The sequence below is a fragment of the Conger conger genome, chromosome 1, assembly GCF_963514075.1.
Source record: "Conger conger chromosome 1, fConCon1.1, whole genome shotgun sequence".
Classification (NCBI taxonomy): Eukaryota; Metazoa; Chordata; class Actinopteri; order Anguilliformes; family Congridae; genus Conger; species Conger conger.
This window is the reverse complement of record NC_083760.1, coordinates 84,821,875-85,110,232: the sequence shown is the minus strand read 5'-3', so window position 1 is coordinate 85,110,232 and position 288,358 is coordinate 84,821,875. Positions and strand designations below refer to the sequence as shown.

General features: G+C 43.1%; 14 protein-coding genes and 2 long non-coding RNA genes across 34 annotated transcripts in view; 11 read left to right on the top strand and 5 right to left on the bottom strand.

Moving 5' to 3' along the window:
• xrcc1 (X-ray repair complementing defective repair in Chinese hamster cells 1) overlaps nt 1–684 on the top strand; it is a 20,679-nt gene extending 19,995 nt beyond the window's left edge. For both annotated transcript variants that reach the window (XM_061241898.1, XM_061241890.1), the window contains exon 17: nt 1–684. This exon is cut by the window's left edge and continues 1,475 nt beyond it. The gene's annotated coding sequence lies outside the window, so the exon portion shown is untranslated.
• Nucleotides 685–6,624: 5,940 nt separating this feature from the next.
• On the top strand, nt 6,625–18,820 carry drd2l (dopamine receptor D2 like). Of its 5 annotated transcripts, none has more exons than XM_061242093.1 (9): nt 6,625–6,693; nt 8,427–8,587; nt 11,187–11,509; nt 12,271–12,380; nt 13,631–13,767; nt 14,374–14,591; nt 15,692–15,775; nt 16,901–17,228; nt 17,590–18,820. In XM_061242093.1, exons 3-9 carry the CDS (start codon nt 11,204–11,206, stop codon nt 17,784–17,786), a joined length of 1,380 nt encoding a protein of 459 aa, XP_061098077.1. In that variant the 5' UTR covers nt 6,625–6,693; nt 8,427–8,587; nt 11,187–11,203; the 3' UTR covers nt 17,787–18,820. The 5 variants fall into 5 exon arrangements, with proteins under 5 accessions (XP_061098077.1, XP_061098069.1, XP_061098053.1 ...); XM_061242085.1 differs by having other exon boundaries at nt 6,636–6,729; XM_061242069.1 differs by lacking the exon at nt 6,625–6,693 and adding an exon at nt 6,783–6,964.
• A 5,782-nt stretch (nt 18,821–24,602) lies between these two features.
• On the top strand, nt 24,603–31,638 carry LOC133138658 (chymotrypsin-like elastase family member 2A). The gene is given in 12 exon segments (XM_061257635.1): nt 24,603–24,617; nt 24,852–24,941; nt 25,411–25,543; nt 25,913–26,023; nt 26,811–26,979; nt 29,162–29,340; nt 29,508–29,523; nt 30,068–30,162; nt 30,604–30,722; nt 31,049–31,118; nt 31,121–31,203; nt 31,627–31,638. Coding segments are annotated over 12 exon segments (1,092 nt in total).
• Nucleotides 31,639–33,872: 2,234 nt separating this feature from the next.
• Nucleotides 33,873–39,561, top strand: ethe1 (ETHE1 persulfide dioxygenase). Its single transcript, XM_061242227.1, has 7 exons — nt 33,873–34,560; nt 35,056–35,200; nt 36,148–36,296; nt 36,671–36,800; nt 37,587–37,676; nt 38,018–38,134; nt 39,175–39,561. The coding sequence occupies exons 1-7, from the start codon at nt 34,360–34,362 to the stop codon at nt 39,219–39,221; spliced, it is 879 nt and encodes a 292-aa protein (XP_061098211.1). The 5' UTR covers nt 33,873–34,359; the 3' UTR covers nt 39,222–39,561.
• A 2,633-nt stretch (nt 39,562–42,194) lies between these two features.
• On the top strand, nt 42,195–68,867 carry phldb3 (pleckstrin homology-like domain, family B, member 3). 3 transcript variants are annotated; one of them, XM_061241920.1, is made up of 16 exons: nt 42,507–42,976; nt 51,074–51,164; nt 51,242–51,390; nt 51,479–51,589; nt 52,189–52,326; nt 53,558–53,686; nt 54,891–55,049; nt 57,838–57,948; nt 59,946–60,047; nt 60,178–60,262; nt 62,942–63,098; nt 63,786–63,873; nt 64,597–64,761; nt 65,160–65,367; nt 65,906–65,991; nt 67,837–68,867. In XM_061241920.1, the coding sequence occupies exons 3-16, from the start codon at nt 51,244–51,246 to the stop codon at nt 67,969–67,971; spliced, it is 1,821 nt and encodes a 606-aa protein (XP_061097904.1). In that variant the 5' UTR covers nt 42,507–42,976; nt 51,074–51,164; nt 51,242–51,243; the 3' UTR covers nt 67,972–68,867. The 3 variants fall into 3 exon arrangements, with proteins under 3 accessions (XP_061097913.1, XP_061097904.1, XP_061097894.1); XM_061241929.1 differs by lacking the exons at nt 42,507–42,976; nt 51,074–51,164 and adding an exon at nt 42,195–42,378; XM_061241910.1 differs by lacking the exon at nt 51,074–51,164 and having other exon boundaries at nt 42,508–42,976.
• A 4,419-nt stretch (nt 68,868–73,286) lies between these two features.
• On the bottom strand, nt 73,287–78,289 carry LOC133128551 (formyl peptide receptor 2-like). Its single transcript, XM_061242174.1, has 2 exons — nt 77,931–78,289; nt 73,287–75,107 (listed from the first exon to the last, which is right to left on the bottom strand). Exon 2 carries the CDS (start codon nt 75,103–75,105, stop codon nt 74,041–74,043), a length of 1,065 nt encoding a protein of 354 aa, XP_061098158.1. The 5' UTR covers nt 75,106–75,107; nt 77,931–78,289; the 3' UTR covers nt 73,287–74,040.
• A 781-nt stretch (nt 78,290–79,070) lies between these two features.
• Nucleotides 79,071–90,213, top strand: si:ch211-171h4.5 (myelin-associated glycoprotein). 3 transcript variants are annotated; one of them, XM_061241964.1, is made up of 11 exons: nt 79,072–79,333; nt 80,080–80,201; nt 85,868–85,953; nt 86,086–86,454; nt 86,795–87,103; nt 87,448–87,711; nt 87,889–88,155; nt 88,607–88,700; nt 88,917–88,935; nt 89,023–89,106; nt 89,281–90,213. In XM_061241964.1, exons 3-11 carry the CDS (start codon nt 85,908–85,910, stop codon nt 89,383–89,385), a joined length of 1,557 nt encoding a protein of 518 aa, XP_061097948.1. In that variant the 5' UTR covers nt 79,072–79,333; nt 80,080–80,201; nt 85,868–85,907; the 3' UTR covers nt 89,386–90,213. The 3 variants fall into 3 exon arrangements, with proteins under 3 accessions (XP_061097962.1, XP_061097948.1, XP_061097956.1); XM_061241978.1 differs by lacking the exon at nt 87,448–87,711 and having other exon boundaries at nt 79,071–79,333; XM_061241972.1 differs by lacking the exon at nt 85,868–85,953.
• A 20,047-nt stretch (nt 90,214–110,260) lies between these two features.
• On the top strand, nt 110,261–112,386 carry zmp:0000000650 (sialic acid-binding Ig-like lectin 10). The gene is made up of 5 exons (XM_061257515.1): nt 110,261–110,393; nt 110,675–110,986; nt 111,215–111,484; nt 111,571–111,867; nt 112,289–112,386. The coding sequence occupies exons 1-5, from the start codon at nt 110,261–110,263 to the stop codon at nt 112,384–112,386; spliced, it is 1,110 nt and encodes a 369-aa protein (XP_061113499.1).
• A 42,071-nt stretch (nt 112,387–154,457) lies between these two features.
• On the top strand, nt 154,458–209,824 carry LOC133128457 (myelin-associated glycoprotein-like). Of its 5 annotated transcripts, none has more exons than XM_061242000.1 (8): nt 154,458–154,527; nt 156,087–156,165; nt 156,719–157,090; nt 157,803–158,111; nt 158,642–158,932; nt 159,420–159,540; nt 207,136–207,187; nt 209,154–209,824. In XM_061242000.1, exons 2-8 carry the CDS (start codon nt 156,120–156,122, stop codon nt 209,439–209,441), a joined length of 1,479 nt encoding a protein of 492 aa, XP_061097984.1. In that variant the 5' UTR covers nt 154,458–154,527; nt 156,087–156,119; the 3' UTR covers nt 209,442–209,824. The 5 variants fall into 5 exon arrangements, with proteins under 5 accessions (XP_061097984.1, XP_061098004.1, XP_061097975.1 ...); XM_061242020.1 differs by lacking the exons at nt 207,136–207,187; nt 209,154–209,824 and adding exons at nt 159,660–159,711; nt 161,113–161,511 and having other exon boundaries at nt 159,420–159,513; XM_061241991.1 differs by lacking the exons at nt 207,136–207,187; nt 209,154–209,824 and adding exons at nt 159,660–159,711; nt 161,113–161,511.
• LOC133128557 (myelin-associated glycoprotein-like) lies at nt 187,691–190,355 on the top strand. Its single transcript, XM_061242188.1, has 3 exons — nt 187,691–188,086; nt 188,464–188,775; nt 189,962–190,355. Exons 1-3 carry the CDS (start codon nt 187,768–187,770, stop codon nt 190,303–190,305), a joined length of 975 nt encoding a protein of 324 aa, XP_061098172.1. The 5' UTR covers nt 187,691–187,767; the 3' UTR covers nt 190,306–190,355.
• Nucleotides 206,360–206,990, top strand: LOC133128716 (uncharacterized). The gene is made up of 2 exons (XR_009708783.1): nt 206,360–206,408; nt 206,896–206,990. It is a non-coding gene; the product is annotated as an uncharacterized LOC133128716 (long non-coding RNA).
• Nucleotides 209,825–220,345: 10,521 nt separating the features above from the next.
• Nucleotides 220,346–228,886, bottom strand: LOC133128516 (myelin-associated glycoprotein-like). 6 transcript variants are annotated; one of them, XM_061242131.1, is made up of 9 exons: nt 228,652–228,883; nt 227,776–228,000; nt 226,808–227,182; nt 225,941–226,249; nt 225,137–225,433; nt 224,600–224,693; nt 223,428–223,446; nt 223,242–223,313; nt 220,346–222,483 (listed from the first exon to the last, which is right to left on the bottom strand). In XM_061242131.1, the coding sequence occupies exons 2-9, from the start codon at nt 227,819–227,821 to the stop codon at nt 222,403–222,405; spliced, it is 1,293 nt and encodes a 430-aa protein (XP_061098115.1). In that variant the 5' UTR covers nt 227,822–228,000; nt 228,652–228,883; the 3' UTR covers nt 220,346–222,402. The 6 variants fall into 6 exon arrangements, 1 of the variants encoding a protein (XP_061098115.1); XR_009708760.1 differs by having other exon boundaries at nt 222,378–222,483; nt 222,878–223,313; nt 228,652–228,886; XR_009708761.1 differs by having other exon boundaries at nt 222,378–222,483; nt 222,878–223,313; nt 228,700–228,886.
• A 5,634-nt stretch (nt 228,887–234,520) lies between these two features.
• On the bottom strand, nt 234,521–244,035 carry LOC133121423 (myelin-associated glycoprotein-like). Its single transcript, XM_061230590.1, has 9 exons — nt 243,952–244,035; nt 242,932–243,276; nt 242,225–242,536; nt 241,784–242,053; nt 240,729–240,998; nt 240,346–240,642; nt 239,462–239,549; nt 238,679–238,742; nt 234,521–236,128 (listed from the first exon to the last, which is right to left on the bottom strand). The coding sequence occupies exons 1-9, from the start codon at nt 243,995–243,997 to the stop codon at nt 235,535–235,537; spliced, it is 2,286 nt and encodes a 761-aa protein (XP_061086574.1). The 5' UTR covers nt 243,998–244,035; the 3' UTR covers nt 234,521–235,534.
• A 5,913-nt stretch (nt 244,036–249,948) lies between these two features.
• Nucleotides 249,949–252,126, bottom strand: LOC133128684 (uncharacterized). Its single transcript, XR_009708775.1, has 3 exons — nt 252,106–252,126; nt 251,920–251,991; nt 249,949–251,144 (listed from the first exon to the last, which is right to left on the bottom strand). It is a non-coding gene; the product is annotated as an uncharacterized LOC133128684 (long non-coding RNA).
• Nucleotides 252,127–253,507: 1,381 nt separating this feature from the next.
• LOC133138523 (carcinoembryonic antigen-related cell adhesion molecule 5-like) lies at nt 253,508–259,182 on the bottom strand. The gene is made up of 8 exons (XM_061257393.1): nt 258,852–259,182; nt 258,398–258,667; nt 255,659–255,928; nt 255,276–255,572; nt 254,596–254,904; nt 254,155–254,424; nt 253,772–254,068; nt 253,508–253,518 (listed from the first exon to the last, which is right to left on the bottom strand). Exons 1-8 carry the CDS (start codon nt 259,180–259,182, stop codon nt 253,508–253,510), a joined length of 2,055 nt encoding a protein of 684 aa, XP_061113377.1.
• Nucleotides 259,183–268,981: 9,799 nt separating this feature from the next.
• Nucleotides 268,982–273,934, top strand: LOC133138452 (sialic acid-binding Ig-like lectin 10). Its single transcript, XM_061257269.1, has 6 exons — nt 268,982–269,027; nt 270,437–270,673; nt 271,278–271,568; nt 272,057–272,177; nt 272,299–272,350; nt 273,295–273,934. Exons 1-6 carry the CDS (start codon nt 268,982–268,984, stop codon nt 273,580–273,582), a joined length of 1,035 nt encoding a protein of 344 aa, XP_061113253.1. The 3' UTR covers nt 273,583–273,934.
• Nucleotides 273,935–288,358: the final 14,424 nt, after the last annotated feature.

Genomic DNA, 288,358 nt, shown 5'->3' with positions numbered 1-288,358 from the left:
GCAACACTGCCCCCGGCAAAGGTTCACCAGCCACCGAAATGGGCAGAGCTATCACTTGCTGTCGCTAGCCTTCCGGGTGAACCAGCCGTGGCGCTTCGCTTGGGAGAACAAAGTCTTGATTGGTCCGCGCGGCGATTCACGGCTGAACGGAGGCCTCGTTCTATCACCATCTTCACTGTTGCCAGCGTGCCCGTGACAACCGGCTTTTGTCATTTGCCATAAAGAGCGCAGGGAGTCCTCACCGGTAGTAAAGGTTGAGTAATGTCGCAGTTACGGTGTAAACACGGAGCGGCTGACGTGTATGGAACCGTTTCTGCCGTCAACGTGATATTTTTTTATTATTATTATTACCAGGTTTTTATAATATTTCAAGGTTTTTTTTCTGGGAAAACTGATGTACTTTATCAAACTTCTAGATCGGTATAGTGTCTTGTTTTGTTCTCCTAATTTTATTAATGCTTTTCACTGTTTGAATACGAGAGAAAATGTTAAAAGGATGAGGGATGAAAGGGGCTTCTATTGTATGGCCTTTTTTCGTGTCACTATGAAAAATTTTTCATTTCTGGTCGCCTCTGCGAATACGACTATGGTTTGTTCTTTTTTATCTCTGGTTTGTGTTTGTCTTTATATTCTTATTTGTGTTTAAAGGAAAGAATTTAGGAATAAAGTTTAAAATCATTTTTATTATTGAATCCGTCTGAAGTCTTTTTCCCTCTACAGTCTGCCCTTCCCTGTTTCTTTTTGTCCTTCACCTGGTTAGTCATCTGGCAGTTGGAGGGGTTGCCGGGTCGATCCCGCCCTGGGTGTGTCGAAGTGTCCCTGAGCAAGACACCAAACTCCAAAATGCTCCTGAGGAGCTGGTTGGTGCCTTGCATGGCAGCCAATCGCCATTGGTGTGTGAGTCTGTGTGTATGAGAAGCATCAATTGTACAGCACTTTGGATGAAGGCACTATATAAATGCCAGCCATTGACCAATTGCTCAATGGGGTCTATGCTCCTGGGTAGTACATTCTGCTTTATTAATACAGATTAGATCTGTACTACTATACATCTCAGGGAGTTAGTGTTTGCTTTGTCGGTTGATAATCACCCTTCGATCGCATTGAAAGGTAATCAAATTGTGAAAAACATGTAATGGCTAGATAAAAGCGGAGTTGCATTTTTGTGGCACTTTGTGACACTTCTATATCAGATTTCGCTCTCCGTCTCCTCTTTAATTCACCGCCATTTCCTCACGGTCCAGGGCAGCGGCAGCAGGGTGGTCCTGCCCTTGAGAGAGGAGAGGTGGGGCAGGGGTGAGATGGAGAAACCGCCCTGACAGGCAGAGGAGCGGGACTAATCTGCGCTCTGGGAGGAGTGAGCTCTGGCTCATATCCCGCTCCTCTCTTCCTCCTGGGTCACCTTGTTCTGTCAGCGTCTGTGTAACCGCGCTTCTGTGGCAAGCCTGTGATAATAATGCGATTCTGATGTGAAAAGGCGATTGCTTTTAGGGCCCTTCCCTGACCTGCACCCTCACCTCACCCATTGTCAGTTAACTGCTGGACACGATCACTTTTGTAAAAAAACAAATAAATAAATAAAACGGGGGTGGGGGGGGGATGACCTGGCTCGGTTTTGATTCATCGCTTCGCCTGGAAAGAATGACAGGAAAATAAAATGGACGCCGACCCCCTTCGTGGAGGTTGGGAGCTCACGAAGGCTCTTAAGGGTGCCTTCCTGCTACCGTTCAGGGCCGCATGATAGATTTATGTGCTGGTGGAAAAGCTTTCACCATGGCATGAATAAACTTTCAATCATAGCCTTGGGTTTTTCCTCTGTCTCTCACCGGCAATGCTCCTCCATTGCCGGGCACAGCAGACACAGTCTGGAGAATCTGAAGTTTGAAGGGATCATCTTTGGAGCCTTCTTGCACCAGAAGTAGAAATGATGAGCTCTAATTTTCTTAACAAGGAGGAGTCTCCCTCATATGCCTTTCTTTCAATATACTAATCACAATGACAGGTGGAATCCTTGTAACTTGTTACAAACAAGTTTTTTTGTTGTTTTTTTTAACACATCCTTAACTGCTTTTATTTTTTCAGGTTTGAAATTACATACTGTAGATGCCTGTACAAATTGAAAGCCCACAGTTCCCCCAAACCCTTAATCTGGACTGTGTTGATAGAGTTTCTTCAGGGCTGGCTTGCTTTTTTCTGTGTTCTGGCCTCTGCAGTTAACCGAAGTAAAACGGTAACACGTAATAAATCCAATGAAGGAGACACTCAATTCACTTAGTGTTTTTATTTCATGCATCGATTTTCTTTCAATCCCAGCCATTATGCGGTATTCCAATTGTCCAATGAAGAAATGTAACCTGGCTCTACTGAGACAGACAGGACAGGATGCAGCAGAGACCGAAGGGCTCAGCGACACGGCGGAAGCCAAATGCGCTCTGGGACACAAACACAACCACACCGACTGCAGGTAGAGGAGGTAGCAGTGGGAGGAGACTGATAAATTGCTGAGAGAGCGAGAGAGAGGGGGGGGGAAGAATATTCTTCTAAAACATTACCCAGAGACAGACTGAGAGTGTTGAGTATCTCTGGAGTTAAAGAGCAGGGATAGAGCTGAGAGAGACAGAGAGATTTAGACCAACTGAATCGCAGAGGCAGAGTGAGCAGTAATGTGAAAATCAGTTTGAGTACAGGCGGGAGAACTGACCGCATTGTTCTTTTTTTTTTCTTTAAATATTATTCATTATTTCTCTTGAAGGACATGGAACTGGAAGATATTGTGGCACATTGAAAGTAAGTGAATGTTCATCTCTTTGCTACTGATTTGGGATTACTTTTTTCTGTTCCCTATCTGGTTTTGTAATAATCTTGAATACCTTGAGCTCATATTCAGTGGCATCGGTGAGCAGATGTCTCCATACAGCATGAATCAGAAAAAATACTCTCCTTCTATGTCATATATCAGCCTGTTCGTGTGCATTTGTGCTGTGAAAATATCAAATGGTTCCCTTAATTTAATACAGATCAATCTCCACATAATTGTAGCCTGGAGCACAGCTGTAGCCATCTGTAGTTATTCAGTCTTTATTGGGTGTAACATGTCAGTTTGTCCCTAGTTAAACCTGTGGTTAGATTCAGTCTTTCGGATGTGTTTGGTGTGTTTGTCCCTTGGTAAACCAAAGGTTTTTTTAGTTTCTTCAATGGGACAGGTCGGTATGTCCCTAGTTATACATGTAGTGACATTTGGTCTTGGATAAGACAGAACATTTTGTCCCTTGTACCTCTTTTTTTGTTAAATGTTTTATCTGCCTGTCTCATACTTTTATTTCCTCTATGAATTTATCTTTTTTTTGGTTGTCTATTTTGTTTTATCTGCTCATAACCGTCTCCTTCTGACTGGGACAGACAAGTAGACTGAAAAATATTTTATTTATTACCCTAGTTCTCAGCTGCCATTGTTCCCTGGGGTTATTTCATTAGCCAGAGAATACAATTTTAATGAGCAATAAAAAATGAATAGCCATCTTTTCTCCATTTTAATTCCAACCCTGCCCGTGTCTCTGACCATGTTTGATATTATAATGTCTATCTGGCTCCAGTCATACGACACTGTTTTTGTAAAGAGATAAGATACATAGCCACTACAAAGCACAACCAACTTACCTTCACAACCAATCCAAATACTGCCCCTATACGCTTTCATATAGGAAGGCATCACACTATATTCATGGTGTCCTTAGTGTTACAGCTGAGATGTATTACTTGTTGGATCCAGTTTCTTAGCAAAACATAACAAACGTTGCCATGTTAATGCTGTTATGAACACAGTTTTTTTTTATTGCAATGGAGAGGGGCAGTTACTCACTAATTAACTACCAACTTCCCCCAGTGTGAAACAAAAAGTAAAACAATGGTCACACCACACTGAGGACATACCTGATCTGAAATGTCCTACCAATTGTTTCCATTTACCATCAACCATCAAGAATATGACCATCCATCCATCCAACCATTATCTTAACCCGCTTATCCTGAACAGGGTCGCAGGGGGGCTGGAGCCTATCCCAGCATACATTGGGCGAAAGGCAGGAATACACCCTGGACAGGTTGCCAGTCCATCGCAGCGCACACACACCATTCACTCACACATTCATACCTATGGGCAATTTAGACTCTCCAATCAGCCTAACCTGCATGTCTTTGGACTGTGGGAGGAAACCGGAGTACCCGGAGGAAACCCACGCAAACACGGGGAGAACATGCAAACTCCACACAGAGAGGCCCCGGCTGACAGGGATTCGAACCCAGGACCTCCTTGCTGTGAGGCGGCAGTGCTACCCACTGCAGAGAATATGACCAGTGGGATTAAAATCCAGAAGTCTGCCAAAGGAGTCACAGTACATCTTTGTACTTTTTTCCTTTTTCTTGTAAAAAATGTACTGGTGAGTCGACCTACCCAAATAGAACATTATGAACTTTCAGGCTGCATTTGGGAAATGTGTTCCTCCAAAAAGAAAAAGTACCTCCACTGTTATTTCTGAGAGTGAAGACATACAGTCCCCTCCAAAGGTACTGGAACAGCAAGGCCAATTCCTTTATTTTTGCAATACACTGAATACATTTTGGGTTAAGGTAAAAAGATGAACACGAGACAAGAGCATCAGAATTTCAGATTTTATTCACTGGTATTTACAACTAGATGTGTTAAACTACTTAGAACATAGCACCTTTGGTATCAGACCACCCAATTTTTAGGTGAGCGAAAGTATTGGAACAGAGAGTATTTAAATATATTAAAGTAAATAACACTTAATATTTGGTAAAATATTCCTTGCTTGCAATAACTGCATCAAGCCTGCAACCCACTGACATCACCAAACCGTTGCATTTTTATTTTGTAAGATTTTTCCAGGCTTTTACTTCCTCTTTCAGTTGTTGTTTGTTAAGGGGGTTTTTCCCCTTCAGGAGGTGAAATGCATGCTCAATTAAATTAAGGTTTGGAGATTGACTAGGCCAATCTAGAACCTTCCATGTTTTCTCCCTAATGAAGAAGTTGTGTTGGCAGTGTGCTTTGGGTCACTGTCTTGTCGCATGATGAATTTCCTCCCAATTATTTTGGATGCATTTCTCCGTAAGTTGGCCTTTCCATCACCTTGGTAGAGGTTAATCTTGGTCTCAGTCCATAAAACTTTGTTACAGAAATTTTGTTGCTCATCTCTCTCCTTCTTTGCAAATTGTAATCTCGCCTTTCGATTCTTACTGCTGACGAGTGGTTTGCATCTTGTGGTATAGCTTCTATATTGCTGCTCTCCAAGTCTTTGAATGGTTGATTGCAATGTCACTGACTGATGTTTTGGGGGTTTTCTTCACAGCTCTCACACTGTTTCTGTCATCAACTGCTGTGGTTTTCCTTGGTCAACCTGTTTGATGTCAGTACACCAGTTTATTTTTCAGGACATTCCAAGTTGTTGAACAAGCGATCCCCAATGCTTGTCCAATGGCTTTGATCTCTTTTCTAAGCTTCAAAATAAAATATCTTGCTTTTCTCCAAAAGTCAGCTCTCTGGTCTTCCTGTTAGTTTATCTATTCTAACACAAATGCAGTCTTCACAGGCAAAACCCAAGGCTAAAACCAAGAGTAAACATTCATAAATATTTATTGTTTAACCAAATCTGGGGAACAAGAAACACTGTCATACTTTTACTCACCTAAGAACGTGGTTGTCTGATACAAAAGGTGATATATTATAAGCTGTTCAACAAATGTGGATAAAAGTACCAGGAAAGCTGAAATTCGGATCTGTCACCTCATGTACATCATTTGACCTCAAACTCAATTGTCTTCAGTGTATATGAAAAACAAAGGAATTTACCTTGCTGTTCCAATACTCTTGGAAGAGACTGTACCTGCTACAGTGGTTTCACTTTTGCCCAAATCCTTGCTTGAATGGGTCACTCACTTCTTGATGAACAGTTTCGAGAAATTCACATAGCTGATGTTGGGACCGCATCATATTCTTTGACTGATAAGGCCAAAAAGAACTTAAATATAGATCATACCCTGACGAAGGCTAATCAAGCCGAAACACATAGGCAGCAATAATGTTTTAAAAATAATCTTCTGTGTGGATATGCCGCATTAATAAAGGTATTTCACTTATCGTCATAGCCCTATGTAAGATAAGTGGATTGTTTGTTTTTTTTTATCATCGCTGAACTATAGCCTGAACTATATCTTTGAATGTACGGAGATTGAATGACCAAGAAGAATAAATATTTGGGCTGCAACAATTTAAATATTAATGCAGGCTACTGGAAGAACACTGCTCATATACCATATATTATATGATCTGTTTATCATTAATAGTTATAAATAAGCAACCAAAAAATAGTCTATGTAAGTCTATTAAATTAAACAGTCTAAATTGCCATATAGGCCTAGATAGCGAGTTCAGTTACATTCCAAAAGTCTTATTCATGTTTAGGTAATGTTTCCCTTGTAGCCTATACACTTTAAGTATAAGTTGTATAGAGTAGTAAACTCATTAACTTGACCAGTTGTATCGGATATATTTCTTGGAAAAAGGCCTAGTACCTAATTGTTTAAATTGGTAGCCTTTCGGGATATTAGCGTCAGTGTAACTACATCGCCTACATGAAGGAAGAGATTCTAAACGGGATGGCCATGCGAAAAGGACAGGTAGATCGGAGTATTAAGCGAGACTGAATAATCGAGGTGAATCGATGCGTGTGGTTTGCCTATTAGAGAGGGGAGAAGATGTGTGCGAGAGAGTGGGAAGGGGAAATGAGAGAGAACAGTCCGTGTCGCTAACCTTTTCAAAGAAGCCCTCTATGCATAGGCAATCCACTTCAGCAACGAGCGCTTTTGAATTAGCATCTACATTTGCATAATTCGTTTTAATTAATACTGGCTTTAAGAGGCAACGGCGCCGAAATAAAAACACATCAAGGTAATTTAAATTTCCACTTTTCCGCTCCTTGTTTGAGCGTGCGCCATGCGTTTAATGTCCTGTGCGACGAAATCCCGGAACGAAATTATAACTTTAATTTAGCCGGTTAGCCTACCTTGATGTGGAGAAACAAGAAACCGTGCGATTTCTGGCGAAATTGTACCATTTGTGTCCAGTTGAAGGCCTACCTGTGTCACTCCACCAGTTCCATCGTATGTGCCTTGACACTAGACTGTCCGACACTGTTCCTGGAGATCTACCGTCCTGTAGGTTTTCATTTAAACCCCGTTTTTGTACCCCGTTCTACTAGCTAATTAGCAGCTCAACGAGGTCACTCGCTGAGCTGGTCTCGTTGAGCAGGGTTTGGCAGCCATGCGTCCAGCAGGCTAGGTGACGCAGCTCTCTTCTCACAAACTTACCGGCAGCACCAAGCATAAAATCAAACGAGAAGCAGTAGAATCCAATGTGGAAGATATACACTTTTGTTTTAAAACGAGCCGAAACCATTGCACAAATGTTTCGTGTTTCTGTTTGTGGGTTTGATCTGTCTGTCTTCTTGTTTACATGGTTTCTTTGAACAGCCTGTAATATGATAAATATGAAAAATAATTGAGAGTAGGCTATCTGTTTGAATAATCGACTGCATGACCACCTACCTAGATTTTCATAGATTAACACTTTTTTTAAATGTAAATCTTAATCACAAAAACATGAATGACACTTGTCAGAGGTAGCTAAATTGCAACCAGCATATTGCTTATCTTGTTTGGAATTGAGATAGAGATATATGGTATTTTGGCATATGTTTTCTTTCTCTATTGCTTTTGAATCCCAATATTGTCCGAGTCGGTGGTTCGATCCCCGGTGGAGCCACAATAAGATCCGCACAGCTGTTGGGCCCTTGAGCAAGGCCCTTAACCCTGCATTGCCCCAGGGGAGGATTGTCTCCTGCTTAGTCTAATCAACTGTACGTCGCTCTGGATAAGAGCGTCTACCAAATGTCATTAATGTAATGTAATGTGCTAATAAAAGGTCTAACAAACTCCCAGTGTCCTGGCTAATATCACAATCGGCCAATCCAGTGTGGCCGTCTGATCTTACTCCGGTTTTGCTACCTAGGAAATCTTGCGTGGCTGGTGGGTGACCTGTCAAACTGAAGTGGTTGAGGTTCTTAAGAGGGTTAAAAAAAAAAATGTTATAAACAAAAACATTTATTTAAAAAAAAGTTGTCCATTCATTATGTTGTACAGGCCTGGATGTTCTTTGCTGAGTGGGCTATGCCTTTGTGTACCTGTACTGTATGTTTGAATCGGACCTTGACAATAATTCATCATTGATTCATATGATTGCACGTTTCCTCTTTGTCTCTGTGTTTGCTAATCTTGTGGTACAGTTTTATTCAATCTGCACATATAGTACTGTATTTCTCTGACCCTGAAATAGATTTTCTTTCTCATCCCAGGTTGTATTTATGAGCCGGCCTCATTGCTGTGGCCTCTCCCTAGTCAACCAGACTCACTGTGATCGACTGTGCTGTACGTGCTGCTGTTAGGCCGCCAGCCATCTCCTCGGCTCGTTCAGGCATTGAGCACAGAGGACATACTTCATTTACAGCTCGTTCAGGTAGACGCTGGGCTGACGATTGATCAGAGGTGTTCACCGGTGCGCAGTGAGACATGGATCCTGCCTCCTTCAATCAACTCTGTAGTCAATTATTCACTACCGCACACACACAACTGCTGTCAAATATGGTTGTGGATCAAGGTCATTACCCTCAGGCACACCTCGAAATCAACCAGACAGCAGAATTACTGTTTTAAAATGGTCATCTCTGGCTACATCACACTCCGCAAGTTACATTATTGGCATTTGGCAGACGCTCTTGTCCAGAGCGACAGACAGTTGATTAGTCTAAGCAGAAGACAATCCTCCCCTGGGGCAATGCAGGGTTAAGGGCCTTGCTGTGGCAGATTTTATTGTGGCTACACCGGGATTAGAACCACCGACCCAGTTGCATGTCCCAGTCATTTACCTTAACCACTACGCTACAGGCCGCCCCTAGGCACAAGGTGAGATCCTTTCATGGCCCAAAACCCTGAACGATGCCCCTGGTCCCACATGTGAGCTCTATGAAGAATGCCGTCAACCTTCTGAAATGTCTGAAAGTTGATGAACGCTTGCAATCCATTTTTTTTTACATTATATGCATTTTACAGCCTCTCTTATCCAGAGTGATGTACAAAGCGGCAAAGTGCAAATCCTTACCCGGGACAAGTGCGGTGAAAGACTGTAGAGGGAAGTACAGATTCAAGTGCTAAGGATACAACAAAGATAAGGATTTGAGGCTTGTAGATTAATCTGACAATGAAGGATTATATCTATAAAACCATTTTAGGAAACACAACGCTAAAGAATAATGTACACTTATGTTGGAACAACAATAAACATTTTACATGAAAATGCATTCCTGCATTCCTATTGAGTGTAGATAAACTCGATCTTATCAGCAGATGAGGGATACCACTGGCTACTCCGCTTTTTTTTTTTCAATAAGACGAGTCCTTGGAAGATTCATTGGGATTCATGTCCTAAATTGTATGGGATTCATTCCTTAACTTGTATTGCAAGCTTCTCTGTAGACTGTGTGCATGCACTGTAACCAACACCTTATTGTGTCGTGCTATAGAAAGATGTTCCAAGTGAATGTGTCCTTCACACACTGTTATCATTGTTCAAATTCGCCATTAAAGCTATGTGCATGCTATAGTTTATAATTACGCGTGTATGTAATTATTTTAGTATTCGGGGTATTCGAGCTGCCAATGTATGTATACTTGGAAAGTTGATTTACTCTTCAAGGCTTCAAGTTTTATCTATGTGGTCACTCTAGGACTTGGAACTGTGCTTTCCTCTAGGGTCTTCAACGTGCTTGTCCCTGGTTCTGATTTGCAATTGATTATTGTAATTTTATTGTACATCGTCCTGGATAAGAGTGTCTGCTAAATGACTTTTATGTAATGTAATAGTCAACCTCCCAATCCATATAATATATTCTATTTTACATCTGTGAAGTTTCTCTGTGAGACATATTTTGGAAGAATAGTTCAGCAAATCACATCATACATGATAATTCATTCCTCATGCTTAATGAACTGCCTTACATCAGGTGTTACTTGTTGTGTGCCATGTCTGAGATCCTCCATCCACCTTTTTACGAACATAGTAATGTCAGCGGGGGTGATGGACATTTAACGTTCAACATTTCCTCAGTTTACATTACTTTGTTATTAATTACACACTTTATTTAGGAGGAGTTACGCATCGTATCATTCTCCCAAGAATATAAAACAAATGATCTATAGTAGGTTCAGCTGAACTAATTAACCCACAATAACGTATTAAGGGACAGTGAGTCTGCCGACCCGTACAGAACCTGTAAGCGGGAGGGTGCCTGTGTGTGGCTGAGTGTGTCCTTGCTCATGATTGCCCTGGCTTTCCACGTAAAGACTCACTTGTCTGAAGCCAAAGGGCCACAGCAGCATTTGTGGGAGGCTGACAAGTGATCGATAGCCAATAATGATGTGGTTTCCACCTCGCCGCGGCGAGGTCAGGGCCTCACAGCCCCGCCTTCCAGGGTCATCAGTCCCTGATTCATTAACAGGACCAGACAATTGCTCCTTGCACTGTTTTTGGGGACCAGACGGTGGGGGGGGGGGGGGGGTCCAGGCATTGCTGCACTCCAGCAGAGAGGGCGTGCCAAATCAAAGCCATCCTATCCAAAAATTGTGGTTGTGCCGTGATCCAGTTGCGTTGTGATGGCGTTCCAGTAGCTCTGGCTATTTCAAAGTACTGTATTTTGTTTTTATGACAACCCTTATTCAGTGTACAACACAGGGTCGCGTTTTAACAAATGCTTTGAACAAAGTTTGAGGTTATGAAGCTGTCCTCCATAAACATATATGGAGGATGAAATCATCCTTCTTCCATATACTGTATGGTTAATACAGGCAAGACAAAAGTCTCTTTGGTTTTCTTTATGGTTTTATAGCTACCCATTGATTTTATTGGGCGTATTATTTGGTTCCTTGAAATCATTCTTGGTGTTTTGTTTTTAATTTCTTTTGGGAACATTGTTATGGTTTGAAGGTCATTGGTAAATACTTTCTTCTGCAGTGTTTAAATTAAGGGGACATAAAAAAAAAGTTTTTATTTCTCTCTCCAGATCAGCACTACTCCAGGATGGTTGAGACTAATCTGTCCCTGGAGGAGGACTTCTCCCCCTCTCCCTCCCTCCCCCCGCCCGTCTCTCCCTGCTCCCTGCTCTCCAACTCCAGCTCCTCCTCGCAGTCCTCCCCTCCGTACAACTTCTACGCCGTCCTGCTGGTGCTGCTCATCTTCTGCGTGGTCTTCGGGAACGTGCTGGTGTGCTTGGCCGTGTCGCGGGAGCGCGCCCTGCAGACCACCACCAACTACCTCATCGTGTCCCTGGCCGTGTCTGACCTCCTGCTGGCCACGCTGGTCATGCCCTGGGGCGTTTACCTGGAGGTCCGTCTGTCCGTCCGTCCATCCGTCCGTCTGTCCATCCTGCGTGTGCGACCCCGCGCTGCCTCCCTCCTTCTCCCTTTCGACTTTGTTACGCCTCTTTTCTTTTCTTTTTTTTTTTTGCACTGCCCTGCCGTTCTTTTCTTTCATGCCTTATCTTTTTGCTATCCTCCTGTTTGACGGTCCTGTGATGTTGCTTAGATCACGGCTGCCCAGTGCAGTTCCTCCTTGAGATGTAATGTGGAGGCTTTAACTAACAAATCAAAGCTCATTCAACAGCTAGAGGTGTCGTGACAAAATATGGGCTGAAAATGAAAACCTGCATGTAGGCCTCTGGGAGCAGGGTTGGGCAGCTCTGCTTTAGAAATGCCGTACACCTCTTTTTCTCAGTTTCAGTGTGTGATCACCGCTGTTTTATCCCCCTTCAGTCTTTCCCGTAATTTCTTCACACTTTCTCTCACTCTCCTCTCCATTGGTGTCATGCATTTATAGTCCCTATAGGTTATGTTTCTTGTTGTTTTTACCAAACCACTTTGTTCTTTTTTTTTATATCGCTGTCCTAGCAGGAAAGTGCTGCTTTTGATATATCTCCTATGTCCCATAAAAACTGTCTGTAATAAACCACTTACTCATCTAATGTCTCGGTGAGACTCCTCGATAACCTGTCTTATTGAAGCTGTCCGTCATAAACTATCCCTCGGTGACAGTGGGTGATGTGACCTTCATCTTCTCCTGTGTGCCAGTAAGACTCTTTTCTGCTGCAGGTGATGGGCGGTTGGAGGTTCAGCCCCATATACTGTGACATCCTGCTGACGCTGGATGTCATGATGTGCTCGGCTAGCATTCTCAACCTCTGTGCCATCAGCATCGACAGGTGAGGGCTGTCTCGCCACCCCCCTTCCCAGCTAAATCACGATGCTTCCAAGAGCATTGTGAGAAATTCCATTTTGTTTGCCGTTTGGTTCGTTTGAGATCACAGTGATGGAGATGTTCCCCTGCCCTGGGTATAGACTGCTCTGATTGTGGGGGGGAGGGTGTACTCAGATTTTAGGGGGGGGGACCAAAGAATATGAGGTCGCAGTGCAAACTGTTAGCTGCGATTTGAAGGTATTCATTACAGCCGGACTGGGTCATCTGTGTAGGAATTAATTCCAGTGTTTATTTGTTTCCCAAACACTCAAACAGTCTCATTGAATTTAATTGTTCCAAGCAAGTTCAAAATGGTTCTGGGCATAATACACACACATTCACTGGCAGCATCCCCTGATAGTTAGCATTCAGTGTAGTCTCTGTCTCTGTCTCTGTCTCTCTTTCTCTCTCTCTCTCCTGCTCTCTTACTCGCTCGCTCTATCTCTCTCTATCTCTCCTCTCTCTTTCTCTCTTTCACACACACTCACTTTCTCTCTCCCTCTCTCCCTCTTTCGCTCTCTCTCTCTCTCTCATTCGCAGGCTGTATGACATGTTACCCAAGCTGCGAGCAGATTACACGTGAAATTAGATGTAGTCAAGGCTGGTGTCAAGGTCAATATAGAAGATCAATAGCTTTAACAGTAAAACCGTCTCTCTGCTTCATAACCTACCCCAGCAGTCTGCACCTTCATCTTCTGCAGAAAGCCGTCACATTCAAAAGCAGTAATTCACACGGACTGGTGAAGTAGCAGTAGGACACAAGCGTTCATCTACCCTAGCTGGGTCTGAGAGGGCCAGGGGGACAAGGATGGGGGTGGTGAACTCTCCGCTCGATCGTTCTGTGGGGGGAAGTGTGTTTTTGCATGCTGCAGGGAGATAAGTGGTATCAGGGGTAGGAACGGACTGCAGGGATATCAGATCCTCTGTGGATTATTAATGTCCATGTCTGTTTTTAACCTTCCGTGCCTTTCTTCGTATACTTCTACATGCACTAAAATCATTACCTCCTCTCTTAAACCTTTCCTCTGAAAAGTTTCAAAATGTTTTTTTCCCCCTGTTTTTATGTTTTAAATATCCAATACCCATTGTATTATTTGGATGGCCTATGCACCTTGTATGGTGCCAGGACTTAATAAAATCACTGTCTTCTTCATTATCATCATCGCCCATCATGTTTTAGCTGACTGTAGTGTGTGTGTGGGTGTGTATTTAAAGGTACACTGCAGTGGCCATGCCCTTGCTGTATAACACGAGGTACAGCTCCCGGAGGAGAGTGGCTCTTATGATCGCTGTGGTCTGGTTCCTCTCCTTCGCCATCTCCTGCCCCCTGCTGTTCGGACTCAACAACACAGGTACACACTCTAACACCCTCATGACCATAGAAGAAGCAAGCAGTCTCCCAAACCAGTACAACCCCCCGGAGGCCGTCAGCACAACAACGTTTGACAAAGAGTGCGGTGACTGCTTCACTTAAAGAACAACCCCTCCTCAGCCAGTCGAAAGGTACATAAGTACAGTATAAATGCTGTGTCTGTACCTCCCAGCCAGTCGAGAGGTATATAAGTGCAGTATAAATGCTGTGTCTGTAACTCCCAGCCAGTCGAGAGGTATATAAGTGCAGTATAAATGCTGTGTCTGTACCTCCTCAGCCAGTCGAGTGGTATATAAGTGCAGTACAGCTGTGTCTGTACCTCCTCAGCCAGTCCAGTGGTATATAAGTACAGTATAAATACTTTGTCTGTACTCCTCAGCCAATCCAGTGGTATATAAGTACAGTATAAATGCTGTGTCTGTACCTCCCAGCCAGTCGAGAGGTATATAAGTGCAGTATAAATGCTGTGTCTGTACCTCCTCAGCCAGTCGAGTGGTATATAAGTGCAGTACAGCTGTGTCTGCACTCCTCAGACAGTCCAGTGGTATATAAGTACAGTATAAATGCTGTGTCTGTACCTCCTCAGCCAGTCGAGAGGTGTGGAAGTGCAGTATCGCGGACCCGGCCTTCGTGGTCTATTCCTCCGTGGCCTCCTTCTACGTGCCCTTCATCGTGACCCTGCTGGTGTACGCGCAGATCTGCGTGGTCCTGCGTCGCCGGGGGCGACGCACAGCCCCGCCCCGCAGACACGCCCTCCACGTGCAGGGAGGGGCGGAGCCTGGCGAGGGCCAGAGGCAGAGGAAGGTGAGGAAAAAAAACAGTCGCTGATGTGTTGTGATTGGGGTCTTCTGCGGGTCTGTCGAGGACGCTAATCTCCCCTCGTTCTCTGACTCTGACTGTGCTGTTTGTTGTCGCTTTATTATTGCTAGCGTTATGTTTGCTAAGATGGTTTTATTGCTACTTTCCTTTGTTCGCCTCATCAATTTTTTTTATCTATGTGGTCATTCCTAGCACTTGGAACTGTACTTCCCTCTAGGGTCTTTCAGCACACTTGTCCCTGGTGATGGGTATGCACTTTGATGTTTGTCATTCTGGATGAGAGCGCCTGCCAAATGCCTGTAATGTAATGTAATGTATTATAATGTAATGAGTGCTCCATGTTTTATTTTCAGTGCTTTCTTATTATGACTATTTTAATAATTAACTGCATATTGCCAACGCACATTGTTTGTACAGTAAACGGCAAACAATGATACTGATAATTGATAAATGATCACATCATATTATCATTTATCAATGAAAAATATATAAAATAGTGAAGTTGTAACATTCTATTGTGAGTCTTACACTTGTGTTTCATCCTCATGGGGCGGCCTGTAGCGTAGTGGTTAAGGTACATGACTGGGACCCGCAAGGTCCGTGGTTCTAATCCCGGGACGCATCTTAATCACAAAGCATGAATGACACTTGTCCGAGGTAGCTAAATTGCAACCAGCATATTGCTTATCTTGTTTGGAATTGAGATAGAGATATATGGTATTTTGGCATATGTTTTCTTTCTCTATTGCTTTTGAATCCCAATATTGTCCGAGTCGGTGGTTCGATCCCCGATGGAGCCACAATAAGATTCGCACAGCCGTTGGGCCCTTGAGCAAGGCCCTTAACCCTGCATTGCTCCGGGGGAGGATTGTCTCCTGCTTAGTCTCATCAACTGTACGTCGCTCTGGATAAGAGTGTCTGCCAAATGCCAATAACGTAATGTAATGTCATATTCTGTCCATCTTTCCTCCTCTGTTTTTGTCCATGACCTCTGCATCTCCTTATCCTCCCATTATCTTCTCCATCTCTCTTTCCTCCCTCTCATCTCATCCACTTGTCCCCCCTTCCCTTCTTTCTCTCCCCAGAATAAGTGCACCCACCCTGAAGACGTGAAGCTCTGTACTCTCATACTTAAGCCCCCTGAGGCAGCCCCTCACCGCAAGAAAGTGGTGAGTCCCCAAAAGAAGAGAGAGGGAATGTCAATTCTGTATGATGTACTGTATGATAACATAGTGCTACATTACATTACAAAGCATTTAGCCGATGCTCTCATCCAGAGCGACGTACAACAAAGTGCAGTTCAAACACAAGTACAAGTGTGAAGAGGACCTGAGAGGACAGTACGTTTCCAAGTCCAAGCGTGACCATACAGATACAATCGGAATACAACAATCAACTTCTGAACTAGCATACCACACGGTTGGCAGCTAGAATACCCCGAGTACAACAATGCAATATCTAATACAATACAACAATATCTATATATGGGCTGGGCAGTGAAATATAATCAGGCATCATTTTCATTTACAGGCTATGCATTCTTTAATAAGTATGATGAGATAAGTCATTACCTCACCATCCATCCATCCATTTCCTTGATCACCTCCTAGCCAGGGTCCCTTGGGTGGGTGTGTGCTGGAGCCTATCCTATGCAGTGGATGAAGGACAGGGTTACAGGATTGAGCAGGTCGCAAATCCATTGCAGAGCCTTTCCACATCACAACCAAACAGGACCGAACCAAACTGGACTGAGTCAGAGAAATGGAGAGATAAATAATTCAGGCTCTGAACATGTCTGCTGGTGAAATATTGACAGAACTGGGCCCTGGCAGTAACTCATTTGTCTGACACTGGGCTCATTCCAGTCTCTTATTTTTATCCTCGTTTTTCTTTTCCTTTCTCGTGACCCAGAAATGATCCACCATCTTTAACAACATTCCAACCCGTGAAATGTTCCTTCTTGGAGCTAAATGTAAAAGTTATGAATTCCCAATCTCCCACATCATCAGCACATCCTTTGCAGAAGTTTTTTTTTCTGAAAGCTTGACCTAATTCGTTTTTTTATTTTTTTATTTCCCCATCTTCACATCATTTTCTAGGCAATTTTTCTAGCCTCTCCTGACAGGTGGAGCTAGGAGTAGGAGAAAGAGCAAGAAAAAGACAAATAAGCTAAAAAGAAAAACAATTAAACTTTCACAAGCAAATGTAAAAAAAAAAAAAAAAAAAAACTGGGTTACTGGGTTTTCCTTCAGGATAGTGACAATGACGTTCCCCTCTGTTTTGGTTGCTTACAGACTCTGGTGAAGGAGGCAGTGGTGCACCCTCTGGAGGCGGAGCCTGTTTGCTTCCTGGCTCAGACGGAGCAGGGTCGGCAGCAGCCCTCCCGAGCCAAAATCTCTCTGTCCGTGTCCGTCTCTCCTGCTCCCCCCCTCCCTCCTGCCCCCCGCTCCGCCCTGGTGCCCCGGGGGGCAGTGTTTGAGGAGGGGATGCGGGGGCGCGAGGGTTGGAGGGAGAGGGACAGAGAGAGGGAGGAGAAGGGAGGGATGGTGAAGGAGAGAGTGAGGGGGAGGCTGTCCCAGCAGAAGGAGAGGAAGGCGACTCAGATGCTGGCTATAGTGCTCGGTGAGAGATGGCGTGGAGACGGAGTGGGGAGAGCCCTGAGAGAGAGGGATAGAGACGGAGCGAGTGCAGAAAGCCATGAAAGAGAGGAGAGTGAGTTATAGAGATGGGCAGATGGAGATGGAAAGAGAGACAGGGCATTAGAGAGAGGAGTACAGATGGAGGAAGGGAGATGGAGAGGACAGAAGGGGCAACGTTTGATGGGTAAAGAAAGAATGGAGAGAAAAGAGGAAGGGAAGACAGAATGAATGAACAGAACCAGAAAAGCAGAAAGGCGCAGGAGCAGAACAGCAGTCTGGAGTGTGTGTGCGTGTATGTGTTCTGAAACATCCAATCACAGGATGTCTTACTGCTATGTCCCCAGGCGTGTTCATCATCTGTTGGCTGCCCTTCTTCCTGACCCATGTGCTGCGTGTCCACTGCAGCAGCTGCTGCATCTCGCCCACCCTGTACAGCGCCGTCACCTGGCTGGGCTACCTCAACAGCGCCGTCAACCCCGTCATCTACACCACCTTCAACATCGAGTTCCGCAAGGCCTTCATCAAGATCCTCCACTGCTGAGTTCCTCAAGGCCTTCATGAAGATCCTACACTGCTGAGTTCCTCAAGGCCTTAATCAAGATCCTCCACTGCTGAGTTCCTCAAGGCCTTAATCAAGATCCTCCACTGCTGAGTTCCTCAAGGCCTTCATCAAGATCCTCCACTGCTGAGTTATTCAAGGCCTTCATCAAGATGCTCCACTGCTGAGTTCCTCAATGCCTTCATCAAGATCCTCCACTGCTGAGTTCCTCAAGGCCTTCATCAAGATGCTCCACTGCTGAGTTCCTCAATGCCTTCATCAAGATCCTCCACTGCTGAGTTCCTCAAGGCCTTCATCAAGATCCTCCACTGCTGAGTTCCTCAAGGCCTTCATGAAGATCCTACACTGCTGAGTTCCTCAAGGCCTTCATCAGGATTCTACACTGCTGAGTTCCTCAAGGCCTTCATGAAGATCCTACACTGCTGAGTTCCTCAAGAGCTTCATCAAGATCCTCCACTGCTGAGTTCCTCAAGGCCTTCATCAGGATCCTCTACTGCTGAGTTCCTCAAGGCCTTCATCAAGATCCTCCACTGCTGAGTTCCTCAAGAGCTTCATCAAGATCCTCCACTGCTGAGTTCCTCAAGAGCTTCATCAAGATCCTCCACTGCTGAGTTCCTCAAGGCCTTCATCAGGATCCTCTACTGCTGAGTTCCTCAAGGCCTTCATCAGGATCCTCCACTGCTGAGTTCCTCAAGAGCTTCATCAAGATCCTCCACTGCTGAGTTCCTCAAGAGCTTCATCAAGATCCTCCACTGCTGAGTTCCTCAAGGCCTTCATCATGATCCTCCACTGCTGAGTTCTGCAAAGCCTTTATCAAGATCCTACACTAATGAGGGTTCTGCATGGCCTTTATATACATTGTTTACAGCTTTAAGTTTACCTTAAGACCTAAATACACTTCACAGCAGAGAGTTCCTCTATGCCTTCATGACGATCCTTCACAGCCATAAGTTCCACAAGGCCTTCATAAATATAATTGACAGCAGAGGGTTCCTCCATGCCTTTCCATAATATTCTGCTCTGCCAACGCAGAGGGGGTTGGGGTTGGGGGTGGGGGGGTTGGTGGGGGTGAGTGGGAGGTCGGCTGCTGTATAGGGAGAAGGGCAGTAGAAACAAACAAAAAGGACATTTAATATGAGAAAAGAAAACACACAAATATCATATTCTCGCTGCTGACTAAGGAAACGTGGACAGAAGGAAAAACCAATAAAGAACTCTGACCAAAACTGAGAGTAACAGAGTGTCAGAAGGAGAGATCGAGACGGCAGCTGACAAGAAAATGCAGATATGAATGGGGTCAGATCAAATCTCAGTACTGTGCTATATAAAAAGCGATACGGCTATAAAATATTGCTCTGCTGTAAATATTCAATCGCCTATTTTGAAAATGCAGTCATTTATGAACACATGAAACTCCTTCACTGTACATATGAAACTATTAAAGCATTGCTTGTGTTTTACTTCGGTCATTTTAGTTTCATTTTGAAATAATGTTTTTAAACTAGGAAGAACCTGCCCAGCCCTGCCATTTGGAGGTCTTCCTTGGTCTCTCATCAAACTGCATTTCAATTCCAAAAACAGCAAGCCGGTCACTGTGCAATCATGCACACGCAATGTACTTCCCTGTACTTATTCAAAATCACCCATGTATTATGGGTAAAACGTGTAATATTTTATTGTAAATAAAACCCTAGCCACCTGTCACCTCTGCATCTGCTGACATTGTGTTGAGTAGCTGAAAGGCAGGCCAGGACAAGGCAATGATGTTGCAGTGATTTGAGATTAACCTCTTAAGTCTCACCATCTTAAGGCTGCAGTTTCAAAGAACTGACTACAGGAAAAGCTTTTTAGACATTTAAGACATTACATTTCCAATTTAATTTGTTAGGCTTGCATAAAAAACATTTTTTTTAAAAAACATCCCCCCATTTTTTTCTGCGTAACAAAACTGTAGCATTTTCAATATGCACGCAGTCTGTGTTGCCTCAGAAAAAAGAGTAGATTTTCTGCCAAAAAAGGTTGACGTTTTACAGTAAACAAATTTATTTTGCTCTGCCTACATCTAAAAAAAGGACTTCCTTTGGAGGTGTTCCAGAGAATCTCTGGTCTGAGTGAATATTTTTGAGAACAACAGTGGAAACACCATTGACAACACAACAGAGGGCATTTTCAGTGATGTGACCCCATTTTATACAGGTGACCACCTAATATATATTTTATTATTATTCAATGTGCTTATAAATAAGGAGCCAGCCTTTTTTTGAATAATACATAGCATGTGAAATAATGGAATGTGTTTGACTTGTTGATGGGGGTTGGGTATTTCACAAAAACGTCAATCTATGCACCTCAATATACAAGTATTATTATTATTGGACTTATTTTTTATGATTTCCTCAATTTGTTGCCGTCGGAGGATAGCTGCAAGGAGAGGGAGTTTGGGACAGAGACATAGGGGAGGGTGGGGGGAAGTGCGAACACCTTTTTTCAGGATAAAATATTGTATAGTTTAGTAAGCAAAATGCATTATTTTACACCCATAATATCATTCTGTTTCCATGTTCCATACCAGGGGTATGACTAGTCAAAAGGGTTCAAGAATAGTAACTGTTTTATTTTGGGAATGTCATTTCATCATAAGCTTGTGTCCAGAAAGGGGAAATACTTAAGCGGTTAACTTTAACATATGAGGAGGACTTTGCACAGTTATTAAATGCATATTTTTACAAACCCTTGAAGTCAGACCTGAGGCTTGAATTCCAGTCACACATTAGCTTGACAAGTGGTCATTGAGAGGAGAGAATTGATCTTTTCTCCTGGTAATGACTACCACTTCATCCTTTGTGTTGGCAAGAATTCATTAAGATAAAGATGCGAAAACACCGGTCCATTGTGCAGTGAACTGCCCTTCTGTCTGGAGTCAGTGCCCCGGTATCTCCCCGTGAAAGAGCATTCGAGCCTGTGTGGGCTTAATTTTGTATTCTTGACAAGAATACAGTGCTACTGATTGGCCAGCCCGTCTTCACAGCTGACTCCCAGGTAAAGGGAGGATGGAAAAGCGGCGGTTCTCAGCCCTCGAGGAGCATGTGTTGAGTAACAGGTCTTTAGGATGACTGTGTGTTACATTATATTATTGCCATTTTGCAGGGCTCTAGGAGGACCGTGTGTTGAGTAACAGGGCTCTAGGATGACCGTGTTGAGTATCGGCTCTAGGATGACCGTGTTGAGTATCAGTGCTCTAGGATGACCGTGTTGAGTATCAGGGCTCTAGGAGGACCGTGTGTTGAGTATCAGGGCTCTAGGATGACCGTGTGTTGAGTATCAGGGCTCTAGGATGACTGTGTTGAGTAACAGGGCTCTAGGATGACTGTGTGTTGAGTATCAGGGCTCTAGGATGACCGTGTGTTGAGTAACAGGGCTCTAGGATGACTGTGTGTTGAGTAACAGGGCTCTAGGATGACTGTGTGTTGAGTAACAGGGCTCTAGGATGACTGTGTGTTGAGTATCAGGGCTCTAGGAGGACCGTGTGTTGAGTAACAGGGCCCTAGGAGGACCGTGTGTTGAGTATCAGGGCTCTAGGATGACCGTGTGTTGAGTATCAGGGCTCTAGGAGGACCGTGTGTTGAGTAACAGGGCCCTAGGAGGACCGTGTGTTGAGTATCAGGGCTCTAGGAGGACCGTGTGTTGAGTATCAGGGCTCTAGGATGACCGTGTGTGGAGTATCATGGCTCTAGCTGAACCGTGTGTTGAGTAACAGGTCTTGAGGCACAGACATTATCTAGCTGTGAACACAGAAATCATCCATGCGTGTCCATCAACAGCCAGGATGTCAAACTCCTGTCCCGGAGAGCCACAGGGCAGTTATTTAAGGCCTTGAGAACAAGGTCTGTGGACTGTTTTACCAACCCTATTCATGGTTTCCTTTCAATAGGCTGCTAAGTGAGGCCTTGATAACAATGTTTGTCTACTGCTTTGCCAATCAAAGACAAAATGAACCACTGAAACACACTGGCAGCCAGTAGACTGTGCAGCGCTTGGGGACTGTGGCTTGACACCCCTGATCAACAGCACGCAAGGAGACCAGGAGAGTACCACATGCACTTTCTAATTATGGCCACTAGATGTCAACATTTTAGTTTGAGCAAAGCTTTAAACTTTGTATTTCTCTATTCTCAATCGCTGACTGTCCAAAACAGTCTCCTAAGTACTGTGTTCTCAAAATATGTAATGTGTACTACACATAATGTCTACTTATATTACTAGGTGATGTGCTCCTCAATACAAACCATGAGTACAATGGATGAAGTTGGTGAAATTTTCTCTAAATGTAGTGTGCTTAAATTCTTCAGATGATATTCATATTTCTGGGCTTTCGCTGAGAGCAAATCTTTCTGGAAGTAAGCCATAATTTTTAGGAGGTCTGACTGAAAATGAGGTGGAGCCATCTTTGGGTCCAATCCCAGTCCAATGCATTTGAGAAGAAGATGCCGGGCGTTTTTATTTTGAGATTTTACGATACTTCTACAGTACCGTTGGAAAATAGTATGGAGGACATGTCGGACAGTGGGCAGAATGTTTAGTAGACATATTGAGGATACAGTAGGTGGCTGTTTTGTTTCTCATCCAGTGTACTTACCTGCCTACTACTGAGTGTATAAATGAAGCTGACACAGCCCCTGTCATTCCAGCAGTACCTCTTTGCACTTTTACATGGTTTGATGTTTTTACCTACGGGGCATCGCATGGCTGGTTTCTGTTTTTATCGATGTTTTCCTTTCTTGAGCCACTTCCTCTTTGCGCTCAGTGTGTGCCAGGGTCTGACGCTTCCTGGAGCAGAAAGGTGAGGCGTCTGACAAATGCCCTGTTGGTGTGCAATCGGATTCGGGTTGGATACACAAACCAAAGAGACGTGCGCACGCACGCACGCAGGCACGCCCTGCGACACAATGATACGCGCTCGATATTCTGATGTCAGTCCTTCCCCAAGTTTCATATCTCTCAATCAGCCAAAGAGCTGCGACCCATAAATATAAAGTGTCCATAATAAAACAAAACATATAAATAAATCAAGCTAAGTAGGGCAGTGTGCTGACCTCCCAGCGGCTGAGTACCTGAATGACTCAGCGATACAGTATATGCTACTAGCACCTGTATCTGTGCCGGGTCCCCTGTTATTCTCTAACACAGGCTCACAATCAACACCCTGCATCTTTCATGAGCCTCTATGATGCAGAAGCATATCTATTACTGCGTGTCCGCAACCACTGGCTAGCCATAGGAAGAGGAGAGAGAGGGAGAGAGAGAGAGAGAGAGAGAGAGAGGAGAGGAGTGGGGAAACAGAGAGAAAAGCAGTGAGAGAAAAGGAGCGGGGGACAGAAAAAGAAAGGGAGGTAGAGAAAAAGAGTTGGGAGACAGAGAGAAAGAGGGAATGACGGAAAAGGAGAGGAGATATAGAGAAAGAAAGTGAGGGAGCGCAAGGAAAAGAAAGGGAGTCAGAGAAAAGGAGAGGAGGAGAGAGAGATTGAGTGGGATCAGTCTGGAGATAGGACAGCAGGAAAGAAAAGGGGGAGAATAAAAATACCGTGCTGTGAGACACTGCCATTTTTTCACCATTACACCAGAAGGCCAACAGCTTCGTCTGGACTAACAGAATAAATGGGAGCATTCCATCATTCTTCTTTAGAAATGGCGACAGTGGCAACATTTTAGGGAGGACAGAAGATCTTCAATGGTCAAGTCTCATAACACTGACCTGCGCTCTCACCCAGGTAAGACCGATGTGTTAACGGTGAGCATCGTGTCAAAATGTGCTGCACATCTCTGTGACCATGAGCGGTGACACCGAGTAATGTGCTTTTTCTGTGCAGTGGCAACGGTGTTTGGACAGCACAGGCCTCAGGTAAAGCGATAACACGGGTGTCTGCATATGCCGAATACATATACAGAAGTAGGTCATGTTTACCCTACCTGAGAAAGGCTTGTGTGCCAAAGCCCAAACTTAGTTCATGCTTTATATAAACAATGATTATTATTATTATTATTATTATTATTATTATTATTATTATCGCTTTTCTGCTCCTGCCTGTATAGGCTCTTGTATAATGTGTCTTGCCTGTTCAATAATTCTCTTTACGCCTTCATGTTATACATTTTCAATATTCAAGCAATGTTTTGTAAACTCTCAATATAATTACTTAAATATAATCAGTTCTAAGGTGTGTGTTTAATGAAAATGTGTCTAACTTAAAGGTAAATAAATGCAAGCGCTATTTTTTCCATTTGCGTTGAGCGGATTTTGGTGATTGTGAAAATCACCCAGCTGGCGTTCGGAAAAAAAGAAAGAATGTACAGTAATTACTTTTAAGTGAAGTTTAAGGACAGAGGTTGATTGAATCCAGGCATACATGTTATAAATGTTATTCATTGATCCATGTTTGTTGCAGGGAAACCCCAAATTCATTCCAGTTCATCCAAACAGGGCCCATGCAGCCTCCAGGCACTGTGTCCCTGGGGGTCTATATGTCTCCCTCTTACCCTGCGCAGATACCCCAAATTCTGCCCTCTCCCTCTCACCCTGCCCAGATACCCCAAATTCTGCCCTCTCCCTCTCACCCTGCCCAGATACCCCAAATTCTGCCCTCTCCTCCTCCCTCCCAGCACATATTCCAGACACTTCCTCAAAATCCGCTTCCTTCTGGATACCCACAGATAAGCCAATACCCCCCGGTTATCTATCCGCCCCTGCCACCCCATAACACAGGAACCGCTCAAACCCACCTTTCTCCCGAGTACCCACACATGAGCCAGTACCCTGTCTTCTATCCAGCCCTGTCAGCCCAAAACACAGGGATTCCTCAAAGCCCTCTCCCTCCTGAGAACCCACACATAAGGCAGTGTCTCCCCACAACCTATCCGCCCCTGTCACCCCAAAACACAGAAACAACCCAGACCCCCTTTAATCCTGCATATCCACAAATAAGCGAGTTTTCCCTCAAAACCCCACCACCCCCGTCGCCGCAAAACGCAGAGACGCCCCAAACCCCACAGGCAGCGGGTGAGCTGGGCACCCCCCGGACTGAGCGGACGTCCGATGACACCAGACCGGAGATCACACCCCCACAGCCCACCACCCAGCAGGTACGGACAGGCTGAAAAAACAGCAAAAACGATAATGATTTGAGTGTGGATAATTGTGTGTCGTTATTCCTTAATCCCACCCAATACGTACATTAACTGACTTTTTAATTCTAATATGAATTGGCGATAACTAATGAAGTTGTTAACGTGAATGAATGATTTACAAATACATCAATGCATCAAATACAAACAGGGCTGTACTGATTAACTTCTCAGTAGTTAGTTAACAATTACATTAGTTATTGCCAATTCATGGAACCTTATTTTAAAGTGTTGCTGCAGATTTTGTGGCACATGAATATATACTAATACGCAGCGTTGTAGGTGGTTTGGAAAGCACTAGGTAGGACACACCCTTAAAAGCAGGTAAAGTGTCAGGGTTTTTTGTTACTGCTTGTCCTCTTGTGTTAGTGCCTTCAGTGCACAAAGATAAGTGGTGTCAGGTGAAACAGTGTCAACCCCCCTGCAGGTTCCTCACACACCCCGAAGCCAATCCCAACAACCCGCCCAGCAGCCAATCACAAAAGAGCTTCCACAGGTGGGCGTGGTCCTGGAACAGGATTCAGTCAGCCTGGCGGTGCCCAAAGACACCACAGACACAGGTTGGACCGTTCTCCTGCCAGACTCCACAGCAGAAAGATCAGATAAGATAAAGCTATACTTTATTGGACCCTGAGGGGTAATTTGGCCTCTGCGCTTGACCCATCCTCATCACATAGGAGCGATGCATGCAGCGATGCAGTCTGTTTACTGCTCTGTTCATGTCAGTTATTCACCAGGGACATTTCAATGGATTAAATATGACTCGCAAAAAGCAAATCTTAGTAAACAGTCCCTGGGTGGGCGCACAAAGAACTGGAAGAAGAACTGTGCGTAGAACTGGAACTTAGCGAGGGTCAGGGTTTGGGGTGGTTGGCTGTTGCCAGAGTGATCGGTTGTGATTGGCGTGCCTCTTGTCTCTTCCCCATCAGAGCTTGCCACCCCAGGGGCCGTGCATTTGCCCCCCTGCCCCTCCCGCCTCACACTGATAGCAACTCTACTGCCCCTCAGCATCGTGATCCTCATCTGCCTCGGCCTCGTGGGTAATGTCCTGTGCTCTACTCTCTACCCCACCCCCCCCGTACAGTACATTACACTAATTGCATTTGGCAGATGCTTCTTTCCAGAGCAACATACAGTTGATTAGACTAAGAGTGGACAATCCTCCCCTGGAGCAATGCAGGGTTAAGGCCTTGCTCAAGGGTCCAACGGTTGTGCGGATCTTATTGTGGCAACAGCAGGGATCAAACAACCGACCTTGCGTGTCCCAGTCATGCACCTTAACCGCTACACTACAGGCCAACCCTACAAAAAGAATACCCAGAAAAATGAAAAAGCCATTTCATGTTATGACTTTTTCTCTCCCTCTCTCTCTCTCTCTCTCTGTCCATCAGTGAAGTTTGTGTTTTTCCCGTGCAAGCTGCGTGACATCCTCCCCTGTGGCAGCAGTGTGAACTGCAGCAATAGTGCAGAACCTCCTTTCCTCGCCAAGAACCCAATCAACCAAACTGGGAATTTCAGTTCAGGTGAAGGACTGCTTTTTTACATTACATTACATTATTGGCATTTGGCAGACGCTCTTATCCAGAGCGACGTACAGTTGATTAGACTAAGCAGGAGACAATCCTCCCCTGGAGCAATGCAGGGTTAAGGGCCTTGCTCAAGGGCCCAACAGCTGTGCGGATCTTATTGTGGCTACACCGGGATTAGAACCACCGACCTTGTGTCTCCCAGTCATTTACCTTAACCACTACGCTACAGGCTTATCATTTCATCAGCAACCTGACTGCTTTCTTTCGGACTGAACTGTGACCCTGTTTTTTTGGGCAGGGTGCGCAGAGGAAACGAGTGACGGGTGGGGCCGGATCGTGGGGGGGAGTGCGGCCCCCAGGGGCAGGTGGGGGTGGCAGACCAGCCTGCGCTGGAGGGGCAGACATGTCTGCGGGGGGGCCATCCTAACCCAGCGCTGGGTCATCACCGCTGCACACTGCTTCATACTGTGAGTGAGAGTCAGAGGCACTGTGTGTGTGTGTGTGTGTGTGTGTGTGTGTGAGTGTGTGTGTGAGTGTGTGAGAGAGAGATTCATACTCACCCAGTGCTGGGTCATCACTGCTACACACTGCTTCATACTGTGAGTGAGAGTCAGAGGCACTGTGTGTGTGTGTGTGTGTGTGTGTGTGAGAGAGAGAGAGAGAGAGAGAGAGAGAGAGAAAGAGAGAGAGTGTGTGTGTGTGGGAGAGAGAGAGAGAGAGAGAGAGTGTGTGTGAGAGTGTGTGTGTGTGTGTGTGGGAGAGAGAGAGATAGAGAGGGAGAGAGATAGAGAGACAGAGCACTCCACACTGTGTGATTGAGTGTAGTTCCACTCGATGTACAGCATACAAGGGAGGGGTAGAGAGAAAAAATGTTGTACTGTTTTTCTCTGAAGAGCGAGGTTCATACTGTGCTATAGTAGTTTTTCCCCTGCATAGAAAGCTTCATAAAGTATAGTTTTACTTAGTCAAAGAGGGGGAAAGAAATAATAGATATAGAAAAAGACAGACAAAGAAGGAGGGATGATACTTCATACTGCAATAAGAGGAAAACAGAAGAAACGTACCGGCAAATTAAAGGAAAAACCTGAATTAATGAGCGGAGACATAAATGCAATTCAATTCAATTTTATTTGCATAGGGCTTTTTACAGAGACTGTCACAAAAATGCTTTACATAGTAACAGAAGGGCTAAGAGAAAGGGCATACACCATGCCAGAGCCCCAAAATAGCAAGTGCAGGCGGTAACAAAAAAACCCCCAAGGCAGAGAAAAGCCCTCAAACAGTGGCAAGAAAATATATATATATAACCTGGATATAAAGGGGGAGCCAGCAAGGTGTAAAAGGAGGATGGATAAAACAGAAATATAGTTCATTTATTGCAGCAATTCAAATGGGCTGAACCAGTTACAGTCACAGTAAATCAGACAACTGGGTGGAGAGGTAAAGGTTCAAACGAGGGAAGGCATAGTGAGTTTTAGAGGGGCAGGGTGAGCCAACTGGAGCTGAACCAGGGGAGGGGTAGGGCTGTAGTGGTCTGTAACCTCAGGGCAGGGATAGGGCTGTAGTGGTCTGTGATCTCAGGGCAGGGATAGGGCTGTAGTGGTGTGTGACCTCAGGGCAGGGATAGGGTTGTAGTGGTGTGTGACCTCAGGGCAGGGACAGGGTTGTAGTGGTGTGTGACCTCAGGGCAGGGACAGGGCTGTAGTGGTCTGTGATCTCAGGGCAGGGATAGGGCTGTAGTGGTCTGTAACCTCAGGGCAGGGATAGGGCTGTAGTGGTCTGTGATCTCAGGGCAGGGACAGGGCTGTAGTGGTCTGTGATCTCAGGGCAGGGATAGGGCTGTAGTGGTCTCTGACCTCAGGGCAGGTATAGGGTTGTAGTGGTCTGCACCCTCAGGGCAGGGATAGGGCTGTAGTGGTCTGTAACCTCAGGGCAGCGATAGGGCTGTAGTGGTCTGTGACCTCAGGGCAGGGATAGGGTTGTAGTGGTCTGTGATCTCAGGGCAGGGATAGGGCTGTAGTGGTCTCTGACCTCAGGGCAGGTATAGGGTTGTAGTGGTCTGCACCCTCAGGGCAGGGATAGGGCTGTAGTGGTCTGTAACCTCAGGGCAGCGATAGGGCTGTAGTGGTCTGTGACCTCAGGGCAGGGATAGGGTTGTAGTGGTCTGTGATCTCAGGGCAGGGATAGGGCTGTAGTGGTCTCTGACCTCAGGGCAGGGATAGGGCTGTAGTGGTCTGTGATCTCAGGGCAGGGATAGGGCTGTAGTGGTCTCTAACCTCAGGGCAGGGACAGGGCTGTAGTGGTCTCCGACCTCAGGGCAGGGATAGGGCTGTAGTGTTCTCTGACCTCAGGGCAGGGATAGGGCTGTAGTGGTCTGTAACCTCAGGGCAGGGATAGGGCTGTAGTGGTGTGTGACCTCAGGGCAGGGATAGGGCTGTAGTGGTCTGTAACCTCAGGGCTGACCTAGTGGCAGATGTGGTGGCTCATTACTAAGACACTTTTTGTTGGGTTTTCCTTTAATTTGTCACTGTATTATTATGAACCGCTTCCCTTTCTCAGTAGATGTTTTTGAGATGAAGTGACTGTGTGAGAGAAATATTGTATGTAGTACAGGCAGTCTGGGCCTGTCTCCTCTCGGTCGTCCCACAGCAGCGAGATGCAGGAGGTGTCAGACTGGGAGGTGGTGGTGGACACCTTGAGCATGGCGGACAGGGTCGCCGGGCGGCACTACCAGGCCCTGGAGATGAAACACCACCCGCGATTTTCATCGGACAACAACGACTACGACATGGGCCTCATCCACACCACCGCCAAGATAGAGATGAGAGGTGGGAGGAAGAGGAGGAGGGGGAAGGAGGGATGAGGGAGGGCGGGGGATGTCCAAGCTTATGTGAAAGCTGCATTCACTTATTTTACCGTGAAGTCATGTGACATACACAGTAAAATGTTCGGTGTAAACTCTTAGAGTAAATACTATGTTGCCTATTGAACTCAGGTGTACTCTGTCAGAGGTGAATTAACACCACTGCTGATAAAAATTGCTCAAGCTAGGTTTTGAAACAGCTGGTAGCCGGTATTTGAAGCTGGTCATAGCTGGATCTTTACACCAGGGACTGAAATTGTACTGTGCATTTTCCGTCTGCTGGGGCCTATTATAATGTGCACAATACCCTGACGCTTATCATCAAAAACAGGCATCACTGTCACTGCCCAACAGGTAGCAACAACCACTGTGCCTGGTGGGACATCCTGTTCTGTGCAGTGTGCTGATGTGTGTGTGTGTGTGTGTGTGTTGTAAGGTACTGGACTACAGTGCATTGTGCCGTGTGTGTGTGTGGTGTGTTATGAGGTATTGGACTACAGTGCAGTGGGCTCTGTGTGTGTGTGTGTGTGTGTGTGTGTGTGTGTGCGTGTGTGTGCGTGTGCTGTGTGTGTGTGTGCGTGCTGTGTGTGTGTGTGTGTGTTGTAAGGTACTGGACTACAGTGCATTGTGCCCATGTGTGTGTGTGAGTTGTGAGGTACTGGACTACACTGTGTTGTGCATGTGTTGTACAGGTGCGGTGTGGCGGTGTGTTTGCCCAGCTCTGGCGAGTCCTTCCCCCCTGGCTCTCGTTGCTGGGTGACGGGCTGGGGGTACACCCAAGAGGGTGGTGAGTTCACGGAGCTCAGGCTCACTTTCACTGGGCCATAGAGATGTTCCCACCTGCCAAACACAACTCCTACCTCCCTCCCTATCTTCTCTCCCCCCCATATCTCTCTCTCCTTCTCATTCTCTCATTCTCTTTCTCTCCCGATTCAGTTAAATACGCATTATTGGCATGACAAATTTGCTCTCTCACCCCCTCTCCCCCCCCCTCCTCTCTCCCCTCCCTCTCTCACCCCTCCTCACTCTCTCTCTCGCTCCCCCTCCCTCCCTCTCCCCCTCCCTCTCTCCCCCCCTCCGCCCTCTCTCTCTCTCCCCCTCCCTCTCTCCCCCCCTCCGCACTCTCTCTCTCTCCCCTCCTCCTCCTTCTCCCCCTCCCTCTCTCCCTCCCTCCCTCTCTCCCACCTCTCCCCCTCACTCCCTCCCTCCCTCCCTCCCTCTCTCTCAGGGTCAGTGTCAGCGGCCCTACGTCAGGCAGAGGTGCAGGTGATTGGTCAGTCCCAGTGCTCCCAGCCCTCAGTGTACGGAGCCCACCTCACCGCCCGCATGCTGTGCGCAGGGACGCTGGCGGGGAGGGGTGGACTCCTGCCAGGTACAGAGAGAGAGCGTGTGCGATGTGTCTGCATTCACACAAACCCATGGGCACACACACTCACAAGCACACGCACACACACACACGCACTCACACTCACAAGCACACACCACTCACAAAAACACACACACACCTATACACACTCACACACACACGCACACACACACACTCACATGTAATCCAGGAAATAGGGCAGCAAATGCAATAATAAAAATCGCACATGAACTCACACGTACAATCACAGTGAAATACTAACAGGTGTATGTACCTGAACAGGTGTGTGTGGTTGTGTGCCTTTAAGGGGGACAGCGGGGGACCCCTGGTGTGTGAGGCCAGGCCAGGGAGCTGGAGGCTGGCTGGGGTGGTGAGCTGGGAGAGGGGTGCGGCCGCCCGAATAAGCCTGGCGTCTACACCAGAGTCACACAGCTTCTTCACTGGCTGCATCAGCACATACAGGTACAAACGCACACATCACTCGATTCAGTCGGATGTATTAATAGCCCTGGGCCACTTTAATCCCTTGTTGACATTATTGTATTAGGAAAGCTCCGTTTTGTGCATTTTAAATCGTTCAAACACTGTCGGTCTGAGCAAAGCCAGCCATTGGCATAAACTCTGTACAGCAGTTTAGGGCCACAAGCATTAAAGTTTAAGTGCTAGAAGAGATTTATGTCAGAGCACTTTGGAGCCACAGCAAAATGATTGTTAATGGCCACCAAAACCCCAAATCCCAAGGGCCGGCCATGAGTCTTAATAAGATAATTATTAACTGAATAATTTAAAGCAAGTACTCGTGTATTATTGGGTAGCTTGTGTGGTCGGTTAAACATGGAATTTGTGTTGTATTTCATTGCCGCTACCTTGGTCATGTCTCCCTAGGGACTTGGTTGAATAAAGGTTACATAAACAAATGCACACTGAATAATGGTTCCTGCCTTATTGAGAAACAAAAAAATAATACAGGCAAACAATAATTAAATAAAACGCACCATTGAAGGGTTGATGACACAGTCAAAGTCTGAATTTGTTTCATTTTTTAAATTTTTTTATAGACAGACTCAGAAGAATGATCTGCAACAGGCATCAAGGATTCACATCACTGACGTTCAGAAGACTTCCACTGAGAATATTTATTTATGTATTTATTTATTTTGGAAACACTGTTCAAATATTGTGCAACTTCTCAATATTAAAGCTGATATAATCTTAATTTCTGCTTTTTGTGTTCATAAACAATCATGTCATTGGTTTGTCATTTGGTAACATGTTGGGTTGGTCAAAATGTTTGTCTGGTCCCTGCAACTCAATGGTGTATGGATGAGTGGGCCACGGTGGGCTCAGGCCACCGAAGTAGTTGCCTATCTTGGCCCAGTCATTGATCTTGGCTGAACAACCACATCCAATTAGGGTAGGTAGAAAGGTTTTCGAACCAAAATCGGGACAATCACTCAGCGGGGTTGGTGGATCACATACAATCCCTGATCACTCCCTACTCCCAGCTAGGACCACTCCGGTCTGCCAGCTCTGGTCGCCTTACGATTCCTTCTCTACGGGCACCTGGCGGTCGAGCTGCACGTTCACGCCTGTTTTCCGTTCTGGTTCCTCAGTGGTGGAATGACTTGCCTACCACTGTCAGGACAGCAGAATCCCTCCCCCTATTTCGACGCAGACTCAAAACACACCTCTTCAAACTCTACCTTAGTCCCCCCTCCTGATTTACCCCGCCCCCCCCTTCTGATACCCCTATCCCTGTCTAACCCCCCCCCCCCAAAAAAAAAAAAAAAAAAAAAAATTGCACTTATGATGACGACTATATGTTTAGAACAGCAGTCCAGGTGTATTTTTCTAGTTCTGGATGTGATGCTTTGACTTGTGGTAGAACCTATGCACTTGTAAGTCGCTTTGGATTAAAAGCGTCTGCCAAATGACTAAAATGTAAATGTAAATGTAGCCCACTCCACAGCAGAACTTGTTGACTGTTTTCCTTCATGGCCTGCATAGCCATTTCTGACATAATGGAGCTTACACGAAGCACCAAGTTTGGAAACCACTGGCCAAAGATACTCGCCATGAGCTTTTGTGGTATATTAAGGCGTTTTTATTGTGTCTGCCTGAACGTCGTTTAATCACTGATTGTTGAGGACTTTGTAGTATCCTCCTCCCATTCGGCCAAGAATCTTGGGGTGACTCTTGATAACAGCCTCACCCTGGCTCCACAAGTATCCTCCACTGCCAGAACCTGCAGGTTCTTCCTCGACAATATATGCAGTATCCGTCATCTCCTGATGGAGAAAGCCACCCAGCTCCTAGTCCAGGCACTCGTCATTTCCCGCCTGGATTACTCCCTCCTAGCCGGTCTCCCAGCTTGTGCCATCAAGCCCCTCCAGCTGGTCCAGAATGCTGCAGCCCGCCTGATCACCACTCAGCCCAGGTCGGCTCATGTGACCCCACTCCTCATTGGCCTCCACTGGCTTCCTATTGCCACACGCATCCGCTTCAAAGCCCTAGTGTTGGCATTTCAGGCTGCTAAGGGGACTGCCCCACCTTACATCCAATCCTTAATCACTCCCTACTCCCCAGCTAGACCACTCCGGTCTGCCAGCTCTGGTCGCCTTATGGTTCCCTCACTACGAGCACCTGGCGGTCGAGCTGCACGTTCACGCCTGTTTTCCGTTCTGGTTCCTCAGTGGTGGAATGACTTGCCTACCACTGTCAGGACAGCAGAATCCCTCCCCCTATTTCGATGCAGACTAAAAACCCACCTTTTCAAACTGTACCTTAGTCCTCCCTCCTGATCCCCCCCCCCCCCCCCTTTCCGATATCCCTCTTGTCTAACCCAAAAAAAAAAAACTTGTAAAGACTGTATTTTTTGTTTAGAACAGCACTTCATGTGTATTTTACTAGTTATGGATCTGATGCTTTAACTTGTGGAAGAACCTATGCACTTTGGATTAAAAGCGTCTGCCAAATGACTAAAATGTAAATGTAAAATGTTTTTATCATACGTGCTTGTCCATATGGCCAGTCACAGAAACAATGCTCATACTATGAGTTACTGTAATCAATTCGGAACAGATGCACATTATTGCGCAAGCCAACTGACCTGCCCTAAAATATTGCGTTGGCGGACAGTCTGTGACACTGCAATGCAAACAAGATACCGAGGGCGTTGTCGACTCATTATACTAAGGGATACGTGCTGATTTTGATGTAGTTGATGATTGCCTAGTAGTACAAGTGATCAGCAAATAAGACTCACGTAGAAAAACCTTACGATTAAAACAGGCATGCTAGCAAACTCGTTTACTGCTAACTAGCATAGCTGGCTATAGCTAACGTTAAGGTGCATAAGTAATTATTACCGAAGGTGAATCCTCACAGTTCGGGTAAATTCGATTGTTATCAAATAAACAAGCCGTATCACTGCCATAGCTGTATGTTTATCCTGCACGAACTCCAGCTAGCATTAGCATTATATGTAGGCAGCCAGCCAGAAATACTCAGTTACATTTCCGAAACTTCCTGATCAACTCGTCGCAGCGACCAGACAGTCGAGCAGTTGACTTAGTTTTACTTGTTTTGTAGGCTGTTCTCCGTTGTAGTGTAAGGGAGATGTGTTCCGTAGTCTTGAATACAGTCAGACCAGCTCTGGCCCGCACCGTCTTACAACGAACAGAAGGGCACTCGCGCGGATTTCTAGCCGGGCTTGCGCGCATTAGCCCAGGCACGGACAGAGTGACGCAGCCCGGGGGAAATGGGATTAGACACTACGGTTCACGGATGGAGCCGGACAGAGAACTAATATTCAGACAGGTGAGTGTATTTCTGTTTCCCTACGTTATGTGGCATGGGCTGCGTGTGCTTGCACTGCTAGTGTCTTTTAGCGTTCTTTTAGCTGATATTTAATTTACAATCTCTCCCGAAAGTTGAGCTAGCTAGGTTAGTTAGCTACATGCTAGCACAGACCGCTAAAACGACTAGTTTGTATGGCACTGTGCTACAAGCCAACATGCTAGATAATAGTTTGTTTTGAGAGACAGTCAGTTAGCAAGACATTAACACGTAATTCCTCGTTTTGTGGCTGAGCACTTGCCGTTATACGTTCTGCGTACAGCTCATGTACAATATTAGCGATGTTTGTTTTTCTGAAAGTAACACTGATGTACTCCACTTCCGTGCGGTGTATGAATGCTCTGAATTGCATTCGCTGACTAATTTTGCGCCACACATTGTATTGTGTGGTCGTATGTTTCGATTTAAGTCTGTAAATGACTGCGCGTTTGTTGGTCCCTGTCCCCGCTCCCTCAGCTGTTTGAGCCTACTAGCAGTACCTACACGTATCTGCTGGGGGACGAAGAGACCAAGGAGGCAGTTATCATCGATCCGGTCCTGGAGATGGTGGACAGAGATGCCAAGTTGATCGAAGAGCTGGGCCTCACGCTGAAAGTGGCAGGTAACAGGCGAAGGAGAGACATACACTCACTGAAGTTATTAGGTAGACCTGTACAACAGCTTGTTTATGAAAATATTTAATCAGCCAGTCACGTGGCAACAACTAAATGCCTAAAACCATGCAGACATGGTGAAGCGACTCAGTTGTTGTTCGGGCCAAATGTCAGAATTGGGGAGAAATGTGATTTAATTGACTGACCGTGGAATGGACGTTGGTGCCAGACAAGGTGGTCTCCTGTGATTTTCATGCACAACAGTTTTGCGAAAAACAAAAAAAAACATCCAGTGAGCAGCAGTTCTGCGGAAAAGAATGTGTTCTTAATGAGAGAGGTGAGAGGAGAAGGGTCAGACTGGTTGAAGCTGACAGGAAGGTGACAATAACGCAAATAACCACACATTACAACAGTGGTATGCAAAAGAGCTTATCTGAACACACAACATGTCAAACCTCTTAAGTGGATAGGCTACAGCAGCATAAATACCTAATAAAGTGCTCACTGAGTGTATGTGTAACATTTAGGGCTACACAGTGACCCGGAGTGACTGTGGAAACAAAGGGGTATGGAGATATGTGTGTGCTACCATCATGGAAATCCTTGTAGAGCGAGAATACGATGCACTGTTTCGTCCAGTGGTGGGATCAGGAACGTCTCACTTCAGGAAATGGAATTCAATTCAATGCATGAATTGGAAAAATCCCCATAGAATATATGCTAAACATTTCAGTTAATTTAATTTAATTTCAATTTTGAGAGAGCAAGTGAATAAAAGTCAGATGACTGACACAAAATGATTGCTCTTAGTGACCATTCATTTCGGTAAAAATTGTGTATGATTAAGAATTGGGTGTTTTAGTTTCATGGCTGTAAAGCCTGGGGCATGCCCTGCCGTTCTTCCTCTTTCTCTCTTTGTGTCTGACCCGGGACCTTATCTTATCTCTCCACTCAGTCAACACCCACTGCCATGCAGACCACATCACCGGCACCGGCCTGTTGAAGAAGAGGCTGCACGGGAGCAAGAGCGCCATCTCTCTGCTGAGCGGAGCAAATGCGGACATCTTGTTTTCTGAGGGAGACTTCATCCCCTTCGGCAGACATGTGAGTGTGTGCGAGTGTATGTGCGAGTGTGTGTGAGTGTGAGTGTATGTGCGAGTGCAAAGGAGGGAGAGAGTGAATGAGAGCTGAAGACTGCCATCTCCCGCAGGCCAGAGTGGTGAAGGACCGGAGGTAGAACTAATGGTTGAAATCAGTTCATAGGTCATAAGACTTTTACTTTCTGACCCTCGGACTTTCCCCCTTCTGTTAATAAGCGCGAACAATATTCATGCAATAGCACAATATTTAGTTCTGGGAATTGGCGATTGTTATAATTTTTTTAATTGTCAATAGCGTTTAGGAATTGTAATGTGGTCTAAAAGGGTCGGATAATGAAGAATGAGGATTAACCGTACGGCTGGCTGTGCCGCCACCAGGCCCTGATGGTGAAAGAGACCCCTGGACACACTGACGGCTGCCTGACCTTCATTCTGGGGGACCTGTCCATGGCCTTTACCGGGGATGCCCTGCTCATCAGAGGCTGTGGCAGAACGGACTTCCAGCAGGGTACCAATGCCCCCCCCCCGCTTACCCCCACACCCCCCCTCCCCGGCCAACTACCCTCCCTCCCATCACCGGACATACGGACATGCGTACCATATTACGTATTAATATGGATGTAAATACTTCCCTCAAATTACTTCATATTCGTTGTTTCATTTCAAATCCAGTGTGCTGGAGTACAGAGGCAATACTATATATACACACACACAGGAAAGCATGTGAGGTCAGCTGCCACTTCTTATCGACATGGCTCAGGCAGTAAGTGCAGTCGTCTGGCAGTCGGAGGGTTGCCGGTTCGATCCCCCGCCCGAGGAAGTGTCCCTGAGCAAGACACCTAACCCCCAAATGCTCCTGAAGAGCTGGTCGGTGCCTTGCATGGCAGCCAATCGCCGTCGGTGTGTGAGTGTGTGTATGAATGGGTGAATGAGAAGCATTAATTGTACAGCGCTTTGGATAAAGGCGCTATACAAATGCCAACCATTTACCATTTTATCACACGTCAGACGGAGGCACTTCTTGTGCAGCAGTGTGACAGGCCCCAGTCTGTGTTCCCATAAATACCCCCGCTCTATTCTCAGTTTGCCACGTGCTCCAGGCCTGTGTGTCACAGCCTTTCCCCCGTCATCTTGCTCATAGTGGTGGCCTTTCCTCGCAGTCCAGGTTCACCGGATTAATGCGGGTGCAATGCCCATTTGAACCACAAGGTGGCAGCACCATTGAGCCTTACTTCATCGATGTCACTCCCTGCTCCCTGGCATAAGGCATAAATGTCACTCCCTGCTTCCCCAGGCTGCTCCAAGAGGCTCTACGAGTCCGTCCATCAGAAGATTTTCACCCTGCCTGCACACTGTCTCATCTACCCTGCGCATGATTACAAAGGTACGAAAGTGTTGAGATAATTATCTGCATAATAATGTATCATTTTTATACATTCACCTTTAGGCATTGAGCAGTTGCTCTTATCCTGATGATGTCTGTTATATCCATACCACTGTGCCATAAGTGCTGCTACTGGTGAACTTGCGAGTAGTTAGTGGTTAATCCTTTCCATTCCTTCAAGCTTCAGGTCTTACAGGCTTTCTTTCATATTCATTGTGGTTCCTCCTATAAAATCTCAAAAAAAGCTCTGAAATCTAATTCGCTGGCTCATTTATATCGGAATGGCGCCCCCTGGTGGACACAGCCATTGACAGATGTATCCGTCGCCTCTTGTGTTGCAGGTCAGACAGTCTCCTCTGTGGCAGAGGAGAAGAAGTTTAACCCCCGCCTGACCAAGCCGCTGGAGGAGTTTGTGACCATCATGGCCAATCTCAATCTGCCCAAGCCGGCACAGATCGGTACCCAATGACTGAGCCTCATTACATTACTTTACATTTGGCAGACGCTCTTATCCAGAGCGAAGTACAGTTGATTAGACTAAGCAGGAGACAATCCTCCCCTGGAGCAATGCAGGGTTAAGGGCCTTGCTCAAGGGCTACACCGGGGATCACACCACCGACTGCGTGCCCCAGTCATGTACCTTAACTACTACGCTACAGGTCGCCCTCCCTCAGGGCACATTCACTTGTTAAATGGTAAATGGTAAATGGTCGGAAATTATATAGCACCTTTATCGAAAGCGCTGTATCCAAAGGAGCATTTGGTTAGGTGTCTGAAATGTCAAATGACAAAAATGACATTCAGAACCATCTCAGATGACAACAAATGTGTCATGATAAAATTTGATTGGGAAGAAGATCGTCAAACAATGTGTATTTCAGACGCGTCACATCCATAACGCAATGGCGTCATAACGCTGGTATCAAGATGAAGGCATAAATATTTTAAAATAGCTATTTTTATGTTCAGCCAAGCCTCCTACATTACATGGATATCAATCTTCCTGCATTAGACTTTAAGATTCAGTTTTACTTTTTAGAAAGTATGTAGTCTCCCCAAAATACCTGTCTTTTTGCGTCACATCCATAACGCAAGTTATTTCTCACATTCTTTCTGGATTAACAATATTTTACAATTTCTTGTTGGCCCTTCCCCTCGGCCAACTGGATGTGATGATAATATTTAACATTCACATCTTTTATCATGTAAGGACAGGTCTTTTTCTGAAGGATTTTGTTTGTCATTTTGTGTCCAAATATCACATCCATAAAGATGTTTGCCCTCATCAGAGAAGGAAATGATTTCATCTCTCTCTTTCTCCCTCTCTTTCTCTCTCTCTCTCTTTCTCTCTTTCTGTTTACTTGTCATGTCACATTTTTCCCATGGTGACATTTCCCAGATGGGTGTGTCTGTCACAGGGTGTTTGGAATGAGTGACGTTGTCAGAGTGCACACACTCACCGTCTGTCTGTCTGTTTGTCTGTCTGTCTTTCTCGTAGATATCGCAGTGCCGGCCAACCTGGTGTGTGGACTTCACGAAGTGTGAAACTCAAGAGGCAAGAGAGGATTGAGTGTGAGAATAATTACTTAGTCTCTATCATAATACATATATTTTAATGTAATAAACCGTATTTAATTGTGGACCTAAACAGAGCAGACAATCATTGGATTAGTATAGTTGATCATTTGATATTAATGATATTCATTAAGTTGGTGAAAATTATATTTTGGAGGTATTGCTTTTTCATAATTCTTAAAGAAATCAGTCATACTGTTGCCTTAATATTTTAGCGTGATGAGATGTATCTATTATCAATATAAAGCAATGTGTGCACATTTACTGGAGAGCTGTTTATTTTGTGAATAAATTTAATCATTTAAAAATTTCTGTTTGGCTCTTTAATGTGTTGTGTATCATAGGTGTTGTGTTGTACTTGAACTATAGTGCTAGTGCAAGTTCAAATTTAGCTGCATTTGTTTGTGCCATGATCTAATTTCACACAGAATCTGCATCTCTCCTCGCCAGCTGACCAGCAGTGGTTGAACAGATCTTTTCAAACACATTCCTCATTGAGCTTGTCTATGTTTAATTCTCTCTTCATGAAATCCAAACGGTTTATGATTATGACTATTATTATTATTATTATTATTATTATTATTATTATTATTATTATCCATCCATCCATCCATCCATCCATTATCTGAACCCGCTTATCCTGATCAGGGTCGCAGGGGGGCTGGAGCCTATCCCAGCATACATTGGGCGAAAGGCAGGAATACACCCTGGACAGGTCGCCAGTCCATCGCAGGGCACACGCACCATTCACTCACACACTCATGCCTACGGGCAATTTAGACTCTCCAATCAGCCTAACCTGCATGTCTTTGGACTGTGGGAGGAAACCGGAGTACCCGGAGGAAACCCACGCAGACACAGGGAGAACATGCAAACTCCGCACAGAGAGGCCCCGGCCGACGGGGATTCGAACCCAGGACCTCCTTGCTGTGAGGCGGCAGTGCTACCCACTGCACCATCCGTGCCGCCCACATTATTATTATTATTATTATTATTATTATTATTATTATTATTATTATTATTTATTTATTTTTATTATTATTATTATTATTATTATTATTAGGGATCCTTAAACCCTGTTATTGTCATACTGGTTATGATTATTTCTGGTTATGAAGATTTTCAAAAGTTGAAAATCTTCAGAGATTCTCCAAAGATTAGATTATATTGTTGATTATTTTCGTTATAGAGGATAATAATAATAATAATGATACAGTACACATAAATACATGCAGGTATGAATCTGTAATTCACAATGGGTTCACACTAGGCACACCCATTAAAAACAGGGCAAACTACAAGCTTTATACGTGTTTATACACGTCATAGCAGTACGTCACCAGCTGGCCGAATGGTGGCGCTGTATACAAAACATGCAGTTGCTGACCAAACATCATTAAACATGGCGTGCAGATCCCCCCTTTCACAAGGAGTATATTTGTACTCCGTTAACATACTGTCCATGTATGAAAATAGTTATTTACCAAAGTAATTTGTGTTAAGTACAGTAATATGTATCTGACCTAGCACTGAGTTACTTAATTTAATTTCACTCGTTTCTCTGTCATGCGTAAGTCAGAAAGACGGGTTTGGGGAGTTGGGCGTGTCCAACGTTTAACCGCTGCTCCTCATGTTTTTCTGTCTATTGACTCTTAAGAAAATGCCTTTCGGTTCTCTTTGAAAGGCAGTTCTGTTTAGTCTTTTATCGCGGTACTTCTAACTGCTGCTGCCTACATTGACTCAGCGTTTAATCTTGCCCTAACAAAACACCTTAAAGATTGGCTTAATTCAGCAGCCTGTTGAATTGCCGTCAGGCCACAGGCTTTACTACTGTACCATTAGTGCACACGGGTTTATATAATTGTCCTTATCAACAAACAAAATCAAACAAACCACATGCGTTGAAGGTAATATTAATACACCGAGTGCAAGTGTGGAAAAGAACATACACACACAGTCCCAAATGCCCACTCCATTGACCAGCTGTCTGCACTTGACAAATACAAAATAATTACTCCAGATCCCTCCCTCACCTACTCACTGACACACAAACGCAAACGCATGCACACCTGTTTTTCTACAGTGTCCGCTGAAGGCGTAATGCAATAGTTATGTCATTTCTTCGCCACTGGCAGCCTTTAAAAAAAGTTTGGTTGTTCTAGGAGGTGTTTCTTTAGGTTGCCAGCTGTTGCCAGCTCGGTCTCCCTTCATTGTGTCCATGTCTCTGCCGTCAAGCTCCCCATCTGCTCTGTCTCACTCTCCCCTCTTTCACGTGCCCGTCCCTCCCTCTCTTTTCTCCTTCTCTATCACCACATCTCCCTTCTCCGTGTCGGACGGGTGCGCTGCCAGCTCGCTCAGACACTGCTGAGGGAAAGGGCGATACAAGCTCGCGCCCGGTGAGACACAACGCAACCGTGGAAAGATTTACGCGCCTGTCAATGACGTGTTCGGAGGGGCTTTGTCAGACAGGAGACACACCGTTAGGTGATTTATGAAACACTGCAGATGGTGGATATTAATGTCTCTATTTATACCTTCAAACTGTAAATCAAGAGATTGTTAAAATCATCGTCACCATGGGGACTTCCCGTGGTTTCCCCGTATTTTAATTCTCTAGCCTATATGCATAGCTTGCCCTAACTTCTGTTCACAACCGAAAAAAGAAAAAAAGAAAAAGAAAGAAAAAACACGGAGAAGGGCTACAGATAAACTGGAAAAACAACACTGACAATATTACGGCCATGTCCTTGTGTGTATACCTGACCGACTGTCGAAACGTTGTTTGCGTAGAGTTCAGACGTGTGCGGGGGTTTTCTTCTTATTACATGTCCTCGTGATCATTTCAGCGTCCAATGATAGGCAAATACTTGCTGCTTGTCTGTCCAACATTTGGGCAATTCATTTTAGCCCCTCAATCGTATTTCTTAGTTCATTTAGATAGTTTAATTAGGCTCCCTATCCCAATGAGAAGCACTTATCTTGATATTAGCCCACATCTGAACAATATGCTTTATTCGGAGGGTGGTCCAGGCTAGCACATCTCCATGGCATAATTTTGCCCAGTAACTTCGGAGAGAGAACTCTGACATTGACGCAAGATTAAGAAGTGAAGTAGTGCTGATTCGAGGTGGGTCAAATTTCCCCCGAGTCTTTGTGAAACCGCGCACTACCACAACATCTCCTACTTGCAACTCTTGTGGTAGGCTAGTTCATGCAGTTGCTGACCAGTTAAAACAGTCCACCTTAGACTGCGCACAACAACAAAGACGGACAGGAGCGGAGCTGGAGCCGCGTTTTCACACCAACTTTCCGTTCAAAGCGATCCAACTGTCTCCTCCCTCCCTCGCGCACGAATTGCATTTCACCTGTTAACGCGATACATTCGACCATGAGCTGTCATTTTCCTGGAGGTGATAAGAGGAGATTGGATGAAATTGAAAAAGAAAGTGCGCAAAGATACCGGAACAGAGACGTTGGGGACTTAAATACCGCACGGGGACTTCTGGAAGAACTATTGTAATTGTTTTCTTTCGTCAGATAATCCCGACACAGAAACTAACCATCGCTTCTTCACAGCGAGAAGCCATATAATTCTGTGTACTTTTGACTCTTTTAGCGATTATTTTTCAAACTGAGTACAAGAGACTCGGATATACGAGTGTTTCATTCCTCTGGTCGCACAAAAACTTAAATCGGATTTGCGGTACAGCAAAAGCTTCTGTCAGGTATGCTGCGATCTGTTTGCTCGTCTGTGTTATTTGTTTGTATTGTGCCTTCTTTTTTAGAACCAGTCCGCATATCGTGAAAGCTGCCTATTCAAATGATAACTCAATTTATCTGATAGAAAGGTGTAGCCTATATGCTACATTATGTGTTAATCAGACACTCGAATTTCTAAACAATCGACGTAGTAGCGCAGTTAGCCTACAACTAGAGTTAATTCGAGTAGCAATAATTAAATTGAGTTATTTATTTACTCATACATAGTCTAAAGCCTGGAATAGGCTACCTAACTGTTTATTTACACTTTGTACTTTTATTACGTAAAATCGTATCCCAGTTAAAGAAGACCGCTTAGTCTACATAAATATTTTGATTCAGCACTTTCGTGAAGGCTACTGTATGTGTCCGTCTGACCTACAATCGGCGTTTGATCTGATGCTTGCTTCCGATAAATGTGTATGGGGTGAAATGTTACTGTTAGGTTACGTGGTCGCTCAATTCCTTACCAAGTCAGACGTGATTGTTGTATGAGGTTTCTGCTGTGTTATGCAATTACATTCTTTCGGATGAAAACGCTCGAATCATTGCGTTGTTACTGTAGCTTACTGTTTACATTGCAGAGCTCTACAGTTAGGGAGGGGAGAGGGGGAAAAGTGTATTGCTCACTCACTGGCGTTTATTAATGTAAATGTAAAACAAGGTTCATTTTCATTATTAGCCGACACGAAATGCACTTTTACAAGTCTGTAAACGTGACAGATTTTTATTCCCTGTTGTAAAATCCAACCATCTTTTAATACCAGTTACCAGCTGTTTCAAAACATATCTTGAGCTGGTCAAACATGTTGAGTATGGAATTGATCTAACTGGTCAACCGACTACCAGCTGTTTCAAAACCTTGCTTGCTTTTTTTTTTTTTTCCAGCAGGGTAGCCCACACGAAACGCACTTTTATTGTGAACGTGGCCTATTGTTTTTGCTTTTCAATGGTCGTGCTAGGCCTGGGGGGGATTCTGCAAAAATGTCACTAATCTGTCACTGTAGTTCAAACAAATCTGCTTAATGTGTTAACAATATGTTACATGACATTACATTATTGGCATTTGGCAGACGCTCTTATCCAGAGCAACGTACAGTTGATTAGACGAAGCAGGAGACAGTCCTCCCCTGGAGCAATGCAGGGTTAAGGGCCTTGCTCAAGGGCCCAAAGGCTGTGCGGATCTTATTGTGGCTACACCGGGATTAGAACCACCGACCTTGCGTATCCCAGTCCTGTACCTTAACCACTAGGCTGCAGGCTGCCCCCGTGTATGTGTACTGTAAACATCGTTGTTATAGTGTGGGCAGTTCAGAATTATCTGAGGTAGGCCTATGACGTGTATGATGAAAATACACGGTAGTTGCATCTTAAGTCCGATGTGGTCACAGGTGAAAAGACCTGCCATGTGTTTCTTCCGCCCATGAGCTCAGCCGGTTGATTTCTCCACTTGAGTCTACCTCCTGGCTGAGTAACCGTGCTAACCCAGGTGATTGGAACAAAATACTTTTACTTTCTGAAACTGGATTTTCTGCCTCTGGTTGTGGGAATGCAAATTGTGGTGGAACTGGTGCATTTGTAATTTTGTGCTTCTCGTATCAGTACGCTCGCAATGTTAATAACAACAATACAAGTTTACAGAATGAAATTATCCAAATAATTATTTATTTTTAGAAAAGGCATGAATTTGTTTGAGTAGCCTATGAATATGAGTTGGTTATAGCATGTGTTTATCATTTAGTTTCCACAAGACACATTGGCTAATCATATTCCATACAGTAGCCTATTCATGTAAAGCCAGTTGTATATAGCAGAATCTGTGTCTGGAGAATGGAAAGATAGAACAGCCTTCAAAGGCTTGTATCATGATTGCTATCGGTAGCCTACATCAGCATAGAGAGTAAACACGACATCTGAGCAAGTGAGGAGGGGAAGGGGCGGACGAGGGGCACGGAGAGAGGTGACCGTACCGCGGGAATTCAAAATGAAAACCTATCTCTCGCCCTCTGTCTCATCTTCCCTCCCATACCATGTTTCAGCTAGCGCTTGCTCAGACAAATCCCAGGCTGTAACAGAACCTGTTGTTACCAGCTCCTCCTTCTCCTCCTCACAACACACACGTCCGTCGCGGCGTCATGTATATCGCTGGATCGCCGCTGCCTGAACACGATTCCACGTTCGCACTGAACGCTGTATACAGGTGCGGGCGAGCTTTTACGTAGCTTTTATCCGGAGTCAGGCCTAAACGGCTGTTGGACATGTGACCACCGGGCAACCTTCCCAGATAAGTAAGAAGGGGATCCGTGTGGCCTTATAGCTGAGGCCTACTTTATTCTCGGCTGCACCTGTTTTGTTTTTTTCCATTTGAATATTCAAAACGTGCAGAAGACATGCTGTCCCAAGCTTTATGATCGGTCGGGCATTTGGACCCACAAGAACAAGGGTGAGAAAAGGGAAACTGTCATCAGCGGAAACTGACCTCTCCCTGCCATGCCACGCTCCAGAAGGGCATTTTGCATTCTGTTATTTGTGTATTTTGCAGTGTGCACAATCGGGTAGAAATTCAGTTTGTGAAAGCGCTCTGTGACTAATAAAGGAATTCCTACCATCTGAATGATCTGCCTTTGTGAGACGTTGTGACATATCTGATGTGTCTGTAGCTGTTCTGACAAAAGTGTGCATCAGCAGCATCCATTACAGAACCTGTCAGTTAATTATGGCTGGGATTCGACTCCTGTCCTTATCTCTGACTAACAGTGAAAGGTAATATGTTTTTTCTCTCTTCATAAATGCAGTGCAGCCAGTTTCCTAACCTATAAGAGCCAAAACTATCTCTCCAAACTCAGTTCGTAGTCTACATGAAATGTAGAGCTTTTTTTGGTTAACTTGTGATTAAATCTAAGTTACGGACAAATGCTGATTGAATGTAGGCCTCTGTCTGTGTTGAACAGATCTCTAGGACTAGGACTACGCGTGATGAGGTTGCACATTCTGTTGGGGGGGGAGGGGGGGGTGTTAGAACATGCCCGGGGCAGGGGTCTCGGGCCTCAGGGGGGTCCTTGGCTAAATGGAGAAACCATTTTCCATTTAAAGAACATTTGTCTTTAAAGAAAAAACAGAAAGGTCCCTTAAGAGGGTCTGGTGATTTGTATGTCTGGGAACCCGAGTGCTGTAGTTCCAGTCGCTGTTGTCATACCCTCCTACAACACGGCGGAAAAATGCTTAACTGCGAATGTTTTTGTTTTTTTTACTTAATGCAAATAAAAAAACAAAACAAAACAAAAAACATGTTGCAGTGAAAGCATTTTCATTAAAATATTATTTTTTCCATTTCTATGAAATTTGCCTTAAAGAACAGGTCTCCGCGTAGCAGGACACAGGGTATGGTTCCTGAGGTTAAGGCCAGAGGCTTATGTCCCCTACAGAGGAGCACACGCCTCAGGGGATCGTTCCGCCTGCCTCTCCAGGGTTCTTTACGGAGCTGGGCTCTTTTCTTGCTGCTGTTCCACGGGTTCCCTGGGTATGGTGGAATTATAATGTGCTCCTCTGACTCAGAGTGCGGTAAATCTCAGTTCAGTTCACTGGGTACGATCGGCTGCATGTCGGTAAAATGCAGGGACTGAAACCGCTTAAGCCTGATTTATTCTTCTGCGTCGAATCTACGCAGAGGCTGTGGCATAGCCTACGGCGTAGCCTCTGTGTAGAGGCTTTACTCTCCTTCTATTGAGTATGCAACTCGTATTCAACGTGTATACTCAGTAGTAGGCAAGTAAGCTGTTTTTTGGACACTTTTTTTGCGCTGAGTGTTCGGTGCCAGTCAGTTGGAGTGACTGTGCCGTCTCCAACCCCTGTCTGTACACACAGCCAGTTTCAGCTGCGTGTGTGAGCTGTCATTGACTGGCGGGATGGAGAGCTGATGAAAGCCTTTCGTCCGTAGTGCTGCTGCTTTCAAAGGCTGAACTGTGATTGGCTGCACTGCACATGACCCCCCCTAACCCCCCCAGCCCTGGACAGTTACAGCCATGTGTCGAATGTCGGAGGGTGAAAAGCATGCTCAGGCGTTTGTTTTGTGTACGCGTGTGTGGGTGTGTGTGTGTTTGTGTGTGTGTTTGTGTGTCAGTGTGTAGGTATGCATGTGTATGTGCCCATGAGACTGTGTATCTGTGTCTGTGTGTGTGTGTGTCTGTGTATGTGCATGTATTTGTGCCATGAGTGTGTGTCCCCGCGTGTGTGCCCACGTGTCCGTGTGTGTGCGCCCACGTGTGTGTGTCCGTGTGTGGGTGTGTGGGTGTGGGTGTGTGTGGTGTGTGGTGTGTGGTGTGTGGTGTGTGGTGTGTGGTGTGTGGTGTGTGTGTGTGTGCGTGTACGTGTGTGTTTCCATGTGCTGCATGCACTGTGAGGACATTTCTGCTGTGAATGTGCAGCGACAGTGTTGGGGTAAGCTGGCTGTGTCAGCATTACAGGAGGCCTCAGCAGCCAGCTGCTGAATAAGGGGCCACAGCAGCAGAAATGATCCTTGCCCTGGTGGTTGTGGTGACAACTGTAGCTAACTGTAGCTGTATTTAATAATGACTGGATTGGCGATGTTGCTTGAAATTCCTTTATAGATGAGACGGCCAAGCATGGATACAGCGCAGTAAATACAGTTTTGTGTTATAGAAACTGCACTTGGAGGTGCTAACTCCTGCAGTAGAAGCACTGGAAGTAAGGTTGCTGAACGTGCAGTGTTACCTGGGACGAAAGTTGGGCGAAGGAACACATGTGGGACTGGAAAACGCACTCCAGATCAAAATGTTAATATGCTTTCAGAAGGATGTAGCAGCTCGCGACAGGAGCAGGGTGACATTAAGCCAGTTTTAGGCTTACCGTTTCTGTTTACAGTCCAGAGAGCATCCAGTGCTGTGTTCAGACTAGCCTTGAACTTTGAAAGGGCCTCAGCTCTCACTGCGAGGTCTGGTAATGTGTTTTTTTGTTTTTTTACCCCCCTCTCTCCATGTTCCAGTCCATGTTCTAGAATGACTTTTTCTTACCACTAGTGATTGTGACGTCAGCACAAGAGCGTTTGGTTAAGTTTCTAATCGCGCATTTTGTAATCTTGCACCTGAAAGGGTAGATAATAGTTCTGCATGTGTGAGTGTTACAGAGAAACTAGCCGGATGTGCGGCTGGGGAGCTTGTCCTGTAACGGCCCTGTTCTGTGTGTGGACGGCCCCATGGTCTGGTGCTGAATCTGGGCCGTGCTCGTGGGAACGGTGGCTGGCTGCCCCTCAGGGCCACTGCGTGCTTGACGGCAGCATCGCCCGGGGAAGGAAGGTTTCATTCGGCTGGGGTGACAGCGTCTCATCCAGGCCAAAAACCACTGCTGGTCCATCGGGCTTTCACGGCTCGCGGGTGATAAGCGAAGGAAAAATGAACGCACCTCTCACTAATTTCCACCTGTTCCCGTGCTCTGCTCGCAGGCCCCTACTTGCGTTGGCAGAACAGAGCTTGAGTCATACAGGCCACTTCCCTTGCAACACGGTGTTTACACTCCGCTGGCAGTTTGCATGTAAACACGGCTCTCTCTGTCTGTGAGTTTCACACACTCTTCCAGGGAAGCATCATTTCCGTATCGAGCACAACGTTTGATCTTCTCGCATGTTTTACTTTTACGGAAAATGCCTTGTACAAAACCCCACAATAAAGTCATTTTTATTATTTAGCCTTTTTTCGATGCAATGAAAAGGTATCATACTCTTCGGTCAAGTTTTTTTATTTTTATCTTTGATTGGTTATTGAGCTGGTCAGCTTGACTTCCTGTTTGTCCTCAGACTAAAACACATTCTCAGCTTGTTTGTTTTCTCCCAGTGATAACATGGCCATAGTCATGTGAGCTTATCACTGAACTGGAGGAAATAATTAGCGAGGGAGAGTGAGTGCAGGGCATTGTGGGAATTATAAGATGGGGGTTCAGTCAGTAATGTAAATATAGGAGCGGGTTTATGTAATGTGCACCCATGGGCGTGTCCGTTTCTCCAGATAATCTCTCTGCCTCTCCCCTCGAATTAAGCCCGATTTTCTGCTTTTGTCGTTTATCCTTCTTTATCTCTCCCTCAATCGTTCCGTCCACCTTTGCCCCCCGTTTAACATCTCAGTTTTCTCCATCCTCTCACTCCAGCCTTTATCGTTCTCTCTTTTATCGTCTTCACTGCTGCCCCCTCTCTTAACCCCATTTCTGTGTTTCTGTGCTTGTGTGTTTGTTCAGCCATTGTTTGTTTTTGTAGCGTTTTTTATTTTCTGGAAACTTCTATGTTGGACTTTAATCCCCAAACTCTCCCTGCACTCCTGTCCCAATGTCAGGCTCTGTGCTGAAAGTGTGCACGTGAGCTGGACTTGCGTTGGACTCTGATAATATTTGAATGTCTGTTTACGTCACACGGTGGCTTAATGGGACGTGGTTAATATCAGGTTTTCACTGGCTGCGCTCTGCAGCAGCACCTTAAACCAGCTTTGAATATTTAAATACCTTTTATTTATTACATTTTCCATTTTTTTTCTATTTTACAACACATATAACGGAGAATAAAAAACAGTATTAATACTGCGAAATACAATCCTGACAAAGATACAGGGGTACAGTAGGAGATTAAGAAAAACAAACCGAGGAAAAAAGACCATGGAGCTGTAAACCTCGTGCTTGGGCCTGTGAGAACACGGCCTCCTCCTGCACTCACGACGGCGTCGGAGCGGATGAACCCCCGCGCCTCGGTGCACCTCCTGTGGATTTACTGCATTCTATTGTGCGTTGTGCCACAATGCCGGAGCGCACAGCCCCTGTACAGCGCTGGCCTCCTGTTCGGGAGAAACTTGACACTGGCCTCTGACATTTTAGAACCCTTTTCCTCCCCTCTTCTCCCCCCCCTCCTCCGCCCCTCCCCTCTCCCCCACTCCTCTCCTCCCCTCTCTTCTCCTCTCCACCGCTCTTTCCCTTCCCTCTGCTCTCCTCTGTCCATTCCTGTCCTCTCTGTGTCAGTGTGCCAGTCAGCGGTTGGAAGTCCTCACTCATATCTGTTGTATATTTATCTGCATACCTCTCCTCTCCTCTCCCCCTCTCTCCCACTCCTCTCCTTCCCTCCCCTCTCTTCTCCTCTCCTTCCCTCCCCTCTCTCCCCCTCTCCTCTCCTCCCCTCTCCTCTGTCCATTCCTGTCCTCTCTCTGACAGTGTGCCAGTCAGTGGTTGGAAGTCCTCACTCGTATCTGTTGTATATTTATCTGCATACCTCTCTTCTTCCAGGCCTTTAGCCTAATAAGGCTTTGGCGTGAACAGAGAAAGGGCAGGGAGAGAGGGAGGACAGATAGAGGGTGGGAAAGGTTCGGACAATAGAGACTGAGGGACTGTTCCCACACTCCTAATAAGTGTGTGCGTGCGTGTGTGTGTGTGTGTCTATGTGTGTGTGAGCAAGAGAGTGAGAGGCTCAGGAATAAAGAGAGTGGTGAAAAGAAAGTCCTTAAAGAGTACGACGGGCGCTTTCATACCTTGTGCAGTGCATTGTAACTAGTGCCTTCTGAAGGGCCTTGTAGCTACATGATCTGTGAAGGAGTCTCAGTGTTGCAGTCCTGAGTCTGCTTTTCTCTCCTGCTTACCTGTTCGGCTGATTGGCCGCTTGCTCTGCCGCTGTGTCCTTCTGAGAGCTCTGATTGGGCAGGAGCTCATCTCCTCTGTGGTGAAACTCATCTCTCATGTATGATGAGTGCAGGGCATAGATAGGATGGGGCTGCTGTTGTGTGTTGTGCCAGTGTGGTTAGAAACGGGGTGTTGGCGGAGTTTCGGTATTACAAAGCCATTGAGAGCTTGAATATGTTTCAGTGTGAGCCCTTATTTGGGTGTTTTATGGTCCTTGGGGGGAGGTGAGCTGTGCTTTGTACATGGAATAGAGTGAGTGGATGGAAGTACGGTTACTTTGTGGCCGAATTGTTTCAGATTTATTCTTTTTTTATTTATGTAATGCCATTGGTGTGGAAATATAGATGGTTAAAATAAAAAGAAAAAAAGAACTCTTGCTTTCACTCCTATATTTCCTGTAGGTTTTGTGCCTCTGTTGCGTAACGCTTTCTCGGAAAGGCACTCCGCTTGGCAGTGGAGGCCGTGAAACCACAGCATCTTGCCTGCTCTCCAGTTGAGTTTTGCTTTTGTTTCATTTACTGTGACACTTGTTGAGCAATATATCAGAATGTCGGTTCTATCCTCGTCAGGTATGCCCCAGCACAATATGGACACAGGCAGGAGCCAATGGGAGAGGAGCAGGCGGCCACCCTGGGCGAACAGGATCGCGGGGGGGCGAAGCCCCGCCTCTTCGGGGGCGGAGTCGGACACGGAGAGCAGCAGCACGGAGAGCGAGAGGGTAAGGGGCCTTTGTGTTTCTTTATTCTTTTGGGATATGTCGTCTTTTGAAAATAAAACTGGTTTTATTCTCCCCCCACCTCTCCCAGTCCCACAGCAGACGCTCAGAGGCAGGGTCAGCGAGGCTCCTGGCCTCGCCCCCCCTGCTGCAGCAGCGAATCACAGAGCTCGATCAGCAGAGGGAGGAGCTGAAGATCGAAGTAAGCTGTGCACAGTTATTTACTCCATTAAATTATATTCACTAGGCATTAGCTGGGACTGACATTCAAAAAGAAAACGGGCACAGCCTACACTGCTTTTGTGATGGTGCCATATCTTGTACTTTTTTTGTCATACAATATTTAATGCCAGTTTTGCCTTTTATCTCTCTCTGCACCCTCTCTCTCTCTGCCCCCCTCCCCTCCCTCTCTCTCTATCTCTCAAATTCAAATAAGCTTTTATTGGTGAAGGCATTCACTGACGTAACGACACAATAAACAGGATAACATGATAGGTCTCCAGGACAACACAACTGTAGTGAACTGTAACTGTTTTTTTTTTTTTTGGGCATTGTGGTCTGTAGCGTAGTGGTTAAGGTAAATGACTGGGACACGCAAGGTCAGTGGTTCTAATCCCGGTGCAGCCACAATAAGATCTGCACAGCCGTTGGGCCCTTGAGCAAGGCCCTTAACCCTGCATTGCTCCAGGGGAGGATTGTCTCCTGCTTAGTCTAATCAACTGTACGTCGCTCTGGATAAGAGCGTCTGCCAAGTGCCAATAATGTAATGTAATGTAATGATGTGTCTCCCTGTCTGCGCAGCTGCAGCTGGAGCTAGCCCTGTTGCAGGGGGAGCTGCGGATGGAGCGGGAGCAGCTGCGCAGACACACGCAGACGCTGCAGAGTCTGCAGGACGACGCCCGGCAGAGGGAGGCTCGTCGGCTGGCCGATATCCAACAGGTGTGTCACCAACGCACCCTTTAGACCCCGGGGAACGTGTGCCACCAACACACCCTTTAGACCCCGGGGAAAGTGTGTCACAACCACGCAATCCACACCGCAAAACTCACCACCAGAGGAACCAAAAATAACAAGCGTTTCATCCATCCATCCATCCATTATCTTAACCCGCTTATCCTGAACAGGGTCGCAGGGGGGCTGGAGCCTATCCCAGCATACATTGGGCGAAAGGCAGGAATACACCCTGGACAGGTTGCCAGTCCATCACAGGGCGCGCACACACACCATTCACTCACACACTCATACCTACGGGCAATTTAGACTCTCCAATCAGCCTAACATGCATGTCTTTGGACTGTGGGAGGAAACCGGAGTACCCGGAGGAAACCCACGCAGACACGGGGAGAACATGCAAACTCCGCACAGAGAGGCCCCGGCCGATGGGGGATTCAAACCCAGGACCTCCTTGCTGTGAGGCGGCAGTGCTACCCACTGCACCATCCGTACCGCCTACAAGCACTTCAGACAATTCTTATTTCTTTTTCCTTTTTGCTAAATAAGATGAAAATATCGCCAATGAGGAAAGACAGTTGTTGACTTATTTCAAGATTTGCCAATGGAATAAGACATTTCCACCTGTCAAGCAGACATAACTGCAACTGAAAACAAGCTAATATATTTGACTAGAGAGAAAACAACACGTTTTCTGAGGAGACGAAAATGCTTGTTAAGACGGTCACAGTTTGTGCAGTGCTGAGGTACTGGACGCAGCCGTCATCAGTACACAATCGTGCTTTAAAAACTACATGATTGACTCCGCAAAGCTGAGGTACAGGATACACACTTTATCAGTACACAATAGTACTTCAAAAACCACACAACCTACATAGCAAAACTAAGGTACTGGATATACACTGTAATACCACACAAAACTGCTTCAGAAACCACACAACTCACCTGGCAGAACGGAGATGCAGGACAGCGCTGTAATGGCACACAATGGTGCTTCAAAAACCACACAACCTGCACAGAAAACCTGAGGTACGTATCTGCACATGACCCCGCGTAACACAGCGGCCCTGCCCCGACACCGAGGCCCTGGAGACGGGCCCTCGCACCCAGGCGTTACAGCCCCGCGTCGCACTGCACTGTGAGCTGAGGTGTGTTAGCGCGTAGCAGGGCGGTGTGAAACGCTCCCTCTCTCTCTCTCTCTGCGTCTCCCCCCGAGCAGGAGCGAGCCGGCCTGGAGGAGGAGCGCGCGCGGGTGGAGGAGCAGAGGAGGTGCTGCGGGGAGCGGGAGCGACAGGCCCCCGCGCTGCCGGAGAGCCAGCGGGAGCAGCTGCTGATCCAGCTGCAGCAGGTGACCGTGCGGCCTTCGCCCTCAGCGGCACCCTGCGGGCGGACCGCCGCCTCTTCTTTCATGTTCCTACCGGAGCGAACTCCGGTCGACCCTCTGAACTGAGAGTTGCTCCAACGGACCCTTTTCAGTTAAGACTGCCTTTCCCCAACCCCCACCCCTGGACTGAGTTGAAAAATATCATCTGTAACTAGTCTAATTTTCTTTTTTTTTAAGTAAGCGAAAAAAAGAAATTGGTCTCCTGTATGAGAGACAATCGCACAGGTGCGACATGACAGTCTGCCCCCAGCGTGCTGTTGAGGGCAGTAATATAGCTTATGGTGCCGGCGCCGGGCGCTAGAACTGCCCGCGAACCACCCACCCGGCCACCTTTACCCTTTCAGTCCCCAGAGTGCCACGTACCTTATACCTTTTCAACCAATCTAAAATGGCTGCTCTGTAATGTTTTTAAGAGACCCTTGCATTTTCAGGTAGGGAAAAACCTCTACCTGGACACACTCTTAGCTGCCCTTGACCCACACCCTAAACGCGACTGTTTCCCATTGGTCAGAGAGTTGGGCCCGCCTCCCCAGAGGCACTGTCATGTCCCCCCGGGCCTGAGAGGGCTGTTTTTACTCAGTGAAACTACCTGTTTGACTTGTCCCGTCAGTGTGTCAACCAGGCATGGGGAAAAGGCCTTGCACTCGCACACACACACACACACAAACACAAACACACACACACGGGTAGGCAGAGAGCACAGAGACGCCATTCAGTTAGACGTGAGCTCTCTGCTCCCAGAGCACTGTCATAATGGATTTATCACTGGTATTTATGGGTATCTCATTGCTCTTGTTGTTATTATTATTATTATTATTATTATTATTATTATTATTATGATTCATTGTCTGAGGCAGGGACAGGCCTTTTTGTTAATACTCTCTCTCTCTCCCTCGCTCTCTGTGTATCCCTCTCTCCCTCTTTCTCTTTCCCCTTTCCTCTATCCCTTTCTCTCTCTCTGCGTACCTCTCTACGTTTCTCTCCCTTTGCGTACCTCTCTGCGTTTCTCTCTCTCTCTCTCTCTCTGCTTACCTCTGCGTTTCTCTCTCTCTCTGTGTGTACCTCTCTGTGTACCTCTCTCTCTCTGTACCTCTCTTTCTCTCTCTGCGTACCCCTCCCTGCGTATCTCTCTCTCTCTCTCTCTCTCTCTCTCTCTCCCCCTCATAAGGAGAAGGATGCGATGGACGCTGCAGTTCGGGCGTTCGAGGATCGGGAATTCCAGTTCCTGGAGCGGGAGAGCAGGATGGATGATGCGGAAGAGGAAGAGAGCAAAGGAAACACGGAGAGGGAGATATCCCGCCAGCAGCACTCCGTCAACTCCGCACAGGTGAGACCGCGGGGAGGCAGAGGCCTCTGGGCTCTGTCCAGTCCCTTACCTTCACCTCCTTCTTGCTCTGTCCACCTGGGGAGGTGAGGAAAGGAAGCCAGGAAGGTGGTGGAGATGGGGAGGTGGAGGGGGGTAATCGAGAAAATGTGAATTAGGCAAATGGAATGTCCACGCTCCTTTTATACATCGGTTTGAAGCCATTTATAAGTCTGTACATTTATAAAAAAGTACTTTCACAAAGGATGCGCTCACGTTTTCTTGCTCAGTACATGTTTGGGAGCCTCCTAGCTCCTGGCTTCTAGCTCCTAGAAGGATTTCCTTAAAGACGGCGGATCTCAGTCTATTTCCGGGTCGGGCAAGGGACAAGAAGACAGGAAGTGAAGAATAAGTGATTGGAAAGAGCCCTCTGTCACCAAGAACCATCCCTCATCTCCCTCCCTCGTTTCCTCCCTCTCTTCAGTCAAAACCTGGGCCTGATGGGTTATGGAGACACCATGAGACATTCCACATTAGCTCTGCTGTCAGACATTATAGCTCATGAATTATAGTAAAAAATGTTTACTATAATTATAAATACATTAAAGTATATACATTCTGTCAAAGCTGACAGGTGATGGTAACGCATTACAACAGTGGTATACAGAAGAGCATATCTCTTAAGTGGATAGGCAGTAGAAGTCTAAAAAAAGTAATAAATACCTCATTTTCAAAGTATGTCCATCTTTGTAATCAAACAATAGGGCATCTGCTGCCTTTCGTCATGAAGGAAATTTAAGTCCGCCATTTGCATGTGTTTGGACACTGAAGGCTGATAGATTGCAATAATTAGCAGTGTGTTCTGCATTGTCTATTGTTCCGTGCTGTGGATTCTCCATGCCCAGGCTCCAGTTTGACAATACGTCATCTGACTTCTGATGGACACACTTTTGCTTTCTATCCGTATACATGTCTGAACATGTATGTAATGACTTGAGCTTGAAAGGAGAGATTCTGCCCCCCCCCCCCCCCCCCCTGTTGTCAGTGTGGTTTTTGGCACTTGGTTCATTCAGCAAGAGGCCAGCCAAAACACAAATATGGCCGCACCACAGGAAATGATATGACTGGTATTCTAACTACTGCCCATGGCAACTCTGGGAAATTGAAGTAGTTTTACTGTGACAGGCCTTTCAAACAACTCTCCTTTAGTGACCTTCACTCCAGACTGTAACATTGAGCTAAAACACCCCATGTGGCTTTCAGTTTTCAGTGGAGACCATAGACACTGCAATGAGGAGCAGCGCAGATATACACTGAAGTGCTCTCTCGTGAAAAACGCATGCATTAGGATGTACTATTCTGGAGTTGGAGGTCTTCGTGGAAGATGGGGCTCGAGGTTATTGACTGGGGGGGGTGGGGGGGGGGGACCGGAGACGGAGAGACGCCAAGGGCGAAAACCGCCTCGCGCCATATAAATAACCAAAAGAAAACGGGCAGCTGAAGGAGACCAGGATCAGAGCAGTTTATGATAAATAAACCTAAACGTGCAAGAACTTGCAGTCTAAATCCTGGAGAAGCTATTTGGCTTAGAAACTGTGAGAATGAGTAGGGTCCTTTAAGTTTATGTGTCGTAGGCCACTGGGATCAGACAGTGATATTACTGCTAAGCTCTGTGGCAACGTTTGAAAAGCCGAAGGAAAGAGAAGACATTCATGCAGTTAGGTTCTCTCTGTTTATAGAGGAATAATTTAAGTCTATCAGGACACGGACAACTTTAGCCGGAGCTATAGTTCGAAGTTGCATGTATAGAGTAGTTATCTCATATGACCTGTTGTTTCTGAAACTAGGGCTTGTTCATGTGGACTTAGCTTTATTTAATAATCTCCACAGAATGAAAGGGTTCATATAGACGAGTCATTGGGATCGAGTGAACACAGGGTTGAAAACCAAGGCCACCTCCTGACCAATTTAACAAGATGAGAAAAGTGCAGACAAGGACCAGCTAGGGCAACTTTTACAGCATTGGCGCACTCTAGTGGTGAGAGGATGTTACTGCTGTTCACTGGGGGAGCAACTCGCGCCGTTATTTAGATGAGAATGAGAAGGTGATGTAGTAATCGTGTGTGTGTGTGTGTGCGCGTACATGCTTGCTTGTGCGTTTGTGTGCAGTGACATGTCATTGCGTGTGTGCGTGGGCAGGATCGGCTGGTCATTTATCATGTTTCATCACGCCATTGGCAGCCCCGAAACACAGGCACAAACACGAACTCTCACTCGCCCTCAGCCCGGTCACACGGCGCGCCTAACGAGCTGGGTAATGTCATCAGTCGAAGCCGCGAGGCGGCGGACAGAGAGGGTTCATTCAGCTGCCCGGCGGCCCCGCTGCAGAGGACAGCTCATTTCTCCACCTCTGCCTCTGTCCCGTCGCGACTTCTGCTCAAACCGCACGACGCAGCGGGCGTGTCCACTACGGCAACGAAACGCAGGCCCCTGACTGAGCGAACCCTCCCTGGACAATTCCACCGCTGATTACACGTCTCCCTCTGTCCGCCACAGTCCGCGCTGGCACAGTCCAGTCTGGGCCCAAACGAGCCGCCTTTAAGGGCTCGAAAGGTAGGGGCTGCCTGCCTAGTGGCTGAGGTGCTTGACTGGGGCCTGGAAGATTGGTGGTTGAAGCCACAGTAAGCTTCGCACAGCTGTTGCTCCGGGGGGGGGGGGGGGCTTTTCCCCTGCTTAGTCTAATCAACCGTTGGTCGCTCCGGATAAAAACAGTGATGGAGGTGTGAGCGCTCTGCCTGTCTCTGTCTCTTAGGAACGAGTGCAGCTGCTGGAGAAACAGGTGAAGGAGATGGAGAGGGAGAAGGAGAGAGAGATGAGCGCCCTCCGACAGGAACGGAGGGAGCTCCTCCAGACCTCACACAGGGTGAGAGCAAGGTCCTCCGCGCGTCAGGGACGGACAGATAACGGGCGGCCTTTAGCCTCAGCGGGGCGGCCCTTTGGAAAAGAGCAATCTGCTTTTATATGGATCCAGTACTCTGGCTTCCTCACGTCACATCAATCCGTGTTCACCCTGGACTTTGACTTGCAAATAAAAACAAGAGTTACTTCATTTGAATGCAATGCAAACACATTTTCTTTCTCTCATTAATTCTCATTGCTGTACTCCTCTAACCTAGGCATGTAAGGTGAGGTAGAAAACTAAAACGCATGCATTTCATTTTAAAGTTAAGGTCAATGTTTATTGGATACAGGTCATTTAACCAAATCTCATTTTCAATTGAAGTATATATTTGACAAACACATATTATGCATAGAATGTATGTTTCGAATTTGTGTGCGTGTGTGTGTGTGCATGCGTGTGTGTGTGCCTGTGTTATCGCTAAGCAGGGTGTTTAAATTGTATGTGTGTGAGATTGCAAGATTGCAACTTTTACAGAGGTTGTGATTAGTCATGATAAAGTACCTTTGGTAGGGAATTTGATTGGGCCAGGCAAAAAGGGGGAGGTGGAGAGAGACAGAGCAGGAGAGAGAGAGAGAGACAGCAGGATAGGAGAGAAAGAGACAGGGAGAGACAGAGCAGGAGAGGGAGAGAGAAAGAGAGACAGAGAGACCAGGCAGGAGAGAGAAAGAGAGACCGAGCAGGAGAAAGAGAGAGAGAGAGAGACCAAGCAGAAGAGAGACAGCAGGAGAGGGAGAAAGAGAGACAGAGAGAGACTAAGCAGGAGAGAGAGAGAAAGAGAAACAAAGCACGAGAGGGAGAAAGAAAGAGAGACAGACAGAGAGAGAGCAGGAGATTAAGAGAAACAGAGCAGGAGAGGAAGCTGAAGAGAGAGAGACAGCGGGAGAGAGAGAGAGCTGAAGAGAGAGACAGCGGGAGAGAGAGAGAGCTGAAGAGAGAGAGACAGCGGGAGAGAGAGAGCTGGAGAGAGACAGCGGGAGAGAGAGAGCTGGAGAGAGAGACAGCGGGAGAGAGAGAGAGCTGAAGAGAGAGAGACAGCGGGAGAGAGAGAGACAGCGGGGGAGAGAGAGAGCTGAAGAGAGACAGCGGGAGAGAGAGAGCTGAAGAGAAGGGGGAGGAACAGCGGGAGAACAAGGCGTGTAAAACTTGAAGCGAGAGAGAGGAGAGAGAGACTGAGAGCGGAGAGAACATGACTTGCACTCACACACCGTCCCGGTAAGACAGCAGATCGCACAACTTTCTGTCCGAGCAGGCCTGAGAACGGCCCTGTCATTGACTGAATCAGGTTTTTCTCCTGTGACACACGCCGTGTCCTTCCTCAGCCGTGAAAGAAGAGAGAAGAGAAAGAAAAAGAAAGGGAGTGGCGGAATGAAGGAGTGAATGTGTGTGTCATGCGTGTGTGTCCATGTTTAGCGGAGGATCCAATACGGGGGAACTAAACCTCATCTCTGAAGTGCTACAGGGTTAGCACACATTTGATTGCAGGAAGTGGATTTGACATAAAGGAGTTAACACAGCCTACAGCCACTGAAGCGCTCATGTGTTTGTGAGTCAGGAGGGGGGTGGGGGAGAGAGAGAGAACGAGGGATAATGTTTAACTCATTAGAGGGATTTTCAGAAGGCTGCATTGATTTTTTTGTGCTGCTTCTCTTGTTCTTCTCTTGCCCCTCTTCTCACCTGTCCCCTTCGCTCTCTCCTCCCTGCATGCCTGTCACTTTTTAATGCTCTCTCTCCCTCTCTCTCTCTCCCTCTCTCTCCCTCTCTCTCTCTCTCTCTCTCTCTCCCCTCTCTCTCTCTCCCTCTCTCCCCCTCTCTCTCTCCCTCTCTCCCCCTCTCTCTCTCTCTCTCCCTCTCTCTCCCCCCTCTCTCTCTCTCTCTCTCTCTCTCTCTCTCACTGTCTCTCTCTCTCATTCATTCATTTCATGCATCATGACATTTTTTTGCGTTTTTTTTTTCATCAGGTACTGAAGGAGAAAAAACCGCTCTCTGATTGGTCCAACATCACCGGATCCGTCCCCTGCATGATGTCCCTGTCTCCGCTGACCATTCACAAAGCAGGACAGGTGCGATGGGAACTGACAGTCACTGCGTGTACCGCGTAAAAACGGAGACGAAACTGAAAGCCGCTTCCATTGGCAGATTGTTTACCATTGGTTTACAAAAACATTTCTTCCTTTCAAACTGGTTTTACAGGAAACCGCCAAGGACCCAACCAGTTTGCCCAGAAGGCGGAGTTCCCACCGTGGCAAGCTCGCAGACCGACCCCTCTCAGAACAAGGTGAGCTCATTTCAGTAGAAATCAAAGATTACAACGAGCTGTGAACAAGATCAGTTTCCCTCCGCTCCCTCCCTCTTTCACTCCGACCCAGTGCCTGGGTGTGTCAGTAGATTTACCGGTAATGTGACCATGATGAAATCAGAAATTACCTGTACGCACTGGTACAAAGGAGAGGCAGTGCTGTGTTTTAGGATAGCTGCACTCCTCCCCCCACCTTACCACACCTGGCCAGTTCCCTACCTCTCTCAACCACACACACGCCTTTCTAATTGACGTAGAGACACAATGCCTCGCCTGTTGGCTGCTCTGTGTCGTTCAATGGGGCGGATTGCTGGTGTGAATGTCTGATGTGTGAAGGTTTGTTCCTGACCTGGACTCGCCTGTCAATATGGGAGCTATGTCCGAACATGTATATCCACATACGGGGAAGGCAGTCCGTTGCAGTTGAGCATAAAATAGAAGCACTTCATGACTCCTTATTTGCCATTCTTCAGCGAACAATTCCATCCCCTAATTTCTTCCCTCTCTGGGTTAAATTCACATTCTTTGTAATTGGCTTAAAGATTCACATTCATTGTAATTGGTTTAAGAATTCACATTCTTTGTAATTGCCTTAAGGATTCACATTCTTTGTAATTGGCTTAATGTAACGCAATTTGAGCTACATTTTATGTATGAAAGGTTCTATAAAAATAAAGTTTATTATTATTATATTATTGTTATTTAGGAAAATCCTGTTTGCAGCTTGTGTTACTCAGTGTCCGTGATGCTGCGGATTACTGAGACCTGCATTTTGCCGGCTTTTCTGGAATGTCTGAGCACATATTTATTCTAACGGGAAAAGGAGAACTCTTGCTATTCTGTTTTTCAGTAAAGGAAGATCCTCGGCTTCCCTGGAGTTGGGTTGATTTACAGTTGTATAGTTGTTCTTGGACAACCGCAGCTGACCCTATAGGATCTATTTCAGTGACTTGGTTGTGTTGAACTCAGTCGCTGTGATGTTTTTTGTTGATGACCGAGTTTCAGGTAGAGATTGTCTACTATGTTGTAGTCTTTTCACACCGAGACTGCAACAGGCTGAAGTTTAGCTGTACTTTTTTTTCCGCGTTTGTGCCGATGGCTAACGTAATTAATGCTAATGCTAGGCGCGTGCTTGAGTCTGGAGCTTGCCTGGGGCTGTTTTGAATTAGAGGGGGCGGTTGATACAGTTGCCTTCAATAGCAGCTAGCGAGGATTTTTTTCAGTGCTTTGCTAGACTGTGTGTAGTTTGGTAGCTTTTTTGTGTTTTTGGAGGAAGTTTCACAAATCTCCTCACATGGCGTAATCCTTCTCCTTGTGGGGACCCCACTGTTCCTTCCCTTTAAAGCGGTTTGGTGTAATTAGGGATTTAGGGTGTGTTTTTACTGTATTTTAACTTAATTTGTGGACTTAATTTGTGCCATAGTCTAAGCTATGTCATTTCTTGCCCAATGATTTTTTGTACCTTTCATTTGGTACTCGGAGATACATGGAGGAATCCTAATTTTTAAGAGTTTACCGACAAAACAGACACTATTTACAAAACACAGAATTTAAACAGCGGACAATGGAGCCTTAATTTAGGCTTTCACAAGGGCGTCACTCAGACCCACTTTAACACGCTCTCTGCCCCTGTTCTCTACCGATTGAATTTCTGTACAGTATGAAACAAATGCATTGTGGGATTTCCGCTCTTGCTGAAAGCTTGCGTTTCATACCGTTGGCAGGAGGCAGGATGTGCATGGGGTTGGGGGAATGTAACGGTTCACTCCCAGTGCATAAATTGAACTGGAATCGAACATACTTCATCTGGACATTTTAGGGATTCCCCCTTGTTGCAAGGGACGGGAACAGCAGGGAGCAAGCATACAACCGGGGCCCAAGTGCATCCCGGGTTCTTTATCAGAACCCTGAAAGGACCAACAGGAACCAAAGCGTTGAGCTTTAGCGACTGTAGCAGTGAATTCCATGTGTGGTGCTCAGTGTCTAACAGTGGTTTGCCCTGGTTCTGCGTTAGCTCCCAGAACCTGGAGCCGCAACCAGTCCCCTCCAGTTAATAAGTCCGTGGAGATAAGATGGGAGTTTGAGACTAATGGTCTTATGAATGAGCATTAGCCAACGGTGCTCTCTTCTCACATGAAGAGAGGGCCAACCAACGTTTTTCCCCCTATAAAATACAGTGATGGCTACCATTAGGGTAAGCCCCTCTGTGGACTTCTCTCCATGGTCTACAGCAGGGGTAGCCCACCCTGGTCCTGGAGGGTGTGCTTGTTTTTGTTTTCACCAATTCAGACCCAAGAAACCAGGTGAGGTGAGTTAACCGTGTAATCAACTGCTTTAATTGCTCAATTCAGTGCTGAGTAACAACAAAAGCCAGCACGCCCTGCGGCTCTCCAGGACCAGGGTTGGCCACCCCTGGCCTATAGTGTGATGTCTTTTACTTGGACGTGTTCCTGTTTACACAAAATTGATCTGACCTCATTTATTCCTTCATCTGTCTCTTTCTCTGCATATCTCTTTCCTTCTTTTCCTTCCTTCTTTTGTTCTTTCGCTTTGTGTCTCTGTCTCACTCTTGTTCTGTCCCTTGCTCTCTCACTCTGTCTCTCTCTTGCTCAATCGCTCTATCTCCACTCCTCTGTTCTTCCTGTTCCTCTGCTCCAGGGCTGGTGAGAATGCCACCGGATGGCCAGTTCCCAGAGATGCTGCCTGTGCCCCTCCCCCTGTCTGACCACCCACACGGTAACCACAGCAACGGGCACAACAACGGGCAGGGACTGCTCACGCCCTGCGACAGCACCAGCAGCTCCCGAGCCCCAAGGTGTGTACACGGCGCTATCGCTGTCCTGCCTTGGGAGAGCCGCAGTGCCTGCAGGTTTGACTCCAGTCCTGGAGGGCCGCAGTGTCTGCAGGTTTGACTCCAGTCCTGGAGGGCCGCAGTGTCTGCAGGTTTAACTCCAGTCCTGGAGGGCCGCTGGGTCTGCTGGTTTGACTCCAGTCTTGGAGGGCCGCAGTGCCTGCAGGTTTGACTCCAGTCCTGGAGGGCCGCAGTGTCTGCAGGTTTGACTCCAGTCCTGGAGGGCCGCAGTGCCTGCAGGTTTGACTCCAGTCCTGGAGGGCCGCAGTGTCTGCAGGTTTGACTCCAGTCCTGGAGGGCCGCAGTGTCTGCAGGTTTAACTCCAGTCCTGGAGGGCCGCAGTGTCTGCAGGTTTGACTCCAGTCTTGGAGGGCCGCAGTGTCTGCAGGTTTGACTCCAGTCCTGGAGGGCCGCAGTGTCTGCAGGTTTGACTCCAGTCCTGGAGGGCCGCAGTGCCTGCAGGTTTGACTCCAGTCCTGGAGGGCCGCAGTGTCTGCAGGTTTGACTCCAGTCCTGGAGGGCCGCAGTGTCTGCAGGTTTAACTCCAGTCCTGGAGGGCCGCAGTGTCTGCAGGTTTAACTTGTTGGTGATGACTCGACTGACCCTGAAGGGGGGGCTGATGGCGACTTCTTTTTCTGTTTCTTTGTTTAGCCCCTGCCTGGGCCTGCCTGACCTGATGGAAATCGAGAGGAAACTGAGGGAGGCGAAGGCAGAGAGAGAGAGACTGCTGAGAGATAGGGTAGGTCACTCTAACTGCCACACACCGTCAACTTCTGGGACTTCTGTCTCATTCGTACATGTGAGCGTTTTGACTTTTCACCCACCTCTGAAGCTATACATGAGAAATGTAAATAGTAAACCGTGAAAACCAAAACCGAAAGCAGAATAAGAGTACTATATGCTTTCAGAAACTAAGACATGTGGTTGACCTAGAAGCCAGTGGGAAAGTCATGGCTAACAAGAGAAATGATAATGCAGAAAGTCACTTTCAGTCTTCTGGTGTTTTGATTTCAACATGACTGTGTGGTTTGTTTTGTGTTTTTGTCTTGTATTGAGACTCAAAATCTTTTCTTTTTTTTTCTCTCCGGTAGAAAATATGAGTTTGTTTTAAGTTTTTGTTGACCTGCCAAGTGAATTTCTTCCCCCATCTGTCAAAATAGACAACACATATATATTTTTAAATATGAGTTAAAATGCTTTCTGAGATTGACTTCTTCTTTATTATTTGCAGTATATTGACGGCTGTCAGAGCTTGTCTCAAAAGGCAGGAAAATGTACAAATGGCGTGATATCAGTTTCAGTTCCAGTATGTCCAGACTGTTGGCTTGATACATGCACAGTCAGCAGCGCAGCCAGAAATGAAAGTAGAAACGACAGCAGGCAGAAAATAGATCCGTAGCACATCGTTAACAAAGTTCCTCACAAGCGTGGAGTCAGGGACGAGCCTGCGTTTCTTACTCAGGAGGAGCGGAGAAGGGTTGCGGCCGAGGAGAGGAGGAGGAGGGAGCAGGATTCACTCATGGAGGAGCCAACGGAACAACCGCCCATGGCCACAGAACCAGAACCAGGACCAGAACCAGGACCAGAAATAGAACCGGAACACAGTCCAGTCCATTGCAGTTCAGAGGTACTTTCACTGACCAGAGAGTTGGCTTGGTGCTATTTCTCCCTCTGTTGGTTACTAACACCCTAGAGCTCTGTTAGTGTTGTTAGATCTTACCATGTGGAAAATGTGTTCAGTCACATTCTGAAGAATAACATCTGGATATGGCAGCTCGTCCACTTTTGGATTATTATTTTTTGCCTCTCCGGTTCCCCTGGGTGCCCTTGCCTGTCTCAGCCTCTTCCTGTCTAAATCGTGATTCACCAAGTTTAAATTCAGCTTTGGTGTATGTGGGTGTATGATCGTCATCGGTAAAAACAATGATGTCATGCTCAAGTCTTCCGACAAGATAAGATTTTAATGTTTGTCTTTAAAGGTAATTTTGCTTGGTTGAAGACAAAGTGCTCTCTCTCTCTCTCTAGCCGTCTCTCCCACTCTCCCTCTCTGCGAACTTTGACCTGCGGGCGCATGTGGAGTCCCTGGGCCACGGCGTGGCGGGGTGCTTGGGGGTGCGTCTGTCTCCACGGCGATGTGGGGGCTTCCTGACCAAGCGAGGAGGACGTGTGAAGACCTGGAGGCGGAGGTGGTTCCTGTTCGACCTGGACCACCGGAGACTGGCCTACTACACTGGTGAGGGAGGGAGTGTGTGTGTGTGTGTGTGTGTCTGCATCTGTGTGTATGTGCCTGTGTGTGTGTGTGTGTGTGTGTGTGTGTGTGTGTGTGTGTGTGTGCATGTCTGCATCTGCACATCTGTGTGTGTGTGTGTGTGTGTGCATCCCTGTGTTTGGGTGTGTGTGTGTGTGTGTGTGTGTGTGTGTACAACTGTATCAGCTGTCTGTTATCATTCTGTTTTCAGTCCCTGCTTTGTGTCTGATGTGACCTCAGACCCCATAAAGGTATTTTTGGACTCTGGCTTGATTTAGAGAAGCCTTCAGTGATTTGAGGAGATAAGATGGTGTGGGGGTTGTGTAGTGATCTGTTTTGGGGGGGGGGGGGGGGGATGGTGGAATGTGGACGTAGGCCTGATGTCTGCCTGTCGGTTCTCTGTGAGATCACCAAATTGATTGAACGGCGCACCGTGTCCGTTTTAAGGATCCGATTTGTAAAGGTGCCATTCAGTCTCTCCTTCCCTTCTTTCCCTCCCCGTCTCTTTCCTCTCTTCCCTCAGATCAAGATGAGAGGAAGTTGAAAGGAGTCATCTACTTCCAGGCCATAGAGGAAGTGTACTACGATCACCTGCGCACAGCCACCTCTGTGAGTCTGCACTGACCGGCCGAAACCGGCCCTCATTTCTCAGGCTCATTTCCTGGTGTTATTCAGAGATGTTTCTCACTAGCACCATGGCGGCTGGCTCCAGTAAAGGAGTTTCAGCCAAATAAGTCAATGGTACCAATACGGTAAAAATATGAAGTCAATCCTTTTTTCTCTCAGGAATTGGTGTTGTGCCCAATTTCCTTAAGGTTTTTGTGTTATTATGACAATACCGTAATCAGGGATATTACCGCCGGGTCGCTCTCTCTCACGCTTAGTGGAAGAGCCACACTCTGCTTCCATACTGCGCCGTCTCTGGCTCCAAGCTGTACAACATGGCAGCAACAAGTATACAGAACAAAAGTAAATGAGTAGAGTATTGAGCCAATTTAATTTAGTTTTTAAACTATCCTGAAAGTTTTTATGCCCGCTACGGAACAATTTGGTGCTGGTATTTTAAACACAAATCTGCTTTTGTACACAGTATACAGTAGCTCTGTCCAGCTGACACGAAACATTCTCACAATACTGTTGCCATGTAGTGGCAACGGCATGCCATTGATAACAGAAACGCTGCATCAACGTTGTGAGAACATTTTGTATTAGCTGGGTGGGCTGTTTAGAATTGACACGCTTTACACAGAATGGATGTTAAAACATTGTTACAAGACCATTGTAAATCCCTTCCTATCATTGAAAAAGGCTTACCGACATGTTGACTCACCCTCTGCCTGTGTTTATAGTCCTTAAATTCGGGTTTCAAAACATACAGTTGACGACCTGACACTCTGAACCAAAACATGTATAACGTGTCGTATAACTACAATAATTCAAGCTCATTGGTTTAAAATTGCCACAGCCAATGGCGTTTCAACATCTGCGCGTCCACAGACAAGGATAAACAGTGTTGTGGTTTGAAGGTGTTTGTTGCTGCTATTCCTCTCTTGACCGTTAGAAGTCCAAAATGACCTACTGTAGCTTTTAATGAGAGAGGGCCGAAGCACCTGCTGCTTCTGTTTTGGGTACTGAGGCCTCTGACTGGTTAAAGACTCCACGCACTCTGCTTGCAAGGCCTACTGTGCCTGCTGACCGAAAAGAAACCATGGGAACCCGCGGACTCCGCGGCAGAGTGACACCGCAGCTCCGGGACTTGAGATGTGGGCCGCGTAGTTTGGAGTGGGTGTGGGTGTTACATAAATAAAGTACTTGCAAGGAGAGGTTAGAAGAGGCTGGAGACGATGTTATCTGATGAAGGCAGCAGGCTGGAGTGTCATGGTATCTCCTCGAGATGATGAAAGCATTTTTCTGCCTGGGAGTGTCGGTCCTCCCCTGACCCGAGTCTGTTGGACTGTTCTCGACAGTAACGTTGTTAAGACCTAACTTTTATCGCACATGAACCCCGCCAGATAAGTGCTGACACACAAGTAAACCCTTTTCTCTGTCTCTCTCGGTCTTGTGGAGGAATGCACTTTATTTTTTGTACACGAGTGATGATTGATATATTTAAGATTTCTAAGTAACTCTGATGTTTATCTAGTTTCACACAAAGATTTTTAAATCTTAAATCGCTCTCCCTCTCTCTTGCTCGCTCTCTTTCTTGTGACCTCGTGATCTTGTTCTCTCTTGCTCTCGCTCTCTCTTGTTCTCCCCCTCTGTCTCTCTCGCTTTCCCTCCCTCTCTCTGTCTCTCTCCTTCCCTTTCTGTTTCTCTCTCCCTCTCTCCTCTCTCTCTCTCCCCCTCTCCCCTCTCTCTCTCTCCCCCTCTCTCTCTCTCCCTCTCTCTCTCTTCCTCTCTCGCCGTCTCTCCCCCCTCTCTCTCTCTCTCCCTCCCTCCTTCTCTCCCCCTCAGTCTCCCCGCCCCAGTCTGACGTTCTGCTTGAAGACGTACGAGCGTCTCTTCTTCCTGGTGGCGCCGAGTGCAGAGGCCATGAGGATCTGGATGGACGTCATCGTCACGGCGACGGACGAGCACTGCCGCTACTGACGCCCCCGCTGCGCCCCAACGCGCCCGAAACGAGTCCGCCCGCCTCCAGCAGGGGGCCCCAGCGGAGCCAGTCCAGGCCGGAGCTCTTCCAGCCCTGCCTTCGCCGAAAGGAGCCGCCCTTTCACCTCCTCAGACCTCCAGCAGCCCTGGCTGGAGAGTGCAGAACCAGTATTACGGGCCGGACCCGGCGGCGTGGGGAAACGCAGAACCGGGCCAGGGGTGAAACGGGAAGTGCGACCCGTTAGCAGACTGGACTGAAAATAGCTACCCAGGCCTACATACAGACAGGAAGCAGCAGAACAGAACATGAAGGGTTTATTTCTCTTCCTATGTTTTACCTCCATCTTGTGGACACACAGTACATGTATGTCATGCAGAAAGGTGTGCACTCATTTAGATCTATTTTTCACTCAAGGTCAAAAGGGCTTTTTCAAATGTATTAAATACAGGCTTTAATGATGGATATGAACGCCATTTTTAAATAGGGGATTATTACTGTATTATTATAATTATTTTTATTATTATTATTATTATTACTTCTGTGTGAGGCAATTGCAGTTGGGTGAAAAATGGCTTCCTAGTGTACTTGGGATTTTTGTTTACATTTTTCTTTCAGGCTCTGTTTCTTGCTCCCCTCTTCATTCTCAGCAGGATTGAAAGATTAGTGGCTGCCATGCCTCACCACGGCAGCAGGGGACAGTGTTCAAGCCCGCTGTCAGTCTGGACAGCCTATCTCTGACGAGCCTAAGACCGCAGACACTCTGTCTGAGCAGGGCTGACTGGACCCTCTTGCTTACCATTAATAAGCTCTGTTGGAAATGCAAAAGAAGCTTTTTTTTTGTGTCCGTGATGTGCCATACATTTAACATGAATAAATAAAAGTGTCCTTTTACTAAGTGGGAGTTTGTAATGCGACTGCGGACAAGTATATTACACCACTTTTCTGCTCATTTATTGACTTGGAGGGGGCAAACATCCCGTGACATTATGCTCATTTATCAGACGCTCTTATCTTGAAGGACTTGCCATGTCAGAAAGCAGAGGTGCTTTATTTGCGCAGTAGTTTGGGCTAAGAACACTCCCACACCAGCATGCGTGCAGGCAACATCACCACACTGCAGAGAGAATCCATTCTTAACGTGTGTTGTAGTCGCGCGATGAGACTTAAAATAGATTTTTATTTTTTTTTTACTGTGTCTCAAGTCGAAAATATTTGGGTGTTTTAAGTTAGTTTTTGCCATTGCAATGCGGGAGGGGGTCGGTAGAGGGGTGCGGAAGGTGCATTAAGGGGTACTTCTAGTGTTTGTGGATTTGAAGACACTGCTGAACTTCCTGCACACCCCAGTTACTTTATTATTATTAGTTTATTTTTATTAGGTTGTTCGCTCTAACCTGGTTAGGACCATTTTAGTGGTTGCAGGCGTGAAATAATTTTACTCCGAGCTGGGAGTGGGATTAAGTTGTCAGCACAAGAATGCAAGATAAAGTGCCACCAAATACAAATGCAGAAAGCAGTCAGAATTTACACTGGCTTTTAGCAGATGCTCTGGTCTGATCTGTACGGCATCGTGAGTTAACATTCAGCACCGGCAGGCCTAATGACTAACCTCTAAAAGCGCCATGGCAACAGTAAGTGCATTGACAACGAGGAGTAGACTACAGAACTGTACACAACCGCATGCGCACACACACACACACAGAGACGCACACACACACACGCGTGCTAATGAAAACGCACTCTGTTATGTAGCTGAACTGGGGCTGCTGCGTGGTTCATTCTGCTAAGGCACCAGGAGTGTCATGGCCTTGGATCGAACCCGGACTGCCAGTGCTGACTGAGGCCAGTAGTTCCCTAACATGAGGCACTTTTTTCTGGGAATGGGAGGGCGAATCTAGTGACCCCCGCTGCTCGCCGTCGATTGCAGGCAAAGCCGCATATGAACGGTCTTCCTCTGACTCCACTCTGAGCGCAAGTGCAGTTTGCGGGGTGAAAGGAAGCCGCTGGTGAGACAGTGACCCTTGGGAGAGGACCCCGGCTGACCACGCAATCTTGAAGTGGCATCGAGGTCAGCTGAAGTTGCAGACGAGTGCACGTTCTAAATAGAAGTAAATCTGGATACGCTCAGTCCCACTTTGGCTGCCAAATTTATCTTAAAAAAGAAATGGTTCAATAGTTCAATAATTACTTATTATTTGTTTAATTTTTCATTCATCCCGATACAAACAAAATTCTCGAGGCTTAGCTAAGGGATGTGTGTTTACACTGCTATTCTGGCTCAGTGTTTACTGAATTTGTAGTGTGTAATTGAACCGTTAAGCAGTTTGTATATAATGTGCTTTCTCTGTTTATGAGTATTTTTGCCTTAGTTTCACATGCAGTGGATGTGTGAAGGCCTGCTTCTGTCCAGTTAAATCTGTAATTAATCTCCTCCTCTCAAACCAATCAAAGAATACCAAATGGGGTATTTCTATTATTATTATTATTATTATGATTATTATTATTATGTGCAATAGTTTTTATCTTACAGTCATACAGTAAATTGGAAGAAGGCACTTGTTTTGCAGTTTGTGTATCTTACTAGACAGCAGATGGCACACTTTGACACGATATACAGGATAAATGAATGTATTTGTTCTATCCATCCCTTATCTAACCCGCTTATTCCTGGTCAGGGTCACGGGGGGGACTATTCCAGCATTCTCTGGGCAAGAGGCAAGTCGCCAATCCATTTAATCATACCTATGGACAATTTCTCCAGTTAGCCTAACCTGCATCTCTTTGGAGAGTGGTGAGGGCGGCCTGTAGCGTACTGGTTAAGGTAAATGACTGGGACCCGCAAGGTCGGTGGTTCGATCCTCGGTGTAGCCTCAATAAGATCCGCACAGCCGTTGGGCCCTTGAGCAAGGCCCTTAAACCCTGCATTGCTCCAGGGGAGGACTGTCTCCTGCTCAGTCTAATCAACTGTACGTCGCTCTGGTTAAGAGCGTCTGCCAAATGCCAGTAATGTAATGCAATGTGAGGAACCCAGAGAGCCTGGATGACACCGACAGCAGGGATTGAAAGCAGGGACTCGCGTGCGATCTCGCTCTGAGGTGACAGGGCTGCCCACATGCCCTTATTCGGGGGTTAGTGAGCATTATTCTTAGGAAACAATCTGCTGCTGGGAATTGCTATTTTTACAGGCTGTTGAATTGCACTTAAGCTGGGGGCGGAAATGTACTCAGAAATGTTCTGGATAATCCCTCTGTATCGGTTCGGCATCTTCCCTGGGCAGCAGTGTCCACTCTCCCACCAAGAATTTAGTGCTGTCACAGAAGACTTCAGAGGACCCTTCAGTTTATTCATTTTCATACCCAGAAATAACAATATTCAGATATTTACATATTTTGTCTTTTTCATTTTGGTAATTAATGAATGAATAAATAATTACTATTACTTAGGAACAGGGGTCCGCAACAAGGGCCGTTTCAGGATTTTGTGCCAACTTCTGCTCTTAATTATTTAATTGACAATTTATCTTACATGTGTATGAGTAACGATTACAGCCGCAGCCTGCAATTGCGTCCTAATGATTTTACTGTGCTCAAGTAGCTACAGGCTTGAACCAGGGTAATTTAAAGAGCAGGCAGAAAAACAGAAAAAAACAGAAAAAAGGCAGTTGGTTGGAACAAAAACCAATAGGCAGACTGGCCCTCGAGCACCCCTGCTTTGGAACTAGAATAACTTGTTATCATACTGTAGTGGAATCCGCACGGGCCGCCAAATAACGTAGGGATTTTACTCTCTACGAGACCGGGGCGCCAATTAATGTTATGTAGCAGCAAACTGCAAAAAGTAGTCTCATGAAATTACTGTTATCAGAAATATCTAACCACAAATTTAGTATTTTGATTCGTAATTAAAATAACCAATATCAATGATTAAACATACCGATAACCTGAATGTTGGAAGTTCTTTGAAAGACTGTTTTAGCTCGGCTCTCAGGTCTATATGACGCCAAAACAGACACCGGGTTTAATAAAATATATGTATTAAACAAACGTACAAACACAGAACAGATATGGGGTTGAACGAACGGGAAGTTAGTAGGGTATGTTAGGAATATATATGTGTGTGTGTGTGTGTGTGTGTGTGTGTGTGTGTGTGTGTGTGCGCGCGCGCGCGCGAAGGAAAGGTAAAAGTGGGAGTGTAAGAGTGTTAGCTATGGAAAGAGAGAGTACTTGCGTAGTTGTACTCTATAATTACATACGCGAAAGACAACGAGTCAATTCACTTATATATACGGCTAACAAAATACATTCAAATGATAAAACAAAGCAAATATAGAAACAGATTCACAATATCAGTTAAGACTGAACTAAACACTGGCTATACCTGAATATTTGTTGTCTTACTGAGTCCATACGCATTGCTGGACCCAAAAGACGTACTGTCCTTGTAGGAGCCGCGATGGTGCTGTGAATGATGTCCTGGAGAAGTGCGCAAAGCTGGGGTGTTCTCACCCGTGCGTTGTCGTCTGGTCTGTTCGGTTGCTGAAAAGATACTGTGGTTGCTGTGGTTCGCAGTCGTAAACTGATGTGGCGTTCGGCGTACACCAGCTTCCACTCGCTATAGGCCACTAAGTCACCGGGAGGTACACTAGGTGTGTCCGTAAGCCTGGTGGTGCGCTGTAGAGGCCACTGAGTGTTGAGACAGGGCAATTGATGTTGCAGGAGCCGGGGCCGGAGGCTGCTGAGGTCAAGAAAAGAGCGTCGAAAGAGGGTGCGTCGAAAAAGAGGAGAAGAGGGCAATCCCAAGAGCATGCCTTGCTCTTATACAGGGGAATGTTTAATGCTCCCGCCATTTCGGCATTGGCTGAACCGAGCTAGACGTCATGCGGGGTGGACGTCGCGGAATTGTCCTGTGGGATTGTGGGAAATGTGGTCCCTACAATACGTGGGTATTTCAGCCAAAGAAAACTTGCGCCGTTTTCAAAAGCTATCCTTACAATACTGCTGTATGTTGGGCGCTCCGTTGTTACTTGTTATTGTTGTAAATGCCGCGTATTGTTGTGCTTATAAGCAGCCTTTCGTGCTCAGTATCAAGCCCGCCCAGGGGTTCCGAGGACATCCAGAACCATGGCAGGCTTCTGAGATGGTGTTACACAGTGAAGGTGAAAAGCACAGTCATCCATCTTTATGTTTAAGGATGTGTAAAAGAATATAAAAGTGGAGCCACCAAGCATGAACTCAGAACAAAGGCTGGCATTGCACATATTTTCATGCCTGTTTATTAAAACAGCCAGAATACAGAATACATTTAATGTTGTGTGCTACCGGAATTATAGAGGTTCATATATCAATGCATTTAATTCGGACTTTAGACAGCGGTATAGAAAATGTTAAAGTTGTTAGGTGGGATAATGCAGTGAGCTGCTCAGCTTGTCATAAAGCAGTAAAATAATCAATTTGAGATTCTTCCTGTTAGTGTGTGATCCCTGCCACAACACCTTCTCAGCTGTGGGTCCTGCTCTGTCTGTTACCCGCACTGCTTCCTGTGTCTGTCTGTCTGTGTGACGGAATTAATCCCTTCCCTTTCAGTCTTTTCTCATTTCAATGGTGGATCTCAGGGTCCAGAGCCTCTGACTATTTCTGTGCTTGGTTGTCAGGGCCCCTGTGGTTGGGAGCGAGGAGTGGTGTGGGAATTTCTTGGAAACTGGGATGAACTTCTTTATCAGAATTTCTTTTTTTTTCAAGGCATCTCTCCTGACCTGACAAACAGGGTCAGCCCTCCCACAATGAATTCAGTTTTTAATTTAATGCCATTATGATATTACCCCGAAATAATATCCAGTATTCAGATATGTATTTTTTTTTACTTTAAATTTCCAAATTAACCACAACCATTTTTTAACAAGTTAATGCTCATACAAATATCAATGTTTATGCAAAGTTCAACGCTTTCATAAATATAAAAAAGAAAATCTCTGCTTTTATAAATGTCCAAAACAATATATATAAAATATATATATTATAATTTTTCATGTTTGAATTTCCTATTTTTGTTCACGTTGTTGCTCATGGTCGCTCTCAAACTGTCGGGGCAGCCAAGGCAGAGGGGGCAGTCAGTGTCGGATCTGCTCGGGGCGAGGGGACCAAGCTCTGGCCCTTCCCCCGGTCCTCCGCCTGCCCCTCCCTGTCCTCCTCCAGGGCCCTCCGGCAGGGCCCAAACAGGCCCTGCCCCATCCACCTCCCGGGGCCCAGGCCCATGAAGAAGTAGAGCAGGGGGTTCACGCAGCTATTGAGGTAGGCCAGCCCCTTGGCCAGGTTGAGCCCCACCGTCAGTGCCTGGCTCTTGCCGTTCACCAGCTTGGCCAGCAGCAGGCAGTGGTAGGGCGCCCAGCACAGGAAGAAGGCGGCGACCAGGCAGACCAGGATCTTGAGGGGCCTGGACCTGCGGACCAGCCTGGTGCGACGAAGCCCGAGGGCGGCCACAGTGTAGCAGCCCAGGATCACCAGGAAGGGGAGCAGGAACCCGCACAGGAAGCGCAGGACGTAGAGGCCCAGCTTGGCCCCCTCCGAGCCCTCCCGGGGCTCAATGGAGCAGCTGGTGAGGTTGTTCTTGCCGGGCTGGACCCAGCGGTGGGCGCAGTAGGGCACGCTGAGGCCGACGGCGAGCAGCCACACCCCGACGCTCACCAGGCGGGCGGCGGGCACCGAGCGGAAGCGCTTGGCCAGGACGGGCCGGCACACGCACACGGCGCGGTCCAGGCTGATGACGCTCAGCAGGAACACGCTGCAGAACATGTTGGCGTACTTCAGCAGGCCGCTGGCCTTGCACAGGAAGCCCCCGAAGGGCCAGTGCCGGAAGACCAGCACCCGGAGCAGCGAGGGCACGCGGCTCAGGCTGAACGCCAGGTCCGCCACCGCCAGGTTCGTCAGCCACACGTTGGTCACCGTCGGCGGGAGCCGCCAGCCCGCCGTCCAGACCACCGCCGCGTTGCCCGCGGTTCCCAGGGAGACGATGAGCACGTAGAAGAAGATGAGCACTGACTCGGTGATGGAGTCCGCCAGGCTGGAGTCCGCCAGGCTGGAGGCGCTGGCCTCTCCCTCAACGGAGGCCGGGCTTAGGAGGAGGGAGGTGTTGGCTATCATTTCTGAGAGAGAGAGAGATAGAGATAGAGGGAGAGACACACATGCATGCATGCACGCACACACACAAACATGTTAAAACTGTTTCTGTTGTTGTTGTTTGTACTTCGTACACTGTGAAAAAGCTTTGGCAATACAAAAATGTTAAATGTTTTTTTCATGTCCATAAAACACCATTGAATTGAATTGAGAGAGAGAGAGAGAGAGAGAGAGAGAGAGAGAGAGAGAGAGAGAGAGAGAGAGAGAGAAAGACAAAGACAAAGAGAGAGGGGGAGGAGAGAGAAAGAGAAAGCTGTTTTCCTTTATGTAGAGAATGATTTTTTAGGATAGTTCAGGACATGTGCATTTTTAATTAATTTAAATTATTAATGAATCACGGGTGCATACAAACATGTCTCTCTCAGTTTCAAGAGATAATTAAAAGATATACACTCAATGAGCACTTCATTAGGTATTTATTAGACTTTGTTTTTCGACTTATTACGTCTCCTGCTGCTGTAGCCTATGCACTTAGAGGTTTGACGCTGTTGTAATGTGTGGTTATTTGCATTACTGTCACCTTCCTTCTCCTCTGACGCCTCTCTAACAACATGTTCCTGCCTGCAGAACTGCTGCTCATAGGATGCTTTTTGTTTTTCGCATCATTCTCTGCAAACCCTAGAGACTGTTATGCTTGAAAATCCCAGGAGATTAGCCGTTTCTGACATACTCATTCCACCCTGTGTGGCACCAGCAATCATTCCACGGTCAAAGTCCCTTAGATCACATTTCCTCCCCATTCTGACATTTGGTCTGAAAAACAGCTGAACCTATTGATCACGTCTGCATGCTTTTATGTTTTTTTTTTTTGTATTGTTGCTGCCACATACTTGGCTGATTAAATATTATTGCATTAACAAGCTGTTGTACATGTCTACCTAATAAAGTGATCAATGAGTGTATATTGATATTGCACACATTTTATTCTTAATGAATGTTTAACAGTAATATGAATGTAACAGACATTTTATACACAATTCCTTCTTTAGAAAATGTTTTAATAAAAAGCAGGACGGAGATGGATATGGATATCATAGGATATTTCATGTATATTATTTTAACAAGGTTATATTGATAACATCAATATTAAAATAATAAAAAAGTAATATATGGGAACAGAAAATCAACTATTAAGTCATACCAAATTAATAGAATAGACAGCATGTTATATGAAATCATCACTTGAAATATTAGAATTTATCTTTGAAAAATGTCCATCCATGTAACATCATACTTCTCTGGAAGGATATTTGACATTGATGAGGAAGGGTCATGTGAAAATGGGGTCACTGTGAGCATATTAATGTGAAAGATGAGTGTGATGGAAAACTCAACATCAACCTACCGGGAGGAAGCTGGGTGGGAGAGAGAAAGAGAAAGGGAGAGAGGGAGAGGGATAGATAGAGACAGGGAGAGAGGGAGAGAGACAGAGAGAGAGAGAGAGAGAGAGAGAGAGAGAGAGAGAGAGAGAGAGAGAGAGAGAGAGGCCAGCACACTGTCTATTGTAAACATGAAAACAGCACTGGGGGGGAAAGATACTGTTGGCTAGCAACCGATTCCCATAAAGTCCATAAAAGTACAGAATTAATGGTGTTCTCAAATAAAATGCTTTATTGTTTTATGGGGCGTGTGAACGGAGATCTAGCTCTCTCTAGATGTCTGTCCTCTGGTTCAGTGGTGGTCACCATAGTTGTTTTTTTACTGCAGGTTGCATACACTCTTTGGATGGGTATTTTCATGTTTCGGTTAATGGGCGAAATGTAATTGATTAAGCAATCTATTTTCGGCTGTACCAGCATGCTCCAATAGGCTGGACCGCAGCCAAAACAATATCATTCTGTATAAGCACATTCATTAGATATGTCGCTCCACAACAGGGGCAGTGTGAGCTTGCAACACAGCTGTTACAGTCACGTAGCCTATGTAAGGGAGTTCAGCCCCCCTGCCACATGATTGGCCGATTAAACATTTCCATTAACAAGCTGGTGTGAAGGTCTACCTAATAAAGTGGTAGTGTATAATTCTGTTACACCGGGTCCATGTTAATTCATACCACCCTGTACCCTTCTCGTGGCTAACTGAAGAAATGGAGTAACCATGGGATTGGTTGGTACTTTTATGGGAGACTTAGAAAACGAAGTTGCTGCTGTGGACCAGTAGGACGCGCCCTTCTCCCTAGACCAAACGGAAATCAAACGCCCCAGCACAGTGATAGAGGGCATTGTTGTACATCACGCCGTCCTGAGGATCTTTTCGTTAAACTGCGGACCTGTCTCACTTTGGTCACTAAAGGTCCCACGGCTGTCCTGACCAGGTTACCAGCTCTTTGATTCTGACTCGAGGATTTTCTTTGCAAGGCAGTCACTGCACTGAGAGTAAAATAAAATAACAACAGGATTGTATGTAAGGATGTAATCTGCGTATGTTGCCCAGGATAAGAGTATCTGCTGAAATGTTGATAAAGGAGAAAACACTGTATATACTGTCCAGTACATGTTTGTTTTTAAAGAAAATTACCCAGTGTTATTGCTTTCTGATGTTTAATTAATTGTAATAATTTATAACATTTTTAACATAATAGCATACAGTAATACATTGACAAATATAAATGACTGAAATCTTATTTTGGTTGAACGAACAGCAGCAATACACGTTACTCTGGTCCATGTTGTTGACACAGCTGTGTGGATTCACACGTTTTTGTCTGTTGAGCATTTCTTACTCAGCCTGTTAATGAGAAACACTGAGAAGTGATAATATGAGATATGAAATAAACACAGCCTCCTTACCTGAAAATCTGTCCAGTCTGTGAATACATCGGGCAGCGGGAAAGACAAGCTCCTGTGATAATTTCTTTCCTCTGATATGTACTTAGAACTGTGTGTGTGTGTGTGTGTGTGTGTGTGTGTGTGGCTGTTTGTCCACAGCTGTCCAAGCAGAAACAGAAAGGAAATACTCCTCCCTCCGCAGTCTAACTGTGTAATCCTCTTCACCCTCTCTCTCCCGCTCACTGTGCGTCATTTATAACATGAGTCGAACGCCTAAATTCTTTGGAAATGCATTTGCACAAATAATTCACGATAATGCTCGATTTATCACAGTTTATGGATGTTAGTTTTTTCGTGGGAGCTGAACGAACTGGTCTCAGCTGTTCGTATTGTGCGCGGAAATGAAAGCGCACGGTTGTAAATTATTCCATTAATTAATATTTTGATTTTGAGTTGCAAAATTATTTGAATAAGCCAACTGAATATTATAATTATCTATATCATATAAAAATGCAACAGGATTCAACATTAAAATGGGTGATGGGTAAAATTGGTTTCATTCCGGTAATCCCGATGAATTAATGCTTAAGTGGAGAGTAATACAAATTCCATAAAATACGTAAAAAGTTTGCTATAAATATGGCGAAGCCTACAAGTCTCAAAGTTTGCTATAAATAGGTCGTGCCCTGCTCAGACCGTCGTTTATATGTCTGGCCTCTCTTTACGTCACATGCTTTAGCCTATTAGAAGATTTGGAAAATACTTCGGAAAGAGTGCATATTCAAAGACCGATTTATTTGGTGAGGCTCACAGAAGAGACAACGAACAATAACGGCGTGACAATGATTAAGCAATACATGTAAGCTTTGAATATACCCAGACAGCTCTTTCCAGCACAACTGCCATCAGAAAAAAGGGAGGGGCTGGTGGATAGTTCCACTCTTCTCATTGGACGGGCCTAACTTAAAAACCAAGCGCAAGCAGCAGGAAGTCTTCGCCTCTGAGTTGTGCAAGTGCTTTCTGAAGCAATTAAGATGGCAAAAGTGGAGAATCGCAGTAGACATCGATTTAGCGCTGTTACGACGCTACACACTGACATTCCTTTCTTTCTTTTGGTTTCCCCCCTTTTTTTGTTTTGTTTTGGCACTTACTGCTGTGATGTCAGGTGGCGGGACACCTCTGTTCCACAGGTGATTTAGGTTAGCCTCCTAATTGATGGGGAGGAGGTGAACGCAAACTGTGATTGGGTTATGGTGAACAGTCAGAAATACCGCTTTTTCTTTTGTTTATTTTTTGTTTTAGGATATCCACTAAAACTAATAAATTAAACTACCCGCGAAAGCACCAAGAGAGCACACCACTGCAGAAGGCAGAACTATTGGGCTGGGCCCTGGGGAGGATAGGGGGGTCGTTTTCCAAGTAAGGTGAGTGACCTTTTTTCCATTAGGCCAGAGCTGTCCAATTTTATCCTAAAAGGGTTTGTTTTAACCCAGCAGTAACACACCTGATTATACTAATGAACTAATCATGGTCTTTAATCAAGACCTTGATGAGTAGAATCAGCTGCCTTAGTCCTGTGCTAAAACAACAACCTGCACACACACCGGCCCTTTCTGGATAAGATTGGACACCCCTGCTTTAGGCCCACAGCACACTCTTGGTAATTAAGGTAATTAAGGTAATGAAGGAATCTTAATTGCCTTACATCTTAATTTATTCATTAATATCTTGGTAATTAAGTCTAATTAGGGGAATTGAGGGTTGGCCAGCACACTATAGGCTTAATTTGATCAATACGTTTTCCACCACAGAGGGATTCGTGACACTACGTAAACATTATGTACAGTACATGAAGTACGTGGGCGGCACGGATGGTGCAGTGGGTAGCACTGCCACCTCACAGCAAGGAGGTCCTGGGTTTGAATCCCCGTCGGATTCACCGTGGCAAGCAGATTAGGACATCTTTGATGGACCTCATCAGAACACAACCCATAAAAAGCACTCTTCTGCATTGGGAGGACTTTTGAAATGTGCCCTGTAGCTGTGCCCTGTCAATAAACCAATAAATCAAACAATCAAACAATAACAACAAGCAAGCTGTCCTTAATATGTCTGAAGTAAAAAGGGAACTCAAACTACTGATTCTGATGAAATTTTAAAATATTTATAGGTTGTTGCAGAATGGTGTCAGAAAAGTTTCACAGCGAGGGTTCCTCATCTCCAGTCAACGTCTGTCTCTGCTCTGAAGAAGCCACACCTGTTCATCTGCTGATCATCTACTCAAGAAATAAGGTAAATTAAGATTAAAACTGTATATGTACCTTGAATGTTAACCATCATTTTATTCATTTAAGATTTTATGACTGCTTTTAAGTTTGGGGTCTAAATGAGCCCGATAGTTTAAATGCACAATGTACACACAATTATTGAAATAGAAATATTTGGACATTTTTGTTGTTGCCTTCTTATTGTTTCCAAAATTACTAGCCTTTTACACACAGATATGAAAAATCTGTGAGAAACATCTCATTTTAGTGCCTAGTTTAGTGCCTAGTTTAGGCACCAGAATCATCCATCGCAAAGAAATCTGAGATAAAAATAAAAATTGTTGTATATTTTCTTACATTTTATACAATTACAGAGGGTCAAAATAACCCCACACAACGCATTTGTATGCAAAGTTGGTACAGGATTTAGCATAGCAGTATGTTTATTGCATGTTTACGTTTAATCCCACCAAAGTAGACAATTAAAAAAAAAAAATCATACGGTATCAATATGAAACAAGGTTAACTGATTTTTGAAATATGTCAAACGCTAAATCGGGTCAAATTGACCCCAAACACAATAGGAGGGTGAACATGATTCAACACATCAAGCTGATGGAACTAAGGGAAACTCCTTGAGAGGCAGTTCCCCTTTGTTGCGATTGCCACAGTCAGTTAATGTTTTATACAGTATGTTATGGCTACAGTGTGTTACGGGTGACATAGGTTTATTATTCTTTGAGATATTCTGAGGCTACTATTAAAAAAATACTTAAATTACACCATTTCAAGCTACAGTATGTCGCTCTGAACTGGGGAATGGTGACACTTTTCCGGTAACATTCTCTTCAGCTTCGTTCTTTGTTGTGAGATTTGATATGTGCAAAGATGTGTTAATCATGGGAAGTACAGGGTGAAGAAATCCAGTGCAGATATGTGGTTTTGGAGGGGGGAGGGGGGGGGGGGGGAACTTTTATTGTTTTCTTCTTTCAAACTCTACACGGTTTGCTGTGTGATTCTACATTACACATATAAAGGATAAAGTGATGTTGTTAAAAGAGAACAGTACTGCCAAATTAATTCTCCCTGCCATTGTTTCCTTCTATTCTGTAATTATTTTTAATAGCAGACAAAGGAGTGTGGAAAAATGGCAGGTTTAATGGCAGATGAAGGGGCAGACAGAGCGTGATCCAAAACAGGCCAAGATCAAAAACCAGGGGGTCAGTCCACACAGGCAAAAGTACAAAAGCTGATCCAAAAGAAGAGTCCAAAAAGCAGGCAGGGGTCATAAACAAGAAAAACAGAAAACAAAAACCAACCGGACAGAATGGCGCAAGGGCTTGGGAACAAGGGAAAGGAATAAAGGGCTCGGGACTCAAAAAACAGGACAAGACAAACTAGCAAGGTGCAACTGAAAAGGACAGGTATAAATACACAGGGGAATAAGACAAACTAGGCTTGGCATGAGAGTGTGGGCGGTCTAACAAATAAACATGAGGTGAGACACATGAAAGGGTAATAAAACAATAACGAGGGGGAAACAAAAACGCGGACTGGATTTACAAAGACACATGTAATACAAACGGCTCCGGACTAGGGAGAAGAATCAGGAGATGTAGAGATACGGAGAGACAGGTGCGAACACTTCGCTGAAACTAAGCAAGTAATAGAATGCAAGTAGTGATAGAATAGGGAGGCGGAGTTACAGAACAGAATTGAAACTGGAGATGCGTTAGTAAGTTAGTTAAGTGATTAAATCTAAACTACCCAAATTAAGCGACTGTTCGTTTGTTTGACAGTAAGTGTATTAATATGATTAGTACTGTACAATATCTAAATTAGTAGTTGTTCGTAAGAATAGAGCTTTACAAAATTAACTAGCGAAAGAAGCCGGAAGTAAGGAATGCAAGATTGGAAGGAAGGTTGAATCCCGCAGACGCAGACAGGGGAGTGACTCAGACATCACAGGGGAAGACGAGTGCAAAGACTAATGAATGTAAACAGAACACCAGACATGAATATGAAAAATAATAAATTCCAAGAATACCATAATAAACAATGATAAACTAACAGACAGAAATCAGGAACATATCACCCTGAGCCATCCTATAGGATGCTTTCCCAGCTGTTGAATATTCATCAATCAATCTCGTACTGGTTACAGGTGTAACTATGGGTCTCAGTCTCTCCACTCTACATATAGACACACCTGATGTGTCTTAGAGCTCTGTGTGGTCTTGCACCAGTTTTTAAAGGTATAAAAGCAGCGGTTTTGAAGAGGTTTAGCTGTTTTTCCAGACCAAATGTCAGAATGGGCGAGGAATGTGATCCAAGTGTGTTTGACTGTGGAATGATTGTTGGTGCCAGACAGGGTGCTTTCAATATCTCAAACTGAGACGGGTGCGTGGGGGTTGGACCCAAAATGCATGACTCAGACAACAGAGATGTGATAAAGTCCCATCAGGGACTTATTAAAGGAATGAGCGTAGTCGAAAAACAAGTACCGTTCATACACATGAAATCCAGCCAAAACCAAAGTACAGTACCGAGGGAGAAGGCGGTCTCGTAATTGGGACACCATGCAAAAAGTCCAGTAACCAGGAAAGCTGTCAGTGGGGCAGAAGTACAGGTGGACGGTAGGCAGACTCGGGGTCGATGACGGCGCAAGAGTCAAGACCGAAGTCCGCTCCGTGGGGCAAAAGCACAAAGACATCAGGGCAATAACAATGGTCAATAAACAGGCTTGATCTTAACAGGTAGACAATAGCTTGACAAACCACTTAAAAGTCCTCTGACGAACAGGAACAACAATTCCACAAAGACTTGACATGGAACTGAGCTTATATGCAGGTGTAGACAGGTGCAGACAATTAGATTGAGAGCAGCATGAGAATGGAAATCAGGTGTGGAGGATTGACAAGTTAACGAGATAATTAGTAATCGTTAGTAATAAACCTATCCTGGCCTAGCGTTAGTAAATTAGTAAATGACATGCACAAGAAACGTAAGGTAACATGAACACATGGTTAGAATGTTAGTATTACCCAATCCTGATCTAAAGTTAGTAGATTAGTAAGAAGACAAGGGAAATTGAAACAATTAGGGAAGCGTGAGTGACATAAAGGGAGAGAGAGAAAAAGCATGAATGCAAAGTTTGCAGAAAGACATGAAAAAATGCTAATCAATGAACAGAACATAACATGAAACAAACATAATTTGTGACATAACAAGTTTGCAGAACTATCCATCCATCCATCCATTATCTTAACCTGCTTATCCTGAACAGGGTCGCAGGGGGGCTGGAGCCTATCCCAGCATACATTGGGCGAAAGGCAGGAATACACCCTGGACAGGTCGCCAGTCCATCACAGGGCACACACACCATTCACTCACACACTCATACCTATGGGCAATTTAGACTCTCCAATCAGCCTAACCTGCATGTCTTTGGACTGTGGGAGGAAACCGGAGTACCCGGAGGAAACCCACGCAAACACGGGGAGAACATGCAAACTCCGCACAGAGAGGCCCCGGCCGACGGGGATTCGAACCCAGGACCTCCTTGCTGTGAGGCGGCAGTGCTACCCACTGCGCCATCCGTGCCGCCAGTTTGCAGAACTATTACAATAAATTATATAACTTGACAGAAACTGCACAATAGTCCCTCCAGTTTGCAGAGAATGGTTGTTTCTATCTGTTCTGTACATTGTTTTTTTTAAAAGGGACTGCTGTGCTGGCCACACCCTGATTAGTGCCCTATTAAGCACCCGAGTTGGTGTGGTATCACTGAACATTTGATCGACCCTGTCTCCAAGCAGCCTAGAGCTGGAGAGATAGTCTCTTCACTCAGAGAACCATGGTGACACCTGTAACCAGTAACCATCTCTCCACCCTACATTATAGCACTCGCTCAATGTTTGCGTTCGTTGGCTCTTCCATTGAAAATAGCTTAATTTGAACCTCAGTATCTCACTCCTTTCAAAACCAATCTCAATATCATTTCGCAGGTCAACTGCAATGGCAACGGGCTCAGCAACTATTGAGTTTGGTACAGCTACATGGCGCTATTTCTATGTTATGGATACCCCAAAAAAAATCTTAATCTAGCCCCCCCCCCACAATTCCCATAGAGATCCATTCAAATGCAATGAGTTTTAGTATCGCGTGTCAGACAACTTGAAAATAATATATTCAGACTCTGATGTTTATAGGTCGCAGACATCAGGAAGTCATGGCATGTAAAGGATATGCAACCAAATGCAAAACATGACTCTTCTATTTGACATGATGTTAAATTGTCTCAACATTGAAATGGTGACTGCATACAGAACGGGCTGTAATTACTACATGTTGAAACCAAAATGTATAAACATACCCTTGAATAAAACCTCTGCGCTTTGACCACAGGTGAATTGTTTGATTACAAACAGAGAATTATAAATCAGAAAAAGCAGAAAAAGACAAGGTAATTCCAAACCTTTCATCAGTAGTGTATGTGGTGGTCCCAAATAGGACACATTGGACATAAAGATATCTCAAACACATTGGAAATAAAGCATGTTTTATAAAAGTGCAAAATAAGTATATTGCCTCTAAACTTTAATATGCAAAATTGCTGATGCACTTTACAGTGCACTGATAAGATTATTAATTCGTAAACAATCTGGCCAGTGGTAGGCACATGTCGTTTGATGTACAGTAGGCATTATATATGGCTGTAATGGTTGTCAGAGATCTGTGCTGATACACTTTGATGGAGAGCAGGCTGATGTTAGCATTAGGGCTGATCAATTTAAGGTCTTTTGAGGCTTTCAGTGTCATGTTCGCCTGCCTTTGATGGGCATTACGTATTGGTGCCGTGAGAGGGCGCTCTTGTCACGTTCATGTGTCCCTCGTATAGTCAGGAATCACTGATTGCACAGAGATTGGGTAATTGCAAACAGGTCAATGTGAGCTACAGTAGTGTCTCAGGCACCTTCAACTTTATAATACATATGTTTCTTTTTAGTTAGTAAGTATAAAAGAACACATTTGAGATTTCCAAATATTCATTTTCAAAAAGATTTAATTTTACAGGAACATTTTTGAATTTAATAAAAAAAAAAGTAATATATTACTATAAGCAATTGACTACTTTTTACATAAAAACTATTTTTTAGACTAATTGGTTTTCTGAGGTTTCACACGTTTTGTGTGTAAGAGAGGACACGGTTATCCGTGTGGAAGGACCAGGATGATCCTTCCCTGTAGAGAGACACGAGTCACCATACGAGAGAGAACATGCTTCACAACCAATAAACAACTGAGAAACATGCTTCACAACCAATAAACAACTGAGAAACATGCTTCACAACCAATAAACAACTGAGAAACATGCTTCACAACCAATAAACAACTGAGAGAACATGCTTCACAACCAATAAACAACTGAGAGAACATGCTTCACAACCAATAAACAACTGAGAAACATGCTTCACAACCAATAAACAACTGAGAGAACATGCTTCACAACCAATAAACAACTGAGAAACATGCTTCACAACCAATAAACAACTGAGAAACATGCTTCACAACCAATAAACAGCTGAGAGGTGTGATTTTTAGGAAAAGTTGATCAACAGGGAAGGGAACATCTGATAAGGGAACTCTTTGCCAAACACAGAAACTAAGTGCAGTGCTTCTCTGTTTCAGTTCCGCTCTTTGTTTCTGCATCTCCCTGACACACAGAAACATGACTGGCACTGAGAGATTCATCCTCATTGGCTGCCTGCTGCAAGGTGGGACTCAAATGGGTGGAGCGTAAGAGACCCCCTCGGATCACTAGTGTAATATTGTGACAGAGCTGTGTTTTGTGTGTGCTGTAGGATCACTAGTGTAATATTGTGACAGAGCTGTGTTGTGTGTTGTAGGAGCCCTGGGTGGAGAGTGGGCAGTCTGGATGCCTCAGAGTATAGAAGCTCTGAATGGATCCTGTGTGCTGATTCCCTGCAGATTTGATATCCCAGCTCTACATGACAAACATCTGGGAGCTTCCGTCAGTGGAATATGGAGGAAAAGTACAGGAACGGGTCCAGTGGTGTTTAATTCCAGCACAGCTGAGACAAAGCCTGAACAGAACAAAATTAAAGGAACTTTAATTGGAAAACTGCAGAACAAGACCTGCACTACAATTCTGGACAGCTTCCCCTCATCTTACAGTGATAGATATTTCTTCAGATTGGAATCCCAGACTGCTCTCAAGTATACGTTTGATACAAGTGTCATCATTAATGTACAAGGTACTGCATTTACAGTTATACCTTTTTCAATGTGTGCCATTGTGTTGATGCTTTTAAGATTATGCACAGGAGGTAAAATTGCTGTATAACAATATGACTCAAATGTAAAAGAGTAAAGATTACTTGTAAATTACTTGTAAGTTGAATTCACATTACAAATACTCTTATTGATTCAAGATTTCACATTGTAAATATTAATTTTAAATTGTAAAAACTGAATTCACATTGTGTATGTTAGTTAGACACTGTTAATGCGTGATTAGTTTGCTCTCTGAGTGCTGTGTCAGCCTTCAATCCTGAGACAGACAGTAACCCATCCTCATGTCTCCATGTCTCCTAGACTCTCCACCCAAACCCAAGTTAACCCCAGAGAAGGTGGAGGTGATGGAGGGGACCTCTGTGAGTTTGAGCTGCTCTGCTGCAGCCCCCTGTCCCCAACTCCCCCCAAATCTGACATGGACCCCCAGGCTGAGTGACAGTGTGGATCAACTACAAGAGAATGAGGATAATAGCACATCTGTGTCTTCTGATCTGACCTTCACTGCTTCCCACCTCCACCATGGGCAGAAGATCACCTGCAGGGCACTTTACACACTGCAACAAGGAGGCAATCTGATGTCTGAGGCCAGTCTGACTCTCAGAGTTCTATGTAAGAGAGCTGGATTTGAGATTGTCTGTATGAAAGTTCTCATTTTGTGTTTTCTTTTTTGAGTAGTTTTTTCATAGCTTTTAAACAATTAAGGTGTGCATGATCCCAGCATACTCAAATAAAATGTACTGATTTAATTTATATGTTCACCTGAATCTTGGCAAATACAAATGGTGGCTTGTTCGCACACAATTTAAATGAACTGCCAAGGATGACAGGAGTATTGATCAGATTATTTCTTGAATTAGTTTTACTGAGGCTATGAACATTTGTGGTAGCTTATTACCATATATGACTGAGCCAAATTGTATATTGACAAGAAACATGTATTTGTATTCTTCCAGATCCTCCTAAGAATACCTCAGTGTCAGTCAGTCCCTCTGGTTCAGTGTTAGAGGGCAGCTCAGTGACTCTGACCTGTAGCAGTAAAGCCAGCCCACCAGTGCAGAACTACACCTGGTTTGAATTGAATGTTAGTCGGGTGACGTACAGGGGAACTGGGATTAAACTGGTCCACCAGTTGTCTGACACCAAAGCGCAATTCTACTGCGTGGCGAGAAATAACCAAGGAAAAGACACTTCACCTGTGGTTCAACTCAACACTGAATGTAGGCGTGACTTCACAATCAAAGAACTGTCCAAATGCTGGAATGCTAATTCAATTTAAGGATGCACTTTGTGATAATACAAAGATTATAGGAGCACAGAAACCTGAACTCTCCTCCTAGCAATGAAGCATACACAGTACACAGTAAATGATTTGCCTTAACTGTCTTCTCTTTCAGACTGTCCTAAGAAGACCTCAGTGTCAGTCAGTCCCTCTGGTTCAGTGTTTGAGGGCAGCTCAGTGACTCTGACCTGCAGCAGTAAAGCCAGCCCACCAGTGCAGAACTACACCTGGTATAGAGTGAATGGGAGAGACACTGTGGCTGTAAGAACTGCAGAGCAACCAACGCTACTAGTCGCTGCCAGAGCCGGTGGGCACTACTTCTGTGAAGCACGGAATCAGTGTGGGGCACGGAGGTCTGAAACAGTGTTCCTGTTTTTTGAAGGTATGTTTTGTGCCACAACTGACAAAGAAGAGCGCATCAACAAAAGAGTTTCCACTCCCAGGGGGCCGCAGTGTCTGAGGTTTTTTGAGAATAAGGCGTGTGGATACTTTAACCAATCAATGACTTGAATGAACCCAGCACACCCCAAAAACCAGCAGACACTACGGCCCTCCAGGACTGGAGTTTGACACCTGTGGTATGGAGAGAGAAATGAAATTAAACAATGAATATATCTCAAATATGGTATTTGTTCATATGAATAGATTGTCAGATGGACAGGTGTAATGTCTGATGATATATATCTGGTTTTATTGATGGAAATGTAAAAGATTGTTTATTTTGTTTTGGGGTTTTCTGCGGGGGGAAACCCCTATTCACCCTATTTGACCACAATGTGTGAAACGTCAGTGAGAACTGTTAAGAAAATGTAAAACATTTTTTTCTCTTTTAGGAAGTAAGTGTTCTCTTGTGCAAAATATTATCATCGGAGCATTGGCATTCTTCTATATTCTAACAGTTTGTTTTGCGGTCTACAGATATAAAAGGCAAGTATCAGAACTAACTGACGGCTATAATTGACAGGAAACTGTTTTCCGCAAGCCTTACATTGATGGTTAACGTACTGTATGTTAATCTCTCATGAATTAATTCACAGGCCAAGTTTTGGTAATGCTGATGCATCTAATAATCTTGATTCTAGCTGCCTAAAAGGTTGTGAGATTATCATAACACAAGATCTTCTCTCTTTCTTTCTCTCCCAGCCAGTCCAAAAAAATAAAAGTAAGTGCAAAACAAGCCTTAAAAGGTTAAATGTAATTATGAAAAAGCCATGTCACACATGCAACCATCTTGCTTTCTCATAAACAGGCACTGCAGGGAGAAAAGGGCGGGGACAATTATGCCAGCCTGCAGATCTCCACGATGACCACCTCTGATTATGATGTCATAAGGGTCAGTAACAGTGACCAATCAGACTGGTTGCATTATATTACAGTAATATAAACCCCCTCCCTCCTATTCTGTCATTGGCTTAAACCCACCCGTGTCATTTTGTTCACTCAGTATTCAGATTTGTCAGTATGATTGTGATCATACAAGTGCAGTTGTCTGTCTTTGGGTTCACAGAAGGAAGTGGACGCTACCCAAGGAGCAGATCAAGGAACGTATGATTATGAAAACATAAAAAGGAAGAATCACAAAGACGGACCAGGAACTGTCAGAAAATATTAATAACGGTGCTCAGAATATTAAATGCATATATATTTGTATGACAAGGGGCCGCCTGTAGCGTAGTGGTTAAGGCCTGTAGCGTAGTGGTTAAGGTACACTCAAGGTGGGTGGTTTGATCCCCACTGAGCCACGCACAGCCGTTGGTCCCTTGAGCAAGGGCCCTGAACCCTGTATTGCTCCCGGGGAGGATTGTCTCCTGCTTAGTGTAATCAATTGTAAGTCACTTTGGATAAAAGCGTCAGCCAAATGACATGTAATGTAATGATGAGAAATATGCTCTTGCCAGGTGTCTTCTTAATTCTTATATTATGAAATATATAAACCATGAAGTGCATCAGCTGTGCACGGTAAGCTAAAAAAAGGTTGTCTGTACAGGCTGAAATGTTGCTATTGCCAGAGTCACTTGCTAGTGCTAGTTTGCTTAGACCCCACCATTGATAGAGGCACTTTCCTTTGTATTTTTGAATGGTGCATGGACAGGTTGGGTACAGTACATTTCTGCACTTGTGCTTGGTTTTAGGTCAGAGTAGGAATCCTCGGAAGTTAGAATAACTAACTTAACATGAGCTCAAGAGTTGCAGTCACCTGCAACTGGATGTATTTTGGTTTTGGGTTTTTTTGCTATATTTTTATAATGTGTTTTGTTTGGCTTTTTGGGGAAGTTATTTTTTTAACTCTGCTTTGTTTTTGTGCACTAGAGACTTGTGTTGTTGTGTCCAAACTAAAGTCCACCCATATATGCCAGTGTACCATTGTAATATGGGTGGATTTTAGGTAAGTACAGGTTAAGTGTGCTATTCAAATAAAGTGAAACTGGTGTACAATGTGTTCGATCGAATCTAGCCGTGAATTACTGGTCTCATCAAGTAAAGAGTATGCAATTTCCCACGCACATGAATAGAGGACTTCCTTTGGTGGATTTGATTTGATTTGATACTGCTTGTGAGTGATTTGTAGGTGCTTTAAATAGGCGTCTTCAGAGCAACGCCAGCGTATATTAGCCTCGCGGTAGTAGTCCTTCGTCATTAGTGCATCATTGTAACCAGGTGTGTGGTATTGCTGCGGACCGTCCACTAGATACGGTAAAGTGTAATTTCGTTATTGCTAATTTGAACAATCTGAGGTTAGGGCTTGAGCCAGTCTGTTTGTTGTATTGCTGTTTGTTGTATTGTTAATCACTCATACTGGTTGCATACCTGTGAGTGATTGAACGTTTGTTTGAAATTGCTGAGTTTGTCAGGAGTTTGTCAGGAGATTAGCGCTGATTTGATACTGCTTGTGAGCGATTTGTAGGTGCTTTAATTAGGCGTCTTCAGAGCGACGCTCCTTCCCAGTTTGCTATGCTGTTATGTTTCACCCCATCCCAGTGTGCTCTCTCCCCCGAAGACACCCCCTGCGACGTGGGCCTCCATGGCGTCGGAACCCCTCCAACCTCAGCTACCCCCCGCTCACCCCCTGTAAGGACTTTGCTGTCACAGGGGGACTATGGAACTGCCAGTCTGCCACTCGGAAGGCTGACTTCATCCCTGCGTATGCCTCCCTCCAGTCCCTACAATTCCTTGCCCTAACTGAGACCTGGATCACACCTGACAACACCGCCACTCCCGCTGCCCTCTCATCCTCCTTCTCCTTCTCGCACACTCCCCGGCCTTCTGGCCGTGGCGGTGGTACTGGTCTTTTAATTTCCCCCTCGTGGAAATTCTCTCTTCTCCTCCTCTCTGACCTGTCCATATCCACTTTTGAATTCCATTCTGTTGCAGTATCCTACCCTACTAACCTTTTTATTGCAGTTATCTATCACCCTCCAGGGCCCCTGGGAAGCTTCCTTGATGAGCTAGACACCCTTCTCAGCTCCTTCCCTGAGGATGACACCCCGCTGATTCTCCTTGGAGACTTCAACATCCACCTTGAAGCCTCCCAGGCTGCTGCCTTCCTACCGCTACTCCACTCCTCCGGCCTCTCCCTGCAACACTCTCCTCCAACCCACAAGGCAGGCAATGTCCTAGACCTTGTCTTTGTGAGGAACTGCTCATGCTCTGATTTCACGGTTACCCCTCTGCATACATCTGATCACCACTTCATCTCATTCTCCCTCCCTCTTCCTCCCCATCCTCCTCCCCCTCCTCCCACCTACCCTTCCTCAGCCCGCCGTAACCTCCCTCCCTCTCACCCTCTTCCTTTGCCACCACTGTCACCGCCTCACTCCCCCCTCTCGAATCCTTCTCCAAACTCCCCGCTGACTCTGCATCTGCCGCCCTTCTTTCATCTCTCTCCTCTGCTTTTGACTCCCTCTGTCCCCCTGTCTCAAAGCCGCCTCGCACATCCCCCCCGTCCCCTTGGATATCTGACACCCTCCGTACCTCCAGGGCCAGCCTCCGCGCAGCGGAGAGGAAGTGGGGGAAATCCAGAGACGCTTCAGACCTCACAACTTACCAGTCTTTCCTGGCGGCATTCTCTTCCGCTGTCACTGCCGCCAAAGCTAAATACTATCAAACACAAATTCAGAACTCCGGTTCTAACCCCGGGAAACTTTTCTCTATTTTCTCCTCTCTCCTCAACGCACCGGCTCCTCCTCCTCAGTCCTCCTTCGCTGCTGATGACTTTGCTGATTTCTTCGATGAGAAGGTCACAGTCATCCGCAGATCCTTTACAACCACCGCCCCCCTCACTGTGCCCTTCCCCCCCTCTAGGCCCATCCCTTCCTTTTCCACTTTCTCCCCCCTTACAGACTCTGATGTTTCTCAACTCCTGCTCTCCCACCGCCCCACAACCTGTGCCCTTGACCCTATCCCCTCTTCTCTTCTCCAAACTATCACACCTGACATTCTCCCATTTGTCACCTCCCTTGTCAACTCCTCCCTGTCTTCTGGCTGTTTTCCGGCATCCTCCAAGAGGGCCCACATCACTCCGCTGCTAAAAAAGCCTACTCTGGATCCCTCCATCATCCAGAACTACCGCCCGGTATCTCTTCTTCCTTTCCTTTCTAAAACTATAGAACGAGCCGCTTCTACTCAACTTTCTTATTTCTTTTCTAACAACAACCTGCTAGACCCCCATCAGTCTGGCTTCAGATCGGGCCACTCGACAGAGACTGCGCTCCTCTCCGTCAGTGAGTCACTCCATGCCGCACGAGCAGCCTCCCTCTCCTCTGTCCTCATTCTTCTAGATCTCTCTGCTGCCTTCGACACTGTGGATCACTCCATCCTCCTGTCTGCCCTGTCAGCAACGGGCATCTGTGGCACAGCCCTGGACTGGATTGAGTCCTACCTCTCTGGTCGCTCCTTCCAGGTTGCCTGGGCTGGTTCGGTATCGACACCTCGGCCCCTCGCCACAGGAGTTCCCCAGGGCTCAGTCCTAGGCCCGCTTCTTTTTTCTCTTTACACTCGCTCCCTTGGCCCTGTGATCATTGCACATGGGCTATCCTATCACTGCTACGCGGACGATACCCAACTCTTCGTCTCGTTCCCGCCGTCTGATACGCAGGTTTCAGCCCGTATCTCTGCTTGCCTGAGGGACATCCAGAGCTGGATGGACAACCACCATCTAAAGCTGAACCCAGGCAAGACTGAAATGATATTCATCCCTGCTAATACCTCTCCCCATCTGGATCTCTCCATTTCCCTCGGGGATACCACACTCACGCCGTCACCCAGTGCAAGGAACCTCGGCGTGATGATGGACAGCAGACTGTCCCTTTCCGAGAACATTGCGGCGGTGACCCGGTCTTGCAGGTTCTTCCTATACAACATACGGAGAATCCGCCCGTTTCTCACCCCCTACTCGACCCAGCTCCTGGTCCAAGCGATGGTTCTGTCCCGCCTGGACTACTGCAATTCCCTCTTGGCTGGCCTCCCAGCATCCGCCATCAGACCCCTCCAACTTATCCAGAATGCAGCAGCTCGTCTGGCCTTCAACCTTCCCAAATACTCGCACGTTACCCCCCTGCTTACTACCCTCCACTGGCTGCCTGTCATGGCTCGCATCAAATTCAAAACATTGGTGCTAGCCTTCCAAGCAGTTAAGGGGTCTTCCCCAGCTTATCTACAAAAAATCATCAGACCTTACACCCCTGCCAGACCTCTTCGTTCAGCCTCCACAGGCCGCTTGGCACCTCCCCCTCTCCGAACCTCCACCTCACGCTCACGACTGCTGTCTGTTCTGGCTCCACGGTGGTGGAACGAACTCCCCGTTGAGGTCAGAACTGTAGAATCTCTCCCCACCTTCAAACGCAAGCTGAAGACACACCTCTTCAAGCAGCACCTCTCCCCATCCCTCCCTACCTCCCTGTGAACCTTAATTGTTGTCTCTGTGACTTGCTTTGTGTATCGGTATTTTTTAGTCGGCTAGGTAAGCAGTGTTTTGATAGTTAACTTTGGTCACTTTTGCTCTGTTTGTTTGTTTCTTGTTTAAAAAAATAAAATAAAATAAATAAATTTAAAAAATTGGCCCTCGTCCTTATCTTTGTTGTACAGGTAGCAGTTCAAATTGTACTTCCCTCTAGGGTCTTTCACCGAACTTATCCCTGGTTATGGATATGCACTTTGTTGTACGTCGCTCTGGATAAGAGCGTCTGCCAAATGCCAATAATGTAATGTAATGTAATGGATTTGCAAGGAATCTCTCGGCTGTGTGAATATTTCTGAGGAAGGCAGTGAAAACACCGTTGACTACACAATAGAGGGCATTTTCAGTGACGTGACCCCATTTTATATTGAGAAGCGTGAGGCAGGCCTATTTATTTTGCTGCTTTCGCTATTGCCAGGACTGGCCTCCCAAGGGCGAGATATGGATCTCTTTCTTTTTTTTTGCTGTCTGTGTACTTTCATCTCCGTAGCAGAAGCACAGAGGCAGAGTATATATGAATTGAGGCAGTTCTAACATACACATGAGCAAGACTATTACACTCCTGGTTATGAAACAATAATGTTTCAATAAAACCCTGCTCTGTTATATTGTGGAAACGCAGGTTATTTTGTACGAGGCAAAGGGTGAAAGGTCTCAAAGTATACTGGAATCAATGGCAAAAAACTTTCTATCAAAGAGCATTGAGAGCCACAGCTGCTTACCGCGTGAAGCTTTTGAGGAAACCAACGCTACCACATTTCTACAGAACTTCCACACATTGTTACGTAAAATAGAAGACGCATTCTGAAACTCTCCTTCTGTTTAATGTTGTGAATAATCTGTACATTTATTTTTCACGTCAACATTTTTATGCAGCATAGTGGCTGTGGGGTGACATGGCTCAGACAGTAAGAGCAGTTGTCTGGCAGTCGGAGGGTTGCCGGTTCGATCCCCCACCCAGGCTGTGTCGAAGTGTCCCTGAGTGAGACACCTAACCCCTAAAATGCTCCTGATAAGCTGGTTGGTGCCTTGCATGGCAGCCAATTGCCGTTGGTGTGTGAGTTTGTGTATGAATGGGTGAATGAGAAGCATCAATTGTACAGCCCTTTGGATAAATGCTATATAAATGCCAACCATTTTTAATCTGGATTCTTTTAGAAAATCCCACCGGAATCTGTTGCTATTTGCTGGTAGATGTCAGTTTGTTTCTCTCCAGTGTTGGGGTTTGTGCAGCACAGGTGGAGACTGTGTGACTTCTGACCAAGGTCTCTGCTCAGCACACTTCCAATGCTGTAGAGACCATCCTGTCTCAGGGTGGTGTTAGTCTCCGTGACCTCCGTCACATTCTGGTCCTTCTCATTGGTCCAGACCACGGATGGCTCGGGGAACCAGCCGGATGAGTTGAAGGACAGAAATGTCTCCTTCATGGAGATGAAGCTCTCTCATGGTCTAGATCAGATTTAAATAAAATACATATAGACTGGTCTCTGGCTTTAGCTGCAGGGAGATGCACACAATAGGAATATACAAAACATGGACTGTATATAATGCATATCAGAATGAAAATGTCAGTATATTTGTAACTGTAATATTTAATCTGATGTGTAACATACAGTAGAAATACAGTAAGAAACAAGAAAATTAAGCACCTGTGCATGGCTATTACAGTTAACCACAACAAACTATTCCACATGACATCTGAGAGTGAGCTTGTGTATCCCCAGATTATTCTTTGTATCCATTTCAAGCGCAGACTGAAGATGCACCTCTTCAAGCAGCACCTCTCCCTGTCCCTCCCTACCTCCCTGTGAACCTTAATTGTTGTCTTTGTGATTTACTTTCTGTGTATCAGGATGTTTTAGTTTGGCTAGGTAAGCAGTGTTTGGCGAGTTAAGGCATGTTTGTTCATACATTTGCGTGTTGCGGTTTGAAGAAAAAAAAAAAAAAAAAAATCGAATAGGCCCTGGTCCTTATCTTTGTTGTGCAGGTAGCAGTTGAAATTGTACTTCCCTCTAGGGCCGTTCAGCGCACTTATCCCTGGTTATGGGTATGCACTTTGTTGTACGTCGCTCTGGATAAGAGCTTCTGCCAAATGCCATTAATGTAATGTCATATTTCTTCCCTATTTTTTTGTTGGTATTATTTCTTATGGTTCATGCAACGTGAGACTGCTGTGCTCTACGAAAGAGGTAGCAACACTTTTTACAAAATGATATTCATGTACACAACAAAATGTTCGAATATACACAACAAAATGTTTCTCTGCTGGAACCATACTCTTAACTGTATGTACATGTTGCTTTGGAGTTACATGAAGTGTACTTTCTTCCTTTTGACCACCAACCCCCAAAAGCCATTGCAATGCTGGCTGCTTGTGAAAACTCTGCCCAGTAAATGCCTAAATGCACATAAAAACTTTTTAGGCATGAGTATTTGATACTATTTCTTTTAAAAATATGTAGATATATAAATATATGTATGTGTTCACTCTTTATCTAAAAATACATTTTACCTAAAGTGAAACCATACAGTGTGACATATAAGCAATTAATAAAGGAAATCAGGAAGGGGCCAAAGGCAAGAAAAAGCCTAGAAAAATATTATGTTTATTGTTACTATATATAAAACACACTTTAATTTCAATATGGTGAAACCAAAGTCTGTAAACATGCCCTTCATGCATTTTTGATTACAAATCTAAAATTGTGGAGAACAGACCCAAAAAAAAAATGTCTTTGTCCTAAACATTACAGATGGCACTCTATAATAATAATAATAATAATAGATTTTATTTGTGGGCGCCTTTCAGAGCACTCAAGGACACCTTACAAGACACAGTAAAAACATCATACAAAAACTAATCAATCAATAGCACCGACATGTTATATACAACAAGACATATAAAATTATCAACATAAAACATAAAACTCATCAATCAGGGTCAGGTTAAATATGCCAGTGTGAAAAGGTGTGTCTTGAGTCTAGATTTAAAAGTGAGGAGAGTGTCAATGTTGTGAATGTCTTGTGGCAAAGAGTTCCAGAGGCGGGGGGCAGAACGACTAAAGGCTCTAGATCCCATGGTGGTCAGGCGGGGGGCAGATGGTGTGGCAAGTAAGGAGGCAGAGGAGGATCTGAGAGTATGTGAGGGAATGTGGCTATGGAGGAGTTCAGAGAGATATGAAGGTGCCATGTTATGAAGGGCTTTGAATGTGAGCAGCAAGATCTTAAAATCAATACGGGATTTAACTGGGAGCCAATGAAGTTGCTGGAGAACTGGAGTGATGTGATCAATGGAAGGAGTTCTGGTGATGATACGGGCAGCTGAGTTCTGGACCAGTTGAACTTTATGGAGACACTTGCGTGAAAGACCAAAGAGGATGGAGTTGCAATAATCAATACGGGATGTAACCAGGGCGTGGACAAGAATGGCAGTGCTGGTAGGTGTAAGTGATGGGCGAAGACGATTAATATTGCGTAAGTGGAAGTATGCAGACCGAGTAACATTATTGATGTGTTTTTCAAAGGATAATGTGCTGTCAAGGATGACACCCAGACTCTTAACCTGAGGGGAAGGGGAGACTGTGGAGTTGTCAATGGTGAGGGAGAAACTGTCAGATTTAGCCAAAATGGATTTGGTGCCAACGAGGAGAACCTCTGTTTTTTCACTGTTGAGCTTTAGAAAGTTGATTGAGAACCAGGATTTGATTTCCAGCAAGCAATCGGAGAGGGAAGTGAGCGGAAGAGCGGAGGTGGGCTCAGTGGACAGATAGAGCTGGGTGTCATCCACGTAGGAATGAAACTGAATCCCATATTTCCTGAAAATATTGCCAAGGGGTAGGAGATAAATAATAAATAGGAGGGGGCCCAAAACAGAACCCTGGGGAACACCGGTGGTTACTGGAGTGGGCTGTGATTTCAGGTTTTTGAGTTGGACAAACTGAGTGCGGCCAGAGAGGTATGATGTAAACCAGACAAGAGAGGTGCCAGTGATTCCAAGTGATGCTAGTCTCTCAAGGATGTTATGTGAGATGGTATCAAAGGCTGCAGACAGATCGAGAAGGACAAGTATGGTTAAAAGCCCAGAATCAGCTGCCATTAATAGATCATTTGTGATTTTCACCAGGGCTGTCTCCGTACTGTGGAAGGAGCGAAAACCAGATTGGAATTGCTCAAACAGATTATTGTTGGTCATGTGGGCTTGTACATGGGCTGCAACTATTTTTTCAAGTATCTTGGTAAGACATGGTAAATTTGAAATGGGGCGAAAATTACTCAAATTGTTAGGGTCTGCACCGGGTAAGGGAGGAATGTATGATAGCAGTGATTAAAGAGGACAGAGAAGGTAGACAGAGTAGGGAGGGGGTCTAGCTGACAGGTAGATGATTTAGATTTGCGGATGAGACCAGATATTTCACCCACAGTTGGAAGTTCAAAATTAGATAGAGAGGAAAGCACAGAAACATCAGAAGGGGAATAGAGTGAACTGTATGTCGTGTTAATAGAAGACGTCAATTGCTGGTGGATATTTTCAATCTTGGCATCAAAAAAGGTCATGAAAGTATTACACTGAGCAGTAGAGTACATATGAGGAGCAAGAGTGTCTGGAGGCCGTAAGATAGTCTTAACCGTGGAGAACAGGGCTCTTGTGTTCCCTTCACCCAACCTAATTAGATTTGCATAGTAGGCACATTTTGCAGTGGACAGAGCATCTTTATAGCTAAGTATGTGACTATCATACATATCTTTGTGCACAACAAGGCCAGTTTTAGCATAAAGGCGTTCCAGGCGACGACCTTTCGTTTTAAACTGGCGTAGCTCAGGTGTAAACCAAGGTGCAGAATGGGTAAAGGAGACAGACCGGGTTTTTAACGGAGCATGGGCATTAAGAAGACTATGGAGTTCATCATTGTAGAATGAGACCAGTTCATCAGGAGTGGATAAATTGTCTTTGCTAGGAAGGTTATCAATTCCACTGGATAGAGCAGATAAGTCAATATTATTGATGTTACGAAATGAGATGGAACGTAACATATTTGTTTTGGGTAATTTTAAGCTGACATTGAAGGATACAAACTTATGATCAGAAATGGGCAAATCAGATGCAGTACAATTAAGGGGAGTTACACCAGAGCAGCAAACCAGATCAAGAATGTGACCTTTAGAGTGGGTAGGGAAATCAATATATTGTTGTAATCCAGAGCTGCCCAAGCAAGATGTAAAGTCCTTTGTAAGAGTATTGTTGACATTGTCCATGTGAATATTAAAATCCCCAAGCAGTATTATATTAGGGGACAGGGAGCATAAGGAGGTTAGAAAAGCAGAGAATTCGTTCAGGAATTCACGACTGGGCTGGGGTGGTCGATACACAGTAACTAGTATAATAGGAGTTGGCCCATTGATTTGGAGGGCCACGGACTCGAATGACCTATGCACGGGGACAGTTAGAGAAGAGTGGCGGGGTTGACAGATGTAAACAAAACCAGGAGGGATAGTTTGATTAAGCTGCGAAAAGTCATTGGGTTGCTGCCACGTCTCAGTTAGACACAAGAAATCAAACTTACGATCTTTCAGTAGGTCATGGAATAGAAGTCCCTTGTTGGTTAGCGAGCGGATGTTAAACAACCCGAAGTTGAGGTTGTTTTTGTTGGGTTTGACGCTAGCGTTAGCCGACCTGGCTAGGCTAACCAGCACACTACTCCGTCCGCCGGTGGGCTTTCTTGCGGGACGCGGAATGGAAGACCAGAAGGATCGTATTGGTTTTGTGTCATCATGATGGAAGCTCCGTCTGGAACTTCGGTGGATGTATTTCCTACGGAAATGCCGAGCAATATCCAGGTGACGATGCAGCCCCTGTGGTGGCTCAGAGAGGTGGAATCGCAGTTGGAAAAGTTCCGCTGCCGTATATTGAAGAAGCGGTGTTACTGGATGTGATATGAAGAATAAAGTAATCCAGACGGACATAATCCATACAAGCAGCCTGTTGATCCACATTGTTGCCCCGGTGTTGTACCAACCCTCCAGAGCAGGGGAGGAGACGGATCCAATGGCCGCCAACAGGTAAAAATTTAAAGTCCAAAACAAACCGAGTTACACACCGAAAAACACCGAAATGAAAGTTTAAAACGGCAAAACAGTTTTCTACCTGCTTTCTACTGTACATTAGCTTAAGAGCGCAGTAGAAACTACAGCAATCAATAAAAGAAATATCCGGAGAGCAGCGTTCACTCGTTCCGTTCCGTAAAAAGTAAAAAATAAATAACTTGGCTATACCTTATCGATGTTATTATATATATATGTATATAACATTGTAATCTTTTTTTGTGTATGTAATAAATTGCAATAATTGATCTAATGTCAGTAGTGATGTAATGTCAGTTCTACATCTAAGTAGGTGTACAGGTGTTCCTAATAAAGTTCTCAGTGAGTGGATATTTTGGCAGTTGTCTGTATCTGTGTGCATGGATAGTAGACAAGTTGTAAATATTCTCCTTCAGTGGCCATAAAAACTTTTACCCAACATCCAACCAGCTGCCTACCTTTCATTTTATTTCCTGCTTGATATTATTATGTACTTCATTATCGGTCACGACCTGGCTCATTGGCCGTGACAAAGAGGGAGACGCACACTGGCGCATTTAAAAAAACAAGGTCAAATTCATTTGAAATAACCAGTTAACAAAAATGTGTAGTGTGAAAGTCAGTTGCATCAGTAGTGTGAGTGAGTGGATGTGTGAAAAGTATGCTGAAGCAATGTTGTCTGATGCAAACCCAAAAAGAACCAACAGGTACGTGGGAAGAGAGTTCCCTCCTTCAGGCAAGAGTCAGGTACATTTTAACATCTGGTCACAGGTGCTCCCAATTGCGCAAATGACCTGGTGCTCCGCCAACAAGACACCTGTGAAGTAACGCCAGAATAAGTAGCACAGAGCAGGGGGCTGTAACATATCCCTAATTTTAACAATTTGAAACAATAAAATTAAAAAAATTAAAAAAACATTTACAGAGTTACAATAACAGTCATTAAAAACAATGTACTTAAAACAAATTGCATATCCCATATTGTTCAGAGTGAACAGTGGGGGACAGAGCCAAATACCTTAATTGTATTTGAGATAACTATTAAGTAGAATGATGGCAGAAAGGATTTCCTATCCATAGTGAAATGGAGCTGGAGATCTAATGACACTAATTCTACAAGGAAATAGTTTCCATTATTTATGTCATGGTTTGGCAAAGGGCGGATTCGAGCCGTGGTGACCATCGTAGGGCTCTACACCTACACACGGCTGGCCCTTGCGAGAGGATCTTGGATGGACCTCATCAGAAGACAATCCAGTAAATCCATGCTCAGGGCGGCCTGTAGTGCAGTGGTTAAGGTAAATTACTGGGAGACACAAGGTCGGTGGTTCTAATCCCGGTGTAGCCACAATAAGATCCGCTTAGCCATTAGGCTCTTGAGCAAGGCCCTTAACCCTGCATTGCTCCAGGGGAGCATTGTCTCCTGCTTAGCCTAATCAACTGTATGTCGCTTTGGGTAAGAGTGTCTGCCAAATGCCAATAATGTAATAATATCATAATGTTATGCACATTTCAATCCCAGGCAAATCATGCAGTCAATGTGATCCCATGCAGTCAATGTGAGACACACTGAGTACACTTTGCAGTAAGGGTACATGCATTGGCATTAACTACTGTAGCTGTTAACATTAATCAATTAATGTACCAATACATAAAAGGATGAAATGAAATGTTCCTTCATTAATGTAATTGTTAATTACTCACAAATTATTAAATGGATGGTAAATTAGGTAAATGCATATTTAAAAAAGGAGCAAGCCACAGAATTTACTTCTATTTTGTTAACAATTAACAAATATAATTCACAAAAAGTGCTTTGGCATTAACTAATGTAGATGTTAACATTATTTGATGATGTACAAGTACATGAACAAAGCTGTACAGGTAAATATTAGTCGTTTAGTAGTTAACACATAGTAGTAAGGACATGAGCTAATGCCGATTGATATAACCTTGTTGTATAGTGTTACCGCACTTGTCCTAAACGCTAAGACCCACTCGTAGCATCACAGCTTGATGCTGTACTGTAGATTCGCTCAGTGGTTGTGCCCAGTAATAAGATACTGATTGTGATGGAATCAGGAAATCATTTTTGGGCGCTTGACCGTCATGTTTCAGAAACAGGTTTCACAGCGAGTCAGGGTTCCTCATCTCCAGTCAATGTCTGTCTCTCTGCTCTGAAGCAGCCACACCTGTTCCTCTGCTGATCATCTACTCAAGAAATAAGGTAAATGAAGATTAAAGACAGTATCTAACTTATGTGTTAGAAATGTTTGGTGAGGTGTTCGTTTTCAGATGATATACACTGAGTGAGCACTGGGATTTATTTTACTGTTTTTAATGTATTGTTCTTCTGCTGCTATAGCCCATATTATGTGTTCAGATATGTTCTTCTGCAAGAAATAAGGTAAATTAAGATTAATGACATTATCTAACTTCTGTGTAGCCTTGTGTTGTGAAGTGTTTGGTGATGTGCACAGCTGATGGACATGAAATACTCTGTAAGCACTGTTTTTGGTATTTATCAGACTTAATTTTTTTACTTATTGGTCTTCTGATCAGGTCTACCTGATAATGGTCAACAAAATAAACAAATAAAGTGGTCCCTGGGTCCATACTGTATAAAATGAAATGTGGGAAGGCGATATTTTTAAATACGAGGAATCTTATTATTTAAGCCTCCTACTACCTTTTTTTATCGCAAAAGAAACATTTTGACATTCCTGGAAACAAAGCATTATGTCTATTCCATGTGTATTATTTAATCCCACCAAAATAGAACATTTTTAAAATCATACAGTATCAAGATGGAAAAAAGGATAACTGTTTTTTCAGAGATGTCAAACACTGAATGGGGTGAAATTGACTTCAAACATAATAGGTGGGTTAAACATGTGGTCATCGTCTCATACAGACTCAATACATCAAACTGATGGACCTAGTCGAGCTAAAATGAAGGATTAGTTTCCTGACAGTATACTGTATAGACTGACGGTCCTGTATTGAAGTGTTGGTTGTTGTGGAATTGATTTCATATTGATGATGTGGAGGCTGTTCCATTTTACTGTGACTGCATCTTTTGTGGAGACAGTCAAAGTAAGTACCTTCTTCAATGTTTTATTCAGTATGCTATGGCTACAGTGTGCTAAAGGTGGTAAAGCTTACTAATCTTAGTACATACTATTTAAAACATTCATTCGGGCATTTAAAATGTTCCAGCTTTGAACTGGGGCATAATAGCAAACTCTTTTCTGGTAACATCATGTTCAGTTCCTTCTTTATTGTGCGATTTCAACGATGCTCAACGGTGTGTTAATAAATTCAGGAGAACTTCAGCATTATTACATTCATGGTATTTGGCAGACGCCCATCTCCAGAGCGACGTACAGTTGATTAGACTAAGCAGGGTTCGGGGCCTTGCTCAAGGGCCCAACATGTGGATCTTATTGTGGGGGATCAAACCACCAAACTTGCGGGTCCTAGTCATGTACCTTCACCACGACACTACTGGCCGCCCTTAAAGCATGAAGTGTCCAAGTGCAGAGAGGTTTTTTCATGAGAGGAGTACAAGTGTGAATGAACGGAGTTAATATTCATCATTCACCTTATTTAACCCAGCCCTTTTGAACTCTTTAATAAAACTTCTTTCTTATACGATGATAAGGGAATTGTTTGACAAACACTGAAAAATATTTAAATATTTATCATAGTATTATATTTATAAACCGGACCCCTATGACCCTATATCCCCTCCCCTCCGCAAAGCTCAACATCCCTACTTAACACACACCCCTGTTCTTGTGTTCCTTGTCAATAAGCATTGCTGGGGAAACTCATCATCGACATGCTTCATGACTCAGTTACCCAGACAAGAATTAAGTCAATATTTCTGCAGTTGAGATATCCACTGAAAAATAAAACATAATTATTGCGTGGTAAACCAGCCCTATGTGAGCACACAGTGTTAATACTTAGCAATATAAATCTGAATGACACATCATATGCTTCATTTAGTTTGTAAAGTAGCATTATACATGCACTTCTCTAAGTGCAGTGCTTCTCTGTTTCAGTTACGCTCTTCGTCTCTGCATCTCCCTGACACACAGAAACATGACTGGCACTGAGAGATTCATCCTCATTGGCTGCTTACTGCCAGGTGGAGCTCAAAAGAGTGGAGCTTAAGAGACCCCCTAGGATCATTAGTGTAATATTGTGACAGAGCTGTGTTGTGTGTGTGCTGTAGGATCATTAGGATGTGTGCTGTAGGATCAATATTAGTGTAATATTGTGACAGAGCTGTGTTGTGTGTGTGCTGTAGGATCACTTGTGTAATATTGTGTGTTGTAGGAGCCCTGGGTGGAGAGTGGGCAGCCAGGATGCCTCAGAGTATAAAAGCTCTGAGTGGATCCTGTGTGCTGATTCCCTGCAGATTTGATATCCCGGCTCTATATGAAAAACATCTGGGAGCTTCCGTCAGTGGAATATGGAGGAAAAGTACAATAATGGGTCCAGTGGTGTTTAATTCCAGCACAGCTGAGACAAAGCCTGAACAGAACAAAATTAACGGAACTTTAATTGGAAAACTGCAGAACAAGACCTGCACTACAATTCTGGACAGCTTCCCCTCATCTTACAGTGATAGATATTTCTTCAGATTGGAATCCCAGACTGCTCTCAAGTATACGTTTGTTGCAAGTATCCACATTAATGTACAAGGTACTGCATTTATTGTTATACCTTTTTCAATGTGTGCCATTGTCTTGATGCAGGGGCCCTATGCATTTAAGATCATGCCCAGGAAGTAAAATTGCTGTATAGCAATATGACTCAAATGTAAAAGAGCAAAGATTGTAAATCACTTGTAAGTTGAATTCACATTACAAATCCTGATTTCACATTGTAAATAATATATGTTAGTCAGACACTGTTAATGCGGTGATTACTTTGTTCTCTGAGTGCTGTGTCAGCCTCCAATACTGAGACAGGCAGTAATCCATCCTCATGTCTCCATGTCTCCTAGACTCTCCACCCAAACCCACGTTAACCCCAGATAAGGTGGAGGTGATGGAGGGGACCTCTGTGAGTTTGAGCTGCTCTGCTGCAGCGCCCTGTCCCAAATTCCCCCCAAATCAGACATGGACCCCCAGGCTGAGTGACAGTGTGGATCAACTGCAAGAGAATGAGGATAATACCACATCTGTGTCTTCTGTTCTGACCTTCACTGCTTCCCACCTCCACCATGGGCAGAAGATCACCTGCAGGGCACTTTACACACTGCAACAAGGAGGCAATCAGACGTCTGAGGCCAGTTTGACTCTCAGAGTTCTATGTAAGAGAGCTGGATTTGAGATTGTCTGTATGAAAGTTCTTATTTTGTGTTTGCTTTTTTGAGTAGTTTTTTCACAGCTTTAAACAATTAAGGTGTGCGTGATCCCAGCCTACTCAAATAAAATGTACTGATTTCATTTTCATGTTCACCTGAATCTTGGCAAATACAAATGGTGGCTTGTTTGCACACAATTGAAATGAACTGCCAAGGTTGACATGAGTATTGATCAGATTATTTCTTGAATTAGTTTTATTTCACGGAGGCTATGACGATTTGTGGTAGCTTATTACCATATATGAGTGACTCAAATTGTATATTGACAAGAAACATGTATTTGTATTCTTCCAGATCCTCCTAAGAATACCTGTGTCAGTCAGTCCCTCTGGTTCAGTGTTAGAGGGCAGCTCAGTGACTCTGACCTGCAGCAGTAAAGCCAACCCACCAGTTCAGAACTACACCTGGTTTGAATTGAATAGTCAGGTGATGTACATGGGAACTGGGATTAAACTGGTCCACCAGTTGTCTGACACCAAAGCGCAATTCTACTGCGTGGCGAGAAATAACCAAGGAAAAGACACTTCACCTGTGGTTCAACTCAACACTGAATGTAGGCTTGACTTCACAATCAAAGAACTGTCCAAATGTTGGAATGCTAATTCAACATAAGGATGCACTTTGTGATAATACAAGGATTATAGGAACACAGAAACCTGAACTCTCCTCCTTGCAATGAAGCATACACCGGACACAGTAAATGATTTGCCTTAACTGTCTTCTCTTTCAGACTGTCCTAAGAAGACCTCAGTGTCAGTCAGTCCCTCTGGTTCAGTGTTAGAGGGCAGCTCAGTGACTCTGACCTGCAGCAGTAAAGCCAGCCCACCAGTGCAGAACTACACCTGGTACAGAGTGAATGAGAGAGACACTGAGGCTGTAGACACTGTGGCCTAAAGTGAAACCATACAGTGTGACAAATAAGCAATTTATAAAGGAAATCAGGAAGGCAGCAAATACTTTTTCTCAGCATTGTATTTAACTTCAGCTAATATTTGACTAATATTCCAGTTAAGCGCTGATGGGGAAATGTCTCCATTTCTGTGCCTTCCCTATGGAACTCACTCTCACCTGTATTGAACTAATAATTGCTTCAGTACTTGAGACCCTGAGACCATGCTGTCACGGTTGGGGGACAGAGGACCCAACAGCAGACTCGGGGGTTATGAGAAAATGGCAAGTTTAGTAAGGCAGATGAAGGGGCAGACAGAACGTAATCAATACAAGCTAAGTTCAAAAACCGGGAGGTCAGTCCAAACAGGGCAGAGGTACAGAGATCACAATCCAAGAGAAGAGTCAGGCAGGAGTCAAAAAACAGAAATATCCAAAACTAAAAAAAAAAACAGGCAGAATGCCACAAGGGCAGAGGAACAGGGACGAGGAGGCTATGAGTGCAGAACCCCCAAGCAACCATTAATCCACAGAGTCTGTTTGCTCAAAATAAAATATTTAAACAAATTGACATCCTAGAGATTCAAATGAAATAGAATAACAACAATATCAGTATATATGTACCAGTCTGAGATTAGAGGATCTTGGATGGACCTCATCAGAAGACAACCCAGTAATTCCATGCTCAGGGCGGCCTGTAGTGCAATGGTTAAGGTAAATGACTGGGAGACGCGAGGTCGGTGGTTCTAATCCCGGTGTAGCCACAATAACATCCGCTCAGCCGTTAGGCTCTTGAGCAAGGCCCTTAATCCTGCATTGCTCCAGGGGAGCATTGTCTCCAGTTTAGTCTAATCAACTGTATGTCGCTTTGGGTAAGAGTGTCTGCCAAATGCCAATAATGTAATAATATAATAATGTTATGCACATTTCCCATGCAGTCAATGTGAGACACGCTGGGTACACTTTGCAATAAGGGTACATGCATTGGCATTAACTACTGTAGCTGTTAACATTAATCAATTAATGTACCAATACATAAAAGGATGAAATGAAATTTTCCTTCATTAATGTAATTGTTAATTACTCACAAATTATTAAAAGGATGGTAAATTAGGTAGATGGATATTTAAAAAAGGAGCAAGCCACAGAATTAACTTGTATTTTGTTAACAATTAACAAATATAATTCACAAAAAGTGATTTGGCATTAACTAATGTAGATGGTAACATTATTTGATGATGTACAAGTACATGAACAAAGCTGTACAGGTCAATTTTAGTCGTTTAGTAGTTAACAAGGACATGAGCTATTGCCGATTGATATAACCTTGTTGTATAGTGTTACAGCACTTTGTCCTAAACGCTAAGACCCACTCGTAGCATCACAGCTTGATTCTTTATCATTCTCTCCTGCAGATTCGCTCAGTGGTTGTGCCCAGTAATAAGATACTGATTGTGATGGAATCAGGAAATCATTTTTTGGCACTTGACCATCATGTTGCAGAAACAGGTTTCACAGCGAGTCAGGGTTCCTCATCTCCAGTCAATGTCTGTCTCTCTGCTCTGAAGCAGCCACACCTGTTCCTCTGCTGATCATCTACTCAAGAAATAAGGTAAATGAAGATTAAAGACAGTATCTAACTTATGTGTTAGAAATGTTTGGTGAGGTGTTCGTTTTCAGATGATATACACTGAGTGAGCACTGGGATTTATTTTACTGTTTTTAATGTATTGTTCTTCTGCTGCTATAGCCCATGTTATGTGTTCAGATATGTTCTTCTGCAAGAAATAAGGTAAATTAAGATTAATGACACTATCTAACTTCTGTGTAGCCTTGTGTTGTGAAGTGTTTGGTGATGTGCACAGCTGATGGACATGATATACTCTGTAAGCACTGTTTTTGGTATTTATCAGACTTAATTTTTTTACTTATTGGTCTTCTGATCAGGTCTACCTGATAATGGTCAACAAAATAAACAAATAAAGTGGTCCCTGGGTCCATACTGTATAAAATGAAATGTGGGAAGGCGATATTTTTAAATACGAGGAATCTTATTATTTAAGCCTCCTACTACCTTTTTTATCGCAAAAGAAACATTTTGACATTCCTGGAAACAAAGCATTATGTCTATTCCATGTGTATTATTTAATCCCACCAAAATAGAACATTTTTAAAATCATACAGTATCAAGATGGAAAAAAGGATAACTGTTTTTTCAGAGATGTCAAACACTGAATGGGGTGAAATTGACTTCAAACATAATAGGTGGGTTAAACATGTGGTCATCGTCTCATACAGACTCAATACATCAAGCTGATGGACCTAGTAGAGCCAAAATGAAGGATTAGTTTCCTGACAGTATACTGTATAGACTGACGGTCCTGTATTGAAGTGTTGGTTGTTGTGGAATTGATTTCATATTGATGATGTGGAGGCTGTTCCATTTTACTGTGACTGCATCTTTTGTGGAGACAGTCAAAGTAAGTACCTTCTTCAATGTTTTATTCAGTATGCTATGGCTACAGTGTGCTAAAGGTGGTGAAGCTTACTAATCTTAGTACATACTATTTAAAACATTCATTCGGGCATTTAAAATGTTCCAGCTTTGAACTGGGGCATAATAGCAAACTCTTTTCTGGTAACATCATGTTCAGTTCCTTCTTTATTGTGCGATTTCATATGTTCAACGGTGTGTTAATAAATTCAAGAGAACTTCAGCATTTTTACATTCATGGCATTTGGCAGACGCTCTTCTCCAGAGCGACCTACAGTTGATTAGACTAAGCAGGAGACAATCCGCCCCTGGAGCAATGCAGGGTTAGGGGCCTTGCTCAAGGGCCCAACATGTGGATCTTATTGTGGGGAATCAAACCACCAAACTTGCGGGTCCTAGTCCTGTACCTTCACCACGACACTACAGGCCGCCCTTAAAGCATGAAGTGTCCAAGTGCAGAGAGGTTTTTTCATAAGAGGAGTACAAGGGTGAATGAACAGAGTTAATATTCATCATTCCCCTTATTTAACCCAGCTTTATTGAACTCTATTGAAAACTTCTTTCTTATACGATGATAAGGGAATTGTTTGACAAACACTGAAAAATATTGAAATATTTTTATAGTATTATATTTATAAACCGTACCCCTATGACCCTGTATCCCCTCCCCTCCGCAAAGCTCAACATCCCTACTTAACACACACCCCTGTTCTTGTGTTCCTTGTCAATAAGCATTGCTGGGGAAACTCATCATCGACATGGTTCATGACTCAGTTACCCAGACAAGAATTAAGTCAATATTTCTGCAGTGGAGATATCCACTGAAAAATAAAACATAATTATTGCATGGTAAACCAGCCTTATGTGAGCACACCGTGTTAATTCTTCTCAATATAAATCTGAATGACACATCATATGCTTCATTTAGTTTGTAAAGTAGCATTGTACATGCACTTCTCTAAGTGCAGTGCTTCTCTGTTTCAGTTACGCTCTTCGTCTCTGCATCTCCCTGACACACAGAAACATGACTGGCACTGAGAGATTCATCCTCTTTGGCTGCCTACTGCAAGGTGGAGCTCAAAAGAATGGAGCTTAAGAGACCCCCTAGGATCATTAGTGTAATATTGTGACAGAGCTGTGTTGTGTGTGTGCTGTAGGATCACTAGTGTAATATTGTGACAGAGCTGTGTTGTGTGTGTGCTGTAGGATCACTAGTGTAATATTGTGACAGAGCTGTGTTGTGTGTGTGCTGTAGGATCACTAGTGTAATATTGTGACAGAGCTGTGTTGTGTGTGTGCTGTAGGATCTCTTGTGTAATATTGTGACAGAGCTGTGTTGTGTGTGTCTGCTGTAGGATCACTAGTGTCATATTGTGACAGAGCTGTGTTGTGTGTGTGCTGTAGGATCACCAGTGTAATATTGTGACAGAGCTGTGTTGTGTGTTGTAGGAGCCCTGGGCAGAGAGTGGGCAGTCTGGATGCCTCAGAATATAGAAGCTCTGAGTGGATCCTGTGTGCTGATTCCCTGCAGATTTAAGATCCCATCTCCAAAAAATGAATACTTAGCAGAGGCTAGAGGACAATGGAAAATAGGTGGAAATAATGGCAGAGTAGTCTTTGATTCCAATAAAGCTGAGAAGCAGCCCGACCAGAATGAAATTAAAGGAACACTCATCGGAAAACTGACGATGAACAACTGCACCACAATTCTGGACCAGTTCCCTTCCTCTCCTACTTACAGAAATAAATATATCTTCAGATTGGAATCTCAGCATCCTGTCAAGTATAATTTTCTTCCAGGTGTCCAAATTAACGCACAAGGTACTGCATTTGCTCTTATGCCTTTTTAATTGTGTGCCATTGTGTTAATGTTGGAACCCTTTGGCTTTAAGATGAGGCACCGGAGGTGGAATTGCTGTCTTTAAAGAGGCATACTGGATGTAAAAGATACATTGGATGTAAAAGAGCAAGGAATGCAAAAACGACTGACTAGTTAGAGGATTTCTTTTTGTAAATACCGAGGTAAATATAACATGTTAGTCACTGTTGATGTGGTGATCAGAGGACCCATTAATCCGTTCTCATGCCTCCATGTCTCCTAGACTCTCCACCCAAACTCAAGTTAACCACAGAGAAGGAGGAGGTGATGGAGGGGACCTCTGTGAGTTTGAGCTGCTCTGCTGCAGCCCCCTGTCCCAAACTCCCCCCAAATCTGACATGGACCCCCAGGCTGAGTGACAGTGTGGATCAACTGCAAGAGAATGAGGATAATACCACATTTGTGTCTTCTGATCTGACCTTCACTGCTTCCCACCTCCACCATGGGCAGAAGATCACCTGCAGGGCACTTTACCCACTGCAACAAGGAGGCAATCAGAGGATGTCTGAGGCCAGTCTGACTCTCAAAGTCCGATGTAAGACAGCTATTTCACAGTATTATTCTTAGATTGATTAAATCAAGGCATTTTATAATAATAAGTGTAATAATAATAATAATAATAATAATAATAATAATAATAATAATAATAATAATAATATTAATATTAATAATAATAATATTTTTTCAAGCTGTTCCCATGGTTAATACGCTGTACAGAATTAGCAACAAAAACATATTGCATTTGTATTCTCATATCTCCTAGATCCTCCTAAGAACGCCTCAGTGTCAGTCAGTCCCTCTGGTTCAGTGTTAGAGGGCAGCTCAGTGACTCTGACCTGCAGCAGTAAAGCCAACCCACCAGTGCAGAACTACACCTGGTATAGAGTGAATGGGACAGAGATGAACACTGTAGGAACTGGACAGAATCTCACCTTCAATGTGACTGAGTCCAATGGCAGTGAACAGTACTACTGTGAAGCACAGAATGAACATGGCAAGGAGAACTCAACAACTGTACAGCTGAATGTGATATGTAGGTTCAGTGTTTGATAATTATATCATATTCATTTTATACAGTATAGAACTGTGTTGTTACTAACTGTGGCACCCTGTGTTCAGACATGCCTCAGATCTCTGGCTCTGGGAGCTGCAGCAGAACTGCAGCAGAGATCAGCTGCTCCTGTGAGAGCCGTGGGAATCCCTCTCCCAGCATGGAGTGGCGTGTGTCTGGACTGCGGGTCACTAACTCTACTGACAGAGTCATCAGGGAGGAGCAGCTGGGGAACACAGGCCTGAGGAGCTCCCTCACCATGCGCCACTCACAGGGAGACACGGCCACTCTCCTCTGCCTCAGTACCAACACTCTCGGCACCTCCAGCCTCCAGCTCTGTGTCCCGTCTCCACAGCGACACTCAGGTAAATGGGAACTCACGCTACGGTAAATATGTACACAGCATGCACTGATATAGAGGTGAACATTTTGAAGCATTGTTTAGTGAAAGTAGTCACTTCTATCTCCATGCTTTTATATGTTGAGTTGCTGCAACATGATTGGCTGATTCGTTATTTGCATGAACCAACTGGTGTACAGCTTTATTCTTTATTATTTGCTTCCTTTAAATCAGCAGCTTCCCTATTCACACAAAATGTTCTTGCAACGTTCCCAGAATGTTTTGTCAGTGCTATAACATTGGCAGCAACATTGTGAAAATGTTTTTTTTTTTGTAAGCTGGGTGTGCGGCAAGTACATCTGCCAAACTCCACCATTTCTTTTTACACGGCTATTTAAAATGAGCTATTATTGTGAACATTTTCAAGTGGGATTTGTGTCCCACAGTTCTCTTCTCCACTGCTCCCCTGCTCATTGGAGTGTTAGTGGGGGCCCTGGTGACAAGCTTGCTGTGGGGTGTAGCTCTGTACCTGAAAAAAAAGTAAGATGTCCGAAACACTTTTCAGCTTATACTTCACATCCCAAAAATATCCTGAAAGCGGTCTCTGTGTCTGACTTGTCAGTCTGTCTGTGTGGCGTTATTCACATGTGTTCTGCTTCTGAATGAAAATCGAGGACGGCCGAGAAATGCGCAGATGATCCGCCTGAGGAGATTGAGGAGATGAAGGAGCCGACCAGCCCTTCTCAGGCACCGTGTGAACGCACGCCTTCCGTGGTAGCTATGATAGAGTTCATCATGTGCACAGCTCAAACAGAAACAACGGGAACTGCTTTTGCTCGCAGGCTCCAAAGAGAAACCAACATTTCTTCTTTTTTTTCCAGGGTCTTCCATCGCAGTCTGGTCAGGATGTCTATGCTAACCACCTCGTGGTGGGCAGGAAGAGGAGAGAAGGAGAGGAACAGACGGATACAGTTACACAGACCGAGACCAAGACCCGAAGCCGAGCGGCTGAAGACGCCCTGCATTACGCCTCCGTGAAATTCGTTAAACGCAAATCCGTCCAGGAGGCCCCTGCCGTAACCAGTCCGGTCTATGACAATGCGTCATCTGACACAAAGAATCGCCCGTCCAATGAGCTCGATCCACCCGCAACCAGCAGAGCCACTGAATGAAGGTCATGGGTCAAAGTCGCCTCTGTGTCTGTCCGTCAGGCAACTGAGGCGGGGCCAAGTGTTTCACCAAGCTCCTCCTCCCCAGCTCTCTGAAAGATAGTGACAGGGCTCACTTTTAACTGGGAGCAGTCCCTTTCTGATTTGCATTGTTGGGGAAAATTTATTATGATATAATGATAACAATAATTATCATTATTGTTCCCCGGATTTGAAATCTGTGTGTGTTTGTGTGTGTGTGTGAGCAATGCCTTCTTTTTTACAGTTCTCTGAATATAAAAAAAAAAATCCATGACATTTTTGTTTTTATTTTGAAAAAGAGACTAAAATTAATCTGTAAATAATAAATCAAAGGAGCGAAATAAAGCTGTTGTCCATGTAACACTTGATTTTAGCTATATACTCTAAAGCCAACATAGCACTGTTATAAGCCTGTTGCAACACGTTATCACTATTCAATGCAATTCAACTTAATCCTGACTAATTTTAGCTTTCCAAGAGTCAGAAAGATTTGGAACAGGATTTACTTTACACAATTATGGGCAGTGGTTATATGGAGCATTATTGCCTATGTGACTTCAGTACTTGTACAAATACTCAGCTGAAGTCACATAAACTATTGCATAAACATAGTCACATAAATATATTGTGTGCAACCACTATCCACCATTTATACTTATTTTATTATGTAAATTTGCTTTTCTGCATGTACTTTCTGGGACATGGCATGTGCACTTCCCTTTTCTAGTGTTGTACAAAGGTGTGTATCCAGAAACTATAAGACCTTCAATTCAATAAATTCATTGTTTGCATAGGCATTAAATTACAGTAGGAATCCTCTGGAAGACTCACCAATTTTTATTTCCTCAGATGTAAGATGTACTATCTGTCTTAGACCTAGGGTTGTAGTCTTCTGTAGGCCCTACTTTATCCTGTGTCCTGTCCAACCCAAAATTATGTTCCCCATGTTATTGTAATGTGGGGAACTTAATTTTCAGACAGTCACTGTTATGAATAGTTTAAAATATGAGGAACCAGTATTGAACCTTTTTTTAACTGTTGAATTTTTGTAAATGAGTCAAGTCTGATATTTCAATATGCAATATACATGAACAATGTCCAAGCATCATGACTGTTTTGTTTGGTTTTTTTCCAGGACTCCAGAACTCCACTCTTATACACTCAGTGAGCACTTTATTAGACTTATTTATTAGACTTACTTCTACGGCTCTAGCCTATCCACTTAGGGTTATGATGCGTTGTGTGTTCAGAGATGCTCTTCTGCATACCACTGTTGTAATGTGTGGTTATTTGCAATACTGTCGCATTCCATTCTCCTCCTACATCTCTTATTAACATGGCGTTTCTCTCTGCAAGACCCCTCCGTTCTGCCACTTTCTGCCGTCTGGTGCCTCCCTCTCGCCACACCTGCACTTCTTGCTCACGACTGCTGTCTGTCCTGGTCCCACGGTGGTGGAATGACCTCCCGGTGGATGTCAGAATGGCACAGTCTCTGACCTCTTTCAGTCTGTTTGCATCCTCCCCCGATTGCTTGGTTTGGTCTCCTTAAATCCAAAATCCAGGCCTTTGATGTTGACCACTCAAATGGGTCCGCAATGAACCAATGAACCATCTGGCGTTTTATAACCATTTGGAATTTGGAGCCAGGCCTCCCCAAGAAACAAAATCTGATCAGGGGGGTTGAGGCACATGGCTTTCACTGGGGCAGAGCTCCACACAGTTTCTCCTTGGTTCCTGGTTGGTTATGGTGTCCAAGGTTCGCTGTTGCAGAAATGAAACCATTGCACCAGTGGCACTGAAACAACCAGAATAATTCAAACATGAATATTATCTAAACTGACTTTGTCATGAAACATCCAATGCTTTATGCATACTTTCAGGGAAACTGAGGAATGAGGGAGATGTGAGAGGAAGGGAGTAAGGAAGGGGGGTCCAAGATAATAATGACTGGGCCCAACAAGCCGTGCTTCCTGAAACCTTCCCGTAAAAGATGTTGCACCCTGACAGGAGGGGGATTTACAGGGGGTTCAGGACGGCAGCTGTTTTGGGAACAATGCATGCGGTTTTCCCCACAGTCTCCCGCCCGTATGGGTGCAGAGAAGATGGGGGCTATCGGTGTATGCTCCTGGGGTTAAATTACTTTACAGCCACATATTGCCACCGTACCAGAGGAAGCCAGCAAGCTGATCAGCGCACTGAGTGACAATGCCAGATTTGAATAATTTCATGAATTACATTACATTAATGGCATTTGGCAGACGCTCTTATCCAGAGCGACATACAACAAAGTGTATTTGGGAAGGTTGGAGACCAGACGAGCTGCTGCATTCTGGATAAGTTAGAGGGGTCTGATGCCGGACGCTGGGAGGCCAGCCAAGAGGGAATTGCAGTAGTCCAGGTGGGACAGAACCATCGCTTGGACCAGGAGCTGGGTCGACTAGGGGGTGCGAAAGGAGCGGATTCTCCGTATGTTGTATAGGAAGAACCAGCATGACCGGGTCACCGCCGCAATGTTCTCGGAGAGGGACAGTCTGCTGCCCATCACCATGCCAAGGTTCCTTGCACTGGGTGATGGCGTGAGTGTGGTATCCCCAAGGGAAATGGAGAGATCCAGATGGGGAGAGGTATTAGCAGTGTAGGGGTCCTCGCACAGGCTCCAAAATATGTAGGGGTCCTCGCATGGGCTGCCAAATAACGTAGGGATTTTACTCTCTACGAAACCGGGGCGCCAGTTAATGTTATGTAGCAATATAACTGCAAAAAGTAATCAGTCTCATAAAATTACTGTTATCAGAAATATCCAACCACAAATTTAGTATTTCAATTAATAATTAAAATAACCAATATTAATGATTGAAGATGAACTGGCTTGATGAAGTTCTTCGAAAGACTGCTTTAACTCGGCTCTCATGTCTATGTGATTCCAAAACGGAGACCGGGGTTTAATCAAATATATTTATTAAACAACGTACAAACACAGAACAGATAAACTAACGGGAAGTTAGTAGGGGAAGTTAGTAGTAGGGGGTGTGTGTGCGCGTGCGAGCGCGCGTGTCCCTTGGACAAAGGAAAGGTAAATTGGGCGACTACTTGTGTAGTTCACTCTATATATGCGCGAAAGATGACGAATCAATTCAAGTAAATACACGGCTAACAGAATACATTCAAATGATAAGACAAAGCAAATATAGACAGTTAAGACTAATCTAACACTGGCTATGCCTGCAAATGCTTGTTTAGTCTTACTGAGTCCATACGCATTGCTGGATCCAAAAGACGTGCAGTTTCCACTCTCTATAGGCCACGAAGTTACGCTAGGTAACTGGGTGTGTTCGTAGGCCTGGTAGTGCACTGTGCAGCATTCAGCCTCTGTCCGAGTCTCGGAGCAGATGAGCTGAAACGAATGGCCAAAAAGGGTGCGTCGAAGAAGTGGGCGAAGAGAGTGAAGAGAAGAGAAGAAGCAGAAGAGTGATGCCAAGAACGTGTCTTGCTCTTATACGGGAAAGTTTAGTGCTCCAGCCAGATTGGCTGAACCAAGCTAGACGTCATGCGGGGTGGACGTCGCGGAGTTGTCCTTTTCTGGATGATGTAGGGATCCAGAGTAGGCTTTTTTAGCAGCGGAGTGATGTGGGCCCTCTTGGAGGATGCTGGAAAACAGCCAGAAGACAGGGAGGAGTTGACAAGGGAGGTGACAAATGGGAGAATATCAGGTGTGATAGTCTGGAGAAGAGAAGAGGGGATAGGGTCAGTGGAAATCCCAGGATATCATAAGTTTCTGAGTTACTGAAACCGCCCTGTCTGCCACCAACAATCCTTCCACAGTCAAAGTCACTTAAATCAAATTTTTTTCCCCATTCTGATGGTTGATGGCTCCTGGCCCGTATCTCCATGATTGTATGCATTACACTGCTGCTTTACATGACATTACATTACATCAATGGCATTTGGCAGGCGCTCTTATCCAGAGCGATGTAGAGCGAAGTGCACACCCATGCCATTTCAACTGCTACCTGTACAACAAAAATAAGCACCAGTGCCTATTTTATCATCGGATGAATTTTTTTTTTTCAACAGTAATACCGCAACACCCCAAAATGAACTGGTTACCTAGCCAAACAAAGCTAACAAAGGTATCATCCTAATACACAAGCAAAAAACACAGTTAATGTTTACAGGGAGGTAGGGAGGTAGGGCTTTGTCTGATTGTGCTGAATACTGTATTGCATTTTGTACCCAAATTGCGGCGGTGTATCTCCAAATCACACCCCAACTTGGAATCATCTGCAATCACAGCCTCCGTCATGATGCTAATTCCACAGCCAATTTTGGAGAGTGAATAAGTCTGTGGGTGTCCTCTGAAACACGTGCTCTCTCCAGCTTCTTCTTCTCACAGCACAGACAACAGCATAGCTCAAAAAGAGCATAGTTTAGCTAAACTTACACAGAGCAGAATACAGCTAAACTCACACAGAGCAGAGTGCAGCTAAACGTACACAGAGCAGAGTACAGCTAAACTCACACAGTGCTGAGTACAGCTAAACTTACACAGAGCAGAGTACAGCTAAACTCACAGAGAGCAGAGTGCAGCTAAACTCGCATAGAGCAGAGTGCAGCTAAACTTACACAGAGCAGAGTGCAGCTAAATTCACACAAGCAAAGTGCAGCTAAACTCACACAGTGCAGAGTACAGCTAAACTCACAGAGAGCAGAGTGCAGCTAAACTCGCATAGAGCAGAGTGCAGCTAAACTTTCACAGAGCAGAGTGCAGCTAAACTCACACAAGCAAAGTGCAGCTAAACTCACACAGTGCAGAGTACACCTAAACTCACACAGTGCTGAGTACAGCTAAACTCACACAGTATAGAGTACAGCTAAACTTACACAGAGCAGAGTACAGCTAAACTTACACAGTGCAGAGTACAGCTAAACTCAGACAAGCAGAATACAGCTAAACTCACACCATGGAGAGTACAGCTAAACTTACACAGTGCAGAGTACAGCTAAACTCACACGAGCAGAATACAGTCAATTCGAGACTGTGAGGACCATCCGTGCACCACATTGTGGTACCTTGTCCTCCACCATCCAGTTGCACAGAACATCTTTTAAAGTTTTTAGAATAATTATACATTGTTTAAGCTGTTTTTCATTGGGTGTCATTTACACATTCCCAGTAAGTCTCTCCATCCTTTCCTCCTCTTCCTCTTCTGAAACACACTGACTGCAGCTCAGCCCGATTTCTCCTGTATGTTACATTTCCACCATCTGTGTGACTTTTTCTTTAAAGGGAGGGAGGGACGGTCACACATACGCCAGTCTGCAGCTCGCCAACATCAGCCCTGAATATGACGTGCTGCAGGTGAATAAGTGGGACACTGAGAAATATACAGCAGGGGGCGCCACTACGCTGAGTAATCATATTTCTGAAACTGAAATGTGTGCAGAATGCCTCAGTATCAGAGATGGGCGCAGTACAGACAGGATTAGATCTGAATTTGTCTTCAATCACTCAGTCCAAACAGAGGTGAAAACCTCACACATGAAGGGCTCAGTATCAGAGATGGGTGCTGTACAGACAATATACCATAGAGCTGCTTTTGTCTTCGATCACTCATTTTAAAACACACTCACCCACCCAGTTGTGCACTGGCTTGCTCTGTAGACATCATCAATAAAGATTAGTGAGCCCACACCAGAAGCAGCCATGCAAGCCATGACGCTTCATCCACCGTACTTCAGAGATGAGCTTGTATGTTTTTGATCATGAGCAGATCACTTCTTTCTCCACATGTTGGTCTTTCCATCACTTTGGTAGAGGTTCTTGGTTTCATCAGTCCATAAAACTTCCAGAACTTTTCTGGCTCATCTCTGTACTTCTTTGTAAATTGTAATATCGCCTTCCAATTCTTACTACTGAGTGGTTTGCATCTTGTGGTATACTGTGCTATATCTCTGCTCTCTTTGAACGGTTGATTGAGATACCTTCACCCCTGCCCTGTGGAGATTGTTTGAGATGTCAGTGACTGATATTTTGGGGTTTTTCTTCACAGCTCTCACAATGTTTCTGTGTTTTCCTTGGTCGACCTGTTCGATGTCTGTTGCTCAGTACGCCAGCGGTTTTCCCCTCTTTTCTAAGCTTCAAAACGGCTGGCTTTTCACAGCACTCCAGTCATGTTGGTTTGTCTTTTCTAACACAAATGCAGTCTTCACAGGAAAAACCCAAGGCTAAAACCAAGAATAGACATTCAGAACTATTTATTGTTTAACCAATCAATCTAACAGAACACAGCTGAGCACCTGTCAGTCACATGTCCCAATACTTTTGCTCACCTAAAAATTAGGTGGTCTGACACAAATGGTGAAATATTCTACATTGTTAAACAAATCTCGATAAAACTACCACGGAATAAAAGCTGAATTTCGGAACTGTCCTTGCTGTCCCAATACTTTCTGAAGGGACTGTATATTGTATACTATTTTATGCAGAGTTAATTTTTGAAGAGAGCATGTGGTTTGTCTTTCAACATTTTCCTTTAGATATGCACATTACATTACATTACATTACATCACATTACATTGCATTACATTACATTATTGGCATTTGGCAGATGCTCTTATCCAGAGCGACGTACAACAAAATACGTACCCATAACCAGTGATAAGCGTGCTGAAAGACCCTAGAGGGAAGTACAATTTTAACTGCTACCTGCACAACAAAGACAAGGACCAGGGCCGATTTGTTTGAGTTTTGTTTTGTTTTTTTGTTGTTTTTGTTTTTCTTTCTTCTTCAAACTACAACACAGAAATGTATGGACAAACCCCTTAACTAGCCAAACACCACTTACCTAGCCAAACTAAAAATACTGATACACAGAAAGTAAATCAACAGAAAGACAACAATAAAGGTTCACAGGGAGGTAGGGAGGGACGGGGAGAGGTGCTGCTTGAAGAGGTGTAGGCTTCAGTTCAGTTTGTCAGCACATAGAGTAGACACTGCCCTGACAGTGTGCCACTTCATGAGCTAAAGTGTTGCTCCGATGTTTATTATGTTTTTAAACTGTGAACACTGTACGTTGGCACTAACATAAATTTTAGGTAAACTGTTGCATGCTTGATGTCATCTCAATTCGCGGAAGGGAGTATTACACTTTGAACAACCGAGAGCAGTTTCAAAAGGTCATCTTTCCACTTTTTCCCCTGCCTGGGCGGGGGATCGAACCGGCAACCCTCCGACTGCCAGACGACTGCTCGCACTGCCTGAGCCATGTCGCCCCCGATACAGCAAACACAGCATACCGCACGCCACATTTCACAGCGACTTTCACCAGTCAATTTGACAATGTAATTAGCAACTACATTCTGATGTTAGCTTGACACATTAAAATAGGCTAATAGGTACCAGAAGCTCCAACTGTGACAGCGATGGCACTCCAAATAGCATCTTTTGTAATGCTGGCTTTTATCGTTCTGCTTCTCCAAATTTCCCTTTTTTTGTTTCTCAGCATCTAACTGACATGTCCTTCATTCAGGTTTCAACATTACCGCACTGCCGATTAGTGCTGCTGCTGTAGTTGGCGCCATTGTGACTATATGCCTCATCATGAAGACCATTCAAAAGCAGGGGTGGGCAATTCCATTCCTGCAGGGCTGGTGTGTATGCAGGTTTTCATTGTCACCAATTCCGCAAGCCAAATTAACTGCCCTGTAATTTGAGTTGGGCAATTTATACATTTAGATTGGGCAAGGGTAACCTATTGTTTGTTCTTCTTAGGAAAAAGAGAGACAGTGAGTCTACTGATACTAGAAGGAAGGACACCGTAGGGGTGAGTCCTGTGTTTCACAGTTACACACATGATCATGCACACACATACCATACACGCACACACACATGCGCAAACACACACACGTGCGCACACACACACACACACACACACACACACACACACACACACACCACACACAAACACACACACACAAACATTTATATTTACATTATATTTTAGTCATTTGGCAGACGCTTTTAATCCAAAGCGACTTGGTTTGCATAGGTTCTTCCACAAGTTAAAGCAACACATCCATAACTAGTAAAATACACATGAAGTGCTGTTCTAATCACACCACCATGGCAACCACCCAACCCAGGGACCCACAGCTGGGAGGGACAGACCCACAGCCCCTGGCAGAGGACCGAAACAAGGCAGAGCTGGAAACCATGCATTACTCCTCGATAAAGCACTCCCCCCGCTCCGTGGAGACACAGGGCCAGGATGCCCGTGAAGGAGCCGCAGGTCACGGTGACAAATAGACGGTGGTCTATTCACAGGTGGTGCTGGATAAGATAATGGAGGTCAACCCAGAACTTTGTCTTTAAAAAAAAGGGTGCGTAACCGTAGCAAAAAATTAGGAACAGCGAAAACGTAAAAACAAAAAGGAGCCGGAATCCACGCGGCTGCGTTGGCCTGTCTTTGTTGGTGGCGGGGCCATCCAATCCTCAAGGTTCCCCGGCCTTGGAAGACCTCCTTCTCAGCCTAGCCAGTCCTTCCGTCTACGGTTAAAGAGGGAGAGGTTAGCTGGGTTATAGCGAGAACAGTCCGCTCACGTGAATCCGGGATTTTTAGGTTTCCTTCGCGAAGTCCTCCCGTGGTCTTCCCCGAAATTCCTTCGTTGATTAGCCACACTCTTCACACACTCTGCACACACTCTGCACACACTCTGCACACAATCTTCACTCACACTTCACACACTGGCTCTAAGTCTCTCCCCCTCTATCATGAGCCCCGCTCTGCTCGGGAATTCTTCCTTTTGTAGGGCGCCGCTCTCTTCCCCGAACTCGGCTCAGCTGTGCCTGTTCAATTAGAAACTTATTAGTGGCGTGTGGTCGCATTCCGCACTCGCCTCACACCGGGTGGTGCTGGCCTTGGTGCTGATCCCCCCTCCCGGGCTCTCTCCAAGGTGCCGCTCTGTTAAATATACATGATTAATCTGTTTCCCCAGCTCCTGGCGCCGGCGTACTGGCCGTTTCCCTCCAGTGGTGTACCGATCCCCGATTGGGCCACCACAATGTGTGCATGGCTGTATCTGTGTGTGGTCATGTATACATGTGTGTGTTTTTGTGTGTTTTTGTGTGCATGGCTGTGTGTGTGTGTTTCTGTGTGTACATGTGTCTGTGTGTGTGTGTGTGTGTGTGCGTGTTTGTGTATGTGCATGTGTGTGTGTGTGTGTGTGTGTGTGTGTGTGTGTCCATGTCCGTGTTTGTATGTGTTTGTGTGCATGTCTGTGTGTGCGTCTGTATGCTCCATATCGTAGGTTAAAAACAAACACCAGAAAGACACTGTGACTGCACAAGAAGAGGCTGATGACTACCAGAACACTGGAGATGGAAACTGAGACAGATGCAGTGGCTCATTAAAACTATGAGCTTGTTGTGTTTCCTTAAAAGCTGGTGTCTTTAAAAGCATGATCAAAAAGCAAACATGATCAAAAGCAAACCTGAACTCTAAATAGTACAGTTAAACATTCTTGTATTCTTGAATGTATTTTCATTTTTTATTGTTTAAAAATAGTAAAAAGGAAAAGGGGCCTAAAAATGTGGCATTTGGCATGCAGAAGAATATTTCTGAGCTTGTGGTTCCTGGTTTTGCCAGGAAGAAGGGGGGGAAATTCTAAAACCAAGAATTGAAAAAAAGAGTTACAGAGTACTCATTGACAGGGTTCCCAAACTTTTGCATTGGGACTTTTTTTGAAACTAAAGAATTAAAATAAATGTGATGTTGCTTTACATTTGAAGAAATGTGTAATGTTTAACGATTTAGAGATCAGGCTCGCTTCTGTTATGGTTTTCACTGTCTACTGCTGAACATTTCAGTATTTACCAGTGTAGGCCTCTAGAGGGCTTTCCAGTTTAGTTCAGCAGGAGAGATTACCTCCCGCATGTGGAAGGTGGGTGTAATCATGGCCAATTGCAGTCAGCTGCTTGACGACCTATTTAAGTCTCTTCCTGGCACTGCTCTGAGCTTTGGTGTTTCAGTTCGGTCGGTCGCTCGGTCGCTCGGTCGCTCGCTCGCTTCTGTTTTGAAGAGCGACTGGCAGAGTTCGGCGCATAAGGTTTAGCCCGTATGAGACTTCCGATGAAAATAATCTCGTTTTGTTTTTCCTGACCAGTATAGCTCAGGTCACTTTTTCAGTTGGCTGATCGCCGGGGAGTTTGATTCCCTTTTTCGTTATTTCCTCGCCTATGGATCCCTTCCCGGTCGCACTTGGTCTCCCGCCCTTGCTCCCTTACAGCTTCTGTTCACTCAGAAATTAATTGTAAAAGGCATTTTGAGCAGGGGTGGCAAAGTCTTCGCACCCCACTGTAAATTTGGCAGTTACCTGTTTTTCTGCAACCGTGTGTATTTTCAGAGAGGAAACCAAGAGTTTTCCTTGGAATGGTATCTTGATTAAAGAATAAATAAAATAAATAAATAAATGCGAACGGAAATGTGCTGTTAGATGCGAAACATTTTTTTAATTTATCTGTCTTTATTTAATGTGCTGACTGACTGCATTACGGACGTATATGAAACTTTTACTACTGCATGAAAGGGCAGTTTCTTTCGCTTCATGTTTTAGACATGTGCACAACATTGAGGTTAGAGCATTGAGGTTAAAATTAGATTCTTTTTTCAGCGTTTCATTTTTTTCTCCAACCTGATAACCATAACTTTGGCTTAAAATACTGTAGGTTTTACAGTAAACCTACAGAAAACCAACAGCAGGATATGATTTCCGTATTTAGGTATTTTCTGTGATGTCATGATAAAGAAGACTGGATGGGCAGTAATATTGGATTTGTTTAAATTAAGGTAAAAACTACTGTATATACAGTACGACAACAATTCTCTTTCATGATTGCTCTGTTAATCTGTTGACATTACATGTGAAATAAATAAATAAAAGTTTGCTGGTTCATAATTGATTTCTTCTGAAACACAAATCATACTTCTGATACACAAGCTGGTTGGTGCCTTGCATGGTGTGTGAGTGTGTATGAATGGGTGAATGAGAAGCGTAAACTGAACAGCGCTTTGGATAAAGGCGCTCTATAAATGCCAACCATTTACCATAGGACAACATTCTCTAATATTAGTTTAATGCATTTTATAATTATTTAAATAGTTTATAATATTGTAATATTTTTACATAAATTTTAACTACGTCTTTATAGTGTAGTGATTCATACAGTATGTCAATAATGATCAGTACATTTGATACAATGTGTGCGTGTACGTGAATATGTGTGTGTGTGTGTGTGTGTGTGAATGTATGTGGGAGTGTGTATGTGCTTGCTGTGTTATGTAAATTATGGTGGGAGGGAGTAAAAAAAATATGCAGAGCAGCACAGTCTCAAAAGGACAGTAAAAATAATAACATTTGAATCACAGAACATACATGAGAAAAGGTATTTCCATCAGGATCAGGGTGAATGAGAAGTGTCAACTTCCCTCGGGGATACCACACTCACGCCGTCACCCAGTGCAAGGAACCTCGGCGTGGTGATGGACAGCAGACTGTCCCTTTCTGAGAACATTGCGGCGGTGACCCGGTCTTGCAGGTTCTTCCTATGCAACATACGGAGAATCTGCCCCTTTCTCACCCCCTACTCGACCCAGCTCCTGGTCCAAGCGATGGTTCTGTCCCGCCTGGACTACTGCAATTCCCTCTTGGCTGGCCTCCCAGCATCCGCCATTAGACCCCTCCAGCTTATCCAGAATGCAGCAGCTCGTCTGGTCTTCAACCTTCCCAAATACTCACACGTCACCCCCCTGCTTACTTCCCTCCACTGGCTGGCTGTCATTGCTCGCATCAAATTCAAAACATTGGTGCTAGCCTTCCAAGCAGTTAAGGGGTCTTCCCCAGCTTATCTACAAAAAATCATCAGACCCTACACCCCTGCCAGACCTCTTCGTTCAGCCTCCACAGGCCGCTTGGCACCTGCCCCTCTCCGAACCTCCACCTCACGCTCACGACTACTGTCTGTTCTGGCTCCACGGTGGTGGAACGAACTCCCCGTTGAGGTCAGAACTGTAGAATCTCTCCCCACCTTCAAGCGCAAGCTGAAGACACACCTCTTCAAGCAGCACCTGTCCCCATCCCTCCCTACCTCCATGTGAACCTTAATTGTTCTCTGTGACTTGCTTTGTATTTTTAGTTGGCTAGGTAAGCAGTGTTTGGATAGTTAACTTTGGTCACTTTTGCTCTGTTGTTTGTTTCTTTGTTCAAAAAAAAAAAAAAAAAAATTGGCCCTCGTCCTTATCTTTGTTGTACAGGTAGCAGTTGCAATTGTACTTCCCTCTAGGGTCTTTCACCGAACTTATCCCTGGTTATGGGTAGGCACTTTGTTGTACGTCGCTCTGGATAAGAGCGTCTGCCAAATGGCAATAATGTAATGTAATGTAATGTAATGTAATGTCAACTGAACAGCGCTTTGGATAAAGGCGCTATATAAATGCCAACCATTTACCATAGACCATACAACATTCTCTAATATTAGTTTAATGCATTTTATAATTATTTAAATAGTTTATAATATGGTAATATTTTGACATAAATTGTAACTACATCGTCTTTATAGTGTAGTGATTCATACAGTATGTCAATAACGATTTGCTACAAAGTGTGCGTGTGCGTGCATGAATGCAAGCATGCGTGTGTGTTTGTGCGTGCGTGTGTGTATGTGTGTGTGTGTGTGTGTGTGCTTGCTGTCTTATGTACATTATGGTAGGAAGAAGTACAGTAAAAACACGCAAAGAAGCACAGTCTCAAAAGGACAGTAAAAATAATAACATTTGAATCATAGCACATACATGAGAAAATATGTTTCCATAAGGATCTCATTCTAATATATTTCTCGACGTATAAACGTAAGTAAGAAAGTAAGTCAGTCTTTATTTATATAGCAGCTTTTAAAACTTGGGTTACAAAGCGCTTTAAAATAAAACACCACATCCATCCATAACAATGCAACTTTATAAAATCCCTTATGCCTCTACTAAAATATGGTTTCAGTTATTCTGCATTTCATCGGTGGAACAATCTGCAAAAAATGAAAACTTTGAATTTGATTTGAATAATCTAATGAATGATTCAGTGATAAAAGTATGCTTCAGCTTTTAACCTCTGCTATGCTCTGTGATTTCTGTTACATGACTGTCACATTCCCTTTCTGTTTGGAACTTGACTGTGAACCATCTTGTTGGGTAAGATCATGCCAGATCCTGGTTAAATACAATGTAAACAGATGTATTCCTGCTCATTTTCACAGTCTGCTTACTGTGTTTGGGCATTAATGCTGATTGGCTTATTCTGATTGAATTATGTTACTGTGTCATGAAGCCAAAGTAGTTTAATGATCAGAGCAACAATTGTAATACGAATTCTGTTTTTTTGTTAATACTATTGTATCATGACATAGAAGAAGTTGAAGTTTGCTAGCTTCATCAGAAATGGGTGGAAATATCACATTAATCACACATGTGCTGTGTATATTAGCCAATATTATACTCAGCAACACATGTTCCTTAAAACGCCACATAAATATGAGCACTTCCTCTTTGTGAGTTTGTACTTGAGTGGAGAGAGATTGGATATTCTTCTGTGCTACAGTAAGTCAATTTCTACCTGTGTAACGCTTGGCTCAGTCACATAACTGATTGTGTTTTCAGGCTACCAATGGCATAGCATTTAATTAAAAAGTACTCTTCTGAATCGCATGCATCCTCTCAATAATGCAAGTGTATTTCTCAGGATACGATATGGCTGTGATTTCGTTTTTTACCTAATGATATTATATTAATGAAATTATTATTTGAGCATTGACACTGTATGTCACATATCCGTGACGCTACTCTGTAAAGGGGGGTAACAGCGCAGTACTCAGTTTTACAGAACACTTCATTAAGAAACTGCATCAGATTGTGCAGATTTGGAATCTTTAAATTTTCGTCCAGTCCGAAGGGCCGATCGACAGCGAACTTGATCAAGACATTCTTTCAAGACGGCGCTACCTGTTCAATTAAGCCAGCTACCACAATAAATTATCGATTGTTGCTGGAGATCAGATACCATTTCTTCAAGCGGACAACAAGCCTTACATTTTGCTGTTGAACTTCGTATTTGGGCGTCCAGTCGCAAGTGCTGTCCACCCTCACTCAGTATCTTCAGCACCCTACTGGTAAAGAGTATCTCTTCAAAATTAGCCGTTAGCTCTGTTTACATTCCTTTAGCACTGTGACGAAGATGTTGAAGATTGGTGAGATTGATTATTGTGACAAATCATTTTTATTTTATTGAAAATACAGTTGTGTTCCAGTTTGTTCTGCTTCGCTTGTTGCATGCCTCTGCACACACCTTTGCCGGTCACTCTCAATGCTCCAAATAAAACAATTTGCTCCACATCAATTTCGTAAAAATAATTGTTTATTTCAACAAACATAGGCTAACGTTACCGTCTTGAAGCGACCGCTTGAAGCATCCGTTCAATGGTAGTATTTCTCCTGAGGAATGTGGTTTATGATTATGATTATGGCAGATTCTTGATTATGGCAGCTTTTTGATTATGGAAGATTACTGGTAAGAACAGAAAGCCTGCACAAATAATGAACATGTGCAAAATAATCTAAAGCACAACCGACCTGGTTTAAAAGTCCACGTAAAACTGATTATGGAGCATTACATCAAGTGTATGATTGTCTGTCTCAGCTATTTTTGACGCTGCACCTTGAGCTATTGCATGCATCATTTCGGATATTTAAAACTGTACACGATTCACAACATGATAACAACAGATGGCGGCAAGAGGCTCTCTGTTACAACGCGATCACTAGTTACAGTTAAGAACATCTAGGCTATGATGCCAATAAGCAACACAATAATGTTTGCCGTCTAGTTTCATTTGCACTATATGCATTGCTAGTTTACACAGTTGTATAAATACTACTGACAATCTCACTTACACACACTCAGTGAGCAATTTATTAGGTAGACCTACACACCTTCTTGTTTATGCAAATATTTAATCAGCCAATCATGTGGCAGCAACTAAATGCATTAAAGCCTGCAGACATGGTCAAGAGGGTCAGCTGTTTCAGACCAAACTTTGACCATGGAATGATTGTTGGTGCCAGACAGGCTGGTTGCAGTATCTCAGAAACACCTGTGATTTTCACACACAACAGTCTCTAGAGTTTGCAGAGAATGGTGCAAAGGCGAGCATCAATTTTGCAGGCAAAAACACATTGTTAATAAGAGAGGTCAGAGGAGAAGAGCCAGACTGGTCAAAGCTGACGATAACAAGGTGACAATAATGCAAGTAAACATGTGTAACAACAGTGTTCACTGAAAACACTACTGCCATATGAACATGAGTTGCAAGGAATTTGAGCTTGCTCACATTTTAGTCAATAATTAAATGATTGCATATACATATAATCTCTGAATCCGTTCAATGTAATTTGATGTTATGGGCTATCTGAATGATGAAACACCATTCCTAACAGTGACTCATCTTTTCCATTACATTACATTATTGGCATTTGGCAGACGCTCTTATCCAGAGCGACGTATAGAAGATTAGACGAAGCAGGAGACAATCTTCCCCTGGAGCAATACAGGGTTAAGGGCCTTGTTCAAGGGCCCAACAGCTGTGCATATCTTATTGTGGCTACACCTGGATTAGAACCACTGTCCTTGCGTGTTCCATTAATTTACCTTAACCACTACGGTACAGGCCGCCCCCTGCATAGTCATAGCTTTCAAAAATAAAAATACAATGACTGAGAATAACAACAACAATTAAAATGCAGGTTAAATTCTGTGCAATCTGCCCCATGCTGCCGGTTGATAACAAGACTGAATAGGAGGTTCCTTTGAATAGGAGGAGCATTTGATGAGTGTGTTTCACATCTTCAGATCAGCTTCACTCAGTGCCTCCTCACTAATACTGAGACATGATTGGAGCAGAGAGACTCATCCTCATTGGCTGCCTGCTGCAAGGTAGGGCTTGGTGTGGGTGGGGTTATAGAATGTGCATTGTTACATTACAGGGGGCTTAAACAATGAGTGCTTTCATGGTGATTTACCCAAATACTAAAATGAATTACTTTGTGAAACTAAAGCAGGAAGAAAGCAGTTGGCTACATGAATTAATGTATGTTGGAACATTTGTAGGAATACAACCTAAAGTCACTGTTGATCATTCATTTGGCTACACAGTAAAAATGGCTGTCATTAATAGAACTCTAAAAGAGCACACAAGCCTGATCGGAAACATATACTCTGAGGTTTATTTGCCATTCAACTATTTTAAATTGTAATGGCATGTCAAAATGTCCAGAGGCTTAATGGGAAGTATTGCATTACAATGATTTTACTCATGTTATCGCATGCTAGCGTGCTAGCGTATTTATCTGTATTGAGCCTTTAGGATCACAAGTGTAATATTGTGACAGAGCTGTGTTGTGTGTGCTGCAGGATCACTAGTGTAATATTGTGACTGAGCTGTGTTGTGTGTGTACTGTAGGATCACTACTGTAATATTGTAACAGAGCTGTTTTGTGTGTGTGCTGTAGGATCACTAGTCTAATATTGTGACAGAGCTGTGTTGTGTGTGTGCTGTAGGATCACAAGTGTAATATTGTGACAGCTGTGTTGTGTGTTGTAGGAGCCCTGGGTGGAGAGTGGTCAGTCTGGATGCCTCAGAGTATAGAAGCTCTGAGTGGATCCTGTGTGCTGATTCCCTGCAGATTTGAAACCCCATCTGATTTTGAAAAATATCTCCCACGGACTACAGTACAATGGCGTAGTGAAAAGGATGATACTGTAATGTTTGATTCTAAAAGCCAATCTAAATCTCTTCTGCAAGGAATGTTCACTGGAGACCTGCAGCGCAAGGACTGCACTACACTCCTAGAGAACCTTCCAAAACGTGCTCATGATAAATATCACTTGAGATTAGAAGAACCCATCAAATGGTCTTATAAAGAAACATTTCTTGAACTCAATGTCACAGGTAGTGCCGTTTTTGGTCAATGACACATTTTTGTTTGTTTCATTCGTAGTAATGTAATGTGAGAGTGTGTATAGTTAAGCGGCCATTCTTCAGAAAGCTCAACTTCAAAATATACCGGAAATATCTCATACATGAATGGCATGGCGTTGCAGAACGTATGAAAGTATGAACTAGTACAGAAAACATTTGACAACCTGGGTTGCTACCTGTTTATTTGCAGAAAGAATTGTACTTCATGTTGGTGTCAAATTGTCTTATTCACTTTTTATGTTTTAATTTGTATGTGCATTCATCCAACACTGTTCATGTGGTAATTAGTGAGTTCTGTTTGACTCCAATCCTGAGACAGACAGTAACCCATCCTCATGTCTCCATGTCTCCTAGACTCTCCACCCAAACCCAAGTTAACCCCAGAGAAGGTGGAGGTGATGGAGGGGACCTCTGTGAGTTTGAGCTGCTCTGCTGCAGCCCCCTGTCCCAAACTCCCCCCAAATCTGACATGGACCCCCAGGCTGAGTGACAGTGTGGATCAACTGCAAGAGAATGAGGATAAAACTGTGTCTTCTGTTCTCACCTTCACTGCTTCCCACCTCCACCATAGGCAGATGATCACCTGCAGGGCACTGCAACAAGGAGGCAATCAGACATCTGAGGCCAGTCTTACTCTCAAAGTCCGATGTAAGACAGCTACATTTCACAGTATTATTCTTACATTGATTAAATCAAGGCATTTTATAATAATTGTGTTATGTTCCTGTGTTCTGTGTGTTAGTGTATCATTGTTTAGTATTATTTATTCTTGTGATTTATTATTTTTCATATTTCATGTCTGGTTCTGTTTATTTTCATTAGTCTTTGCACTCGTCCTCCCCTGTTATGTCTGCGTCTGAATGTTTTCCAGTCGAGTCACTCCCCTGTCTGCGTGCCCCACTATTCAGGTATTTTCAGGTTTACAATTAATTCCTCACTCGCGTTTCTTACTTCCTGCTTTGTCTTGGTAGTTAAATGTTGTAAAGCACTATTCTTACTAACCACTACTAATCTAGGTTTTGTACAGTACTAATCCGATTAATACACTTACTGTCTGTCTAACTAACTAACTAACAATCACTTTTATTGGGTAGCTTAGAAATATTCACGTTACTAACTCACTAACGCATCTCTTAGCATTTCTGCGCTGTTCTATAACTCCGCCTTCCTATGCTGTCCCTTATTACTCGTTTGTTTCAGCGAAGTGTTCGCACCTGTCTCTTAACTATCACTATGTCTTCAATCTATGCATTGTCTACTCTCTAGTCCAGAGCCGTTTGTTTTACATGTGTGTCTTTGTGAATCCAGTCCGCGTTTTCGTTTTCCCCCTCGTTATTGTCCTGTTACCCTTTCATGTGTTTCACCTGATGTTCATTTATTACACCGCCCTCACTCCCATACCCCGCCTAGTTTGTCTCATTTCCCTGTGTATTTATACCTGTCCTTTTCAGTCGCACGGTGTGTTGAGGACCCGCCCTAGGCCCGCCTGATGAGAGATTGACAGAAGATGGGTTAGGCAGGAATGCATTGTTAACTCCTCGCACACGCCAATGGGGTAGGAGTAAAAGCTCCCGTAAGAGGAGAAATATGTGGTTCAAGATAAATGTACAACCGTTTATGGACACTGAGGATAGAATGCATAGAATGTGTTCTAGCATGACCTTGGAGGATACTCAACATGCTGAACGGGTAATTGGTGACCCAGGGAGTCTGGCTTTCAAAGAAACGGTATGTGATAACATACTTAGTTGAGACGTGTGGGCTTGCTCCTACAGGGGAGGAGCACAATGCCTGGCTAAAGCAAAAAGATGAGGAAAACAATGTAGATGATTGGGAGATCAAAGAGTATGAGGAGATGGAAAAATGTAGGAAAGATAAGGAAAACGGAAGGGATGTCAATACCGAAAGAAGATTAAGAGGCTTTAAGGGCCTTCCTGATTATAGCACAAATAATTTATCGGATAGATTCAAAGGACTAACAGTGGAGGAGTTAAGTGATGAATTACACTCAGCTATTAGCTGGATGTCCTTTGTAGATCCCTTAAGGCGCCACAAAAAAGGGCACCTGAATGTGTATTGAGATTGTGGAAGGCACTAACTTCTGGCTTGTATGAAGTCAAAGTGTGGAGAAAGTCAAGGAGAGACTATGAAATTGAGACAGACACCAGTGATGAATAGGTTCCTTAAAAAAATACAAAAGAGCTAGTGTTTTTCCACTCGTATACTGAGATGGTGGAAACTCCCAACCAGAGGGGTATATGAGATAAAGTATTGGGGAAACTTCCTTTGAGGTATGGGGAAATGACAGTGAGACAAACAAAAGTGAAGAATATGTTCTTTAAAAAAGTTGCATAAGGGATAAATGTCTTTCCACTCGGTCTACTGAGGACATTTCTGATCAAAAAAAGGTACACTTTTATACGAGTTAAGAATATATAAGGAATAAGCTTTTAGACCTCAGGAGAGCAGGTGCTAGTTCGTCTTGTCCTGTTTCTGTTCCCGAGCCCTTGATTCCGTCCCCCAGTTCTAGCCTCCTTGTTCCCTTGCCCTTGCGCTTGCCCTTGTTCCTGAGTCCTTGCCCTAGTTTATTTGGTTTTCTGGTTTTGACCCCTGCCTGCTTCCCTGGACTCTTCTTTGCTTTTTGGATTTTTGTACCTTTTCGGACCCCCTGGTTTTGACCCTGGCATGTTTTTCGACTCTGCTCTGTCTGCTCCTTTTGATATTAAATCGCCATTTTTCTGCACCCCCGTCTGCTTCTGGTTCCTTTGTTCCCCCCGGCATAACAAATTGTAATAATAATAATAAAAAAAATTTTCAAGCTGTTCCCATGGTTAATACGCTGTACAGAATTAGCAACAAAAACATATTGCATTTGTATTCTCATATCTCCTAGATCCTCCAAAGAAGACCTCAGTGTCAGTCAGTCCCTCTGGTTCAGTGTTAGAGGGCAGCTCAGTGACTCTGACCTGCAGCAGTAAAGCCAGCCCACCAGTGCAGAACTACACCTGGTATAGAGTGAATGGGACAGAGATGAACACTGTAGGAACTGGACAGAATCTCACCTTCAATGTGACTGAGTCCAGTGGCAGTGAACAGTACTACTGTGAAGCACAGAATAAACATGGCAAGGACAACTCAACAACTGTGCTGCTGGGAGTTAATTGTAGGTTTGCCATTGTGTCAATTATATGTTCATTTGAATGTTTTGTGAAATATATATTTTTATACTTTCGCTTATTATAATGTTATTATCACAGAAATATTTACAGGAACAGTGCCATCTGTATATATTTGACGGTGGTACAAGTTCTGTTCTTTTGGCACTCTAGGCCAGCACAATGCATTGGAAATGAAACAATGAATAGACTGCAGACTGTCACCTCTAATTTGCCTTTTAAAAGACAAATATTTTTTCTTCCAGATCCTCCTAAGAGGACCTCAGTGTCAGTCAGTCCCTCTGGTTCAGTGTTAGAGGGCAGCTCAGTGACTCTGACCTGCAGCAGTAAAGCCAGCCCACCAGTGCAGAACTACACCTGGTACAGAGTGAATGGGAGAGACACTGAGGCTGTAAGAACTGCAGAGCAACCAACGCTACTAGTCGCTGCCAGAGCCGGTGGGCACTACTTCTGTGAAGCACGGAATCAGTGTGGGGCACGGAGGTCTGAAACAGTGTTCCTGTTTTTTGAAGGTATGTTTTGTGCCACAACCGACAAAGAAGAGCGCATCAACAAAACAGAGGTTCCACTTTCCTCACATTGTATCGTTCATTTGATTGTTGGCTTTGTGGGATCTAAAAGGTATAGAGCAGGGGTGTCAAACTGAATTCCCAGGGGGCCGCAGTGTCTGCGAGTTTTTGAGAACAAGGCGTGTGGATACTTTAACCAATCAATGACTTGAATGAACCCAGAACACCCCAAAAACCAGCAGACACTACGGCCCTCTCTACACCTGTGGTATAGAGAGAGAAATGAAATTAAACAATGAATATATCTCAAATATGGTATTTGTTCATATGAATAGATTGTCAGATGGACAGATGTAATATCTGATGATATATATCTGGTTTTATTGATGGAAATGTAAAAGATTGTTTATTTTGTTTAGGGGTTTTCTGCGGGGGGAAACCCCTATTCACCCTATTTGACCACAATGTGTGAAACGTCAGTGAGAACTGTTAAGAAAATGTAAAACATTTTTTTCTCTTTTAGGAAGTAAGTGTTCTCTTGTGCAAAATATTATCATCGGAGCATTGGCATTCTTCTATATTCTAACAGTTTGTTTTGCGGTCTACAGATATAAAAGGCAAGTATCAGAACTAACTGACGGCTATAATTGACAGGAAACTGCCTTACATTGGTGGTTAACGTACTGTATGTTAATCTCCCATGAATTAATTCACAGGCCTAGTTTTGGTAATGCTGATGCATCTAATAATCTTGATTCTAGCTGCCTAAAAGGTTGTGAGATTATCATAACACAAGATCTTCTCTCTTTCTTTCTCTCCCAGCCAGTCCAAAAAAATAAAAGTAAGTGAAAAACAAGCCTTTAGGTTAAATGTAATTATGAAAAAGCCATGTCACACATGCAACCATCTTGCTTTCTCATAAACAGGCACTGCAGGGAGAAAGGGGCGGGGACAATGATGCCAGCCTGCAGATCTCCACGGTGACCACCTCTGATTATGATAAGGGTCAGTAACAGTGACCAATCAGACTGTTTACATTATATTACAGTAATATAAACCATGTCATTTTGTTCACTCAGTATTCAGATTTGTCAGTATGATTGTGATCATACAAGTGCAGTTGTCTGTCTTTGGGTTCACAGAAGGAAGTGGACGCTACCCGAGGAGCAGATCAAGGAACGTATGATTTATGACATAAAAAGGAACTGTCCGACCATAATTTGACATTAATGTCAAGAAAACTCACAAAGAAGCGCTTTCATCATTCTCATAAACCTGTGGAGCTACTTAGGATTCCAAAAAATGAAATGGTTAATTTTGAAAGAGCAGTTCAGCAGACTGATTGGAAAAATATACTTACTGGGAGCAATGTAGAAGCAGATTGCAAAACGCTTACAACCAAGTTACATAGTTTAGTTGAGGAGTTCACTAGAAAAGTGAAAGAAAAGAAAAAAAACAATGCACTTCCTTGGCTCAATACTGAAATATTTAACCTGATGAAGGAAAGAGACTCTGCATTGAAAAGAGCTCTGAAGACTAAATTAAATAGTGATAGGCAGAGGTTCACCTCATTACGTAACAAAGTAACCAAAGCAATCAGAAAGGCCAAAGCCAACTTTTTTATAACAATTATCAATGAGGCAAAGGGTAACACAAAGCTGATCTGGGAACAGATTAAGAATGTTATGGGGATCAACCACAGGCCTAGGAACCAGTTAGAGCTGAAACTGAATGGTAAGCAGCACCAATAGCTGTAGCCTTTAATGAATATTTTATCAATTCCGTCGCCTAAATCGCACAGAATTTCCCCTTAACAACAGAAAATATTATTAAGGTTGACGAAAGCAAGCCTTCCTTCAGCATTCAACCCATCTCTGAACTTACGACTCAAGCAATCATTAATTCTCTTAGAACCTCAACGGCGAAGGATATATATGGTATGGATTCTATAATGCTTAAATCTCTGAAATAATACATAGTCCCCCCTATCACACAAACTATTAACCTGTCAGTATTACAGGGGACATTCCCAGGTACCTGGAAGACTGCAATTGTATCTCCCATATTCAAGTCAGATGATCCCCAGAACATATGCAACTATCGCCCAATCAGCATTTTACCTGTGATTTCCAAGGTTGCTGAGAAGTGGGTATCAGAGCAGTTTCTTTCTTAAATAATGGTCCATTTAATCTCCATCCCATGCAGTTTGGCTTCAGGGCCCATCACTCCACTGAAACAGCTAACTGTTTCTTCTTAGAGAAGGTCCGCGCAATGGTCGACAAAGGAGGTGTTGTCGGTGCTGTGTTCTTAGACCTTCGCAAAGCTTTCGACACAGTCAACCATAAGGTCCTTATTGCCAAACTGTCTGCTTTTAACTTCTCCTCGTTAGCACTCAAATGGATTGAGTCATACCTAACTGGTAGAAGCCAACATGTTTCAGTGAACAACCACCGTTCATCAGCTCTTAACCTATGCACCGGTGTACCTCAAGGATCAATACTTGGCCCGCTTCTGTTTAGCCTATATATTAATGATCTGCCATCTGTCTGCCCTGATGTTGAAACACAATTATATGCAGATGACACTGTAATATATGTGCATGCCAAGACCAAACATCTGGCTGCTGCCAAACTCATCACAGCTATGGATCAGATCACAAATTGGCTGAACCGTTCATGCCTTCAACTTAACGTAAATAAAACTGTAGGAATGTTTTTCACTAAAAGACAATGTAACACCGTGTCCAATATATCAATCTCAGGTAAAAATATTAGCATTGTGCCACAATTTAAATATCTGGGTATCATTATTGACTCCAATCTGTCATTCAAAGCACACATTAAGAAAGTATGCCAAAGAGTCAAGTTTAGCCTAACTAATTTTAAATACATCAGAAATGTAATGCCTTTTAATGCTGCCAAATTATACATGAACGCCATGATTATGTCACATCTGACATACTGTTTGACAAGTTGGGGACAAACTAACAGCTCGTCACTCAAACCACTAGCAATTCTCTACAAGCAAACCCTTAAAGTCCTGGACCAGAAGCCTAACAGCTCTCATCATTGTATCATCCTAAATAACTGTAAACTTCTGAGCTGGGAAGATGTGATCAAATACAAAAACATCTGCCTGGTCTACAAAGACTTGCATAACACTGCTCCTCCTCTTAACTCATTCATAATCCAATGTAACAATACCAGTCAGATCACCAGAAGCACCACACAAGGCGACTTCTTAGTCCCATTTAGGAAAAGTACATTTGGTCAATTATCATTCTCTGTTATAGCAATACAAAACTGGAATTCAATACCTACCTACATAAAAAATATACATACATACTCCACCTTTACAAGACACCTTAAAACATGGCTTTGCGAAAACTACAACTGCATACATTAATCTCTGTCAGATGTGATGTGTGTTATGTACACCTCCATCTTTGCTACCCACCTGCATATGTCTGTGTGTGTTTCAATGTCTGGATGCTACTGTGCCTGTATGCTGCTGTGTCTGTATGCTACTATGTCTGTACACTATTATGTCTGTGTGTTGCTGTGTCTGTATGTCTGCTATGACTATTTGCTCTTCCCTTGTCCCCTTGTACTGTTTTATCTCATGTACTGCATTGATGTTGCTGCCATTTGTGCTTGCATGTCTTGTCTCCCCGCATGTTTGTGCTTGCTCCAATTGTGCTTGATATGTTTGTATGTCTTGCTCCATTTGTTTGTGCTTGCTGCAACTGTAATTTTATTATTTTTTTAACTAATGTATTTTAGGGAGCCTATTGTCAACTGGCCGGGGACTACAGCTGGAAATTAGTCATGCAGGCTAAAGCTGCTCCATTTACTGTTTACAGTTAATTAATGGGGACTGTCCATGACATTATAAACAAATAAATTCAAATTCAAATTCAAATTCACAAAGATGGACCAGGAAATGTCAGAAAATATTAATAACGGTGCTCAGAATATTAAATGCATATATATTTGTATGATAAGGGGCCGCCTGTAGCGTAGTGGTTAAGGCCTGTAGGGTAGTGGTTCAGGCCTGTAGCGTAGTGGTTAAGGGACACTGAAGGTGGGTGGTTCGATCCCCACTGAGCCACGCACGGCCGTTGGGCCCTTGAGCAAGGGCCCTGAACCCTGTATTGCTCCCGGGGAGGATTGTCTCCTGCTTAGTGTAATCAATTGTAAGTCACTTTGGATAAAAGCGTCAGCCAAATGACATGTAATGTAATGATAAGAAATATGCTCTTGCCAGGAGTCTTCTTAATTCTTATACAATGAAATATATAAAACATGAAGTGAATCAGCTGTGCACGGTAAGCTAAAAAAAGGTTGTCTGTACAGGCTGAAATGTTGCTATTGCCAGAGTCACTTGCTAGTGAATTTTTGACTTCACCACCTTGCTGGTGATCCTGGTTCTTTCTCTCTCTCCGATGCTTTGGAGCTCCACCCTAGGGAGTTCTTCCTCCTGCTTGTGGCCCCATATAAGCCCTTGTGTGGCAGACGATGAGTGAGGAAGCTTGGAGCAGCCTTTTTTTGCTTAGACCCCACCATTGATACAGGCACTTTCCTTTGTATTTTTGAATGGTGCATGGACAGGTTGGGTACAGTACATTTTTGTAGGAATCCTCGGAAGTTAGAATAACTAACTTCACATGAGCTCAAGAGTTGTAGTCATCTGCAACTGGATGTATTTTGGTTTTTGTTTTTTCAGTTTTGGTTTGGTTTTTTTGCTATATTTTTATAATGTGTTTTGTTTGGCTTTTTGGGGAAGTTATTTTTTAAACTCTGCTTTGTTTTTGTGCACTAGAAACTTGTGTTGTTGAGTCCAAACTGTGTTTGCCAGTGTAACATTGTCATATGGGTGGATTTTGGGGGTGTCACAGTGTTGTACTTTGTGTTGCTAGCCACTAGGTGTCACTAAATTGTTTTTTGTCTGACTGCTTAATTGTCTTGTTGTACGCACCTGTTGTTAGTCTTGTGATTAGTGTTGCCCATTGTCTCCTGTATATAGCCCGGTCCTTTTCACTTAGTCTTTGTTGAGTCTTCACCTTAACCCTCTGTGAGTAACCCTGTCTGATTCTGTCTACCTATACCTTGTTTGGATATTCTGTTTTTGACCCTGGAGTGTTTATACACTACGAGACTGGATTGCCCTTTGTGTTTTTGGCTACCTTTTGGAGTTTTTTAGTTCACCCTTTTTGGAAGTTCTTTGTTGTGTTTTAACCTTATGGAATTTTGGAAAATCCTCTGTTTTGTTTTTGTTTCGTAAGTCTTCTGTGCTTTTGGAACTTTGTTTTTCGTTCAAATAAATATTTGGACTATACCTGCAGTACTCCGCATTTGGGTCATCCTCAGTGCTTGGTGGTCTAGGGGATTGGCATCTGATTAGCACGCCAGAGACTGGGGTTCTAGACCCGGCCGTGACAGGGGGAGTACAGGTTAAGTGTGCTATTCAAATAAAGTGAAACTGGTGTACAATGTGTTCGATTGAATCTAGCCATGGATTACTGGTCTCATCCAGTAAAGAGTATGCAATTTGTTTTTCCCACGCACATGACCTGGGGCAGAAAGTGTCAAATTCACAAGCAAGGTCACTCATTCAAAAGAATGCTGTTCTATAATAGCCTGGTACTGTATAAGCTCAAGAGCAGACACGCACTACCTTTTTGAAGGGGTCAGAGGTGACTGCTACAGTTGGTCAATCAAGATTAAGCATGAGAAGCAATGACATTTTTATTACCTTGTAAACAAGACCGGTGCAGCAAGACTTATGTATTAGGCAAATGGACGCCTAGCTGCATCTTCATTTGACACTAGACATTACAGTTCCTAAGATGTAACTGCAATATTTATAGCTGTGTAGCATTTTATAATCCACAAACCTATCCAGTTGAGTTGACACTAAGCAGTTACAATCATGCAGTATTGATATAGCTGCATTATTAATGCTGGACCTGACAAAATGTTGAAAAGAGAGAAACATTCTAAACCCAGTTTCTTGTCTCGCTTTCCTTTTGGATATTAGCTACATTGTTACTGACGGGTGTCTGAACTTTGGCTATTTTTACATTACTTTGCATTACAAGGCATTTAACAGATGCTCTTATCCAGAACGACATACAATGAAGTGCAGATCAAACGCAGGAACAAGTGTGAAGAGGACCTGAGATGACAGTACGGGTCTGAGTCCGAGCATGACCATACAGATACATGAAGAATACCTTGAAGAATACATCAACTTACAAACTAGCATACCCCAAGTACAACAATACAATAGCTAATACGAAACACAACAATATCTATACATAACTATATAATTGCCATTATAGTCTATGGCATATACAAGGCTAATCATGGTGGTGAGGTAAGGTGCAGCCTGAAGAGATGAGTCTGTATTTATTTGGGATGCGAAACAGTTTGAGAGTGTTAGCAAAAGCAATACCATTTTATAGGTGCACTTAATTAGCCTAGGCTACTCTATCCACGTGCAAGTAATATGTTAGTATCGAAGGTGATACTACAAATAGTGACTGAATTAAAAAGTTCAAACAATGTGTTTATGGTGGTTAGAGTGCTATGTGTATTGTTTACAGTGCGTCATGCATTGCATTACGATGTTCCTATTGGTTGTTCATTAGTCGTCCATGTTCTATGATTGTAACAGCTGTCGCATTGCACGATTTTGGTCCAAAACATCTGACACTGCCAGTCTTCTGTTGGAGGGTAAGATTCACTAAATGTCATGCTGAGAGACTCAATGTCATGGTGGGAGGTAGTGACTGATTGTGGCCACCAGAGGGCAGGGGCTCATTGTTTTCACCTGGCCCTCATTAGTGCCACGGGAGCCTACCTAGGGTAATTAAAGCCATCGCTGGCAGTCTATCAACGCTTTGGTGTCAACTGTTCGCTCTTGCACGAAGCTGGTGAGCACACGGTAGACTCAGTGTCTTAATGAATCAGGTATTGTGCTGGTTTGGGTTTCTTATACATTTAAAAGAAAAAGGTAAGGAAGGTGTTCAGTTTGCTAGTGTTGTGAACACTGCCGACGCCTTCCTAAAGGTTCTTTGTTTTTCTCTTTTATTTTCGAGCTCGTGTGAGCCTGTGGTTGAGGGACGTTGTCCCCGGTAATTATATTTTGGTTTGTGCTTTTTCCTGAGCTGCGTCTCAAGGTTTTTATTTAAGTGCCTACTGTTTTTTTCTAGGTTGTACTTTTATTTTGATCCCCGGTCTGGGGTTTTCAGTGCTCACCTTTCAGCACTTATTTTGGTTGGGTTGTTCGCCCTGTTTTTTAAGGGTCGTTTTATTTTCTGATAGCCGTTTTGGGCTTTACTTCTGATTCGGTCGGAGATATCCTCCGAGTTCTTTTCTGTTCCTCCCCCTGTTCCAGGAGAAGTCCCCATTCGTGTTTGTGTTCTCCCAGTTCTCTTATCTTCCGGGGTTTTGTGGCGAACACGTTAGTGTATTCGCTTATAAGGGTTTAACCTTAGTCGATACTGGCTCTCCGCCTATCCCCGACATCACACTCAAGGCCGCTGATTTTGGCTCACGTCGAAAGATTTGGAAATCTTGTCTGCAAAATCATGGCAAAACACATTGTGTACACCCAGCTTAAGGGAGATTTAGGATGTCATTAATTGGGATGTTATTTTTGCTATTAAAATAGATTCAGGGTGGTGGAATAAATAAAAATAGCCCATGTCCCCAGATTTGTGGCAAAATTCAGTTGATATATTTTCCCTGCAAAAAAAAAGATGTTTTGGCATGAGTGTGGATAGGCAAAATGCCAAACTATATTTGAAAAGAAAAAGACTTAAGACTTATAAGACAACATCTGACTGAATGCAGGCCTACAGTATACAGGCCTGCACCTGCTAAACTGAGCTGTAAGGAGAGCTCACTAGTCCTGATTGTTGGCATAAGGATCTCTGTCTGTGTACAGCATGGGACTGCTCTGATTCTAGACCTAGCATAACAAGAAGCATAACCGTTTTATAATCGCAACACACTAATCCGGATTCTTTTAGAAAATCCCACCTGAATCTGTTGCTATTTGCTGGTAGATGTCATTACATTACATTAGTGGCATTTTGGCAGACGCTCTTATCCAGAGCGACGTACAGTTGATTAGACTAAGCAGGAGACAATCCCCCCCTGGAGCAATGCAGGGTTAAGGGCCTTGTGCGGATATTATGTTGGCTACACCGGGATTAGAGCCGCTGACCTTGCGTGTCCCAGTCCTTTACCCTAACCACTACGCTACAGGCCGCCCTATCAGTCAGTTTGTTTCTCTCCAGTGTTGGGGTTTGTGCAGCACAGGTGGAGACTGTGTGACTTCTGACCAAGGTCTCTGCTCAGCACATTTCTAATGCTGTAGAGACCATCCTGTCTCAGGGTGGTGTTAGTCTCCGTGACCTCCGTCACATTCTGGTCCTTCTCATTGGTCCAGGCCACAGACGACTCGGGGAAGCAGCCAGATGAGTTGAAGGATAGAAATGTCTCCTTCATGGAGATCTCTCATGGTCTAGATCAGATTAAAATAAAATACATATAGACTGGTCTCTGGCCTTAGCTGCAGGGAGATGCAGACAATAGGAATATACGAAAGATGTACTGTATATAATACATATCAGAATGAAGACGTCAGACTGTGAAAGGTCATAGGTTAATATTTAATCTGATGTGTAACATACGGTAGATACAACAAATAAAACATTTATCAGAATGAAGAAGTTAATCAGAGGTGTAATTGGTTGGTTGATGAGAAGCTGAGAAAGGTCAGAGGTGTAGATTTCACTGTAATGCACAGGGAAGAATGCACATGGAAGAATGTGTTTCCCTGTTTCTGAGGCAAACAAGAAAATTAAGCACCTGTGCATGGCCATTACAGTTAACCACAACAAAGTATTCCACATGACATCTGAGAGTGAGCTTGTGTATCCCCAGATTATTCTTTAAACATGTATGTTTATTCTCATTTTTTTGGAACTATTCCTTATGGTTCATGCAACGTGAGACTGCTGTGCTCTATGAAAGGGGTAGCAACACTTTACAAAATGATATTCATGTCCAATTATGAATATACACAACAAAATGTTTCTCCGCTGGAACCATACTCTTAACTGTATGTACATGTTGCTTTGGAGTTACGTGAAGTGTTCTTTATTCCTTTGGACCACAAACCCCCAAAAGCCATTGCAATGCTCTCTGCTTGTGAAACCTCTGTCCAGTAAATGCCTAAATGCACATAAAAACTTTTTAGGCATGAGTATTTGATACCTTTTCTTTTAAAAATATGTAGATATATAAATATTTGTATGTGTTCTTTATCTAAAAATACATTTTGCCTGAAGTGAAACCATACAGTGTGACAAATAAGCAATTAATAAAGGAAATCAGGAAGGGGCCAAATGCTTTTTCTCAGCATTGTATTTAACTTCAGCTGTAATATTCCAGTTAAGCACTGATGGGGAAATGTCTCAATTTCTGTGCCTTCCCTACGGAACTCACTCTCACCTGTATTGAACTAATAATTGCTTCAGTACTTGAGACCCTGAGACCTTGCTGTCACGGTCGGGCAACAGAGGAACCAACAGCAGACTCAGGGGTTATGAGAACATGGCAGGTTTAGTAAGGCAGATGAAGGGGCAGACGGAGCGTGATCAAAACAAGCTAAGTTCGAAAACCGGGAGGTCAGTCCAAGCAGGGCAGAGGTACAGAGATCACAATCCAAGAGAAGAGCCAGGCAGGAGTCAACAAACAGAAATATCCAAAACTTTCAAAAAAAAAAAAACAGGCAGTATGCCACTAGGGCAGAGGAACAGAGACGAGGAGGCTATGAGTGTGTTTGCTCCAAAAAAAATTTTTCAACAAATTGACATCCTAGAGATTCAAATGAAATAGAATAACAACAATATCAGTATATAGGTAACAGTCTGAGATTAGAGGATCTTGGATGGACCTCATCAGAAGACAACCCAGTAATTCCATGCTCAGGGCGGCCTGTAGTGTAGTGGTTATAAATGACTGGGACACGCAAAGTCGGTGGTTCTAATAGCCACAATAAGATCTGCTCAGCCGTTAGGCTCTTGAGCAAGGCCCTTAACCCTGCATTGCTCCAGGGGAGCATTGTCTCCTGCTTAGCCTAATCAACTGTATGTCGCTTTGGGTAAGAGTGTCTGCCAAATGCCAATAATGTAATAATATCATAATGTTATGCACATTTCAATCCCGGGCAAATCATGCAGTCAATGTGATCCCATGCAGTCAATGTGAGACACACTGAGTACACTTTGCAATAAGGGTACATGCATTGGCATTAACTACTGTAGCTGTTAAAATTAATCAATTAATGTACCAATACATAAAAGGATGAAATGAAATGTTCCTTCATTAATGTAATTGTGAATTACTCACAAATTATTAAATGGATGGTAAATTAGGTAAATGGATATTTAAAAAAGGAGCAAGCCACAGAATTAACTTGTATTTTGTTAACAATTAACAAATATAATTCACAAAAAGTGCTTTGGCATTAACTAATGTAGATGTTTACTTTATTTGATGATGTAACAAATACATGAACAAAGCTGTACAGGTAAATATTAGTCGTTTAGTAGTTAACAAGGACATGAGCTAATGCCGATTGATATAACCTTGTTGTATAGTGTTACCGCACTTTGTCCTAAACGCTAAGACCCACTCGTAGCTTCACAGCTTGATGCTGTACTGTAGATTCGCTCAGTGGTTGTGCCCAGTAATAAGATACTGATTGTGATGGAATCAGGAAATCATTTTTGGGCGCTTGACCGTCATGTTGCAGAAACAGGTTTCACAGCAAGTCAGGGTTCCTCATCTCCAGTCAATGTCTGTCTCTCTGCTCTGAAGCAGCCACACCTGTTCCTCTGCTGATCATCTACTCAAGAAATAAGGTAAATGAAGATTAAAGACAGTATCTAACTTATGTGTTAGAAATGTTTGGTGAAGTGTTCGTTTTCAGATGATATACACTGAGTGAGCACTGGGATTTATTTTACTTTTTTTAATGTATTGTTCTTCTGCTGCTATAGCCCATGTTTTGTGTTCAGATATGCTCTTCTGCAAGAAATAAGGTAAATTAAGATTAATGACACTATCTAACTTCTGTGTAGCCTTGTGTTGTGAAGTGTTTGGTGATGTGCACAGCTGATGGACATGATATACTCTGTAAGCACTGTTTTTGGTATTTATCAGACTTAATTTTTTTACTTATTGGTCTTCTGATCAGGTCTACCTGACAATGGTCAACAAAATAAACAAATAAAGTGGTCCCTGGGTCCATACTGTATAAAATGAAATGTGGGAAGGCGATCTTTTTAAATACAGGAATCTTATTATTTAAGCCTCCTACTAACTTTTTTATCACAAAAGAAACATTTTGACACTCCTGGAAACAAAGCATTATGTCTATTCCATGTTTATTATTTAATCGCACCAAAATAGAACATTTTTTAAATCATACAGTATCAAGATGAAAAAAAGGATAACCGTTTTTTCAGAGATGTCAAACACTGAATGGGGTGAAATTGACCTCAAACATAATAGGTGGGTTAAACATGTGGTCTCATACAGACTCAATACATCAAGCTGATGGACCTAGTCGAGCCAAAATGAAGGATTAGTTTCCTGACAGTATACTGTATAGACTGACGGTCCTGTATTGAAGTGTTGGTTGTTGTGGAATTGATTTCATATTGATGATGTGGAGGCTGTTCCATTTTACTGTGACTGCATCTTTTGTGGAGACAGTCAAAGTAAGTACCTTCTTCAATGTTTTATTCAGTATGCTATGGCTACAGTGTGCTAAAAGTGGTAAAGCTTACTAATCTTAGTACATACTATTTAAAACATTCATTCGGGCATTTAAAATGTTCCAGCTTTGAACTGGGGCATAATAGCAAACTCTTTTCTGGTAACATCATGTTCAATTCCTTCTTTATTGTGCGATTTCAACGATGCTCAACGGTGTGTTAATAAATTCAAGACAACTTCAGCATTATTACATTCATGGCATTTGGCAGACGCTCTTCTCCAGAGCGACGTACAGTTGATTAGCAGGAAATGATCCTCCCCTGGAGCAATGCAGGGTTAAGGGCCTTGCTCAAGGGCCCAACATGCGGATCTTATTGTGGGGGATCAAACCACCAAACTTGCGGGTCCTAGTCCTGGACCTTCACCACGACACTACAGGCCGCCCTTAAAGCATGAAGTGTCCAAGTGCAGAGAGGTTTTTTCATGAGAGGAGTACAAGTGTGAATGAACGGAGTTAATATTCATCATTCCCCTTAGTTAACCCAGCTCTATTGAACTCTATTGAAAACTTCTTTCTTATACGATGATAAGGGAATTGTTTGGCAAACACTGAAAAATATTTAAATATTCATGATAGTATTATATTTATAAACAGTACCCCTATGACCCTGTATCCCCTCCCCTCCGCAAAGCTCAACATCCCTACTTAACACACACCCCTGTTCTTGTGTTCCTTGTCAATAAGCATTGCTGGGGAAACTCATCATCGACATGGTTCATGACTCAGTTACCCAGACAAGAATTAAGTCAATATTTCTGCAGTGGCGATATCCACTGAAAAATAAAACGTAATTATTGCGTGGTAAAGCCCTGTGTGAGCACACTGTGTTAATACTTCTCAATATAAATCTGAATGACACATCATATGCTTTGTTTAGTTTGTAAAGTAGCATTATACATGCACTTCTCTAAGTGCAGTGCTTCTCTGTTTCAGTTACGCTCTTCGTCTCTGCATCTCCCTGACACACAGAAACATGACTGGCACTGAGAGATTCATCCTCATTGGCTGCCTGCTGCAAGGTGGGGCTCAAAAGGCTGGAGCTTAAGAGATCTCCTAGGATCAGTAGTGTAATACTGTGACAGAGCTGTGTTGTGTGTGTGCTGTAGGATCACTAGTGTAATATTGTGACAGAGCTGTGTTGTGTGTGTGCTGTAGGATCACTAGTGTAAAATTGTGACAGAGCTGTGTTGTGTGTGTGCTGTAGGATCACTAGTGTAATAGTGTGACAGAGCTGTGTTGTGTGTGTGCTGTAGGATCACTAGTGTAATATTGTGACAGAGCTGTGTTGTGTGTGTGCTGTAGGATCACGAGTGTAATTTTGTGACAGAGCTGTGTTGTTTGTGTGCTGTAGGATCACTAGTGTAATATTGTGACAGAGCTGTGTTGCGTGTGTGCGGTAGGATCACTCGTGTAATATTGTGACAGAGCTGTGTTACGTGTGTGCTGTAGGATCACTAGTAAAATATTGTGACAGAGCTGTGTTGTGTGTGTGCTGTAGGATCACTAGTATAATATTGTGACAGAGCTGTGTTGTGTGTGTGTTGTAGGATCACTAGTGTAATATTGTGACAGAGCTGTGTTGTGTGTGTGTGCTGTAGGATCACTAGGGTAATATTGTGACAGAGCTGTGTTGTGTGTGTGCTGTAGGATCACTAGTGTAATATTGTGACAGAGCTGTGTTGTGTGTGTGCTGTAGGATCACTAGTGTAATATTGTGACAGAGCTGTGTTGTGTGTTGTAGGAGCCCTGGGCAGAGACTGGGCAGTCTGGATGCCTCAGAGTATAAAAGCTCTGCGTGGATCCTGTGTGCTGATTCCCTGCACATTTAAGATCCCATTTTCTTTTGAAAAACATCTGCCACTGACTACAATACAATGGCAAATTGGACAGGATCATACTTTAATATTTGATTCTAGACACCAATCTGCATCTCATCTGCAAGGAACGTTCACTGGAGACCTGCAGCAGAAGAACTGCACTACAATCCTAGAGAACCTTCCAAAACGTGCTAGTGATGAATATTACTTAAGATTAGAAGAAGCCATTAAATTTACTTTTGCAGAAACATTTGTTGAACTTGATATCACAGGTAGTGCCCTTTCTGGTCAATGACACATTTTTGTTTGTTTTATGAGTAGTAATGTACATAGTAATGTAATGTGAGAGTGTGTATAGTTAAGCGGCCATTCTTCAGAAAGCTCAACTTCAAAATATACCGTAAATATGTCATATGAATGGCATGGCATTGCAGAATGTATGAGAGTATGAAATAGTACAGAAAACATTTGACAACCTGGGCTGCTATCTGTTTATTTGCAGAAATAATTGTACTTGTTGGTGTCAAATTGTCTTATTCACTTTTTATGTTTTCATTTGTATGTGTATTCATCCAACACTGTTCATGTAGTAATTAATGAGTTCTGTTTGACTCAAATCCTGAGACAGACAGTCACCCATCCTCATGTCTCCATGTCTCCTAGACTCTCCACCCAAACCCAAGTTAACCCCAGATAAGGTGGAGGTGATGGAGGGGACCTCTGTGAATTTGAGCTGCTCTGCTGCAGCCCCCTGTCCCAAACTCCCCCCAAATCTGACATGGACCCCCAGGCTGAGTGACAGTGTGGATCAACTGCAAGAGAATGAGGATAATACCACATCTGTGTCTTCTGATCTGACCGTCACTGCTTCCCACCTCCACCATGGGCAGAAGATCACCTGCAGGGCACTTTACCCACTGCAACAAGGAGGCAATCAGACATCTGAGGCCAGTCTGACTCTCAAAGTCCGATGTAAGAGAGCTACATTTCACAGTATTATTCTTAGATTGATTAAATCAAGGCAAAATAATAATAATAATAATAATAATAATAACAATAATAATAATAATAATAATAATCTTTTTTTTTCAAGCTGTTCCCATAATAGCCATAATAGCAACAAAAAGATATTGCATTTGTATTCTCATATCATCTAGATCCTCCTAAGAACACCTCAGGGTCAGTCAGTCCCTCTGGTTCAGTGTTAGAGGGCAGCTCAGTGACTCTGACCTGCAGCAGTAAAGCCAGCCCACCAGTGCAGAACTACACCTGGTATAGAGTGAATGGGACAGAGATGAACACTGTAGGAACTGGACAGAATCTCACCTTCAATGTGACTGAGTCCAGTGACAGTGAACAGTACTACTGTGAAGCACAGAATGAACATGGCATGGAGAACTCGACAACTGTACTGTTGAATGTGATATGTAAGTTCAGTGTTTGATAATTATATCATATTCATTTAATACAGTATAGAACTGTGTTGTTACTAACTGTGGCACCCTGTGTTCAGACATGCCTCAGATCTCTGGCTCTGGGAGCTGCAGCAGAACTGCAGCAGAGATCAGCTGCTCCTGTGAGAGCCGTGGGAATCCCTCTCCCAGCATGGAGTGGCATGTGTCTGGACTGCGGGTCACTAACTCTACTGACAGAGTCATCAGGGAGGAGCAGCTGGGGAACACAGGCCTGAGGAGCTCCCTCACCATGCACCACTCACAGGGAGACACGGCCACTCTCCTCTGCCTCAGTACCAACGCACTCGGGAACACCAGCCTCCAGCTCCACGTCCCGTCTCCACAGCGACACTCAGGTAAATGGGAACTCACGCTACGGTAAATATGTACACAGCATGCACTGATATAGAGGTGAACATTTTGAAGCATTGTTTAGTGAAAGTAGTTTTGTCACTTCCATCTCCATGCTTTTATATGTTGAGTTGCTGCAACATGATTGGCTGATTTGTTATTTACATGAACAAACTGGTGTACAGCTTTCTTTCTTTCTTTCTTCTTTATATTTTCTTCATTGAAATCAGCAGCTTCCCTATTAACACAAAATGTTCTTGCAACGTTACCAGAATGTTTTGTCAGTGCTATATAATATTGACAGCAACATTGTGAAAATTGGTTTTTTTTGTAAGCTTGGTATGCGGCAAGTACATCTGCCAAACTCTACCATTTCTTTTTACATGGCTATTTAAAATGAGTTATTATTGTGAACATTTTCAAGTGGGATTTGTGTCCCACAGTTCTCATCTCCACTGGTCCCCTGCTCATTGGAGTGTTAGTGGGGGCCCTGGTGACAAGCTTGCTGTGGGGTGTAGCTCTGTACCTGAAAAAAAAGTAAGATGTCCGAAACACTTTTCAGCTTATACTTCAGATCCCAAAAATATCCTGAAAGCGGTCTCTGTGTCTGACTTGTCTGTCTGTCTGTGTGGCGTTATTCGCATGTGTTCTGCTTCTGAATGAAAATCGAGGACGGCCGAGAAATGCGCAGATGATCCGCGTGAGGAGATTGAGGAGATGAAGGAGCCGACCAGCCCTTCTCAGGCGCCGTGTGAACGCACGCCTTCCGTGGTAGCTATGATAGAGTTCATCCTGTGCACAGCTCAAACAGAAACAACGGGAACTGCTTTTGCTCGCAGGCTCCAAAGAGAAACCAACATTTCTTCTTTTTTTTCCAGGGTCTTCCATCGCAGTCTGGTCAGGATGTCTATGCTAACCACCTCGTGGTCGGCAGGAAGAGGAGAGAAGGAGAGGAACAGACGGATACAGTTACACAGGCCGAGACCAAGACCCGAAGCCGAGCGGCTGAAGACGCCCTGCATTACGCCTCCGTGAAATTCGTTAAACGCAAATCCGTCCAGGAGGCCCCTGCCGTAACCAGTCCGGTCTATGACAACGCGTCATCTGACACAAAGAATCGCCCGTCCAATGAGCTCGATCCACCCGCAACCAGCAGAGCCACTGAATGAAGGTCATGGGTCAAAGTCGCCTCTGTCACTGTCCGTCAAGCAACTGGGCGGGGCCAAGTGTTTCACCAGCTCTCTGAAAGATAGTGACAGGGCTCACTTTTATCTGAGAGCAGTCCCTTTCTAATTTGCATTGTTGGGGAAAATTTTTAAATTATCATTATTGTTCCCCGGATTTGAAATCTGTGTGTGTTTGTGTGTGTGTGAGCAATGCCTTCTTATTTACACTTCTCTGAATATATAAAAAATAAAATCCATGACATTTTTGTTTTTGTTTTGAAAAAGAGACTAAAATTGATCTGTAAATAATAAATCAAAGGAACGAAATAAAGCTGTTGTCCATGTAACACTTGATTTTAGCTATATACTGTAAAGCCAACATAACACTGTTATAAGCCTGTTGCAACACATGTTTTCACTATTCAATGCAATTCAACTTAATCCTGACTAATTTTAGCTTTCCAAGAGTCAGAAAAATTTGGAACAGGATTTACTTTACACAATTATGGGCAGTGGTTATATGGAGCATTATTGCCTATGTGACTTTTACAAATACTCAGCTGAAGTCACATAAACTATTGCATAAACATAGTCGCATAAATATATTGTGTGCAACCACTATCCATCATTTTATACTTATTTTATTATGTAAATTTGCTTTTCTGCATGTACTTTCTGGGACATGGCATGTGCACTTCCCTTTTCTAGTGTGGTACAAAGGTGTGTATCCAGAAACTATAAGACCTTCATTTCAATAAATGTAATGTTTGCATAGGCATTCAATTACAGTAGGAATCACCAATTTTTTTTTCCTCAGATGTAAGATGTACTATCTGTATTAGACCTAGAGTTGTAGTCTTCTGTAGGCCCTACTTTATCCTGTGTCCTGTCCAACCCAAAATTATGTTCCCCATGTTATTGTAACGTTTAAAATATGAGGAACCAGTATTTAACCTTTTTTTAACCGTTGAATTTTTGTAAATGAGTCAAGTCTGATATTTCAATACACAATATACATGAACAGGCGACACGGATGGTGCAGTGGTTAGCACTGCCGCCTCACAGCAAGGAGGTCCTGGGTTCGAATCCCCGTCGGCCGGGGCCTCTCTGTGTGGAGTTTGCATGTTCTCCCCGTGTCTGCGTGGGTTTCCTCCGGGTACTCCGGTTTCCTCCCACAGTCCAAAGACATGCAGGTTAGACTGATTGGAGAGTCTAAATTGCCCATAGGTATGATTGTGTGAGTGAATGGTGTGTGTGCCCTGTGATGGACTGGCGACCTGTCCAGGGTGTATTCCTGCCTTTCGCCCAATGTATGCTGGGATAGGCTCCAGCCCCCCTGCGACCCTGTTCAGGATAAGCGGGTTAAAGATAATGGATGGATGGATGGATATACATGAACAATGTCCAAGCATCATGACTGTTTTGTTTGGTTTTTTTCCAGGACTTCACGACTAACTCCACTCTTAGACACTCAGTGACCTCTTTCAAGCGCAGACTGAAGACTCATCTCTTCAGGCTACACCTTTCCCTCCCTAACTCACCACCATGATTAGACTTATATATGCCATAGACTGTCATGGCACTTATATACTTGTATAGATATTGTTGTTTTTTGTATTAGCTATTGTATTGTTGTACTCAGGGTATTCTAGCTGCCAACTGTGGTATGCTAATTTGGAAGTGGATGTATTCTTCAAGGGTTCCGATTGTATCTGTATGGTTACACTCGGACTCTGAACTGTATTGTCCTCTAAGGTCAAGAGCGACTAAGGGTAATCCGTTATAAGAACGTGTTCGCCACAAAACCCTGGAAGGGAAAAGGAAACAGAAAATGTCTAGGAGATAACTCCGACCAAAATATAAGGAAAAGCCCGAAAAACTGCTACCAGAAAATAAAGCGACCCTTAAAAAACCAGGGCGAATAACCCAACAAAAATGAGCGCTAAAAAACGAGCACTGCCAACCCCAGACCAGGTACAAAATAAAAGCCTCGTATAAAACACTAGGCAAGAAAACAAAGAACCTTTCGGTAGGCATCAGCCGTGCACACAGCACCAACAAGCTGAGCGTCTTCCTTACCTTTTCTTATTATATTATTTTAAATGAGAAGAAACCCAAAACTGCACGATACCTGACTCATAAAAACACAGAGTCTTGCCGCGTGCATACCAGCTTGGTGTCAGAGCAAACAGTTAACACCAAAGCGTCGACCGATAGTCAGAGAGGGCTTTAAATACCTTCAGGAGGTAGGCTCCCTTGGCACTAATGAGGGCCACGACCGGTACTACCTCCCAACCCTGACATAAACTCACACTGTGCAAAACTTACACAGAGCAGAGTACAGCTAAACTCACACAGTGCAGAATACACATAAACGTACACAGAGCAGAGTACAGCTAAACTCACATGAGCAGAGTACAGCTATACTCACACAGTGTAGCGTACAGCTAAACTTACACAGTGCAGAGTACAGCTAAACTCATACGAGCAGAATACAGCTATACTCACACAGTGTAGCGTACAGCTAAACTTACACAGAGCAGAGTTCAGCTAAACTTACACAGTGCAGAGTACAGCTAAACTCACACAGTGCAGAGTACAGCTAAACTCACACGAGCAGAATACAGCGATACTCACACAGTGTAGTGTGTTTTTAAACTGTGAACGCTGTACGTTGACACTCACATAAATTTAACAGTTTCTAGTTTTGAGAAGACCAAATCAATGTTTTGCGGAACAGGCTGACAATGGTGTTTCTATATTCTTAAAATTGATTCTAAACTGCAAAAACAAAAAAATATGGACTTAGGTAAACTGTTGCATGCTTGATGTCATCTCAATTCGTGGAAGGAAGTATTGCACTTTTAACAACCGAGAGCAGTTTCAAAAGGTCATCTTTCCTGTTTTATGGAGCATTGCATATACAATATTGAGGGTATTAATGCCGGATGTCCTCAAATTAAAGTCAGCACTGATGTATATGCCTGTTTCTTTAGGATTACTGTGTCAGACTCTGTTCTATAATCTGTTGTCAAATAAATAAATACAAATAAAAACATTTATTTTTGAATACCTCAAAAAAAATTTTAAACACGTACAACAATATTGTGCAGTATTAGTTAAAATAATTGTACATACGTCGTACAATGTTGCAATAGAATTCCTTTTCTTTTTTCATCTGTAATATCTTGTGTTTGTTAGATTGCGTCACTGAGCTGAAACTGTTACACATTCTTAGAGTTCCCTTTTTTAGCGAGCTAGTCTCAGCCAATAGACAGAATTATGAAAGGTTGTGCGAAGGAAAGTTAAGCAACAAACATATTGACTGTTTCGGGTGTATTTGTGTGCACATAACGCAACACTCACGTGTATGTGTGTGTGTGTGTGTGTGTGCAAGTACATGCATCAGTATGATGTTTTCTTCATCATTGTGGGAATAATTCTGAAAACACAGGACAAACCAATCAATCTGACCGCATACAAGAAAACACATGCATCCATGAGGACATTTGCCAAATATATAGTTCTGATGTATTTTATTCAAAAGTGTAGAGTAACATAATCTATGTATAAAAAGGCACTTTGTGATGTGACGGGGTATTTGCTGGCTTTAAGCAGTACAGGAAGTGTGAATTTGATGCATTTTGATAGTGACTACGGGTGTCAGATTGGTTAGGACTGTTATTTGGACAGTAGCTCCTCTTTTCTCCAATCTACTGTTTCTTTGCTGAGGGTGTTTGGGCAATACTGCTTATTTGCTTATTCAACTGTAAAGTCAGACTGTTTCTGTGTTATATCAATTTGCTTGCTTGATCATCAGGGCAACCGATTCTATTTCAGCATTTTTATATTGTAGTAGAGCAGAGGAAGATTCAGCAGTCTCAGGGATGGGGTGGATATGTTGCTTATGGCCACACATGTTCTATGAAAGTTCATCAAAAAAATGCTCATAAGCCTAGTCCTGGGCATATTTCACAAAACGCCACAATGAGCACTTCCTCTTTTGGGTGGGTTTGTACTGGTGCTCTGCAGGCTGAGGGTCAGTGTGCAGTGGAGAGAGACTGGATAGTCTTCTGTTCTACAGTAAGTATATTTCCACTGGAGAGAGACTGGATGTTCTTCTGTTCTACAGTAAGTATATTTCCACTGGAGAGAGACTGGATGTTCTTCTGTTCTACAGTAAGTATATTTCCGCTGGAGAGAGACTGGATGTTCTTCTGTTCTACAGTAAGTATATTTCCACAGGAGAGAGACTGGATGTTCTTCTGTTCTACAGTAAGTATATTTCCACTGGAGAGAGACTGGATGTTCTTCTGTCCTACAGTAAGTATATTTCCACTGAAGAGAGACTGGATGTTCTTCTGTCCTACAGTAAGTATATTTCCACTGGAGAGAGACTGGATGTTCTTCTGTCCTACAGTAAGTATATTTCCACTGGAGAGAGACTGGATGTTCTTCTGTTCTACAGTAAGTATATTTCCACTGGAGAGAGCCTGGATATCCTTCTGTTCTACAGTAAGTATATTTCCACTGGAGAGAGACTGAATATCCTTCCGTTCTACAGTAAGTATATTCCCACTGGAGAGAGACTGGATATTATTCTGTTCGACACGTAAGTGCTCTTCCACCTGGGTAACGTTTGTCTCAGTCAAACTACAGATTATCTTCAGGCTATCACTTTTATTGAAATGTAATTCTAGTTAAAAATAATTGTACTTAAGTGTTAAGTTAATGTCTCTGTGCCATTGTGTTCCAGTCATTTTGCCATTTGAACTGGAGTCGCGTGGAATTTATTGCTTGATCACATTTCCGTTAACAAAAATACAGCCACTGATTCTAGACAAATGATATACTGGTCAATATACTGTACACACATACAGTGCAATTTGTTGATTCCTAACAGTGACTGTTGGACAGGGCCACAGTGTTAGTAATGTACCAGGAAGTCACACTTACAAACAGTTTCCAGATGAGAACTGCACAGGAAGTGCATTCTTCTGAACCTCCTCTAGAGGTCGAATGCCTTTGCTTCATGGAAGGTGTTGTATCTCATGGGTCGGATTGGTTAGATGCTCATGGATTTTCTAGCCACAAACAATTAACCTAATGTTCAATTCAGAATTCTAACCATTCAATACCAAAACTACAATCCAGGGTACCTTCTAAAATATTAATTTCTTAATTTTGAAATGAAATATTCCAAAAAAATCAGAGAGGGCCCTGTGTTTAGTCCCCCACTATTTAATCAATTAGAATGGTGCAAAAACACAAAAAAGAAAAATCCAGTCAGCAGCAGTTCTGCAGAAAGAAACACATTGTTAATGAGAGAGGAGAATGGCCAGACTGGTCAGAGTTGACATTAACACAAATAACTACACATTATAACAGTGGCATGCAGAAGAGCATCTCTGAATACACAATGCATCATAACTCTAAGTGGATAGGCTACAACAGAAGTAAAAAAAATAAGTCTAATATACCTAATAAAGTGCTCACTGAGTGTATGTACTATATTGAGCTTTAAGGTTTATTAAGGAACTGTGTTTATAGCATGATGTATGAGGGGCTGCCACTACACCCAAATTATTCATAGAAATTTTCCAAAAACTACTTTATTTAAAATGGAGGTTTGTGTTTTTCAGAGGGTGCCAGTGCTGTTTTGGAGCTTCAGAGACATGACTGAAGTGGAGAGGCTCATCCTCATTGGCTGCTTGCTGCAAGGTGGGGAGTCTTACTCTTTGTAAAGTGCTCCAAAGTATAAGAAAACCTCAGTTGGTAAATCATGGCTTGTATGAAGTATATTTTTGAGAGCTAGAGTGTAGGTAATGGACATGGTTTATAGTGATTACTATTGCAGCTTACTGTCAGTAAAACCTTTTTCTGTGACATGAATAAAAATATCCACATCCACACAAATGTATGTATTACATGTTGCAGGCTCGGTAACGGTGCTGTTGTGCATGTCAGAAGCAGATTTTTAAAGTTGCTATACTTACCGAATATTGTGACAGCGCTGTGTTGTGTGTGTGCTATAGGATCACTAGTGTAATATTGTGACAGAGCTGTTTTGTGTGTGCTGTAGGATCACTAGTGTAATATTGTGACAGAGCTGTGTTGTGTGTGTGCTGTAGGATCACTAGTGTAATATTGTCACAGAGCTGTGTTGTGTGTGTGCTGTAGGATCACTAGTGTAATATTGTGACAGAGCTGTGTTGTGTGTGTGCTGTAGGATCACTAGTGTAATATTGTGACAGAGCTGTGTTGTGTGTTGTAGGAGCCCTGGGCAGAGAGTGGGCAGTCTGGATGCCTCAGAGTATAGAAGCTCTGAGTGGATCCTGTGTGCTGATTCCTTGCAGATTTAAGATCCCATCTCCAAAAAACAAATACCTAGCAGAGGCTAGAGGACAATGGAAAATAGGTGGAAATAATGGCAGAGTAGTCTTTGATTCCAATAAAGCTGAGAAGCAGCCCAAACAGAATGAAATTAAAGGAACATTCATCGGAAAACTGACGATGAACAACTGCACCACAATTCTGGACCAGTTCCCTTCGTCTCCTACTTACAGAAATAAATATTTCTTCAGATTGGAATCTCAGCGTCCTATCAAGTTTAATTTTCCTACAGGGATCCAAATTAACGCACAAGGTACTGCATTTGGGGGCGGCACGGATGGTGCAGTGGGTAGCACTGCCGCCTCACAGCAAGGAGGTCCTGGGTTCGAATCCCCGTCGGCCGGGGCCTCTCTGTGTGGAGTTTGCATGTTCTCCCTGTGTCTGCGTGGGTTTCCTCCGGGTACTCCGGTTTCCTCCCACAGTCCAAAGACATGCAGGTTAGGCTGATTGGAGAGTCTAAATTGCCCGTAGGTATGAGTGTGTGAGTGAATGGTGTGTGTGCCCTGCGATAGACTGGTGACCTGTCCAGGGTGTATTCCTGCCTTTCGCCCAATGTATGCTGGGATAGGCTCCAGCCCCCCTGCGACCCTGATCAGGATAAGCGGGTTCAGATAATGGATGGATGGATGGTACTGCATTTGCACTTTGTTGTACGTCGCTCTGGATAAGAGCATCTGCCAAATGCCATTAATGTAATGTAATGTAATGCTCTTATGCCTTTTTAACTGTGTGCCATTGTGTTAATGTTGGAACCCTTCGGTTTGAAGATGAGGCATCGGAGGTGGAATTGCTGTCTTTAAAGAGGCATACTGAATGTAAAAGATACATTGGATGTAAAAGAGCAAGGAATGCAAAAATGAATGACTAGTTAGAAGATTTCATTTTGTAAATATAACATGTTAGACACTGTTGATGTGGTGATCAGAGAACCCATTAATCCGTCCTCATGTCTCCATGTCTCCTAGTCTCTCCACCCAAACCCAAGTTAACCCCAGAGAAGGTGGAGGTGATGGAGGGGACCTCTGTGAGTTTGAGCTGCTCTGCTGCAGCCCCCTGTCCCAAACTCCCCCCAAATCTGACATGGACCCCCACGCTGAGTGACAGTGTGGATCAACTGCAAGAGAATGAGGATAATACCACATTTGTGTCTTCTGTTCTGACCTTCACTGCTTCCCACCTCCACCATGGGCAGAAGATCACCTGCAGGGCACTTTACACACTGCAACAAGGAGGCAATCTGACATCTGAGGCCAGTCTGACTCTCAGAGTTCTATGTAAGAGAGCTGGATTTGTGTTTGTCTTTAGAATAAGACCAGGAGATAATTGATTGTTTCCATCCAATTAATTAAAATATTGATGCAAAACTTTCCCTCATTTAATCTCTGTGTTAAAGTTTATATGTTTGGACACATCAATTATATAATTTCTTTGTCTTTTTAAGGTGAAACAGAAACTTTCAGAAAGAATAAAGGAAAAATAACATAGCAAAATAAATATTTTAAATCATTATTTTAATTTTAATTTGTCGCAGCCACTCGAATAATGGTTAGCTACCAAGGCTAATCTGTCGCATAGCTGGCACACCACTGTAATGTTTGTAGTCCATCCATTTGCGTCCCCTCTAGCCCTCTTTCTGTTGGATAAGCATTTGAGTGTGCATGTTCATGTGTGTGTGTGTTTGAGTGGTTTGAGTGTGCTTGTTCCTGTGAGTGTGAGTGTGTGTGTATGTGGTGTGTGTGCAGTATTGGACCCTTGCTTCTCTATATGTACTGCTATATTAGTAACTGTGGCACCCTGTGTTCAGACATGCCTCAGATCTCTGGCTCTGGGAGCTGCAGCAGAACTGCAGCAGAGATCAGCTGCTCCTGTGAGAGCCGTGGGAATCCCTCTCCCAGCATGGAGTGGCGTGTGTCTGGACTGCGGGTCACTAACTCTACTGACAGAGTCATCAGGGAGGAGCAGCTGGGGAACACAGGCCTGAGGAGCTCCCTCACCATGCGCCACTCACAGGGAGACACGGCCACTCTCCTCTGCCTCAGTACCAACGCTCTCGGCACCTCCAGCCTCCAGCTCCACGCCCCGTCTCCAGACTCAGGTATATGGACACAATTCACATATTTTAATGACTCAGGGTGTACTAATATACAGAGGGGTGCATTATGAAGCATTGACCTGAAGGTGTGTTTAAAGGTGCAATTTCAGCATCAAGACTTCTATCCTTTTATAATGACTCATAAACTGCCGGAACAGGCGACATGACCAGGCTGACATCAACAGCAATTGGCTGCCATGCAAGTCAGGAGCATTTGGGGGTTTGGTGTCTTGCTCAGGGACACTTTGACACAGCCTGGGCGGGGGATCGAACCGGCTTTCACTGGTCAATTTGACACCAATGTAATTAGCAACTACGTTCTGATGTTAACTTGACACATTAAAATAGGCTAATAGGTATCAGAAGCTCCAACTGTGACAGTGATGGCACTCCTAATAGCATCCTTTGTAATGCTGACTTTTATCGTTCTGCTTCTCCAAATTTCCCGTTTTTTGTTCCTCAGCGTCTAACTAACATGACCTTCGTTCAGGTTTCAACATTACCGCACTGCTGATTAGTGCTGCTGCTGTAGTTGGCGCCATTGTGACTATATTCCTCATCATGAAGACCATTCAAAAGCAGGGGTGGGCAATTCCATTCCTGCAGGGCTGGTGTGTATGCAGGTTTTCATTGTCACCAATTCTGCGGAAAATTAACTGCCCTGCAATTTGAGTTGGGCAATTTATACATTGAGAGTGGGCAAGGGTAACCTATTGCTTGTTCTTCTTAGGAAAAAGAGAGACAGTGAGTCTACTGATACTAGAAGGAAGGACACCGTAGGGGTGAGTCCTGTGTTTCACAGTTACACACATGATCATGCACACACATACCATACACGCACACACACACATGCGCAAACACACACACGTGCGCGCGCACACACACACACACACACAAACACACACACAAACACAAACATTTATATTTACATTATATTTTAGTCATTTGGCAGACGCTTTTAATCCAAAGCGACTTGGTTTGCATAGGTTTTTCCACAAGTTAAAGCAACACATCCATAACTAGTAAAATACACATGAAGTGCTGTTCTAATCACAGTCATCATAAGTGCAATGACATTATTATTATCTTTTTTTTTTTTTTTTGGTTAGACAAGAGGGATAAGGAGATCGGAAAGGGGGGGGGGGGGGGGGGGTCAGGAGGTAGGACTAAGGTACAGTTTGAAAAGGTGTGTTTTTAGTCTGCATCGAAATAGGGGGAGGGATTCTGCTGTCCTGACAGTGGTAGGCAAGTCATTCCACCTCTGAGAAACCAGAACAGAAAACAGGCGTGAACGTGCAGCTCGACTGCCAGGTGCACGTAGTGAGGGAACCATAAGGCGACCAGAGCTGGCAGACCGGAGTGGTCTAGCTGGGGAGTAGGGAGTGATTAAGGATTGTATGTAAGGTGGGACAGTCCCCTTGGCAGCCTGAAATGCCAACACTTGGGCCTTGAATCGGATGTGTGGAGCAATAAGAAGCCATTGGAGGCCAATGAGGAGTGGGGTGACATGAGCCGACCTGGGCTGACTGGTGATCAGGCAGGCTGCAGCATCCTGGCCCAGCTGGAGGGGCTTGATGACACAAGCTGGGAGACCGGCTAGGAGGGAGTTGCAGGAATCCAGGCAGGAAATGACGAGCGCCTGGACTAGGAGCTGGGTGGCTTTCTCCGTCAGGAGATGACGTGCACATGCACACATACACCAAACACGCACACACACACACACACACACACACTTTCACACACACACCACACATGTACACACACACATACACACACAAACATGCACACACACACACACATACACACACACATGAACACGTACAAACACACCACACACACACTCACACGAACATGCACACACGTGAACATGTACACACACCACACTCGCACACACACACACACACGAACATGCACACACACCACACGCATGCACACACACAAATACTCACAGGAACATGCAGACACACACCATGCACACACACACACACACCCATGCATGAACACGCACACAAATACACATAAACATGCACACACACACACGAACACGCACACACACACTTGCACACACACACATACAGACATGTGCACATGCACACACACCATTAGGGGAATCGTATCTAGAATGTCCCAGATAGGAGCAGTTGAGAAATGCAGTTTTAAAAGAAACAGCGCTCGCTTTGCAGAGTCTTCCCCCAGCAGAAGAAGACCCAGTCTACGCAAACCACTCTATGGCAACCACCCAACCCAGGGACCCACAGCTGGGAGGGACAGACCCACAGCCCCTGGCAGAGGACCGAAAGAAGGCAGAGCTGGAAACCATGCATTACTCCTCGATAAAGCACTCCCCCCGCTCCGTGGAGACACAGGGCCAGGATGCCCGTGAAGGAGCCGCAGGTCACGGTGACGATGTGGTCTATTCACAGGTGGCCCTGAAGAAAATAATGGAGGTCAACCCAGAACTTTGTCTTTAAAAATAAGGACGCGCAACCTTAACGATTTTACTCTTCTGTAGATAAAGAATAAAGAATCATTTCGTTAACTTCAGACTTTGGATAATGCAGCAACAGCCAAATTAGTTTTTTTATTTTTATTTTTAAAGGAACACTTGCATTTCAACTGAGATTGAATCCAGGGATCATCCTTTTGTGGTTAGCATAACTGTGTAGCATTTGCATGTAGCCATGTTGCGTATACCCTCACTGGAATGGACATTTTTGCCAGATCTAGCACTTCATATTGTTATTTTCTCTCACATTCCAAGACACTCTGCATAGGGCTGTCAGCCAAATGAATGCAACATATTGTGCTCTATTAAAACTATTTCACTTTGAATGTGCTTTCTTGTCCTCCTGAAATCTCTTTTTGGTGTTATGTTTCACTGCAATTTTTGTTTGGCCTAAACAACATACATTCACATCACACCCTGCTGGCTATCATTATAAATGCACTGGGGCCCAAGTTAGTGCGGAAGAAAACTGTACAGTACACCAGGATATGATTCAATTATGCAAACAAAAAGTCTTCATCAAATTAGTTGACAGATGGCTAACAGCCTGACTACCTGCTAACGTGCTTACATGCGGATCTTGTGATATGCTGAAGGTGAAGGGAAAGAAGATGACAGAGAAAGTCACCGGGACAGAGAAACAAGACAGAAAATAAATTGTGCTGGTGGAGAAACATGAAGAGATATCGAGCCCTCTGGACTGTCTGAATATGAAATCGACATTACAGAAGATGATATTTGGAGTGCCATCACGGTCGCTGTTGGAGCACTGTTCTGGTACCTATTTCAATGTGCCAAGCTAACATCAAAACATAGTTGCTAAAGTAGGCTAATAATAGCGAAATAGCATTTATTTAAATAACAAAAATCACCACCTCACAGCTATTTAATGAAATATCGGCCCATGGAGCTACCGGCCACCCTCGACGCTGGAACAGTCAGGATCTGAGCCGACACTGTGAGGCTCAGCCATGCCCCACATCATGGTGCCTACACCGAATGAGCCACCCAGCAGCTGAGCACTGCTTTTAAAAGTGAACCTAATGCAGATCAAATATACATTATGTTATTCATATTAGAATATATCATATTTTATATGGTATATTTGTCTTTAAGCAGCATTGTGAATGAAAATTGATTTGGGATGGATGTAGCCAGTCATCTTGGGCCAATTCCTCTGTAACCAGGTAATAATGCTGTTAGTAAAATGTCATTAACATTAAAACAACCCCATACAGTAAATGATTGAGGTCTGCAGTTACTGCAGGGACAGTACTGCATTACTGTGTAAACCGAGGCAATAACACATTCTCTCTCTACTCTGATACTCTGGTCTCCAGGTTGTCTAGAAGGCTGAAGGTGAGTCTCTCCATCCTTTCCTCCTCTTCCTCTTCTGAAACACACTGACTGCAGCTCATCCTGATTTCTCCTGTATGTTACATTTGCACCATCTGTGTGACTTTTCATTTAAAGGGAGGGAGGGACGGTGACACATACGCCAGTCTGCAGGTCGCCAACATCAGCCCTGAAAATGACGTGCTGCAGGTGAATAAGTGGGACACTGAGAAATATGCAGCAGGGGGCGCCACTACGCTGAGTAATCATATTTCTAGAAATGAAATGTGCGCAGAATGCCTCAGTATCAGAGATGGGTGCAGTACAGACAGGATTAGATCTGAATTTGTCTTCAATCACTCAGAGCTGAACCTTACACACTCAGCTGAAGGGCTGAAATGCACTGTAGAATCACATTGACTGGATTCAATCAACATTTGTCCTTAACTTAAATGCAGAAGCTATTTGTTCTTTTAAAAATGGCATGTGAAATCATAAGTCACCACAGTCACTTTGCTGCACTTATAATTCAAAGAATGCAGGCATAATTTGACATCTTTAATTTTACACTTTAAGCACTGCACAGTGTTCATTTAGCAATGAAAGAGTTTTTTTTTTTTTTTTTTTTTTTTTTTTTTTTACATTTTACTCTCAATATGAACAGCAGCACTCCCCTAAGACTGCCAATTTATGCACTAAGGTGTTGCTTTAAACGTACGTGTGTGTGTTTTTGTGTCTTTATGCGCATGTGCATGTGCATGTGCATGTGCATATGTATGTTATGGTGCCCCACTGGTTGAGAGAGAGAAATGGTGAAAAAAAAAAAAAGTGATTTTGTAAAACCCCTCGCTAACCCAATGGCGGAATTTAGCGGGGGCCGAAGGGGGTTCTGCGTGCTTGTCCTTCTGGCGTTGCTGGGAGAACATTAGTTGGGTTAATTGTTATCCTCCGTACAAGAACAGAGCACAATTATGTTTAAGAATATACTGGGTCCGTTGCCATAGGTCGGATATGGATTGACCTGCCCCATATCCCGCTTATAGCTGGCCAGAAACGGATCAGTACAATTCTTAATATTCTCCGTTCTCAAACGGGGCCGTATTGTACGCTTAGTGGTTACTATAGTTTTACTTGTTTATCTGACTCCATTTAAAATATAATTTAGAAATTTGGGTTTGCAACTTACGCGGACCTCGGGAGTGATTACATTCGACTTGTACCTGCGCCACCATTACTCAATAGATGCTCCCGGGATTAGCATTACTGCTGAAATCTCAGTTCGGTGGAGAACTCAGAGGCTGCGGGTCCAGTCAACACAATACATGCAAACCTGCCATGATAGTTGCGAGCCCAGGTTGGCGTAGCATTAACTGGGCTCCTTAGAGCTAATTTGGCAGGAACCAGCGCCGTAACGCCCAAGGGTTCCCTTCGCACCAAATCACAAGAGCCGTGCGTCACCCGACCCTTTAAGGGACAGAAATTTCTGGCCGCACAGCTTAGAACTACCACAGGTGTACCGCCCCGCCGATCGGTCGGTCTTCGGCCACCATTTCCCCCTGAGTATTCAGTTGTAACTTAGGCTGAAAAGGTACAAGATGAATTAGAGTCATGGAGATCACGCAAGTTCCAAACAAAATAGTTTATTCGCAGACAGGTAGGTTATTAGCTTTAGAATATCACAATCAAGTATAAAATATACAAATTAAGAATAGAGATAGAGTAAATAATCATATCTAGCCTGCTTGGACTACATACATACATACATAAGACATGTTGTGTGGAAGTCGAATACGATCTTCCTGATACTTACATACACGTACAATATGCTGTGTGGGAAGTCGAATACGATCTTCCCAGATTGGTCGGTCTCCCTTGCTTTTATGCCAAATCATACGTTTGAAACCAGGCGGCAGTGCCATAAATCAACCTGGAGGGGTGGTCAAATCTGGAATTTAGACCCCCACCGTTGGGGGTTGTTGAGTAGGGAAAATGAGATGATTACCAGGAGAGGACGTGTAGGTTTTCCCTTGGGATACTGAAACTATAGTTTATTAAATTCCATTTGGTATGAAATGTATCTAATCCGATTCCTTGATTTTATCAGATCACATCCATACCAAACATATTACCCTTATGTTTTATTATGTTGCAGTTATCATGAAACTTCCCTCCTGATTATCCATTTTACATGCAATTCCTGTTACCATTACATAAGACTTAATGCAATAATACAAGGATCACATGGGCAATGTTTTCAAGGTGTTGCCGGGTCTATTTACTATCTTAATAGCAGTTTTGAATATTTAATCCAAGAGAGCAGTCACCGTAATGACAGCAGTGCCCAAATGAGGGCACTGTGGCATTGTCTGGAGTCTTCCCCCTTGGAAGTGACCAGGTATGGGGTCACAGGGAGGTCACCAATGTTCGGGAGGATTCTTTTCCCATGACCCAACTGGCCTTGGAGCACTCATACATCTTAACTCCCCAACAGGTAGTCTAAACAACATTGAAACCCCAGCTCTCAGGCCCCTCACAAATGGCAGCCCTTCCTGACCTTAACCACCATGCTACAGGCCGCCCCATCATATCTATGAATGCTGTAGTTGGGAGTTTTCATGATAACTGCATTATGCTGTAAATATGTCTTTGTGCCTCTCATGGTAATATACCTTTTGGATAAACCTGATTTCGGTGAATGAAAGGAAAGGAGACATTCCAGACTGTTTGGTTTCTTCTCCTTATCTCCGAAATCCAGGCCTTAGTTCTTGACCCTAAAAGTGAGTCACCCATCTATAATTTACAGCCAGGCCCACCAGGCAGGGGGCTAAAACACATGGCTTCTACAGAGACAGTTTCCCCTCGGCTCCTGAATGGTTATGATATCAACGGTAGACTGTTACAAAAACTAGACCATTACACCAGTCACACTGAAGCAATCAGAATAACACCAAACATCACTATATTCTGACCTGGGATTATCATGAAACATCTTTATACCATCTCCAATATTCCTGTTCTGGAATGTGAGAAAAGGGGGCCCCCAGGGCCCAAGAAGGCGCCTCTAAGAATCCTTCTCTAGCTCTCCCCCACAGGCATGTGTGCCAATGGTGGGGGCAAACAATGTATGCTCCAGGAGGGGGAAGTCAGCAAGCTGACCAGTGCATGAGACCAAATGTTACTTATGACTGGCTTACAATTTCTTTAAAAAAAAAAATTAAGCGAAAATGTAAAAACAAAAAGGAGCCGGAATCCACGCGGCTGCGTTGGCCCGTATTTGTTGGTGGCGGGGCCATCCAATCCTCGAGGTTCCACGGCCTTGGAAGACCTCCTTCTCAGCCTAGCCAGTCCAGTTAGCTGGGTTATAGCGAGAACAGTCCGCTCACGTGAATCCGGGATTTTTAGGTTTCCTTCGCAAAGTCCTCCCGTGACCTTCCCCGAAATTCCTCCACGGTTCTCTTGTGTGGGTTCGCGCGTTGATTAGCCGCGCGTTGATTAGCCACACTCTTCACACACTCTTCACACACTCTGCACACACTCTGCACACACTGGCTCTGAGTCTCTCTCCCTCTATCATGAGCCCCGCTCTGCTCGGGAATTCTTCCTTTTGTAGGGCGCCGCTCCCTTCCCCGAACTCGGCTCAGCTGCGCCTGTTCAATTAGAAACTTATTAGTGGCGTGTGGTCGCATAAATAGGCGCCAGCTTCTAAACAGTCAGGGGGCGATGAAATGTGGAGAGGGGGCATTGCAAAAAACCCAATGCGTACAACTTATCACCTTAATGCTATCATAACAAACACCGAACCGATAAAACACAATGCTATATGTGTATTATTTTGTATGCGGGTTCAAAAATGACGACTTGATGAAAGAGAATGTTCTTTACTGAAGAATTGAGGATATCCTATTACAAGTTCACGGGAGGTACAACGTCTCTGCTAGTCAGTTGCACATGTGCATCACCGTTGTGTCTGCGCATGCTCTCTGCTGGTCAGACCTTACTAATTGACACAAGCACAATGATGAAACAGAAATACTAATCGAACAGCAATCCAATTTGCTGATATCATTACAATATGAACCTCTTTAATAATTTCAATACAATGCCAGTTGTAATGCAATGCCAGTTCCAATCATGCCACAAAACCAAGGGTTAATTTGCTGTAGCAATGGTAAAGATATCGCTTAAATAGACCTAAGCAAAGCCCATTACGTGACTGCAGTCCTTGCCAGCACAACAGTAAAAAAGTCCCAGTTCCCTACCTTAAATCAGTAGAGTTGAAGTCTTCGGTTTGTTGTTGAGTTGAATCTCCTAAGAAGTAGATCCTTCCACTTTCTACTGAGGTCATTCTCGAAGGCCAGCCTGATCAAATTTACCTTTCGTCTGTGTAACATGCTGCGTCTATGCTCTGTAAACACGTTTTTCAAAGTTGAGAAAGAATTCTCGCACATAGCAGTTGAAGCCCCAAAAGTCAGCGCATGTTTGAAGGCAGTAAGAACCAGAGGCATGGCACTGAAGACATCCTTGTATCTGGAGACAAGTTGGCCCAAAGTCATTGTCTCGCCACTCTGGTTCGTCACAAACTGACGCGCAACGGTGAACTGCGCCTCGTCCACTTCAGTCTTGGTCAAATCCAGTAAAGGTTTCACTTTTTCAGTGTTCAAAAAATCATGAATGGCAGGGTCCACACTTAAGGCTTCCAAGTACTTGTAATTGCGTTCGCTGAAACGTCTAGCCATCTCTGCCAATGTACAGTCTAAAATGGCAAAAAACAGTCTTTTGCACTTGGTGGCCAAGAGTCTCCTCGCCCATGTAGTTTTGAAGAGCTTTAGGGGCTGTAGCTGTCGCTCTGGTGGAGGGGCCTCACAATCACTGCCAGTCTCGTTCCAAATTTTCATGAATTCTTCTTCAGATCTCAATCTTTTAACACAATCCGCCGCACTGTTAATGAGCTGAACTGCCGTAAGCAGGTCAGTGCGCTCAGCCTGCAGCATTCTGTTGGGTGGCTCCATTAGTCCAAGCACCTTGTGAATCACTTTGGCCAAGAACAAAAAACTTGGTTCTGTTATTGATTCATGGAGGCCTGAAGCCTCCATTTTCACCTCCGCAGTTGTTCTGGGATTTCTGATATCAGTCAAAAATTCAACAAGGGTGGTGTGTGATTTCAAAATGACTGATACTGTGTCCAAGTGCCCGGTCCAACGTTGCTCAAGCAATCTTTTCAGCGTTGGGCCTTTATACTGTGCTGCTACAGTAAGTTTATGAAGGAATTTGTACAGTAGATTGCATACGTCAAGTCTCGGAATGCGTCCTCCAGGACAGAGCATGCACGATCACTAAGTGGAGTTGGTGATTAAAACAGTGAATGTAGGGGATCTCTCTCTGTAATTTATTCTGAATGATCCTCTGCATGTCCCCATCCTTTCCCGACATCACGCTGGCCCCATCATAACACTGACTTAGTATTTTGCCTGTGTCAAGGCCGACATTTGTCAGCTCTTCGAGGACCAATTCAGCGAGTGACAGAGCGTCACACTTGTCAGTGCTTAACATCGCCAGAAGGCGCTCTCTCACTTGGAATTCACCGTCAACATAACGGATAACAACGGAGACGTTCTCGTGACCCGTGGGGTCCTTTGTTCCATCAACCTTGATGGTGTACCATGACTCCCCGACATCCCTGACTATTTCCTCCCTTACCATCGTAGCCATCAGTTCAATGACTTTGTTTTGTATGTCATGAGATGTGTATGTAGCATTTTTAGGGATGCTACTGTAAACCCGAGCCAATTCTTTATTCTGTTTCAAGGTATAACCAAAAAGCGACAGGAAAAGCCCACACCCCGTTGCATTCCGGCTGTCTATGGCATCAACTGAACCCCTCAATGGCAATTCATTTAATACAAGGAATGTAATTGCGTCCACAATCCCAACCACATAGACACGGTTTCGTGAGAGCTGTTCAGAATTGACCAGAGTGGAAATTTCGCTGCCTGTTGAAGATCGCAACTCTCTCTCTTTCCACACAGCCACACACAAGAGGTGCTCTTTGCTATTAGCATGTCTGCTAAACCCCTTAGCCTTGTCCGTAGCATGTTTCAAATCGGTATAGCCCACAGTTGAAAAAGCTGAATCGTTGCCTCCAAATTTTCTACAAGGAAAACTAAATGCAGCATCTCCTTCCACTGAATGTTCCAACCAATCCCTGTCCCTGTACCCTGTGCCTCCGAATGATCGGAAACAGTCATTTTTGTTCAATTGTCTCTTCGGATATTGCTTTAGGGTATTATTTAGAATATTGCTTTAGGGTTGGCTGAGCGGGACTCTCTTGGCCAGGGTCGCCAGGCTGAAGCCTCACATTAGCACTGTTAGCAACAGCTCTCTCATTAGCAGGACTCCCAGGAGTGAGCGACAGCGTGGTTTTTACACAACCCACACAACCCACAGTGGTTGGTGTGCTGGTGTCAGTTGTTGCTTTGCTTGGTCCAGGGTCCTCTGATGTAGATCCTCTTGCAACTGAAACTCCCTTTGCAATCCATTTTCGGATATCCATTTTAAAACCGTACAGCTAGACTAGTGCTCGGTCATAATGACAGAGTATGAGACTGCGCGAACTCCACACAAAATGTAACACTTTTTGTCACCCCAACAACCAATGAAATTGATTTGCAAATGTAGGCTATACTGTTACTTTGGATATAAGTAGTTGTGTTAAATTTAGTTGGGCAATTAATGTTTGGAAATAAGTATTTAAATATTTTGCACATTGAAAAAGTATTTATAACAAAATAAATGAATCTTCACTAAGGGGGCGGGGAGTGTCGTCTGAGGGGGCGACGCCCCCTAACTCCCCCCCGTGGCACCGGGCCTGTAGGGAAATATACATGGTTAATAATTTTCCCCAGTTCCTGGCGCCGGCGTACTGGCTGTGTCCCTCCAGTGGTGTACCGATCCCCGATCTCTGGCCACCACAGGTGCTTTTCTTTTCAAAAAAATCAAAATCTAAAAAGGAAAAATCCAAAAACCCAGAAAGGAAAAAAAAAACCGAAAAAAAGGTCACTGGCCAAAAAATTTGGGACATCTGGGTTTAGCTCGGGGTTCAATAGTAGGGTTTACTCACTCGGGCTCCGGGTAACCCTCCTCCGTCATGAGCCCCGCTTGGCGTTTGTTTTCTCCTTTTAAATGTTGCCGCTCCCTTCCCCGAACTCGGCGCAGCTGTGCCTGTTCAATCAGAGGAGGTTTAGTAGTTTCCAGTCACATTCCGCACGCGTCTCGCCTCGGGGCCGCTGTCCTTGGTGCTGATACTCCTCCCGGCCTTTCTCCAAGGTGCCGCTCTGAGATATGTGAGGGGAAAATATTCAGAGTTAATTATTTTCCCCAGCGCTTGGCGCCGGCGCACTGGCTGTTCGACCCCAGTGGTGTACCGATCGCAGGTCAGCTGCTTGGAGACCTATTTAAGTCTCTTCCAGCCACTGCTCTGAGCTTTGGTGTTTCAGTCACGTACACAGAGCTGGTATAGAGGTATAGAGGTGTAGAGGTGTAGAGGTGTAGAGGTGTAGAGGTATAGAGGTGTAGAGTCAGAGAGTTTTGAAGACTGAATTGCTTTTAATCTTGAGAAGCATTCAGTTAGAAATTAGAAATAGAGAGGTTTAGGGACATAGTTTGTTTTCCTTTCGGTTGGTTAGGTCCTGAGAACCTTCCCTTTTTTTGTTTCTGGGTTCCGCTTCTGTTTTGAAGAGCGAGTGGCAGAGTTTGGCGCATAAAGTTTAGCCCGTTCGATAAAAAAGAATTATCGTTTTGTTTTTCCTGACCAGTATTGCTCAGGTCAGTTTTTCTGTTGGCTGATCGCTGGAGAGTTTGGTTCCCTTTTTCCGTTCTTTCCTCGCCTATGCCAGTGGTTATCCAACTTATCGTTGGTAACTTTGTGATCCCTTCCCGGTCGCTCTTGGTCTCCCGCCCCTGCTCCCTTACAGCTTCTGTTTACTTCGACATTAATTGTAAAAGGCATTTTGAGCAGGGGTGGCAAAATCTTTGCACCCCACTGTAAATTTGGCAGTTACCTGTTTTTCTGCAGCCCTGTGAATTTTCAGAGAGTTGTCCTTGGAATGGAATCTTGAATAAAGAATAAAATAAATAAATGTGAACGGAAATGTGCTGTTAGATACGAAGCATTAAAAAATGTTTTATCTGTCTTTATTTAATGTGCTGACTGACTGCATTACAGACATATGTGAAACTTTTACTACTGCATTAAAGGGCAGTTTTTTATCTTTCACTTCATGTTTTAGACTATATAAAAAAAGTGCACAGCATTGAGGTTAGGGCATTGAGGTTAAAATTAGATTCTTTTTCCAGCGTTTCATTTTTTCTCCATCCTGATACCCATAACTTTGGCTTAAAATACTGTAGGTTTTACAGTAAACCTACAGAAAACTAATAGCAGGATATGATTTCAGTATTTATGTATTTTCTGTGATGCCATGATAAAGAAAAGACTGGATGGGCATTAATATTGGATTTGTTTAAATTAAGGAAAAAGCTATTGTATATACAGTACGACAACAATTATCTTTTATGATTGCTCTGTTAATCTGTCAACATTACACGTGAAATTAATAAATAAAAGTTTGCTGGTTCATAACTACATCGTCTTTATAGTGTAGTGATTCATACAATATGTCAATAATGATGATCAGTACATTTAGTACAATGTGTGCGTGTGCGTGAATGAATGCATGCGTGTGTGTGTGCGTGCGTGTGTGTGTGTGTGTGTGTGTGTGTGTATGTGTGTGTGTGTGTGTGTATGTGTGTGTGTGTGTGTGTGTGTGTGTGTGTGTATGTGGGGGTGGGTGTGTGTGTGCTTGCTGTGTTATGTACATTATGGTGGGAAGAAGTACAGTAAAAACACGCAGAGAAGCACAGTCTCAAAAGGACAGTAAAAGTAATAACATTTGAATCATAGCACATACATGAGAAAAGGTGTTTCCATAAGGAGTAAACGGAAATAAGAAAGCAAGTCAGTCTTTATTTATAAAGCACCTTTTAAGACTTGGGTTACAAAGTGCTTCAAAATAAAACACCACATTCATACAAAACTTTATATACTTTATTACTTTATATTTCATGGTTGGAACAATCTGCAAAAACAAAAAACTTTGAATTTGATTTGAATAATTTAATGAATGATTCAGTGATAAAGGCATGCTTCAGCTTTTAACGTCTGCTATGCTCTGTAATTTATGTTACATTCCCTTTCTGATGTTTGGAACTTGACTGTGAACCAACTTGTTGGGTAACATCATGCCAGATCCTGGTGAAATACAATGTAAACAGATGTATTCCTGCAGTAGCTCATTTACAGTCTGCTGACTGTGTTTGGGCATTAGTGCTGATTGAATTCTCTGTTACCGTGTCATGAAGCGAAAGTAGTTTAATGATCAGAGCAGCAATTGTAATACAAATTTTGTATTTTTGTTAATATTATTATCATGACATAGAAGAGGGGCGGCACGGATGGTGCAGTGGGTAGCACTGCCGGCTCACAGCAAGGAGGTCCTGGGTTCAAATCCCCTTCGGCCGGGTCCTCTCTGTGTGGAGTTTGCATGTTCTTCCCGTGTCTGCGTGGGTTTCCTCCAGGTACTCCGGTTTCCTCCCACAGTCCAAAGACAAGCAGGTTAGGCTGATTGGACAGTCTGAATTGCCCATCGGTGTGAGTGTGTGAGTGTGTGAGTGTGTGAGTGTGTGAGTGAGTGAATGAGTGAATGAGTGTGTGAGTGAATGGTGTGTGTGCCCTGCGATGGCAACCTGTCCAGGGTGTATTCCTGCCTATCGCCTAATGTATGCCGGGATAGGCTCCAGCCCCCCTGCGACCCTGTTCAGGATAAGCGGGTTAAGGTAATGGATGGATGGATGGATGACATAGAAGAAGTTGAAGTTTGCTAGCTTTATCAGAAATGGGTGGAAATATCCCTTTAACCACACTCTATGTATATACCATACACTATATACAGCAACACATGTTCCTCAAAACGCCACATAAATATGGGCACTTCCTCTTTTGTGTGAGTTTGTACTTGTGCTTTTGAGTTTAGAGACTGGATATTCTTCTGGGCTACAGTAAGTCAATTTCTACTTGTGTAACGCTTGGCTCAGTCAAATGGCTGATTATGTTTTCAGGCTACCACTGGCATAGCATTTAATTAAAAAGTACTGTTCTGAAGCGCATGCATCCTCTCAATAATGCAAGTGTATTTCTCAGGATACGATATGGCTGTGATTTCGTTTTTTACCTAATGATGTTATAATAATCAAATTATTATTTGAGCATTGACACTGTATGTCACATATCCGTGATGCTACTCTGTAAATGGGGGGTAACAGCACAGTAATCAATTTTACAGAACACTTAATTCAGAAACTGCATCAGATTCGATTCTTGGTCAAAAATGAGATAAGTGCAGATTTGGAATCTTTAAATTTTCGTCTATCGTTCAGCTATGAATCCATTATGCTTCACAATGAGACCAGATGAAAAAAATATATGAAAAAAAAGAAGTGTATGTAAAATCTATCCGAGTCCAGTCCGAAGCCCCGATCGACAGCGAACTTGATCAAAACATTCTTTCAAGACCGCGCTACCTGTTCCATTAAGCCAGCTACCACAAGAAATAATAGATTGTTGCTGGAGATCAGAAACCATTTCTTCAAGCTGACAACAAGCCTCACATTTTGCTGTTGAACTTCATATTTGGGCGTCCAGTCACCAGTGCTGTCCACCCTCACTCAGTAACTTCAGCACCCTACTGGTAAAGAGTATCGCTTCAAAATTTGCCGTTAGGTTTGTTTACATTCCTTTAGCACTGTGAAGAAGATGTTGAAGATTGGTGAGATTGATTATTGTGACAAATCTTTTTTTTTAAATTGAAAATGCAGTTGTGTTCCAGTTTGTTCTGCTTTGCTTGTTGCATGCCTCTGCACAGCTGCGTGAAGTTGGCAAATGTTGCTGGCCACAATTGGAGACTTCCGGTTCGCATTTATCAAAATAAAAGTTCGGTGAATAAAATTATTTTTGAACTGTAATTTTGTCAATTTTAATTGTTAAATTAACACAGTTGGATATGATTGTGATGTATTTGCAGAGAATATACAATTGTGCACAAATTTCAATAAAAACTGTTTGCCACCTGTCTGTCAGGTGTGGTATGGGCATGCATTGCCATAGACTGTCAGTTGCCACCAAACTCATTTGCATAGCTCATAACTCAAAAACTAGAAATTGTTTCAAAATGAAAGGGGGTATACATTTGTTAGTTGGACCCATATCTTTAATATTCTACAGTCCTTTCTGCAAAATCCTGTTCCGAGCAATTGTTGCTGTGTTTCTAGTGTGGGGTGGCCATACATTGCTATTGACTGTCAGTTGCCACCCAGCTCATTTGCATAGCTCATAACTCAAAAACTAGAAATTGTTTCAAAATGAAAGGGGGTATATATTTGTTAGTTGGACCCATATCTTTAATATTCTACAGTCCTTTCTGCAAAATCCTGTTCCGAGCAATTGTTGCTGTGATACTAGTGTGGGGTGGCCATACGTTGCTATTGACTGTCAGTTGCCACCCAGCTCATTTGCATAGCTCATAACTCAAAAACTAGAAATTGTTTCAAAAATGAAAGGGGGTATACATTTGTTAGCTGGACCCATATCTTTAATATGAAATGGTCATTTCTGCAATATCCTGTTCCGAGCAATTGTTGCTGTGTTTCTAGTGTGGGGTGGCCATACGTTGCTATTGACTGTCAATTGCCACCCAGCTCATTTGCATAGCTCATAACTCAAAAACTATGAATTGTTTCAAAATGAAAGGGGGTATACATTTGTTAGCAGGACCCATATCTTTAATATGAAACAGTCCTTTCTGCAAAATCCTGTTCCGAGCAATTGTTGCTGTGTTTCTAGTGTGGGGAGGCCATACATTGCCATAGACTGTCAATTGCCACCCAACTCATTTGCATAGCTGATAACTCAAAAACTATGAATTGTTTCAAAATGAAAGGGGGTATACATTTGTTAGCTGGACCCTTATCTTTAATATTAAACAGTCCTTTCTGCAAAATCCTGTTCCGAGCAATTGTTGCTGTGTTTCTAGTGTGGGGAGGCCATACATTGCCATAGACTGTCAATTGCCACCCAGCTCAATTGCATAGCTGATAACTCAAAAACTAGAAATTGTTTCAAAATGAAAGGGGGTATACATTTGTTAGTTGGACCCATATCTTTAATATGAAACAGTCCTTTCTGCAAAATCCTGTTCCGAGCAATTGTTGCTGTGTTTCTAGTGTGGGGTGGCCATACGTTGCTATTGACTGTCAGTTGCCACCCAGCTCATTTGCATAGCTCATAACTCAAAAACTAGAAATTGTTTCAAAATGAAAGGGGGTATACATTTGTTAGCTGGACCCTTATCTTTGATATTCTACAGTCCTTTCTGCAAAATCCTGTTCCGAGCAATTGTTGCTGTGTTTCTAGTGTGGGGAGGCCATACATTGCCATAGACTGTCAATTGCCACCCAACTCATTTGCATAGCTGATAACTCAAAAACTATGAATTGTTTCAAAATGAAAGGGGGTATACATTTGTTAGCAGGACCCATATCTTTAATATGAAACAGTCCTTTCTGCAAAATCCTGTTCCGAGCAATTGTTGCTGTGTTTCTAGTGTGGGGAGGCCATACATTGCTATTGACTGTCAGTTGCCACCCAGCTCATTTGCATAGCTCATAACTCAAAAACTAGAAATTGTTTCAAAATGAAAGGGGATATACATTTGTTAGTTGGACCCATATCTTTAATATTCTACAGTCCTTTCTGCAAAATCCTGTTCCGAGCAATTGTTGCTGTGTTTCTAGTGTGGGGAGGCCATACGTTGCTATTGACTGTCAGTTGCCACCCAGCTCATTTGCATAGCTCATAACTCAAAAACTAGAAATTGTTTCAAAATGAAAGGGGGTATACATTTGTTAGTTGGACCCATATCTTTAATATGAAACAGTCCTTTCTGCAAAATCCTGTTCTGAGCAATTGTTGCTGTGTTTCTAGTGTGGGGTGGCCATACGTTGCTATTGACTGTCAGTTGCCACCCAGCTCATTTGCATAGCTCATAACTCAAAAACTAGAAATTGTTTCAAAATGAAAGGGGGTATACATTTGTTAGTTGGGCCCATATCTTTAATATTCTACAGTCCTTTCTGCAAAATCCTGTTCCGAGCAATTGTTGCTGTGTTTCTAGTGTGGGGAGGCCATACATTGCCATAGACTGTCAATTGCCACCCAACTCATTTGCATAGCTGATAACTCAAAAACTATGAATTGTTTCAAAATGAAAGGGGGTATACATTTGTTAGCAGGACCCATATCTTTAATATGAAACAGTCCTTTCTGCAAAATCCTGTTCCGAGCAATTGTTGCTGTGTTTCTAGTGTGGGGAGGCCATACGTTGCTATTGACTGTCAGTTGCCACCCAGCTCATTTGCATAGCTCATAACTCAAAAACTAGAAATTGTTTCAAAATGAAAGGGGGTATACATTTGTTAGTTGGACCCATATCTTTAATATTCTACAGTCCTTTCTGCAAAATCCTGTTCCGAGCAATTGTTGCTGTGTTTCTAGTGTGGGGTGGCCATACGTTGCTATTGACTGTCAGTTGCCACCCAGCTCATTTGCATAGCTCATAACTCAAAAACTAGAAATTGTTTCAAAATGAAAAGGGATATACATTTGTTAGCTGGACCCTTATCTTTGATATTCTACAGTCCTTTCTGCAAAATCCTGTTCCGAGCAATTGTTGCTGTGTTTCTAGTGTGGGGAGGCCATACATTGCTATTGACTGTCAGTTGCCACCCAGCTCATTTGCATAGCTCATAACTCAAAAACTAGAAATTGTTTCAAAATGAAAGGGGGTATACATTTGTTAGCAGGACCCATATCTTTAATATGAAACAGTCCTTTCTGCAAAATCCTGTTCCGAGCAATTGTTGCTGTGTTTCTAGTGTGGGGAGGCCATACATTGCCATAGACTGTCAATTGCCACCCAACTCATTTGCATAGCTGATAACTCAAAAACTATGAATTGTTTCAAAATGAAAGGGGGTATACATTTGTTAGCAGGACCCATATCTTTAATATGAAACAGTCCTTTCTGCAAAATCCTGTTCCGAGCAATTGTTGCTGTGTTTCTAGTGTGGGGAGGCCATACGTTGCTATTGACTGTCAGTTGCCACCCAGCTCATTTGCATAGCTCATAACTCAAAAACTAAAAATTGTTTCAAAATGAAAGGGGGTATACATTTGTTAGTTGGACCCATATCTTTAATATGAAACAGTCCTTTCTGCAAAATCCTGTTCTGAGCAATTGTTGCTGTGTTTCTAGTGTGGGGTGGCCATACGTTGCTATTGACTGTCAGTTGCCACCCAGCTCATTTGCATAGCTCATAACTCAAAAACTATGAATTGTTTCAAAATGAAAGGGGGTATACATTTGTTAGTTGGACCCATATCTTTAATATGAAACAGTCCTTTCTGCAAAATCCTGTTCTGAGCAATTGTTGCTGTGTTTCTAGTGTGGGGTGGCCATACGTTGCTATTGACTGTCAGTTGCCACCCAGCTCATTTGCATAGCTCATAACTCAAAAACTAGAAATTGTTTCAAAATGAAAGGGGGTATACCTTTGTTAGTTGGGCCCATATCTTTAATATTCTACAGTCCTTTCTGCAAAATCCTGTTCCGAGCAATTGTTGCTGTGTTTCTAGTGTGGGGAGGCCATACATTGCCATAGACTGTCAATTGCCACCCAACTCATTTGCATAGCTGATAACTCAAAAACTATGAATTGTTTCAAAATGAAAGGGGGTATACATTTGTTAGCAGGACCCATATCTTTAATATGAAACAGTCCTTTCTGCAAAATCCTGTTCCGAGCAATTGTTGCTGTGTTTCTAGTGTGGGGAGGCCATACGTTGCTATTGACTGTCAGTTGCCACCCAGCTCATTTGCATAGCTCATAACTCAAAAACTAGAAATTGTTTCAAAATGAAAGGGGGTATACATTTGTTAGTTGGACCCATATCTTTAATATTCTACAGTCCTTTCTGCAAAATCCTGTTCCGAGCAATTGTTGCTGTGTTTCTAGTGTGGGGTGGCCATACGTTGCTATTGACTGTCAGTTGCCACCCAGCTCATTTGCATAGCTCATAACTCAAAAACTAGAAATTGTTTCAAAATGAAAAGGGATATACATTTGTTAGCTGGACCCTTATCTTTGATATTCTACAGTCCTTTCTGCAAAATCCTGTTCCGAGCAATTGTTGCTGTGTTTCTAGTGTGGGGTGGCCATACGTTGCTATTGACTGTCAGTTGCCACCCAGCTCATTTGCATAGCTGATAATTCAAAAACTATGAATTGTTTCAAAATGAAAGGGGGTATACATTTGTTAGCAGGACCCATATCTTTAATATGAAACAGTCCTTTCTGCAAAATCCTGTTCCAAGCAATTGTTGCTGTGTTTCTAGTGTGGGGAGGCCATACATTGCCATAGACTGTCAATTGCCACCCAACTCATTTGCATAGCTGATAACTCAAAAACTATGAATTGTTTCAAAATGAAAGGGGGTATACATTTGTTAGCAGGACCCATATCTTTAATATGAAACAGTCCTTTCTGCAAAATCCTGTTCCGAGCAATTGTTGCTGTGTTTCTAGTGTGGGGAGGCCATACGTTGCTATTGACTGTCAGTTGCCACCCAGCTCATTTGCATAGCTCATAACTCAAAAACTAAAAATTGTTTCAAAATGAAAGGGGGTATACATTTGTTAGTTGGACCCATATCTTTAATATGAAACAGTCCTTTCTGCAAAATCCTGTTCTGAGCAATTGTTGCTGTGTTTCTAGTGTGGGGTGGCCATACGTTGCTATTGACTGTCAGTTGCCACCCAGCTCATTTGCATAGCTCATAACTCAAAAACTAGAAATTGTTTCAAAATGAAAGGGGGTATACATTTGTTAGCTGGACCCTTATCTTTGATATTCTACAGTCCTTTCTGCAAAATCCTGTTCCGAGCAATTGTTGCTGTGTTTCTAGTGTGGGGAGGCCATACATTGCCATAGACTGTCAATTGCCACCCAACTCATTTGCATAGCTGATAACTCAAAAACTATGAATTGTTTCAAAATGAAAGGGGGTATACATTTGTTAGCAGGACCCATATCTTTAATATGAAACAGTCCTTTCTGCAAAATCCTGTTCCGAGCAATTGTTGCTGTGTTTCTAGTGTGGGGAGGCCATACGTTGCTATTGACTGTCAGTTGCCACCCAGCTCATTTGCATAGCTCATAACTCAAAAACTAGAAATTGTTTCAAAATGAAAGGGGGTATACATTTGTTAGTTGGACCCATATCTTTAATATTCTACAGTCCTTTCTGCAAAATCCTGTTCCGAGCAATTGTTGCTGTGTTTCTAGTGTGGGGTGGCCATACGTTGCTATTGACTGTCAGTTGCCACCCAGCTCATTTGCATAGCTCATAACTCAAAAACTAGAAATTGTTTCAAAATGAAAAGGGATATACATTTGTTAGCTGGACCCTTATCTTTGATATTCTACAGTCCTTTCTGCAAAATCCTGTTCCGAGCAATTGTTGCTGTGTTTCTAGTGTGGGGTGGCCATACGTTGCTATTGACTGTCAGTTGCCACCCAGCTCATTTGCATAGCTGATAATTCAAAAACTATGAATTGTTTCAAAATGAAAGGGGGTATACATTTGTTAGCAGGACCCATATCTTTAATATGAAACAGTCCTTTCTGCAAAATCCTGTTCCAAGCAATTGTTGCTGTGTTTCTAGTGTGGGGAGGCCATACATTGCCATAGACTGTCAATTGCCACCCAACTCATTTGCATAGCTGATAACTCAAAAACTATGAATTGTTTCAAAATGAAAGGGGGTATACATTTGTTAGCAGGACCCATATCTTTAATATGAAACAGTCCTTTCTGCAAAATCCTGTTCCGAGCAATTGTTGCTGTGTTTCTAGTGTGGGGAGGCCATACATTGCCATAGACTGTCAATTGCCACCCAACTCATTTGCATAGCTGATAACTCAAAAACTATGAATTGTTTCAAAATGAAAGGGGGTATACATTTGTTAGTTGGACCCATATCTTTAATATTCTACAGTCCTTTCTGCAAAATCCTGTTCCGAGCAATTGTTGCTGTGTTTCTAGTGTGGGGAGGCCATACGTTGCTATTGACTGTCAGTTGCCACCCAGCTCATTTGCATAGCTGATAACTCAAAAACTATGAATTGTTTCAAAATGAAAGGGGGTATACATTTGTTAGCTGGACCCTTATCTTTGATATTCTACAGTCCTTTCTGCAAAATCCTGTTCCGAGCAATTGTTGCTGTGTTTCTAGTGTGGGGTGGCCATACGTTGCTATTGACTGTCAGTTGCCACCCAGCTCATTTGCATAGCTCATAACTCAAAAACTAGAAATTGTTTCAAAATGAAAGGGGGTATACATTTGTTAGCTGGACCTTATCTCTAATATTCTATAGTCCTTTCTGAAAAATCCTGTTCACAGCAATTGTTGCTGTGTGTCAGGTGCAAGGTGGGCATTCATTGCTATAGACTGTCAATTCACATGCTGCTCATTATAGACCTATATACCCAGGGATAAACCCAAACCATGCAACTTTACAATGAAATTCAAGTCAAATCAACTTTATTTGTGTTGCACATTTCACGCTATATTTGTCAGTACATGCTTTAGAGCAGTGCTTCTCAACCAGGAATTTATTAATTGATTTATTTAATTTAGGGCATTTTTGGTGGTATGATTGGTTCAGTTATTAAATTAGTTGTTTCAGTTTCTGGTTACAACAAAAACCTTCCGGCAAGACTAGAGTTGAGAAACACAGCTTTAGCGCAAGCCCCAGCCTTTCCCCCCACAAAAGCAAGCCTAGGGCAACAGTGGCAAGGAAAAACTTCCAAGGTGGAGAAGGAAGAAACCTTGGGAGGAACCAGACTTAAGTGGGGGGCCCATTCTCCTCTGGCTGGCTTACGGGTGACAATGATGGTCAGATAAAACAATTAACAATTAATTATGAACAATTTGTTCATGTGATGGGTTTTGAATGTGTGTGAGATTGGCAGGGTGCAGATGAAGGAGGTGGCGGTCCTGGGGCAGTATGTGGGGGGTGTCTCTGCGCTGCAGTATGATTGTGATGAAGACAAGGGGGAAAAAATGACAATATGGCAGTGGGAAGTAAGTAGGGACACAAATGGGACTTGGAAACAAACCGAGGCCTTAATTGTAAGGAGGATTTACTGTTGGGCTAATTCTAATGAGTATTTAATTTTAAGTTAAGTCATCCAGGACAACCTTTCGCATTTTACTTGGACTGCAATTTAACTGATTACTATCAAGTATTATACTTTTTGAAAACACAAACGTAAAGTCCAAAGCTGCTCCCATCTAACTGACCTGGAAAGGAAGGACATTGGTGAGCATATTCAAAAACCAAATTTACTGGATGTAGTTTTCCTGTAATGCCAAAATACTGTAAAGATAAATAGAGTGAGAGACGGTCAAGAACTGCTAATAAAGATGAGTTGTGGTGCTTCAGTGAATCCATTAATATTGCTTTAAAAAATATTTTTCCCTCTAATATCCTGCAATGTTCCATTGTAATATGAATCATGGTCCAATGTAACAAATCTAAATTCACTGGAACAAGGATTTAAATTTTAATTTAAATCTCCACCAATTTCTTTTTAAATTTGGTAAATTTGGCAAGACCTCAATTGTCTTGCAGTACAAACTATACAGTTCCTGGCTAACAAATAGTTGCAGTAGAGGGGACTGCAAGAATTATTTTTTTGGGTACTGATTAAAAATGACAGGTATGTGTTTATAATGGAATCATTTAGCCAATTGTTTCCAGGATTTCACAGAAAGGACTGTAGAATATTAAAGATATGGGTATATAGAGTAAATGTATACCCCCTTTCATTTTGAAATAATTACAGTTTTTGAGTTATCAGCTATGCAAATGAGCTGCTTGTGAATTGACAGTCAATAGCAATGTATTACATTATTGGCATTTAGCAGACGCTCTTATCCAGAGCGACGTACAACAAAGTGCAAACCCATAATTTTTTGAGAACAAATTAACAAACAAACAGAGCAAAAGTGACCAAAGTGAACGATCCAAACACTGCTTACCTAGCCAAATAAAAATACCGATACACAAAGCACATCACAGAGACAACAATTAAGGTTCACAGGGAGGTAGGGAGGGACGGGGAGAGGTGCTGCTTGAAGAGGTGCGTCTTCAGCTTGCGCTTGAAGGTGGGGAGAGATTCTACAGTTCTGACCTCAACGGGGAGTTCGTTCCACCACCGTGGAGCCAGAACAGACAGTAGTCGTGAGCGTGAGGTGGAGGTTCGGAGAGGGGGAGGTGCCAAGCGGCCTGTGGAGGCTGAACGAAGAGGTCTGGCAGGGGTGTAGGGTCTGATGATTTTTTGTAGATAAGCTGGGGAAGACCCTTTAACTGCTTGGAAGGCTAGCACCAATGTTTTGAATTAGATGCGAGCCATGACAGTGGAGGGAAGTAAGCAGGGGGGTGACGTGTGAGTATTTGGGAAGGTTGAAGACCAGACGAGCTGCTGCATTCTGGATGAGTTGGAGGGGTCTGATGGCAGACGCTGGGAGGCCAGCCAAGAGGGAATTGCAGTAGTCCAGGCGGGACAGAACCATCGCTTGGACCAGGAGCTGGGTCGAGTAGGGGGTGAGAAAGGGGCGGATTCTCCGTATGTTGTATAGGAAGAACCTGCAAGACCGGGTCACCGCTGCAATGTTCTCGGAAAGGGACAGTCTGCTGTCCATCACCACGCCGAGGTTCCTTGCACTGGGTGACGGCGTGAGTGTGGTATCCCCGAGGGAAATGGAGAGATCCAGATGGGGAGAGGTTTTAGCAGGGATGAATATCATTTCAGTCTTGCCTGGGTTGAGCTTTAGATGGTGGTTGTCCATCCAGCTCTGGATGTCAATCAGGCAAGCAGAGATACGGGCTGAAACCTGCGTATCAGACGGCGGGAACGAGACGAAGAGTTGGGTATCGTCCGCGTAGCAGTGGTAGGATAGCCCATGTGCAGTGATCACAGGGCCAAGGGAGCGAGTGTAAAGAGAAAAAAGAAGCGGGCCGAGGACTGAGCCCTGGGGAACTCCTGTGGCGAGGGGCCGAGGTGTCGATACCGAACCAGCCCAGGCAACCTGGAAGGAGCGACCAGAGAGGTAGGACTCAATCCAGTCCAGGGCTGTGCCACAGATGCCCGTTGCTGAGAGGGCAGATAGGAGGATGGAGTGATCCACAGTGTCGAAGGCAGCAGAGAGATCTAGGAGAATGAGGACAGAGGAGAGGGAGGCTGCTCGTGCGGCATGGAGTGACTCACTGACGGAGAGCAGCGCGGTCTCTGTCGAGTGGCCCGATCTGAAGCCAGACTGATGGGGGTCTAGCACGTATGGCCACCCCACACTAGAAACACAGCAACAATTGCTCGGACCAGGATTTCACAGAAAGGACTGTAGAATATTAAAGATAAGGGTATATAGAGTAAATGTATACCCCCTTTCATTGGGAAACAATTTATAGTTTTTGAGTTATCAGCTATGCAAATGAGCTGCTTGTGAATTGACATTCTATGGCAACGTATGGCCACCCCACACTAGAAACACAGCAACAATTGCTCGGAAAAGGATTTTGCAGAAAGGACTGTAGAATATCAAAGATAAGGGTCCAGCTAACAAATGTATACCCCTTTCATTTTGAAACAATTCCTAGTTTTTGAGTTATGAGCTATGCAAATGAGCTGGGTGGCAACTGACAGTCTATGGCAACGTATGGCCTCCCCACACTAGAAACACAGCAACAATTGCTCGGAACAGGATTTTGCAGAAAGGACTGTTTCATATTAAAGATATGGGTCCAGCTAACAAATGTATACCCCCTTTCATTTTGAAACAATTTCTAGTTTTTGAGTTATGAGCTATGCAAATGAGCTGGGTGGCAATTGACAGTCTATGGCAATGTATGGCCTCCCCACACTAGAAACACAGCAACAATTGCTCGGAACAGGATTTTGCAGAAAGGACTGTAGAATATTAAAGATATGGGTCCAACTAACAAATGTATACCCCCTTTCATTTTGAAACAATTTCTAGTTTTTGAGTTATGAGCTATGCAAATGAGCTGCTTGTGAATTGACAGTCAATGGCATTGCATGCCCTTACCACACTAAATACAGCAACAATTGCTCGGAACATGATTTTAGATAATAAATGTATAATTTTATATATATTATACATAGATTTAATGTATGCCCCTTCATATTTGGCAACTTTTTTTTCAAACAGTAAGCAGGTATGCAAATGAGGAGTTATTGAACCGACAGGGTCAAGCAATTTATGCTTGGCCTACAATATAGTCACTAGTCAAATAGCAAGCTAGTTGCTTGCTGACTTTTGTAAGTTCTATCAGCAATGAATTTAAACAATGGTAATTATGTGAGGAAGCGCAGCAAACGCAGTAACTATGTTCTCATTATTTAACGTTACTCAGCAGCTCTTATTTTGACTGAAAATCACAGGATGTTGAAACCGGAACTTCTGTACAGGAAGTCTAATTGTTGCCAACTTCACGGAGCTCCTCTGCACACACCTTTGCCGGTCACACTCAATGCTCCAAATAAAACAATTTGCTCCACATCAATTTAGTAAAAAGAATTGTTTATTTCAACAAACATAGGCTAACGTTACCGTCTTGAAGCGACCGCTTCCACCAGAAGTTAGCATCCGTTCAATGGTCGTGTTTCTCCTGAGGAATGTGGTTTATGATTATGATTATGGCAGATTCTTGATTATGGCAGCTTTTTGATTATGGAAGCTTCCCCGCCACACTGTCATGGAGAGCACCATTACCTCTTCACTGTATGCTGAAATGGATCACGTACGTGACTCGTACCAAGTGTTTATGAAAACCTAAGGAATTACGCTTTACACAAGGAAACGCTGATCTGGAAGTAATTTCTTATTTATTTGTCATCAACATTGCACTCTTCGGATCATCGTGATCTAACTTCGAGTTCAAAACAGGGTCTACGTTAGAACGTTAGAGTCTACGTTACTGGTAAGAACAGAAAGCCTGCACAAATAATGAACATGTGCAAAGTAAAACCGACCTGGTTTAAACGTTAATATAAAACTGTTTATGGAGCATTACATCAAGTGTATGATTGTCTCTCTCAGCTATTTTTGACGCTGCACCTTGAGCTATTGTATGCATTTTTTCGGACATTTAAAACCTGCGCACGAATCACAACATGACAACGACACATGACGGCAAGAGGCTCTCTGTTACAACGCGATCACAAGTTTCAGATGGAGTTCATTTTGTAAGAACATCTCGGCTGTGATGCCAATAAGCAACACAATAATGTTTGTCGTCTAGTTTCATTTGCACTATATGCATTGCTAGTTTACACAGTTGTGTACATACTACTGACAATCTCACTTAAAGTGAGCAATTTATTAGGTAGACCTACACACCTTCTTGTTAATGCAAATATTTAATCAGACAATCATGTGGCAGCAACTAAATGCATCTAGAGGGTCAGGTGTTTTTCAGACCAAATGTCAGAATAGGGAAGAAATGTGATCTAAGTGACTTTGCCCATGGAATGATTGTTGGTGGCAGACAGGGTGGTTGCAGTATCTCAGAAACACCTGTGATTTTCACACAAAACAGTCTCTAGAGTTGGCAGAGAATGGTGCAAAAAACCAAAAACATCCAGCAAACAGCAGTTTTGCAGGCAAAAACACATTGTTAATGAAAGAGGTCAGAGGAGAAGGGCCAGACTGGTCAAAGCTGACAATAACAAGGTGACCATAATGCAAGTAAACATGTGTAACAACACTGGTATGCAGAAGTCCTTTGCTCCCAGATTTAAAGGTTCACTGAAAACACTACTGCCATATGAACATGAGTTGCAAGGAATTTGAGCTTGCTCGCATTTTAGTCAATAATTAATTAATAAAAAAAGCATTTCTTAAAAATGATCAACTTGTCAAAATGTGCATGTACAGCATAATCTCTGAATCTGATGCTATGGACTATCTGAATGATGAAACACCATTCCTAACAGTGACTCATTGACTCATCTTTTACGGCACAGCAGTTAGGCCACTTGGGTAGATGAGCCTGTTCTCTCATCAGCACATAAATGTATTATTGTGTATTATCGATGTCATTGTGACTTCACTGGGCACTGAACCACCAAACCACTGTCCCAGTCATGTACATTAACCACTACGCTACAGGGCCCCCTGCATAATCAAAAATACAACGACTGAGAATAACTCAGGATTTCAGTGGAACAATGAAAATGCAGGTAAAATTCTGTGCAATCAGCCCCATGCTGCCGGTTTATAACAGGGCTGAATAGGAGGTTCCCACAAACCATCTGCCTATTGGAGCATTTGATGAGTGTGTTTCACCTTTCCAGATCAGCTCCACACAGTGCCTCTGCTCCTCACTAATACTGAGACATGATTGGAGCAGAGAGACTCATCCTCATATGCTGCCTGCTGCAAGGTAGGGCTTGGTGTGGGCGGGGTTATAGAATGTGCATTGCTACATTACAGGGGGCTTAAACAATGAGTTCTTTCATGGTGATTTGACCAAATACTAATATGAATTACTTTGTGAAACTAAAGCAGGAAGAAAGCAGTTGGCTACATGAATGAATACATGTAGGAACATTTGTAGGAATACAACCTATTCATTTGGCTCCACAGTAAAAATGGCTGGTAAAAGAGCACACAAGCCCAATCGGGAACATATATACTCTGTGGTTGATTTGTCATTCAACTATTTTAAAAATGTAATGGCATGTCAAAATGTCCCTAGGCTTAATGGGAAGTATTACATTAACAATGATTTTACTGTGGTGGCACGGATGGTGCAGTGGGTAGCACTGCCGCCTCACTGCAAGGAGGTCCTGGGTTCGAATCCCCGTCGACCGGGGCCTCTCTGTGTGGAGTTTGCATGTTCTCCCCGTGTCTGCGTGGGTTTCCTCCGGGTACTCCGGTTTCCTCACACAGTCCAAAGACATGCACGTTAGGCTGATTGGAGAGTCTAAATTGCCTGTAGGTATGAGTGTGTGAGTGAATGGTGTTTGTGCCCTGCGATAGACTGGCGACCTGTCCAGGGTGTATTCCTGCCTTTCGCCCAATGTATGCTGGGATAGGCTCCAGCCCCCTGCGACCCTGATCAGGATAAGCGGGTTCAGATAATGGATGGATGGATGGATGATTTTACTCATGTTAAAGCATGCTAGCGTGCTAGCGTATTTATCTGTATTCAGCCTTTAGGATCACTAGTGTAATATTGTGACAGAGCTGTGTTGTGTGTGTGCTGTAGGATCACTAGTGTAATATTGTGACAGAGCTGTGTTGTGTGTGTGCTGTAGGATCACTAGTGTAATATTGTGACAGAGCTGTGTTGTGTGTGTGCTGTAGGATCACGAGTGTAATATTGTGACAGAGCTGTGTTGTGTGTGTGCTGTAGGATCACTAGTGTAATATTGTGACAGAGCTGTGTTGTGTGTGTGCTGTAGGATCACTAGTGTAATATTGTGACAGAGCTGTGTTGTGTGTGTGTGCTGTAGGATCACTAGTGTAATATTGTGACAGAGCTGTGTTGTGTGTGTGCTGTAGGATCACTAGTGTAATATTGTGACAGAGCTGTGTTGTGTGTGTGCTGTAGGATCACTAGTGTAATATTGTGACAGAGCTGTGTTGTGTGTGTGCTGTAGGATCACTAGTGTAATATTGTGACAGAGCTGTGTTGTGTGTTGCAGGAGCCCTGGGCGGAGAGTGGGCAGTCTGGATGCCTCAGAGTATAAAAGCTCTGCATGGATCCTGTGTGCTGATTCCCTGCAGATTTGATATCCCGTCTAAATGGGAAAAAGATCTGCCACGGACTACAGTACAGTGGCGTAATGAAAAGGAAGATACTGTAATGTTTGATTCTAAAAGCCAATCTGAATCTCATCTGCAAGGAATGTTAACTGGAGACCTGCTGCAGAAGAACTGCACTACACTCCTAGAGAACCTTCCAAAACGTGCTCGTGATAAATATTACTTCAGATTAGATGAACCCATCAAATGGACTTTTAAAGGAACAGTTGTTGAACTTAATATCAGAGGTAGTGCCCTTTCTGGTCAATGACACATTTTTGTTTGTTTTATTAGTTGTAATGTACATAGTAATGTCCTGTCAAAGTGTGTATAGTTAAGCGGCCATTCGTCAGAAAGCTCAACTTCAAAATATACCGTAAATATCTTGTTGCCGAACGTATGAGGGTATGAACTAGTACAGAACACATTTGACAACCTGGGCTGCTACCTGTTTATTTGCGAAAGAATTGTACTTCATGTTGGTGTCAAATTGTTTTATTCACTTTTTACGTTTTAATTTGTACGTGTATTCATCCAACACTGTTCATGTGGTAATTAGTGAGTTCTGTTTGACTCCAATCCTGAGACAGACAGTAACCCATCCTCATGTCTCCATGTTTCCTAGACTCTCCACCCAAACCCAAGTTAACCACAGAGAAGGTGGAGGTGATGGAGGGGACCTCTGTGAGTTTGAGCTGCTCTGCTGCAGCCCCCTGTCCCAAACTCCCCCCAAATCTGACATGGACCCCCAGGCTGAGTGACAGTGTGGATCAACTGCAAGAGAATGAGGATAAAACCACATCTGTGTCTTCTGTTCTGACCTTCACTGCTTCCCACCTCCACCATGGGCAGAATATCACCTGCAGGGCACTTTACACACTGCAACAAGGAGGCAATCAGAGGATGTCTGAGGCCAGTCTGACTCTCGAAGTCCAATGTAACACAGCTATATTTCATAGAATTATTCTTAGATTGAGTAAATCAAGGCATTATAATAATAATTGTAATAATAATAATATTTTTTCAAGCTGTTCCCATGCTTAATACATTGTAAAGAATTAGCAACAAAAACATATTGCATTTGTATTCTCATATCTCCTAGATCCTCCAAAGAAGACCTCAGTCTCAGTCAGTCCCTCTGGTTCAGTGTTAGAGGGCAGCTCAGTGACTCTGACCTGCAGCAGTAAAGCCAGCCCACCAGTGCAGAACTACACCTGGTATAGAGTGAATGGGACAGAGATGAACACTGTAGGAACTGGACAGAATCTCACCTTCAATGTGACTGAGTCCAGTGGCAGTGAACAGTACTACTGTGAAGTACAGAATAAACATGGCAAGGAGAACTCGACAACTGTGCAGCTGGGAGTTAATTGTAGGTTTGCCATTGTGTCAATTATATGTTCATTTGAATGTTTTGTGAAGTATATATTTTTATACTTTCGCTTATTATAATGTTATTATCACAGAAATATTAACAGGAACAGTGCCATCTGTATATATTTGACAGTGGTACAATTTCTGTTTAAAATGAAACAATGAATGGACTGCAGACTGTCACCTTTAATTTGAGGCTACAGGCACATTGCATGATTCATGTAGGACTTACCTGAATTTTTATTCATAGCCTCTCTACTTTACAGCACCAAAAGTAATTGGATAGTTGGCTTCTGATTAGTCAGCTGAATTCAATCACTTTTCTTGTGAAGGTATAAGAACGCTTTCAGCATCTAGTCTTGATTCAAGGCTTTATTGCCTTTGGAGTCTATCATTGGTGTTTGTCAACATGGGGACTAGAATTGTGATGGTGACAGTCAAGGAAGCTGTTATGGGGCTGAGAAGTAAAGCAGTCAGAGACAAAGGACAAACAATATGTTTGCCAAAATAAACTGTTCAGAACATCTTTAAGAGAAAGAGAGCACTTGGGCAGATAGGCCAAGGAAGACCTTAACAGTTGATGACCGAACAGTTCTCACCATAATGAAGAAAAACTCTCAAACACTTTTCTGACAGATCAGAAACACTCTTCGGTAGGCAGGTGTAGATGTTTCAGAGACAACTGTCCACAGAAGACTTCACTTCACAGAAGACTTTGCCTTTTAAAAGACAAACATTTTTTCTTCCAGATCCTCCTAAGAAGACCTCAGTGTCAGTCAGTCCCTCTGGTTCAGTGTTAGAGGGCAGCTCAGTGACTCTGACCTGCAGCAGTAAAGCCAGCCCACCAGTGCAGAACTACACCTGGTATAGAGTGAATGGGCCAGAGATGAACACTGTAGGAACTGGACAGAATCTCACCTTCAATGTGACTGAGTCCAGTGGCAGTGAACAGTACTACTGTGAAGCACAGAATGAACATGGCAAGGAGAACTCGACAACTGTGCAGCTGGGAGTTGATTGTAGGTTTGCCATTATGTCAATTATATGTTCATTTGAATGTTTTGTGAAATATATTTTCTTTCTATTATTATAATGTTATTATCACAGAAACATGCACAGGTGCAGTGGCATCTGTTTATATTTGACAGTGGTACAAGTTCTGTTCTTTCGGCACTCTAGACCAGCACAATGCATTTGAAATGAAACAATGAATAGACTGCAGATTATCACCTTTAATTTGAGGCTATAGGCACATTGCATGATCCATGTAGGACATACCTCAATTTTATCCATAGTCTCCCTACTTTATAGCACCAAAAGGAATTGAATAGTTGGCTTCTGATTAGTCAGCTGAATTCAATCACTTTTTTTGTGCAGGTACAAGAATGTTTTTAGAATCTAGTCTTGATTCAAGGCTGTATTGCCTTTGGAGTCTATTATTGGTGTTTGTCAACATGGGGACTAGAATTGTGACAATGACAGTTAAGGAAGCCATTCTGAGGCTGAGAAATAAAAAAAGCAGTCAGAGACATAGGACAAAGGTATGTTTTCTAAAATAAACTGTTCGGAACATCTTTAAGAAAAAGTGAGCACTGGATAGCTCAGGGGCTGGTAGGCCAAGGAAGACCTTAACAGTTGATGACCGAACAGTTCGCACCATAATGAAGAAAAACTCTCAAACACTTTTCTGACAGATCAAAAACACTCTTCGGTAGGCAGGTGTGGATGTGCGGTGACAACTGTCCACAGAAGACTCCACTTTACAGATGACTTTGCCTTTTAAAAGACAAACATTTTTTCTCCCAGATCCTCCAAAGAAGACCTCAGTGTCAGTCAGTCCCTCTGGTTCAGTGTTAGAGGGCAGCTCAGTGACTCTGACCTGCAGCAGTAAAGCCAGCCCACCAGTGCAGAACTACACCTGGTATAGAGTGAATGGGCCAGAGATGAACACTGTAGGAACTGGACAGAATCTCACCTTCAATGTGACTGAGTCCAGTGGCAGTGAACAGTACTACTGTGAAGCACAGAATGAACATGGCAAGGAGAACTCGACAACTGTGCAGCTGGGAGTTAATTGTAGGTTTGCCATTGTGTCAATTATATGTTCATTTGAATGTTTTGTGAAATATATATTTTTATACTTTCGCTTATTATAATGTTATTATCACAGAAATATTAACAGGAACAGTGCCATCTGTATATATTTGACAGTGGTACAATTTCTGTTTAAAATGAAACAATGAATGGACTGCAGACTGTCACCTCTAATTTGAGGCTACAGGCACATTGCATGATTCATGTAGGACTTACCTGAATTTTTATTCATAGCCTCCCTACTTTACAGCACCAAAAGTAATTGGATAGTTGGCTTCTGATTAGTCAGCTGAATTCAATCACTTTTCTTGTGAAGGTATAAGAACGCTTTCAGCATCTAGTCTTGATTCAAGGCTTTATTGCCTTTGAAGTCTATCATTGGTGTTTGTCAACATGGGAACCAGAATTGTGACGGTGACAGTTAAGGAAGCCATTATGAGGCTGAGAAATAAAGCAGTCAGAGACAAAGGACAAACAATATGTTTGCCAAGATAAACTGTTCGGAACATCTTTAAGAGAAAGAGAGCACTTGGGCAGATAGGCCAAGGAAGACCTTAGCAGTTGATGACCGAACAGTTCTCACCATAATGAAGAAAAACTCTCAAACACTTTTCTGACAGATCAGAAACATTCTTCGGTAGGCAGGTGTGGATGTTTCAGAGACAACTGTCCACAGAAGACTTCACTTCACAGAAGACTTTGCCTTTTAAAAGACAAACATTTTTTCTTCCAGATCCTCCGAAGAAGACCTCAGTGTCAGTCAGTCCCTCTGGTTCAGTGTTAGAGGGCAGCTCAGTGACTCTGACCTGCAGCAGTAAAGCCAGCCCACCAGTGCAGAACTACACCTGGTATAGAGTGAATGGGACAGAGATGAACACTGTAGGAACTGGACAGAGCCTCACCTTCAATGTGACTGAGTCCAGTGGCAGTGAACAGTACTACTGTGAAGCACAGAATGAACATGGCAAGGAGAACTCAGCAACTGTGCAGCTGGGAGTTGATTGTAGGTTTGCCATTGTGTCAATTATATGTTCATTTGAATGTTTTGTGAAATATATTTTCTTTCTATTATTATAATGTTATTATCACAGAAACATGCACAGGTGCAGTGGCATCTGTTTATATTTGACAGTGGTACAAGTTCTGTTCTTTCGGCACTCTAGACCAGCACAATACATTTGAAATGAAACAATGAATAGACTGCAGATTATCACCTTTAATTTGAGGCTATAGGCACATTGCATGATCCATGTAGGACATACCTCAATTTTATCCATAGTCTCCCTACTTTATAGCACCAAAAGGAATTGGATAGTTGGCTTCTGATTAGTCAGCTGAATTCAATCACTTTTTTTGTGCAGGTACAAGAATGTTTTTAGAATCTAGTCTTGATTCAAGGCTGTATTGCCTTTGGAGTCTATTATTGGTGTTTGTCAACATGGGGACTAGAATTGTGACAATGACAGTTAAGGAAGCCATTCTGAGGCTGAGAAATAAAAAAAGCAGTCAGAGACATAGGACAAACGGTATGTTTTCTAAAATAAACTGTTCGGAACATCTTTAAGAAAAAGTGAGCACTGGATAGCTCAGGGGCTGGTAGGCCAAGGAAGACCTTAACAGTTGATGACCGAACAGTTCGCACCATAATGAAGAAAAACTCTCAAACACTTTTCTGACAGATCAAAAACACTCTTCGGTAGGCAGGTGTGGATGTGCAGTGACAACTGTCCACAGAAGACTCCACTTTACAGATGACTTTGCCTTTTAAAAGACAGAACTACACCTGGTAGAGAGTGAATGGGACAGAGATGAACACTGTAGGAACTGGACAGAATCTCACCTTCAATGTGACTGAGTCCAGTGGCAGTGAACAGTACTACTGTGAAGCACAGAATGAACATGGCAAGGAGAACTCAACAACTGTACAGCTGAATGTGATATGTAGGTTCAGTGTTTGATAATTATATCATATTCATTTAATACAGTATAGAACTGTGTTGTTACTAACTGTGGCACCCTGTGTTCAGACATGCCTCAGATCTCTGGCTCTGGGAGCTGCAGCAGAACTGCAGCAGAGATCAGCTGCTCCTGTGAGAGCCGTGGGAATCCCTCTCCCAGCATGGAGTGGCGTGTGTCTGGACTGCGGGTCACTAACTCAACTGACAGAGTCATCAGGGAGGAGCAGCTGGGGAACACAGGCCTGAGGAGCTCCCTCACCATGCACCACTCACAGGGAGACACGGCCACTCTCCTCTGCCTCAGTACCAACGCTCTCGGCACCTCCAGCCTCCAGCTCTGTGTCCCGTCTCCACAGCAACAGTCAGGTATGTTCATATACTGAATGGCTGTTTGAAATACTTCAACTGTATGCAGTAAAGTCTGCACAACACAGTTATAAACTTGATGTAACACTGTTATTACCATTCACGACAGCTTATTAAAGTGTTTTTTTAAGTGTCTCACTTTCACTCCACCCTGATACCCTTAACTTTGGCTTACAATACTGTTGGTTTCCTCCAGAAAACCTACAGCAGGATATCGCACATCAACATCATTTTTCTAGTGATGTGTTTCCAGGATCTGTATGACATTCAACTAAATAAATGGAATTGGAGGGTTAGAATACTCAAATTAAAGTGTAATATGCGGGGAATCAACATTCATCCTTTTCATACACAGCACTCTGTTGGGTTTCTGTCAATGAGTAATGTTGTATCAATATTGTTTTGGCATGAATAAGGTCCCTCCATTATGACTGTTTTTTCCAGGACTACACCTACAACCACTGGTATATATTATCATTGCAGCACTGATTTGTCTGAATGTGCTGACTGTTGGATTCTGTCTCCACAAAAATAAAAGGTCAGTACATATATATATTTTTTAATATATATATTTGGTAGCCAACTGGGGTGGAGAATCTCGTTAAATATATTATCTCGGCTAAATCGAGATGAACACACTGCTAACTGACTGCTAGCCTGTGGAGCTACTGGCCACCCTCGACGCTGGAACAGTCAGGCTCTGACCCGACACTGTGGCTCATCCATGCCCCACATCATGGTGCCTTCTATCAGGCACTCAGAACAGGGGGATCCAATAGCGAGACCACAACAAAAGTTCTTTAGAAAATAAGGTCTTTATTTTCTCAGGGTAGGTTCGTACAGCGAGGGTCAATAGCCAGAAACCAGTTATAGCAGGGATAAGGCAGTTTGTGAGCGATAGTTCAGGCAAAGGGTCAGTTCTCCAGCAAACCGATGTATTAAGGATAATCCAAAGAATAGCCGCGGTCACAGGCAATGGGTCGAAAACAAATGGGCTAATTTAACAGAAACACAATCCAGAAAACAGAAACAGGTCAAAAAACTACAGGTCAGAACCAAACAGGTATCAATACGAAAACGCTGGAGAGTAGGGAATGAACACATAACAATCTGGCAACTAACTGCACAAACAGAGGGGTTTATATTCACAAGTTACGAGAGGGAATGGGAATCAGGTGGGGAAACAATCAGGAAGTGAAACAGGTGAAACGAATGAATGAAGTGACAGGGAGACTACGGTGTGCATGGAGGTAACAAAAACATGAAAACGCTAACAACATAGGCAGAATACAGAACATGAAAAACACAAAACCTAACACCTTCACCGAATGAGCCATCCAGCAGCTGAGCACTGCTTTTAAAAGTGAACTTAATGCAGATCAAATATACATTATTCTGTTATTCACATTATATCATATTTTATTTTGTCTTTAAGCAGCATTGTGAATGAAAATTGATTTGGATTAATGTAGCCAGTCATCTTGGGCCAATTGCTCTGTAACCAGGCAATTATGCTGTTAGTAAAATTAAAACTACCCCATACAGTAAATTATTGAGGTCTACAGAGGCATACTGTGTAAACCGAGGCAATAACACATTCTCTCTCTTCTCTGATTTTCACATCTCTAGGTTGTCTAGAAGGCTGAAGGTGAGTCTCTCCATCCTTTCCTCCTCTTCCTCTTCTGAAACATACTGACTGCAGCTCAGCCTGATTTCTCCTGTATGTTACATTTGCACCATCTGTGTGACTTTTCCTTTAAAGGGAGGGAGGGACGGTGACACATACGCCAGTCTGCAGCTCGCCAACATCAGCCCTGAATATGACGTGCTGCAGGTGAATAAGTGGGACACTGAGAAATATGCAGCAGGGGGCGCCACTACGCTGAGTAATCATATTTCTGAAAAGGAAATGTGTGCAGAATGCCTCAGTATTACATTACGTTCTTGGCATTTGGCAGATGCTCTTATCCAGAGCGACGTACAGTTGATTAGAGTAACCAGACAACTGGAGCAATGCAGGGTTAAGGGCCTTGCTCAAGGGCCCAACAGCTGTGCGGATCTTATTGTGGCTACACCACATTGCGTGTCCCAGTCATTTACCTTAACCACTACGCTACAGGCCGTCCCTGTATCAGAGATGGGTGCAGTACAGACAGGATTAGATCTGAATTTGTCTTCAATCACTCAGAGGTGAACCGTACACACTCAGCTGAAGGGCTGAAATGCACTGTAGAATCACATTGGCTGCATTCAGTCAACATTTGTCCTTAACTTTAATGCAGAAGCTATTTGTTCTTTTAAAAATGACATTATGTGAAATCATAAATCACCACAGTCACTTTGCTGCACTTATAATTCAAAGAATGCAGGCATAATTGGACATATTTTTCACTTTAAGCACTGAGCAGTGTTCATTTAGCAATGAAAGAGTTTTTTTCCCCACATTTTACTCTCAATATGAACAGAAGCACTGCCCTAAGACTGTGTGTGTGTGTGTGTGCATGTCCGTGTGTGTATGTGCATGTGTGCATGTCTGTGTGTGCATGTTTGTGTGTGTGTGTGTGTCTGTGTGTGTGTGCATGTCTGTGTGTGCGTCTGTATGCTCCATATCGTAGGTTAAAAACAAACACCAGAAAGACACTGTGACCGCACAAGAAGAGGCTGATGACTACCAGAACACTGGAGATGGAAACTGAGGCAGACGCAGTGGCTCATTAAAACTATAAGCTTGTAAGTTTAAGTATAAGTTTCCTTAAAAGCTGGTGTCTTTAAAAGCATGATCAAAAAGCAAACATGATCAAATGCAAACCTGAACTCTAAATGGTACAGTTAAACATTCTTCCTGCAAATTGTATTTTCTTTTTTTATTGTTTAAATATAGTAAAAAGGAAAAGGGGCCTAAAAATGGCCTGCAGAAGAATATTTCTGAGCTAGTGGTGTTCTGCCAGGAAGAATGGGGGAAAATTCTAAAAACAAGAATTTAAAAAAATGAGTTACAGAGTACTCATTGACAGGGCTCCCAAACTTTTGCATTGGGACTTTTTCTTTTTTTGAAACTAAAGAATTAAAATAAATGTGATGTTGCTTTACATTTGAAGAAATGTGTCATGTTTAATGATTTAGAGATCAGGCTTGCTTAGACATTAATTTTAAAAGGCATTTTGAGCAGGGGTGCCAAAATCTTTGCACCCCACTGTAAATTTGGCAGTTACCTGTTTTTCTGCAACCGTGTGAATTTCCAGAGAGGAAACCAAGAGTTGTCCTTGGAATGGAATCTTGACTAAAGAATAAAATAAAGAAATAAATGAATAAATGCAAATGGAAATGTGCTGTTAGATGCCATTTTTGTAAAAATTTTATCTGTCTTTATTTAATGTGCAGACTGACTGCATTACGGACGTATGTGAAACTTTTTTACTCCTGCATGAAAGGGCAGTTTTTTATCTTTCACTTCCTGTTTTAGACTATATAAGAAAAGGGCACAGCATTGAGGTCAGAGCATTGAGGTTAAAATTAGATTCTTTTTTCACTGTTTCATTTTTTCTCCATCCTGATACCCATAACTTTGGCTTAAAATACAGTAGGTTTTACAGTAAATCTACAGAAAACCTACAGCAGGATATGCTTTCAGTATTTAGAGATTTTCTGTGATGCCATGATAAAGAAAAGACTGGATGGGCATTAATATTGGATTTGTTTAAATTTAGGTAAAAACTATTGTATAGACAGTACGACAACAATTCTCTTTTATGATTGCTCTGTTAATCTGTCGACATTACACGTGAAATAAATAAAAGTTTGCTGGTTCATCATTGATTACTTTTGAAACACGAATGATCCTTCTGATACACAAGCTGGTTGTGTTACGCCGGGGGGAACAGAGGAACCAAAAGCAGATAGGGGTGAAGGAACAGAAATGGCAGACTTAATTGCAACAGCAGGGGCAGACAGAGCAGAGTCAAAAAACAGGCCAGGTGGTCAGTCCAAAAAGGCAGAGGTACAAATATCCAACAAGCAAAGAAGAGTCCAGGGAAGCAGGCAGGGGTCAAAACCAGAAATTCTGAAAAATAAGGGCAAGGACTCTGGAACAAGGGCAAAGACTAGGGAACAAGGAGGCTAGAACCGGGGAAAGGAATACAGGGCTTGGGACTCAAAAGACAGGACAAGACAAATTAGCAGCGTGCAAATGAAAAGGACAGGTATAAATACATCGGGGAATGAGACAAACTGGGATTGAGGGCGGTCTAACAAATAAACATCAGGTGAGACACATGAAAGGGTAATAGGACAATAACGAGGGGGAAACGAAAACGCGGACTGGATTCACAAAGACACACATGAAATACAAACGGCTCCGGACTAGGGAGTAGACCACAGGTGTCAAACTCCAGTCCTGGAGGGCCGTAGTGTCTGCTGGTTTTTGGGGTGTTCTGGGTTCATTCAAGTCATTGATTGGTTAAAGTATCCACACGCCTTGTTCCCAAGGCCTTAATTTGCCTTAATTTGCAGCTGATTGAAAGGAAACCACAAAAACCCGCAGACACTGCGGCCCCCTGGGGATTCAGTTTGACACTCCTGGAGTTGACAATTTGCAGAGAATCAGGAGATGCAGAGATACAGAGAGACAGGTGTGAATACTTTGCTGAAACTAAGCAAGTAATCAGTGATAGAATAGGGAGGCGGAGTTACAGAACAGAATTGAAACTGGAGATGCATAAGTAAATTAGTTAAGTGATTTAAATTACAAATACCCAAAACTAGTGAATGTTAGTTTGTTAGTTTGACAAACATATTAGTGTGTTAGTATAATTAGTACTGTACACATTCTATGTTAGTTGGGATTAGTATATGAGTGCTATGTACAAACATGAAATGGAGAGAAAGCAGGACGTAAGGAATGCAAGATTGGAAGGAAGATTGAACCCTGGAACTACCGTAAACACCCAAATAGTGGGGCACACAGACAAGGGAGTGGCTGGACTAGTAAACATTCAGACTCAGACATCACAGGGGAAGACCAGTGCAAAGACTAATGAATATAAACAAAACACCAGACACGAATATGAAAATTAATAAATTACAAGACTAAAGATAATAAACAATGATTAACTAACACACAGAACACAGGAACATTACAGGTTGGTGCCTTGCATGGTGTGTGAGTGTGTATGAATGGGTGAATGAGAAGCGTAAACTGAACAGCGCTTTGGATAATGGCACTATATAAATGCCAACCATTTACCATAGGACAACATTCTCTAATATTAGTTTAATGCATTTCATAATTATTTAAATAGTTTATAATATTGTAATATTTTTACACAAATTGTAACTACATCGTCTTTATAGTGTAGTGATTCATACGGTATGTCAATAATGATCAGTACATTTGGTACAATGTATGCGTGTGCATGCATGAATGCATGCATGTGTGTGTGTGTGTGTGTGTGTGTGTGTGTGTGTGAATGTATGTGGGAGTGTGTATGTGCTTGCTGTGTTATGTAAATTATGGTGGGAGGGAGTACAGTAAAAAACATGCAGAGAAGTCTCAAAAGGACAGTAAAAATAATAACATTTGAATCACAGAACATACATGAGAAAAGGTCTTTCCTGTCACGTTTCAGGTCTGTTTTGCCATGTTTTATGTTTATTCATTTTGTCTTAGTCTCGTATTGTCTTATCCTGTATTATGTTAGTCTAGGTTCGTCATGTTGTTTAGTTTATTTCTTGTTACGATTTATTTTCTCGTCATGTCTAGTTATGTTTCGTTATGATTATATTACCTTGTTATGTTGAGTGGTTATCGTCTTAGTTTCGTTTTGTGTTTGTGTTTATGTTTATTGTTACGTAGACGGGTTACTGTTTAAACATACTTTTCCATGTCTTTCCGCAAACCTTGCGTTCCGCCTTTTCTCTCTCTCTCTCTTTCTGTCATTCACACCCTAATTGTTTCCATTTGTCTATTTACTAAAACTACTAACGCTAGATCAGGATTGGGTAGAACTAACAAACTAATTATGTGTTCATGTTACCTTACGTTTCTCGTGCATGTCATTTACTAATTTACTCATTGCTAGGGCAGGATAGGTTTTTTACTAAGGCCTACTAATTACCTTGTTAAACTAGTCATCTATCGCACCTGTTTTTCATTTCCTTGCTGCTCTCTAAACTAATTGTCTACACCTGTCTACACCTGAATTTATATCCCAGTCGCGCTACTGTTCTCCGCGAAATTGTCTGTCTCTTGTTTTCAAGGCAACGCTTAAGCATTATTTACTGATTGAGTCACGTTACGATCCGAGCCTGTTTTGCCGACCATTGTTTATTGATTTCTGTTTCGTTGACCATCGTTTGTTTTTTGACCACGTCTTCGCCTACCGTTTTTGTACCTTTACCTCGCTGATTGTTTCATGGTTTCGACTTCCGCTTCGCCCTCGACTACGAGCCTGCCTGCCGTCCGCCTTGTACTTCTGCCCCCCTGACAGCTCTCCCGTTACCGGACCTCCCTGCACGTCTACCGACTACGAGTTCGCCTCTTCCATCGGCACCGTGCTTTTTGTTTGTTTATTGTTTGGCTGGATCTACGTGTATGGACTTTGCTTGTTTCGTCTACGCTCCAGGGATTCGTCCCGAATAAAGCCCTGACGGACTATCTAATTATTGTTTCTGAGTCGTGCATTTTGGGTCCAACCCCCACGCACCCGTCTCATTTCCGTAATCTAATTCTAATATATATTTCTCGAGTAAACGTAAGCAAGTAAGTCAGCCTTTATTTTTTAGCTCCATTTAAAACTTGGGTTACAAAGTCCTTCAAAATAAAACGTCTCATCCATACATAACAATGCAACTTTATAAAATCCCTTATCCCACGACTGAAATTTTAAAGTTGTTTCAGTTATTCTGCATTTCATGGTTGGAACAATCTGCAAAAAACAACTTGACAATCTTGACAACTCAACAATTTGAGTCTGTTACGCGACTGTCACATTCCCTTTCTGATGTTTGGAACTTGACTGTGAACCATCTTCTTGGGTAAGATCATGCCAGATCCTGGTTAAATTCAATGTAAACGGATGTATTCCTGCAGTAGCTCATTTTCACAGTCTGCTGACTGGGCATTAATGCTGATTGGCTTATTCTGATTGAATTCTCTGTTTCTGTGTCATGAAACCAAAGCAGTTTAATGATTAGAGCAACAATTGTAACGCGAATTTTGTATTTTTGTGAATATTATTGTATCATGACAAAGAACAAGTTGAAGTTCACTAGCTTTATCAGAAATGGGTGGAAATATCACATTAATCACACATGTGCTATGTATATTAGCCAATACTATACTCAGCAACACATGTTCCTCAAAACGCCACATTAATATGAACACTTCCTCTTTTGTGAGTTTGTACTCTTGAGTGGAGAGAGATTGGATATTCTTCTGTGCTACAGTAAGTCGATTTATTCCTGTGTAACGCTTGGCTCAGTCAAATGACTGATTATGTTTTCAGGCTACCACTGGCATAGCATTTAATTAAAAAGTACTGTTCTGAAGCGCATGCATCCTCTCAATAATGCAAGTGTATTTCTCAGGATACGATATGGCTGTGATTTCGTTTTTTACCGAATGATATAATAATGAAATTATTATTTGAGCATTGACACTGTATGTCACATCCGTGACGCTACTCTGTAAAGGAGGGTAACAGCACAGTACTCCATTTTACAGAACACTTAATTAAGAAACTGCATCAGATTCGATTTTTGGTAAAAAGAAAATGAGAAGTGCAGATTTGGAATCTTTAAATTTTCGTCTATAAATCCATTATGCTTCACAATGAGAACATATGAAAAAAATAAAAAAAGGTATATATAAAATCTACCCGACTCCAGTCGGAAGCCCCGATCGACAGCGAACTTGATCAAAACATTCTTTCAAGAGAGCGCTACCTGTTCCATTAAGCCAGCTACCACAAGAAATTATAGATTGTTGCTGGAGATCAGATACCATTTCTTCAAGCTGACAACAAGCCTTACATTTTGATGTTTAATTTCGTATTTGGGCGTCAAGTGCTGTCTACCCTCACTCAGTATCTTCAGCACCCTACTGGTAAAGAGTATCCCTAGCTAGCCGTTAGCTTAGTTCCTTTAGCACTGTGACGAAGATGTTGAAGATTGGTGAGATTGATTATTGTGACAAATCTTTTTTTTAATTTAAAATGCAGTTGTGTTCCAGTTTGTTCTGCTTCGCTTGTTGCATGCCTCTGCACACACCTTTGCCGGTCACTCTCAATGCTCCAAATAAAACAATTTGCTCCACATCAATTTAGTAAAAATAATTGTTTATTTCAACAAACATAGGCTAAGGTTACCGTCTTGAAGCGACCGCTTCCACCAGAAGTTAGCATCCGTTCAATGGTAGTGTTTCTCCTGAGGAATGTGGTTGATGATTATGATTTTGGCAGATTCTTGATTATGGCAGCTTTTTTTATTATGGAAGCTTCCCCGCCACACTGTCATGGAGAGCACCATTACCTCTTCACTGTATGCTGAAATGGATCACGTACGTGACTCGTACCAAGTGTTTATGAAAACCTAAGGAATTACGCTTTACACAAGGAAACTCTGATCTGGAAGTAATTTCTTAGTTATTTGTTATCAACATTGCGCTGTTCGGATCATTGTGATCTAACTTCGTGTTCTAAACATGGTGAGTCCACGTTACTGGTAAGAACAGAAAGCCTGTACAAATAATGAACATGTGCAAAATAATCTAAAGCACAACCGACCTGGTTTAAAAGTTAATATAAAACTGTTTATGGAGCATTACATCAAGTGTATGATTGTCTGTCTCAGCTATTTCTGACGCTGCACCTTGAGCTATTGCATGCATCTTTTCGGACATTTAAAACTGCGCACGATTCACAACATGACAACAACACATGACGGCAAGAGGCTCTCTGTTACAACGCGATCACAAGTTTCAGATGGAGTTCATTTTGTAAGAACATCTTGGCTGTGATGCCAATAAGCAACACAATAATGTTTGTCGTCTAGTTTCATTTGCACTATGTGCATTGCTAGTTTACACAGTTGTATACATACTACTGACAATCTCACTTACATACACTCAGTGAGCAATTTATTAGGTAGACCTACACACCTTCTTGTTAATGCAAATATTTAATCAGCCAATCATGTGGCAGCAACTAAATGCATCTAGAGGGTCAGGTGTTTTTCCAGACCAAGTGTCAGAATAGGGAAGAAATGTGATCTAAGTGACTTTGACCATGGAATGATTGTTGGTGGCAGACAGGGTGGTTGCAGTATCTCAGAAACACCTGTGATTTTAACACACAACAGTCTCTAGAGTTTGCAGAGAATGGTGCAAAAAACCAAAAACATCCAGCGAGCAGCAGTTTTACAGGCAAAAACACATTGTTAATGAAAGAGGTCAGAGGAGAAGGACCAGACTGGTCAAAGCTGACAATAACAAGGTGACAATAATGCAAGTAACAACATGTGTAACAACAGTGTTCACTGAAAACACTACTGCCTTATGAACATGAGTTGCAAGGAATTTGAGCGTGTTCACATTTTAGTCAAAAATTAATAAAAAAAGCATTTCTTAAAACTGGTAAACTTCAATCAATATGTGCATATACAGCATAATCTCTGAATCAGTTCAATGTAATTTGATGCTCTGGACTATCTGAATGATGAAACACCATTCCTAACAATGACTCATTGACTCATCTTTTACAGCACAGCGGTTAGGCCACTCGGGTAGATGAGCCTGTTCTCTCATCAGCACATAAATGTATTATTGTGTATTATCAATCTCATTGTGACCTCACGGGTCCCAGTCATGTACCTTAACCTCTACGCTACTGGGCCCCCTGCATAATCATAGCTTTCAAAAATAAAAATACAACGACTGAGAAGAACTCAGGATTTCAGTGGAACAATTAAAATGCAGGTAAAATTCTGTGCAATCAGCCCCATGCTGCCGGTTGATAACAGGGCTGAATAGCAGGTTCCCACAAACCATCTGCCTATTGGAGCATTTGATGAGTGTGTTTCACCTCTCCAGATCAGCTCCACCCAGTGCCTCTGCTCCTCACTAATACTGAGACATGATTGGAACAGAGAGACTCATCCTCATTGGCTGCCTGCTGCAAGGTAGGGCTTGGTGTGGGTGGGGTTATAGAATGTGCATTGCTACATTACAGGGGGCTTAAACAATGAGTGCTTTCAGGGTGATTTGACCAAATACTAAAATGAATTACTTTGTGAAACTAAAGCAGGAAGAAAGCAGTTGGCTACATGAATGAATATATGTAGGAACATTTGTAGGAATACAACCTAAAGTCACTGTCAATCATTCATTTGGCTACACAGTAAAAATGGCTGGTATTAATAGGACTCTAAAAGAGCACACAAGCCCAATCCGCCATTGTTGATAATTCATTTGGCTCCACAGTAAAAATGACTGGTAAAAGAGCACACAAGCCCAATCGGGAACATATATACTCTGAGGTTGATTTTTCATTCAACTATTTTAAAAACGTAATGGCATGTCAAAATGTCGAAAGGCTGAATGGGAAGTATTGCATTTACAATGATTTTACTCATGTTAAAGCATGCTAGCGTGCTAGCATATTTATCTGTATTGAGCCTTTAGGATCACAAGTTAAATATTGTGACAGAGCTGTGTTGTGTGTGTGCTGTAGGATCACTAGTGTAATATTGTGACAGAGCTGTGTTGTGTGTGTGTTGTAGGATCACGAGTGTAATATTGTGACAGAGCTGTGTTGTGTGTGTGCTGTAGGATCACTAGTGTAATATTGTGACAGAGCTGTGTTGTGTGTGTGTTGTAGGATCACCAGTGTAATATTGTGACAGAGCTGTGTTGTGTGTTGTAGGAGCCCTGGGCGAAAATTTGGCAGTCTGGATGCCTCAGAGTATAAAAGCTCTGCGTGGATCCTGTGTGCTGATTCCCTGCAGATTTGATATCCCCTCTGAATGGGAAGGACATCTGCCTGAGACTACAGTACAATGGCTCAGCGAAAAAGATAATACTGTAGTGTTTGATTCTAAAAGCCAGTCTGAATCTCACCTGAAAGAAACATTCACTGGAGACCTGCAGCGCAAGAACTGCACTACACTCCTAGAGAACCTTCCAAAACGTGCTCATGATAAATATTACTTAAGATTACATGAACCCATCAAATGGTCTTATAAAAAAACAATTCTTCAACTTAATATCACAGGTAGTGCCCTTTCTGGTCAATGACACATTTTTGTTTGTTTTAATAGTCGTAATGTACATAGTAATGTAATGTGAGTGTGTATAGTTAAGCGGCCATTCTTCAGAAAGCTCAACTTCAAAATATACCGTAAATATCTCATACATGAATGGCATGGCATTGCAGAACGTATGAGAGTATGAACTAGCACAGAAAACATTTGACAACTTGGGCTGCTACCTGTTTATTTGCGGAAAGAATTGTGCTTCATGTTGTTGTCAAATTGTCTTTTTCAGTTTTTATGTTTTAATTTGTATGTGTTTTCATCCAACACTGTTCATGTGGAATTAGTGACTCTAATCCTGAGACAGACAGTAACCCATCCTCATGTCTCCATGTCTCCTAGACTCTCCACCCAAACCCAAGTTAACCCCAGAGAAGGTGGTGGTGATGGAGGGGACCTCTGTGAGTTTGAGCTGCTCTGCTGCAGCCCCCTGTCCCAAACTCCCCCCAAATCTGACATGGACCCCCAGGCTGAGTGAGAGTGTGGATCAACTGCAAGAGAATGAGGATAATACCACATCTGTGTCTTCTGTTCTGACCTTCACTGCTTCCCACCTCCACCATAGGCAGAAGATCACCTGTAGGGCACTTTACCCACTGCAACATGGAGGTAATCAGACGTCTGAGGCCAGTCTGACTCTCAAAGTCCGATGTAAGAGAGCTGGATTTGTGTTTGTCTTTAGAATAAGACCAGGAGATAACTGATTGTTTCCATCCAATTAATTAAAATATTGATGCAAAACTTTCCCTCATTTAATCTCTGTGTTAAAGTTTATATGTTTGGACACATCAATTATATAATTTCTTTGTCTTTTTAAGGTGAAACAGAAACCTTCAGAAAGAATAAAGGAAAAATAACATAGCAAAATAAATATTTAAAATAATTATTTTAATTTGAATTTGTCGCAGCCACTCGAATAATGGTTTGCCACCAAGGCTAATCTGTCGCATAGCTGGCACACCACTGTAATGTTTGTTTTCCATCCATTTGCGTCCCCTCTAGCCCTCTTTCTATTGGATAAGCATATGAGTGTGCATGTTCATGTGTGTGTGTGTGTTTGAGTGGTTTGAGTCTGCTTGTTCCTGTGAGTGTGAGTGTGTGTGTATGTGGTGTGTGTGCAGTATTGGACCCTTGCTTCTCTATATGTACTGCTTTATTAGTAACTGTGGCACCCTGTGTTCAGACATGCCTCAGATCTCTGGCTCTGGGAGCTGCAGCAGAACTGCAGCAGAGATCAGCTGCTCCTGTGAGAGCCGTGGGAATCCCTCTCCCAGCATGGAGTGGCGTGTGTCTGGACTGCGGGTCACTAACTCTACTGACAGAGTCATCAGGGAGGAGCAGCTGGGGAACACAGGCCTGAGGAGCTCCCTCACCATGCGCCACTCACAGGGAGACATGGCCACTCTCCTCTGCCTCAGTACCAATGCTCTCGGCACCTCCAGCCTCCAGCTCCACGCCCCGTCTCCAGACTCAGGTATATGGACACAATTCACATATTTTAATGACTCAGGGTGTACTAATATACAGAGGGGTGCATTGTGAAGCATTGACCTGAAGGTGTGTTTAAAGGTGCAATTTCAGCATCAAGACTTCTATCCTTTTATAATGACTCATAAACTGCCGGAACAGGCGACATGACCAGGCTGACATCAACGGCAATTGGCTGCCATGCAAGTCAGGAGCATTTGGGGGTTTGGTGTCTTGCTCAGGGACACTTTGACACAGCCTGGGCGGGGGATCGAACCGGCTTTCACTCGTCAATTTGACACCAATGTAATTAGCAACTACGTTCTGATGTTAGCTTGACACATTAAAATAGGCTAATAGGTATCAGAAGCTCCAACTGTGACAGTGCTGGCACTCCAAATAGCATCCTTTGTAATGCTGGCTTTTATCGTTCTGCTTCTCCAAATTTCCCGTTTTTTGTTCCTCAGCATCTAACTGACATGTCCTTCATTCAGGTTTCAACATTACCGCACTGCTGATTAGTGCTGCTGCTGTAGTTGGCGCCATTGTGACTATATGCCTCATCATGAAGACCATTCAAAAGCAGGGGTGAGCAATTCCATTCCTGCAGGGCTGGTGTGTATGCAGGTTTTCATTGTCACCAATTCCGCGGAAAATTAACTGCCCTGCAATTTGAGTTGGGCAATTTATACATTGAGAGTGGGCAAGGGTAACCTATTGCCTGTTCTTCTTAGGAAAAAGAGAGACAGTGAGTCTACTGAAACTAGAAGGAAGGACACCGTAGGGGTGAGTCCTGTGTTTCACAGTTACACACATGATCATGCACACACATACCATACACGCACACACACATGCGCAAACACACACATGTGCGCGCACACACACACACACACACACAAACACACACACACACACACAAACATTATTCCTAGAAGGAAACCTTTATGTTTTGTGTGTTACTTACCTTTGGCTGTGGAAAGGAAAAGAGCTTGATTAGTGTCATTTGATATGTTGCCTTTCAGTTGTTGAAGCCTAGCCCATAGTATTTGGTAGTTTTCTCATGTTATGCCACCCACTGGTCAGGTATGGCTACTGCACTTAGAGGTGTGCACCCCTTGGGTCAAGGGTTAAAAGTAAGATGGCTGCCACCAGTCAGTGTGACACGTGAACAGTGAATGAAAGCATGGAAGCAGGCCTCTCGGCAAGATAAGGTTTTCAAGTGTTATACAAAGGCTACCGGAGCATAAATCAAGCATTATATTTTATTATATTTGACATCATTTAGAAGGCAGTTTAAAAGATTAGTTTAGTTTTGTGTATCAACTCATCTACCATCCATAACCCGGTGCTGACCACGCCTGAAGCAACAAATGGTGAGTCAAACAAACACATTGAAGCCCTGCCAAAACCTGCTTGTTGTAAATAAATGAAGATGAAAATTGAACTTAAAGTTGAAAGCAAACACTGGCAATGTCACAAACAATGGCACAAACACATTATATTTTAGTCATTTGGCAGACACTTTTAATCCAAAGCGACTTGGTTTGCATAGGTTTTTCCACAAGTTAAAGCAACACATCCATAACTAGTCAAATACACATGAAGTGCTGTTCTAATCACAGTCATCATAAGTGCAATTACATTATTATTATCTTTATTTATTTTTTTTGGTTAGACAAGAGGGATAGGGAGATCGGAAAGGGGGGGGGGGGGGGGGTCAGGAGGTAGGACTAAGGTACAGTTTGAAAAGGTGTGTTTTTAGTCTGCATCGAAATAGGGGGAGGGATTCTGCTGTCCTGACAGTGGTAGGCAAGTCATTCCACCACTGAGAAACCAGAACGGAAAACAGGCGTGAACGTGCAGCTCGACTGCCAGGTGCACGTAGTGAGGGAACCATAAGGCGACCAGAGCTGGCAGACCGGAGTGGTCTAGCTGGGGAGTAGGGAGTGATTAAGGATTGTATGTAAGGTGGGACAGTCCCCTTGGCAGCCTGAAATGCCAACACTAGGGCCTTGAATCGGATGTGTGCAGCAATAGGAAGCCAGTGGAGGCCAATGAGGAGTGGGGTGACATGAGCCGACCTGGGCTGACTGGTGATCAGGCAGGCTGCAGCATCCTGGCCCAGCTGGAGGGGCTTGATGACACAAGCTGGGAGACCGGCTAGGAGGGAGTTGCAGGAATCCAGGCAGGAAATGACGAGCGCCTGGACTAGGAGCTGGGTGGCTTTCTCCGTCAGGAGATGACGTGCACATGCACACATACACCAAACACGCACACACACACACACACACACACACACACACACACACACACAAACTTTCACACACACACCACACATGTACACACACACATACACACACAAACATGCACACACCCACACACACACACACATACACACACACACATGAACACGCAAAAAAAAAACCACACACACACTCACACGAACATGCACACATGCACACACGTGAACATGTACACACACCACACTCACACACACACACACGAACATGCACACACACCACATGCATGCACACACACACACACACATGCATGAACACACACACAAATACACATGAACATGCACACACACACACATGAACACACCCACACACGAACACGCACACACACACTTGCACACACACACATACAGACATGTGCACACGCACACACACCATTAGGGGAATCGTATCTAGAATGTCTCAGATAGCAGTTGAGAAATGCAGTTTTAAAAGAAACAGCGCTCGCTTTGCAGAGTCCTTCCCCAGCAGAAGAAGACCCAGTCTACCCCAACCACGCCATGGCAACCACCCAACCCAGGGACCTACAGCTGGGAGGGACAGACCCACAGCCCCTGGCAGAGGACCGAAACAAGGCAGAGCTGGAATCCATGCATTACTCCTCGATAAAGCACTCCCCCCGCTCCGTGGAGACACAGGGCCAGGATGCCCGTGAAGGAGCCGCAGGTCACGGTGACGATGTGGTCTATTCACAGGTGGCCCTGAAGAAAATAATGGAGGTCAACCCAGAACTTTGTCTTTAAAAATAAGGACGCGCAACCTTAACGATTTTACTCTTCTGTAGATAAAGAATGAAGAATCAATTCATTAACTTCAGACTTTGGACAATGCAGCAACAGCCAAATTAGTTTTTTTATTTTTATTTTTAAAGGAACACTTGCATTTCAACTGAGATTGAATCCAGGGATCATCCTTGGCTCAGACTATGTCGAAACTTTTGTGGTTAGCATAACTGTGTAGCATTTGCATGTAGCCATGTTGCGTATACCCTCACTGGAATGGACATTTTTGCCAGATCTAGCACTTCATATTGTTATTTTCTCTCACATACCAAGACACTCTGCATAGGGCTGTCAGCCAAATGAATGCAACATATTGTGCTCTATTAAAACTATTTCACTTTGAATGTGCTTTCTTGTCCTCCTGAAATCTCTTTTTGGTGTTATGTTTCACTGCAATTTTTGTTTGGCCTAAACAACATACATTCACATCACACCCTGCTGGCTATCATTATAAATGCACTGGGGCCCAAGTTAGTGCGGAAGAAAACTGTACAGTACACCAGGATATGATTCAATTATGCAAACAAAGTCTTCATCAAATTAGTTGACAGATGGCTAACAGCCTGACTACCTGCTAACGTGCTTACATGCGGATCTTGTGATATGCTGAAGGTGAAGGGAAAGAAGATGACAGAGAAAGTCACCGGGACAGAGAAACAAGACAGAAAATAAATTGTGCTGGTGGAGAAACATGAAGAGATATCGAGCCCTCTGGACTGTCTGAATATGAAATCGACATTACAGAAGATGATATTTGGAGTGCCATCACGGTCGCTGTTGGAGCACTGTTCTGGTACCTATTTCAATGTGCCAAGCTAACATCAAAACATAGTTGCTAAAGTAGGCTAATAATAGCGAAATAGCATTTATTTAAATAACAAAAATCACCACCACACAGCTATTTAATGAAATATCGGCCGATGGAGCTACCGGCCACCCTCGACGCTGGAACAGTCAGGATCTGAGCCGACACTGTGAGGCTCAGCCATGCCCCACATCATGGTGCCTTCACCGAATGAGCCACCCAGCAGCTGAGCACTGCTTTTAAAAGTGAACCTAATGCAGATCAAATATACATTATGTTATTCATATTAGAATATATCATATTTTATATGGTATATTTGTCTTTAAGCAGCATTGTGAATGAAAATTGATTTGGGATGGATGTAGCCAGTCATCTTGGGCCAATTCCTCTGTAACCAGGTAATAATGCTGTTAGTAAAATGTCATTAACATTAAAACTACCCCATACAGTAAATGATTGAGGTCTGCAGAGACATACTGTGTAAACCGAGGCAATAACACATTCTCTCTCTACTCTGATACTCTGGTCTCCAGGTTGTCTAGAAGGCTGAAGGTGAGTCTCTCCATCCTTTCCTCCTCTTCCTCTTCTGAAACACACTGACTGCAGCTCAGCCTGATTTCTCCTGTATGTTACATTTGCACCATCTGTGTGACTTTTCCTTTAAAGGGAGGGAGGGACGGTGACACATACGCCAGTCTGCAGCTCGCCAACATCAGCCCTGAATATGACGTGCTGCAGGTGAATAAGTGGGACACTGAGAAATATGCAGCAGGGGGCGCCCCTACGCTGAGTAATCATATTTCTGAAACTGAAATGTGTGCAGAATGCCTCAGTATCAGAGATGGGTGCAGTACAGACAGGATTAGATCTTAATTTGTCTTCAATCACTCAGATGTGAACCTTACACACTCAGCTGAAGGGCTGAAATGCACTGTAGAATCACATTGACTGGATTCAATCAACATTTGTCCTTAACTTAAATGCAGAAGCTATTTGTTCTTTTAAAAATGACATTATGTGAAATCATAAGTCACCACAGTCACTTTGCTGCACTTATAATTCAAAGAATGCAGGCATAATTTGACATTTTTAATTTTACACTTTAAGCACTGCACAGTGTTCATTTAGCATTAAACATTTTTGTCACGTTTCAGGTCTGTCTCGCCATGTTTTATGTTTATTCATTTTGTATTAGTCTTGTATTGTCTTATCATGTATTATGTTAGTCTAGGTTCGTCATGTTGTTTAGTTATGTTTCGTTACGATTTATTTTCTTGTCATGTTTAGTTATGTCTCCTTACGATTTATTTTCTTGTCATGTCTAGTTATGTTTTCGTACGATTACTAATCTCCTTGTTAGACTTGTCATCCATCGCACCTGTTTTCCATTTCCTTGCTACGCTCCAGTGGAGGCTGGTGACTTCCAGAATTGAGGAGGCTATTTTTTTCCGCTTGCTCACTTCACTCGCGATGGAATGTTCCCTGTTCTCTTATCTGTCTTTGTGCTGGCCAAAGGCATACTATTTGGAGTGTAAGCTACAGTCAGAAAGTTCTGGCTGATGAAATTCATTGTGCAGAGCTTAGCCTTGTGCCTTCCTGAAGAAATGACATTGCTGTAAGTCTATGAGCCTGCCTGATAATTAAGCTGAGAAATGACATTTGGATGTAATATAAATGCCAAGTGAACATGTGTAAAAGGCAGGAATTTTAATTATGTAGTTAAAAACAATTTTGTTTAGCTTACATTTTTCATTCTTCTACAGCTTCAACATGTAATCACCAATTTAATCAAGTTTAGCATATAAAAAAGATAAGATAACACTTTCTTTATCATATGTAGTTTTATTCAATATATTTAATATAAAATATGTAAAAATATGGTTCCAGTTGGCTTTATCTAACGTTAACGTTATCCACTAGAGGGCAGCACTCTATTCGTATTTAGAGTGAATTTCCTCACAGAGCAACAATTCAGTAATTTGATATGGAAGATTATTAAATTGACTTGTAATAAAACTAAATGGACTACATTAAAAATAAAACTGTTCAATAAATCCCAAATGGTGTCTAACATGACCTATTGAATGTCATTCTCACTCCCTAGTATCTGGAATCTGCATATCTCCAGCCCAAGATCTCAAAGTTTTAAGCAAAAGTATTTGGCCAAATGAGCTATAAACTCCAGGGATGATAGCCAGGGGTGTTCTCTAAATTTCCTGAAAAGCACAAGTTGATAGGACACTCGTAGCCACTATGGCAAGTGTTTGTTTGACTGAAGTGACTAGCGAATTCTCAAAATGGCTTCTGTGTTGAATAGGAAAGGAAAGGATAGTTGATTCCAAATGAACCAGTAGCATGTGATTGGACGAACAAAATGTCAATCTTTCAGCCCTGGACACAATGCATGGTGAGGCCAGGCCTCCGTTGCCCACCCATTTTAAGTGATCTGGCCAATCACATATTGGCATGAAAAAAAATGCATTACATTGACTTCAATGAGAAGCTCATTTCCTAGGGGAGGCCTGGCCGCCCTTAATACAAACTGATAGGGAAATCTAGCCTGTTGCTTTACAATTGCAATATTGGGTTTTAGCCATGGGAAAATTTAGATTTATGAACAAAACTAAAATAATATGAATATAAAAAATAAAAAATATGTTTTTTGTTAAAATAAATAAATAAATATATTTATTGTTTTTTTTAAATCTCTCTCTTCTCTCAAATTATTGGGGAGGCCAGGCCTCCTCCACCTCTATGGAGGAGCCTCCACTGCTACGCTCTAACTAATTGTCTGCACCTGTCAACACCCGCATTTATAGCCCAGTCGCGCTACTGTTCACTGCGAAATTGTCTGCCTCTTGAACTCCAAAGCAACTCTTGAGCATGGCTATTATTGATTACGCGTTACGATCCAAGCCTGTTTACCGACCATAGTTTATTGATTTCTGTTTTGTTGACCACCGCTTGTTTTTGACCACGTCCTCGCCTACCGTCTTTGTACTTTTGCCTCGCTGTTTGTTTTATGGTTTCGACTTCCGCATCGCCCTCGACTACGACTCTGCCTGCCGTCCGCCTGCACTTCAGCCCCGCTGACAGCTCTCCTGCTACCGGACCTCCCTGCACGTTTACCGACTACGAGTTTGCCTCTTCCCTCGGCACCGTGCTTTTTGTTTGTTTATCGTCTGTTTGGCTGGATCTACGTGTATGGACTTTGCTTGTTGTGACTACGCTCCTGGGATTCGTCCCAAATAAAGCCCTGACGGGACTTTATTCCATTATTGTTTCTGAGTCGTGCATTTTGGGTCCAACCCCCACGCACCCGTCTCAATTTTACTCTCAATATGAACAGCAGCACTCCCCTAAGACTGCCAATTCATGCACTAAGGTGTTGCTTTAAACGTACGTGTGTGTGTTTGTATCTTTATGTGCATGTGCATGTGCGTTATGGTGCCCCACTGGTTGAGAGAGAGAAATGGTGAACAAACAAAAAAAATAAGCGAAAATGTAAAAACTAAAAGGAGCCGGAATCCACGCGGCCGCGTTGGCCCGTATTTGTTTGTGGCGGGGCCATCCAATCCTCGAGATTCCCCAGCCTTGGAAGACCTCCTTCTCAGCCTAGCCAGTCCTTCCGTCTACGGTTAAAGAGGGAGAGGTTAGCTGGGTTATAGCGAGAACAGTCCGCTCACGTGAATCCGGGATTTTTTTAGGTTTCCTTCGCGAAGTCCTCCCGTGGTCTTCCCCGAAATTCCTCCACGGTTCTCTTGTGTGGGTTCGCGCGTTGATTTGCCGCGCGTTGATTGGCCACACTCTGGACACACTCTTCACACACACTTCACACACTGGCTCTGAGTCTCTCTCCCTCTATCATGAGCCCCGCTCTGCTCGGGAATTCTTCCTTTTGTAGGGCGCCACTCTCTTCCCCGAACTCGGCTCAGCTGCGCCTGTTCAATTAGAAACTTATTAGTGGCGTGTGGTCGCATAAATAGGCGCCAGCTTCTAAACAGTCAGGGGGCGATGAAATGTGGAGAGGGGGCTTTGCCAAAAACCCAATGCGTACAACTTATCACCTTAATGCTATCATAACACACAGAGCGCCGCGAGTACGCACAAGAACCGATAAAACACAATGCTATATGAACCTCTTTAATAATTTCAATACAATGCCACAAAACCAAGAACAGTTCCAATCATGCCACAAAACCAAGAACAGTTCCAATCATGCCACAAAACCAAGGGTTCATTTGCTGTAGCAATGGTAAAGATATCGCTTAAATAGACCTAAGCAAAGCCCATTACGTGACTGCAGTCCTCGCCAGCACAACAGTAAAAAAGTCCCAGTTCCCTACCTTAAATCAGTAGAGTTGAAGTCTTCGGTTTGTTGTTGAGTTGAATCTCCTAAGAAGTAGATCCTTCCACTCCACCTCAGATTTTCTACTGAGGTCATTCTCGAAGGCCAGCCTGATCAAATTAACCTTTCGTCTGTGTAACATGCTGCGTCTATGCTCTGTAAACACGTTTTTCAACGTTGAGAAAGAATTCTCGCACATAGCAGTTGAAGCCCCAAAAGTCAGCGCATGTTTGAAGGCAGTAAGAACCAGAGGCATGGCACTGAAGACATCCTTGTATCTGGAGACAAGTTGGCCCAAAGTCATTGTCTCGCCACTCTGGTTGGTCACAAACTGACACGCAACGGTGAACTGCACCTCGTCCACTTCAGTCTTGGTCAAATCCAGTAAAGGTTTCACTTTTTCAGTGTTCAAAAAATCATGAATGGCAGGGTCCACACTTAAGGCTTCCAAGTACTTGTAATTGCGTTCGCTGAAACGTCTAGCCATCTCTGCCAATGTGCAGTCTAAAATGGCAAAAAACAGTCTTTTGCACTTGGTGGCCAAGAGTCTCCTCGCCCACGTAGTTTTGAAGAGCTTTAGGGGCTGTAGCTGTCGCTCTGGTGGAGGGGCCTCACAATCACTGCCAGTCAGCGTTGGGCCTTTATACTGTGCTGCTACAGTAAGTTTATGGAGGAATTTGTACAGTAGATTGCATACGTCAAGTCTCGGAATGCGTCCTCCAGGACAGAGCATGCACGATCACTAAGTGGAGTTGGTGATTAAAACAGTGAATATAGGGGATCTCTCTCCGTAATTTATTCTGAATGATCCTCTGCATGTCCCCATCCTTTCCCGACATCACGCTGGCCCCATCATAACACTGACTTAGTATTTTGCCTGTGTCAAGGCCGACATTTGTCAGCTCTTCGAGGACCAATTCAGCGAGTGACAGAGCGTCACACTTGTCAGTGCTTAACATCGCCAGAAGGCGCTCTCTCACTTGGAATTCACCGTCAACATAACGGATCACAACGGAGACGTTCTCGTGACCCGTGGGGTCCTTTGTTCCATCAACCTTGATGGTGTACCATGACTCCCCGACATCCCTGACTATTTCCTCCCTTACCATCGTAGCCATCACTTCAATGACTTCGTTTTGTATGTCATGAGATGTGTATGTAGCATTTTTAGGGATGCTACTGTAAACCCGAGCCAATTCTTTATTCTGCTTCAAGGTATAACCAAAAAGCGACAGGAAAAGCCCACACCCCGTTGCATTCCGGCTGTCTATGGCATCAATTGAACCCCTCAATGGCAATTCATTTAATACAAGGAATGTAATTGCGTCCACAATCCCAGCCACATAGACACGGTTTCGTGAGAGCTGTTCAGAATTGACCAGAGTGGAAATTTCGCTGCCTGTTGAAGATCGCAACTCTCTCTCTTTCCACACAGCCACACACAAGAGGTGCTCTTTGCTATTAGCATGTCTGCTAAACCCCTTAGCCTTGTCCGTAGCATGTTTCAATTCGGTATAGCCCACAGTTGAAAAAGCTGAATCGTTGCCTCCAAATTTTCTACAAGGAAAACAAAATGCAGCATCTCCTTCCACTGAATATTCCAACCAATCCCTGTCCCTGTACCATGTGCCTCCGAATGATCGGAAACAGTCATTTTTGTTCAATTGTCTCTTCGGATATTGCTTTAGGGTATTATTTAGAATATTGCTTTAGGGTTGGCTGAGCGGGACTCTCTTGGCCAGGGTCGCCAGGCTGAAGCCTCACATTAGCACTGTTAGCAACAGCTCTCTCATTAGCAGGACTCCCAGGAGTGAGCGACAGCGTGGTTTTTACACAACCCACATATCCCACAGTGGTTGGTGTGCTGGTGTCAGTTGTTGCTTTGCTTGGTCCAGGGTCCTCTGATGTAGATCCTCTTGCAACTGAAACTCCCTTTGTAATCCATTTTCGGATATCCATTTTAAAACCGTACAGCTAGACTAGTGCTCGGTCATAATGACAGAGTATGAGACTGCGCGAACTCCACACAAAATGTAACACTTTTTGTCACCCCAACAACCAATGAAATTGATTTGCAAATGTAGGCTATACTGTTACTTTGGATATAAGTAGTTGTGTTAAATTGAGTTGGGCAATTAATGTTTGGAAATAAGTATTTAAATATTTTACACATTAAAAAAGTATTTATAACAAAATAAATTAATCTTCACTAAGGGGGCGGGGAGTGTCGTCTGAGGGGGCGACGCCCCCTAACGCCCCCCGTGGCACCGGGCCTGTAGGGAAATATACATGGTTAATCAGTTTCCCCAGCTCCTGGCGCCGGCGTACTGGCTGTGTCCCTCCAGTGGTGTACCGATCCCCGATCTCTGGCCACCACAGGTGCTTTTCTTTTCAAAAAAATCAAAATCTAAAAAGGAAAAATCCAAAAACCCAAAAAGAAAAAAAAAAACGGAAAAAAAGGTCACTGGCCAAAAAATTAGGGACATCCGGGTTTAGCTCGGGGTTCAATAGTAGGGTTTACTCACTCGGGCTCCGGGTAACCCTCCTCCGTCATGAGCCCCGCTTGGCGTTTGTTTTCTCCTTTTAAATGTTGCCGCTCCCTTCCCCAAACTCGGCGCAGCTGTGCCTGTTCAATCAGAGGAGGTTTAGTAGTTTCCAGTCACATTCCTCACGCGTCTCGCCTCGGGGCCGCTGTCCTTGGTGCTGATACCCCTCCCGGCCTTTCTCCAAGGTGCCGCTCTGAGATATGTGAGGGGAAAATATTCAGAGTTAATTATTTTCCCCAGCGCTTGGCGCCGGCGCACTGGCTGTTCGACCCCAGTGGTGTACCGATCGCAGGTCGGGCCACCACAGTGTGTGTGTATGTGTGCATGTCTGTGTGTATGTGTGTGTGTGTGCGTCTCTGTGTGTGTGTGTCCATGTCCGTGTGTGTGTGTGTGTGTGTGTGTGTGCGCGTCTGTATGCTCCATATCATAGGTTAAAAACAAACACCAGAAAGACACTGTGACTGTGACCCAAGAAGAGGCTGATGACTACCAGAACACTGGAGATGGAAACTGAGACAGATGCAGTGGCTCATTAAAACTATGAGCTTGTTGTGTTTCCTTAAAAGCTGGTGTGTTTAAAAGCAAACATGATCAAAAGCAAACCTGAACTCTAAATGGTACAGTTAACCATTCTTCCTGCAAATTGTATTTTCATTTTTTATTGTTTAAAAATAGTAAAAAGGAAAAGGGGCCTAAAAATGGCATTTGGCATGCAGAAGAATATTTCTGAGCTATTGGTGTTCTGCCAGGAAGAATGGGGAAAATTCTAAAACCAAGAATTGAAAAAATGAGTTACATAGTACTCACTGACAGGGTTCCCAAACTTTTGCATTGGGACTTTTTTTGAAACTAAAGAATTAAAATAAATGTGATGTTGCTTTAAATTTGAAGAAATGTGGCATATTTAACAATTTAGAGATCAGGCTCGCTTCTGTCATGGTTTTCACAGTCTACTGCTGGAAATTTCAGTATTTACCACTCTAGACCTCTAGAGGGCTTGCCAGTTTAGTTCAGCAGGAGAGATTACCTCCGGCATGTGGAATGCGGGTGTAATCATGGCCAATTGCAGTCAGCTGCTTGGAGACCTATTTAAGTCTCTTCCTGGCACTGCTCTGAGCTTTGGTGTTTCAGTCTGACATGTATATTGCATTACATTACATTATTGGCATTTGGCAGACACTCTTATCCAGAGCGACATACAGTTGATTAGACTAAGCAGGAGACAATCCTCCCCTGGAGCAATGCAGGGTTAAGGGCCTTGCTCAACGGCCCTACGGCTGTGCAGATCTCATTGTGGCTACACCGGGATTAGAACCGCCTACCTTGCCTGTCCCAGTCATTTACCTTAACCACTACGCTACAGGCCGCCCTGTACACAGAGCTGGTGTAGAGGTGTAGAGGTGTAGAGTCAGAGAGTTTTGAAGACTGAATTGCTTTTAATCTTGAGAAGCATTCAGTTAGAAATTAGAAATAGAGAAGTTTAGGGACATAGTTTGTCCTGAGAACCTTCCCTTTTTTTGTTTCTGGGTTCCGCTTCTGTTTTGAAGAGCGAGTGGCAGAGTTTGGCGCATAAAGTTTAGCCCGTTCGAGACTGTCGATAAAAAAGTATTATCGTTTTGTTTTTCCTGACCAGTATTGCTCAGGTCAGTTTTTCTGTTGGCTGATCGCTGGAGAGTTTGGTTCCCTTTTTCCGTTCTTTCCTCGCCTATGTTAGTGGTTATCCAACTTATCGTTGGTAACTTTGTGATCCCTTCCCGGTCGCTCTTGGTCTCCCGCCCCTGCTCCCTTACAGCTTCTGTTCACTTAGACATTAATTGTAAAAGGCATTTTGAGCAGGGGTGGCAAAATCTTTGCACCTCACTGTAAATTTGGCAGTTACCTGTTTTTCTGCAGCCTTGTGAATTTTCAGAGAGTTGTCCTTGGAATGGAATCTTGAATAAAGAATAAAATAAATAAATGTGAACGGAAATGTGCTGTTAGATACGAAGCATTAAAAAATGTTTTTATCTGTCTTTATTTAATGTGCTGACTGACTGCATTACAGACATATGTGAAACTTTTACTACTGCATTAAAGGGCAGTTTTTTATCTTTCACTTCATGTTTTAGACTATATAAAAAAAGTGCACAGCATTGAGGTTAGGGCATTGAGGTTAAAATTAGATTCTTTTTCCAGCGTTTCATTTTTTCTCCATCCTGATACCCATAACTTTGGCTTAAAATACTGTAGGTTTTACAGTAAACCTACAGAAAACTAATAGCAGGATATGATTTCAGTATTTATGTATTTTCTGTGATGCCATGATAAAGAAAAGACTGGATGGGCATTAATATTGGATTTGTTTAAATTAAGGAAAAAGCTATTGTATATACAGTACGACAACAATTATCTTTTATGATTGCTCTGTTAATCTGTCAACATTACACGTGAAATTAATAAATAAAAGTTTGCTGGTTCATAATTGATTACTTCTGAAACACGAATCATACTTCTGATACACAAGCTGGTTGGTGCCTTGCATGGTGTGTGAGTGTGTAGGAATGGGTGAATGAGAAGCGTAAACTGAACAGCACTTTGGATAAAGGCGCTATATAAATGCCAGCCATTTACCATAGGACAACATTCTCTAATATTAGTTTGATGCAATTTATAATTATTTAAATAGCTTATAATCTGGTAATATTTTTACATGAATTGAAACTACATCGTCTTTATAGTGTAGTGATTCATACAGTATGTCAATAATGATGATCAGTACATTTAGTACAATGTGTGCGTGTGCGTGAATGAATGCATGCGTGTGTGTGTGTGTGTGCGTGCGTGCGTGCGTGCGTGTGTGTGTGTGTGTGTGTGTGTGTATGTGTGTGTGTGTGTGTGTGTGTGTGTATGTGGGTGTGTGTGTGTGTGTGTATGTGTGTGTGTGTGTGTGGGGGGGGGGGGGGGGTATGTGGGGGTGGGTGTGTGTGGTGCTTGCTGTGTTATGTACATTATGGTGGGAAGAAGTACAGTAAAAACACGCAGAGAAGCACAGTCTCAAAAGGACAGTAAAAATAATAACCTTTGAATCATAGCACATACATGAGAGAAGATGTTTCCATAAGGATCTAATTTGAATATATATTTCTCGAGTAAACATTAGTAAGAAAGTAAGTCAGTCTTTATTTATTAAAACTTGGGTTTCAAAGTGCTTCAAATTAAAACACCACATCCATACATAACAATGCAACTTTATAAGATCCCTCATCCCTCTACTAAAATTTGGGTTTCAGTTATTCTGCATTTCATGAGTGGAACAATCTGCAAAAAACTGAAACTTGAATTTGATTTGAATAATCTAATGAATGATTCAGTGATAAAAATATGCTTCAGCTTTTAACCTCTGCTATGCTCTGTAATTTCTGTAACACGACTGTTACATTCCCTTTCTGATGCTTGGAACTTGACTGTGAACCATCTTGTTGGGTAACATCATGCCAGATCCTGGTTAAATACAATGTAAACAGATGTATTCCTGCAGTAGCTCATTTTCAGTCTGCTGACTGTGTTTGGGCATTAATGCTGATTGGCTTATTCTGATTGAATTCTCTGTTACTGTGTCATGAAGCCAAAGTAGTTTAATGATCAGAGCAACAATTGTAATATGAATTTTGTATTTTTGTTAATATTATTGTATCAGGACATAGAAGAAGTTGAATTTCACTAGCTTTATCAGAAATGGGTGGAAATATCACATTAATTACACATGTGCTGAGTATATTAGCAGCCAATACTATACTCAGCAACACATGTTCCTCAAAACGCCACATAAATATGAGCACTTCCTCTTTGTGAGTTTGTGCTTGTGCTCTTGAGTGGAGAGAGATTGAATATTCTTCTGTGCTACAGTAAGTCAATTTCTACCTGTGTAACGCTTGGCTCAGTCAAATGACTGATTATGTTTTCAGGCTACCGCTGGCATAGCATTTAATTCAAAAGTACTGTTCTGAAACGCATGCATCCTCTCAATAATGCAAGTGTATTTCTCACGATACGATATGGCTGTGATTTCGTTTTTTACCGAATGATATTATGATAATGAAATTATTATTTGAGCATTGACACTGTATGTCACATATCCGTGACGCTACTCTGTAAAGGGCACAGTACTCAATTTTACAGAACACTTAATTAAACAAATCCAATATTAATGCCCATCCAGTCTTTTCTTTATCATGGCATCACAGAAAATACCTAAATACCAAAATCATATCCTGTTGTAGGTTTTCTGTAGGTTTACTGTAAAAAAAATAAGTTAAGGGTATCAGGATGGAGAAACGCTGAAAAAAGAATAAAAAAAAATTTCTCTCCCTGTTTCTAACCTCAATGCTCTAACCTCAATGCTGTGCACTTTTTTTATGTAGTCTAAAACAGGAAGTGAAACATAAAAAACTGCCCTTTCATGCAGTAGTAAAAAAGTTGTCCGTAATGCAGTCAGTCTGCACATTAAATTGAGACAGATAAAATATATATATATATATATATATATATATATATATATATGTCTCGCATCTAACAGCACATTTCCGTTCACATTTATTTATTTATTTATTTATTTATTTAATTCTTTAGTCAAGATTGCATTCCAAGGACAACTCTTGGTTTCCTCTTTGAAAATTCACGGGGTTGCAGAAAAACAAAGATTTTGGCACCCCTGCTCAAAATGCCTTTTACAATTAATGTCTAAGTAAACAGAAGCGAGCCTGATCTGTAATTTGTTAAACATGCCCCATTTCTTCAAATTTAAAGCAACATCACATTTATTAGAATTCTTTACAGTTTAAAAAAAAGAAAAAGTCCCAATGCAAAACTTTCGGAACCCTGTCGCTGTAACTCATTTTTTCAATTCTTGCTTTGAGAATTTTCCTCCATTCTTCCTGGCAGAAAACCACTTTTTTAGGCCCCTTTTCCTTTTTATAATTTTTAAATAATAAAAAAATAAAAATACAATTTGCAGGAAGAATGTTTCACTGTACCATTTAGAGTTCAGGTTTGCTTTTGATCATGTACCGATTCATTGGAACAAACAATTAAACCAAGGGTGCCCAAATTTTTGCACCCTACAGTAAGTGACAACTGACAGCGTACAGTCATTAATGCAACCCTACAAAAGTGGTTGCTTTTAAAGACACCAGCTTTTAAGGAAACACAACAAGCTCATAGTTTTAATGAGCCACTGCGTCTGCCTCAGTTTCCATCTCCAGTGTTCTGGTAGTCATCAGCCTCTTCTTGTGCAGTCACAGTGTCTTTCTGGTGTTTGTTTTTAACCTACGATATGGAGCATACAGACGCACACACAGACATGCACACACACACACACACACACACACAAACGGACATGCACACACACACACAATTATTTAAAGCAACACCTTAGTGCATAAATTGGCAGTCTTAGGGCAATGCTTCTGTTCCAATTGAGAGTAAAATGTGAAGAAAAAAAATCTTTCATTGCTAAATGAACACTGCTCAGTGCTTAAAGTGTAAACTATGTCCAATTATGCCTGCATTCTTTGAATTATAAGTGCAGCAAAGTGACATAATGTCATTTTTAAAAGAACAAATAGCTTCTGCATTAAAGTTAAGGACAAATGTTGACTGAATGCAGTCAATGTGATTCTACAGTGCATTTCAGCCCTTCAGCTGAGTGTGTAAGGTTCACCTCTGAGTGATTGAAGACAAATTCAGATCTAATCCTGTCTGTACTGCATCCATCTCTGATACAGGGACGGCCTGTAGCGTAGTGGTTAAGGTAAATGACTGGGACACGCAATGTTGGTGGCTCTAATCCTGGTGTAGCCACAATAAGATCCGCACAGCCGTTGGGCCCTTGAGCAAGGCCGTTAACCCTGCATTGCTCCAGTTGTCTCCTGGTTACTCTAATCAACTCTACGTCGCTCTGGATAAGAGCAGCTGCCAAATGCCAAGAATGTACTGTAATGTAATACTGAGGCATTCTGCACACATTTCCTTTTCAGCGTAGTGGCGCCCCCTGCTGCATATTTCTCAGTGTCCCACTTATTCACCTGCAGCACGTCATATTCAGGGCTGATGTTGGCGAGCTGCAGACTGGCGTATGTGTCACCGTCCCTCCCTCCCTTTAAAGGAAAAGTCACACAGATGGTGCAAATGTAACATACAGGAGAAATCAGGCTGAGCTGCAGTCAGTGTGTTTCAGAAGAGGAAGAGGAGGAAAGGATGGAGAGACTCACCTTCAGCCTTCTAGACAACCTAGAGACGTGAAAATCAGAGAAGAGAGAGAATGTGTTATTGCCTCGGTTTACACAGTATGCCTCTGCAGACCTCAATCATTTACTGTATGGGGTAGTTTTAATTTTACTAACAGCATAATTGCCTGGTTACAGAGCAATTGGCCCAAGATGACTGGCCACATTCATCCAAATCAATTTTCATTCACAATGCTGCTTAAAGACAAAATAAAATATGATATATTATAATGTGAATAACAGAATAATGTATATTTGATCTGCATTAAGTTCACTTTTAAAAGCAGTGCTCAGCTGCTGGAAGGCTCATTCGGTGAAGGTGTTAGGTTTTGTGTTTTTCATGTTCTGTATTCTGCCTTTTTTGTTAGCGTTTTCATGTTTTTGTTACCTCCATGCACACCATAGTCTCCGTGTCACTTCATTAATTTCACCTGTTTCACTTCCTAATTTGTTTCCCCACCTTATTCCCATTCTCTCTCGTTACTTGTGACTAAAAAACCCCTCTGTTTGTGCAGTTAGTTGCCAGATTGTTATGTGTTTATTTCATACTCTCCAGCGTTTTCGTATTGATACCTGTTTTGACCTGTTTAGTCCCCGACCATCAAGTTTAGCTTATTCCTTCTGTCTTGTTCTGTCCCATAGTTTTTCGACCTGTTTCTGTTAATCGACTTTCGTTTCTGGATTGTGTTTCCGTTTAATTAGCCCATTTGTTTTCGACCCATTGCCTGTGACCGCGACTATTCTTTGGATTATCCTTAATACATCTGTTTGCTGGAGAACTGACCCTTTGCCTGGACTATCGCTCACAAACTGCCTTATCCCTGCTATAACTGTTTTCTGGCTATTGACCCTCGCTGTACGAACCTACCCTGAGAAAATAAAGACCTTATTTTCTAAAGAACTTTCATTGTGGTCCCGCTATTGGATCCCCCGTTCTGAGCGCCTGATAGAAGGCACCATGATGTGGGGCATGGATGAGCCACAGTGTCGGGTCAGAGCCAGACTGTTCCAGTGTCGAGGGTGGCCAGTAGCTCCACAGGCTAGCAGTCAGTTAGCAGTGTGTTCATCACGATTTAGCCGAGACAATATATTTAACGAGATTCTCCACCCCAGTTGGGTACCAAATATATATTGAAAAAAGATATATATGTACTGACCTTTTATTTTTGTGGAGACAGAATCCAACAGTCAGCACATTCAGACAAATCAGTGCTGCAATGATAACATATACCAGTGGTTGCAGGTGTACTCCTGGAAAAAACAGTCATAATGGTTGGACCTTATTCATGCCTAAACAATATTGATACGACATTACTCATTGACAGAAACCCAACAGAGTGCTGTGTATGAAAAGGATGATGTGGATTCCCCGCATATTACACTTTAATTTGAGTATTCTAACCCTCCAATTCCATTTATTTAGTTGAATGTCATACAGATCCTGGAAACACATCACTAGAAAAATGATGTTGATGTGCGATATCCTGCTGTAGGTTTTCTGGAGGAAACCAACAGTATTGTAAGCCAAAGTTAAGGGTATCAGGGTAGAGTAAAAGTGAGACACTTAAAAAAACACTTTAATAAGCTGTCGTGAATGGTAATAACAGTGTTACATCAAGTTTATAACTGCGTTGTAAAGGCTTTATAGCATACAGTTGAAGTATTTCAAACAGCCATTCAGTATATGAACATACCTGAGTGTTGCTGTGGAGACGGGACACATAGCTGGAGGCTGGAGGTGCCGAGAGCATTGGTACTGAGGCAGAGGAGAGTGGCCGTGTCTCCCTGTGAGTGGCGCATGGTGAGGGAGCTCCTCAGGCCTGTGTTCCCCAGCTGCTCCTCCCTGATGACTCTGTCAGTAGAGTTAGTGACCCGCAGTCCAGACACACGCCACTCCATGCTGGGAGAGGGATTCCCACGGCTCTCACAGGAGCAGCTGATCTCTGCTGCAGTTCTGCTGCAGCTCCCAGAGCCAGAGATCTGAGGCATGTCTGAACACAGGGTGCCACAGTTAGTAACAACACAGTTCTATACTGTATAAAATGAATTTATAATTATCAAACACTGAACCTACATTTTAGATTCAGCAGCACAGTTGTCAAGTTCTCCTTGCCATGTTCATTCTGTGCTTCACAGTAGTACTGTTCACTGCCACTGGACTCAGTCACATTGAAGGTGAGATTCTGTCCAGTTCCTACAGTGTTCATCTCTGGCCCATTCACTCTATACCAGGTGTAGTTCTGCACTGGTGGGCTGGCTTTACTGCTGCAGGTCAGAGTCACTGAGCTGCCCTCTAACACTGAACCAGAGGGACTGACGGACACTGAGGTGTTCGAGGATCTAGGACATATCGAAATATGATGTTTTTTTTTCTTGGCTTGTGGCTACTGAGTATTTGATGGTATGCAAAGGTGGCCTACTTTAAAGAATGGTGCTACATCACATAATTCACAATGACTGAATATACCTTGACTAAGAATAATACTTTCAAATCTTACATAGCACTGTGAGAATCAGACTGGCCTCAGACATCTGATTGCCTCCTTGTCGCAGTGTGTAAAGTGCCCTGCAGGTGACCTTCTGCCCGTGGTGGACGTGGAAAGCAGTGAAGGTCAGATCAGAAGACACAGATTTGGTTTTATCCTCATTCTCTTGCAGTTGATCCACACTGTCACTCAGCCTGGGGGTCCATGTCAGATTTGGGGGGAGTTTGGGACAGGGGGCTGCAGCAGAGCAGCTCAAACTCACAGAGGTCCCCTCCATCACCTCCACCTTCTCTGGGGTTAACTTGGGTTTGGGTGGAGAGTCTAGGAGACATGGAGACATGAGGATGGGTTACTGTCTGTCTCAGGATTGGAGAGTCACAGAGCACTTAGAGCACAAACTAATCACCACATTAACAGTGCCTGATGAACAATTATAAATAAATCAAAATTCCAAAATGACGTGCAATTTTTTCAAGAAATTAACAGGTAGCAGCAAAAGTTGTCAGAAGTTTTCTGATCTGAGATCAAACCTACGGTGGCTCTGTTGTGAAAAAACACAAAAGGAGCAGATACAACGTACAAAAATGAAAACGTGCAACCCTAAAGTGCACAAGACGAAAAAAAGAAAAAACTGGAGTGCAAATCTTTGGAGCAAAGTTTTGGTTTTTGTGTTTTGCATTTCAGAGCAACCGTATATACTTTCTACAAAGCAATGTGATTGATATATAAGACATTTATATTATATTTTGAAGTTGAGCTGTCTGATACAGATCTGTGGTTATGCTACACACAACAGACCCTGCTGTCCCTAATATTGCAGTTATGACACAAAAACAAAAGTTTCCACATAAATTTGACATCGACCAGAAAGTGACCTACCTTTGATATTAATTTGAACAGCTGGATGAAAATTCAATTGGAAATAATAGGTTTCTAATCTGAAGTAATATTGATCACTATAATAATTAGGAAGGTTCTCCAGAACTGTAGTGCAGCTCTTCTGCAAAAGATTTCCAGTCATCCTTCCTTTCAGATGATATGTAGATTGGCTTCTGGAATTAAACACTGTTGTTCTATTTTTACGCCATAGTCCTGTAACGGAGTCTGGATTGTGTTTCAGCAAGTTATCATAGGTAGACCTATAGTCATAGTTATATTCTGGCATTTCAAATCTGCAGGGAATCAGCACACAGGATCCACTCAGAGCTTCTATACTCTGAGGCATCCAGACTGCCCACTCTCTGCCCAGGGCTCCTACAACACACAACACAGCTCTGTCACAATATTACACTCCTGATCCTACAGCACACACACAACACAGCTCTGTCACAATATTACACAAGTGATCCTACAGCACACACACAACACAGCACTGTCACAATATTACACTAGAGATCCTACAGCACACACACAACACAGCTCTGTCACAATATTACACTAGTGATCCTACAGCACACACACAACACAGCTCTGTCACAATATTACACTAGTGATCCTACAGCACACACACAACACATCGCTGGCACAATATTACACTTGTGATCCTACAGCACACAGAAATCACACTTTATTGTACAAGCCAGGAGAACACTGAAAAATGTATTCACTGTAGCATGCCTTATAACTCATAACTGAAAAAAACATGAATACAATAACTAAGCACATTTATATTTTGAAATATTATAATCACACATGCGTTTCAGAAAATGGATGATCAACACTGACTCTTGGCAATATTTCTTCATATGTCTTCAACTTTGCATAATGAAATTCAAATTAGTATTTGGTCAAATCACCATAAAATGTAACAATGAACATTCCATAACCCTGCCCACACCAAGCCCTACCTTGCAGCAGGCAGCCAATGAGGATGAGTCTCTCTGCTCCAATCATGTCTCAGTATTAGTGAGGAGCAGAGGCACTGGGTGGAGCTGATCTGGAGAGGTGAAACACACTCACCAAATGCTCCAATAGGCAGATGGTTTATGGGAACCTCCTATTCAGTCCTGTTATCAACCGGCAGCATGGGGCTCACTGGTGTCTTTGCATTTTTCTTTTGAAAAGCTCTTTCACTACAAATTCAGAAGAGTTGAAGAAATAAAGTGATGGCAAGTTTGATTCATTTTACTACTAGCCCTACTACTACTGCTATTCCCATCACTTCAAGATAACATGAAAGCACACACTACAAAACGGAAAAAAGGCAAATATGCATATTATTGCCAATTTTCAGTGAAATGTAAAGATTAAAATGGAGATTGTTATTAAAACAATATTACCAAGGACAGCCTGGAATACGCATTCATTCTTAAATTCACATTATACTGCTTGTATCAGTTAGCATTCAAAAATATATATTTTAATAGGTACTCAAACATTATACATATTCATACAAAACAAAATCATTCACAAGCACAATCTGTCCTGAGAATAAATGATAAACACTACACTTCCTTTATTGGGAGGATGAATGAGCTTCACTACAGTTCTGTTTCATTAAATGTTCATGAAAGTGGCTGCTTGAAGATAATCTGTAGTTTAACTGAGTCAAGCGTTACTCAGGTGCAAGTGTACTAATGTGTAGAACAGAAAAATATCCAGTCTCTTTCCAGTGGTAATATACTTACTGTAGAACAGAAGAATATCCAGTCTCTCTCCATTGGAAATATACTTACTGTAGATCAGAAGAACATCCAGTCTCTCTCCAGTAGAAATATACTTACTGTAGAACAGAAGAACATCCAATCTCTCTCCAGTGGAAATATACTTACTGTAGAACAGAAGAACATCCAGTCTCTCTCCAGTGGAAATATGCTTACTGTAGAACAGAAGAATATCCAGTCTCTCTCCAGTGGAAATATGCTTCCTGTAGAACAGAAGAACATCCAGTCTCTCCACTGCACACTGACCCTCAGCCTGCAGAGCACCAGAACAAACTCACACAAAAGAGGAACTGCTAATGTGTGGCATTTCCTGAAGCATGCTGGGGAAGTGATGCTGTGAATATTCTTGGAATATTCATAATAAAGATGTGGCCATATGCAACATTTCCTCCCATCTACGACACAGCTGCTGAACTTTTTCCTCTGTCATAATAACATGAACCTGCAAACACACCCAATGCTGGGAAATGTTGAAATTTGTTATTTCTTAATCATGCGGTTTTGAAAACGTATTGCCACAGATTGGCCAAAGTATTTGTGTGTTTAAAGTGTAGTACATAAGTATTTGGAGAGTGATGTATTTTTTTTTTTTGGGTCCGTGCTAACAAAACAAAACCATGAACATGAGATGAAAGTCCAGGCTGCCAAACTTAAAGTGCAGGTATTTACATGCATAACACCATGGTCTCATGGGGCACTAACAGTAACTGAACAAATGGCCGCTTGCTTGTTTCCTAGCCAGCTGTATGATGTAATGAACTTCCTGCATCTTTAGCTGATGCACCAAAAAGCTAACTAAAAGTATAAGAGTTAATTATAGGGGTGACATTTTCCTCTGGAGTCATTTCATTTCATGTTGTTGACCAAAGACTACGTATAATTGTGAAGAAAACCCCCTTTCAGCTGTACGACAGATCAAGAACGTCCATTGGACAGCGCTACATCCTCCAGCAGAACTTTTATGAGACCAATCTCGTGACCCTGCACATAGTGCTAAAGCAACCATGGAGATCTGTGGAATGTTCTTGCATGACTTGGACCCACGTGAACAGCCTCTCATTGTGAAGTCAAGGCAAAACGCCCCTGAAATAAAAGCTGAAGGTGGCTGCAGTAAAGGCCAGAGCCTCAGCAGGGAACATACTCAGCATCTCGTCATGGGGTGCAGACTTCCACCATTCATGGAATGCAAAGCTTTTCTCACCAAGTACTAAATATGATGACTTTAAAATTCTTAATTTGTACAATAACTTAACGTATCCTGTATGAAAACTGTAATTCCAACACTGATTACCCAATATGACAGTCTGAGTACAGACGCTGATGAGAACAACTGTGCCACTGTCCAAATATTCAAAAACTAGAAACTGTCAGACTTCAGAGCAATGGAACCAGTAGCGAACGCACAGAATTTCCAATAAAAGTCTTTGAGAAACAGGCAGGTCAAAACAGGCAAAGATTGGATGCGGGCAAACAGGATTGTAGAAGGAAATACCGTTCGTAATCAATAGTCCAGGCAAGGGTTCGGTAACAGGGCAAACAGACACAGCAAAGGAAATCCAAAACATGGTCGTAGTCACAGGCAAGTTCAATAACAAGTAGTCCAAATAGGCAGATGAACAAAAAATAAAAAGAATCCAAAATCATAAACTGGGAATCCAAACAAAGTCCAAACACAGCAGGTAAAACACGAACAGAAGGAGAATCCAAAAGGATTCGACACAAAGGCAGCTCAACCAGAGAAACCGCTGGAGAGAATGGCAGGAGCACAATACAATCTGACAAAGAACTGACCAAACAGACAGGTTTAAATAAACAGATAACGTGGAAAAGGTGTGCACGATAATTAGAGACAGGTGAAACGTATGAATGAAAAGATAACAGGCAACGGATTTTTCTAAAACAAATTGTTGGTTGAATCTCACCAAAAGTGAGTATTTTAGCCCTTCAACGGTGTTAGATCTTCACCTCTGTTTGGACTGAGTGATTGAAGACAAATTCAGATCTAATCCTGTCTGTACTGCACATATCTCTGATACTGAGGCATTCTGCACACATTTCAGTGTCAGAAATATGATTACTCAGCGTAGTGGCGCCCCCTGCTGCATATTTCTCAGTGTCCCACTTATTCACCTGCAGCACGTCATATTCAGGGCTGATGTTGGCGAGCTGCAGACTGGCGTATGTGTCACCGTCCCTCCCTCCCTTTAAAGGAAAAGTCACACAGATGGTGCAAATGTAACATATAGGAGAAATCAGGCTGAGCTGCAGTCAGTGTGTTTCAGAAGAGGAAGAGGAGGAAAGGATGGAGAGACTCACCTTCAGCCTTCTAGACAACCTGGAAACATGAAAATCAGAGTAGAGAGAGAATGTGTTATTGCCTCGGTTTACACAGTATGTCTCTGCAGACCTCAATCATTTACTGTGTGGGGTAGTTTTCATTGTTTAGATATTTTACCGAAAGCATAAATAGCCTCGCTGTATCTGGTCAGAGAATAATTAACCCTTGATGGCTCGCTACTCTCAGGATTTGGTTAAAAAATAATAATCAATTTTTGTGGATACATAATTAAATAGTCAGCATGCAATTAAGTTTTGCTATGAGAATATAATACAGTGGTGGGCTTTGCAATCCTCAAAAAAAAATAGTCCTGATGAGTGCTCCTCACTCATTCCTAAAATATTTTGAAAAACATCATGGCACTTTACTTGTTTACAGAAATGCAACAGTGAAAGAGTGTTTTATGAAAATGTTAAATTGTGTAAATATCATGAATACATCATATTAAGCATATGGACATTTTGAAATGCAATCACCCGACAGTGTAAGTATGACTGATTGTTTCAAACATTAATGAGTAACATTAATTGTATTTAATTAATTAATCATTCATTAATTTAGGACATTCCTACATCTGCATGTCTAGCATTCTATAACTCCTCCCACACCAAGCCCTACCTTGCAGCAGGCAGCCAATGAGGATGAGTCTCTCTGCTCCAATCATGTCTCAGTATTAGTGAGGAGCAGAGGCACTGGGTGGAGCAGATCTGGAGAGGTGAAACACACTCATCAAATGCTCCAATAGGCAGATGATTCGTGGGAACCTCCTATTCAGTCCTGTTATCAACCGGCAGCATGGGGCAGATTGGCCAGATAGAAGTATGCCTGCATTGTTTGTTCTGTCTAAATCCTGTTATTCTGTTTCATTACTTTTGTATTTAGGGAAACTATTTGCACACAATTTAAGAAAGGAGCCAAAAAAAAGTTCAGATGATTGTTATTACAATTTCCATCCATCCATCCATTACCTTAAACCGCTTATCCTGAACGGGGTCGCAGGGGGGCTGGAGCCTATCCCAGCATACATTGGGTGAAAGGCAGGAATACACCCTGGACAGGTCACCAGTCCATCACAGGGCACACACACCATTCACTCACACACTCATACCACAGGCAATTTAGACTGACCCATCAGCCTAACCTGCATGTCTTTGGACTGACAGGCACAGATGCATTCGTTTATTTGATTGCATGCCGTCTTTTTGTAGTACAGTCTTGGCAGCAAGCGTACTATATTTATGTGCTGATGAGAGAACAGGCTCATCTACCCAAGTGGCCGAACCGCTGTGCTAATTTAGTACAGAGATCAGCACTGCATCCTCTTCCTGGGGTTGACGCCCATTAGATTCCTGCCATTACACTTTGTCTTGCTTTTTTTATGTTTTACGATAAAACATTAAGCTGCTTGGCAAATAAAATGAGATGTCTCATTTTTCAAACAAAACAAGGATTTGGGAATTGAGGGGAGGGCAATCTTAATTTCGTCAATATCCAGTCTCTCTCCCCTGCAAACTGAGCCTCAGCCTGCAAAGTACACTCACACAAAAGAGGAACTGCCCGTCCCAACACTTGGGAAGTGATGATGTGAATATTTTTTGCCTAATAGTCATATAAAACATGTGGCCATAAGCAAAATTACCTCCTATCCATGAAAGAGTTGTGGCATAGTATTGCTCAAACCTCAATGAAAAATGAATGCCTCTTCAATAAACAATAACAGAAATATTTATATCTCCACTTGATTCCCAACAAAACCAATACAAAGAATATGAGGTTCTAGTACTTAGACAGTAAATTAGCTAAAAACTAAACGAAACTAAAACCTTCAGAGCAAGGCCTCGTCATCAGGGCTAGCCAATAACGGTCAGGCCAGTGAACGGAGAAACCGAGTGCAACCAGGAAGTAGGCAGAACAGTTGTTTTATTTCGGAGTCCAGACGAGCAGAGTTCCATCACCAGCAAACAATCACAGTGAAGACAGGCAGTGCTGTGGTTGTGGTCACAGGGAAAAAGTTCACACACAGAGAAGCAATCCAGCGAGGTTAGGATACCAAATCGGAGTTCAGGAATCAGAAACAGGTTGAGGCTCAGAGCAGATAGTGCAGAAGACACATAACAATCTAATAAAGTAATGGTGCGGACTTACAGGTACAAAAACAGAGAGAGAGATTGAAATGGCAAACAGGTGTGAGAACGGGCATGAGGGAATGGAGTGAGAGAGCTACGGAGCGGGAGTTCAGACAAAACATAGAAGTGCATGACATGAAACAGAAAAAGCCAAACAGGGAGCAGCACAGGAGGTGAAAAATAGGCTTCACAATGATTTGCAATTGTGAGATGAGCATTGATCTTTCTGACTAGCAGTGGTTTCCACAATGCTACTCTCCTGTGAGTTTTTTTTTTTTGTTATAATTTTTCTCATTCTAATTGTGCGATTATGAACACTGACTATAGCCGAGGCTAGAGAGGCCTGCAGTTAACACAATATGACCTCATCTGTGATGCATTGTGGTGGCAGTGTTATGGCTTTGGTATGAGTGTCTTTATAGAGGATGTGGCTGCAGACAACGGAAGCAGGATGAATGTACATACTTAAATATCTTATCTTTTCAGATCTAGCCAAATGCTTCAAAAGCCGTTGGACAGTGCTTATCCGTGCAGCAGTTGCAGCAGGTCAATGACCTAATCAAACATGAGGCAAATACAACCAATTTTTCATGGCCAAAATGTACAATGTGCTTGCCTGGCCAAGACATTCATATAGCCTTACAGTAGGAGGCCAATGGTCCACTGCTTGTCCACGGACACACACACATACGGCTCAGGCAGTAAGAGCAGTCGTCTGGCAGTCGGAGGGTTGCCGGTTCGATTCTGCCCTGGGTGTGTCGAAGTGTCGCTGAGCCAGACAGCAAATCCCCAAATGCTCCTGACAAGCTGGTTGGTGCCTTGCATGGCAGCCAATTTTCATTGGTATGTGAGTATGGTGAATGAGAAGCATCAATTGTACAGCGCTTTGGATAAACCATTTACCATTAACATGCCCATGGGGCACACATAAACCACACACCAGTGGAGTGGGTACTGGGGGGCCTATGTCCTACTTCCAATCTACTGTGTTACTGTTCAGGGTTTGACAGTGGATCCTGTCAGTTATGTCAAAATGTACCAGTGTCAGGGTTTGACAGTGGATCCTGTCAGTTATGTCAAAATGTACCAGTGTCAGGGTTTGACAGTGGATCCTGTCAGTTATGTCAAAATGTACCAAGTGTCAGGGTTTGTGAGTTCCTCCATATAATGCGGAAGCTACTGCTGCTCTAACATCCATTTCAGCTTACCTTTAAAAATAATTTAGTACCAATATCAACCTTGCTACTGCATACACATTGGCTTAACTTTCTAAAAGCAATGCTTAATGTAGTCTGCAAGTTGGGTTTGTTTTTGTACGCTGTTATGAGACGTATTGTATGCCTATAAGAAAAGGCCTTGTCAGAAAAAGTGAAGACTAATCCCACATTCACATTGTGTACAGCACAGTATTGTGCTACCGTGACAAACATTATGAATTCACAACAAACTCACTCACACCAAGCTATTTCAGGAAAAGGGTTTTAATGATAATTAAAAAAAACAAAAAAAACAAAAGAACAGACACTGTAGGTAAAGGGGCGCCAGAGCAGGATGCATAACCTGCCCTCTTCTCACCAATTAAATTACAAATGCTCATATTCCAGTCCGCGGCACACTTCTACAACAGATGGTCAATATATCTGTTTCAGAGCTATGTGGTTAGCATGTAAGCCCAGAATGTCAAATCAACATTTGAAAAGCCCTTATGGCCAGTCTATGACTGAATAAGAACTCTCAGTAGCAAAGGAGAAGGGATTTGGGAGGGCAAACGGGAGTAGCAAACATTCTTAATGAGATAATGAAACACACATTAAGATTAGAATAAGTGCAATGACATGTATTCTGAAAACCACTAAAAGATATATTTACAGAGATTAAAAATATATATATATTAATGAAAACAGGAAATGAGAGAATGTGTTGTGGAGTCCACCACAGACCTCTGGTTCACAACCTGTACAATTATTGCTGAAAACCTATGTGGTAAAACAATGATAATGTCATATTTTGTAATGTAACACACAGCAAAGTAACATGGCTAAGTCATGGGCCATAATGTGACTCTTCACACATTGGCTTGCACCTGGACGTGGGAAACAGTCATGTCTGTATGGTAGCATATACAATGTCACATAACACTAATGTGAACTTGATGTTACATATCTGGATGTACACAGCATGTTGTGAAGGGCCACAGACTTAAAACTGGTGAATTAATGTGATGCAATGTAAATAAAAAAAACTGCCAAAGCTGTCACTTCTCTGCTAATATAATCATGACTTAAAGGGACCTTAAAATTTATCACACTGCCAAAAACTGTAACAAAACTGTTTTCATAGGCACTGCAAGCATACTATGGCACTGTAATGTAATGTAACATACTGAAATATAACACATTTGTAGCCCGCTGTGAAGTAAATATTCTGGTATTTTGAGAGCAGAGCGCATCGCAATGGGTCGTAGTATCTCCGTGGCGTGTTACTGGAGCTTCCTGACCTCGGCGTACTCACTCTCCTCCACTCCCTTTCCACCTCCCTCCGTCAGGGGGCTCATGAGATCCACATACATGTCCTCCTGCCCCTCCTCTCTCTGCTCCTCCTCCTCTGGAGCAGGGTTCCTGGGTGTCTCCTGCTGCCCCTGCTGTGCCCTCTTAGTGGGCCTGGAGCGACAGATGTTCCCGTAGGTGGCCTCCTCCACGGGGTCAGGGTTGATGGAGGGCTGCTGGTTCACATTCGGCGAACACTCCCCCTCCGGCTCCCCCTCCTGCCCGCCCCTCAACTCGGCTGTCTCCCTCTCTGCTCCCAGCTCAGCCGGTCCCTCCTTCTCCACCTCCACCTCCCCCTGCACCTCCTCACCTTCTTCTCTGGATCTGTGTCGGATCACGGCGTAGTCGGAAGTCCGTTGGGAAGTGCCCCGGATAACACCTGTTCCTTGATTGCCACCCGTGCTGCGGAGTTTGGAGAAATCCACGGTGGCGTAGTGTAGGGAGGTCCCGTTCCCCTTTCCCACGGCCCCCGGGTCTGACAGCGTGGTCTTGTTGGCGTTGGTCGATTCCTCATCTTGAGTGGCCATCTGATGACAAGAGGTCAAAAGAGAAAGAAAGGTGCAAATTTGCAAATGTCCATTTCAATAGATTTAAAAATCTTCAACTGAGAAAACCAAAAACATGAAAAGCATTTTTTTTTCAGTGTACTTTGAAAATCCTGCTGACAACTTTTAAGAAATATCTGTTTTCAAACAAAATACACAACAAAAGCATTCAGATACGATTCTGTTAGTAAGGCATTTTCCTGAAGATTTTGGAGGCATCTGACATGCGTTCAAGACAGCAAACATTTGTGGTGAACTGTGTTTGCAGGAAACAGTTACCGTTGAACGATTTAAAATGAACATACCGTTTAGTTCGCCACCAACGCCTTGTTAATACAAATGGATGCGAATTACAATGCCAGCTAGCTGATTCGTTGCTTTCCTGTGATGTATTTTTAAATGCAAGAACAAGTATTACATTCATTAAAGTGCATTATAACACCCTGTGTTTTCCCCATCAGCAGCCATTTCTGTTCACAACACACTACCTTTTCATTAAAATTCGCTAACATTCGTGGCGAACACAAAAAAAGGTTGAATATGTTGCCGAATGTTCACTAATATCAGTTATCATGTCTGTTTACAAATTTACCAGCGTCCAAAGAGTTAACATTTCACTCTTTGACTTCGCTGTTCTGGGTAGTCAGGCCTGCGGTTCAGAGGAGAGCGTGGAAACTTTAACTCGTCTGTCATGAGGAAGGAAATGATACCACCATGAAGAAATATAGCTTTTCTTTTTCACTCACTCAGAAATATTTAGAAAAGTAATGTCCCAAATTGCCTACAGCTAAAAGAGAATGTTACCTTTAAACTGCCTGACCATTTATTACAACGTTCTAACATTCATCATGAATGTACAAACAAAACCATTATAAAGCTATGAGCAGGAGGACTTTCAATATCTTCAATATCATTCACACTGATGAATTCAGCCATTTTCACGAGTCAATAAAATCATTTTAAGCTCTTCATTCATCCTTGTCCACTCAGTGAGCACTTTATTAGGTCTTTATTAGACTTCTTTTTTTTACTTCTCCTGCTGTAGCCTATCCACTTAGAGTTATGATGCATTGGTTTTTTGTTTTGCACCATTCTTTGCAAACTTTGCGTGCATGTGTGAAAATCCCAGGAGAACAGCAGTTTCTGAGATACAGAATCTACCCTGCCATCAACAATCTTTCCCGTGTCAAAGTCACTTAGATCACATTTCTTCCCCATTCTGTTGGTTGATGTGAACATTAACTGAAGCTGCTGACCCCTATCTACATAATTGCATGCACTGCACTGCTGCCATACAATTGGCTGATTAGATAATCACATGAATAAGTAGGTGTAATAAATTAAATAATAAAGTGCTCGGTGAGTGTACATATTCCATTTTCCATTTGCATTCCTTTTGTTGTATTGTATGTTTTGCATTGTGTAAAATAATTTTGTAATAATTATGTTATTATGTGAATGTGTTATTATGTTATATATCATTATAGCATTAATGTGATCATTAAATAATAGGCGAAACATGACTATGCTAGGATAGAGAGACGAAATCTCAGTATTAGTTCCTTTCTCTATGCTGGTCTGGTATTTGGTCTTAAACCTCCTCCCCTCCTCTCTCTCTCTCAGACACTTCCACTTCCTCTTTCACTCAGGGCAGTAACATGTTTTGAGAGGAGCACTGTGGGGAACATTCTCAAACCGCAATGTCTGTCAGAGCTCTTCAGAACCACAGACATGGCCGTAGTGACTGTGCCAATAGTTTCCCCCTGCCTGGATTCTGAGAAGAACAAACTTTATTCTCCCTCCCCTGAGAGGCAGGTTAGGGCACAGTATTATTGGCATTTGGCAGACGCTCTTATCCAGAGCAAGTATTAACAAGGTGCCAAACAAATAAACATTAAATAAGTAACACTGCAGAACTTTACGTACTGTATATTACAGCTGTACTCATGTCACATTTTATCACATGAAACATAAGCATAAGCATATGTAAGCATGCTGTAGCTTCCCCAAGGCAGTGCAAGAGATTTGTTAGGCAAAGCTTTCCTAGAGCAGAGCAAGATATTTGTTAGTTATACTTCTTCTACATTACAAAAAGTAAAAACAAAAAGTAAAAACAAAAAAAGTAAAAAAATAAAAAATGTGTCAGTGCTTTTTATAGTATCAGCTCTACCTGTTAATTTATATTCAAATTCATATTCTTATCCAGCAGGACCTGCTGCCTTATTATATAAAGTTTTGAGAATGATTCAACTACTTTTAGAACCCTCATCTCAATGTCCATTAAGGCTGTATTGCATATGGTTTCAGACATAAAAGTTCAGTGGTAGAAGTCTAAAAAAAGTGACTATTTAGGTGTGAGCGTGTGTCTGTTTGTGTGTGTCTGCTTTTCTGCAAGCACGTGTCCTTGTGTGTGTTCTATGTGAGTTTGAGTGTGTGTGTGCTTTTCTGCAAGCACCTGTCTGTGTGTGTGTTCTATGTGTGTTTGAGTGTGTGTGTTTCTTCGTGCATGCATGACGCTGGGCTCAGACTCACCGCAGCCATCAGAATGAGCCCTTCAGTGTCCTTCATTTGAGAACCATGGCTGTGTCTCTTTTTCCTGAAAAAAACACACACCCTCACTGCCAACATACAGCACACACACCCCACCCCACTTCCATTATAATCACAGAGACATGTTCTACATTCAGGCTGCCCTCAGCAAAGCAGCACACACACATCATCACACCACACAGGAGTGGTCTGTAGCCGCCCTCCCTCTGCTCCAGGAGAATTAAAGGTATAAAGACCGAAGCAGCCAGAGAGCATCCACCAATCTCTGCTGGTGCTGTTCTGCTGGGTGTTATCAAGATGCTTTAGGCTTCATGTACATCTGTCTTCTTTTGGGAGTAAGGAGACATCACCACCATCTTGTCCCTTATCTCTGCATCACATTAGATTGCCAACACATCATTTACAGTTACTTCCTTTTTGCTAGTTTCCACCCCAAGATTAATGGTGATTACCTAAAAAAACAAATTATAATGATGCGTGAATTTGACCATGATAACAGTTACACTTATTATTCTTCTGGACATGGAAATCCATTCTTCTAAAAATCCATCTCTAATTCTGAAAGACATGTTTGTCATCACCAGGGTAGCCACGCGCACTCTTCATGAGAAAGCGACGAAGCATGTCTCAGATGTGGGAGAGGGCAAGTATCATGTACGATGAAAATGATTACCCCAGCGGTGGGGTTGAGCAATATGACACAGTGACGTGGAATTACGGTGGCGTTTCCCTTCATACCGACATTACAGACCCCTTTTCTCTTACTTTAGAACGAGCTGCATTATGAGGCAAATACACATCATGGCACCGGCACCAGCAGCTGCACCAATCAGCAGTGAGGGAATGCTGAAATCTGAACAAAGGACATTTGAGTTAGATACCAAGAAACACACTTTGCACAAATAATTGGTGTTTATGCACCCAACCCCAGTGGCATAGAGCCGTGAAAATTAAATAATTTGTGAGTTTATATTTTCTTTAACCATTTATTTGAAGTGTTCAGTTTTCTGAAGCTTATTGTACTTACTGTATCCATCCATCCATCCATTATCTTAACCCGCTTATCCTGAACAGGGTCGCAGGGGGGCTGGAGCCTATCCCAGCATACATTGGGCGAAAGGCAGGAATAAACCCTGGACAGGTCACCAGTCCATCGCAGGGCACACACACCATTCACTCACACACTCATACCTATGGGCAATTTAGACTCTCCAATCAGCCTAACCTGCATGTCTTTGGACTGTGGGAGGAAACCGGAGTACCCGGAGGAAACCCACGCAGACACGGGGAGAACATGCAAACTCCACACAGAGAGGCCCCGGCCGAGGGGGATTCAAACCCAGGACCTCCTTGCTGTGAGGCGGCAGTGCTACCCACTGCACCATCTGTGCCGCCTACTCCAGAAACAAAGAAAATAATATGTTTTGAGTAGGAGGAAAAAGGAACCCCCAATCCTGATCAATGTTCTAAAAAATAATGTCAAATGTGAGGAAAACAGAAGGCTTAGTTAAATTATTTGCTTTAACTGAGTATCGGTCTGGACAGTAGAACAGGAGGAACAAGATTATTATTTTATGGCATCAATATGTGCACCTCTATATTGGTGCATGCTGTCTGCATATTTAAAGGAGAGAAATGTGTCCATTTACCTGAGTGTTGCTGTGGAGACGGGGCGTGGAGCTGGAGGCTGGAGGTGCCGAGAGCGTTGGTACTGAGGCAGAGAAGAGGGGCCGTGTCTCCCTGTGAGTGGTGCATGGTGAGGGAGCTCCTCAGGCCTGTGTTCCCCAGCTGCTCCTCCCTGATGACTCTGTCAGTAGAGTTAGTGACCCGCAGTCCAGACACACGCCACTCCATGCTGGGAGAGGGATTCCCACGGCTCTCACAGGAGCAGCTGATCTCTGCTGCAGTTCTGCTGCAGCTCCCAGAGCCAGAGATCTGAGGCATGTCTGAACACAGGGTGCCACAGTTAGTAACAACACAGTTCTATACTGTATAAAATGAATATGATATAATTATCAAACACAGAACCTACATATCACATTCAGCAGTACAGTTGTTGAGTTCTCCTTGCCATGTTCATTCTGTGCTTCACAGTAGTACTGTTCACTGCCACTGGACTCAGTCACATTGAAGGTGAGATTCTGTCCAGTTCCTACAGTGTTCATCTCTGTCCCATTCACTCTGTACCAGGTGTAGTTCTGCACTGGTGGGCTGGCTTTACTGCTGCAGGTCAGAGTCACTGAGCTGCCCTCTAACACTGAACCAGAGGGACTGACTGACACTGAGGTCTTCTTTGGAGGATCTGTTAGAAAAAATGTTTGTCTTTTAAAAGGCAAAGTCATCTGTGAAGTGGAGTCTTCTGTTGTCACTGACACATCCACACCTGCCTACCGAAGAGTGTTTCTGATCTGTCAGAAAAGTGTTTGAGAGTTTTTCTTCATTATGGTGAGAACTGTTCGGTCATCAACTGTTAAGGTCTTCCTTGGCCTACCAGCCCCTGAGCTATCCAGTGCTCGCTTTTTCTTAAAGATGTTCCGAAGTTTATTTTAGAAAACATACCTTTGTCCTATGTCTCTGACTGCTTTTTTTATTTCTCAGCCTCAGAATGGCTTCCTTAACTGTCATTGTCACAATTCTAGTCCCCATGTTGACAAACACCAATAATAGACTCCAAAGGCAATACAGCCTTGAATCAAGACTAGATTCTGAAAACATTCTTGTACCTGCACAAAAAAAGTGATTGAATTCAGCTGACTAATCAGAAGCCAACTATCCAATTCCTTTTGGTGCTATAAAGTAGGGAGACTATGGATAAAATTGAGGTATGTCCTACATGGATCATGTAATGTGCCTGTAGCCTCAAATTAAAGGTGACAGTCTGCAGTCTATTCATTGTTTCATTTCAAATGCATTTTGCTGGTCTAGAGTGCCGAAAGTACAGAACTTGTACCACTGCCAAATATAAACAGATGGCACTGTTCCTGTAAATATTTCTGTGATAATAACATTATAATAAGCTAAAGTATAAAAATAAATATTTCACATAACATTCAAATGAACATATAATTGACACAATGGCAAACCTACAATCAACTCCCAGCTGCACAGTTGCTGAGTTCTCCTTGCCATGTTTATTCTGTGCTTCACAGTAGTACTGTTCACTGCCACTGGACTCAGTCACATTGAAGGTGAGATTCTGTCCAGTTCCTACAGTGTTCATCTCTGTCCCATTCACTCTATACCAGGTGTAGTTCTGCACTGGTGGGCTGGCTTTACTGCTGCAGGTCAGAGTCACTGAGCTGCCCTCTAACACTGAACCAGAGGGACTGACTGACATTGAGGTGTTCTTAGGAGGATCTAGGAGATATGAGAATACAAATGCAATATGTTTTTGTTGCTAATTCTGTACAATGTATTAAGCATGGGAACAGCTTGAAAAAATATGATTATTATTATTATTACAATTATTATTATAATGCCTTGATTTACTCAATCTAAGAATAATACTGTGAAATGTAGCTGTCTTACAGCGGACTTTGAGAGTCAGACAGGCCTCAGACATCTTCTGATTGCCTCCTTTTTGCAGTGTGTAAAGTGCCCTGCAGGTGATGTTCTGCTCATGGTGGAGGTGGGAAGCAGTGAAGGTCAGAACAGAAGACACAGATGTGGTTTTATCCTCATTCTCTTGCAGTTGATCCACACTGTCACTCAGCCTGGGGGTCCATGTCAGATTTGGGGGGAGTTTGGGACAGGGGGCTGCAGCAGAGCAGCTCAAACTCACAGAGGTCCCCTCCATCACCTCCACCTTCTCTGTGGTTACCTTGGGTTTGGGTGGAGAGTCTAGGAGACATGGAGACATGAGGATGGGTTACTGTCTGTTTTAGGATTAGAGTCAGACAGAACTCATTAATTACCACATGAACAGTGTTGGATGAATACACATACAAATTAAAACAGAAAAAGTGAATAAGACAATTTGACAACAACATGAAGTACAATTCTTTCGGCAAATAAACAGGTAGCAGCCCAGGTTGTCAAATGTTTTCTGTACTAGTTCATACTCTCATACGTTCTGCAACGCCATGCCATTCATGTACGAGATATTTACGGTATATTTTGAAGTTGAGCTTTCTGAAGAATGACTGCTTAACTATACACACTCACATTACATTACTATGTACATTACTACTCATAAAACAAACAAAAATGTGTCATTGACCAGAAAAGGGCACTACCTGTGATATTAAGTTCAAGAAATGTTTCTTTATAAGACCATTTGATGGATTCATGTAATCTTAAGTGATATTTATCATGAGCACGTTTTGGAAGGTTCTCTAGGAGTGTAGTGCAGTTCTTGCGCTGCAGGTCTCCAGTGAACGTTCCTTGCAGATGAGATTCAGATTGGCTTTTAGAAACAAACATGACAGAATCCTTTTCATTACGCCATTGTACTGTAGTCTGTGGCAGAGATGTTTCCCATTCAGACGGGATATCAAATCTGCAGGGAATCAGCACACAGGATCCACGCAGAGCTTTTATACTCTGAGGCATCCAGACTGCCCAATTTCCGCCCAGGGCTCCTACAACGCACAACACAGCTCTGTCACAATATTACACTACTGATCCTACAACACACACACAACACAGCTCTGTCACAATATTACACTTGTGATCCTACAGCACACACACAACACAGCTCTGTCACAATATTACACTACTGATCCTACAACACACACACAACACAGCTCTGTCACAATATTACACTAGTGATCCTACAGCACACACACAACACAGCTCTGTCACAATATTTAACTTGTGATCCTAAAGGCTCAATACAGATAAATATGCTCGCATGCTAGCATGCTTTAACATGAGTAAAATCATTGTAAATGCAATACTTCCCATTCAGCCTTTCGACATTTTGACATGCCATTACGTTTTTAAAATAGTTGAATGAAAAATCAACCTCAGAGTATATATGTTCCCGATTGGGCTTGTGTGCTCTTTTAGAGTCCTATTAATACCAGCCATTTTTACTGTGTAGACAAATGAATTATCAATACTGACTTCAGGTTGTATTGCTACACATGTTCCTACATATATTTATTCATGTAGCCAACTTCTTTCTTCCTGCTTTAGTTTCACAAAGTAATTAATTTTAGTATTTGGTCAAATCACCATGAAAGCACTCATTGTTTAAGCCCCCTGTAATGTAGCAATGCACATTCTATAACCCCACCCACACCAAGCCCTACCTTGCAGCAGGCAGCCAATGAGGATGAGTCTCTCTGCTCCAATCATGTCTCAGTATTAGTGAGGAGGCACTGAGTGAAGCTGATCTGGAGAGGTGAAACACACTCATCAAATGCTCCAATAGGCAGATGGTTTGTGGGAACCTCCTATTCAGCCCTGTTATCAACCGGCAGCATGGGGCTGATTGCACAGAATTTTACCTGCAATTTAATTGTTCCACTGAAATCCTGAGTTACTCTCAGTCGTTGTATTTTTATTTTTGAAAGCTATGATTATGCAGGGGGCCCTGTAGCATAGTGGTTAATGTACACGACTGGGACGGTGGTTTGGTGGTTCAATGCCCAGTGAAGTCACAATGAGATTGATGATACACAGTTATATATTCATGTGCTGATGAGAGAACAGACTCATCTACCCAAGTGGCCTAACTGCTGTGCTGTAAAAGATGAGTCAATAAGTCAGTGTTAAGAATGGTGTTTCATCATTCAGATAGTCCATAGCATCAGATTCAGAGATTATGCTGTACATGCACATATTGACAAGTTGACCATTTTTAAGAAATGCTTTTTTTATGAATTAATTATTGACTAAAATGTGAGCAAGCTCAAATTCCTTGCAACTCATGTTCATATGGCAGTAGTGTTTTAGTGAACATTTAAATCTGGGAGCAAAGGACTTCTGCATACCACTGTTGTTACACATGTTTACTTGCATTGTCACCTTGTTATTGTCAGCTTTGACCAGTCTGGCCCTTCTCCTCTGACCTCTTTCATTAACAATGTTTTTTTGCCTGCAAAACTGCTGTTTGCTGGATGTTTTTGGTTTTTTGCACCATTTTCTGCAAACTCTAGAGACTGTTGTGTGTGAAAATCACAGGTGTTTCTGAGATACTGCAACCACCCTGTCTGGCGCCAACAATCATTCCATGGTCAAAGTTACTTAGATCACATTTCTTCCCTATTCTGACATTTGGTCTGAAAAACACCTGACCCTCTAGATGCATTTGGTTGCTACCACATGATTGTCTGATTAAATATTTGCATTAACAAGAAGGTGTGTAGGTCTACCTAATAAATTGCTCACTGAGTGTAGGTAAGTGAGATTGTCAGTAGTATCTACTGTGGCACCCCTGCTCCTGCATGTTGTGCCACGTGGGTGGAGAACCCTGGAGGGGCCCGTGCAGGTGAACCGCGTAGACGTCACGCATTGGGAGAGGTGTGTGAAGGAGTATATCTGCCGAGAGAGGTGATGGGGAGATCAGCACCTTGGAGAGAGATCCCTCTACCTGCGGTCCAGGACCCCGGACAGCGCACGTGAGTGAGCAGAGTGGAAAATCACTGACTCAGCTGCAGCCTCTTTTCCTAATGAGCAGGGAATGGGATTTAAGGCGCGGTCGAGGCTATAGCCAGTCTCAGTTGGTGCCATTCCTGAGCATGTGAGAGCATGGAAGGCAGAGAGAGGAAGGACCGGCAACGCCTTGCCATACTGAAACTGAGGAAGACCCCACCTTCACGGACGGCAACACCGAATATCTGGAAACGGACGCCAGTCACGTGAGCCAGAGAAAATCCCTTCCTATTCACCCCCTTTGTGTTTCCCGCCAGCCCTGCCGCGGCCGAAGGGGGGAGGAGGGAGGAAGCCCTGGAAAATACCCCGGTCTGGGAAGAACCTTCGTTTATTTTTTGCCTAAACGGCCCCTTTTATTTCTCCAGTTTCCCCCTACCCTTGCCCTGAGGGGGGGCGCTATCACCGATACCCCGGAAAAAAAAAAACACAGAAAAAATAAAAAGAAGTATTTTTTTCTGACATCTGCTATCTCCTGTGTTGGTTTCTAGCTGTGCCCACCCTCTGCACCTCAGGATCCACCCCGAGGCACCACAGTACACAACTGTGTAAACTAGCAATGCATATAGTGCAAATTAAACTAGACGACAAACGTGATTGTGTTGCTTATTGGCATCACAGCCAAGATGTTCTTACAAAATGAACTCCATCTGAAACTTGTGATCGCGTGTAACAGAGAGCCTCTTGCCGTCATGTGTTGTTGTCATGTTGTGAATCGTGCGCAGTTTTAAATGTCCGAAAAGATGCATGCTGTAGCTCAAGGTGCAGCGACAATCATACACTTGATGTAATGCTCCATAATCAGTTTTATATTAACTTTTAAACCAGGTCAGTTGTGCTTTAGATTATTTTGCACATGTTCATTATTTGTGCAGGCTTTCTTTTTAAGATATTTTTTAGGCCTTTTTCTGCGTTATTGGACAGTATATAGTATAGAGAAACAGGAAGAATTGGGAGCGAGAGAGAGGGGAAGACTTGCGACAAAAATCAGACAGTCGGATTCGAACCGCCAACGTCGCGGCTCGCAATGAGCATGCGGTCACCCCATTTATGCAGACTTTCTGTTCTTACCAGTAACGTAGACTCACCATGTTTAGAACACGAAGTTAGATCACAATGATCCGAACAGTGCAATGTTGTTGACAAATAAATAAGAAATTACTTCCAGATCAGCGTTTCCTTGTGTAAAGCGTAATTCCCTAGGTTTTCATAAACACTTGGTACGAGTCACGTACGTGATCCATTTCAGCATACAGTGAAGAGGTAATGGTGCTCTCCCATGACAGTGTGGCGGGGAAGCTTCCATAATAAAAAAGCTGCCATGATCAAGAATCTGCCATAATCATAATCATAAACCACATTCCTCAGGAAAAACACGACCATTGAACGGATGCTAACTTCTGGTGGAAGCGGTCGCTTCAAGGCGGTAACGTTAGCCTATGTTTGTTGAAATAAACAATTATTTTTACTAAATTGATGTGGAGCAAATTGTTTTATTTGGAGCATTGAGAGTGACCGGCAAAGGTGTGTCCAGATGCATGCAACAAGCAAAGCAGAACAAACTGGAACACAACTGCATTTTCAATTAAAAAAAAATGATTTGTCACAATAATCAATCTCACCAATCTTCAACATCTTCGTCACAGTGCTAGCTAGCGATACTCTTTACCAGTTGGGTGCTGACGATACTGAATGAGGGTAGACAGCACTTGACGCCCAAATACGAAGTTAAACATCAAAATGTAAGGCTTGTTGTCAGCTTGAAGAAACGGTATCTGATCTCCAGCAACAATCTATAATTTCTTGTGGTAGCTTTCTTAATGGAACAGGTAGCGCCGTCTTGAAAGAATGTTTTGATCAAGTTCGCTGTCGATCGGGGCTTCGACTGGAGTCGGGTAGATTTTATATATACCTTTTTTTATTTTTTCATTTTTTTCATATTTTCTCATTGTGGAGCATAATGGATTCATAAACGAAAATTTCGAAACGAAAACGAAAAATCGAATCTGATGCACTTTCTTAATTAAGTGTTCTGTAAAATTGAGTACTGTGCTGTCACCCCCCTTTACAGAGTAGCGTCACGGATATGTGACATACAGAGTCAATGCGCAAATACTAATTTCATTATTATAATATAATTCGGTAAAAAACGAAATCACAGCCATATCGTATCCTGAGAAATACACTTGCATTATTGAGAGGATGCATGTGCTTCAGAACAGTACTTTTTAATTAAATGCTATGCCAGTGGTAGCCTGAAAACATAATCAGTCATTTGACTGAGCCAAGCGTTACACAGGAAGAAATTGCCTTACTGTAGCACAGAAGAATATCCAGTCTCTCTCCACTCAAAATCACAAGCACAAACTCACGCAAAAGAGGAAGTGCTCATATTTATGTGGCGTTTTGAGGAACATGTGTTGCTGTGTATAGTATTGGCTAATATACATAGCACATGTGTGATTAATGTGATATTTCCACCCATTTCTGATAAAGCTAGTGAACTTCAACTTCTTCTATGTCATGATACAATAGTATTAACAAAAGTACAAAATTTGTGCTACAATTGTTGCTCTGATCATTAAACTACTTTGGCTTCATGACACAGTAACAGAGAATTCAATCAGAATAAGCCAATCAGCATTAATGCCCAGTCAGCAGACTGTGAAAATGAGCTACTGCAGGAATACATCTGTTTACATTGTATTTAACCAGGATCTGGCATGATGTTACCCAACAAGATGGTTCACAGTCAAGTTCCAAGCATCAGAAAGGGAATGTGACAGTCATGTAACAGAAATTACAGAGCATAGAAGAGGTTAAAAGCTGAAGCATACTTTTATCACTGAATCATTCTTTAGATTATTCAAATCAAATTCAAGTTTCAGTTTTTTGCAAAATGTTCCACCCATGAAATGCAGAACAACTGAAACCCAAATTTTAGGAGAGGGATGAGGAATTTTATGACGTTGCATTGTTATGTATGGATGTGGTGTTTTATTTTGAAGCACTTTGTAACCCAAGTTTTAAAAGGTGCTATATAAATAAAGACTGACTTACTTTCTTACTTACGTTTACTCGAGAAATATATATTAGAATTAGATCCTTATGGAAAGACCTTTTCTCATGTATGTTCTGTGATTCAAATGTTATTATTTTTACTGTCCTTTTGAGACTGTGCTTCTCTGCGTGTTTTTACTGTACTTCTTCCCACCATAATGTACATCACACAGCAAGCACACACACACACCCACATACACACACACACACACACACACATATGCATGCATTAATGCACGCACACGCATACATTGTACCAAATGTGCTGATCATTATTGTCATACTGTATGAATCACTACACTATAAAGAGGATGTAGTTACAATTTGTGTAAAAATATTACAATATTATAAACTATTTAAATCATTATGAAATGCATGAAACTAATATTAGAGAATGTTGTTCTATGGTAAATGGTTGGCATTTATATAGCACCTTTATCCAAAGCGCTGTTCAGTTTACGCTTCTCATTCACCCATTCATACACACTCACACAGCATGCAAGGCACCAATCTGTTATGTTCCTGTGTTCTGTGTGTTAGTTAATCATTGTTTTTTTTCTTTAGTCTTGTAATTTATTATTTTTCATATTCATGTCTGGTGTTTTGTTTATATTCATTAGTCTTTGCACTCGTCTTCCCCTGTCATGTCAGAGTCTGAATGTTTACTAGTCCAGCCACTCCCTTGTCTGCGTGCCCAACTATTCGGCTGTTTACGGTAGTTCCGGGGTTCAATCTTCCTTCCAATCTTGCATTCCTTCCTTCCTGCTTTCTCTCCATTTCATGTTTGTACATGGCACTAATATACTAATCCCAACTAACATAGAATGTGTACAGTACTAATTATACTAACACACTAATATGTTTGTCAAACTAACAAACTTACTAATGCATCTCCAGTTTCAATTCTGTTCTGTAACTCCGCCTCCCTATTCTATCACTGATTACTTGCTTAGTTTCAACGAAGTATTCGCACCTGTCTCTCTGTATCTCTGCATCTCCTGATTCTCTGCAAATTGTCTACTCCCTAGTCCGGAGCCGTTTGTATTTCAAGTGTGTCTTTGTGAATCCAGTCCGCGTTTTTGTTTCCCCCTCGTTATTGTCCTATTACCCTTTCATGTGTCTCACCTGATGTTTATTTGTTAGACCGCCCTCACTCCCATGCCTCGCCTAGTTTGTCTCATTCCCCTATGTATTTATACCTGTCCTTTTCATTTGCACATTGCTAATTCGTCTTGTCCTGTCTTTTGAGTCCCAAGCCCTGTATTCCTTTCCCCGGTTCTAGCCTCCTTGTTCCCCAGTCTTTGCCCTTGTTCCGGAGTCCTTGCCCTTGTTTTTCAGAATTTCCGGTTTTGACCCCTGTCTGCTTCCCTGGACTCTTCTTTGCTTGTTGGATATTTGTACCTCTGCCTTTTTGGACTGACCCCCTGATTTTTGACCCTGGCCTGTTTTTTGACTCCGCTCTGTCTGCCCCTGCTGTTGCAATTAAGTCTGCCATTTCTTTTCCTTCACCCCTGTCTGCTTTTGGTACCTCTGTTCCCCCCGGCGTAACACAACCAGCTTGTGTATCAGAAGTATCATTTGTGTTTCAAAAGTAATCAATGATGAACCAGCAAACTTTTATTTATTTATTTCACGGGTAATGTCGACAGATTAACAGAGCAATCATAAAAGAGAATTGTTGTCGTACTGTATATACAATAGTTTTTACCTTAATTTAAACAAATCCAATATTAATGCCCATCCAGTCTTTTCTTTATCATGGCATCACAGAAAATACCTAAATACTGAAATCATATCCTGCTGTAGGTTTTCTGTAGGTTTACTGTAAAACCTACAGTATTTTAAGCCAAAGTTATGGGTATCAGGATGGAGAAAAAATGAAACAGTGAAAAAAGAATCTAATTTTAACTTCAATGCTCTGACCTCAATGCTGTGCCCTTTTCTTATATAGTCTAAAACAGGAAGTGAAAGATAAAAAACTGCCCTTTCATGCAGGAGTAAAAAAGTTTCACATACGTCCGTAATGCAGTCAGTCTGCAGATTAAATAAAGACAGATAAAAATTTTACAAAAATGGCATCTAACAGCACATTTCCATTTGAATTTATTCATTTATTTATTTATTTTATTCTTTAGTCAAGATTCCATTCCAAGGACAACTCTTGGTTTCCTCTCTGAAAATTCACACGGTTGCAGAAAAACAGGTAACTGCCAAATTTACAGTGGGGTGCAAAGATTTTGGCACCCCTGCTCAAAATGCCTTTTAAAATTAATGTCTAAGCAAGCCTGATCTCTAAATCATTAAACATGACACATTTCTTCAAATTTAAAGCAACATCACTTTTATTTTAATTCTTTAGTTTCAAAAAAAGTCGCAATGCAAAAGTCTGGGAGCCCTGTCAATGAGTACTCTGTAACTCTTTTTTTCAATTCTTGGTTTTAGAATTTTCCCCATTCTTCCTGGCAGAACACCACTAGCTCAGAAATATTCTTCTGCATGCCAAATGCCACATTTTTAGGCCCCTTTTCCTTTTTACTATTTTTAAACAATAAAAAAATGAAAATACAATTTGCAGGAAGAATGTTTAACTGTACCATTTAGAGTTCAGGTTTACGTTTGATCATGTTTGCTTTTTGATCATGCTTTTAAAGACACCAGCTTTCAAGGAAACACAACAAGCTTATAGTTTTAATGAGCCACTGCGTCTGCCTCAGTTTCCATCTCCAGTGTTCTGGTAGTCATCAGCCTCTTCTTGTGCAGTCACAGTGTCTTTCTGGTGTTTGTTTTTAACCTACGATATGGAGCATACAGACGCACACACAGACATGCACACACATACACACACACACAAACGGACATGCACACACACATACACACACACACACAGACATGCACACACACACACACACACACACAGTCTTAGGGCAGTGCTTCTGTTCATATTGAGAGTAAAATGTGGGGAAAAAAAAACTCTTTCATTGCTAAATGAACACTGCTCAGTGCTTAAAGTGAAAAATTAAAAATATGTCCAATTATGTCTGCATTCTTTGAATTATAAGTGCAGCAAAGTGACTGTGGTGATTTATGATTTCACATAATGTCATTTTTAAAAGGACAAATAGCTTCTGCATTTAAGTTAAGGACAAATGTTGATTGAATCCAGTCAATATGATTCTACAGTGCATTTCAACCCTTCATCTGAGTGATTGAAGACAAATTCAGATCTAATCCTGTCTGTACTGCACCCATCTCTGATACAGGGACGGCCTGTAAATGACTGGGACACGCAAGGTCGGTGGTTCTAATCCTGGTGTAGCTACAATAAGATCTGCACAGCCGTTGGGCCCTTGAGCAAGGCCCTTAACCCTGCATTGCTCCAGAGGAGGATTGTCTCCTGCTTACTCTAATCAACTGTATGTCGCTCTGGATAAGAGCGTCTGCCAAATGCCAATAATGTAAAGTAATGTAATAATGAGGCATTCTGCACACATTTAATTTCCAGAAATATGATTACTCAGCGTAGTGGCGCCCCCTGCTGCATATTTCTCAGTGTCCCACTTATTCACCTGCAGCACGTCATATTCAGGGCTGATGTTGGCGAGCTGCAGACTGCCGTATGTGTCACCGTCCCTCCCTCCCTTTAAAGGAAAAGTCACACAGATGGTGCAAATGTAACATACAGGAGAAATCAGGCTGAGCTGCAGTCAGTGTGTTTCAGAAGAGGAAGAGGAGGAAAGGATGGAGAGACTCACCTTCAGTCTTCTAGACAACCTGGAGACATGAAAATCAGAGTAGAGAGAGAATGTTATTTTTGCTCGGTTTGCAGACCTCAATCATTTACTGTATGGGGTAGTTTGAATGTTACTGACATTTTACTAACAGCATAACTGTTACAGAGCAATTGGGCCAAGATGACTGGCAACATCCATCCCAAATCAATTTTCATTCACAATGCTGCTTCAAGAAAAAAGAAAATATAATAATATTATAATATGAATAACAGAATAATGTATATTTTATCTGCATTAAGTTCACTTTTAAAGCAGTGCTCAGATGCTGGATGGCTCATTCGGTGAAGGTGTTTTTCAGGTTCTGTATTCTGCCTATGTTGTTAGCGTTTTCATGTTTTTGTTACCTCCATGCACACCATAGTCTCCCTGTCACTTCATTCATTCATTTCACCTGTTTCACTTCCTGATTGTTTCCCCACCTGATTCCCATTCCCTCTCGTTACTTGTGAATAAAAACCCCTCTGTTTGTGCAGTTAGTTGCCAGATTGTTATGTGTTTATTCCCTACTCTCCAGCGTTTTCGTATTGATACCTGTTTTGGCCTGTTTAGTTCCCGACCATCAAGCTAAGCTTATTCCTTCTGTCTTGTTCTGACCCGTAGTTTTTCGACCTGTTTCTGTTTTCTGGATTGTGTTTCTCTTAAATTAGCCCATTTGTTTTCGACCCATTGCCTGTGACCGCGACTGTTCTTTGGATTATCCTTAATAAAATCTGGTTGCTGGAGAACTGACCCTTTGCCTGGACTATCGCACACAAACTGCCTTATCCCTGCTATAACTGGTTTCTGGCTATTGACCCTCGCTGTACGAACCTACCCTGAGAAAATAAAGACCTTATTTTCTAAAGAACTTTCGTTGTGGTCTCGCTATTGGATCCCCCGTTCTGAGCGCCTGATAGAAGGCACCATGATGTGGGGCATGGATGAGCCACAGTGTCGGGTCAGAGCCTGACTGTTCCAGCGTCGAGGGTGGCCAGTAGCTCCACAGGCTAGCAGTCAGTTAGCAGTGTGTTCATTACGATTTAGCCGATACAATATATTTAACCAGATTCTCCACCCCAGTTGGGTACCATTTATATATATTTACTGACATTTTATTTTTGTGGAGACAGAATCCAACAGTCAGCACATTCAGACAAATCAGTGCTACAATGATAACATATAGCAGTGGTTGCAGGTGTACTCCTGGAAAAAAAAGTCATAATGGTTGGACCTTATTCATGCCTAAACAATACTGATACGACATCAGACTTTACTCATTGACAGAAACCCAACAGAGTGCTGTGTATGAAAAGGTTAAATGTTGATTCCTCGCGTATTACACTTGAGTATTCTAATCCTCCAATTCCATTTATTTAGTTGAATGTCATACAGATCCTGGAAACACATCACTAGAAAAATTATGTTGATGTGTGATATCCTGCTGTAGGTTTTCTGTAGGAAACCAACAGTATTGTAAGCCAAAGTTAAGGGTATCAGGGTGGAGTGAAAGTGAGACACTTAAAAAAACACTTTAATAAGCTGTCATGAATGATAATAACAGTGTTACATCAAGTCTATAACTGCGTTGTGCAGACTTTACAGCATACAGTTGAAGTATTTCAAACAGCCATTCAGTATATGAACATACCTGAGTGTTGCTGTGGAGACGGGGCGTGGAGCTGGAGGCTGGAGGCGCCGAGAGCGTTGGTACTGAGGCAGAGGAGAGTGGCCGTGTCTCCCTGTGAGTGGCGCATGGTGAGGGAGCTCCTCAGGCCTGTGTTCCCCAGCTGCTCCTCCCTGATGACTCTGTCAGTAGAGTTACTGACCCGCAGTCCAGACACATGCCACTCCATGCTGGGAGAGGGATTCCCACGGCTCTCACAGGAGCAGCTGATCTCTGCTGCAGTTCTGCTGCAGCTCCCAGAGCCAGAGATCTGAGGCATGTCTGAACACAGGGTGCCACAGTTAGTAACAACACAGCTCTATACTGTATGAAATGAATATGATATAATTATCAAACACTGAACTTACATATCACATTCAGCAGTACAGTTGTTGAGTTCTCCTTGCCAGGTTTATTCTGTGCTTCACAGTAGTACTGTTCACTGCCACTGGACTCAGTCACATTGAAGGTGAGATTCTGTCCAGTTCCTACAGTGTTCATCTCTGTCCCATTCACTCTATACCAGGTGTAGTTCTGCACTGGTGGGCTGGCTTTACTGCTGCAGGTCAGAGTCACTGTGCTGCCCTCTAACACTGAACCAGAGGGACTGACTGACATTGAGGTCTTCTTTGGAGGATCTAGGAGTTATGAGAATACAAATGCAATATGTTTTTGTTGCTAATTCTGTACAGCGTATTAACCATGGGATAAACTTGAAGAAATACTGTTATCATTATTATTACAATTATTATCATAATGCCTTGATTTAATCAATCTAAGAATAATAGTGTGAAATGTAGCTGTCTTACATCGGACTTTGAGAGTCAGACTGGCCTCAGACGTCTGATTGCCTCCTTGTTGCAGTGGGTAAAGTGCCCTGCAGGTGATCTTCTGCCTATGGTAGAGGTGGGAAGCAGTGAAGGTCAGAACAGAAGACACAGATGTGGTTTTATCCTCATTCTCTTGCAGTTGATCCACACTGTCACTCAGCCTGGGGGTCCATGTCAGATTTGGGGGGAGTTTGGGACAGGGGGCTGCAGCAGAGCAGCTCAAACTCACAGAGGTCCCCTCCATCACCTCCACCTTCTCTGTGGTTAACTTGGGTTTGGGTGGAGAGTCTAGGAGACATGGAGACATGAGGATGGGTTACTGTCTGTCTCAGGATTGGAGTCAAACAGAACTAATTAATTACCACATGAACAGTGTTGGATGAACACACATACAAATGAAAACATAAAAACTGAATAAGACAAGAAAAACTATGTTGATGCGCGAAATCCTGCTCTAGGTTTTCTGTAGGAAACCAACAGTATTGTAAGCCAAAGTTAAGGGTATCAGGGTGGAATAAAAGTCAGACACTTAAAAAAACACTTTAATAAGCTGTCATGAATGATAATAACAGTGTTACATCAAGTTTATAACTGTGTTGTGCAGGCTTTACAGCATACAGTTGAAGTATTTCAAACAGCCACTCAGTATATGAACATACCTGAGTGTTGCTGTGTAGACGGGGCGTGGAACTGGAGGCTGGAGGTGCCGAGAGCGTTGGTACTGAGGCAGAGGAGAGTGGCCGTGTCTCTCTGTGAGTGGCGCATGGTGAGGGAGCTCCTCAGGCCTGTGTTCCCCAGCTGCTCCTCCCTGATGACTCTGTCAGTAGAGTTAGTGACCCGCAGTCCAGACACACGCCACTCCATGCTGGGAGAGGGATTCCCACGGCTCTCACAGGAGCAGCTGATCTCTGCTGCAGTTCTGCTGCAGCTCCCAGAGCCAGAGATCTGAGGCATGTCTGAACACAGGGTGCCACAGTTAGTAACAACATAGCTCTATACTGTATAAAATTAATGTGATATAATTATCAAACACTGAACTTACATATCACATTCAGCAGTACAGTTGTTGAGTTCTCCTTGCCATGTTCATTCTGTGCTTCACAGTAGTACTGTTCACTGCCACTGGACTCAGTCACATTGAAGGTGAGATTCTGTCCAGTTCCTACAGTGTTCATCTCTGTCCCATTCACTCTATACCAGGTGTAGTTCTGCACTGGTGGGCTGGCTTTACTGCTGCAGGTCAGAGTCACTGAGCTGCCCTCTAACACTGAACCAGAGGGACTGACTGACACTGAGGTGTTCTTTGGAGGATCTAGGAGTTATGAGAATACAAATGCAATATGTTTTTGTTGCTAATTCTGTACAGCATATTAACCATGGGATCAGCTTGAAGAAATACTGTTATCATTATTATTACAATTATTATCTTAATGCCTTGATTTAATCAATCTAAGAATAATACTGTGAAATGTAGCTGTCTTACATCGGACTTTGAGAGTCAGACTGGCCTCAGACGTCTGATTGCCTCCTTGTTGCAGTGGGTAAAGTGCTCTGCAGGTGATCTTCTGCCTATGGTGGAGGTGGGAAGCAGTGAAGGTCAGAACAGAAGACACAGATGTGGTTTTATCCTCATTATCTTGCAGTTGATCCACAATGTCACTCAGCCTGGGGGTCCATGTCAGATTTGGGGGGAGTTTGGGACAGGGGGCTGCAGCAGAGCAGCTCAAACTCACAGAGGTCCCCTCCATCACCTCCACCTTCTCTGTGGTTAACTTGGGTTTGGGTGGAGAGTCTGGAAGACATGGAGACATGAGGATAGGTTACTGTCTGTCTCAGGATTGGAGTCAAACAGAACTCATTAATTACCACATGAACAGTGTGGGATGAACACACATACAAATTAAAACATAAAAAGTGAATAAGACAAGAAAAACTATGTTGATGCGTGAAATCCTGCTCTAGGTTTTCTGTAGGAAACCAACAGTATTGTAAGCCAAAGTTAAGGGTATCAGGGTGGAGTAAAAGTCAGACACTTAAAAAAACACTTTAATAACCTGTCGTGAATGATAATGGCCGCGTTTCCCGATAGCGAACGTTCTTAAGGAGTTAAGGACGCTCTTAACAAGGGTTCGGCTAAGAAGGATCCTTAAGTTACAAGTGTTTCCCGAACACCTTCTTAGTGGCGTTCTTAAGACTGCGCTTAAGAAGGGTTGAAAGAACGTTCTTAATGGGAGCTGTCCACCCCCTCAGTGCTGGATTCAAAACAATCGATGCCAGGCTAATCGATTGTTTCACATAATTACATGCTCCCAGATGAAGTTCTGATGTAACAAGTGGCGTCCTACAATAAAACAACACTGAGAATAACGCGCGGGGAAATGAGGCGCCAGAACGCGATTATAATACTAATTGCGGGCTGAATCCACACTTTTCTTTTCTAATTTGCCAAGCGTAGGCTATGTAACAGGGTAGGAATTTCCTCATTTTCAGGGCAAAAAGGCCTTTGAGTGAAATAAGAGGATGTGGAGAATAAATTACTTGACTTTAAAGTTTTGATTTTAGTATGAATCAGGGATGAAAGTGGATTGAAATTCTTGCCGGTACTTCTACCCCAACCATGGGGCACTTTGGCAAAGACAGACCCTATGAGACAGACAGCAGAAAATTGGCTTGAAACCGGCTACGGTTTGCATGCCTACGGCCTGGTCGCAAGAGTGCAAGAACCGGGAGAACAGCTGACATCCCGCAGGAAACGCGAGTGAGGCCGAGGGAGGGAGGCGGAGCCCGGAACGGGACTCTTAGCTCGCTGGATTTGACATGGACTCTTTTAACACTGAGACATTTTAATCTGTTCTTAACTTGTGTTTTAGTAAGTATAATAAATCTTGTTTTTAACCTTCCGTCTGCATGTTGTTTTGGGTCAACAACTCCCCAGTAGAAATCATTGGAGTTACACTCCACAACCGTAACATTTCTAAATTCTTACGTTTATTTTGTGTGCGAATCATGGCCAATTACACAAATATAACAATAATAATACATGTTTAAACCGGAAATAAGGTGTTAAATAACTGTGGAAAGGGTGGAGGTCTGATTTGAACTTGAGGCTTCCACACGAAAAACGGTAACATTAACCACTACACTATCTACTGCCGGCCAACTCTTGGAGGATTTACGCCGTAAAGAACGTAACGTTACTGCGCACGAGTATCTAACTTTAGCCCTCACAATAAATAAAATACGTTTGCTTGATAACGGATCTCACAGTTTTGTTTATTTGACTCTTTTATTTGCACTGCAGATGCTGGTTGAGAAACGGTGTCTCATTCTCTTGTATGCAAATGCACAGTGATAAAGGAATCTTTACTCTTTAATCTTTAATCTGCCGTGCGCAATTTCATGTGTCAGTTGCCTGATGCGGCTGGATCTGCAAGCGTTTGGTCGCTACGAAGCCTGTTAAGTTGGCCGGGTTGCCCGATAAAGAACGTTCTTAAGAGATAAGAAGGCTCTTAAGAACGCTCCGGACCCTTCTTACAAAACCTTCTTACAAAGATCATCTTAGGCTAAGAAGGTGTTTCGGGAAACGCGTTTGCTTCTTTCGGGAGGCCTAAGAAGGTCCTTAAGAACGTTCTTAGCTTAAGAACGTTCTTAACGCGTTCTGCTGCAGCTCCCAGGGCCAGAGATCTGAGGCATGTCTGAACACAGGGTGCCACAGTTAGTTACAACACAGCTCTATACTGTATAAAATGAATATGATATAATTATCAAACACTGAACCTACATATCACATTCAGCAGTACAGTTGTTGAGTTCTCCTTGCCATGTTCATTCTGTGCTTCACAGTAGTACTGTTCACTGCCACTGGACTCAGTCACATTGAAAGTGAGATTCTGTCCAGTTCCTACAGTGTTCATCTCTGTCCCATTCACTCTATACCAGGTGTAGTTCTGCACTGGTGGGCTGGCTTCACTGCTGCAGGTCAGAGTCACTGAGCTGCCCTCTAACACTGAACCAGAGGGACTGACTGACACTGACGTGTTCTTAGGAGGATCTAGGATATGAGAATACAAATGCAATATGTTTTCGTTGCTAATTCTGTACAGCGTATTAACCATGGGAACAGCTTGAAAAAATATTATTATTATTATTATTATTATTATTATTATTACAATTATTATTATAATGCCTTGATTTAATCAATCTAAGAATAATACTGTGAAATGTAGCTGTCTTACATCGGACTTTGAGAGTCAGACGGGCCTCAGATGTCTTCTGATTGCCTCCTTGTTGCAGTGTGTAAAGTGCCCTGCAGGTGATCTTCTGCCTATGGTGGAGGTGGGAAGCAGTGAAGGTCAGAACAGAAGACACAGATGTGGTTTTATCCTCATTCTCTTGCAGTTGATCCACACTGTCACTCAGCCTGGGGGTCCATGTCAGATTTGGGGGGAGTTTGGGACAGGGGGCTGCAGCAGAGCAGCTCAAACTCACAGAGGTCCCCTCCATCACCTCCACCTTCTCTGGGGTTAACTTGGGTTTGGGTGGAGAGTCTAGGAGACATGGAGACATGAGGATGGGTTACTGTCTGTCTCAGGATTGGAGTCAAACAGAACTCACTAATTACTATATGAACAGTGTTGGATGAACACACATATAAATTAAAACATAAAAACTGAATAAGGCAACAATGACAACAACATGAAGTATAATTCTTTTCGCAAATGAAGAGGTAGCAGCCCAGGTTGTCAAATGTTTTCTGTAGGAGTTCATACTCTCATACATTCTGCAACGTCATGCCATTCATGTATGAGATATTTATGGTATATTTTGAATTTGAGCTTTCTGAAGAATGGCCGCTTAACTACACACACTCACATTACATTACTATGTACATTACTACTAATAAAACAAACAAAAATGAGTCATTGACCAGAAAGGGCACTACCTGTGATATTCAGTTCAAGAAATGTTCTTTTATAAGACCATTTGATGGTTTTATCTAATCTGAAGTAATATTTATCATGAGCACGTTTTGGAAGGTTCTCTAGGAGTGTAGTGCAGTTCTTGCGCTGCAGGTCTCCAGTGAATGTTCCTTGCAGATGAAATTCAGATTGGCGTTTAGAATCAAACACTACAGTATGATCTTTTTTTCTAAGCCATTGTACTGTAGTCTGTGGCAGAGATGTTTCCCATTCAGACGAGATATCAAATCTGCAGGGAATCAGCACACAGGATCAACTCAGAGCTTCTATACTCTGAGGCATCCAGACTGCCCACTCTCCGCCCAGGGCTCCTACAACACACAACACAGCTCTGTCACAATATTACACTGGTGATCCTACAGCACACACACAACACAGCTCTGTCACAATATTACACTAGTGATCCTACAGCACACACACAACACAGCTCTGTCACAATATTACACTAGTGATCCTACAGCACACACACAACACAGCTCTGTCACAATATTAAACTAGTGATCCTACAGCACACACACAACACAGCTCTGTCACAATATTAAACTAGTGATCCTACAGCACACACACAACACAGCTCTGTCACAATATTAAACTAGTGATCCTACAGCACACACACAACACAGCTCTGTCACAATATTACACTGGTGATCCTACAGCACACACACAACACAGCTCTGTCACAATATTACACTAGTGATCCTACAGCACACACACAACACAGCTCTGTCACAATATTACACTCGTGATCCTTCAGCACACACACAACACATCTCTGTGTCAATATTACACTAGTGATCCTTCAGCACACACACAACACAGCTCTGTCACAATATTACACTAGTGATCCTTCCTGTTCCTTTTATTTTGGTCAGAGTTGTCTCTTAGACATTTTCTGTTTCCGTTACCTTCTGGGGTTTTGTGGCGAACACATGGACATTATAACATGCCATTACATTTTTAAAATAGTTGAATGAAAAATCAACCTCAGAGTATATCTGTTCCCGATTGGGCTTGTGTGCTCTTTTAGAGTCCTATTAATACCAGCCATTTTTACTGTGTAGCCAAATGAATGATCGACAGTGACTTTAGGTTGTATTCCTACAAATGTTCCTACATATATTCATTCATGTAGCCAACTGCTTTCTTCCTGCTTTAGTTTCACAAAGTAATTCATATTAGTACTTGGTCAAATCACCATGAAAGCACTCATTGTTTTATCCCCCTGTAATGTAGCAATGCACATTCTATAACCCCGCCCACACCAAGCCCTACCTTGCAGCAGGCAGCCAATGAGGATGAGTCTCTCTGCTCCAATCATGTCTCAGTATTAGTGAGGAGCAGAGGCACTGGGTGGAGCTGATCTGGAGAGGTAAAACACACTCATCAAATGCTCCAATAGGCAGATGGTTTGTGGGAACCTCCTATTCAGCCCTGTTATAAACCGGCAGCATGGGGCTGATTGCACAGAATTTTACCTGCATTTTAATTGTTCCACTGAAATCCTGAGTTACTCTCAGTCATTGAAAGCTATGACTATGCAGGGGGCCCTGTAGCATAGTGGTTAATGTACATGACTGGGACGGTGGTTTGGTGGCTCAATGCCCAGTGAAGTCACAATGAGATCGATAATACACAATATTACATTTATGTGCTGTTGAGAGAACAGGCTCATCTACCCAAGTAGGCCTAACTGCTGTGCTGTAAAAGATGAGTCAAAGAGTCACTGTAAGGAATAGTGTTTCATCATTCAGATAGTCCATAGCATCAAATTACATTGAACTGATTCAGAGATTATGCTGTCCCTTCTCCTCTGACCTCTTTCATTAACAATGTGTTTTTGCCTGCAAAACTGCTGTTCGCTGGATGTTTTTGGTTTTTTGCACCATTCTCTGCAAACTCTAGAGACTGTTGTGTGTGAAAATCACATGTGTTTCTGATATACTGCAACCACCCTGTCTGGCACCAACAATCATTCCATGGTCAAAGTCACTTAGATCACATTTCTTCCCTATTCTGACATTTGGTCTGAAAAACACCTGACCCTCTAGATGCATTTAGTTGCTGCCACATGATTGGCTGATTAAATATTTGCATTAACAAGAAGGTGTGTAGGTCTACCTAATAAATTGCTCACCGAGTGTACGTAAGTGAGATTGTCAGTAGTGTAAGGCGGAAATGATTAAAATCTGGCATTATCACTCAGGGCGCTGGTCAGCTTGCTGGCTTCCTCTGGTATTGTGGAATATGTGGCTGTAAAGTCATTTAACCCCAGGAGCATGCACCATTAACCCCCACTATCTCTGCACCCATACGGGCAGGAGCCTGTGGGGGAAGACTCAGGCCTCCAGCCGTAAAACTCGTTACGACAGGGCAACATCCTTTACGGCACGGGAAGGTTTCAGAGGGCACGGCCTGTTGGGCCCATTATTCCCTTCAACCCCCCTTTATTGCTCTCTCCCTCTTTACTCAGTCACTAAATGATGTGTACAGCACTGGATGTTTCATGAAAAAGTCAGTTTAGATAATATTCATGTTTGGTATTATTCTGATTGTTTCAGTGCGTCTGGTGCAATGGTTTCATTTCTGCAACAGCAAACCCTGGACATCATAACCAACCAGGAACCAGGGAGAAACTGTGTGGAGCTCTGCCCCAGTGAAAGCCATGTGCCTCAACCCCCCTGCGTTTCCTGGGGAGGCTTGGCTCCAAATTCCAGATGGGTGACCCATTTTTAGGGTTAACATCAAAGGCCAGCTTTTGGATTTAAGGACAGTAAACTAAGCAATCTGGGAGAATGCAATCAGACTCCTGTCCACCCCGTGCAAGTAATTTCAATGTACAGGGTGTCTGTAGCCAGACTCCCGTATGTAGCTTTTATTACCAGGTATGACTTTTAAGACTCCGTAATTTGGTTTCCTTCTAATGTTTTTATATTGTATTTGGAACGAGTGTGTAATTACGTATGTAACCTGCCTGGTAAAATACATTGTTAAAACTTGATCTGTGTGGTTTCGCTTACTGACACTCAATGTAATACAGGGAATGCTTGGTTTATGAATATTTACGCTTAATGTATCACGGCGTATAGCACCCATAGACCTATGATGGTAAATCCCTCGCCTCCGCGTGGTAGTTCATTCATGTCGAGCACAGCCGTAGCTAGGTTGGTCTGCTTGGGTCCCTAGTAAACAGACATACCCAAGAGTAGCTATTCCTGCGACCTCTGTAATGACTAGATAGCTAGTCAGTTCGTGAGACGTGCACATAACGCGCGATGTGACATGCGGTGGTACCAGCAGAGGATTGTTCAGCGAGTTCTTCTCAGTACAGGATTCCTATAGCGATCAAGTCAAAATTATAAATAAGACATCCACCAAATGTGGACAACTAATCTAAATTATTATTCTAATGGATTCAGATAAACGAAGGCGAATGTATTGGCCCTATTGTGGAAATTCTTGGTCAGCCCGGACCAGTAAAGAGCGGAAGGCAGAGTGGTACTACTGCCTTTGTATCGTGGTTTATTTATTGGCTGATCTAGAATCTTCGCATAGGGGCCACTAATTTTTAACCCTATTAGTATTCTTTCAGCAACACCAGAAGGACAAGCACGCTGATATCTTCAGCCCTCGCTAAATTCCGTCGTTGGGTTAGCGTTGGGTTTTACAGTAGTATGTATACAACTGTGTAAACCAGCAAGGCATATAGTGCAAATGAAACTAGACGACAAACATTGTGTTGCTTATTGGCATCATAGCCAAGATGTTCTTACAAAATGAACTCCATCTTAAACTTGTGATCGCGTTGTAACAGAGAGCCTCTTGCCGTCATGTGTTGTTCTCATGTTGTGAATCGTGCACAGTTTTAAATGTCCGAAAAGATGCACGCAATAGCTCAAGGTGCAGCGTCAAAAATAGCTGAGACAGACAATCATACACTTGATGTAATGCTCCATAATCAGTTTTACATTAACTTTTAAACCAGGTCGGTTGTGCTTTAGATTATTTTGCACATGTTCATTATTTGTGCAGGCTTTCTGTTCTTACCAGTAACGTAGACTCACCATGTTTAGAACTCGAAGTTAGATCACGATGATCCGCACAGCGCAATGTTGATGACAAATCAATAAGAAATTACTTCCAGATCAGCGTTTCCTTGTGTAAAGCGTAATTCCTTAGGTTTTCATAAACACTTGGTACGAGTCACGTACGTGATCCGTTTCAGCATACAGTGAAGAGGTAATGGTGCTCTCCATGACAGTGTGGCGGGGAAGCTGCCATAATCAAGAATCTGATATAATCATAATCATAAACCACATTCCTCAGGAGAAACACCATTGGACGGATGCTAATTTCTGGTGGAAGCGGTCGCTTCAAGACGGTAACGTTAGCCTATGTTTGTTGAAATAAACAATTATTTTTACTAAATTGATGTGGAGCAAATTGTTTTATTTGGAGCATTGAGAGTGACCGGCAAAGGTGTGTGCAGAGGCATGCAACAAGCGAAGCAGGACAAACTGGAACACAACTGCATTTTCAATTTAAAAAAATGATTTGTCACAATAATCAATCTCACCAATCTTCAACATCTTCATCACAGTGCTAAAGGAACAAAGCTAACGGCTAATTTTTAAGCGATAATCTTTACCAGTAGGGTGCTGAAGATAGTTGCGACTGGACGCCCAAATACGAAGTTCAACAGCAAAATGTAAGGCTAGTTGTCAGCTTGAAGAAATGGTGTCTGATCTCCAGCAACAATCTACAATTTCTTGTGATAGCTGGCGTAATGGAACAGGTAGCGCCGTCAAGAAAGAATGTTTTGATCAAGTTCGCTGTCGATCGGGGCTTCGGACTGGACTCGGGTAGATTTTATACATACTTTTTACTTTTCATATGTTCTCATTGTGAAGCATAATGGATTTATAGCTGGACGATAGACGATAATTTAAAGATTCCAAATCTGCACTTCTCTCATTTTTTTTTTAACCAAAAATCCAATCTGATGCAGTTTCTTAAATTAAGGTAAAAACTATTGTATATACAGTACGACAACAATTCTCTTTTATGATTGCTCTGTCAATCTGTCAACATGACACGTGAAATAAAAAAATAAAATTGTGCTGGTTCACAATTGATTACTTCTGAAACACGAATCATACTTCCGATACACAAGCTGGTTGGTGCCTTGCATGGTGTGTGAGTGTGTAGGAATGGGTGAATGAGAAGCGTAAACTGAACAGCGCTTTGGATAAAGGCGCTTTATAAATGCCAACCATTTACCATAGGACAACATTCTCTAATATTAGTTTAAGCATTTAATAATTATTTAAATTGTTTATAATATTGTAATATTTTTACAGAAATTTTAACTACATCATCTTTATAGTGTAGTGATTCATACAGTTTGTCAATGATGATCAGTACATTTGGCACGATGTGTGAGTGTGCGTGCATGAATGCATGCGTGTGTGTGTTTGTGCATGTGTGTGTGTGTTTGTGTGTGTGTTTGTGCGTGTGTGTGTGTGTGTGGGGGTGCTTGCGTGCGTGTGTGTGTATGTGTGTGTATGTGGGGGTGTATGTGGGTGTGTGTGTGGGTGTGTGTGTGTTTGTGCGTGTGTGTGTGTGTGTGTGTGTGTGTGTGGTGCTTGCGTGCATGTGTGTGTATGTGTGTATGTGGGGGTGTGTGTGTGCTTGCTGTGTTATGGACATTATGGTGGGAAGAAGTACAGTAAAAACAGGCAGAGAAGCACAGTCTCAAAAGGACAGTAAAAATAATAACATTTGTATCACAGAACATACATGAGAAAAGGTATTTCCATAAGGATCTCATTCTAATATATATTTCTCGAGTAGACGTAAGTAAGAAAGTAAGTCAGTCTTTATTTATATAGCACCTTTTTAAACTTGGGTTACAAAGTGCTCTTCAACGTGTACATTCATACATAACAGTGCAACTTTATAAAATCCCTCATCCCATGACTGAAATTTTAAAGTTTGTTTTCAGTTATTCTGCATTTCATGGTTGGAACAATCTGCAAAAAACAAAAACTTTGAATTTGAGTCTGTTACACGACTGTCACATTCCCTTTTTTTATGTTTGGAACTTGACTGTGAACCATCTTGTTGGGTAACATCATGCCAGATCCTGGTTAAATACAATGTAAACAGATGTATTCCTGCAGTAGCTCATTTTCACAGTCTGCTGACTGGGCATTAATGCTGATTGGCTTATTCTGATTGAATTCTCTGTCACTGTGTCATGAAGCCAAAGTAGTTTAATGATCAGAGCAACAATTGTAACACGAATTTTGTATTTTTGTTAATACTATTGTATCATGACATAGAAGAAGTTGAAGTTCACTAGCTTTATCAGAAATGGGTGGAAATATCACATTAATCACACATGTGCTTTGTATATTAGCCAATACTATACTCAGCAACACATGTTCCTCAAAACGCCACATTAATATGAGCGCTTCCTCTTTTGTGAGTTTGTACTTGTGCTCTTGAGTGGAGAGAGATTGGATATTCTTCTGTGCTACAGTAAGTCAATTTCTACCTGTGTAACGCTTGGCTCAGTCAAATGACTGATTATGTTTTCAGGCTACCACTGGCATAGCATTTAATTAAAAAGTACTGTTCTGAAGCGCATGCATCCTCTCAATAATGCAAGTGTATTTCTCAGGAGACGATATGGCTGTGATTTCGTTTTTTACCGAATGATATTATAATAATGAAATTATTATTTGAGCATTGACGCTGTATGTCACATATCCGTGACGCTACTCTGTAAAGGGGGGTAACAGCGCAGTACTCAATTTTATAGAACACTTAATTAAGAAACTGCATCAGATTCGATTTCTGGTATTTAAAAAAAATGAGATAAGTGGAGATTTGGAATCTTTAAATTTTCGTCTATCGTCCAGCTATAAATCATTTATGCTTCACAATGAGAACATGTGAAAAAAAAAGAGAAAAAAAGAAAAAGGTATTAAATCTACCCGACTCCAGTCCGAAGCCCCGATCGACAGCGAACTTGATCAAAACATTCTTTCAAGACGGCGCGACCTGTTCCATTAAGGCAGCTACCACAAGAAATTATAGATTGTTGCTGGAGATCAGATACCATTTCTTCAAGCTGACAACAAGCCTTACATTTTGATGTTTAATTTCGTATTTGGGCGTCAAGTGCTGTCTACCCTCACTCAGTATCTTCAGCACCCAACTGGTAAAGAGTATCGCTAGCTAGCCGTTAGCTTTGTTTACATTCCTTTAGCACTGTGACGTTGAAGATGTTGAAGATTGGTGAGATTGATTCTTGTCACAAATCTTTTTTTTTATTATTGAAAATACAGTTGTGTTCCAGTTTGTTCTGCTTCGCTTGTTGCATGCCTCTGCACACACCTTTGCCGGTCACTCTCAATGCTCCGAATAAAACAATTTGCTCCACATCAATTTCCATCCATCCATCCATTATCTAAACCCGCTTATCCTGATCAGGGTCGCAGGGGGGCTGGAGCCTATCCCAGCATACATTGGGCGAAAGGCAGGAATGCACCCTGGACAGGTCACCAGTCCATCGCAGGGCACACACACCATTCACTCACACCTACGGGCAATTTAGACTCTCCAATCGGCCTAACATGCATGTCTTTGGACTGTGGGAGGAAACCGGAGTACCCGGAGGAAACCCACGCAGACACGGGGAGAACATGCAAACTCCGCACAGAGAGGCCCTGGCCGACGGGGATTCGAACCCAGGACCTCCTTGCTGTGAGGCAGCAGTGCTACCCACTGCACCATCCGTGCCGCCATTCACATCAATTTAGTAAAAAGAATTGTTTATTTCAACAAACATAGGCTAACGTTACCGTCTTGAAGCGACCGCTTCCACCAGAAGTTAGCATCCGTTCAATGGTAGTGTTTTTCCTGAGGAATGTGGTTTATGATTATGATTATGGCAGATTCTTGATTATGGCAGCTTTTTTATTATGGAAGCTTCCCCGCCACACTGTCATGGGAGAGCACCATTACCTCTTCACTGAATGCTGAAATGGATCACGTACGTGACTCGTACCAAGTGTACGCTTTACACAAGGAAACGCTGGTCTGGAAGTAATTTCTTATTTATTTGTCATCAACATTGCACTCTTCGGATCATCGTGATCTAACTTCGAGTTCAAAACAAGGTCTACGTTAGAACGTTAGAGTCTACGTTACTGGTAAGAACAGAAAGCCTGCACAAATAATGAACATGTGCAAAGTAATCTAAAGCACAACCGACCTGGTTTAAACGTTAATATAAAACTGTTTATGGAGTATTACATCAAGTGTATGACTGTCTGTCTCAGCTATTTTTGACGCTGCACCTTGAGCTATTGCATGCATCTTTTCGGACATTTAAAACTGCGCACGATTCACAACATGACAACGACACATGAGGGCAAGAGGCTCTCTGTTACAACGCGATCACAAGTTTCAGATGGAGTTCATTTTGTAAGAACATCTCGGCTGTGATGCCAATAAGCAACACAATAATGTTTGTCGTCTAGTTTCTTTGCACTATATGCATTGCTAGTTTACACAGTTGTGTACATACCACTGACAATCTCACTTACATATACTCAGTGAGCAATTTATTAGGTAGACCTACACACCTTCTTGTTAATGCAAATATTTAATCAGACAATCATGTGGCAGCAACTAAATGCATCTAGAGGGTCAGGTGTTTTTCAGACCAAATGTCAGAATAGGGAAGAAATGTGATCTAAGTGACTTTGCCCCTGGAATGATTGTTGGTGACAGACAGGGTGGTTGCAGTATCTCAGAAACACCTTGCTCACATTTTAGTCAATAATGAATTAATAAAAAAAGCATTTCTGAAAAATGGTCAACTTGTCAATATGTGCATGTACAGCATAATCTCTGAATCTGATGCTATGGACTATCTGAATGATGAAACACCATTCAGTGACTCATTGACTCATCTTTTACAGCACAGCAGTTAGGCCACTCGGGTAGATGCGCCTATTCTCTCATCAGCACATGAATATATAACTGTGTATCATCAATCTCATTGTGACTTCACTGGGCATTGAACCACCAAACCACCGTCCCAGTCATGTACATTAACCATGACGCTACTGGGCCCCCTGCATAATCATAGCTTTCAAAAATAAAAATACAACGACTGAGAAGAACTCAGGATTTCAGCGGAACAATTAAAATGCAGGTAAAATTCTGTGCAATCAGCCCCATGCTGCCGGTTGATAACAGGGCTGAATAGGAGGTTCCCACAAACCATCTGCCTATTGGAGCATTTGATGAGTGTGTTTCACTTCTCCAGATCAGCTCCACCCAGTGCCTCTGCTCCTCACTAATACTGAGACATGATTGGAGCAGAGAGACTCATCCTCATTGGCTGCCTGCTGCAAGGTAGGGCTTGGTGTGGGTGGGGTTATAGAATGTGCATTGCTACATTACAGGGGGCTTAAAGAATGAGTGCTTTCATGGTGATTTGACCAAATACTAAAATGAATTACTTTGTGAAACTAAAGCAGGAAGAAAGCAGTTGGCTACATGAATGAATATATGTAGATACAGTTGTAGGAATACAACCTAAAGTCACTGTCAATCATTCATTTGGCTACACAGTAAAAATGGCTGGTATTAATAGGACTCTAAAAGAGCACACAAGCCCAATCGGGAACATATATACTCTGAGGTTGATTTTTCATTCAACTATTTTAAAAACGTAATGGCATGTCAAAATGTCGAAAGGCTGAATGGGAAGTATTGCATTTACAATGATTTTACTCATGTTAAAGCATGCTAGCATATTTATCTGTATTGAGCCTTTAGGATCACAAGTTAAATATTGTGACAGAGCTGTGTTGTGTGTGTGCTGTAGGATCACTAGTGTAATATTGTGACAGAGCTGTGTTGTGTGTGTGTTGTAGGATCACCAGTGTAATATTGTGACAGAGCTGTGTTGTGTGTGTGCTGTAGGATCACTAGTGTAATATTGTGACAGAGCTGTGTTGTGTGTGTGTTGTAGGATCACCAGTGTAATATTGTGACAGAGCTGTGTTGTGTGTTGTAGGAGCCCTGGGCGAAAATTGGGCAGTCTGGATGCCTCAGAGTATAAAAGCTCTGCGTGGATCCTGTGTGCTGATTCCCTGCAGATTTGATATCCCGTCTGAATGGGAAGGACATCTGCCTGAGACTACAGTACAATGGCTCAGCGAAAAAGATAATACTGTAGTGTTTGATTCTAAAAGCCAGTCTGAATCTCATCTGAAAGAAACATTCACTGGAGACCTGCAGCGCAAGAACTGCACTACACTCCTAGAGAACCTTCCAAAACGTGCTCATGATAAATATTACTTAAGATTACATGAACCCATCAAATGGTCTTATACAAAAACAATTCTTCAACTTAATATCACAGGTAGTGCCCTTTCTGGTCAATGACACATTTTTGTTTGTTTTAATAGTCGTAATGTACATAGTAATGTAATGTGAGTGTGTATAGTTAAGCGGCCATTCTTCAGAAAGCTCAACTTCAAAATATACCGTAAATATCTCATACATGAATGGCATGGCATTGCAGAACGTATGAGAGTATGAACTAGCACAGAAAGCATTTGACAACTTGGGCTGCTACCTATTTATTTGCGGAAAGAATTGTGCTTCATGTTGTTGTCAAATTGTCTTTTTCAGTTTTTATGTTTTAATTTGTATGTGTTTTCATCCAACACTGTTCATGTGGTAATTAGTGAGTTCTGTTTGACTCTAATCCTGAGACAGACAGTAACCCATCCTCATGTCTCCATGTCTCCTAGACTCTCCACCCAAACCCAAGTTAACCCCAGAGAAGGTGGTGGTGATGGAGGGGACCTCTGTGAGTTTGAGCTGCTCTGCTGCAGCCCCCTGTCCCAAACTCCCCCCAAATCTGACATGGACCCCCAGGCTGAGTGACAGTGTGGATCAACTGCAAGAGAATAAGGATAATACCAAATCTGTGTCTTCTGTTCTGACCTTCACTGCTTCCCACCTCCACCATAGGCAGAAGATCACCTGTAGGGCACTTTACCCACTGCAACATGGAGGCAATCAGACGTCTGAGGCCAGTCTGACTCTCAAAGTCCGATGTAAGAGAGCTGGATTTGTGTTTGTCTTTAGAATAAGACCAGGAGATAATTGATTGTGTCCATCCAATTAATTAAAATATTGATGCAAAACTTTCCCTCATTTAATCTCTGTGTTAAAGTTTATATGTTTGGACACATCAATTATATAATTTCTTTGTCTTTTTAAGGTGAAACAGAAACCTTCAGAAGGAATAAAGGAAAAATAACATAGCAAAATAAATATTTAAAATAATTATTTTAATTTTAATTTGTCGCAGCCACTCGAATAATGGTTAGCCACCAAGGCTAATCTGTCGCATAGCTGGCACACCACTGTAATGTTTGTATTCCATCCATTTGCGTCCCCTCTAGCCCTCTTTCTATTGGATAAGCATATGAGTGTGCATGTTCATGTGTGTGTGTGTGTTTGAGTGGTTTGAGTGTGCTTGTTCCTGTGAGTGTGAGTGTGTGTGTATGTGGTGTGTGTGCAGTATTGGACCCTTGCTTCTCTATATGTACTGCTTTATTAGTAACTGTGGCACCCTGTGTTCAGACATGCCTCAGATCTCTGGCTCTGGGAGCTGCAGCAGAACTGCAGCAGAGATCAGCTGCTCCTGTGAGAGCCGTGGGAATCCCTCTCCCAGCATGGAGTGGCGTGTGTCTGGACTGCGGGTCACTAACTCTGCTAACAGAGTCATCAGGGAGGAGCAGCTGGGGAACACAGGCCTGAGGAGCTCCCTCACCATGCGCCACTCACAGGGAGACACGGCCACTCTCCTCTGCCTCAGTACCAACGCTCTCGGCACCTCCAGCCTCCAGCTCCATGCCCCGTCTCCAGACTCAGGTATATGGACACAATTCACATATTTTAATGACTCAGGGTGTACTCATTTACAGAGGGGTGCATTATGAAGCATTGACCTGAAGGTGTGTTTTAAAGGTGCAATTTCAGCATCAAGACTTCTATCCTTTTATAATGACTCATAAACTGCCGGAACAGGCGACATGACCAGGCTGACATCAACAGCAATTGGCTGCCATTCAAGTCAGGAGCATTTGGGGGTTAGGTGTCTTGCTCAGGGACACTTCGACACAGCCTGGGCAGGGTATCGAACTGGCTTTCACTGGTCAATTTGACACCAATGTAATTAGCAACTACGTTCTGATGTTAGCTTGACACATTAAAATAGGCTAATAGGTATCAGAAGCTCCAACCGTGACAGTGATGGCACTCCAAATAGCATCCTTTGTAATGCTGGCTTTTATCGTTCTGCTTCTCCAAATTTCCCGTTTTTTGTTCCTCAGCGTCTAACTGACATGACCTTCATTCAGGTTTCAACATTACCGCACTGCTGATTAGTGCTGCTGCTGTAGTTGGCGCCATTGTGACTATATGCCTCATCATGAAGACCATTCAAAAGCAGGGGTGGGCAATTCCATTCCTGCAGGGCTGGTGTGTATGCAGGTTTTCATTGTCACCAATTCCGCAAGCCAAATTAACTGCCCTGCAATTTGAGTTGGGCAATTTATACATTGAGAGTGGGCAAGGGTAACCTATTGCCTGTTCTTCTTAGGAAAAAGAGAGACAGTGAGTCTACTGATACTAGCAGGATGGACACCGTAGGGGTGAGTCCTGTGTTTCACAGTTACACACATGATCATGCACACACATACCATACACGCACACACACATGCGCAAACACACACACGTGCGCGCACACACACACACACACAAACACACACACACCAACACAAACATTTATATTTACATTATATTTTAGTCATTTGGCAGACGCTTTTAATCCAAAGCGACTTGGTTTGCATAGGTTTTTCCACAAGTTAAAGCAACACATCCATAACTAGTAAAATACACATGAAGTGCTGTTCTAATCACAGTCATCATAAGTGCAATTACATTATTATTATCTTTTTTTTTTTTTTTTGGTTAGACAAGAGGGATAGGGAGATCGGAAAGGGGGGGGGGGGTCAGGAGGTAGGACTAAGGTACAGTTTGAAAAGGTGTGTTTTTAGTCTGCATCGAAATAGGGGGAGGGATTCTGCTGTCCTGACAGTGGTAGGCAAGTCATTCCACCACTGAGAAACCAGAACGGAAAACAGGCGTGAACGTGCAGCTCGACTGCCAGGTGCACGTAGTGAGGGAACCATAAGGCGACCAGAGCTGGCAGACCGGAGTGGTCTAGCTGGGGAGTAGGGAGTGATTAAGGATTGTATGTAAGGTGGGACAGTCCCCTTGGCAGCCTGAAAACACACACGAACATGCACACACACCACACGCATGCACACACACAAATACTCACAGGAACATGCAGACACACACCATGCACACACACACACACACCCATGCATGAACACGCACACAAATACACATGAACATGCACACACACACACATGAACACACACACACACGAACACGCACACACACACTTGCACACACACACATACAGACATGTGCACACGCACACACACCATTAGGGGAATCGTATCTAGAATGTCCCAGATAGGAGCAGTTGAGAAAAGCAGTTTTAAAAGAAACAGCGCTCGCTTTGCAGAGTCCTCCCCCAGCAGAAGAAGACCCAGTCTACGCCAACCACTCCATGGCAACCACCCAACCCAGGGACCCACAGCTGGGAGGGACAGACCCACAGCCCCTGGCAGAGGACCTAAACAAGGCAGAGCTGGAAACCATGCATTACGCCTCGATAAAGCACTCCCCCCGCTCCGTGGAGACACAGGGCCAGGATGCCCGTGAAGGAGCCGCAGGTCACGGTGACGATGTGGTCTATTCACAGGTGGTGCTGGAGAAAATAATGGAGGTCAACCCAGAACTTTGTCTTTAAAAATAAGGACGCGCAACCTTAACGATTTTACTCTTCTGTAGATAAAGAATAAAGAATCAATTCATTAACTTCAGACTTTGGACAATGCAGCAACAGCCAAATTAGTTTTTTTATTTTTATTTTTAAAGGAACACTTGCATTTCAACTGAGATTGAATCCAGGGATCATCCTTGGCTCAGCCTATGTCGAAACTTTTGTGGTTAGCATAACTGTGTAGCATTTGCATGTAGCCATGTTGCGTATACCCTCACTGGAATGGACATTTTTGCCAGATCTAGCACTTCATATTGTTATTTTCTCTCACATACCAAGACACTCTGCATAGGGCTGTCAGCCAAATGAATGCAACATATTGTGCTCTATTAAAACTATTTCACTTTGAATGTGCTTTCTTGTCCTCCTGAAATCTCTTTTTGGTGTTATGTTTCACTGCAATTTTTGTTTGGCCTAAACAACATACATTCACATCACACCCTGCTGGCTATCATTATAAATGCACTGGGGCCCAAGTTAGTGCGGAAGAAAACTGTACAGTACACCAGGATATGATTCAATTATGCAAACAAAGTCTTCATCAAATTAGTTGACAGATGGCTAACAGCCTGACTACCTGCTAACGTGCTTACATGCGGATCTTGTGATATGCTGAAGGTGAAGGGAAAGAAGATGACAGAGAAAGTCACCGGGACAGAGAAACAAGACAGAAAATAAATTGTGCTGGTGGAGAAACATAAAGAGATATCGAGCCCTCTGGACTGTCTGAATATGAAATCGACATTACAGAAGATGATATTTGGAGTGCCATCACGGTCGCTGTTGGAGCACTGTTCTGGTACCTATTTCAATGTGCCAAGCTAACATCAAAACATAGTTGCTAAAGTAGGCTAATAATAGCGAAATAGCATTCATTTAAATAACAAAAATCACCACCTCACAGCTATTTAATGAAATATCGGCCGATGGAGCTACCGGCCACCCTCGACGCTGGAACAGTCAGGATCTGAGCCGACACTGTGAGGCTCAGCCATGCCCCACATCATGGTGCCTTCACCGAATGAGCCACCCAGCAGCTGAGCACTGCTTTTAAAAGTGAACCTAATGCAGATCAAATATACATTATGTTATTCATATTAGAATATATCATATTTTATATGGTATATTTGTCTTTAAGCAGCATTGTGAATGAAAATTGATTTGGGATGGATGTAGCCAGTCATCTTGGGCCAATTCCTCTGTAACCAGGTAATAATGCTGTTAGTAAAATGTCATTAACATTAAAACTACCCCATACAGTAAATGATTGAGGTCTGCAGAGACATACTGTGTAAACCGAGGCAATAACACATTCTCTCTCTACTCTGATTTTCATGTTTCCAGGTTGTCTAGAAGGCTGAAGGTGAGTCTCTCCATCCTTTCCTCCTCTTCCTCTTCTGAAACACATTGACTGCAGCTCAGCCTGATTTCTCCTGTATGTTACATTTGCACCATCTGTGTGGCTTTTCCATTAAAGGGAGGGAGGGACGGTGACACATACGCCAGTCTGCAGCTCGCCAACATCAGCCCTGAATATGACGTGCTGCAGGTGAATAAGTGGGACACTGAGAAATATGCAGCAGGGGGCGCCACTACGCTGAGTAATCATATTTCTGAAACTGAAATGTGTGCAGAATGCCTCAGTATCAGAGATGGGTGCAGTACAGACAGGATTAGATCTGAATTTGTCTTCAATCACTCAGATGTGAACCTTACACACTCAGCTGAAGGGCTGAAATGCACTGTAGAATCACATTGACTGGATTCAATCAACATTTGTCCTTAACTTAAATGCAGAAGCTATTTGTTCTTTTAAAAATGACATTATGTGAAATCATAAGTCACCACAGTCACTTTGCTGCACTTATAATTCAAAGAATGCAGGCATAATTTGACATTTTTAATTTTACACTAAGCACTGCACAGTGTTCATTTACCAATGAAAGAGTTTTTTTACATTTTACTCTCAATATGAACAGCAGCACTCCCCTAAGACTGCCAATTTATGCACTAAGGTGTTGCTTTAAACGTACGTGTGTGTGTTTTTGTGTCTTTATGCGCATGTGCATGTGCATATGTATGTTATGGTGCCCCACTGGTTGAGAGAGAGAAATGGTGAACAAAAAAAAAAAGTGATTTCTTAAAAAAAAAAAATAAGCTGCCAAAAAATTAAGCTAAAATGTAAAAACAAAAAGGAGCCGGAATCCACGCGGCTGCGTTGGCCCGTATTTGTTGGTGGCGGGGCCATCCAATCCTCGAGGTTCCACGGCCTTGGAAGACCTCCTTCTCAGCCTAGCCAGTCCAGTTAGCTGGGTTATAGCGAGAACAGTCCGCTCACGTGAATCCGGGATTTTTAGGTTTCCTTCGCGAAGTCCTCCCGTGGTCTTCCCCGAAATTCCTCCACGGTTCTCTTGTGTGGGTTCGCGCGTTGATTAGCCGCGCGTTGATTAGCCACACGCTTCACACACTCTGCACACACTCTGCACACACGCTTCACACACGCTTCACACACGCTGCACACACTGGCTCTGAATCTCTCTCCCTCTATCATGAGCTCCGCTCTGCTCGGGAATTCTTCCTTTTGTAGGGCGCCGCTCCCTTCCCCGAACTCGGCTCAGCTGCGCCTGTTCAATTAGAAACTTATTAGTGGCGTGTGGTCGCATAAATAGGCGCCAGCTTCTAAACAGTCAGGGGGCGATGAAATGTGGAGAGGGGGCGTTGCAAAAAACCCAATGCGTACAACTTATCACCTTAATGCTATCATAACAAACACACGCACACAGAGCGCCGCGAGTACGCACAAGAACCGATAAAACACAATGCTATATGAACCTCTTTAATAATGTCAATACAATGCCACAAAACCAAGAACAGTTCCAATCATGCCACAAAACCAAGGGTTAATTTGCTGTAGCAATGGTAAAGATATCGCTTAAGTAGACCTAAGCAAAGCCCATTACGTGACTGCAGTCCTTGCCAGCACAACAGTAAAAAAGTCCCAGTTCCCTACCTTAAATCAGTAGAGTTGAAGTCTTCGGTTTGTTGTTGAGTTGAATCTCCTAAGAAGTAGATCCTTCCACTCCACCTCAGATTTTCTACTGAGGTCATTCTCGAAGGCCAGCCTGATCAAATTTACCTTTCGTCTGTGTAACATGCTGCGTCTATGCTCTGTAAACACGTTTTTCAACGTTGAGAAAGAATTCTCGCACATAGCAGTTGAAGCCCCAAAAGTCAGCGCATGTTTGAAGGCAGTAAGAACCAGAGGCATGGCACTGAAGACATCCTTGTATCTGGAGACAAGTTGGCCCAAAGTCATTGTCTCCCCTCTCTGGTTCGTCACAAACTGACGCGCAACGGTGAACTGCGCCTCGTCCACTTCAGTCTTGGTCAAATCCAGTAAAGGTTTCACTTTTTCAGTGTTCAAAAAATCATGAATGGCAGGGTCCAGCACACTTAAGGCTTCCAAGTACTTGTAATTTCGTTCGCTGAAACGTCTAGCCATCTCTGCCAATGTGCAGTCTAAAATGGCAAAAAACAGTCTTTTGCACTTGGTGGCCAAGAGTCTCCTCGCCCACTTAGTTTTGAAGAGCTTGAGGGGCTGTAGCTGTCGCTCTGGTGGAGGGGCCTCACAATCACTGCCAGTCTCGTTCCAAATTTTCATGAATTCTTCTTCAGATCTCAATCTTTTAACACAAGCCGCCGCACTGTTAATGAGCTGAACTGCCGTAAGCAGGTCAGTGCGCTCAGCCTGCAGCATTCTGTTGGGTGGCTCCATTAGTCCAAGCACCTTGTGAATCACTTTGGCCAAGAACAAAAAACTTGGTTCTGTTATTGATTCATGGAGGCCTGTAGCCTCCATTTTCACCTCCGCAGTTGTTCTGGGATTTCTGATATCAGTCAAAAATTCAACAAGTGTGGTGTGTGATTTCAAAATGACTGATACTGTGTCCAAGTGCCCGGTCCAACGTTGCTCAAGCAATCTTTTCAGCGTTGGGCCTTTATACTGTGCTGCTACAGTAAGTTTATGAAGGAATTTGTACAGTAGATTGCATACGTCAAGTCTCGGAATGCGTCCTCCGAGGACAGAGCATGCACGATCACTAAGTGGAGTTGGTGATTAAAACAGTGAATGTAGGGGATCTCTCTCTGTAATTTATTCTGAATGATCCTCTGCATGTCCCCATCCTTTCCCGACATCACACTGGCCCCATCATAACACTGACTTAGTATTTTGCCTGTGTCAAGGCCGACATTTGTCAGCTCTTCGAGGACCAATTCAGCGAGTGACAGAGCGTCACACTTGTCAGTGCTTAACATCGCCAGAAGGTGCTCTCTCACTTGGAATTCACCGTCAACATGACGGATCACAACGGAGATGTTCTCGTGACCCGTGGGGTCCTTTGTTCCTTCAACCTTGATGGTGTACCATGACTCCCCGACATCCCTGACTATTTCCTCCCTTACCATCGTAGCCATCAGTTCAATGACTTCGTTTTGTATGTCATGAGATGTGTATGTAGCATTTTTAGGGATGCTACTGTAAACCCGAGCCAATTCTTTATTCTGTTTCAAGGTATAACCAAAAAGCGACAGGAAAAGCCCACAAACCCGTTGCATTCCGGCTGTCTATGGCATCAATTGAACCCCTCAATGGCAATTCATTTAATACAAGGAATGTAATTGCGTCCACAATCCCAGCCACATAGACACGGTTTCGTGAGAGCTGTTCAGAATTGACCAGAGTGGAAATTTCGCTGCCTGTTGAAGATCGCAACTCTCTATCTTTCCACACAGCCACACACAAGAGGTGCTCTTTGCTATTAGCATGTCTGCTAAACCCCTTAGCCTTGTCCGTAGCATGTTTCAATTCGGTATAGCCCACAGTTGAAAAAGCTGAATCGTTGCCTCCAAATTTTCTACAAGGAAAACAAAATGCAGCATCTCCTTCCACTGAATATTCCAACCAATCCCTGTCCCTGTACCATGTGCCTCCGAATGATCGGAAACAGTCATTTTTGTTCAATTGTCTCTTCGGATATTGCTTTAGGGTATTATTTAGGATATTGCTTTAGGGTTAGCTGAGCGGGACTCTCTTGGCCAGGGTCGCCAGGCTGAAGCCTCACATTAGCACTGTTAGCAACAGCTCTCTCATTAGCAGGAATCCCAGGAGTGAGTGACAGCGTCGCTCTCCCACAGTGGTTGGTGTGCTGGTGTCAGTTGTTGCTTTGCTTGGTCCAGGGTCCTCTGATGTAGATCCTCTTGCAACTGAAACTCCCTTTGTAATCCATTTTCGGATATCCATTTTAAAACCGTACAGCTAGACTAGTGCTCGGTCATAATGACAGAGTATGAGACTGCGCAAACTCCACACAAAATGTAACACTTTTTGTCACCCCAACAACCAATGAAATTGATTTGCAAATGTAGGCTATACTGTTACTTTGGATATAAGTAGTTGTGTTAAATTGAGTTGGGCAATTAATGTTTGGAAATAAGTATTTAAATATTTTGCACATTGAAAAAGTATTTATAACAAAATAAATGAATCTTCACTAAGGGGGCGGGGAGTGTCGCCTGAGGGGGCGACGCCCCCTAACGCCCCCCCGTGGCACCGGGCCTGTAGGGAAATATACATGGTTAATCAGTTTCCCCAGCTCCTGGCGCCGGCGTACTGGCTGTGTCCCTCCAGTGGTGTACCGATCCCCGATCTCTGGCCACCACAGGTGCTTTTCTTTTCAAAAAAATCAAAATCAAAAAGGAAAAATCCAAAAACCCAAAAAGAAAAAAAAAAACGGAAAAAAAGGTCAGCGGCCAAAAAATTAGGGAAGCGAGAAATCCGGGTTTAGCTCGGGGTTCAATAGTAGGGTTTACTCACTCGGGCTCCGGGTAACCCTCCTCCGTCATGAGCCCCGCTTGGCGTTTGTTTTCTCCTTTTAAATGTTGCCGCTCCCTTCCCCGAAATCGGCGCAGCTGTGCCTGTTCAATCAGAGGAGGTTTAGTAGTTTCCAGTCACATTCCTCACGCGTCTCGCCTCGGGGCCGCTGTCCTTGGTGCTGATACCCCTCCCGGCCTTTCTCCAAGGTGCCGCTCTGAGATATGTGAGGGGAAAATATTCAGAGTTAATTATTTTCCCCAGCGCTTGGCGCCGGCGCACTGGCTGTTCGACCCCAGTGGTGTACCGATCGCAGGTCAGCTGCTTGGAGACCTATTTAAGTCTCTTCCAGGCACTGCTCTGAGCTTTGGTGTTTCAGTCACGTACACAGAGCTGGTATAGAGGTATAGAGGTATAGAGGTGTAGAGGTGTAGAGGTATAGAGGTATAGAGGTATAGTGGTGTAGAGGTGTAGAGGTGTACAGTCAGAGAGTTTTGAAGACTGAATTGCTTTTAATCTTGAGAAGCATTCAGTTAGAAATTAGAAATAGAGAAGTTTAGGGACATAGTTTGTTTTCCTTTCGGTTGGTTAGGTCCTGAGAACCTTCCCTTTTTTTGTTTCTGGGTTCCGCTTCTGTTTTGAAGAGCGAGTGGCAGAGTTTGGCGCATAAAGTTTAGCCCGTTCGAGACTGTCGATAAAAAAGAATTATCGTTTTGTTTTTCCTGACCAGTATTGCTCAGGTCAGTTTTTCTGTTGGCTGATCGCTGGAGAGTTTGGTTCCCTTTTTCCGTTCTTTCCTCGCCTATGTTAGTGGTTTTCCAACTTATCGTTGGTAACTTTGTGATCCCTTCCCGGTCGCTCTTGGTCTCCCGCCCCTGCTCCCTTACAGCTTCTGTTTACTTCGACATTAATTGTAAAAGGCATTTTGAGCAGGGGTGGCAAAATCTTTGCACCCCACTGTAAATTTGGCAGTTACCTGTTTTTCTGCAGCCTTGTGAATTTTCAGAGAGTTGTCCTTGGAATGGAATCTTGAATAAAGAATAAAATAAATAAATGTGAACGGAAATGTGCTGTTAGATACGAAGCATTAAAAAATGTTTTTATCTGTCTTTATTTAATGTGCTGACTGACTGCATTACAGACATATGTGAAACTTTTACTACTGCATTAAAGGGCAGTTTTTTATCTTTCACTTCATGTTTTAGACTATATAAAAAAAGTGCACAGCATTGAGGTTAGGGCATTGAGGTTAAAATTAGATTCTTTTTCCAGCGTTTCATTTTTTCTCCATCCTGATACCCATAACTTTGGCTTAAAATACTGTAGGTTTTACAGTAAACCTACAGAAAACTAATAGCAGGATATGATTTCAGTATTTATGTATTTTCTGTGATGCCATGATAAAGAAAAGACTGGATGGGCATTAATATTGGATTTGTTTAAATTAAGGAAAAAGCTATTGTATATACAGTACGACAACAATTATCTTTTATGATTGCTCTGTTAATCTGTCAACATTACACGTGAAATTAATAAATAAAAGTTTGCTGGTTCATAATTGATTACTTCTGATACACAAGCTGGTTGGTGCCTTGCATGGTGTGTGAGTGTGTAGGAATGGGTGAATGAGAAGCGTAAACTGAACAGCACATTGGATAAAGGCGCTATATAAATGCCAGCCATTGACCATAGGACAACATTCTCTAATATTAGTTTGATGCAATTTATAATTATTTAAATAGCTTATAATCTTGTAATATTTTTACATGAATTGAAACTACATCGTCTTTATAGTGTAGTGATTCATACAGTATGTCAATAATGATGATCAGTACATTTAGTACAATGTGTGCGTGTGCGTGCATGAATGCATGTGTGTGTGTGTGTGTGTGTGTGTGTGCGTGCGTGCGTGTGTGTGTGTATGTGTGTGTGTATGTGTGTGTGTGTGTGTGTGTATGTGGGTGGGTGTGTGTGTGTGTGTGTGGGGGGGGGTGTATGTGGGGGTGGGTGTGTGTGTGCTTGCTGTGTTATGTACATTATGGTGGGAAGAAGTACAGTAAAAACACGCAGAGAAGCACAGTCTCAAAAGGACAGTAAAAATAATAACCTTTGAATCATAGCACATACATGAGAGAAGATGTTTCCATAAGGATCTCATTCGAATATATATTTCTCGAGTAAACATTAGTAAGAAAGTAAGTCAGTCTTTATTTATTAAAACTTGGGTTTCAAATTAAAACACCACATCCATACATAACAATGCAACTTTATAAGATCCCTCATCCCTCTACTAAAATTTGGGTTTCAGTTATTCTGCATTTCATGAGTGGAACAATCTGCAAAAAACTGAAACTTGAATTTGATTTGAATAATCTAATGAATGATTCAGTGATAAAAATATGCTTCAGCTTTTAACCTCTGCTATGCTCTGTAATTTCTGTTACACGACTGTTACATTCCCTTTCTGATGTTTAGAACTTGACTGTGAACCATCTTGTTGGGTAACATCATGCCAGATCCTGGTTAAATACAATGTAAACAGATGTATTCCTGCAGTAGCTCATTTTCAGTCTGCTGACTGTGTTTGGGCATTAATGCTGATTGGCTTATTCTGATTGAATTCTCTGTTACTGTGTCATGAAGCCAAAGTAGTTTAATGATCAGAGCAACAATTGTAATACGAATTTTGTATTTTTGTTAATATTATTGTATCAGGACATAGAAGAAGTTGAAGTTCACTAGCTTTATCAGAAATGGGTGGAAATATCACATTAATTACACACGTGCTGAGTATACTACCAGCCAATACTATACTCAGCAACACATGTTCCTCAAAACGCCACATAAATATGAGCACTTCCTCTTTGTGAGTTTGTGCTTGTGCTCTTGAGTGGAGAGAGATTGAATATTCTTCTGTGCCACAGTAAGTCAATTTCTACCTGTGTAACGCTTGGCTCAGTCAAATGACTGATTATGTTTTCAGGCTACCACTGGCATAGCATTTAATTAAAAAGTACTGTTCTGAAACGCATGCATCCTCTCAATAATGCAAGTGTATTTCTCACTATACGATATGGCTGTGATTTCGTTTTTTACCGAATATTATTATAATGAAATTATTATTTGAGCATTGACACTGTATGTCACATATTCGTGACGCTGCTCTGTAAAGGGCACGGTTCTCAATTTTACAGAACACTTAATTAAGAAACTGCATCAGATTCGATTTTTGGTAAAAAAATGAGAGAAGTGCAGATTTGAAATCTTTAAATTATCGTCTATAGTCCAGCTATAAATCCATTATGCTTCACAATGAGAACATATGAAAAGTAAAAAGTACGTATAAAATCTACCCGAGTCCAGTCCGAAGCCCCGATCGACAGCGAACTTGATCAAAACATTCTTTCAAGGCGGCGCTACCTGTTCCATTACGCCGGCTATCACAAGAAATTGTAGATTGTTGCTGGAGATCAGACACCATTTTTTCAAGCTGACAACTAGCCTTACATTTTTCTATTGAACTTCATATTTGAGCGTCCAGTCGCAAGTATCTTCAGCACCCTACTGGTAAAGAGTATCGCTTCAAAATTTGCCGTTAGCTTTGTTCCTTTAGCACTGTGATGAAGATGTTGAAGATTGGTGAGATTGATTATTGTGACAAATCATTTTTTTAAATTGAAAATGCAGTTGTATTCCAGTTTGTCCTGCTTCGCTTGTTGCATGCCTCTGCACACACCTTTGCCGGTCACTCTCAATGCTCCAAATAAAACAATTTGCTCCACATCAATTTAGTAAAAATAATTGTTTATTTCAACAAACATAGGCTAACGTTAACGCCTTGAAGCGACCGCTTCCACCAGATATTAGCATCCGTTCAATGGTGTTTCTCCTGAGGAATGTGGTTTATGATTATGATTATATCAGATTCTTGATTATGGCAGCTTCCCCGCCACACTGTCATGGAGAGCACCATTACCTCTTCACTGTATGCTGAAACGGATTACGTACGTGACTCGTACCAAGTGTTTATGAAAACCTAAGGAATTACGCTTTACACAAGGAAACGCTGATCTGGAAGTCATTTCTTATTGATTCGTCATCAACATTGCGCTGTTCGGATCATCGTGATCTAACTTCGAGTTCCAAACATGGTGAGTCTACGTTACTGGTAAGAACAGAAAGCCTGCACAAATAATGAACATGTGCAAAATAATCTAAAGCACAACCGACCTGGTTTAAAAGTTTATGTAAAACTGATTATGGAGCATTACATCAAGCGTATGATTGTCTGTCTCAGCTATTTTTGACGCTGCACCTTGAGCTATTGCGTGCATCTTTTCGGACATTTAAACATGATTCACAACAGGACAACAACACATGACGGCAAGAGGCTCTCTGTTACAACGCGATCACAAGTTTAAGATGGAGTTCATTTTGTAAGAACATCTTGGCTATGATGCCAATAAGCAACACAATGTTTGTCGTCTAGTTTCATTTGCACTATATGTTTTGTTGGTTTACACAGTTGTATACATACTACTGTAAAACCCCACGCTAACCCAACGACGGAATTTAGCGAGGGCTGAAGATATCAGCGTGCTTGTCCTTCTGGTGTTGCTGAAAGAATACTAATAGGGTTAAAAATTAGTGGCCCCAATGCGAAGATTCTAGATCAGCCAATAAATAAACCACGATACAAAGGCAGTAGTACCACTCTGCCTTCCGCTCTTTAGTGGTCCGGGCTGACCAATAATTTCCACAATAGGGCCAATACATTCGCCTTCGTTTATCTGACTCCATTAGAATAATAATTTAGATTAGTTGTCCACATTTGGTGGATGTCTTATTTATCATTTTGACTTGATCGCTATAGGAATCCTGTACTGAGAAGAACTCGCTGAACAATCCTCTGCTGGTACCACCGCATGTCACATCGCGCGTTATGTGCACGTCTCACGAACTGACTAGCTATCTGTAGTCATTACAGAGGTCGCAGGAATAGCTACTCTTGGGTATATCTGTTTACTAGGGACCCAAGCAGACCAACCTAGCTACGGCTGTGCTCGACATGAATGAACTACCACGCGGAGGCGAGGGATTTACCATCATAGGTCTATGGGTGCTATACGCCCTGATACATTAAGCGTAAATATTCATCCTCCCTTGACCAGTTCGAGGGGGTAAACCAAGCATTCCCTGTATGACATTGAGTGTCAGTAAGCGAAACCACACAGATCAAGTTTTAACAATTTATTTTACCAGGCAGGTTACATACGTAATTACACACTCGTTCCAAATACAATATAAAAACATTAGAAGGAAACCAAATTACGGAGTCTTAAAAGTCATACCTGGTAATAAAAGCTACATACGGGAGTCTGGCTACAGACACCCTGTACATTGAAATTACTTGCACGGCGTGCACAGGATTCTGATTGCATTCTCCCAGATTGCTTAGTTTACTGTCCTTAAATCCAAAAGCTGGCCTTTGAGGTTAACCCTAAAAATGGGTCACCCATCTGGAATTTGGAGCCACGCCTCCCCAGGAAACGCAGGGGGGTTGAGGCACATGGCTTTCACTGGGGCAGAGCTCCACACAGTTTCTCCCTGGTTCCTGGTTGGTTATGATGTCCAGGGTTTGCTGCTGCAGAAATGAAACCATTGCACCAGACGCACTGAAACAATCATAATAATACCAAACATGAATATTATCTAAACTGACTTTTTCATGAAACATCCAGTGCTGTACACATCATTTAGTGACTGAGTAAAGAGGGAGAGAGCAATAAAGGGGGGTTGAAGGGAATAATGGGCCCAACAGGCCGTGCCCTCTGAAACCTTCCCGTGCCGTAAAGGATGTTGCCCCGTCGTAACAAGTTTTACGGCTGGAGGCCTGAGTCTTCCCCCACAGGCTCCTGCCCGTATGGGTGCGGAGATAGTGGGGGTTAATGATGCATGCTCCTGGGGTTAAATGACTTTACAGCCACATATTCCACAATACCAGAGGAAGCCAGCAAGCTGACCAGCCCTGAGTGATAATGCCAGATGTTAATCATTTCCGCCTTACACTACTGACAATCTCACTTACGTACACTCGGTGAGCAATTTATTAGGTAGACCTTCTTGTTAATGCAAATATTTAATCAGCCAATCATGTGGCAGCAACTAAATGCATCTAGAGGGTCAGGTGTTTTTCAGACCAAATGTCAGAATAGGGAAGAAATGTGATCTAAGTGACTTTGACCATGGAATGATTGTTGGTGCCAGACAGGGTGGTTGCAGTATCTCAGAAACACATGTGATTTTCACACACAACAGTCTCTAGAGTTTGCAGAGAATGGTGCAAAAAACAAAAACATCCAGCGAACAGCAGTTTTGCAGGCAAAAACACATTGTTAATGAAAGAGGTCAGAGGAGAAGGGACAGCATAATCTCTGAATCAGTTCAATGTAATTTGATGCTATGGACTATCTGAATGATGAAACACCATTCCTAACAGTGACTCATTGACTCATCTTTTACAGCACAGCAGTTAGGCCACTTGGGTAGATGAGCCTGTTCTCTCATCAGCACATAAATGTATTATTGTGTATTATCGATCTCATTGTGACTTCACTGGGCATTGAACCACCAACCTCACGGGTCCCAGTCATGTACCTTAACCACTACGCTACAGGGCCCCCTGCATAGTCATAGCTTTCAACGACTGAGAGTAACTCAGGATTTCAGCGGAATAATTAAAATGCAGGTCAAATTCTGTGCAATCAGCCCCATGCTGCCGGTTGATAACAGGGCTGAATAGGAGGTTCCCACAAACCATCTGCCTATTGGAGCATTTGATGAATGTGTTTCACCTCTCCAGATCAGCTCCACCCAGTGCCTCTGCTCCTCACTAATACTGAGACATGATTGGAGCAGAGAGACTCATCCTCATTGGCTGCCTGCTGCAAGGTAGGGCTTGGTGTGGGTGGGGTTATAGAATGTGCATTGCTACATTACAGGGGGCTTAAACAATGAGTGCTTTCATGGTGATTTGACCAAATACTAATAGGAATTACTTTGTGAAACTAAAGCAGGAAGAAAGCAGTTGGCTACATGAATGAATATATGTAGGAACATTTGTAGGAATACAACCTAAAGTCACTGTCAATCATTCATTTGGCTACACAGTAAAAATGGCTGGTATTAATAGGACTCTAAAAGAGCACACAAGCCCAATCGGGAACATATATACTCTGAAGTTGATTTGTCATTCAACTATTTAAAAAATGTAATGGCATGTTATAATGTCCACGTGTTCGCCACAAAACCCCAGAAGGTAGCGGAAACAGAAAATGTCTAGGAGACAACTCTGACCAAAATAAAAGGAACAGGAAGGATCACTATTGTAATATTGTGACAGAGCTGTGTTGTGTGTGTGCTGTAGGATCACCAGTGTAATATTGTGACAGAGCTGTGTTGTGTGTGTGCTGTAGGATCACTAGTTTAATATTGTGACAGAGCTGTGTTGTGTGTGTGCTGTAGGATCACCAGTGTAATATTGTGACAGAGCTGTGTTGTGTGTGTGCTGTAGGATCACCAGTGTAATATTGTGACAGAGCTGTGTTGTGTGTGTGCTGTAGGATCACTAGTTTAATATTGTGACAGAGCTGTGTTGTGTGTGTGCTGTAGGATCACTAGTGTAATATTGTGACAGAGCTGTGTTGTGTGTGTGCTGTAGGATCACTAGTTTAATATTGTGACAGAGCTGTGTTGTGTGTGTGCTGTAGGATCACTAGTGTAATATTGTGACAGAGCTGTGTTGTGTGTGTGCTGTAGGATCACTAGTGTAATATTGTGACAGAGCTGTGTTGTGTGTGTGCTGTAGGATCACTAGTGTAATATTGTGACAGAGCTGTGTTGTGTGTGTGCTGTAGGATCACCAGTGTAATATTGTGACAGAACTGTGTTGTGTGTTGTAGGAGCCCTGGGCGGAGAGTGGGCAGTCTGGATGCCTCAGAGTATAGAAGCTCTGAGTGGATCCTGTGTGCTGATTCCCTGCAGATTTGATATCACGTCTGAATGGGAAACATCTCTGCCACAGACTACAGTACAATGGCTTAGAAAAAAAGATCATACTGTAGTGTTTGATTCTAAACGCCAATCTGAATTTCATCTGCAAGGAACATTCACTGGAGACCTGCAGCGCAAGAACTGCACTACACTCCTAGAGAACCTTCCAAAACGTGCACATGATAAATATTACTTCAGATTAGATAAAACCATCAAATGGTCTTATAAAAGAACATTTCTTGAACTGAATATCACAGGTAGTGCCCTTTCTGGTCAATGACTCATTTTTGTTTGTTTTATTAGTAGTAATGTACATAGTAATGTAATGTGAGTGTGTGTAGTTAAGCGGCCATTCTTCAGAAAGCTCAAATTCAAAATATACCATAAATATATCATACATGAATGGCATGACGTTGTAGAATGTATGAGAGTATGAACTCCTACAGAAAACATTTGACAACCTGGGCTGCTACCTGTTCATTTGCCAAAAGAATTATACTTCATGTTGTTGTCATTGTTGCCTTATTCAGTTTTTATGTTTTAATTTATATGTGTGTTCATCCAACACTGTTCATATAGTAATTAGTGAGTTCTGTTTGACTCCAATCCTGAGACAGACAGTAACCCATCCTCATGTCTCCATGTCTCCTAGACTCTCCACCCAAACCTAAGTTAACCCCAGAGAAGGTGGAGGTGATGGAGGGGACCTCTGTGAGTTTGAGCTGCTCTGCTGCAGCCCCCTGTCCCAAACTCCCCCCAAATCTGACATGGACCCCCAGGCTGAGTGACAGTGTGGATCAACTGCAAGAGAATGAGGAT

Coding starts and splice junctions, on each gene's coding strand:
- LOC133128557 (XM_061242188.1), top strand. CDS start 187,768: ATGCCTCAGAGTATAAAAGCTCTGCATGGATCCTGTGTGCTGATTCCC. Junction 188,087..188,463: donor TGTTGAACTTAATATCAGAG/GTAGTGCCCTTT, acceptor CATGTTTCCTAG/ACTCTCCACCCAAACCCAAG. Junction 188,776..189,961: donor TCTGACTCTCGAAGTCCAAT/GTAACACAGCTA, acceptor TTTTTCTTCCAG/ATCCTCCTAAGAAGACCTCA.
- drd2l (XM_061242093.1), top strand. CDS start 11,204: ATGGTTGAGACTAATCTGTCCCTGGAGGAGGACTTCTCCCCCTCTCCC. Junction 11,510..12,270: donor CCTGGGGCGTTTACCTGGAG/GTCCGTCTGTCC, acceptor TTTCTGCTGCAG/GTGATGGGCGGTTGGAGGTT. Junction 13,768..14,373: donor GTTCGGACTCAACAACACAG/GTACACACTCTA, acceptor GTACCTCCTCAG/CCAGTCGAGAGGTGTGGAAG.
- ethe1 (XM_061242227.1), top strand. CDS start 34,360: ATGTGTTCCGTAGTCTTGAATACAGTCAGACCAGCTCTGGCCCGCACC. Junction 36,801..37,586: donor CAGAACGGACTTCCAGCAGG/GTACCAATGCCC, acceptor CTGCTTCCCCAG/GCTGCTCCAAGAGGCTCTAC. Junction 38,135..39,174: donor GCCCAAGCCGGCACAGATCG/GTACCCAATGAC, acceptor TCTTTCTCGTAG/ATATCGCAGTGCCGGCCAAC.
- LOC133138523 (XM_061257393.1), bottom strand. CDS start 259,182: ATGTCTCCATGTCTCCTAGACTCTCCACCCAAACCCAAGTTAACCCCA. Junction 258,668..258,851: donor TCTGACTCTCAAAGTCCGAT/GTAAGACAGCTA, acceptor CTCATATCCTAG/ATCCTCCTAAGAACACGTCA. Junction 254,069..254,154: donor TGTACTGCTGAATGTGATAT/GTAAGTTCAGTG, acceptor CCCTGTGTTCAG/ACATGCCTCAGATCTCTGGC.
- LOC133128551 (XM_061242174.1), bottom strand. CDS start 75,105: ATGATAGCCAACACCTCCCTCCTCCTAAGCCCGGCCTCCGTTGAGGGA.
- si:ch211-171h4.5 (XM_061241964.1), top strand. CDS start 85,908: ATGACTGGCACTGAGAGATTCATCCTCATTGGCTGCCTGCTGCAAG. Junction 87,712..87,888: donor GGTTCAACTCAACACTGAAT/GTAGGCGTGACT, acceptor CTTCTCTTTCAG/ACTGTCCTAAGAAGACCTCA. Junction 88,156..88,606: donor AGTGTTCCTGTTTTTTGAAG/GTATGTTTTGTG, acceptor TTTCTCTTTTAG/GAAGTAAGTGTTCTCTTGTG.
- LOC133138452 (XM_061257269.1), top strand. CDS start 268,982: ATGATTGGAGCAGAGAGACTCATCCTCATTGGCTGCCTGCTGCAAG. Junction 269,028..270,436: donor CATTGGCTGCCTGCTGCAAG/GTAGGGCTTGGT, acceptor CATGTCTCCTAG/ACTCTCCACCCAAACCCAAG. Junction 272,351..273,294: donor GCAGGATGGACACCGTAGGG/GTGAGTCCTGTG, acceptor CTCGCTTTGCAG/AGTCCTCCCCCAGCAGAAGA.
- LOC133121423 (XM_061230590.1), bottom strand. CDS start 243,997: ATGATTGGAGCAGAGAGACTCATCCTCATTGGCTGCCTGCTGCAAG. Junction 242,054..242,224: donor TCTGACTCTCAAAGTCCGCT/GTAAGACAGCTA, acceptor CATATCTCCTAG/ATCCTCCTAAGAACACCTCA. Junction 240,999..241,783: donor TGTGCAGCTGGGAGTTGATT/GTAGGTTTGCCA, acceptor TTTTTCTAACAG/ATCCTCCAAAGAAGACCTCA.
- LOC133128457 (XM_061242000.1), top strand. CDS start 156,120: ATGACTGAAGTGGAGAGGCTCATCCTCATTGGCTGCTTGCTGCAAG. Junction 156,166..156,718: donor CATTGGCTGCTTGCTGCAAG/GTGGGGAGTCTT, acceptor TGTGTGTTGTAG/GAGCCCTGGGCAGAGAGTGG. Junction 157,091..157,802: donor GATCCAAATTAACGCACAAG/GTACTGCATTTG, acceptor CATGTCTCCTAG/TCTCTCCACCCAAACCCAAG.
- LOC133128516 (XM_061242131.1), bottom strand. CDS start 227,821: ATGATTGGAGCAGAGAGACTCATCCTCATTGGCTGCCTGCTGCAAG. Junction 226,250..226,807: donor TGTTCAAATTAATATCAAAG/GTAGGTCACTTT, acceptor CATGTCTCCTAG/ACTCTCCACCCAAACCCAAG. Junction 224,694..225,136: donor GTCTCCACAGCAACACTCAG/GTATGTTCATAT, acceptor TGTTTTTTCCAG/GAGTACACCTGCAACCACTG.
- zmp:0000000650 (XM_061257515.1), top strand. CDS start 110,261: ATGAACAACTGCACCACAATTCTGGACCAGTTCCCTTCCTCTCCTACT. Junction 110,394..110,674: donor TGTCCAAATTAACGCACAAG/GTACTGCATTTG, acceptor CATGTCTCCTAG/ACTCTCCACCCAAACTCAAG. Junction 111,485..111,570: donor TGTACAGCTGAATGTGATAT/GTAGGTTCAGTG, acceptor CCCTGTGTTCAG/ACATGCCTCAGATCTCTGGC.
- phldb3 (XM_061241929.1), top strand. CDS start 51,244: ATGCCCCAGCACAATATGGACACAGGCAGGAGCCAATGGGAGAGGAGC. Junction 51,590..52,188: donor GGGAGGAGCTGAAGATCGAA/GTAAGCTGTGCA, acceptor CTGTCTGCGCAG/CTGCAGCTGGAGCTAGCCCT. Junction 57,949..59,945: donor TCCTCCAGACCTCACACAGG/GTGAGAGCAAGG, acceptor TTTTTTCATCAG/GTACTGAAGGAGAAAAAACC.